This window comes from Rattus norvegicus, chromosome 4 (assembly GCF_021556685.1).
Source record: "Rattus norvegicus strain SHRSP/BbbUtx chromosome 4, alternate assembly SHRSP_T2T, whole genome shotgun sequence".
Taxonomy (NCBI): domain Eukaryota; kingdom Metazoa; phylum Chordata; class Mammalia; order Rodentia; family Muridae; genus Rattus; species Rattus norvegicus.
The window spans coordinates 18,386,388-18,674,745 of NC_141537.1; the positions used below are offsets into that span (position 1 = coordinate 18,386,388).

Consider the following 288,358-nt stretch of genomic DNA (forward strand, 5'->3'; position numbering starts at 1 on the left):
GGCAAGGATGTGGAGAAAGAGAAACTTTCCGCCTTTGTTGGTGGGATTGCAGACTGGTATAACCATTCTGGAAATCAGTCTGGAGGTTCGTCAAAAAATTGGATATTGCACTCCCTCAGGACACAGCTATACCTCTCTTGGGCGTATACCCGAAAGATGCATCAACATAAAACAAAGACACATGCTCCACTATGTTCATAGCAGCCTTATTTATAATAGCCAGAAGCTGAAAAGAACCCAGATGTCCTTCAACAGAGGAATGGATACAGAAAATGTGGTGCATCTACACAATGGAGTACCACTCACTTATCAAAAACAATGACTTCATGAAATTCATAGGCAAATGGATGGAACTAGAAAATATTATCCTGAATGAGGTAACCCAATCACAGAAAAACACACATGGTATGCACTCATTGATAAATGTAAATTAGTCCAAATGACCCATCTAGCGGGTGCAGTTATTCAGCGTCCCGAAGAGGCTTTCTGCCTGTGGGTCAAAGGGGGTGAAGAGAAGGAGACCAAGCAATAGTTCCATTGTCAAGGTCTTGCTTATTGAGAGAAATGTACAGCATTTAAAGCTCTGAGGCAAGAATAGAAGCGGGAACTGAAGCTTAGGGTGGGGGAGTATTGGGAAGTGCCCAAGGATATAGGGTAAATCACTAAACTGCAAGATATCCTCCTTAAACAAAGAGGCAACAGTCTTCTGAGGACATGTTCTTTGAAAAGGTCGAACCCTTCTCAGGAATCTGCTCAGGGACATCCGGTGTTTTGTTCAGGCTGAAACATCCTGTGATTGCTCCCGGGGTCTTCCTGGGAGAGGCTTTTGTCCTCTCAACAATCTCATATTCTAACAGCAGCCACCTAGGGGTGAGCATCTGTGGCCATACAGCCCAAAGTCATCTAGCCACCTTGAGCTATGAAGTCACAAAGCGGCCAGGCCCAAATCCAATACAGCTCCCTACACCCAAATGCTCAAATTACCCAAGATTCATAGACCACATGAAACTCAAGAAGGATGACCAAAATGTGGATGCTTCACTCCTTCTTTAAAAGAGGGACAAAAATTCCCATAGGAAGGGATAGAGAGCCAAAATTTAGAACAGAGATTGAAGGAATGGCCATTCAGAACCTTCCCCACATGTGGCCCATACATATACAGCCACAAAACTAGTTAAGATGGATGAAGCTAAGAAGTGTAGGCTGACAGGAACTGGATGTAGATCTCTCTTGTGAGACATGGCCAGAATATGTCAAATACAGAGGCGAACACCAACAGCAAACTACTGAACTGAGAAGAGGACCCCCATTGAAAGAATCAGAGAAAGAGCTGAAAGAGCTGAAGGTCTTGAGATCCCTTAAGAACAACAATGCCAACCAACCAGAGCTTTCAGGGACTAAGCCACTACCCAAAGACTATACATGGACTGACCCTGGGCTCTAAATTCATAGGTAGCAATGAATAGCCTAGTATGGACACCAGTGGAAGGAAAAGCTCTTTGTCCTGCCAAGGCTAGATCCCCAGTATAATGGGATTGTTGGGGGTGTCGATAATGGGGGTTGGATGGAAAGGGGAACACCCATATAGAAGGGGAGGGGAAGGAGATAGGAGGATGATGGCCTGGAAACCAGAAAAGAGAATAACATTTGAAATGTAAGAAATACCCAATTTAATAAAAATGGAAGAACTAAAAAACATTGTCTTAAGGTTTCTGTATTATACCAATCATGTAAATCCCACATAGCTAACAGCTCTAGGAAAAGCAGTACAATATCTGAAAAATTCACTACAACGTCAACTGTCTAAGTCATAGCAAAAAATTTCCATTACATACAAAATTGTGAAGCATAAAATGGCTGATAAATTCAGAACACTTTTGATATACTCACAGACCTATATGTTGACATATGCAATTTTATATTGACAGCTGTGTTTATATAAGAACACAAAATGACCTTGTTTCACTGATAAGTTCCCTACATGAACATGTACATGCCCAATCATTTTGTAAACCTAAAGGATTAAACAAAATCCAGGATCCATTATTTATCTTGAATTTGTATAGCACCAAATCCCAGTATCATTGTATTCTGTTTTTTTTAAATCATCATATTAACTGATATGAAAATTTTTTTAAAATGCAATCATAACTAAATTACACTGGTAGCATGAGGCCATTTCTTGGGTGTTATAAGAACACTTTTCTAAGTGTGTACACTGTGGTAAAAAGAATGGGCCTGATACTTCAATTTTAAAACTGTTATTGCCATACACCCATTGTGCACAGTGATGAAATTTCAAGATTCTTGAAAAGTACAAATATGTATTATTCCATGAAAATAACTTTGATAATGTAAAAAGTTTCAGTTTGCTAGAGTTTGAAACTGCAATGTCTTCCTCTGGTTCCTGCTTAAAATACTTGGTCCCTATCTACGAGTTCTGTATGGAGAGGTTCTGAGAAGCTTTGAGAAGAAGTGCTAGTTAGAGGGCTTAGGTCTTGGTGATGTATATTTATGGGTGTATTTCCCTAGTACCTTCATGTTTTTCTCACCGTATGTTTTCTACATCCTTGCCAATAATGAGCTTCTCTGTCACATCTTCCACATCCTAATTGATGGAACTCAGAAAACATGAATCAAAACAGCTCTTTCCTCTTCTGTATGTCCCATGCCTTTTGGTTCTGCCAAGAGCTACAGAATTAACCAGTACACCACTCTTACAGCAGGGAGAATAGCCAAGATTATTTAGTGGACTTGTGAGTGTGGAGACAAAAGAGACACAGCAGCAGAGAACAGAGTAAGATGGTTAGCTAGAATTCCTTAATGACAGACACACACATTCACACACACACACACACACACACACACACACACACACACACACACATCAGAATTCAGGGGAGATCAAAACCTCAAAAATTCCACAGAATATAGAAATCAAAATGTCTAAACAACATACAAAATGAAAGAAAATATCTTGTCCCTTTTATCTCACCCCACATCTAGGCTCAAATAAGAGCCAGAAAAGATTTTCTTCCTTTGGGGAGATTTGGACAAAAAGACCCCACCACTTCTTTTCTTAAGAAACTTACAATTTCTACTGTCAGAGACTCCTAAAGCCTCTATAGGCTTGGAACCCAGCTAACAGTGCTTCGAAGCATATGGATGGTGGGCTGTCCTAAAGAGAGAGTAGACACTGTGTACTCCCTCCCAACCATGGCCTATGTTGCTGTGCCCCTAAATTAGACTAAGTGCTGGAGGAAGTTCTAGTTCATAGACAACCAGCCTTTTCATTCCTTTTCCCCTGAGGCTAAATCCAATGCTTTATTCTCAGTTGGTAATACATCATACTTGAATGGGAAGATAAGAATGCCTTTCCCAAACCTAAGCTATACTATGAAGCAGCATTCCAGTTACTGATGCCCTCTCCTTATAGTGTCAAGATGAAAAATAATATTGTCCTCAGTGGTCCATGTCTCAAATTAATGGAAAGTACTAATCTGCATAGTAAAGGCAGAAATCTACATCCAGGACATGTCACAAAGCTGAGCAATTGCACATTCCAGCACCACAATGACTCAGGAACAACTCTGTGATACAAACTCTTGTGTTCTGTGGGCAGAGCATACACTATATGTTCCAGAGAATCAGAGACTTCATTGTGTTGCTCTTCCCTGTACATAGCAGCCTCAGCACTCCAAGTGAAGTCCTTGAAGCTGAACTGACTCTCCAAAACCCTAGCAGACAATTGTCTTTTCTTCAAAAAGTAGAGTTAGTATTGTTCTACTAAGTCCAGCCACAACTGCATCTTGACCATTGTAAGTCCTGCTGTGAATATATCCAGTGGATATAAACATATCCAGTGTCATAAAATAAGGGTGGCAATAGCAAGTGACTGCAAAACCCTACTAGGTCACCCAGAACCTTGATCCACTACACGCACATACACATACTACATACAAGCATACATACATACATACATACATACATACATATACACACACTCATGCATACACACTACATATATACATACATACATACATACATATATACATACATACATACACACACATATATACTAAATAGAAAAGAAACTTCAGAGTCATATGGCACTAGAGATCAAATGGACTTAAGAAATCACACAATATTCCATTCAGTTGCCTCAGACTATACATTCTTCTAAGCACACAAAATGTTTGACAAGATCTAAAAAATGTAACATAAATGTAAGAGACAGCAAGACAAGCTAACACCAGAGACAACCTGATGGCAAGAGGCAGGGACAGAAACCTAAACAACAGAAACCAAGACTACTTGGCATCATCAGACCCCAGTTCTCCCACCAAAGCAAATATGGAATATCCAAACACACCTGAAAAGCAAGATTTGGATTTAAAATCATATTTTATGATGATGATGGAGGACTTTAAGAAGGATATAAACAACTCCCCTAAAGAAAAGCAGGACAGCACAAGTAAACAAGTAAAAGCCTTTAAATAGGAAACACAAAATTCCTTAAAGAATTATAGGAAAACACAACCAAACAGGTGAAGGAATTGAACAAAACCATCTAGGGTATAAAAATGAAAATAGAAATAATAAAGAAAGCATAAAGGGAGACAACCCTGGAGATAGAAAACCTAGGGAAGAGATCAGCCTTCACAGATGCAAGAAAGCATCACCAACAGATTACAAAAGATAGAAAAGAGAATCTCAAGGGCAGAAGATACCAGAGAAAACATCAAGACAACTGTCAAAGATAATGTAAAATGCAAAAAGGTCCTAGGACAAAACATCCAGATAATTCAGGTCAAAATGAGAAGATCAAACCTAAGGATAATAGGTATAGAAGAGAATGAAGGCTTCCAATTTAAAGGGCCAGTAAATATCTTCAACAAAGTTATAGAAGAAAACTTTCCTAAACTAAAAAAAAGAGATGCCCATAAACATACAAGAAGCATACAGAATTTCAAATAGATTGGACCAGAAAAGTAATTCCTCCAGTCACATAATAGTCAAAACCAAATGCACAAAACAAAGAAAGAATTTTAAAAGCAGTAAGGGGAAAAGGTTGAGTAAGATATAAAGGCAGGCCTATAAGAATTATACCAGATTTCTCACCAGAGACTATGAAAGCCAGAAAATCCTGGGCAGATGAACACAAGAAGCCAGCCCAGGCAACCATATGCAGCAAAGCCCTCAATTAACATATATGGATAAACCTAGATATTCCACAATAACACCAAAATTACACAATATCTTTTCACAAATCCAGCCCTACAAAGAATAATACATGGAAAACTCCAACACAAGGAGGGAAACTATAACCTAGAAAAGGAAGAAAGTAATCTTCTTGAAACAAAAAATAAATAAATAAATGAAGAAGGGAGCCACAAAACATAATTCAGCCTGTAACAACAAAAATAACAAGAAACAATAATCACTATTCCTTAATATCTCTTAATATCAATGGACTCAATTCCCCAATAAAAAGACATAGAGTCATGGACTGGCTACGTAATGCTGCAAACAGGACCCACACCTCAGGGACAAAGACAGATACTACCTAGAGTAAAAGGCAGGAAAACAAATTTCCAAGCAAATGGTTCAAAGAAACAAGCAGGAGTAGCAATTCTATTATTGAAAAAGTCAACTTTCAACCAAAAGTTATCAAGAAAGGTAAGGAAGGAAACTTCATATTCATCAAAGGAAAAATCCACCAAATGAACTCTCAATCCTAAACATCTATGCTCCAAATGAAAGGGCACCTACATTCATAAAAGAAACCTTACTAAAGCTCAAATCACACATTTTACCTTACACAAAATAGTAGGAGATTTTAACACACCACTCCAATTTGTGGACAGATCATGGAAACAGAAATTAAACAGAGACATAGAAAAAATAGCAGAAGTTATGAACCAACTGGATTTAACAGATATTTATAGAACATTTCATGCCAAAACAAAAGAATATACCTTCTTCTCAGCACCTTATGGTACCTTCTCAAAAATTGACCATATAATCAGCCACAACATAAACCTCAGCAGATAGAAGAAGATAGACATAATCCCATAAATCCTATTAGATCATCACGGACTAAGGTTGTTCTTCAGTAAAACGACAGAAAACCGACATATACATCCATGGAAGTTGAACAATGCTCCACTCAATGATAACCTGGTCAAGGAAGAAGTAAAGAAAGAAATTAAAGACTTATTACAATGTAGTGAAAATGGAGGCACAACATACCCAAACTTATGGGAAACAATGAAAGCGGTGCTAACAGGAAAGCTCATAGCTCTGAGTGTCTGCAAAAAGAAACAGGAGAGAGCATACATCAGCAGCTAGACAGCACACTTAAAAACTTTAGAACAAAAAGAAGTTAACACACCCAAGAAGAGTAGAAGTCAGGAAATAATCAAAATCAGGACTTAAATCAACCAAGTAGAAACAAAAAGGAGTATACAAAGAATCAACAAAACCAGGAGATGGTTCTTTGAGAAAATCAGCAAGATAAATAAACCCTTAACCAGACTAACCAGAGGTCACAGAAAGTGTATGCAAATTAACAAAATCAGAAATGAAAAGGGAGACATAACAACAGAATCTGAGGAAATTCAAAAAATTATCAGATGTCAGAGCCTCCTGGGTCCCCTGCAATGCTTCACCCACCTTGTCAGACCCTTCTGGGTCTCTTGCAGGGTTTGACCCCTGCTGAGCCCTGCTAATGTTTGTGGTAGCCTTTTGTTCCTAACAAAGGAGCAGTCTGGCCCAGTACCTACACACCTGGGGGTGGGGGGGGGGGGAAATGGTCAATTCATTCCCGTCTTTTGTCTTTTCAGTCTTTTATCTTTGAGATTTAAGCTGGTCTTTCCAGATTTCTCCCTAGTTAACTCAGGGCACTTAGTTGGTCTTTTGTTACCGAAATCTCCAGCAGGGGTTTTCCACTGTGCTTTCTAGAATGTTTCTACCTGGTTAACTTGGGATATTTATATTTGGTGAATAAAGCTACAGGAGCCCCTTCCTCTTCTTGCTTGACACGAATAACCTGTGTGTGTGTGTGTGTGTATGTGTGTGTGTGTGTTTGTGTGTGTGTGTGTGTGTGTGTGTTTCTTTAATCCCGCAGGCTTTTGCCCAATTCTCGGTGCCATGTTGGTGCGGGCATCGACAATCAGATCCTACCACAAAAGCCTATATTCAACAAAACTGGAAAATCTGGAAGAAATGGAAAATTTTCTAGACAAATGCCAGGTACCAGGATCAGATAAACTACCTAAACAACCCCATAACTCCTAAAAAAATTAAAACAGTTATTAAAAGTCTCCCAACCAAAAAGAGCCCAAGACTAGATGGGTTTAGTGCAAAATTCAATCATACTTTCATAGAAGACTTCTTGCCAACACTGTCCAAACTATTCCACAAAATAGAAACAGACAGAGCACTACCTAATTCCTTCTATGAAGCCATAATTATGCTTATACCTAAACCACACAAAGACCAAACAAAGAAAGAGAACTTCAGACCAATTTCCCTTATGAATATTGATGGAAAATAATCAATAAAATTCTCACAAACAAAATCCAAGAACACATCAAAACAATCATCCATCCTGCTCAAGTAGGCTTCATCCAGAGGATGCAGGGATGGTTCAATATATGGAAATTCATCAACGTTATTCATTACATAAACAAACTCAAAGACAAAACAACATGATCATTTCATTAGATTCTGAGAAAGCATTTGACAAAATTCAGCACCCCTTCATGATAAAAGTCCTGGAAAGATGAAGAGTTCAAGGCCCATACCTAAACATAGTAAAAGCAATATACAGCAAACTAGTAGCTAATATTAAACGAAATGGAGAGAAACTTGAAGCAATCCCACTAAAATCAGGGACTAGACAAAGCTGCCCACTCTCTCCCTACTTATTGGATATAGTACTCAAAGTCTTAGACAAAGCTTTCAAACAATGAAAGGAGGTCAAAGGGATATAAATTGGAAAAGAAGAAGTCAAAATATCACTATTTGCAGATGATATGATAGTATACATAAGTGACCCCAAAAGTTCCATCATTGAACTTACTAAGCCTGATAAACAACTTCAGCAAAGAGGTTGGGTATAAAATCAACTCAAACAAATCAGTAACCTTCCTCTATTCAAAGGATAAACAAGCTGAGAAAAGAAATTAGGGAAATGACACACTTCACAGTAGTCACAAATATTACAGTATACCTCGATGTTACTCTAACCAAGCAAGTGAAAGATCTGTATAAGAACTTCAAGTCTCTGAAGAAAGAAATTTAGAAAATCTCAGAAGATGGAAAGACCATCCAGGCTCATGGATTGGCAGGATTAATATAGTAAAAATGGCCATTTTGCCAAAAGCAATCTACAGAATCAATGCAATCCCCATCAAAATTCCAACTCAGTTCTCCATAGAGTTAGAAAGAACAATTTCCAAATTCATTTGGAATAACCAAAAATCCTAGGATAGTGAAAACTATCCTCAACAATAAATGAACTTCTGGGGGAATCACCGTCCCTGACCTCAAACTGTATTACAGAGCAATACTGATAAAAACTGTATGGTATTGGTACAGAGACAGGCAGGTAGATCAGTGGAATAGAAGGTAAAAGAAGGTAAAACCACCCAATGGAAAAAAGATAATATTTTCAGCAAATGGTGTTGGTTCAACTGGAGATCAGCATGTAGAAGAATGTAAACTGACCTATTCTTATCTCCTTGTGCAAATCTCAAGTTCAAGTGGATCAATGTAGGATGATGTCATTATGCAGGAGAAGACAAGTACCAAATAGAATGAGGCCTGTCATTGGACAAGAAGGAAGGATGGGCAGGAGAAAAGTTTTAGAGAGGAAGAGGAGAGTGGACAGATGGGGAGAAGCAATGGAGAGAACATGGAGGCAGATATTAAGATTCCTCTTTGTACATTTACAGGTTGTCATGAATATTCTTAAGAAATGGATTAAATAGGGCTTTGTGTGTCTAAGTGGGCAGTTATATATTATCAATTGGATCAGAGGTTATTGTGTTGTATGCTCTTTCACGTGATGATTTAATTGAATTCAAGAGACTGTGTGGTAGCTGTAGACACTGGGCTGCCACCAAATTGGGATGTGTATGTCTGGCATGGTGGCAACCTGCCTTGGAAACTAGAGGGGTAGAGAGATTATTGCCAGGCTCAGAGAGTAGCCAATGGCACTGTGATATGGGATAGAGCGAAGCAGGTGAGATGTTCTGCTGACTGAGATGAAGATATCTAACAGATGTCTTGGAACACCAAGGTGCCGGACCTAATGAGGGGTAACGGAAAGTAGTTATAATTTTACAGCAACAGATAAAGGACCTCCACATCAAACCAGATACACTCAAATGAATAGAAGAAAAAGTGGGGATGAGTCTCAATCACGTGGGCACTGGGGAAAATTTCCTGAACAAAACACCAATGGCTTATGCTCTAAGATCAAGAATTGACAAATGGGACCTCATAAAACTGCAAAGCTTTTGTAAGGCAAAGGACACTGTCATTAGGACAAAATAGCAACCAACAGATTGGGAAAAGATCTTTACCAATCCTACAACAGATAGAGGCCTTATATCCAAAATATACAAAGAACTGAAGAAGTTAGACTGCAGGAAGACAAATAACCCTATTAAAAATGGGGTACAGATCTAAACAAAGAATTCTCAGCTGGGGAACATCTAATGGCTAAGAAACACCTAAAGAAATGTTCAACATCCTTAGTCATCAGGGAAATGCAAATCAAAACAACCCTGAGATTTCACCTCACACCAGGGAGAATGGCTAAGATCAAAAACTCATGTGACATCAGATGCTGGCGAGAATGTGGAGAAAGAGGAACACTCCTCCTTTGTTGGTGGGATTGCAAGCTGGTACAATCACCCTGGAAATCAGTCTGGAGCCTCCTCAGAAAATTGGACATTGAACTACCTGAGGACCCAGCTATACCTCTCTTGGGCATATACCCAAAAGATGCTTCAACACAAAACAAAGACACATGTTTCACTATGTTCATAGCAGCCTTATTTATAACAGCCAGAAGTTGAAAAGAACCCAGATCCCCTTCAACAGAGAAATACATACAGGAAATGTGGTACATTTACACAATGGAGTACTACTCAGCTATCAAAAACAATGACTTCATGAAATCCATAGGCAAATGGATGGAACTAGAAAATATCATCCTGAGTGAGGTAACCCAATCACAGAAAAACACATATGGTATGTACTCATTGATAAGTGGATATTAACCCAAATGCTCGAATTATGCAAGATGCACAAACCACATGAAACTTAAGAATGATTACCAAAATGTGGATGCTTCACACCTTCTTTAAAAGGGGAACAAAATTACCCATAGGAAGGGATAGAGAGGCAAAGTTTAGAACAGAGACTGAAGGAACGGCCATTCAGAGCCTGCCCCTCATGTGGCCCATACATTTACAGTCACCAAACTAGATAAGATGGATGAAGGTAAGAAGTGCAGGCTGACAGGAACTGAATGTAGTTCTTTCTTGAGAGACACAGCCAGAATATGTCAAATACAGAGGCAAACGCCAGCAGTAAGCCACTGAACCGAGAACGGGGCCTCTGTTGAATGGCCATTCAGAGCCTGACCCACATGGGTATATAGCCCATATACACACAGCCACCAAAACTAGATAAGATTGGTAAAACTAAGAAGTGCATGTTGACAGGAGCTCGATTTAGATGTCTCCTGAGATGCACAGCCAGAGTATGTCAAATACAGAGGTGAATGCTAGCAGCAAACCATTGAACTGAGAACAGGGTCCCAGTTGGAGGAATTAGAGAAAGGATTGAAAGAGTTGAAGAGGCTGCAACCCCATAAGAACAACAATGCCAACCAACCAGAGCACCCAGATACTAAACCACTGCCCAAAGTCTATACTTGGACTGACCCAGGGCTCCAGATACATATGTAGCAGAGGATGGCCTTGTTGGGCACCAATGGAAGGAGAAGCCCTTGGTCCTGCCAAGGCTGGACCCCAGTGTAGGGCAATGTCGGGGTGGGGGAGATTGGAAGCGGTGGTTCATTGTGAGGGAAACACCCTTATAGAAGAAGGGGAGGGGGATGGGATAGGGGGTTTATGTCTTGGAAACCGAGAATAACATTTGAAGTGTAAATTAAAAAATATCCTTTAAAAGAAAAAATTAAAAAGACAGCCAAAACAAGTGGAGATTAAGTAATGATTAATTGATCAGGGAAATCAACAAGGAAATGAACATAAACAAAAACAAAAAGTATCTCAACAACACTCAGACAAATGAAAGCAAACATGTAGCTCATTTGTTACTGAATTGTAACAAAAGCTGGTCAAAGGAGCTGTGAATGCCTACATTAAATACCAGAAAATTAAAATAAATAACTAAACGAAGAAACTCAAGGTTTAAGAAAAGCAGAACAAGACAAAGATAGAAAGAATGATAAAAGTTTAAAAGACAGTAAAAAATAATCAGTAAAACAAAGATTTAATGCTTTAAAAAGTTTGGGTAAGATAGACAAGAAGCCAAATTAAGGAAAGAAAAGGGGTTGGGGCAGGGGGCAGAGATAAAAACACTACTATTAGAGATTCCAGTAATACCCAGAAGGTAGTTATATATTGTTTTGAAATGTATTGTTAAAAAAAAACACCAAGACAATCTAAAAGAAATCAGTAAATTTATAGACATATAATGTAACAAGTTTGAACAAAAAAAAAAAACTTACTTTAGGTACAGACAAATGGGTTTCAACTCCTACTACGAGGATGGATTTTGAAAAATTTTACATGTGATTTGTCACTATTCCACTAGATGGCAGACAAAATCTAATATTAACTCCATGAGAAAGGAAAATGAGAAAGAACAAAGAGCAAGTCATTTTATGTTAAGAATTTTAAAAGGTTTATTCAATTCATTGGCATAAAATCTAGCACTAATTGAACCTGCGTGCGTGTGTTTGTGTGTGTGTGTGTGTGTGTGTGTGTGTTCATTCTTCATATAAAACATTTAATAAACACCTTTTAGTTGACGTCATGGCCCACCCACATATGCAAATAGGAAGTTATTTGTTATTTTGGATAAGGAATGGATTGAAACTTGGGTCTCGGTTAGTTCCTTCACCTACCTTCTTCCTTTTGTTTTCTTCTCTTTTCTGCCTCTAGCTAGCAAATACTGTAAGTATAGGTAGGAAGCGCCTCCTCCACCTTACGTTTCAATTGTCATTAAAGTTCCCTAAAATCTCTATCAGACTACAGTCTCTTGTTATCTTTTAATCATCTGGGAAGACATGCAGGATTTGGGGATTGTGTAAACAAATGAAGATAAATGGGTAGCCAAGGAAGAAACAAACAGAGAGAGTATTTTCAGAATCCAATGTTTTGCCTCAAAACAGGCTACTAGGTATATAAACTTGACTTTGGTGGGTTGAGGAACTCATCTTACATCTTTAAGCAGATGTCCTCCAGAGCAGGAACATCTGGAGTTCAAATGAAGATCACCTCGGTATAGCATTCTATACACATTAGGACTCTTCATATAATAAGAAAGTGAACCAATGAATGAAGGTAAACCTTGATTGGATTGGGAAGCTTATACACAGCATTAAGAAGCACACACAAGAGCCCCGCAGAGTAAGGACAAAATGAGAACTGAAAGAGACTCTTCCTGGTACCAAAGCAAGAAGTAAATCAAAGCAGAAGAAAGAGTAGGTAACATGAGGAATTCAGCAGTCATCTGCTTTCTACAATTCAACAATTCTTCAACCACTCTCTCCCTTTGTTTTTTTTTTTTTATTAGCTAATCTTCCTTTAACCTCTTCTCCCAGTTAGCGCAGTGCAAACAGATGCAGATAGTCTCCCACAGGGTACCTGTAGTAGCTTTAGAACACATACCTGCTTTCTGCTACTTCCATCCAGGAAGGGATCCTGGCTCTCCCTCTGTATGGGTTAACTTCAGTAGCTAATTTCTAACCAAGATCATGTGCTACAGATGACACTGCAAAACACAGGTCAAGTTCTATAATATGACTTTGTCTTTCCGTTGGAACATGACAATTTGGACCTTGAAGTCATCATAAGATCAGCCTGGCTATGTTGTGTGAAAGACAACACACAGAGAGGAAAATGATTACAGTTTCATAATCCCACCATTCCCAACTAATAGACGAGTCCCCCATCTTCCTCACCGTGAAAGTAAAGGGGGACTTTTTGCATGTTTCCAATCGCAATCCTCTCCCTGCTGTCACAGAGATGTGAAATAGTCAGTACCACTGGGTAACACTATTAAATGTCCTAGAAAGCCATCCTTGGAAAACTACATTTTCAACTCCAAGGCTAGAGGTCTGAGATAAAGGTGTCAGAATAGTCACGTTTGTCTGTACGCTGTCTTCCTGAATTATAGTAATCGTCTCATAGTGACATTACTTGATAGGTAGTAAACAAAGAATGCTTGGTATTCTTTCTACAAATGAAGCTAAAACCCTCAACCTGGCTTCTTACCTTTGTGCTTTTACCTTATCCTAACCCACTCCCCACAACCCTGTTTCTGCTTACCATTATATTGGAATGTAAGGATTCAACATTAGAATTGGGATCATGGTGGGGCTAGATGACCTGCCTGTGAACAGCTACTTGGGGTTACTTGACCCAAGAGAAGAGGAGTGGCCATAGTTTCCTGGTTTTATGAATTAAACCGCAAATCACTTGGGAGCTGATAGGAAACCAAAGCAACAGATTCTTTTTCATTTTTCAAATTTCTGTTGTTTCTGCCCTTCCTCGTTTCTTCCAGCCAAATATAGGGCAGACACTTCTTCTATATCATTATTCCCAAGTTTTCGTTCTATTTAATGAAACATTTATCACATAAAAGTCCTATTTTATGTTTTCTCTAGAGCATGCCCTCTGAAACATAACAGCCGAGATGTTCTTTCTTAAAAATCATTGGAAGTTTAAACCTTTAAAACCCCGTAGTTGTTTCTGAAGAGCAAAGTTGTAGGTGAAAGACATAGGAATATTTTTTGTAGGACTATATATTGCCCTAAAATACAAGAGCATTTGTGTACTGCTTATATTTGTCACCCCCATATTAGTATATAAGTCAGCAAGAGAGTGGGAGGAAAGACTAGAGCACAAAGAAACATAAAACTATGTATCTACAAATCTGATCTATGAGTCTCCATTAATCTGAAGAAGGCTTCACAGAGATATAGAGGAGGATCTGAAATCACATGCTTGGTTTGTATGTAACTATGGAAGAATTCAGCAGAGCCACAGATGGGGATTAATACTGTAAACATTAAACAGAAGAGAGTCCATATGCACCCAATTAATCAAAGCATATTTATTGAGTATCTGCTGTGTCTGGATTCATCTTATTCGCTATGGAGGAAATAAGAGGCATAGAATACTACTTTCTAGGAACTGTTTTGCTTGTCAGGGAGATAGAACAAAATTAGCAAAGACATTCTGGAGAGGCCATAGGTAGTTTGCCAATTACCATAAAAAGGCTATAAAATGGGAAACAATCCATGTAAATGGCTCAAAAACATTCTTCACTAGTTACTGTCTTGGGTGAAAATGGGAGGAAATGAGAAGACCGAATGCAATGTATCAGAACATAGGATGGATAGATCTAGATTTAACATGCAGTCTGAGAGCTACAGTAAATGTATCAAGAATTGTAACTGAGAGTTTAGCTCTTGTTGCCATCAACAAAGTGGCAGACATGTGGTTTAGTTAAGGTATGGCTTGTTTCTCTCTAGTGACCATCTTCTTCTCTGTATGCATTATGTGACATGTATTGCATACCTTAAATAATGATTCATTAATAAATGCCTTAAAAACTGGACATGGGTATTTACAAGTTAGTATCAAGAATGCCAACCCCCAAACTCAGAGACTTTATTTTCATATCTTAATGTAAGAATTATATACACATAAGTATTCACTGACTGAAACAAAAATACCAGATTGTTAAACTTAGATTAATAGCCAACATTTATCTATATTTTTATGTACATAATTATATACTATTTTTCCTTAGTGTTTTAACGTGCTGACTTATTTTCCCCCAGTCGTCTATAGAGAGAAAACACTGTATGAAATGTGTTTTGAGCCATCGAGTAAATTATAGTAAGAATTACTTTTTTGTTTTCATTTTGACCCTAAGGCTCAACTTAGTAATTTTGCTTGGTAAAAATGTAGGGCTTTTATTTATAATAAGCAGAAGTTAATATAATGGCAGAAGTAGAAAAATCCCTAGGAGGTGAGACAGAAAATGATTAGTCTAACACATTTCTCCATCCTGTGCTTTTGCTTCTTTGCTGATAAGAATGAATAAGTCCTCCACATAGCCTGTTGTGAGGAAGTAGAGGTTCTCTCATTTTGTGGACATGCAAATGAGAGAAGAAGACACGGCAGTGTATTGTTATCTCCTGTGATATAGGCAGGATTGAAACCTATGGGACCTTGGAAGAATAACAGCGCATGAAAAACATAGTTATGATGAAATGGAATAAGGTCCAACTCTGGACAGAGTTAGGATCAAATGAAGGCTCACAGGACAGAGAGAGATAAAAAGCCAAGCCCAGCTCATTTGCTATAACATTTAGGGGAATTAGAGACTGACTGGATGGGCCTGGTAAGAGGAAGAGTGTGAACAGGAAAAGCCCTCAAGAAGCTAGCTAATGGCGATTGGACTCACTGAGGGCAATACATAATTTTTTAAAAGGAATTTGACACTATCAATAATATTGCAGATATATTCTACTGTAGGGGATTAAATGAATAATGTTTAACAAGTTTGATGTAAGATATTGGCAATCTGGAGTTTGAAACTGACGTAAATTCTGTCCATGAAATACCAAGAGAGTTGAATTAAGATTTATAGAGAACTTTTCAAAGTAGACACTTGTATAAATGGGTGGGTAGACTGATATGCTAAACATTTACATAGCCATGGTAGAACTAAAAATAACTGGAGATGAATCATGTAGATTCATTATTCTTGTCTTTTGAAATGCCACTATTTTTGAGGTGTATCTAGATCTTGTGATGAGGAGGGAAATCGAGAAAAGGGAAGTTGGAGGAAATGGGCATTATCATGTGACTAATTGGATAGAGATAATTAAAGCCAAGGACTTGCATCAGACTACTCAAGACAAGAGAAACAGTAAAAATATAAAGTAGACTAAACAGAAATCTGAGGAGCACTGAATTTAATGATGGGCTGGAAGAGGAAGCTCTTCTGACAGTGACTGGAAGGAATGCTAGAGTAGAACAGTCAAAGAAGCCAAGAGAAAATGGAGTTTTAGAAAGCAGGCTTGGCCATTAGCAGACTCCGTTCTCTGGGAGACCTTGAAAGGGACTGTGACAGGGGCAAGCAGAGGGGATGGCCAACGAATGATTAAAGTGCTAAATGTAGAAGAAAAAATATATCACTATTTCCAAAGCCTGGATAAATCTGATCATACAGACTAGTCAAAATTTTCAGGTCTGCAGGATGAATGGCTCAATGGATGACCAACTGAGCTTTAATATCCAGGACCTGCATGATGGAATAAAACAACTGAATCCTGCAAGTTGTCCTCTGATCTCCACATGTCACATGCACACATACACATACACACAAAGAAAGAAAGAGAGAGAGAGAGAGAGGGAGAGAGAGAGAGAGAGAGAGAGAGGAAGGAAGAAAGAAAGAAAGAAAGAAAGAAAGGAAGGAAGGAAGGAAGGAAGAAAGGAAGGAAGAAAACTTCCTTTAGTAAGTGTTTGTAATAAAAAAATTAGAAAGCAGGCATCTGGGTTTTTATGACAGTTTCTGTACTGCTATGCTTTCAATGCTGCCTAAGTGCCACATTATGACAGCATCACTTAGCAAATTTTCAAAAGACCAAACATTCCAAGTCAATATTAATGATTCAGTGAGTCTCCACATAAGATCTCTGGTCTCTTAAATTCTTGTCCTGTTGTTCTAATTTCTTTGTTTTTGGCCTCATTCGAAATCAAAGACTGGAATTTTCTACTGTTACAGGAATGGACGTGCCTGAAGACAGGCCCTGGCAAGAGCCTAACTTTTGGTACCAGATAGGAGGAATATGGGTTTGAAAAATGTCTTCTAGAGTCTTTAGGAGCCATTATCAAAATATGACCTTAACTTGCCCTGACTACTGTTGTATTTCACTACTCTGAAAGCGTCTATCAGGAGAGGATTTTTTGTTTCTTTTAACAAGTGTCAATATTTGTATTCCAAGTAGTTTTATTGAGCTGACATCAATAGGCACAACTATCTCCATGAGAATGGCCTTGGCAGTGTATTCTACCCTTGTGTTTTCCTCTGCTAGACTTTGTGAAGGCACAGCTATGTTACTGTAATAACAACATAAGATATCACCAAAGTAAACCAGTGAAGCCAATCTGCTTTTGATGGGAGTATCTTGACTCTAACACCTGCCTGCCAAGGTGCTTTCAACCAAATAATGAAAAAAGGCTGCAAACAATAACCGTTGTTCAAAGTGATTACTCTGTTAGTAGATAAGAGAATTCTGATACTCCAAGAAAAGAGAAAAGAAGTTGAGTTGGAGACTGTTACAGAATCTTAGTTTCTTCAACAGTTGAGTTTCAATCCTTCTTGGTAGACAGCCCATGTAATTTAATATATAACTAGGCTAGTATGAATGTTTCTTACACCACATAAACATTTCTGGCTTGTCTAAGTTACTAGAATTCCCATAGACTTAATATCTTTTTTTTTTGCAAACATCAGGACAATCTTGATCCAAAATGTCTGCATGTAAATCCTTTATCCATCTCTTACTATGTTTGAGACACTGAGAGAAACAGATTAATTTTTCTGCCTTCAGCTTGCTTATGTCTAACATAGTGAGATTCATGGAATCTGATCCACTGGGTTAAGATTTTGTGAGTTAACATTTCAAAATACTTAGACTGGTACATAGTATATAAAACCACATACTCTACCTCACACATAGTACATAGTAAAATAGAATGGAAGGAAGATTTCCAAACTCTTTTTGTGAAGCTAGAGTTATACTGATACCAAAGCCAGAGAGAGACACCACAAGAAAATGATAGACCAATACCTATGTTGACCATGAGACCAAATGTTCCCAATAAAATGCTATGAGCCAACCCAACAACGCGTCCAAAAGATCATATAACATGAAATAAATGGCTTGTCCTTGGATACTAAAGCAAGTCAGTCAACGTGATACCTTACACTAGTAGACTGATTGATAAACTATATAATGTATTTGACAAAATTTGCCATACTTTTTAAGTAAAGACTCAGAGAAAAATTTATTCAAAATCATAAAAGCCAGTTTTGAAAATCCCATGGCTAACATCTTAGTTAAATGATGAAAAGTCTTGAAATCTTCTTCTAAGACCGAGCAAAGGCAAAATTGCCTACCCTAGCTACTTTATCAGCACAGTTCTAGTAAAAATAGAGATCAGGAAAGACATAAAAGAACTCCCCCAAAAAAACCCAAAGTTATTCCAGTTAATGTATTATGAAACACATATCAGATGGCCTATAGGCCTCAGTAAAACTTTGCAACTAATCAAGGTATTAAATAAAGCTGAATGGTATAGAAATCAAAATAAAAAGCATTTATCTTTCTCTTTTTTTAAACCAAACACCTATATGCTATTAAATTTACTTTATACATAGATTATTTAAAAGTAGTTAAAATATTTGTATACATTTATGGGTTACAGTGAGATATATATATATTTATATGTATTTGTCAAACTAATTATTAAATAAATCTAATTAAAATATGTCTGTGCTTCAGACAAATTTCTCTTATGAACATAGATGCAAAAATACTCAATAGTAAACCATATCCAGAAAACACATCAAAAACATCATCCATCCTCATCAGGAAAGCTTCATCCCAAGGATGCAAGGATTTTTCAATATATGAAAAAAATCTATCAATCTATAAATATTTGAAAGAAAAAAATCACATGATCATCTCATTAGATACTGAAAAGCCTTTGACAAAATCCAATGTCCCTTTATGTTGAAAGTATTAGAGAGATCAGAATTACAAGGCACATGCCTAAAAATAATCAAAGCAATATACAGCAAGCTGGTAGCCAACATCAAGCTAAATGGAGGGACACTAAAATGAGGGACAAAACAGGCTGCCCACTCTCATTATTTATTCAATACAGTACTTGAAGTTCTAGCCAGAACAATACTTAAAGTAACTCTGCTAAAATCAGGGACAAGACAGACTGCCCTCTCTCAACCTATTTATTCAATATAATACTTGAAGTTCTAGCTAGAGGAATGAGACAACTAAAGGAGATCAAGGGATACAAATTGGGAAGGAAAAATTCATGTATCACTATGTGCAGATGATATGATAGTATACATAAGCAAAGCCCAAAATTCTACCAGAAAACTCCTACAGCTAGAAAATAGCTTCAGCAAAGTGGATGGATATAAAATTAACTCAAAACAATTATCCTTCCTTTATACAATGATAAATGGGCTGAGAAAGAAATTAGGGAAACAACACCTTTTACAATAGCCAAAGATAATATAAAATATCTTGGTGTAACTCTAACCAAGCAAGCAAAAGATCTGTATGACAAAAATCTTCAAGTCCCTGAAGAAAGAAACTGAAAAAGATAACAGAAGACGTAAAGATCTCCCATGGTTATGGATAAGTAAGATAGATATAGAGAAAATGACTGTCTTACTAAAAGTCATCTACAGATTCAATGCAATCCCATCAAAATTTCAAAAAAAAAAAAACCCAGACATGATGAATTTAGCAGGTATGTATAGACTTAGTAAGAGCAATTCTCAAGTTCATATATAAAAATAATAAACACAGGATAGCCAAAACAATCCTGAACAATAAAAAAAACTTTGGGAGCAATTCCCCTCACTGACTTCAAACTGTAGTACAGAGCAACAGTTATTTTTAAAAAAGTATAGTATTACAATAGATTCAGACACATTGATCAATGGTATTGAATTGGAAACCCAGAAATAACCCTATATGCCCATGGACTTGATTTTTGATAAGGAAGCCAAAACCATACAATGGAAAAAAGAATCTTCAACAAATGGTACCAGTCTAACTAGTTTTCCACATGTATAAGAATGAAAATAGATCCATGTTTATCACCTTGCCCTAAACTCAAGTCCATGTGGATCAAGGACCTCAACATAAAATTGGATACCTTAAGTTGCAGCTTGACTCCCCAGGTATTCTGACACATACAGGATTACAGCTGAGGCCAGAAACCCTACCCCAATATCCCATGTAATTAGGATCCCTGTTACCCTGGGACTCAGACACCACGTCCAGCCAGCGACCTACACTCCTTCTGGATTCCACCTGTGCCTGGAGCAGAGCCTCTGCTCTGTATCTATACCCACTCAGACCACGCCCCAATTGTAGTTCACCTCCCAGGTGTTCTGACACATCCAGGATCACAGGATAGCAGGGTCACGGGATCACAGGAAGGACAGGACTCAGTTAGAGACAGGGAGATAAAATAACACCAGAGATAAACAGATGGCTAGAGGCAAGCATAAGAACATAAGCAACAGAAACCAACTTGACTTTTGGTAACATCAGATCCAAGGTCTCTCATCACAGCAAGCCCAGGATAGCCCACAAACGTAAAGGCAAGATTCAGATTTAAATTCCCTTTTCATGAAGATGATAAAGGACTTTAAGAAGGACATAAATAACTCCCTTAAAGAAACACAGGAAAACACAAGTAAACTAGTAGAAGCCCCTAAAGAGGAAACACATAAATCCCTTAAAGAATTACAGGAAAACACAACCAAACAGCTGAAGGAGTTGAAGAAAATCACCCAGGATCTAAAAATGAAAATAGAAACATTAAAGAAAACAAAGGGAGACATCCCTAGAGATGGAAAACCTAGGAAAGAGAACAGGAGTCACAAATGCAAGCATCACCAATAGAATACTAGAGATAGATGAGAGATGATTCCATAGAAGATATTGAACAACAGTCAGGGAAAACACAAAAAGCAAAAAGTGAGAAGTACCCTTAAAAACACTAATACAGGGACAATTTCCTGAACAGACCACCAATTTCTCATGCTCTAAGATCAGCAATCGACAAATGGAAACCCATGAAACTGAGTAGCTTCTGTAAGGTAATGGACACTGTCAATAGGATCAATTGGCTACCTAGAGATTGGGAAAAAATTCTTCATTAACCTACATCTGACAGAGGGCTAATATACAAAATTTATAAAGAACTAAAGAAGTTAAACACCAACAACCCAAATAATCCAATTTAAAAATGGGGCACAGTGTTAAACAGAGAATTCTCAACTGAGGAAGTTAAATGGCTGACAAGCACTTAAAGAAATATTTGAAGTCCTTAGTCATCAGGGAAATGCAAATCAAAACAACTCAGAATGGCTAACATTAAAAAAAAACTCCAGTGGTAGCACATTCTGGCAAGGATGTGGAGCAAGGGGAACATTCCCATTGCTGATGAGAATGCAAACTTGAACAACCAATGTGGAAATCAATTTTGCAGTTTCTCAGAAAACTGGGAATTATTCTACTTCAAGACTCAGCTACAACACTCCTCAGTATATAGCCAAAAGATGTTATACTTGTAGACAGGAGTCTAGCATGGCTGTTCTCTGAGAGGTCCGACCCACCAACACTCCACAGAGGCATACACCCACAGCCAAACAGAGGATGGAGCTCAGGGACTCTTATGGAAGAATAGGAGGAAGAGTTGCAGTTCCTAATGGGAAGTCCACAGGAAGACCAACAGAATCAACTTACCTAGACCTTTGGTGTTCTCAGAAAGTGAAGCACCAACCAAAGAGCATACTTGGACTGGGCCCTAGGTCCGTATGCTACATATGTAGCAGATGTACAGCTTGGTCTTCATGAGGGTCCTGAACAAATGGGACAAGCATGATCCCAAATGCTATTGTCTGTTTGTGGGATGTATTCTTTTAGTTAGGCTGCCTGTCTGCCCTCAGTGGGAGAGAAAGTGCCTTGACTTGGAAGAGACTTGAAATACTAGGGTGGGGATACCCAGGGAGCCCTTACCCACTCAGAGGAGAAAAGGAGAGGAGATGGGGGAATGATTGTGGGAGGAGTAAAGTGAGCAGAATATAGAGTGAATAAGTGAACATATATATATGACATCTTCCTCTGTCATCTCTATCTTGATTCCTCTTGCTCCTCCTCCGCCTCTCTTCATCCCAGTCTTTTCCCCGTCTACCCTTCCTTCTCATCCAATGATAGGCTGGACCCACCTTGCTGCATAATGACATCATCCTACACTATTCACTAGCATGTGGATCAAATAATGACACAGTAGTAGTTTCACAGTTATGAGAACTGGTTCTAAATGGAGTCAGCGCAATAACAATAATGTTTGAAGAGTCACATATGCTTAACCTGATCTAAGTTTGCGTGATGAATAGATGGATCAAAATATCACATGATAACCTGTTAAATGTGTGTAAGTCTGTCATTGCCAAGATGATTCAAGTGGGAGAACAGTAAAGGTAAGTACATGGAATTTTATATTTTATACGTTAGTTAAAATAATTGAACTTGAATTAAACATAAAAAGTAGTCTTTTTTATGGCAATGTCACTCACAAGAACAATGATAAAGAAGTAACTTGAATAGCTGTGGGTGTGGGAATAGTACAGTGTAACAGTGCTGGGCCTTACCAAAAGGACATATTGCCATTTGCAATATCACCAGCAAACCTGGAAGTCACTGTGTTAAGTGAATAAGTCAAACACTGTGATTTAACTTGGAGGCGCAATTTTAAATACTGAGCACAGAGAGCAAAGAGAAGACTGTTTTTACTATAGGCAAAGAACGGGGGTAAACAGGAAAACTTTGGTTAAAATGCACAACTTCAAAGCAACATGAGTTGACTCTTGTCAGCCTCGTGAGAGTATAGTATGATAGTCAATGCTGACTCTGCCCTGTGTCAGAAACACCTAGGGTACTTCAAGGCACCTTCCTGAGGATAGATTGCTTAGTGCAGAACAATATAGCATGCTACCAACTTTAAACACATTTCTTATTATTTTGAATTAAAATAATTTTTAGATACTCTAAATCACTTTAGCACCCCAGTTGGGTTCAGTCACATCTATGTTGCATGTTGTAGAGGCTAAGTTCTTGAGACAGAATTCCTTATGCATTTTCATCTGTGCTTTTTGCACACAGTAAGTCAGTTTAAAGTGGCATTTTATTGTTTTTAATTTTTCTCCCGAGGAGTAAAATCCTACCCAACGTTGAAGAATTCGAGCCAGGGGATATTCTAGCTGCATGCCAAAAAGAAGACAGAGCTCTGGGAAGTACTGTAAGAACATGAGTGCACCATATGCAAACAGCGGGATTTCTGGTCAGAGCTGTAATAATCATGCTAACAGCAAGCATTTCCAAACGCTGAAAGTGTGATAGATGTGGCTGTCGTGCCTGGTATGAATTTCTATTTATTATTACCAAACATATCTGGCTCACAATTCAATTCTCCCTGACCTAACTGTCCTCCTCTTTGTGTATACGTGACTCAGCTTGATGCCTCGGGTCTCAGGAGCATCCCGTGGCTCTGCTCCCACAAGTTCTCTGTGGCACATGCAGCACAGTACACACCTCATGGTCAGGCACACCCACCTGAACCCTCTTTCCCCTGGCTTGAATGTGATCAGGATCCTGCCAACTTCTTCGTCATCTTCTTGAGTCATTATTCCCCAGTGACTTTGCATCAGGCCGAGGGACTTGGAGAATTATAAGTCCAGCCCAGAATTCCTGGATATCTCTCACTGCCAACAGAGATTAACGTCTGCATTGGATAAGAAAACCTTTCTGCATTTCTGAATTAAGGAGTGCAGTGGGCTAAGGGTGTGGAATGACAGCCGATCACTTCCTAAATCCCCAAGCTTTCTGTACACAGCCAAGACTTAGAATTCTTCCTTTCTATCTCATTCTGTTGCACAAGGTCACACCCATATGTTTCTTTAGTCATTGCTCAGTGAGGATCACACAAAATGGAACTCCAAGAATGTTAACTTTTCATGGGATTCAAAAGCATTTTAAGGCAAGAAAGATGCCTTCTAATTCGAGAAGTCTTATTCCATGTTGGACAGGAGTGAATTTTAAATTGTTAAGGGTATATTCGCCTGATGGTCTGAGTACTATTTCCAATGATAATTAACAATACTTAGCAAAGAAGGAAGGAAAGGACGGTGGGTACTGAGCTTTGAAAATGTTGGGATATACTGGATGGAGGGCACAGAAAATGTTGCTTTCCTGCTAGATGATTCTGCTACTAGTAAATATCAGTGTAGTACGTAGAAAAGATTCCCCTAAGGACATTGCTCCTGAGAGGCTAACACGGCCGTGTTCATGTCTGCAATATGGAATTACTGATTGCTTGCTGTGTATTAGTATCGATATTGAAGAAGATCATCACCCACATTTTGTACTGATTCCCTGATGGACTTAGCTCAGCAGAATCTGTGCTTGGTTAACCTAAACAGGTCACAGGTTAATCATCTGAACACACTAACATCGAGTTCACTTTAGTTTCTTTATCCAACCGGAAAGTGGGTAACCTGTTTTCTTCACCAGTTAAATACTAAAGCTGCCTGACATGATCACTAAAAATCCCCCTATAAATGGAGAAGTTGCAAGATAAGAGACACCTAAGAAGGTATGATTTCCTTTAAAAAAAAAAAACAAACAAGGGCTGGTCTGATTACCTAGTGACCAGATTTTTCTTGTATTTCTATATGTAAAGAAAACATCAAGGAAAGTACAAAAGGAAAGTCTGGTGAATTCTGTTCTTGAAATGACACAGCTGAGAAGGAGCCATTTTGGTTTTTTTGGTTTTTTTTGTTGTTGTTGTTTTTTTGTTGTTGTTGTTTTGTTAGTTGTTTTTGTTTTGTTTTTTTGTTTTGGAAGACACAAAAAGGAGGTTTCTACTGCCCTCTTGTGGTCAGAATGGGTCGAGGAGCTGGCAAGGAGAAGCCTGAAAATGAAAAGGCCAGACTGACTCCATGACAAGCTTCAAATTAGCAGTTAAGGAGACAAGGCCTAAGTCTCTGTTTCCAAGAATTGGGCAATTCCAGGCAAGTTCAGGCCTCTAAGGCTGAACTGCCTGGCTCTCTAGCCTGAGGCAATGGGTCAGCAGCAGTTTCCAGACCTCTCCAGCAAGTTTCCAGCTCCAACACCCAAGTAATGGAATGTCTGTAGAGATGGACCCAACAGATTAATGAAGAGGCTGCCTACCCCAGAATTCTCTAGGTGCTTTAAATCAGGCCTGCAAGCTTACTTGGGTGTCTCTCTATTCTGGTCATGAGAGTCCCCAGCACACTGGACTTCTGCAGAATACTCGCTGTGTTTACATACTATTTGAGTACAGCGTGTCATTCTTTCGAGAATCATGGTGTGCCCAGATGTCTTCAGTGATGTGCCCGAGAGATTACTGAGTATTCTTATCTGTGCATGAAAGGGCTTTGGGTTCTTAGGAATGTCTTGTTAAAGACACCCAGTGGTTTGCACGGAGTTCTTATACATGCTTGCTTGGTAGAGTTCTCTCTGGAGATATAAGTTTGTTATTTCTATGTTGCCAGGCTGAGTAAGTGTCGTCATGCAACACTGCCATAGAACAGTGGTTAGTGCTAGAAACTGAAAGGACAATAACAATTCATTGAGGCAAGAAAAGTTATTCAAACTTTATCTCCTTTGTATAGAAGGTATTGTGTCAACAAAATGAAAACTGAATCTGTCTGTAACCAGGAATCTTTGAGAGGCTTCATTATTTGGAAAAAAACTGGCTTAGATAGGAATATGAGTACTGGGAATACAGTGCAATACAGTGTTTAAACCATGTTGGCAAAGAACTTATATGACAACATGTATTAAAATGCTATGCTTAGGTGTTAAAATAATATATACTGTATTTGAATACAACTTTGTAGTAAAGTATTTAGAAACTAAATGATAGTTAATGAAGATAACATGAGCCTGTAATGATTCCCAGTGACTGTAAAAGGCTACTTGATCATGGAAGAGGGATTCATTTTATATACATATATGTGTGTTTACATACATCTGTGTGTGTGTGTGTGTGTGTGTGTGTGTGTGTGTGTGTGTAATTTAATAGTGGAAAAAGCTCAAATATCCACCAATTCAGAAGTAGGGAAACAACTAATGTTGGCATATACACTCAATTTATTATTATTTAAGAAATGAGAGAGCAATGAAGTAACAGATGCCACTCCTACAGACTACAGGGGGACGTGAGTTAAATGAATACAGGAAGTCAGACTGATAGTTGTAGAACTCTAGCTGTACTAAGAATGCACATTTAAATGGGTAGATTGGGTAGTGTATATATTTATCCAAACAGTCATGCATGCAATAAAGTGTTCTTACGTCACAGGGTTATTTTGCACAATTGTGTTATGACATAATGATTCAAAGGTCTTTGTGTGTAGCAACAGAGGAAAGAATGCTGAGATATTTTAAATTAGCTGCAAGAATGATCTTTTACCTCTTTAGTGTTCAAATAATTTCAAAAATTTTTTGAAAACCTTGGGAAGCTCTCTCTCTCTATCTCCTTCTCCCTGTCCCTCTCCTTCTCTCTCTCCCTCTCCCTTTTCCTCTCCCTGTCCTCTCTCTCTCTCTCTCTCTCTCTCTCTCTCTCTCTCTCTCTCTCTTCCCCTCTCCCTGCCCCTCTCCCCCTCTCTCTCCCTCTCCCTCCCTCTGCCTCCCACACCGTATGTGTGTATGTAAGCTTGTGTATATTTGTGTGTGTGTGCATGTGTGAGCAAATGAATGTGTGTGCTTGTGCATATTATTCATGTTTATGTATGTGTGTGCATGTGTAAGCATGTGTGTGTACATGTGTTTGTGTATGAATAGATTCTATGACTATTTTGTTGACATGAGCTGAACTCTTTTCACCATAAACAAGTTATATCTCCCTTAGTCACACAAACTTTTAGCAACTATTTCATCTGAACATCAGGGATTGTCTTGGCAATGCTGTCCTGGCAGCCTCAACTCCCATAAGGACTTTGTAAGAGTAAGGGTCAAGATTTTTATGGATAATGCTTTTAAAGGATGGAAGACTCAAAATAAGTCAAACAAGGTCTTTGTCTGAAAAGTCTGCCACTTTCCAGGTGCCTGTCAAGTCTCCAGGAGCCAAGATCTCCTGGAGTTTGGGGACAAATGATTTTTCCTTCCTTCCCACTCTCTAGAAACCTCATTCTCTTTCCTCCCACCACCAATCCTTCTTTACTGTCTCTCTGCATGATTCTAACAAAGAGTTGAGGCTTTCTTTCAGAAAACTGAACGCAGTACCTATTCTTCAAGGCAATCTACTTTTTAATCAAGCTTTGGGATTCTCCCCAGATGTCGGGGCACCATAGTTTAGGAGGAGGGAACATGTGGTGTATGCAAATTAAACTGTGCTGAATTCATTGTCTCCTTTGACCCTGCTTTCTAACTCTATACTCTCACACCTCTGAAGTTACATGAAGCCAACTGTGTCATGCCGTTTGCCATAGCTGACCATTCACATCCTGTGACCCATGTTAGTGAGTGGTGATTCTTGCTGATGCTGCTCGGTCAGCTCCTTTGCTCTGTCTTCCAGACATCGTATCAGCATGAGTCACTCCCCTTGTGCCAACGCCTGCTCATCACACTCCACCTCATGCTTTCCTTTTAGTCATCCTGGCTGCCAGGCTTTCGCTAGACAAGCTTGCAGCTCATAAAGCACATTTCTACCATTTGACATTAACTCTTCTGTTTGTTTATTTGCTTGTTTCTGTTTTCTCAAGAATCCTTTTGCTCTCCTAGTTTCTTTTTTCTTTTTCTTTTAACTTGAGGATTCTGTGATAATAATAAATGAAGACTATAGTACATATTTGTAAATTTGTCACAGCTTCTTCAACATTCATTTTCTGGTAACAATCATACTACTTCTTAGATGTAACACTGAAGATTAGATTAATAAATTATAGTTATTTAAATGAGATTATTTCTTTAGTACACTTTCATACCAGCTGGTGTGTGCATATGAGTGTGTGTGTGAGTGTGTGTGTGTGTGTGTGTGTGTGTTTCTTCCTTGTGTATATCGTGGATGTAATGAATGAATAAAAGAATTATGTAAACCGAAAGAGAAGGAAAATTAAATCCGCACAGATGCCATCATTTTAACATCTTTCAAAGCTTCAGTGATATCAGCTCATTTTGCTATGAAATTGAACATTTAAATTCTTACCTCATTCAGAAAACAGGTAAGTCTGTATTTCAGAAGTAATCTTTTTTTCTCTCCATTTCTGCTTAAACTAGTAATGACCAACTGACATGTTTTCATAGATATATAAATATATATCTATGAAATCTATGAATATATATGATATATCTATTAAAAACAATGGTTTTTTGATGAATATAGGAAAGCAGCCTCTTTAAGTAGCTTATCTTACGTCACATTACTTATATTAAGGATTCAAAATCACCTGACATGATGCTTCTACATAAGTACAAATAAAACATATGGCAATGAATTCTAGTGTGTGGAGGTAGCAATTTTTTTTTACAGATACATACTTTGAGTTTTGCATGGGATTAGTATTCAGTAGAAATTTTTTGTTTGTTTGTTATCCCCCCCACACACACACCCAGGAAGCTATCTATATTGATAAACTTCAGGGCTAATGCTGAAAGATGGTGCTATAAATGAAATTGGAGAAAGAAGGGAAGAGAAAATTCAGAGACAAAAAAAGAGAAAGAGGTGGAGTTCAAAAGGAGGAGAGGCGGATACAAAAGCAATAGAGGAAGACAGGCCCCAGTGCCCAGTGGCTAGGCTGCACCTGTGATGCCCAGTCAGAGGATGTGGATGTCTGAGGGAAGTCAAATCCTCATGAGCATGGCACTCAGTTCACCTCTCTCATTTTTCTTTTGGTAAAGGGTAAACCACATGCTGGTAATCACCAGGATTCCTTTTGACTGGGGACTCCATAAAAGGTCACATCCTAAGCCAGGTGGAAGCTTGGCAACTCAAGTGAATGTTTACATTCCAAACATACTGCAATGGCACCCCATGCTGCTTGAACAGTCCTCTGACTGTGTTCTTTAAAAAGAAATAAAAATGAAAGGAAGAAAGAAAGAAAGAAAGAAAGAAAGAAAGGAAGGAAGGAAGGAAGAAAGAAAGAAAGAAAGAAAGAAAGAAAGAAAGAAAGAAAGAAAGAAAGAAAGAAAGAAAGAAAGGAATTTTAACTATGAACTGCTCTTTGGAATTTACTAAAGTGTTCTCTCATTCTTTTCTAAAGGAATTCTGTCTGAAAGAGCCATCTGGGAAGTAGGCAGCTCAGGTTTTCCTGTGGGGTGCAAACACTACTGCGTGCTGACTGTACAAACCAACGGAGAGGTCACTTTCTGACACTGAAAGTCTAAATCATGTCCAGCATGTAGGAGACATATGCGTTGGGATGGATCCCATTTAATTAGTCTGTTGGAGCTGAAGTCCAGAGTGAATCTGGCTGAAGCCAACTCTTAACAAATACACCAGATTTTAGCATCTGGAAGGAAGGCCATCCAAAACAGATTATATGATCAACATAGAATGTAGCTGTGGTGTGGTCATCTGATTCCTGAGCAGTGACCATACCCTACTCATGTAGGATGAACTTTTAACCCAAGAGATGACAAATTTGCAAACGACAGCTGCACAGCTCTTGTGCCAATGGAACTATAAAGATTCAAATAAAATGACTTTTGTGTACAGTGGTATTAGCACTTCAGAAATGGCTATTTCTTTCAGAGCGAGAAAAATAAGACAGTTTGGAGCTCATCTTTAGAAGATAAAGCATGACTTAGAAAACCAAGTATAATTATTGTTTTTCCTGCTCTGAATCAACTGAATCATTGTCTATTTTCTCTTACATCTGAAAATTCCATTATTGTGCTATAAATCAATCTGTACCTACCCTGATAGTATGGGCCTCCCTATGCCTTCCACTCTCAGCTCTTTTAGGTAGCTATTGGTTCAATTCACAGTTCCGTTGTGGCTTGTGACACTCTGTCATCAGTCCCGTGATTACCTAATGTAACTGCTGCTGATCATGAGAATGAGTTCAGTAAAGTGGGCGGCGTAAACAGAGAACAAATTAGATGAGCTGAGGCAATTTTCATAAAAGCCCCTTCACCTAAAGGGGAGAAATTTCCATTAGAGAAAATTTCAGAGAATGGGATGCATCATCTTTAAAGCCATCTGAGTAATGGTATATGTTATCGATAAAGTGATCATATTTAGAAAGAAACTAAATAATACCCGCCCCACAGATATACAGATTAAGGATACAGATGCAGACACAGACACAGACACAGACACACACACACACACACACACACACACACACACACACACACCTGTGAGCTAGGGTTCTTTGGGAAAGGTCATGCTGTGTTTGGTAGTACATTTACATGTCTAGGCAAGAACAGGAAAGCATCATCTGTCTTGTCACTGAACAAAGTTCCACAAGTTCTTACCGAGGACTCGTCCGTGTCTGTGAAGCTTCTCTAACAGTTACTGCAGACACTGAGTAGTCCACAGCAGGGAATCAATTCGTCTGCAAGGTCTGCCAACTTTCCACAAGTTTTAAGAGTAAAACAGATTCTCTATTCTCTGGTAGGCTGAAGGTAATTTGGTGATTATTAGTATTTTATTTTCTCCTCACTTCCTTTTTCTCCTCTTTCTTGCCCCTTTCAACCTATTTGATACACAAACATTAAAAGGAGTGGGGGGTGTGGAGAAAGTTCTGGACTTAGGCAGTCAAAAAGAAGGAGAAGTTTCTCTTAGAGATTTCATGGTAGCTTAAAACCCATCCATTATCTGAAAGTTATGTATAATTTCACATTGATTAATCATTCCATTTATATATTCCTATAATGGCATACATACATTTTCATTAGGAATTTTGCCAATTATAAATGTACCTTCTTTTTGTAGAACTACTAAGACTCAAAGTCCTGAATTGAAATGCTCTGCTATATGCCACTCAAGATCATATATTGAATTCATGTATATATATATATATATATATATATATATATATGTGTGTGTGTGTATGTCTGTGTATATATATGTCAATATATCGATTTTACATAACTTTGAAAACTACAAAATAGATCAAGGTTTTAATCATTAAAGAGGTTAATGTTTCTCGGACTGTTATAATAATTTTCAAAGTCTACTTAAACCACCACTATATATATATATACATATATATATCTATGTGTGTATATATATATATGTGTGTGTGTGTGTGTGTGTGTGTGTGTATTCTACTGTAGAAATATTTTATACTGATTTTGTGATATGGGAAGGATTGTATCAAGGAGAAGGCTAAGGTATTTTCTCATATATATTCAATTTTTTTAATCAGCATGGAGTAAAAATGTCTTAGAAACTCCTCTTTATTTGCTCAGGAAATTACTGCATGGTAAGTACACAGGCAACTGTGCTGTGGGTATTGGTTTTTGAAAAGTACCATTGTTTCTTCCATTCAGGTAGCTCTACTCTTTTTCTTCTATGCATTTATCAAACTCACAAACTCTCAGATCACAAGAGTACAACATGTCTTCACAGTTAAGGAACTCTGAACAATTCTCTTACGACTCGTGTGAACCACAGCCCCTGTGCCAGTTCAATTGTACCGTTGAGGAGTTTCGTCTTCAATAGCAGTGACAGACAAGTTCCTCTTTGCTGACCCATTACCCTCTGTGATCCGGGATTCTACCTACAATAGGTTGTAGGAGCTACAACAAATAGGCTTCACCCTGGCCAAGGTCACTGCCCAGCCAATGGGAGCTGACCAGGTCACTGAAAATATCCAAATTACTTCCAAATGGAGGTGCTGACAGACGCTGTTAATGAGCACTGTTTTGTCAGACTTACTGATGACCTTTGACAACGTCTTTCTTTCAGACTGCCAGGACTAGTCTAATTTCTCTCTCTCCCTGACATTTAGGTATCTGATACTTAAACGCACATTTGAATGTAATCCAAACACAGTGTCTGAAGACGAAGTTGCAGAAGTGATAAGACTGATGGCATCATTACCTGTCCATTAACTAAGAAAGTGTTTTATTTGCCTATATTAGTGCGCATCTGAGCCTGTATCCGCGATAACTCTTTACTGTGGAGACGGCCGTGAGGGGAAGAGCATGAGCCTGTAGGTTTGTCAAGGCATCCTATGACAAGGACAGAAGAAACAATTTTCTTTCACGTTCCCAAGCTTTGCCGTTGTGCTTTGCCTCTGCCGGTAAGGGAAGGCTAGCACACGGGAGACCATGTTTTCATTCTTAAATAACGACATATGCCCGTGCTGATCTTGGGCTACTGACAAAACAGCCAGGCTCATTACTCACAAGACGCTGCTCATATTACTTTAGATCCCAGTCTCAATCTCTTATATGCCTAGAGATCTTCTACATTAAATTGGCCAGTTTCTAGCATCTTAGAGTCCTGATTTGCACCAACAGCCGGAACAAAATAAACAGTGTTTGTGGTTTCCTAACACTTGACTTTTAATTATACTACAGAGACATAAACACACACACACGCACGCACGCGCACATAAGGGACATGGATTTATGAAATGCAGTAGAAGAGAGAACATATAAAGACACTCTCTTTAGCAAATCATGCTTTGGAAACTGGATAGTCAAATACAGAAGACTGATATTAGACTTATTTCTCTCACTGTACAAAACCCACTCATCCAAAGAACTAAATGAATCAATATCAGACCTCAAACTTTGAAATTAATAATAGCAAGAAGGAAGACAGAGTATTTTAATAATTAAAAAATCTTCTGAGCTACAAAAGACCCAATTATCAGTGTGAAGCTTCAGTATACAAGATGGAAAAAACAATCCTTAACATAGTCACAGAAATTGGGATGAATAATAATATGTAGAATATATAACATATTGAAAACATTAGCTACACTAAAACTAAATCATTGTATTAATAAGTGGACAATTGAAAGAGTAGGTTAATTTCGGAAAGACAGGGTGAAAATGGTCAACAAATCCATTAAAAAATGCTCACCTTCCTTAGCCAAGAGGGAAAACCAAATCAAAACTAAACTCAGAGTCCATCCCTCCCCAGACTTCATGACTATCATCTAAAAAGCAGACAAAAAAATGCCAGCAAGGTATCATGGAAAAGTTGCCTATAAATACATTTGATGAGAATGTTAATTACTTCAACCACCGATGGAATCAGTACAGAAATATCTATACTAATCTAAAATTAGAAGTGCCACTTTTCATCTAGCTGGATCGCTTTGGGATTATATTTAAAAGAATCACAGTTTCAAAAATCACAGTGATCTGGGGACATCCATATTTACTGCTATAGTAAGAAGCACAATAACCAAATAACTCAGTCACCTTTCGTAGCTCCTGAGAGAATGTGTAACGATACTGTGCACATGCACACAATGAAGTTTCGTTCTTTCATAAAGAATGAAACCTGGAGGCCAATGAGTACATCGTCCTGTTAACAGGTTCATAAAAACTAATACTGTGCTTTCCCTCTACCTAGTGGGATCCATTTAGACTATTTAGGAAGAGGCAGCGGACCCACCTAGTGGGGATGTGGAAAACTAGAGAAGGCAACAAGAGGGGTGAATATCCACATCAGATCCTATGGGACTACAGTTATAGATGGTTGTGAGTCACCATGTGGATTTTGGGAATTGAACTTAGGACCTCTGGAAGAGCACCCCAGTGCTCTTAACCAATAGGCCTTCTCTACAATAGCCCTCTTTAATATTGTTTCAATTTTTTAAATTCATTCATTCATTCATTCATTCATCCATTATTTAAATGTCTGAGCACTCTGTCTGCATGTACATCTAAACACCAGAAGAGGGCATCAGATCCCCTTACAAATGGCCGTGAGCCATCATGTTGTAAATGGAACTGAGGACCTCTGGAAGAGAAGCCAGTGTTCTTAACCACTGACCCTTCTCACTAGTACCACCCCCTCTTTTATTTTTATTTTTATATTTTTTTAATGGAGAGTAACAGTCTGTTCTCTAAGCTAGAAGGCAAACTATGGCACTCTTTTCCTATGTCCATATTAAGTTATTCTACAGTAGGTGGTTTGGCCTTGTTCTTGACAGTGATATTTAAATTATAAAGACAAGCAGATGCTGCCTTTGGTAACTTCGTCCCCTCACTCATCTAGTAGAGCAAGTAAGCTGCTATCACTTCATAAATGTTCACAATCTTATGCAACTCAATTCAGATAATACCTTGGTGAAAGCAATTTGATTTGAAAGTGAGCATACCAAAGTAATATTAATTTACCAAGTGACTGCTCAGAAAAGTAAGCAAAATTGGCTATTTTGGCAAAATCTTCATCATATGTTAATGACAAAGATACCACGACTCAATGGAAAAGATAATTCTATATTCTCAGTTGTTGTTATGCTATGTCAAACACACACACACACACACACACACACACACACGCACACACACACACGTACACACACACACACACGCACACACACACACGCACACACACACATGCACACACACACGCACACACATGCACACACACACGCACACACACATGCACACACACACGCACACACACACGCACACACACACACACGCACGCACGCACACACACACACGCACACACACACACGCACGCACGCACACACACACGCACACATACACACACGCACACACACACACGCACACACACACAATATTCCTTTGAGAAGTACAGGGAAGTAAAGAAAAAAAGATGAACTCCATTCTTCTGTAATTTCCCTTCATTCTCTCTATCATCGGTTATAAAATAAGAGTCTTGTCCCTCAATGTTTGTCCTGTAGATTGTTAGCCTGAGAATCTCCAAGGGTAATGTTACAAGTGAAGAATCTTCTTCGTAGTTTCAGACCTTTTGCATAAAAGCCTACCTTTCAACAAGGCTCAGTCGAGATTGGGAGTCACAGTCAACTTTCAGTAGCAATCCAGTTGAGCTAGAGGGAAGGAGAGGTAGGCAGGAGAAGAGATGGGGAAGAGTAAGGAGGCATGAGGCAATGTCAGACATATTACATCTCCAATCACATGCTGCTGTGCTGCCTTCCCTGCAAAGACAAGACACAAACTGGGACGACCTTAGCTCTCTAAATGGCGACTTTCAGAAGACTTTCCTGAAAACAGCTGTGACCCTTCATCTCTCTTTGAACACCTAACTAAAATGAACGGGATGCTGACAAGAGGATACCTAATTACTGTTGAGGAATCTAGAGAAAGTTGCCAATTTGACCCCAAGACTGAGACTCTCTACATCCCAAGCAGATGTGAATCCATGAAACACAATAATCTTCTGTAATTTCGGCCAGTTTCGCACCAAAGCCACGTGTAGCTGAGCAAAACCAAAGGAGACTGACCAAAAAAATCTGGCCTAGTTACACAGGGTTACTGAGCAGCTGCCAGACCATGAGCTGGAATTTCAGGAATTCAAGCCCTTTTTTAATATGACGCTGGCAGCCTGGAAGAATAACTGTTTGGTCGTGTGTGTATTTTTCTGCTACATAACCATGTCTCCGGGTCACCCGTGTCTGTGGAAAAAAGCACTACATAGAGACACTGAGAACCTGGCTTTGTTGCAAAATGTGTGACCTCTTTCTATGCCTCTGCTTTATCATCTACAAAGTACTTGCCTTTGACAGCTCTAGGGACCACCTTGGTTTTCCCACCTGCCATCACGATTTTTAGTGCAGAGTATTCCGTTCTGTGGGAAGCACTTAACTCGAAACAAATTGTTCCCTGGCCTCAGCTGCTTTATCACATTCTGATAAAGTATTTGCTTTGCCTTTATGTTGGTTTTAAAGCCTTAAGCCTTACATTAAGTTAGCCTCAAAGACTTTCTCAAGTAAAAATGTGTGCAGATTTCACAAATAAATCCATAGGTGTAAACTTTCTCTTATTTATTAATTTTCTTGTGACAAAGTTATATTCTGAAACTTTTAAATTAGTTTTCCATACTCTCATTGGCTATTCTAACCTCAAATGATGAAATCATTATATACAAAGGTGAACATGTACAGATAACAGAAGCCAGAAGTCCTCATTTATAGATATCACATCGATGTTTCCTGTCTTAGCGCCAACATTAAAGCTTGCCGAAGTCTGAAAGAGCACATATAATAGTTCTGCATAATGAAATCATCACAACGTTCACAATACTATGCTCATTTTATTGTTAATTGTTTCTTAACATCTGTATGCTCCTTCCTTTGTAAGAGGGAGATCTTACCAGTTGCAGTAGTAATCCTAGGTTTAAGCATGAGATAAATAAGGTCATGGGATAGACCACAACCCCCAACAACTAATTAGCTTTCTTAACATGCTTTTACTTTTAAAACTCATTCTTAAAAATTTCACAAACTGTATTGATGACAACATTAAACTTCATATAAGAAAGTCACTTGACTGAAAGCTAACATTTGTGCTTTGGCAATATATACACTAGAGGAAGTCTCAATGTGCCTGTTAGATTGTTGAAAAAGTTAAATCATTGTTCTTAATATGATTTCTCCTGAGGTGGTTTCTGTATAATTTGGTCACGAGGCCTTAAGATTTTCATAAACCCAGAGATCCCCTTTGGGAGAGACTGGGTTAGAATAAAGTAGAATTTTATTCAGCCTGGAGTGACTGATGATGTCAAAGCCAATGAGATAGCACAGCTCAGCATACTGGACCATAGGAAAGCATTTACAAGCTTCTCACAGGTAGGGTATGAATGGAAGGCCATGTGTCATAGGGCTGTGGTGTGCATTTCAGTCAACTGGAACATGGTGGAGCACCTGGCCATTCTGTTTCTGTCTACCGGATGCACGTGCAAAAGAGAGACGTTGTTTATATGACTCGGGTGTTCACCATTGGGTGTTACTGTTGCCTGAAATGTGGAGTATGGTGATGTTCAGTTAGCGTGATGAAGAACAAATAGACCATAGGGCACCGACCACGAAGAAGTTTCTGCCAGGTCAAAGATGATAGGGCATAAAAGGTTTCAAACTAGTTGTCGAACCTAAAAGTGAAGGCCGTGGCAACTTTATTAAACAAACGGATGATGCTTCATTGACCTCTTCACCTCCTTGACTCTCGTTTCTCCAAACACATATCCCAGCCTGGACAACTCATGGTAAACGTTTGCATCTCCTATACTTCCTACATATGAGTCTCAGACTTCCAACATTGATCAACCTTTCTCAAAAATAAAGAGCAGATAATTTTTACATTCTCTCTCTCTCTCTCTCTCTCTCTCTCTCTCTCTCTCTCTCTCTCCCTCTGTCTCTCTCTTTCCCTCCCTCTCTCTCATAAATATGTCACGCACATAAACCTTGAATGTATCTTGATATCAATGTGTATTGTGTTTTTTGTGCATATGATTATTCATGTTGCTCTCCCCCAAAATCCACAGAAAAGACCTTTTTTCCACATCAGCTTTACTGAACTCTAAACTAGTCTGTTTGTCCATTCCTAGGTATTCCCTGTGGTTAGAAACCTTTCTGATTACTGTGGCAAACTTCCATTCTTTGGGTACTTGGTTACTTGGGCAAACACAAGAAAGCCAATGTGGCTGTTCAGTTTTTAGTTCAGCAGCTCGATTCTTGTTAAATTTGCAGCTTTTTCTACCTGCAAAATTCATGTAATTGTCTACCAAAGAAGCGTCATTATGATTAATAGATTAAAAGATACGCCATGAAAACAGCCCATTAAGAGAAAAACTTGATTTCAAACCACATTTTCTTGCCCTCTGTGCTACGTACTAAATATTTCTCCTATAGTTTCATTTTTATCCTATATAATCTGTGCTTTATTTTAGTCAACATTTACTCTAGGAGAAGAGACATGATGCAGTTTCACATGGGGGCTCATACTAGTATTTTAATTGCCTAATTAGTGTGCTTCATAAGTGTTTGACTTATCATTAGGTTATTTATATAGATTTTCAAACCAATAATTGTTCATGTTTGAAATTAGTATCTATAAAGCATCAGCAATACTCAATTGATTAACTACTTGTGTCTACAAGGATTCACTGAGTGAAAACCTCAAGTACATACTGAACATATGCTTTGAGCAATTTACAAACTGTTCCATAGCTGGCCCTGACTCAGAAACAAAGTATAAGACACAATTCAGACACCATGTTTATTCACCAATGGGCAGGAGGAAAAATAATAGGTTGTACGGAAGCAGGGTGAGGGATATAACATACCATTATGCAAGCCATGTGGGACAAGCTGAAAGGGTCAGAGGGCATAGAATGCCTTACAGATATGCTTGCTGCTCATTCAATGTTTGAAATGAAAGTATTAAAACGTGTCTATGAAAGATTTGTCTGGCTTTCAGGCCTACATTATAAAAAAGGTGCTAACAATCTCAGAGACAGTGTCCTTTGCCTTACAGAAGCTTTGCAGTTTTATGAGATCCCATTTGTCGATTCTTGATCTTAGAGCATAAGCCATTGGTGTTTTGTTCAGGAAATTTTTTCCAGTGCCCATGTGTTCCAGATGCTTCCCTAGTTTTTCTTCTATTAGTTTGAGTGCGTCTGGTTTGATGTGGAGGTCCTTGATCCACTTGGACTTAAGGTTTGTACAGGGTGATAAGCATGGATCGATCTGCATTCTTCTACATGTTGACCTCCAGTTGAACCAGCACCATTTGCTGAAAATGCTATCTTTTTTCCATTGGATGGTTTTTGCTCCTTTGTCAAAAATCAAGTGACCATAGGTGTGTGGGTTCATTTCTGGGTCTTCAATTCTATTCCATTGGTCTATCTGTCTGTCTCTGTACCAATACCATGCAGTTTTTATCACTATTGCTCTGTAATATTGCTTGACTTCAGGGATAGTGATTCCCCCTGAGGTCCTTTTATTGTTGAGGATAGTTTTAGCTATCCTGGGATTTTTGTTATTCCAGATGAATTTGCAAATTGTTCTGTCTAACTTTTTGAAGAGTTGGATTGGTATTTTGATGGGGATTGCATTGAATCTGTAGATCGCTTTTGGTAAAATGGCCATTTTTACTATATTAATCCTGCCAATCCATGAGCATGGGAGATCTTTCCGTCTTCTGAGGTCTTCTTCAATTTCTTTCTTCAGAGTTTGAAGTTCTTATTGTACAAATCTTTTACTTACTTGGTTAAAGTCACACCGAGGTACTTTATATTATTTGGGTCTATTATGAAGGGCGTCGTTTCCCTAATTTCTTTCTTGGCTTGTTTCTCTTTTGTGTAGAGGAAGGCTACTGATTTATTTGAGTTAATTTTATACCCAGCCACTTTGCTGAAGTTGTTTATCAGCTTTAGTAGTTCTCTGGTGGAACTTTTGGGATCACTTAAATATACTATCATATCATCTGCAAATAGTAATATTTTGACTTCTTCTTTTCTGATCTGTATCCCCTTGACCTCCTTTTGTTGTCTGATTGCTGTGGCTAGAACTTCAAGAACTATATTGAATAAGTAGGGAGAGAGTGGGCAGCCTTGTCTAGTCCCTGACTTTAGTGGGATTGCTTCAAATTTCTCTCCATTTAGTTTAATGTTAGCAACTGGTTTGCTGTATATGGCTTTTACTATGTTTAGGTATGGGCCTTGAATTCCTATTATTTCCAGGACTTTTATCATGAAGGGGTGTAGAATTTTGTCAAATGTTTTCTCAGCATCTAATGAAATGATCATGTGGTTCTGTTCTTTCAGTTTGTTTATATAATGGATCACGTTGATGGTTTTCCGTATATTAAACCATCCCTGCATGCCTGGGATGAAGCCTACTTGATCATGGTGGATGATTGTTTTGATGTGCTCTTGGATTCAGTTTGCCAGAATTTTATTGAGTATTTTTGCGTCGATATTCATAAAGGAAATTGGTCTGAAGTTCTCTTTCTTTGTTGGGTCTTTGTGTGGTTTAGGTATAAGAGTAAGTGTGGCTTCATAGAAGGAATTCGGTAGTGCTCCATCTATTTCAATTTTGTGGAATAGTTTGGATAATATTGGTATGAGGTCTTCTATGAAGGTCTGATAGAATTCTGCACTAAACCCGTCTGGACCTGGGCTCTTTTTGGTTGGGAGACCTTTAATGACTGCTTCTATTTCCTTAGGAGTTATGGGGTTGTTTAACTGGTTTATCTGTTCCTGATTTAACTTCGGTACCTGGTATCTGTCTAGGAAATTGTCCATTTCCTGCAGATTTTCAAGTTTTGTTGAATATAGGCTTTTATAGTAAGATCTGATGATTTTTTGAATTTCCTCTGAATCTGTAGTTATGTCTCCCTTTTCATTTCTGATTTTTTTAATTTGGACACACTCTCTGTGTCCTCTCATTAGTCTGGCTAAGGGTTTATCTATATTGTTGATTTTCTGAAAGAACCAACTGCTGGTTCTGTTGATTCTTTCTGTGGTCCTTTTTGTTTCTCCCTGGCTGATTTCAGCTCTGAGTTTGATTATTTCCTGCCTTCTACTCCTCCTGGGTGTATTTGCTTCTTTTTGTTCTAGAGCTTTTAGGTGTGCTGTCAAGCTGCTGACATATGCTCTTTCCTGTTTCTTTCTGCAGGCACTCAGCGCTATGAGTTTTCCTCTTAGCACAGCTTTCATTGTGTCCCATAAGTTTGGGTATGTTTACCTTCATTTTTGTTAAATTCTAAAAAGTCTTTAATTTCTTTCTTTATTTCTTTCTTGACCAGGTTACCGTTGAGTAGAGCATTGTTTAACTTCCACGTATATGTGGGCATTCTTCCCTTATTGTTGTTGAAGACCAGCTTTAGGCTGTGGTGGTCTGATAGCACGCATGTGATTATTTCTATCTTTCTGTACCTGTTGAGGCCCGTTTTTGAACAATTATATGGTCAATTTTGGAGAAAGTACCATGAGGAGCTGAGAAGAAGGTATATCCTTTTGCTTTAGGATAGAATGTTCTATAAATATCTGGTTAAGTCCATTTGGATCATGACTTCTCTTAGTCTGTCTACATCTCTGTTTAATTTCTGTTTCCATGATCCATCCATTGATGAGAGTGGGGTGTTGAAGTCTCCTACTATTATTGTGTGAGGTGCACGGTGTGTTTTGAGCTTTAGTAAGGTTTATTTACGTATGTAGGTTCCCTTGTATTTGGGGCATAGATATTTAGGATTGAGAGTTCATCTTGGTGGATTTTTCCTTTGATGAATATGAAGTGTCCTTCCTTATCCTTTTTGATGACTTTTAGTTGAAAATTGATTTTATTTGTTATTAGAATGGCTACTCCAGCTTGCTTCTTCTGACCATTTGCTTGGAAAGTTGTTTTCCAGCCTTCCACTCTGAGGTAGTATCTGTCTTTGTCTCTGAGGTGTGTTTCCTGTAGGCAGCAGAATGCAGGGTCCTCGTTGCATATCCAGTTTGTTAATCTATGTCTTTTTATTGGGGAGTTGAGTCCATTGATGTTGAGAGATATTAAGGAATAGTGATTATTGCTTCCTGTTCTATTCATATTTGGATATGAGGTTATGTTTGTGTGCTTTTCTTCTCTTTGTTTTGTTGCCAAGACGATTAGTTTCTTGCTTCTTCTAGGGTGTAGCTTGCCTCCTTATGTTGTTTGGGCTTTACCATTTATTATCCTTTGTAGTGCTGGATTTGTAGAAAGATATTGTGTAAATTTGGTTTTATCATGGAATATCTTGGTTTCTCCATCTATGTTAATTGAGAGTTTTGCAGGATACAGTAACCTGGGCTGGCATTTGTGTTCTCTTAGGGTCTGTATGACATCTGTCCAGGATCTTCTGGCTTTCATAGTCTCTGGCAAAAAGTCTGGTGTGATTCTGATAGGTCTGCCTTTATATGTTACTTGACCTTTTTCCCTTACTGCTTTTAATATTCTTTCTTTATTTTGTGCATTTGGTGTTTTGACTATTATGTGATGAGAGATGTTTCTTTTCTGGTCCAATCTATTTGGAGTTCTGTAGGCTTCTTGTATGCTTATGGGTATCAATTTCTTTAAGTTAGGGAAGTTTTCTTCTATGATTTTGTTGAAGTTATTTACTGGTCCTTTTAGCTGGGAGTCTTCACTCTCTATTATACCTATTATCCTTAGGTTTGATCTTCTCATTGAGTCCTGGATTTCCTGTATGTTTTGGACCAGTAGCTTTTTCCACTTTACATTATCTTTGACAGTTGAGTCAATGATTTCTAGGGAATCTTCTGCTCCTGAGATTCTCTCTCCATCTCTTGTATTCTGTTGGTGAAGCTCGTATCTACAGCTCCTTGTCTCTTCTTTTGTTTTTCTATATCCAGGGTTGTTTCCATGTATTCTTTCTTGATTGCTTCTATTTCCATTTTTAATTCCTTCAACTGTTTGATTGTGTTTTCCTGGGATTCTTTCAGGGATTTTTGTGACTCCTCTCTATGTGCTTCTACTTGTTTATTTATGTTTTCCTGGAATTCTTTCAGGTATTTTTGTGATTCCTCTCTGTAGGCTTCTACTTGTTTATTTATGTTTTCCTGTGTTTCTCTAAGGGAGTTCTTCACGTCTTTCTTGAAGTCCTCCAGCATCATGATAAAATATGATTTTGAAACTAGATCTTGCCTTTCTGGTGCGTTTGGATATTCCGTGTTTGCTTTGGTGGGGAATTGGGCTCCGATGATGCCATGTAGTCTTGGTTTCTGTTGCTTGGGTTCCTGTGCTTGCCTCTCGCCATCAGATAATCTCTACTGTTACTTTGTTCTGCTATTTCTGACAGTGGCTAGACTGTCCTATAAGCCTGTGTGTCAGGAGTGCTGTAGACCTGTTTTCCTCTTTTCTTTCAGCCAGTTATGGGGACAGAGTGTTTTGCTTTCAGGCGTGTAGTTTTTCCTATCTACAGGTCTTCAGCTGTTCCTGTGGGCCTGTGTCTTGAGTTCACCAGGCAGGTCACTTGCAGCAGAAAAGTTGGTCTTACCTGTGGTCCCAAGGCTCAAGTTTGCTCGTGGGGTGTTGCTTATGAGCTCTCCATGGCGGCAGCAACCAGGAAGATCTGTGCCGCCCTTTCCAGGAGCTTCCGTGCACCAGGGTTCCAGATGGCGTTTGGTGTTTTCCTCTGGCGTCAGAGATGTCTGCAGAGTGCAGTCTCTTCTGGTTTCCCAGGTGTGTCTGCCTCTCTGAAGGTTTAGCTCTCCCTTCCACTGGATTTGGGTACAGAGAACTGTTTATCCGGTAGGTCCCTTCAGGTTCTTGTGGTGTCTCAGACACAGTGGACCTGCTGCTCCTGGGCCCTCCTCTATGGGAACCCAGAGGCCGTATACAGTTTCCTGTTGGGCCAGGGATGTCGGCAGGGGTGGGCAGTGTTGGTGGTCTCTTCCGCTCTGCAGCCTCAGGAGTGCCCACCTGCCCAGGCGGTGGGGTCTCTCTCTCACGGGGTTTGGGAGCAGAGAGCTGCTGCGGGCAGGGATCCGCTGGCTAGAGCATTCTTGACCTCTTTCTGATGTTGGTGTTTCCCTTAGAGCAGCTCTTCCTAACCCCCAGGGAAGGGAAATCAGTTCATTTCAGTTCATTTCATCCCTTCACTCTGTTTCACCGGTGAATCTGAAAAGTGACTGTTACAATTGGTTATATCTTTGCATGGATTGAAGGCAACAGAATTACCAATATATTTTCTTTTCTTTTTTTTATCAGATATTTTATTTATTTGCATTTCAAATGTGATCCCCTTACCTGGTTTCCTCTCAGGAAACTCTCTATCCCATCCTCCCTCCTCCTGCTCCTATGAGGGAGCTCCCCCACCCACCCACCCACCTACCCACCCACTCCTGCCTTCCCATCCTGGCATTCCCCACCACTGAGGCATCTTTACAATTTTTTAATCTAATGGATGTTCCATAAATATTTGGCAAAATAATCAACAAGTAATATTTCCAAAGCAGAATCAGGAAGAATAATGGACAAAATTCATAGGATATTCTTTTTCCATCAGGCAATTCCTATGCATTCTGTGTGAATAATCTCAATTAACCTTGACCATAGGGCCACAAGACATATTATAATTGAAGATTTGCATCGTTAAGAGTAATGACTTAGTAACCTGGGCTCCTAGGTACTCACAGATTCAACTGCTAACTAGAAAGCATGCATGGGTTTGATATAAGCCCTCTGCATATTAGTTATGTAGCTTGGTCCTCATATGGGACTCCTAATAGCAGGGGCTGACAATGAGTCTGTTGCCTGCCTTTAGGACTCTTTCTTTCTACTGGGATGCCTCATCATATAGGAAAATTTTAATCCAGCAACATGGGTGCTCTGGCAGGAAATCACATCCAAAGATATTCTAGGTCTGTGTGATCTGACTGGAATATAGAGTACATCCTTTTAACCCCAAACAATGAAAGTAAGATTATATATAAAATGAAGCTGTCATGTTTTTCCCCATAATAGCCAGAAACTGCAAACAACCCATATGTTTCTTAACGGACCAACGGATAAGTTCTTTGATTTATTTACACAGTGGAATACTATTCAGCTATTAAAAACAAAGACATCATGAATATTGAAGCAAAGTGAATAGAACAGAAAAAATATGCTGAGGAAATAACACAAACCCAAAACGGCATTCATTTTATGAACTCATTTATGAGTGGATATTAGCCGTAAAGTACAGGACACTCTACCCATACTACACTCCATAGACCCAAAGACGCTTAACGAGAAGGAGGTAAAAGGAAAGATGCTTCAATATCACTTAGAAGGGGGTGATAAAGTTGTAGGTGGCCAATGAATGGAGGCAAATGGGTGGAAGATGGGACAGGGAGAGGACAGTAGTAGGGTTCAGGATAAGTTTTAGGAAGAAACAGGAGAGAGGGCCAGAGGGCCAGGAGAATAAATGGAAATTGGCACCTGGTAGGGGTGGGCAGTGAGGGTCATGTCTAGGATGAGCCAGAGACCTGGCATGGGGGAGGGTCATAGGAGTCTACGAAAGTGACTTTAGCTGAGACCACTAGCAGTGGGGATATGGAGCCTCAAGGGATCACTTTCTGTAACCACGCAGGACCCCCAGTGGAAAGATAAAGACACAAACCCACCCACAAAATTTTTGACCCCAAATTTGTCCTGTATAGTAGAAGGACAGGGACAACGATGGAACAGGGACTGACTGAATGGTCCACTGATCACTCTCCCCACTGGAAATCTATCCCTTGGAACAGGGACTGACTGAATGGTCCACTGATCACTCTCCCCACTGGAAATCTATCCCTTGGAACAGAGACTGACTGAATGGTCCACTGATCACTCTCCCCACTGGAAATCTATCCCTTGGAACAGGGACTGACTAAACGGTCAACTGATCACTCTCCCACTTGAAACCTTGTGGGGAGAGGCTCGGTGGAACAAAGATGGCACGGACATCCAGTCCCGTCTGTGTAAACGACTTATCGCGCATGCGCAGGCTTGTTCCCTTGCCAGGGCGGCCATAGCATAATGAGGTGATCCGGCACCCACCTGTGGTGAACAATGGTACTGCGCATGTGCGGGTTTTGCACCTGGTGTCAGTTGGTGGGAATGTTAATATGCTAATGAGGGATTCATGCTCCGCCAATCCCTGAAGGACAATTAGCATAGCCTCAGCCTGCTGTGTATATAAGGCGAGCGCTTTTGCCCCTCGAGGTCCCCGTATCAGCACAGAGGTGGTCCTGCAATAAAGGCTGTTGAGAAGAATCCCACCGTGTTGCGTCTTCCTTGCCGGCCGAGGTGGGCGCGACAAAACCTATCCCTTGGTCAAGCACCAAATTCTCACACAATCTTACTCTACTGTGCTTGTAGCCTAGTATAACTGTCCTCTGAGAGGCTCCACACAGCAGCTGACTTAGACAGCTGTAGAGACCCATAGACACACATTGGACAGAGGTTGGGGACTCTTGTGGAAGAGTTGGGAGAAGGATTGAGTGCCTCTGAGAGATTAGGATATCCACAGGGAGATAATCAGAGTTAACTAACATGGACCCTTGGGGGGCTCAGAGACTGAACCACCAACCAAAGAGTATACATGGGCTGGACCTAGGGCACTCCGCATATATGTCGCAGATGTGCAGCTTGGTCTTCATGTCTCCACAACAACTAGAGCACAGGCTGTCCCTGATATTGTTGCCTGCCTGTGGATCCCTTTCATGTACTCTATGTGACCTCAGTGACAGAGGATGCACCTAGTCGTGTACAGACTTGATGTGTCAGGATCAGGGCAACACTGAAAGTGAATCTTCATCCTCTCAGAGGAAAAGGGGAGGGACTATGTGAGGGGTAGGCTGGGTTTTGGGGGAAGCTATTCGGATGTAAACTGAATTAATTAATTAATGGGCAAAAGAGAACATACTACATTGGTATGGTATTTCCAAATGAGAAGAAAACAGACATTTATGCACAATATGAACTCCACAAGGAAACTGTCACAGAATATGTTCCACAATGAACGTTAGCAAGAGAATGGAAACCATTATGCTGCTGTAATAATCCGTGCATTGTGGTGTTTGGAATTTTATCCTGAGTGAAGTCAGTGATCAAGGGGGGAGGACCCAGCCCACTGTGGGTGGTGCCGTCCCTGGGCTGGTGATCTTGGGTTCTATAAGAGAGCAAGCTGAGCAAGCCAGGGGAAGCAAGCCAGTAACATCCCTCCATGACTTCTGCATCAGCCCCTGCTTCCTGCCCTGTGTGAGCTCCAGTTCTGACTTCCTCTGGTGATGGGCAGTGTGGAAGTGTAAGCTGAAAAAACCCTTTCCTCCTCAACATGCTTCTTGGTCATTATGTGTGTGCAGGAATAGATACCTTGACTAAGACACCTAGTTTCACAGGGTCCATTACCTCTACAATGCTCCTTCTGCATACATGGTACACCATCATACATGTAAGAGATTTACCCGTTCACATACAATAAAAACAAAAGTAGATTTAAAAAGAAAATGCAATAGTCTATTCAGAGGGATTTAGAAACATTCCTAAATGTATATGATGGAATAACAGTTTGGAGCAGAAGTTAAAATTTATTCTTCAATACCTAGTAAATTAATTGTGGCATGTCTGTAAATATAGATACATAGATTCACCTATACATATGAGCCTAGAAACATTACTAGGATTTCCAAGGTTCCTGGGTTTCTCTGACAGCTTGTTTCCTACGGCCATTTTTTTCCTCTCCAGGAAACGAACCATTGGCATCACATCACGCCTGTAAACTGCGAGTTCCTATTGCCTCAAAACAAATGACCTCATCAGTCTACATTCTGTGCTCCAGTATCTGAGATGTGATTGGTTGGTAAGGAAGATAATGATTTGTCTTCAAAGTGAATAAAAGAAAAGTAAAAGAAGTAGCTCGTTTTTCCTATTTCAAATTGGAGGAATCGAATTATGGCAAAATCTCAGAAAAGAGAGAAAGCATTTCATTTCCTGAGACACAGGGTCACGTGCACAGGGACGACATCCCGAGTAGCAAGGGTGGTGACATAATTTCATGACAATGTCATCAAATATCCATTGTGCCTTGCATAAATTATTCAGTTTTGATCCCATAGGCTATTTGGATAGTAGTTTTACATGAATATCTCCAAAGGAAGAAAAGCATTTGAATAAAAGCACACCCTCTTTTTGTTCTTGGGGTTGAGAAGTAACCCTACCTAGAATAAACAGTTTTAATGTGTTTGTTATAATGTCACTCTCTAATAGCACTTTATGTAAGTAACACTCAAGCATGGCAACATAATAGCCCTGGGAAATACACAATTCTAACTATTTGGAAAGTAGGATTTTACGAGGTGAATCGATAAATATGTTAGAGTTACTAGAATGAAGACGACATCTGTTACGTTATGAAGCTTGCTCTCTGACTCCTGATGCCTATATACTAGAGATATCATTGTAGAACTATGAAAATAGGAATGTACATAAGTCGTCACCTGTGTGAACCACTAACTTATTGATGGTAAAATTCACCACTTGAAATGCATATACACACCATATATATATATATATATATATATATATATATATATATATATATATATATATATAGTCTGTGTGTGTATATGATTTGTTTTCTTCTCTGTTTTTCTTTTCTTTTCTTTCTTTTTTTTTTAGAAGGGTTTCGATTCTTTTGCAGCATTTGGTTATTTGAATGAATGGTGGATAAACTTTTCCAAGAAAATAATAAAATGTTTTCCACAATGATTTTCTACAACTGGATTGTCATGCATAGACATCCACTAAAACCTCTAAATATCCAGTTTAATAAGCGTTCTGGTTTGCTTGGTCTTTTTCCAGACTTCTTATTTTAGCAGCCTTAAATGCACAGCAGTGCTGGCTGCCTCTCCTGGCTTTAGCTAGCTAGCCCCAAACATGTCAGAAACTTTTTCAGTTTGATTTTTCGTCAACATATTTCACTTAGATAAGAAGCATAAAAGATAAGCCATACACTAAAGCTTCTTTTTTTTTTTAATAGACCAGCCTACTTCTTCGATAATTACTGTTCATTGACCTGCTAAGAGGGAGTCGTCTGTACCAGTCATTAATTGCTGGGAACAGGGATGTTTCTCACTGCACTAGAAAGTAAACTTTGGAAACGTATGTCTTTTTTTTTTTTATTAACTTGAGTATTTCTTATATACATTTCGAGTGTTATTCCCTTTCCTGGTTTCCGGGCAAACATCCCCTCCCCCCTCTCCTTCTTTATGGGTGTTCCCTTCCCCATCCTCCCCCCCTTGTCGCCCTCTTCCAAACAATCTAGTTCACTGGGGGTTCAGTCTTAGCAGGACCCAGGGCTTCCCCTTCCACTGGTTAAAGCTTCTTTTTAAGCAGGCTAAATTAGCCTTTTAAAGAGTAGCTTTTAATTTATATGGGAGAAAGAGACTGAAGGACAATAAGGCCATGGAAGTAAACAGAGTAATCGTGTTGGATGAGCAGCAAGGCTTTGTTTCCCACTGTGCATGCTGATGTAGATAGATTCCCCTGAAACACGCAGAACAAAGTTGCAAGGGTCCTGTCACTCCGATGTGCCATGTGTGGCAATTTGTGGCTGCCTCCTCCCCTGTTTATAAAGGTCTTTCTAACTTGGGAAGGGACTAGCTGATCCTTTGACCACAGATTTTCTTCCTGAATGACTGATGGTGAATTTGACATAAAATACAAATAAATGGACTCCTACCTGTTCTAGCTAACATGAGCAATGTTGTAACATTTTTAAAAACATGTGCATATATGATGTGTTCTGTCCGAACGCTTTCAGGTGGGGACTTACACAGAGTACTGAGGTACAGAAAAAAACACAAAAATGTTTCTCAAAATAAAATCATGAACCTCGAATTAAAGTGTATAGGCAGAGTGGATCCAATCGTATGCATTCCCAAACTATAACTGTTTCAAATTATAGACACGATATATCATGAACAATTTACATAGGCATGGGTAAATGTAAAATATTGAGTCTAAAAATGTATTGATTTGCATATGCTAATATATGTTTTATAAATATACATAGGAGGTGGATGGCACTGGGTGGATCCATTTGGACTTGAGTGAAGGCTGCTTGTTGAAAAGTTCACAATACATATACCATAATTCTTAAATTCTGAAGTGTTTAATGGTTTGTTTTCATAACACTGGATGACTAAGGCTTTCAAAGATAATAACAGTTCAGTAGTTTCTGTCACATTAACACACACTACCTTAAAAAGAAAAGTGAAAGACATCCTTGGGGGAATTCAATGTTTTATTTTTTCCAGACAAATGATTTTTTTTCAACATCTAATTAAATTCTCATGTGGTAACTATATCTAGTTTGCTTTCTCTACATGGGGGAACATTCACTGTAAAGACAGCTTCATCATGCTAAATCTATTCACGAACCTACATTGTGGGGTAAAAGTGCATTTCTAGGTAATTTTATGTACAATACAAAAAAAAAACATGTTAAACCATTAAATTTCCCAAGTAAACAACATAAAGCCAAGGAATCACCCATAACCAATATGTATTAATTATGTCTTTGAGAAATACATATGTTTTACTTTTGGCCAGGTTTTGCTGAACAGTAATTTCTATATCTTTTGAGGAAAGGAAATGAGGATTTAAAATATAATTATGGTAAAAAAAACAGGAGGTATTAAATAGAACAAATAATATCATAGAACTAAACATCACTGACTAGCAGTTTGAAGCTAAGAGGAGCAAGGGGAATGGTGCCTTGGATGTCATTTTATTTTAACTCTCTTCATACAATAGATTTGTTATAAACATAGAGGGCGGTGTTAGCATTGCTTGTGAACACACTGCTATTTGTATATGCATAAGGAAAACCAAAGTGTGAACATTTTAAACAAGCTAATCATTTGCATATGATGACTGTATAGGTTATTGTGGTACTGTACACATTTGGGTACATTTATGCCCTCTGTTTTAACTGTTGTCTTCTCTAACACTGAGGTGCACTCTTAGAACCCCCAAACTGACCATCATGTAACTAACATTTTTTTAATCTTCTGATAATGAATGTATTCTCTCTGTCTTTCTTTGCCTTCTTTTCCTCCTTCCTGCTCTCCTTCTTTCCTCTCTATTCTTTTTTTTATGCCTGCCTCTCTTCCTCCTCATATTTCTTCCTTTCTGTCTGTTTGAACCCAGTGCATGCTAAACACATGGTCCTACTACCAACTCATAATTTTACTTCCTGGAGTTCTTTCCCACAGCACTGTAAAAGGATGTAGATCCGTTTTAATTACCTTCTAAATGAATTGTTAATACAAAGTGTGTTTCAATAGTGTTTTGTAAAATTTCTCTTTTTATCTGAAGATATAAACATATTCAAATGAAATGAAATTAAATGAAAGATGTATAATTAAAAGACATATAAGAAAATCTCCTATATTTTATCCATTTAAATTGCAGAAACTGATTTTAGGATTATACATTTCTCATTTAACAATCCAAATGTGTAATTAGAAGATAGTACTAAAATTTTTCAATGGTTACACAGGTCCCTGAACAAGTGTATCAATATTCCTAAAGAAGTATTATCAAGTGGAAAAAAATGTCTGAGTGAAAATAGATATTCTATTTTGTTTATAGTGTGTTGAGATTTTCTTTCTTGATTTAATAATAACCTTAGAATGGTAGATATGTTTATAAAATCATGATACTTTGTCTGAAAACTCACTATGGTTTGTGAAACTGGTTCTTGGATGTACAAATTACTTCTACAGTTTGATTCCTAATGCTAATGTGGAAAACAAACTACATGTTACACATTCCTTTACATGGCAAATCGTATGCTTTGATCTTCCTTTTTAATTTTGGTTAGCTCTACTCTGCATGGAAAAATTACATGCTTTAATATTTCATCCCTGTTTCCTTTAATTTTCCAGGTAGACTAGGGCATTAAAACCAAAACAGTAAATCAATTAAATAATGCAAGAGTTTATCTAAGTCTATAATAACTTAAATAACTTCCAAAAGACAAAGTGCTTTTGTTTGGAAGATGATAACATAACAGTAGAAATGTCAATGTCTCACTGATAGATCTCCCATCAAAGATGGGATGGTACAGGCTATTCATTTTGTCTTTCCAAAACAAGAGAACAACCATTGATGGCAGACATCAGCAACTGACACATCTTACAATCTTAAGCAAAGGGACAAGCAAGAATATAAATCACGGGAAGCATATGAACTCATCACTTTCTCTTTATGAGTCACTCTTGACTTTATGTAACATCTGGATGCTCTCTTCCCTGTCATTTGTGTAACCTCCAAGACATTGGATGTCACACACATTTATAGGACATTTACTATGTGAAAATTGTGAACTGGAATTCGTTTTCATGTATAAAAACCAGTGACAATTAGAAAGGTAAACCCCTAGAGCACAGAAGGAACAGCGCAGGGTAATTTACCGGGTGTAACAGTTCTGCTTCTGATGCTGCATTGGTGTTGAAGAAAAGACGCATAAAGATATAAATAAAATATGGGATAAGTTAAATATTTCTATGCACCATGAGGACCATGACATGTCTAGCGCTAGTCTGTATCATACAAGAAGATGCATGCTCATTTCAGTCCACAAAGAACACACTTTTTATAGTGAGTCTCCAGCTTTTGTCAGGGATTTCTCATGGGTAAAGCACAAGATTTTGCTTAGTAGTTGACTAGTGAAGACAGAGCATTTGTTCCTGGTGGCCAAACTCCAAGGATGAATGTTTTATGACTCTGGAAGCTGATTCCTCCTGTTTCTGCTTTTCCTGCTGTTGATGAGCGCCTTTAGTTTGCCATAGTCCCCTCTCATCTTCTGTGGCTCCTCCCCCAGCTGCTGTTGCTGCCGGGTGTCTTTGCAGTACTGGTTGATGAGCTGCATTTCCGAGTGGCTGAATGCCCCCAGGATGTCCTTTGGATGGAAGGGTAGAGCCCTCACAGATCCAGCCCATGTCCATGGGGACCACTTGTCTGTCACAACGGCCACCATTTCTGAATCTAAAACTTTGAAGTTAATCTTGGCTATGGTCTGTTTGAAGCTGTTCTCTGTGGCAATGCAGTGGTAGAGTCCTTGGTCAGAATCTTGAACAGAGCGGATCAGTAGTCCTTGGGAAGTGGCTATAATGCGTTCATTCAGTTTAACCTGTGAGAGAAACACAGGAGACAATGTCCCAAATGGAATTCTACATTTTAAACATAATGCAGTAAACGTATACAAGACGTGGTTGACTTTTACAGCTAGGCAACAGCACTGAGGATCTTCCTTCTCAAAATACACAGGGTGTGGTTAGAATCACTGCACATGTAACCTTTTCTCTGCAATGTGTAATCTTGTCCCCTGAACTAAGACAGCGTGAAGTAAGGTGCAATGGAAAATCCGAAGTGCATTCCCGTGCTGGCTAGTTTTGTATCAACTTGACACAAGCTAGAGTTATCCGAAAGGAAGGAACTTCAACTGTGAAGATGCTTCCATTAGCTCCTGCTGTAGGTCATTTCTTTAATTAATGATTGACAGGGGTGAGCCCTACCCATTGTGGGTGACATCATCCTTCGGCTGGTGGTCCTAAGTTCTATAAGAAAGTAGTCTGAAGCAATCACATATCCTGCAGGGGTCCTCTGCATATATGTTATCGTTGTTCAGCTTGGGAGTTTAATGCGACTCCAAGCAGAGAGAATGTAGTGTCTCTGACTCTCTGCCTGCTCTTGGGACTCCTTTCCTTCTACTGATTTGCCTTATCTAGCCTTGATAGAAGGATGTGTGCCTAGTCATGCTGCTTTTGTTACACCATGTTCTAGTTATCTCCCTGACAGGCATACTATTTCTGAAGGGAAGTGGAGAAGTACTGAATCTCAGGGAGAGAGAAGACAGGGGTGTGGGGGGGGGGAGGTGGGATAAGTGGCGGGAGGGGAGGCTATGGTTAGAATAGATTGAATGAGACAAGAATAATAAATAGAAGAAATATGCATCAAACTAATGTGTTCTCTTTTGATTATATTCTTCATGTGGGATTTAAAAATTAAATAGTATATAATCCGTGCTAAGGAAAGAAAGGAAAGCAAATGAAAGCAACAGAAGGAAAGGAAAGGAAGGTGAGCGAGCCAAGGGAAGCAAGCCAGCAAGCAGTACCCCTTCATGGCCTCTGCATCAGTTCCAGTCCAGGTCTCTGCCCTGTTTGAGTTCTTGTCCTCACTTCATTCAGTGATGAACAGTGATATGCAAGTGTAAGTTAAATAAAACCCTTTCCTCCCCAAGGTGCTTTGACCATGCTGTTTCAGCCCAGCAACAGTAGCCCTGACTAAGACAGTTCTCTTCAGCCAAATGCAGTTTTGTTCTACAGAAACACAAAATTGGTAGGGTGTTTGTTTGTTTGTTGGTTTGTTTTGGTACCTGACTCATAGGAAACAGATATATTAATGGAACTTTTACATAGTACCTAGTCCTAAAATTATTTTTGTAAAATTGCTCACTTGTAAAAGCACAAATAAGATATGGTTCATTTCTTTACTTTCAATAAGTATTCTCAGCATACACATACACACACACACACACACACACACACACAGAAGCAGAATTTTGAATATTTTCAATGGCCTCATCCAATTATCACAGATAATGAAATGTCTAAAAATAAATTGTAAGCACATTACCTTACAAGACCTCAATAAAATTTATTTCTACAAGGTAATAAAAACACGTGGTAATGTTTAGTCACTGTAAGGCTTATAATGAAAGGAGATCAATGGCTCAATATTGACTACACACATGAGATCCATTTGGTTTACAACTCTAGGTATTGTATTGTGAGTGAGAGAATGAGAATCCATGTTGTGGAGGGAAATTTGATGACATCTATATTCTGGATCCTCTCTCTGAACAAAAACAGAAATATCACCAAAATCAAGAAAGGTAACGCAATACAGGTGAATATTTTTATATTATAAAAGTTCTGTACAAAAATACATTTCATTGTTAATAAAATCCCAGTCAAAGATTGTAATTAGATTTTAAATCTTGAGTGAGTCACTATGCTGTCCTGTGTCACTACAGGGGTCAGCTTGCAGTGCTCAGAGGGATTTAGATTCCCAGAAACTGGAATTTGTGAGCTTCTTGATGTGGGTGCAGGGAACCAAAACTGAGTTCTCCATAAGATCCCCTGAACAAAAAAATTTAAACTATTAATGAATTCACAGAAAATAGGGAGGTCCAAAGCCCATCCATCCATGCTTTCTTCCACAGAACTGAATCTCTGTTTCTGTAAATGGTCATCAGCCTATGATTTAATGTTTCAGCCTCATGGAATTCAGAGTTGTGGAAGACCACATAACATGTTTGAATAGGAAAGTGTGAGAGTGGGACGTGTATTTCCCTATGGAGCCAAGGTTCCAGTCACTTTTCGAGTGTCCACCTTCCACAGCTCAGTGGTGTGCACTTACATAGCCTTAATTAACAATACACAGGAATAAAACACCTACATTAGAACCCACACCAATGCAGGGGCTTGTCCAATTTTCACTGGCTCCATCGAAATTAATAGTGTATTAGCCACATGCAATTTTAGAATTAGGGGCTGTATGTATGTGCATGTAATTTTTCTTTTCTCTTGTCAAGACAGTATGATATCAATATTATGGAATTCAGTATTTACAATGTGTCACAGTATACGAACTTGCAATATCATTCTCTTTAAACATTTCTTTATAATAAATGGAAATTTAGAGTAGGAATGTATTTATTTGCAAATCTAGGGGACTTTTTCCATACTAATGGCCTCATATAGAATGATTGCATAAATTATCTGAATGACACATAAGGGTCATGGATGTTAATGCAATGGAAACATGACTACACAGCAGAAAAATGCTCCATGCAGCAAAGGGTTAAAGTTCAAGGTAATTTCTTACTGAGGAAAACATTTTTAAACATTTTTAAAGCTCCTTTCATCTTGTGAGTCACACAAAGGTGCTGTTGTATGCAGTCTTAGCTTCTGCACTTGAACACATCTTGTATATTTCACAAATGCTTCTCTTTTGAGTCTGTCTTAACACTTGAGCTCTTGTTACAAACACTAGGCTACAGAATTGCCTGGCAGAGAGTATTTCTAATTAATCCTTCAACTCTGCGGACGAAGGATTTTAAAGGAGATGGCACTTGACAATCCATTGACATAAAAGGATGTTTTTAAGTCTCCTCCTTCCCAGGTTCATCTGTGCTTCCCAGAGGAATGGTGATTTAGTGCTCCTTCTACAGCCCTGATGGATGGCGGGGGGGGGGGGGGGGGGGGGCGGGGGAAGGTGGGGGAGTAGGTGGGGGGGAGGTGGGGGGGGCCACTCACCTCCTTCCTCCTGTCTTTGTCTTTCTGCAGCAACCACTTGATAGATGCCTGCGGAGACTTGGGAGCACATTCAAGGAAAGTGCTGTTATTTCTTACTCCGTACTGAACAATTTCAGCCGCATTTCTGTATGCTGAAAAGCAAAAATTACAGCAGTGAGAGAGAGAGAGAGAGAGAGAGAGAGAGAGAGAGAGAGAGAGAGAGCGCTGATTTCAGAAATGACTCTTCTATGGGAATGCTTCTCTCTCTCAGATTGTGCTCAGGATGGCCGTCATGAAAAGGGAGTGGGCACGATTTAATGAGAAAAGGTTTCCATAGGCTCTAGCAGTTTCGCTTAAATGTAAAGTAAAACAGACCCTACAAAATTACCTAAGATTGTGATGGTACCCATTTATTGCTCTGCACTGAGGACTGAAATGTAGTTTTAATTATCTAATTATTATATGATAATCTAATTATTATAATCACCTTTAGTTGATTTTCTCGGTTGTGCATAGTGTGTCTATGAGTCATGAAGAAGTAAAATATAATATAATATATACAATAACTGTATATATATATGTATGTGTGTGTTTTTGTGTGTGCGTGTTTGTGTGTGTGTGTGTGTGTGTGTGTGTTGTACTATATAAAGAAATACACTGTGAATGTAGTGTGAAATGCCATGCAAAATGGAAGCTCGATTTATGGCACCCATGAAACCATACTCAGTGTGGCATAGAAGAAGCTCAAACAGAAAACAGTCTGTCTACAGTGCGATGCGATGGTTGAGTAGCCAGGCTTTGGAGTAAAAGGAACTTGGGATAAATTCCTGCGCATCCACACTACTGGCTGTGTAACATGAATCTCTGTGCTCATTTTATTCATTTCTACATCATAGATTGTAACATTTTAAAGCATTTCAATAAAAGCTTTATGGAAAATAAAGCACTTAGTGAAATGAGGCAGATGGGAAATCAGCAACGGAATGCTTTATTTATAATACAGGGGTAGAAATCGATGTTGGTATAGGTTGTAAACAACTAATGAGATTATCACAAGAAAGCACTTGAGCCAAAGTGCAAAGTCAGTCCAGAGAGTTGACAGTGTGTCAAGTGCCACTATTCTCACCACTGTCAAAGGGACATTACAAACAGGAACTGGAGTAATGCTTTATACAAATGCACCATGCATAGCAAATGCAAAACAGATTCATTCTGCTGAATTAGGTATATAAAACAGAGGCATATAAAAAATTAGGTATATAAAAATCTACCTCAGAGTGATAGCTTGCAGTTACCATAGTAAGGAACAAGAATGGCATTCTTTACTACATGGAGGCCCAGGCTCGAATGTGTGGTAACTGTGAGTCTTCCTCTCTAGCTCAGACTGCTCCCTTCTAGACCTGACCACTAGGGCTACAAACCTGACTGAAACTCTTCCCCTAGGCTGTTGTTGTTTTAATTTTATTATGTTTATTATATGAACGTTTTAATATTGTTTTATCTTTAAACCCAGATGCCTGCAGCACCTGGCAGCCAGGAGGAAGAGCTGTTTGAGAAAAGGGGAAGTGATCAAGGAATAGTTAAACAAAATGACCTCTCTTTGTCAGGACAAAGGGGGCGGTTGGGGAAGGGTTGGGTTAACTGTCAAATGGGACACAGGTATGTCACTGAGTTCCAGCCTAAAGCTCTGAAGGTTTTTTTTCTCGGAACCTATGGAATTGGAAACTGTATATGTCTCTAGAAAGGGATAAGTAAATAAACAAAATGTACAATGGACATATAATAAGTTCAATAAATAAGAAAAAATCAAATGCACATTCAAGAGGTTGAAAACATTAAAAGAGTGACACAAAACACTGCAATGCTGTGCCAGTCCACCATACAAAGGATCTAGAATACTCAGACTCTTAGCAAGGCAGGAGGCTCCTGTGTGATTCCACGGTACAAAGTACCTAGAACATGCAGACTCTTAGGAAGGTAGGAAGGCTCCTGGCAGGAACTAGAGGACAGGGAATAATTAGCGAATTGTCAGTAAATTTTGTGTTTAAGTTTGGGAAGACAGTGCATTGCCTGGCAGATTGTCTCGCAGTGTGAATATCCTAAACAGTACAGAGGTCTACGGTTCAAAATAACTCAAGTCGTCAATGTTTTCTTACATCTATTTTCTTCAATAAAATAGTCTTTATTGTGTTGTTAGTCAATGTCAAAAGTAAAACTTTTGCTTCGGAAATAAATCAGTCGCTAAGAAAATCTGTGTTGGCCATCTGTATGAGAGACCTATCCACTTACACTCTCATACGCGGGTGGCTGCTTGCTCCAGAACCCTTGTGTTTTGTGGTTCAGTATTTGCACAAAAAACACTTAAGTCTAATTACCATTAAGAAGTAATTTACCAATTAGGTAAGCACACATTAGGTTTACACACGTAGACGGCACATTCTTAAGTGAATGACCTGGGTGAGGATCCCTTACTAAATGAGGTACAGAATGTTGCTACTGTGCACCCTGACTGACGCTGGCTCCCTCTCATACCTCTCATACCTTTCAGATTGAACCCTCGGCACTGTGTCAATGGATTCCCGTGTCTCACGTCTTGTCTTCGGCTCCTTCTGTAGGTGCAGAAAAATATTTAAAAGATTTGGCATTAATGACAACTATGCCACATTAAAAATATCCCGGTTGAAATTTGGCAGTCCTTTGATTGCCTAAACTTTAATTTAGAAAGCAAACAGGAGAATCTCATCCCACCCAGGTATCTGGCCATGCAGGGTGCCTGTGTGATAGGTGGGTGGGACCCACATTTCCTTCACATCTAGTCAGTCCCTCTCCTTGAATCATTTGTGAGCAGACAGCCACAAAATCCCAAGTTGATGTTAGATTGTCTAAACAATTGTATCGAATTTTATTTCACAGATATTAATCCAAAATGCACTAAAATGAAAACATCTAAACAATAAACTTAACATTTTTTCTTCTTATAAAAAGCCTTCCTCAAATAAACATGCTTTTTATTTAAACATGTATTTATTTAAAAGTCAGTTGTCTATGGATGTTTCAAACTCTTTGGAAACATAAATAGGACTGTCAAATACAAAGAAAAATACCTTTCTACATAAAGATTTTCAGGTTTCCTAAAATGAGTATATGTGTACAGTGACTTCTAGACTGTTTATGTACATATTTTTATATTTGCTGTATTTTCTCACACAAGTATATATGCATTATAGAGTATAATCGCATATTTAAAGATATATGAACATATATAACAACTTTTTGACAATCAGATATAGATATGATGCCTTACCCTATTAACAACAATAGTCTTTTGCTAAAGATAGTAACAGTTATTATTAAATGTATAGGTTATAATGGTTTCTCTGTCAGTGAGAAACCGTTCCTGGCAAGTGTATGCTGGAACCCTTGTCAGTGAAAGATTCGTTATATAAATCGTGTTATTGTGTATTTCACTGTGTGCATCTGAAGTTCAGGAGGTCGTTTGATCTCAACTTCATAACGGAGAAAAGAGCATCTGGTTACATACAGCCAACACTGCAAGTCATGTGGACCCCCACTTAAAGTATCAGGAATGCATAGCTAAATGGTTTATGAGTGAGAAGAGTGTTTAATTTGATTAAGTGTTAAGCCCTAATGATGGCCTGATGATAGCATACTGAGAAAGATTAGCACAAACAAAAATGCACACACTGATCATTAAACACACAAAGCAGTATTTGTCACCAACTCACCCACAATTTAAAAATCTCCATGTAAAATTATCAACAAGAGTAGGCGCTTTACGGTCACAAGTATGTTCACAGAAATATCGATTTATACATAATATCTGTGTATAGTATCTCTCTCACACACAGAATAGCGGACATAGCCTTCGCTCTTATGTAATGAAATTCAATGAGTGCCCTACTCTCGACTGGCTCCCCGGCCAGTGTTCCTGCCATGCGTTTGCATTGTTTACTGTTGTACTTCCTGGGAACATACACTAAAACAACACTTTGTGAGTGTTCTTACAGCTGACCCGGTCACTTTCAGTTCCTAGACATTCAATGTCATTCATAGCGTGTAAATTTATGGCCCTGTAGTTAGCAATAAATGGGGTGTTACCCGTTCACAGTGCACAACCTCTGGAGCTAGGCAAAGTGAACTTGCCACACCAACTTGCAGACATTCAAATGGAAAACCCTGTTCTAACTCTTTTCAAATGATGAGATCAGTGCGGGCCTTGGGGATGTGTCAGTTCCCTTGAAAACATTCCTGGCGCATAACAGAGCCATGCTGGTAGGGAGCGTGCTATTAGATTACATGTCGGATTTGGGATTTGGCTCGGCTTGCTGATGTTTCCTCATCACTCTCAATTCTTTTGGATAAACAATGAAATCATTTTCTACTTTCACAGAAAAGATGTTTATAAAGATTGAACTGATTACCCTATCTTACATTTACTATCTGCCTGGATTCCGGATAATACACACAAATATTGAGAAAAAATGTATTGTTTACTATATACCTAGTTATTCCAACTTGAAGAAATCATTTAGACAATATTTAATGCTGTGTAAATGTATGGATTTTATTCTTTGGCTGTCACTGTATTTCTCTGCTTGTATGTAAAAGGCAAATTTTTCTTCAGTTACAATAAATTCATCTATGTAGTGTCTGCTATAATTCCAGATAATTCCAGGAGAATAAGGACAGATAACATCAATAAGAAAAGAAAGTGAATACTGAAAATATTTTAAAAAAATGGTCTTTTCCACAACTACCATTTAATATGTATAAGCAAAAATAGAGACTCCATCAATTCATTTTGCAAACACATTTTACATTCCCCAAGCATTTCTGAGTTGAAAATATTTTGCAATATTTAAAGAATATAGATGTTTTTAGGGAAACTTCTATTATACTAGTCAAAAAGAAATATGGGTAAGCTCATCCTCATTCTCTCTCTCTCTCTCTCTCTCTCTCTCTCTCTCTCTCTCTCTCTCTCTCCCTGTGTGTGTGTATGTGTGTCTGTGTGCGCATGTCTGTGTGTGTTTTGTATTTTATAGCTTTTTGTGATAGAATTTGAGATACTCAAAACAGTTATTTAAATAGTTGATACTTCATTTTTCCAGCCCAGAATGTATGATTTAATACTCGGCACAATGGGAAGAACAATCAATGTAAGATAGTTTGAATATTTGTATTATTAGGAGCCATGACTAAATTTACGGTTTGTGCCAGTTGAATGTCAAAATGAAACCATGCTACAGTATCAGTCTTAGAAAATGTAACTGAATGTGCATGTGAGCATACATTGAGACATCTAAAAGGTTTAAAATGTCTAAAATGAGTGACAAATATGTATGGAATAAAGTTTTTCTGAGATGCATTGTTTGTGTGAAAAGTAAAGATTCCTGTTGGCCTAGGACAAAGTCTTTGCAAGGAAGGAGTTCTGCCCTTGCACTGTCTCACATTACAAACAGGGGGCTGACTTACATATAAGCTGGTGTTTAGATGCAATTTATAATTCCCACATCACTTTGTTCTTTACAAAGTGTCATATGCCAGTTTTGTCTGGCATTAAATCTGGTTACAAGGTCAGGGACTCTAACCCTGGTGCTATCCAGAGCTCTTACAAGTTAAAATGTGTCATCTAGCAAAAGGCTGTGGGAACACTTTCAAAATATTTTAACTGCAAGACAAATATTGTTGAAAAATCTACTGGTAGCTACAAAAATCAAATTCATTTGAGAATCTGCTCGAAATTTGAGTACCTCATATGCCTTGTCCAGGTTCTGATCTCTTTGGCTATGCAAATAAAGACAACTGCTTGGGAAGGAAAATTGACAGAAGCGAAGGACCTCTTGCCCAACCCCTGTGATAAACATGGAAGAACATTGAGTATTTGAGGATAGAAGCAAGACTTCTGGGTTAAAGGAGGAGTCCTCCTCAGCCTCATTCTTTTAAAGAATGGGGATCCAGTTTACGCCACTCCTCTCTACTCCAGATTCACATTTTTTTCTCTAGCCCACAGCCTAGCTGGAGTGTCTCATGGACATCTGTGCTTTAATCTCCCCTCATCCTCGCTCCTTTCATGAGGTTAACTCTCAGACCATAGGTGTTTCCTACTGTTCTACTTCTCAGAAACTGGGAATTGTTTTTACCGCTCCAGTTCTCTAAGCTCCCACACTGAATACGTCAACAGAATGATTATGAGTGTACACACTCAGAGCACTCTTTTGCAACCTCTACCTCTGCCATCCCAATGTATGTGGCCTTGTAACGCCTTCCTGGATCCTTTGGTTTCCTGCTCTGTTTCAACTGCTTGCAAGGCCAATGTGCCAATGAATGCAACAGCCAACTAGAGTCAGATGGTGTTAGTGTGTGTCCCCAAGTCCATCAGTTGTCTTTGCTTCCGTTCTAAACAAGACTGAGATCTGATAAATTGCTGATACAGACATTATTACCTGACATTGCAAACGTATCCCTTGTAACTACAAGTGCTGTCATGCTCTTTGGTGTTTTCTCTCGAATGTTCTCTAGCATACTTCTAGAGTGCTATTTATCCAGAGGATGTCTTGGCACTGCCCTTGACACATTCTTTGCCCTGCTTTCACTTTCCTGTGACAAACATGACCCTGTCTGAGCATCCTCTTGGCCTTTCAGAAGCTGCTACCCATGTAATGTAACCCTCTTTTCACTTTCCCATCCAGAGACCTTGTGACTATTTGATGTACTGGCCGCCTTCTCTATCTGGGGGTCTATCTTCTCTCTTGAGACCATTTTATACCCAAACACAGATTTTTGATTTTCGCTGTTGTTTTTCATACTTCTACAACAGTGCCTGAAAAGGATTTGTTTCAAGATAAATATTTGATGAATTAACAGACAAAAAGGGACAAGATGCCCTTGACATGTGAAAATACAATAGCCTGGGTCTTGTACAGCTTAAAAGTCATTTGTATCGGTCTCCAAAATTGTTTGTGTGTGTGTGTGTGTGTGTGTGTGTGTGTGTGTGTGTGTGAGTGTGTGTGAGTATTTGTGTGTGTGTGAGTGTGTGTGTGTGTGTGTGTGTGTGTGTGTGTGTGTGTTTCATATACTTACACTGTTTTCTTTTTGGGTTTGGTTTTATTTTGTGTTCTTGGTTTTGGAGAATTTTATTGTTGTATTGAGTTTTTGGTTTTGGAGAGAAAACTTAAAGTTGGGTGGGTGGGATGGAAAACCTGATAGGACTGTGAGAGGAGACGATATGAACAAAGTGTTTTTAAAGCTAAAAATGGTTTTAAATAATAAAAATATAACAAAGAATTAAAAACCTGCAATGCTTCCCTGGACAGCTCAATGGTTCTTAAGACTGTAGTCATCTGCTTCCTTCCACTGCCCCTAATTTAACAGTGTTGATGCTCTCACTTATAATAACCTGCATCATAAAAAATATTATAAATATTTGGAATCACAACTATCTCTGAGTTTTGCATGTATGTCACTATCTGATGAGTGTTTCCACTGAAAACACCTTCCAACTTGCTTATAACTTTTCTGGGACTGGGGCCACCTCACCTAGAATGCTTATGCTATCCAGCATTCATGCACTGACCACTCAATTAGGAAGAAGCATGTTCAGCTAGGTTTTGAAAACATGACAAATGGGTCACTTTGTTAACACCATGTTCTTGTGGCTAGAATGGCATAGGCAGTTCTATTTAAAACACCAACTTTGGTTTACCGGAAGTCCCACACCCGCGGATCCTGGCCCGCAGCAGCTCTCTGTCCCCAGACCCTGTGAGAGAGAGACCCAACCGCCTGGTCAGGTCGGCACTCCTGAGGCTGCAGAGCGGAAGAGACCACCAACACTGCTCACCCCTGCCCACATCCCTGGCCCAAGAGGAAACTGTATAAGGCCTCTGGGCTCCCGTGGGGGAGGGCCCAGGAGGGGCAGGACCCCTGTGCCTGAGACACCACCAGAACCAGAAGGAAACAGACCGGATAAACAGTTCTCTGCACCCAAATCCCCTGGGAGGGAGAGCTGAACCTTCAGAGAGGCAGACAAGCCTGGGAAACCAGAAGAGACTGCTCTCTGCACACACATCTCGGACGCCAGAGGAAAAAGCCAAAGACCATCTGGAACCCTGGTGCACTGAAGCTCCCGGAAACGGCGGCACAGGTCTTCCTGGTTGCTGCCGCTGCAGAGAGCCCGTGGGTAGCACCCCACGAGCGAACTTGAGCCTCGGGACCACAGGTAAGACCAACTTTTCTGCTGCAAGAAAGCTGCCTAGTGAACTCAAGACACAGGCCCACAGGTACAGCTGAAGACCTGTAGAGAGGAAAAACCACACGCCGGAAAGCAGAACACTCTGTCCCCATAACTGACTGAAAGAGAGGAAAACAGGTCTACAGCACTCCTGACACACAGGCTTATAGGACAGTCTAGCCACTGTCAGAAATAGCAGAACAAAGTAACACTAGAGATAATCTGATGGCGAGAGGCAAGCGCAGGAACCCAAGCAACAGAAACCAAGACTACATGGCACCATCGGAGCCCAATTCTCCCATCAAAACAAACATGGAATATCCAAACACACCAGAAAAGCAAGATCTAGTTCCAAAATCATTTTTGATCATGATGCTGGAGGACTTCAAGAAAGACGTGCAGAACTCCCTTAGAGAACAAGTAGAAGCCTACAGAGAGGAATCGCAAAAATGCCTGAAAGAATCGCAAAAATCCCTGAAAGAATTCCAGGAAAACATAAATAAACAAGTAGAAGCCCATAGAGAGGAGACACAAAAATCCCTGAAAGAATTCCAGGAAAACATAAATAAACAAGTAGAAGCCCATAGAGAGGAGACACAAAAATCCCTGAAAGAATTCCAGGAAAACACAATCAAACAGTTGAAGGAATTAAAAATGGAAATAGAAGCAATCAAGAAAGAACACATGGAAACAACCCTGGATATAGAAAACAAAAAGAAGAGACAAGGAGCTGTAGATACAAGCTTCACCAACAGAATACAAGAGATGGAAGAGAGAATCTCAGGAGCAGAAGATTCCATAGAAATCATTGACTCAACTGTCAAAGATAATGTAAAGCGGAAAAAGCTACTGGTCCAAAACCTACAGGAAATCCAGGACTCAATGAGAAGATCAAACCTAAGGATAATAGGTATAGAAGAGAGTGAAGACTCCCAGCTCAAAGGACCAGTAAATATCTTCAACAAAATCATAGAAGAAAACTTCCCTAACCTAAAAAAAGAGATACTCATAGACATACAAGAAGCCTACAGAACTCCAAATAGATTGGACCAGAAAAGAAACACCTCCCGTCATATAATTGTCAAAACACCAAACGCACAAAATAAAGAAAGAATATTAAAAGCAGTAAGGGAAAAAGGTCAAGTAACATATAAAGGGAGACCTATCAGAATCACACCAGACTTCTCGCCAGAAACTATGAAGGCCAGAAGATCCTGGACTGATGTTATACAGACCCTAAGAGAACACAAATGCCAGCCCAGGTTACTGTATCCAGCAAAACTCTCAATTAACATTGATGGAGAAACCAAGATATTCCATGACAAAACCAAATTTACACAATATCTTTCCACAAATCCAGCACTACAAAGGATAATAAATGGTAAAGCCCAACATATGGAGGCAAGCTATACCCTAGAAGAAGCAAGAAACTAATCGTCTTGGCAACAAAACAAAGAGAATGAAAGCACACAAACATAACCTCACATCCAAATATGAATATAACGGGAAGCAATAATTCCTTAATATCTCTCAATATCAATGGCCTCAACTCCCCAATAAAAAGACATAGATTAACAAACTGGATACACAACGAGGACCCTGCATTCTGCTGCCTACAGGAAACACACCTCAGAGACAAAGACAGACACTACCTCAGAGTGAAAGGCTGGAAAACAACTTTCCAAGCAAATGGTCAGAAGAAGCAAGCTGGAGTAGCCATTCTAATATCAAATAAAATCAATTGCCAACTAAAAGTCATCAAAAAAGATAAGGAAGGACACTTCATATTCATCAAAGGAAAAATCCACCAAGATGAACTCTCAATCCTAAATATCTATGCCCCAAATACAAGGGCACCTACATACGTAAAAGAAACCTTACTAAAGCTCAAAGCAAACATTGCACCTCACACAATAATAGTGGGAGTTTTCAACACACCACTCTCATCAATGGACAGATCATGGAAACAGAAATTAAACAGTGATGTCGACAGACTAAGAGAAGTCATGAGCCAAATGGACTTAACGGATATTTATAGAACATTCTATCCTAAAGCAAAAGGATATACCTTCTTCTCAGCTCCTCATGGTACTTTCTCCAAAATTGACCATATAATTGGTCAAAAAACGGGCATCAACAGGTACAGAAAGATAGAAATAATCCCATGCGTGCTATCGGACCACCACGGCCTAAAACTGGTCTTCAATAACAATAAGGGAAGAATGCCCACATATACATGGAAATTGAACAATGCTCTACTCAATGATAACCTGGTCAAGGAAGAAATAAAGAGAGAAATTAAAAACTTTTTAGAATTTAATGAAAATGAAGATACAACATACCCAAACTTATGGGACACAATGAAAGCTGTGCTAAGAGGAAAACTCATAGCGCTGAGTGCCTGCAGAAAGAAACAGGAAAGAGCGTATGTCAGCAGCTTGACAGCACACCTAAAAGCTCTAGAACAAAAAGAAGCAAATACACCCAGGAGGAGTAGAAGGCAGGAAATAATCAAACTCAGAGCTGAAATCAACCAAGTAGAAACAAAAAGGACCATAGAAAGAATCAACATAACCAAAAGTTGGTTCTTTGAGAAAATCAACAAGATAGATAAACCCTTAGCCAGACTAACGAGAGGACACAGAGAGTGCGTCCAAATTAACAAAATCAGAAATGAAAAGGGAGACATAACAACAGATTCAGAGGAAATTCAAAAAATCATCAGATCTTACTATAAAAACTTATATTCAACAAAACTTGAAAATCTTCAGGAAATGGACAATTTCCTAGACAGATACCAGGTATCGAAGTTAAATCAGGAACAGATAAACCAGTTAAACAACCCCATCACTCCTAAGGAAATAGAAGCAGTCATTAAAGGTCTCCCAACCAAAAAGAGCCCTGGTCCAGACGGGTTTAGTGCAGAATTCTATCAAACCTTCATAGAAGACCTCATAACAATATTATCCAAACTATTCCACAAAATTGAAACAGATGGAGCACTACCGAATTCCTTCTACGAAGCCACAATTACTCTTATACCTAAACCACACAAAGACACAACAAAGAAAGAGAACTTCAGACCAATTTCCCTTATGAATATCGACGTAAAAATACTCAATAAAATTCTGGCAAACCGAATTCAAGAGCACATCAAAACAATCATCCACCATGATCAAGTAGGCTTCATCCCAGGCATGCATACGGAAAACCATCAACGTGATCCATTATATAAACAAACTGAAAGAACAGAACCACATGATCATTTCATTAGATGCTCAGAAAGCATTTGACAAAATTCAACACCCCTTCATGATAAAAGTCCTGGAAAGAATAGGAATTCAAGGCCCATACCTAAACATAGTAAAAGCCATATACAGCAAACCAGTTGCTAACATTAAACTAAATGGAGAGAAACTTGAAGCAATCCCACTAAAATCAGGGACTAGACAAGGCTGCCCACTCTCTCCCTACTTATTCAATATAGTTCTTGAAGTTCTAGCCAGAGCAATCAGACAAAAAAAGGAGATCAAGGGGATACAGATAGGAAAAGAAGAGGTTAAAATATCACTATTTGCAGATGACATGATAGTATATTTAAGTGATCCAAAAGTTCCACCAGAGAACTACTAAAGCTGATAAACAACTTCAGCAAAGTGGCTGGGTATAAAATTAACTCAAATAAATCAGTTGCCTTCCTCTATACAAAAGAGAAACAAGCCGTGAAAGAAATTAGGGAAACGGCACCCTTCATAATAGACCCAAATAATATAAAGTACCTCGGTGTGACTTTAACCAAGCAAGTAAAAGATCTGTAGAATAAGAACTTCAAGACACTGAGGAAAGAAATTGAAGAAGACCTCAGAAATGGAAAGATCTCCCATGCTCATGGATTGGCAGGATTAATATAGTAAAAATGGCCATTTTTCCAAAAGCGATCTACAGATTCAATGCAATCCCCATCAAAATACCAATCCAATTCTTCAAAGAGTTAGACAGAACAATTTGCAAATTCATCTGGAATAACAAAAAACCCGGGATAGCTAAAGCTATCCTCAACAATAAAAGGACTTCAGGGGGAATCACTATCCCTGAACTCAAGCAGTATTACAGAGCAATAGTGATAAAAACTGCATGGTATTGGTACAGAGACAGACAGATAGACCAATGGAATAGAATTGAAGACCCAGAAATGAACCCACACACCTATGGTCACTTGATTTTTGACAAAGGAGCCAAAACCATCCAATAGAAAAAAAGATAGCATTTTCAGCAAATGGTGCTGGTTCAACTGGAGGTCAACATGTAGAAGAATGCAAATCGATCCATGCTTATCACCCTGTACAAAGCTTAAGTCCAAGTGGATCAAGGACCTCCACATCAAACCAGACACACTCAAACTAATAGAAGAAAAACTAGGGAAGCATCTGGAACACATGGGCACTGGAAAAATTTCCTGAACAAAACACCAATGGCTTATGCTCTAAGATCAAGAATCGACAAATGGGATCTCATAAAACTGGAAAGCTTCTGTAAGGCAAAGGACACTGTGCTTAGGACAAAACGGCAACCAACAGATTGGGAAAAGATCTTTACCAATCCTACAACAGATAGAGGCCTTATATCCAAAATATACAAAGAACTCAAGAAGTTAGACCGCACGGAAACAAATAACCCTATTACAAAATGGGGTTCAGAGCTAAACAAAGAATTCACAGCTGAGGAATGCCGAATGGCTGTAAAACACCTAAAGAAATGTTCAACATCTTTAGTCATAAGGGAAATGCAAATCAAAACAACCCTGAGATTTCACCTCACACCAGTGAGAATGGCTAAGATCAAAAACTCAGGTGACAGCAGATGCTGGCGAGGATGTGGAGAAAGAGGAACACTCCTCCATTGTTGGTGGGATTGCAGACTGGTAAAACCATTCTGGAAATCAGTCTGGAGGTTCCTCAGAAAATTGGACATTGAACTGCCTGAGGATCCAGCTATACCTCTCTTGGGCATATACCCAAAAGATGCCTCAACATATAAAAGAGACACGTGCTCCACTATGTTCATCGCAGCCTTATTTATAATAGCCAGAAAATGGAAAGAACCCAGATGCCCTTCAACAGAGGAATGGATACAGAAAATGTGGTACATCTACACAATGGAATATTACTCAGCTATCAAAAACAACGAGTTTATGAAATTCGTAGGCAAATGGTTGGAACTGGAAAATATCATCCTGAGTGAGCTAACCCAATCACAGAAAGACATACATGGTATGCACTCATTGATAAGTGGCTATTAGCCCAAATGCTTGAATTACCCTAGATCCCTAGAACAAACGAAACTCAAGACGGATGATCAAAATGTGAATGCTTCACTCCTTCTTTAAATGAGGAAAAAGAATACCCTTGGCTGGGAAGGGAGAGGCAAAGATTAAAACAGAGACTGAAGGAACACCCATTCAGAGCCTGCCCCACTGGTGGCCCATACATATACAGCCACCCAATTGGACAAGATGGATGAAGCAAAGAAGTGCAGACCGACAGGAGCCGGATGTAGATCGCTCCTGAGAGACACAGCCAGAATACAGCAAATACAGAGGCGAATGCCAGCAGCAAACCACTGAACTGAGAATAGGTCCCCCGTTGAAGGAATCAGAGAAAGAACTGGAAGAGCTTGAAGGGGCTCGAGACCCCAAAAGTACAACAATGTCAAGCAACCAGAGCTTCCAGGGACTAAGCCACTACCTAAAGACTATACATGGACTGACCCTGGACTCTGACCCCATAGGTAGCAATGAATATCCTAGTAAGAGCACCAGTGGAAGGGGAAGCCCTGGGTCCTGCTAAGACTGAACCCCCAGTGAACTAGACTATGGGGGGAGGGCGGCAATGGGGGGAGGGTTGGGAGGGGGACACCCATAAGGAAGGGGAGGTGGGAGGGGGATGTTTGCCCGGAAACCGGGAAAGGGAATAACACTTGAAATGTATATAAGAAATACTCAAGTGAATAAAAAAAAATAATAAAAAAATTTAAAAAAAAAAGAAAAAAAAAAGAAAACACCAACTTTAGAAATAAATCTAATTACACGAAGTTCAAATGCTCATTTGAAAGATAATTAAGCAATATATACGCAGTCCTAGCAGGGTGAGGTTTAAGGCTACAGTGACATACAGAGGACACAATAGAGCCACACATCAGTGTGAAGGCAGAGCTTAAAATGCCACCTCCTGTGTTTGATGGGTCCTAGAGCCTAACTTTTCCATGAAGAAGAGAAACTCAGGTCATAACGCATGTCATCTCTTTCCCTAAAAGGCTGTATGCAATGGTAACTATGGCTTCATTCTGCCCTGGGTTTTAAAATGAAACAGGCCATAGAACCTGTCCATGTCTGCCCTGCTATGCAGAGTACATGCATGTTTGGCACTCACCGTTTCCCAGTGGGGTAGAACCTAGAGCAGGAGTGGCCATCCCAGGCGCAGTATGGGTCCCTTGCCAGGCAGCAGTCTGCACAGGCTGTGCCGTAGATATGGCAACGATGCAGAGAGACTTGGGAAACCCCCTCATTGGAGCTCACGTACAACTGTTGCTATAAGAAAAACCACGATGATTTATTTCAGATGTAGAAGTTAAAGGACCTTCAGCAGGAACATATTATAATATATAGCCACAAACCCATGAATTCCTTTAGAAACAGACTCAAAACAAGAAGCAAAGAGAAAGTATAGCCAAAATAAATAGAATTTTCCTACATTAATATGCCTATAACATTACCACTTTCTGTAAAAAAAATACTTCTTAGTATACCATGTAGAATGGTAATCTGTTTTAAACATTGGGGTCCACTGTTCTCTAAGATTTGGCCTATTTATTGCAGATTTAAATTAAGATGTTTTCTTTTTCCACTGTCTCTTAGCAAATGACAAGGAAGCTTTCACAATATTCAAGTACAGCAGAACAAGTCAATTTCAAAATAGAAAGCATTTTTGTTCAGAAGAAAAAAAAGTTCTAGATAATCAGTCATATTTAAAATGAAAGCATTTGGATAAGTGACTGTAGGATGGTGGGCTGTGAAAGGTACTCTGATTCCTGGTTGAGATAGGTCCAATCCCTGGAGACTCTAAAGGGATGGCAGGCAGAGGGCGTATTCCCAGTCTCCCAGGAGATCAGGGCTTTCTCAGCCCCCACAGACCCCCCCGCCCCCGCAGAAAGGTTTGAGACAGATCTGTCATGCAGGGCAATGCCCCAAGCCCCTCCTCCACAAGTGAGGACTTGACCACAGGTCACATAGGCTCAAGGCAGAACAGTCATAGAAGCAGGACCAAGCCGCCAAATATGTAGATGAGCTCTTCCCAAGGTCTCAGGCCAAACCAATAGGAAGTACCTGGTGTCAGACACTGACCCATCCAAAAACTGTAATTAAGGGCTGTGTTCAGAAGAATTAAAAGTGTGTAAGAATTATTTCCTCGTCTGAGAGCTTCTGTCATAAGAGCTGTATGACCGCCGCTTGGGGAAAAGATCTGCTCTCCTGAAATCCTTGTCAGAAACTCCCCAGCACCCCTCGCTGGTTACTCAGTCTTCTGACTCGGCCCTGTCAGAGCAACCGAAGAGGTGGAAGGAAGGACCAGCAGTGGAGGCAGCAGAAGCTCTTCCCCCTCCCTGCCTGAGTTCTCTCCCCCTCACCCCAAACTAAGCACCTAGCTGGGCCAGAGATCGGTGTGGAAAGCCCCATGCCCCAGACCCCCACACGTTTTTGGAAGTAATACATTGCTTATTAAAACTATTTTTACATTATTTGAAAATGTACCTATTTGTTATGTGTTTGTGTTTGTACATGCATGTATGTCACACACACACACACACACACACACACACACACACACACACACACACATACATCAGTGTGTGCACCTGTGTTCCCATGCAGAGGCCAGAGGAGGACACTGGGTATTGTTCTCTATCACACTGTGCCATAATCCTTTGTGTAAGTTACTACACCTGGAGATATGGTGGTAATTCATGAATTCCAGCCATCCTCCTCTCCCTACTTGCTCATGGTCGCCCCTTGCTATTTACAAAGGCCATCTGACCAACCCTAATATAAAAGTTTACAGTTAAATATGACTCAAAATTTCTTCTTTGTCTACCAATCTTTATTACCCTAATAGAGTAAAAAATATAATTCGCCCAGGAACACTGGACATAAATGATTACCACTGGTCCCTGTGGCAGAGATCTATAGTTCTAATTCCTTGGGCAGTTAAATCAGAAGTGTGACAAGTTCAAGGCTTGCTTGGCTGCAGAGAGTGACTTCATAAAGCCACATCAGGCACTCCTGAGACTTGGCCACAAAATGAAAAGTTAAAAAAGAAGGCTTGGGATGTAGCTCAGTGTTTGAAAGTGTTACTATGCAGGAGGCCTCTAAGTTCTATTCCAGCAGTGTTTATTGCTTAACTAAATATGTATCTGAAGAAGAGAGGCAATTGCCAGTATCATCATTAAAATATTTAACAATCCCAATTTATTTGAAAAAAGGGGAAAATGTGGTTTTATCCTATGTACACTAGTTTTTTTTTAGTAATGTCAGTATTTTTGCAACCAGATACAAAGAGTAAAGGAAAGGTAACAAACTCACAACTAAACAAGTAAAACATTCTCTTCACCAATTTTAGTCTTCCCACCTCAGAATGTAATGAAGTATTTAGCAAAGCCAAACATGTTCAGAAAATCAAGTCATTACTCTAGCTGTGACATTCACTGCCTCACTGAAACATTTTAAACCATCTGCAGTATGAGATGTTGAAAACCAACATAACAAATGACCTATAAAGATGTTGAGCCATACATTTTATATACGACTATGGTGCCGTGCAAACGACTGTGAAGACTTTGAATCTTGCTTCTACATTGTCTCTTCCCATTAAGCCATCATAAACAAAGGGCTTCCCTGCTGGCTTCAAAGACAATTCTGACTTGAGATCAGCTCCATAGGACATTAGCAAAATGACAAATGACTTCTTGTTACTTGGGAAAATGTTTGTTATGCACCATGCAAACATTTTTACAGATGAGATCTTTAACTCCATTATGTCATATTTATTTGTTCTCATAAAACTCAGTCAAGTGAAAAGATCAGAACTTTGACCATGAGTACCACATCATGTCTAGCATGTTAGATATGGCAAAGAGCACTGCAATTATAAAGTCAGTTGTTCAAACATCTAACATCTTTAGTCTCTGTTCCAAGAAAAATAGAACCAAAGGTTCTTCGAGACAGCACTAGCTAGCGCCATCTTCTTCTAGGCTCACATACATCATTTGTGAGAAAGTCATTGCTTTCTAGATGTAGAAACTTAGGGCAGGAAAGTTAAGCTTTCCTGTAACTTATATTCAAGTTGAGATTAAATAAATGCAAAGATGACTCATTCTGACTGTATAGGGGGGTAGCTCCTGAGGCTTTGGGAATTGAAACAGGGTGCATCACAGACATGAAAAATTGGAATTGCCATTGTGATCATTGAATATTTACATGGTTAAGAAATTTACATTAACTTAATTCTTGATAATTACCATCTTTTAATCCTTTTCCAAGTCCACATCCCTTAGATAGTGTACAGTAAGGGTTTTGTAGACATCCATAAACCATAGGAAATAATACTGTCTGTTATATTAAAGATATACTGGCAGGAAAGTAGAAATGAGTGGATTATTCACTCTAGCTCCTGAGGATGTCTTGAAATTACAGTAGCCCAAATATTATGCTCACTCCTTTTAGAATATTGATCTTTATTATAGTGAGCACACCATCATAGTTCAGGAAATAGAATATATGAAAAGCTGGAATGCCTTTTGCATATATGGTCTGCTCTCATTATCTTTGATGGAAAACATTCAGTTTTCACCAACAGACAGTGAGGTCAATGTCAAATTAGAGAGGATTCTGTATGATTGTCAATAGTAAAACTCTCAGATCTTTCAGAAGTTAAAAAACATACTTTCCTGATTATATTTTATCATGCATAGAACATGACATAAAATGTTTCTTACCTTTTTGGATGAGATTTTCATTGTTGTTATAGGAACATGATTCTAAAAAATTAAAAAAGGTACATTACTTGATCATTTGACCTTTAGAAGGAGTTTTGCATGTAAAATTCTATTTGTATAAACATTCAAAAGCCATATTTTCTTCCAGTGCCTATACTCTCTGTAACATGTATTTCTTCTTTGGGACTACAGATAGACTGGTATAACGTGTTTAAACTTGGAAGCAGTACAATTATCGCACACGAATTACAATGAGCGTTCAAAGGAAAATGGAAAAATCAGATCATTGAAAGAAGCATTTCGAACATTGATTTGAACATTGGATCTGTGTGCAGGAGGAGACTGTGATAGGGAAAACCCTACATGAGATGTTACTATTCACCTCTCAAGAGCTGTTTAGGAAAGACTGGTATGCTTAACCAGGCTATAGAGTTCTCATTGGTAAGAACAAAGACATATATAGTTATAAGGGTCTTTTTGTGAAAGGATTCACTGAAATGCTAATCCTTCTGAAGGCCACTTGATAGCTTCACTTCCTAAATATTATCAACTAATTTTAAACTTAAAACGGAATTTATGATATACTGATGCCGATCCAGGATTAATTCAGGAAGGGTGAAGTTCCCAAATCCAGTTATTCCCACCATCCTACTTCCTTTAGATCTGCATATATTTGTAAACATTTAGAATGGAAAATGGCGATATCAAGAACCATCAGTGGTCATGACTTGCATTAACCTCACTCACATAGTCACATACACATGTGCAATGGATGTGACAATTTACAGTCACTGCATCACCTGCTAAAGTTTTATCTCACTTCAATTCCAGCTTAAAGGAACCAGACACATGAATATAGGATGACAAAGGAGGTTGAAGTTCTATGTTGTGGAATAACTGTTCCTACTCTTTTTAAATGCTACACTGATAGCTCTGAAGTATGTCCACATAACACTTAACTAAGGGTATTTTCTACTTAAATCTATTTTATCCTTACATGACCATCATAATATTTCATACACACCCAGTGATTTTACCTCACCTCAAAATTTGACAAAAACACATGCCAAAGACAACGACTGCATTTGCCAATAGTGCCTTTCACTCTGCTCTATCAACAATCCCAGAGACATCAGGAAGGAAGCCCAAACACCTTTTCAAATGATGTCCCCACAGGAACTGTGACTGACTGTGGATTTCCATTCGGAATTTTGTTTTCTTGATGATAACAACAGAACAAATCGTGTAACTGTCCATACATCCTTCTCACTAGATGGCTTTTCCATAATATATATGTTTAGACGGGTTTCAAACTCACTTCATTAAACATTTCCAGATAACCAAAACAGATATTCAGTATTAAAAATGAAGTGTTGGCACTACATAACTTTTTGTTATCTTCAGGAAACACCAACTAGTTGGTTGCGTGGAAAAAAGTATACGATGTAATACAATGATAGTTAATGCAGTGAAACACTCTATTTCTCTACAAGCCGAGCAGGCAAAAACCTGCTGGGATAGATACAGTCAATATATGTTTTACTGTGATGATCACAAAGAACCTAGTGAAAATTAGAATCGAGTATTAAAATTATAAGAGTAACAACACACTGGATAGTAGTTGGAGAATCTCCAACTCATATTAGACTCCATTCGTTGTTACAGTGTTCAATTGTAAAATTTAATTGAAAAATCTATCAGTGTTGTTTCTTATGCAATTAGATGCTTATGAAACCAATAGCTTCAGGAAGCACAGTAATGATCTTAATGAGACAATCTGTTTTGAGTCAAGTCAGCTAAGCAAAACATCTAAGTGTGCAAGGGATAGTCTACTTCTGGGCGTTCCGAGGTACTACTGAGTAAACTCCTCAGTCAGAGGCTGGTTCTGGTCTCCAGAATCCCATGTCTCTTAATTGTCGCAGCTGTAAATAATGACCTATGAAAGCCTGGATTCCTCACTAAGTTTTCTTTACAACTCTTTTGCTGTGCTTTCCCCCCAAGTTTCCAGATAAAGACCCTTATATAGGAACAATGATCATGCCAGGAAGGAAGCAGCTAGGTAGGACCAGCACAGACTGGTTCTGTCGGTTCCCAGATACCTGAAGAACAGGTAACTCAGTATGGTGGCCTCAGGCTGTTATTGTAGCACTTGGAAAATTGAAGTAGGCTGGTCAGAAACTGGAGGCCAGCCTATCATCGGAGGGATTGTCTAAGGTATGAAGGAGGAAAGGGTATCTGGGCCAGTGTCCTGAATGGCAGAGAGATCTTAATGAAGTGAAATTCACCATTGTACACTGGTGCTCTTTTTTTTTTTCTATTTCCTTGTAAAGCACCCAAGATTCAAGGAGAACAATACAATGAAATCCAAAGCATGGACCGAACATAAGGGTTCAAGTGCTAAGAAGGAGCATTAGTTTTATTTAACTGACATGGTATTTGAGTGGAAAGCAATCAAACAGCAGCAGCTTTTCTTGGAATGACTGGCTGCAAAGCTATGAGGAAGCTTATCTGTAATCACTAATGTGAAGGCATTTGGGTTACAGTGGCATGTGAAGGAAATGATAAAGCCTCCTTCATTACAGACTCCCCTAGACCTTGGCCAGAGGGACTCATTTTTTAAAAATAATGATGAGCAAATTTCTTTGGGTTGTGATGATAGCTGGTAAAAAATGTCAGCCTTTTATGTTGAGATAACTTAAAGTATAAGAAAATACTTCGCAAAAAATATTTGTTCTCTAGTTCTCCTTTTATCTGAGACTTTTCTACTCTTAAAATTTATTACATTTGCTTATTTAATCTTTTATTGGCTATTTTTACTGGCTAGAGTAAAGGAATGATGTCATCATGCATGCGATGAGATGGACAGAAGAAGTGACCAAACCTTAAAGACTTCCAGCTCCTCCAGAATGAGCTCCCCACTAGCAGAGCTGTTGGTAGGAAGGACTACGACCTTCTGCACGGTGCCCCGATCTAGATGGGAGAGAGAGTGGGAGATGCTGTAGAACAGTGCCTTCAAACCCAGAATATGGTTAACACAAGAGCCCAGTCTCAAACAGATTGAACATTTTTAACACACTGACATTTTTGTCTAACCCAATATATTTAAATTAAGACTATATAAAACTAAAAAGAAAATATGGAATCTTATATTTTACTTGGTGTTAAGTCATAGCCATCCAAGAGGAAACATGTCTTTATAAACATCATTCACATGTCTTAAATCAAAAGTTGTCAATCAGGAATCTGTACTCACATACATGTATGTACATGTGTTTATACATTGGCATGCACACACAAACACACAATTATACAATTTGTACATTAGGTATATGGTTTTGAAATATAATAGAAAGTTTTAAGTCATTAGAAGTGGTCCTACTTCTCCAAGCTAGCATTACAAAGTGATACTCCTACCATTTTGTTAACATTTAATCTGTTTTGGTTTCCTTATTTGAGGAAGTCCTAGTAGAAATGGTTAGCTATTACAATAGTACAAAGTCACTAGTCCTGGACAACAAATAATGATTATCAGTTTATACAAGGTAAAATGTCTCACTGCCATTACAATGTACAGTAGAAATGAGAAAAACAATTGTGTTTTAGGTTAAAAAACTTATGAAGTAATCATACTGATAAGATTTTATTTATAATTTGGCAATATTTCTTAGGTGCTCTTAAGATATAAGAGAAATTTTGGAATTACATGCTCCAAAGTAATATAAAATAAAAATGTTCTTGTATCCTATAGACATGTTGGATAATAATGGTGCTTACATAAATCATTTCTAGACTAAGATATATAACTCAGATTGTTTTATAAATCATGCAGACACTTTTATGCATATGATTATTTTACTTGACCAGTTGTATGGATTTAGATCTAAGAAAACTAGTTGAGATTTAACAACAAGAATATAAAAAAAACCTTATAACTAATTTGGTAAAGAAAAGGTAAGTACTAATTAAAATAAGTTACCCTTAAAATAATTCAAAAGATGGAATCATAAATATCAAATTGTAAATATTTTCAATTGTAACTGCCAACTTATAATTTACAAGTATCCACCATCCTCAACAGATAAGATTGTTTTTTGCAAGTTTAATTGAGAAACTTCACAAGACGAGCTACTAGAAGCAAACTATTGAAGAATTTTCTAACTATGAACCATTTAGTTATTAATACTACAAATCTATAAATGTTAAACCTTAATACCTAAAATTGGTTGTCAGTCTATAAACAAGAGTTACTTTGATGTAAAAAATTATACCTATGCTTACAATTCATATTTTATGAACCTTATCAAAAGATTCACAAATGTTCTCATTTTAAAAAATTGTGGCTTACAAAATGGTATAAACCAGTAGAATGGTTTGTAAAAGAAGAACATCACAAAACGATACACAGAACAGAAACACCCAGTGTTTGCTAGAGAAATCACTAGAGGTGCAGCACATGAGAATGTGACTTTAGAAGGGTTCAAAGGTCATTCTGTCATTCTGTGAGTGCAGTGCACTGTGTAAAGCCAATCAAAAGTTAATGGTGGTTTCAAAGTACTGAAGATGCCTTGTGCAATTTACAAACCTCCATTATTTTGTTTCTCTGAGCAGCTCCCTTTGAATCATCCCACATGATGACTTGGGATATTTTTGTTCTAGAGGATGATAGAAGTGAAAATTTGCAGTAAGGAACCTTTCAGAGATGCTATACAAATGTGTTGTAAGGGAAAATGGATGAACATGGCTACAGATGTTCCTTATTTTCAAAGGACTGCCCATCAAAATGATCAGTGGAGACAACCAAAGAAATGGCGCATATATATATATGTATATATATGTGTATATATATATATAAAATGACTGTGTGTTTACAAAATATGTAAAATATCCACTTTTAATATAAAAGACAAATAATTGCATGTTTTCAGATGAGTCAGAAGTCTCTTGCCTTTTTCTAATATGTTAATGTACTATAAAAGCAAATGTTTTATGAATGATCAGTCTCTTCTAAAAAGCTTTTGGTAGTAATACTCTATTTATCCATAGTATGAAAAGCTATAACAGTGGCTTATAAAATATGGTGAAGAATATGTGTGTGACTCATTCAAAACAAAACATAGATTATCAAATGTCTGTTGGTTTTCCTATTTTAGATTTTGAAAAATCTATCTGGTACTGGTAAGTGCACAGAAAATATATTCGCAGTATCTCAGACTGTATAACTCATGTTAAAATAAAGTAAATTCTGCTTATCTGCCATCCATTTAAACTCATTGACTCAGTAAAAAAGTATCGAAGGTCGCCAGTGAGTAGGACTGTAAAGATAAAAAGATAAATAGACTCAAGTGTCCATGGTCTGAAATTTATGGGTTTTAAGTCGAGTGTTCACATTAAAATGTTAGGCATTGTGAGATATACATTCCAGAATGGCCATAAAGTTCCCCAGTACTGACATCCACATAAAGCCATCTCTGTATCGTTCCCTTTGAAGAAAATATGGTTATCAGATATCTTCTTTTTAGGGGTTCTGAGAATGGCTTTCCTTTTTTTCACTATTACAAAACCATGGTTTTTTCCTTTGAAAAAGGCGTCACGCCCACAATAGAGTTACAGTGGTGCAGTCTCTCACTTTTTTCTCCAGCTTCACTTGGCTTGTGTGTACCCAGTCAGTCCTTTCACAGTGAGTGTCTGCTACTATAACTTATATTGAACCATTTCCCCTCTTCGTATTAATATCAACAAGCAGCTTTTGGAAAGAACATGTCTTCCACTCTCAATCTACATGGTAAAAGAAGCCTTTGCTGTTCACCAGCTCCATGGAGACCTACCCTAACAGCATCCTCGCTTCTGTCCTCACACAGGAGTAGGCCAATAAACAATTCAGGGCCTGGTACTAGGCCACAGCATGAGCCTCCTTCAGCAGGGTATTAAATTCTTCCACACAACCTTGCTAGAGTCATTCCAGCTACAGTACATGAAACCCACTTGGAGAGCTAGCCACACAGAAGGCAGAGCTGCAAGATGCTGCAATGAAGTTCGGCAGTCTAAATTCTGAAATGGGAAGTCTTTTGTTGTGCTAATAAGCCTGGGTAAGGAGTGTGGCCATTTTGGTTGAGTTCTTACAGAGAAACAATATTACAGAAATCACTCAAAACCAGGTCTGGTTTGGTACACACCTCAGCAGGTGAAACCACTTTACCTCTATTTATCTGACCTACCAAACCATGGATATATTGAATTATCTGTTTTTAATTGAATCTAGCCTCTTCATATAGACTATAGAGATACTAGATCCCTGAATAGATTAGAGCACAAATAATATGTGTGATTAACCAAGGCAAACTTCAGAAGTTAATTCTGTAATGTAAGTTTACATACAAGATAACAGAAAATCATTAATATGCACTGGCTATTTAATTTCCTTTTGTTTACTCAAAATGTAAAGAAACTTCCCTAAATAAGCATTCTTTCTCATTCTGTTTTTTATATTATCTAGATTTCTTTGAAATTGTAATACACAGGATCACAGCAATAATCCTTCCAGCGCTCTTCTGTCTCTAACAGCGGAGACCAGTCTGCATGCATTACTCAGTAGGTGTTGGCTGTTTCAAGCAAGTGATGAAGCATGGCTCATTACTCAGCAGGTCACCAGAGTCATCATTGGTATTTATCCCCTGGTTGCATTTTAACTGAAGTCCCCAGGTTTCCCTGGAAACAAGCTGTGCCTGCCATTGGATTGGTGAAACTCTGCCTCCTTAATCAGGTCTAGTCCCTCCCCTCTCAGTGGTTGCTAACTCGTGAAAGAATTCCAGTCAAGCTGGCTTCTTCCTTGTGTGATCCTGTCACTTAAACACCTATGCTCCAGGGGGGTCACAAGGTTGATTTAGTGCCCTTTATCACCTCCTTAAAAGTCTTAGTTTATTTTTTAGGAAGGGACATTGAATTTTATTTTATGTCATGCCCTACAAATGATACTCAGAGTTGTGATCCTGAGGGCTTACTAATGAGCAATCATTCAACTCAGGTACGATGCAGTCTTGCTCCCTTTAGAATATTTTGAATTGTCTCCCTTTTGAATATTTTGAATTGAGGTGGTGATAGTTGTGAGTTCTAGTATTTGTTTTAAAAGTCAAGCATTGGAAAGGAATACAGAAGTGTGTTAGATGCCCACACTCCCTTACTATCATTTTCAGACTCAAATCATTTATGGAGGGAACAAAATGGTAGAGCTGAGGCAAAGCTGTAGAATCTCGGGCAAATGGAAGCTTTATGGACATCAAGGAAGTGTGACTAGGCTCCCTGCTTCAGCAGTTTGCAAAACTGGATCTAATCAAGTGGCTGCCTCTTTGAAAGTCAGGTTAAACATCCATTAAAGGGGGAAGTCATTTTTCTGCTTCATCGCCGACCCACTCAGTGCTGCTGTATTCTTTTGTTACTACTTTTATAATGTGAAAATAAAATGGGGGAGACAAGTGTCCTTGTCACAGTCCTGATAGGTGATAGAAGAACTGTTGACATTCTCATCCTCCCCGTCACACGTGCTGACCCTACTCCATCCCTGGCCATCAGCAACATCTTAAGTGTCTCCTTTTAAGGGGACACACTTGAGCCAGCAGCATCCATCAAAGCTAACTTGTCATTCTTTTCCAGAGTTTGTTGATGGGAGACTCCAGGGTCATATAACCGTGCACGTATTGTGTACACCTAAATCAAAGAAGATTTCCTCTGGGAAGAACCTTTCAAAAAGTTAAAATTCCTCTCTGCATTATGAATAAATAGACAACATAGAATTAATTGATTCTCAGGTTCACTTGCTGACAGCATTTAATTTGATTTGGCTCCTTAGCACCTCTAGTCATGTTCAATTATATAAAGTTTCAAACATGTGGCCTTCAGATCACCTACAGCCAAAGTCACCTACAGAGTTTACTAAAAATACAGATGATGTTTCCCATGTTAAATCATAGAAGGCATGTTAGAGGTACTACATATGTATAAACTTTACAGAGAAACATGCCTGCTCAAGTGGTGGAGACTCCCAAGTGACAAACAGTATACTTGCCATAAATGTACTTGACTTCTTTGTAGTTGCCTGTATTCTTCATAAGGAGAACTAACAAATCATTTCTGATCTATATTTGTGGAGTTTTATTTCCATTTTGTATACATTAAGCTAAAATTACACATTTGCCACTAGTGTATGAAATACTTTATGTATAATGTAATAAAATTATGTAAAACTTCTATGAAAAGCTATAATCAGCAAATTTCAGAAACTTAAAAAAGTCAAGCATATGATTATGAAATTTCACAAGAATATCTAATCTGTAAAATTACGGTTATTGGTTAAAACTGGAGTAGATATGGCAATAAGAAGAGAGGGATCTCAAATATTTTCAAAAGAAATATAGGAAAATTTTTCTTATTTTTATTAGATACATTTCTTTACTTACATTTCAAATGTTATCCCCCTTCCTGGTTTCTTGTCCATAACCCCCCATCCCCTCTCCCTCCCTCATATGGTATTCCCCCCATGAATCCCCCTTATTGCCCCGACCCCATATTTTCCTGCACTGGGGGTTCAACCTTGGCCGGACCAAGGACTTCCCCTTCCACTGGTGCCCCAACAAGACTATTCTTTGCTACGTGTGCAGCTGGAGCCCTGGGTCAGTCCATGTATAGTCTTTTGATAGTGGTTTAGTCCCTGGAAGCTCTGGTTGGTTGGCATTGTTGTTCTTATGGGGTTGCAATCTCCTTCAACTCTTTCAATCCTTCCTCTAATTCCCCCCAAGGGGGTTCTGTTCTCAGTTCAGTGGTTTGCTGCTAGCATTGACCTCTTGTATTGAACATGCTCTGGATGTGTCTCTCAGGAGAGATCTATATCTGATCCCTTTCAGCATGCATTTTATAGCTTCATCAATCTTATCTAGTTTTGGTGGCCATATATATATATATGGGCCACATGTGGGGCAGGCTCTGAATGGCCATTCCTTCAGTTGCTGCTATAAACTTTGCTTCCTCCTATGGATATTATTTCCTCCTTTTAAGAAGGAGTGGGAGCATCCTTATTAAGGGCATTTACGATCAATGGCCACAAGGAGTCAAGGAAGACAGAAGTTTCCTACAGGGAACATTGTAAGGATGGGTAAACCATATGACAAACTCTTTCTAGAGCAGATATTGGAATTCAGAGCACAAGAAGACAGTGCCTCTGGGCAGAACTTGTGTGGGAAGATGAGATGGGTAACTTCATTGTGAACAGAGTAGAGATGCTATATGGGAGGTTCTGTAGTCGTGGGGAGGGAAGAAGGGAAGCAATGCTTTTGGAAGCCAAAATGTTAGCCTCACCCCCCAGACCTTATTAACATGTTGATACATTTCTAGTTTCCCCAAAAGACTGAGATTTAAGTAGATCATATTTAAAAGCAAGACCTTATTTAGATCTAACTTCAAAACAAAAGAAAACAAGAAACAAACAAACAAACAAAACCCCAGTAACCTGGATCAATAAAGCAGAGTAAGCCTGTCTTTGCCAGCTCACTCTGTCTGCTGTGTCTGATACTTCCCCTGGGATTTTCGCAGACTTTTATTTCTTTAACTGCCAGCAAAAAAAGTTAGGTTGATATGGTTAGATGGTAACATTTGGTTTGAAATAAGGGATGGTACCCTGTAAATTCTTTTTCTTCTTTTGTAAAGATGTTTTTATAGTAAGCTTTAAAACTTGATACAAACAAACAAACAAACAAACAAAAGAGATTGGGTCAAGTAAAACTAGAGTGAAATCAGACCACGTTCTAAAGGACATAGTTTGTACAATCCCAGAAAAGGAGTGAGTGGCTTAAGGTTGCCTGCTAATTAAGGACACCACAGCTGTGTTTCCCCAACAGCAGTTGTTGGAAGGCAAGCTTCCCAGAACTTTGTTCTGTGATGAGCACATCTCTGCTCTCTTGCTCTCTAATGGTTGTTTGTAGTAAGCAGCCAGTGATGAAAGAGCTGCTTGCCTAGTATCCCAGTTAACAGCACATCTTGAACTGTGATCAGTAACTCATGTTCATATCCATAGAATCCAAAATCGTGGCCTAAAAATTACTTTGTCTATAAAAGAAAGATATTACATTTTCCCAACACACCTAACAGGCTGCCTGAGATCAAAGAAGACAAGTTGTAGGAGCCTTCCTTGTAAACTCCAGACAGAGTTATATAAATGAGCTTTCTTTCCTTGGTCTCTCCACCTGTCACAATATCTGATCTTCCTATAAAACAGTACTTTGTTCTTTAATTCCAAAACTACCAGTAACAGCTCCCGCTATGATCTGTCACTGAAGTTATTTTCTATTTTTTCTTTTATCACCTTCCTCTTTCTTTTCTTTGTTCTCTTTCTTGCTATTCCTTTTGTTTTCATGTGCCTACCGTTGCTTTCCCCTCCTTCTTTGCCAGGCTGTAAGGATCTATAACTCTAGCTTGGCTAGTGAGGGGAGACAAGTGAATCTTTGAAACTCCCTGGCCCATTGCGCTAGCTGGATGGTGAGTTTTGAGTTCGGTGAAATACTCTGCCTCAAATAAAATCATGGAAGTGTGATAGAGGACAACACATGACATGTATGTGATGTGCACACAAAAGCACATACACATTTAAAAATAGCTTCAAATTTCAAACAAACATACTTCCTACAAGTAATTCAAGTGTGTTACGTAAGGTTCTTCTGGTCCTACTCAAGATGTAACAACAAATTTCTAAACACAGAACTGAGCTCAGCCTTTCTACTAAGTCCTATATATTACTTAGGGAAAGAACTTCGCTTGTGAAATTAATGAATTTATTGGTCACTAATAAACCTCTTTCCAGCACTATTTTAATTGTACAGTGCACTTATATGCCTTAGGTTTGAAGTCCAAATTATTTGCACAATGGCTTGAAACAACCTTGTTTTTGGTTTATAGATAAGGAAGCCCTGGTTCCCCTGTGGTCATATCCAGACCCACCATTAACTTTCCCTTCCTGGCCTTTCCCTACTGTCTGCTTCCTTCTATATACAAAAGGAATGGTTATTCCCTCCTCAGTGCCACTGCTGTATAATGTGGAAACTAGCACGCAACAAGGACATTCAACGATCTTGTCCCTCCATCGTGCCTTCCTGCCTGCCCCTGCCTTTTCTCAAGGTCACCATGAGATCATTTCTTTGGCGTCTACACTTACTTCATGATCAGTCTTCACTCTTATTAGGAAATTCTCTTCATTTTCTTACTCATCCATGCAACTCTCACAGTTACTTCTTTACAATTATGACTCCTAGCTTGGTCCCCGCACTGTCAGGGATTCATCTAACACATACTTGGCTAATGAGGCTCCCATCTCTATCTGTAGCCCAGCACTCGCTGCTGAAGTGTCTCTGTAGTAACACCCTCTTTGACGTATCCGTCTAGATAGTCCAAACTTCAATCTGAAGTGGGGTAGACTTCAACTTTATTTACTATTTCCAAAAAGACACCACAGTCCTAAAAAGCCATTTATTTCACCAAATTATCAGTTCATAGACTTATAAAAGGGAAGAATTTCATTTAGTTGGCTCAGTGTTATTCCAGTGAAACTTTGAAATTAGAGTGTTTCCTAAATATAATAGAAAGTACATATTACAAGGTAAATTTAGTGATATATTCGATGGAAAACTTAGTTTTTGATAGATAATAGATAAAAAAGGCTAAATGTACCATTCAAAAGCACATTCATATTTCCTAATGCTGGTTCTTATTGCTTTGATTGATCTAAGGTGTTCCTTTCCATCTATTTGCAAAGCCACAAGTGTGTCTGTGTATGTGTACATGTGCATGTGTGTGTGATGACTATAAATCTGTCATCATCTCATCTCTTCCTCTGCATAATTCTTAATTTAGATAATCCCTTTTGATCTCCAAATTAAACTCCTATTTCATATAGGCACCTTTTCATGTCTTTGCTATACAGAAAGCTATCTTTTCTCTTGGCCATTTTAATGTACTTCCTGCACTAGAATTATGGGGTAGATTGAATGGCTGAGTGGAGAGTGGTAACTGCTCAACTGAGTCAGGATCCATGGGTGGAGGGAACAAGCAACTACCAAATATCTTTCTGAGACTTCCACATGTATGCCATGTCATGAAAGCACACATATGCATGTTTGCAAAATATGTATTAAAATATAATATAAAATGCTTTAAATTGAATATAAATTTGGTTGGAATATTTAAAGTAAACTTCCGATAAGTCACCTCCTCGTTCAAATCATGGAGAAACATGTGACTTTGCCTGTAGACAATAGGAAAATGAGAGCAGATAGAACCTCAGTTTCATGACTGTGTGCATTGTATGATAATCAGTTTTATCAGATTGAGAAAGTGACCCGTCTACTTTAAAGCAGCCAACGAAGCATTGTGATTACAAGGCATTGCGGTTTGTTATTGCGCTGCATCTCAGAAATTTAGATAGAAGTTAAGTTGAAATATGATATTATCTTTATGCACTAGTCAGTGTTGGCTTTCCTTTCAGAGTTTAAAAAACAGAAAAATTCGATTAATCACCATTTTAAAGTTGTTTACATTTAACGAGTTAAGCTAGAATTCAAAAGCTGATTGAATTAGTTTTAAATTGCTACATAAACAGTTATTAGCAACTTCGTGTTTATTAATTGCACACATTGCTCCTCTTAGGATTATGGTGACTAGAAATTCAACATGGATCTCAGTGTGCCAAAATCAATATCTTCAGCATCACATTCTGTAAGTTCTGGGGAGAACTGGTTTCCTGTGTTTTATAGTTGTTTAGAGACTTCTATATTTCTCCATACATGACCAGGTCTTCCATCCCTAGGGACATCAGGGTTACGTTTCTGACATTGCTTCCAATGTCTTCTATCATTTCTACTGCCAAGGACCATTCCTCTTTCTCTCTCTCTCTTTCTTTCTTCCTTCCTTTCTTTCTTTCTTTCTTTCTTTCTTTCTTTCTTTCTTTCTTTCTTTCTTCCTTTCTTTCTTTCTTCCTGACACAAGTTTGTGTTGAGCACAGTCACACTTTGAAAAAAATGCCCCACTTCTCAAGGTCAGAAACATTAAACAACACATGGGGAACCCTTTTGCTAATTATGTGCCCTTTTCTCCAGTTCAGGAACCTAGGAGGAAAAGATATTTGGATGTTCAATATTCTGCAGCAATGTGAGTGGGAAAGAAAGCTAAGTGTGCACATTTGAAAAGTAAAACATACGATTTTAATCCCATGTACTTAGCTCAGAAGTCCTGCCTCGAAACATTTCTATTTTAATGTCCACTGCACTCTAAAAACATTTCCTCTAATATTCTAAAATTTAAACTTTACCAAGAACAATCTTTTTTTTTTGTTTCCAGAGCTGATTCCCATGCAAACACCCACCACGACAGACAAGTACAGGCCTATGTGGAATCATAGGAGGTCTAGGTTGCTGGGTGTTCTTCTAGGACAAGGACTTCGAGGGCTGTCCCCGGGAAGCTGGCAGTACTGTGAGAGCAAAAATCTAGCATGGTAATTTATGTCTAACACACAGACAACAGACTTCATAAATCAACATCTGAAAGGTCAAAACGCCCTGATGCTCCTCTGTGAAAAGGACTAATCAGAGACAACACAGTCATTAAGTTTGACTATAGTTGACCTCAAACCAACTAGAAAAATATCAGTGATTAAGTACAAACCAGGGCAAATCATTCCATCTCTTGCTGAGAACTCTATGCTCTTGCATGCTCAGAACCCCTTGAAATATATCAATCCATACACAGAATCCATCCAAATGACGCAAAAAGAATCTTGGCAGGTTTTCCTGTGTGCTTGGTTAAATGTGTGAGCCATTTTGAATACAGGTATAATCTCTAACAAATGTATTGGTCCTCTAAAAAGTCAGATAAAGTTCTGCCTTCCCTCGTCACAAAAAGTTTGTACTTTCATGTCAAAAAAGAATATAGCAGACAAGAAATTTACAGGTTAGAGTTTAGCACCGTTAATCAATCCCCCAAAATCCAGTCCACTTCATAGACTTTGTCTTCGTCTTCTCTGTCACCTTGCTAGGTACATCTGGTTCACATGTAGAACCTGGTGACAACATTTAGATGAGGTTAAGTGTGTGATATGGTTTGCACAAAGGAATGCCAATGCCAGTGTTCTATCCATTCATCAGCAACACCCACCAGCAAAGAGCGGATAAAACGTGTTGTTCGAAGTCAAATGAGAAAATGAAAATGAAATTAACATTAGTAAAAGAGAAATGTAAATAATCTATGCTAAATAAAATAGGAACTTGAAGATAAATGTCTACAATGTGAAATTAGTTGCTGGGTATTTGTATTCTGAATCTGTTGCAGCCAATGCAAAAATAATTTTACATGACCCTAGAATGATGTCTGACCCAATGCTGGATAATACACAAAACTCATTTTCTCACTCACCCACATAATTTCTATAAGGTAGCTACTCTGCCTGATGCATTAGTCCAGGAACTGGGTTTTCAATAATAAATATACCAAATCAAGTCTCCTGAACCCACAAAGTATCTTCTTCAGGTTTTTGATTATGGGACTAGCCTTTAAGGGCCAAGTGATCTCTCCATCTCAATGAAGCCTATATTCTTATACTTCGTCAGAGAAAATTTATGATGGTTAAGTAAATTATTCATGTACCTGAGAAAAGCCAGCACCATTGTAATAATAATAAGATATTTCAGAAATGTTAGAATTAATTTATTTACTTAGACATAATGGTAAGCAATGTATATTTCAGGCAGTCAAATAAGCTGAGACATTTTCTGCCTTTCAAGGAATGCATTTCCAAAGAATGGCTTGTACGAAGATATTCTGATGTGTGAAATAACTATTTTCAGTGACTATAAATATATTTCGGTTTTAGTAAATTATCATTTTATAGCACAATCTATTGTCTTAAATAGATTTCTTGTGTGTGTACGTATGACATGTGTTTGTATGCATGCATGTGGGCCTTTATGTACATGTGTGAATGCTTCCAAGTATGACCTGATTACTATCTGGAGGTCCATCAATAAGCAAAACCATCTTCTTTAGACATTCTGTTGTTCACTGCTGGATATGCTGGGCTTTCAGACTTCCACTGGGTGTCCTGTCTCTACCTCGTATCTTGCCACCATATGCTGGGATTAAAAATGATATGCTATTGCCTCTGACTTTTCAGCAGGTTCTGTGGATTCACACTCAAGTTGTCAGATTGCATAGTAAGACTGACACCCATTAGCCAGCTCCTCATTCTACAAGACACAGTTCCTGGGAGAGCATCTGTCTTTGTACAAAGGATGGGTGTGTGACTATCTTCATTTTTTACTTCTTTTCAGCCTTCCCTTTTCTGCTACTCCTTTACATGATAAAGCATCATGAATTATCACCCCCCTCAAAGTTAGTCATCCTTCTGAGGGGGCCATCAGTACTGCTGTGAAGATCCCTGTTGAACCAATATTAAACTCTCACAAGTTTTTAAATTTTGTCCTGACAAGCAGTGACCCACATTGTTATAAAACCCCACTGATTTTAAAGAGACTTGTTCTCTGCTCCAAAATGACCAAGAAATGTGTATATCATTCTTGGAGTATTTTCATGTGTAGTCCTCAAATGATGGTAGGCTTTTCCAAACTCAAACACATTTCTACAGCTATCAAATTTTACATGAGTTTTTTTAGAGAGTTCTCGAAAACTCAGCCTTCCTGGCACAACAGCTCATTCAGTATGCCATTTCAAGAGGAGGGCCTGCCAATACCTCTAGTTTGAAAGAAAGCAGTTATTCTGTGGTGTTGCCAGGTAGACATTTTCAGGCTCTGCTCACACATGTGGCACATACTTCAAAACTGCATACTGGGAAGACTTCCTGGATCCTGCAGTCCAACTCAGTACTCATCCAGTTAAACGGAAGCTAACAAGAAGCATGAAATGGTATATTCCTTATAGGAGTTGTGGTAGAGAACAACGCACACTGATCTGACCCTAAAAATCCCCAATGCTATTATTAAATCATTCTAAATCTTTGACACCATTCACAAGAACACTAACTCTTTCATTAAAGATTGCATCCTGATTCACATGTAGTGCTAAGAACTGAAACTTGATAGAAGGTGTCTGAACCTGACCCAGACACTTAAATATTTTCATAACTCCAGAAGCAAAAGGAAAACAGGCTAAAATCTCTTAACTGTGTAATAGTCTGTTCTGGGCCAGTGGCTTGGATGCTAGTGATAAGTGGCAAAGTTAAAGGAGAAGTATTAATCCCATGATAGCATTTACCAACCTTTCTAAAGAGTACCATTTTAAAAAAGGAAATTGAGTATTAAGGAACAAAATAAATAGTTGATTTTACTTACACACACACACACACACACACACACACACACACGCACACACTAAAATTTTTAAAAGTTATTAGCAGAATTTTTAAGAGAATAATTAAGTATACTCAACTTAAATTTTACTAAAATAGCATACAATATAATTCAACATAAAAGAACTTTTATTTGGGGGAAACACAAATTCCTATATAGTCTCCAGGTTTTAGAAATACATTTTTAAAGTTTAATTTTATGAAAATTCTATGTTTATCAACCCAAAGAAGGGGAAACCATCTCTTTTCTGTAGAAGGCTGAGGAATTTCTAGAGGCTTCGCATTCTGTAACCTCTCTCCAACCATGCTGATTCTCCTCCTACCATCCCTGGCACTCTTCTCTCCTTTCATTTAATTATTTTTTGCAATGACCTCAGGACACACAAGGAAAAATTTAATTTTATTTTTTGTATACTGGGTCACGAGCCATAGCCTTTAACTGATGAGATACCTTTTCAGCCTGATAATTTACTCTTGCATTCTGAGGATGAAGTGTAATTCTCGGCAGCTGAGACTCAGCTCAATTCTATAATGATAATGAGTTATATATTAATCAGAGTTTGAGCTCATACGACCAGAACTGGAGGTTCTGTGGTCTGCATTGTCATTCATAATACTCATACTGGGTACACTTACATAATTACATAATATCCTACTTGAACACCAATGACCTGTCACATTGGTTTTCTCTATGGAAACTTTCATGACAATGAACACTTTTCATCGAATCCCCCCGAAGGTCTAAAGATAGTGGAGTATAAGGAAAGTCATGATAATAGCTTTCTTTACTGTCATCATAATTGGTGTGCCATCTCTATTCATGACAATGGAAACACTCCCCTGTACTTAAAAGATTGGCAAAATCTGAAAAACTTGACTACACCCCCCCACTTACATAGAGAACTAGTTATGTTTAGGACAAAATTATTAAATAATTTTCTCAAAAGCTATTTCAGAAAAGGTTAACTGGTTCTTTGATGATGCTATACACAAAGAAATCTTTTTCAAAGAAATGTCATTCCATATCATTGTACTGTATATTCCAGCTTTATGAATGTTGAAACATTTGTTCAAAGATTACAGTGTACTCTGGCCAGACAACATAAGTAATGGTCACTAGTTAAACCAGTGACCACCTTTCCAGAACGTTGCTGTGGGCAGAGGCCTTGCCGCAACATGCACTCTCCAACTTGGACAGAGTTCCCAAGAGGCTTTGTAAGCAATCATTAGGGAAGCCTCTCCTACAATTAAAGGCATATGCCCAAACACAGTTTTTGAAATGACACCCGTGTTTAAATACACACATAAAAAGTCTTTGACTTATGTAGAAGGAAAGCCAAAGCATCCCTGCAGAATGCTGCTCACTGTCTTCTATTTTTTTTTCTTTTTTTCTTTTTTTTCGGAGCTGGGGACCAAACCCAGGGCCTTGCGCTTACTAGGCAAGTGCTCTTCCACTGAGCCAAATCCCCAACCCACTGTCTTCTGTTTAAACAAACATTGCTGAGCAGTTTTAAAAGACTTGGAAATTCCACCCATGAAATCTACATTTAGTCTGTCGATTTTCACAAGAAAGTGATCCCTTTCTTGATTGGTTGACTCAACATTCACCTTCTAAATAGTTTTCAAAAGAAGCAATCATCCAATTAACAGACACAGAGAGAAGTGGGACTCCAAAATGCCACTGTCTTACAAGAAATATAAATTTTTTTTGTATTTTTCATGAAAACCCCATCTTGAAAATTTTGTTGTTCTAAAGAGAACTCTTTGTATTAATTTAGGAATCATATATGAGAACATATGTATATGCAAGTGAAGATTTTGTATGAATTCATTTTATTGCCTGGGTGACAGTGGACATACTCACACTTTAAATTCAGCCTGACAAATACTTACTGGGTTAGCAAAAGCCTGTGATATGCAAATAGAGAAATAATAGGTTACAAAGAGATCAAACCATGAGAACAATGTGCGCTTGAGAATGCAATATCAAAAGTGTATCAGGTATTACTTAGAAAGTCTTGGAAGTCTATAAATTGAGTTCGCACCACAGTATTTTAAATGTCCATTCACCCATTGGTTTGCCAAGGATTAAAGACACACATTTAAAATTCGTTTGCTCACAATACATAATTAAAGGTGGTTAAAGAATATATAGGAATAAGAAGACATGGAAAGAACCTCCAGATGTAGCAATGTACAAGAAGAATAAGGACAAGAATTGTATGCCCTTTGGATGAAGCAACAGACAAGGAAAGACTATGAAATGCAAGATATTTTAGTGGTTATAGCATGAGAACATTCAAGAAGTCTGCAGTGAAATAGCATTGACAATAGGGTGAAAACTCACTAGGACTTTGTGTTTGGGAAGAAGCTTCCTAAGCCAAAATTGGTGTAGGATACAATGAAAGGATCTAGGGATTGAGATTATGATTGACAGTAAAGGTCCTAGAGATGGCAGGATAGATGAGAGATAAGGAATGATTAGATTAGGAAGGAAGGATTTGATGCGTCAGAAGCCACAGAAGCAAAGCAGGACCAGCAGTCATCCAGATTCTTCTAAACGTGCCAAAGAACACATTTTAGAAGATTCTCGGTCTCAGATTTCAAACACAAATTATGTGTGAATGGAAGATTCAGATCCAGGGTTTCAGTTATAAGAAGGGATAAAATAAGAACTTCATAAGAAAATCAGGCTGAAATTTTTTGATTTAGCCAAGAAAAAGTTACCACATTTTTGAAGCTGGTTGAAATCTGAGCACGACTCCTTCGATTCAGACTACATCTTCCACCACCACCACATTTTACGATGTCTTTCACAGGCCTGCTTTGCTGTTTCCTTAATTAGAAGACACACTGCGTACTTCATGGAGTTGTTTTTACATTCTACAAAGACAACTGATGGGATCTGTATTGCTGCCTCCAGGGCATTAAGTGTGTGAGATCCTGCTGCTTGGACAATATGGAGGAACCTCGGAGACTTTGTGTAAATGAAATCAGGCAGGCATGGAATTTGTAATATTCTTTGCCCATCAGGCGAAGGCTCCTTTCTCCTTTCTAGTGCTTTACAAACATAGTGTGCATTAGAAACACCAGAAGGGCTTGCAAAAGCACAGATGGCTGGGTTTCCTATCTGCCATTCTTGGCGGACGGCCCACAGATGTACTTCTAACAAGGTCTGGGTGATATTGATCTTGCTAGTCTGAGGACCACACTGTGAGAACTCATGCTATAAAACACTTACAACTCATCATCCCCAGGAAGGAAAATTTTTGTAAATCAGACTATTTTTGTTGAATTTCTCATAAAAGAAATCGAAAATTTAGGATGCTGGCTCTATTAACACAGTAACCATAATATTTTCCAAATGTCTATAATATTTTCCAAATATTATACACTTGTCTATACTTCAGACTGCTTACCAAGGTTACCAAGAATGTCTTGTCTATCATTATCATGCTGGAAAAATGACTCCAAGTCTTGATTGAGAAGTCATGGATTCTGCTCCCTTCAGAAGAACTCTTCATATTTAAAACTTCCTTCTGTTCCCTACTTTAACTCTTTTATCTATTTTCACTTTACTGGGGCTGAGGAACTATTCTGAAGGCTTTGAATATATGAACTTCAGTTGTTCTTCACAGCCTCATAAGTAACTCATTTTATTACGTCCATTTAAAGTTGTAGAAAATGTGGCAGGGGAAGACTAAATTCCTCGCTATAGGCCAAACAAAAGGAAACATTGATCTCCTTTTAGTTTCAATATTTTGGCCTTATCTTTTCATCTAAAATACTGCACAGTCCTTTACAGTACAGCATGAGCTTAAGCACCTACCTGTCCCGAGGAACAGAACGTGGTATCGCCCATCAGCAGCATTCACACGGTCCACAGCAATCTTTGTGTACTTGTAGTCAGTGCCTATGCGGACGATCAGAGGCCTTCTGTGGATGGGGTAGATGGAATTGTACATGAGAGGGTGGTTCCGAATGAAAGTGACAACATCATCTGGGAAGTCCTTGGTGGTTCTCATATTGGGTGTAAAAGCCCCTCCTGGGCACTGAAAAAATAATGATAAGGAAAAAGAAATAAATTAATAAAAAGCATTCCTTTTTCTTAATAATAATCATTTCCAAAACACTTAAAAAGTCAACTTCACTTGTTCAAAATACATTGAAGATCAGCGGACAAGAACACGAAGAGTCTCAACCTAGAGATAGAGAAATCACTATCTGTAGAAAGTTACTATATAACATGCATTTCCTTAGGTAACTGAATGATTTTTGTGGCCTTGTCCCAGAGCGTTTGTACAGAAGAGGTGATGTGCCTTTGATTATGCTCTAGCTTTTCGCTCCTGTCAGCAGTCATTGCTCTATTTCCTATTTTGTCCCAGGAAGCTTGTTGGTGGCAAGGACACCTGTACAAATAACCTAGTGTTATGATCACATAAAAATAAATTATATTGCCATTGTCACATTTAATTGGAATTCTGATGTAGAAGAGTCTCCTTCCTGATGGTCTCCCTTCCCTAGAGGGATCTTGAGGTTGGAGCTCAGCTCAGTGTTGGGGATGAGATCTGATAACTTATTCTGGAAGAGAGTTCCACCATGTCCATTGGCTTTAGAGCAAAACCCCAACAGCTTAGAATGGCCTGCCAGCTCCTCTCTACAGTGAATCCAGGTTGCTGTTGTAGCTAGTGCTATCCCAGAATGTCATGCACAATTCTCTTCAGATCTTGGCACTTGCAGTTGTCTACCTTGTTAGGTAGACAACTTCCACTCCAGCCTAGACCCAAGCTTCCTCCAGGATGGCCACTTATATGAAACTAGCTCCTTTCCATCTCTTTTGTCTCCTTATCTGGATTTTCCCCTCATAACCCTTTATGAAATTGTTCTCATATTGATTGATTTAATCATTGTTGCATGCGTGTTGCCTGGATTGTAAGCCGTGTTAGTTGGAAATAGATCTGTCCATTTTACTTAGTAATTGACATATAACAAAACTGGCAATAGTTGATATTTGATAAATGTAGTTGAGTTCATTAGATGATGGGGCCTCCAATCTTGTTATAAGCACCTGATGAAATGGGAGATTCCCTTCTGTCAAGAAAAGGAAGGATTAAAGCCTCTAGTTTTCTGGAGCAGGTAGGAAGCAGTGATGACATTAAAAACATGGACAACTATAAAGCTTCCACAGTTCTGGAGGAACTTCAGAGGAAAAAGGTTCCATTTTTCGCCCAGACCAAAACGGTCAGGTAAAATGGAACTGCTGAAACTTGTTCAAACTCAGTAACCAATAGTATGCAAGTGTTAAGTCCTGTGAGCCAAATTGTCAAATATAATACCTTAACGTGTATAAAGGACATGTGCCTAAATGTATTAAATACTTCATAAAATAGTTGCAAAATTGGGTTTTATATTTCTATTAAAATAAAATATCTGTGCTGTAGTTTTTACTTAATAGTTAAGGAGGTTCTACAAAATTGCTGTTCTTAGCATCTTGGCAACTGTGGTATGCTATAAGGACTATGACCCCCTAGAAAGTTATGTCTCATTGAAAGCTGACAGTGACCCTTAAAACCAACTGTTTACTCCTATCAGGAACATAAGGGGAACATGCTAGATTTTAACAGAAATGGGGAGTTTTATGTGAAATCTGTCAAATCTTTACTGCTGATTTAGTTAAGAAAGAGGAACAGCACTGGAAATCAAGCAAGATGTGCCACGTTGAACCTTAGCTATAACTAGCCAATGATGCTTTGCATCAGAATGGACAGGCAAACATGCGCTCAAATCTGTCATGAGAACTTAAATACAAACCTATTATCATCAAGAAGTTTAGACCAAGATCAACTTAACCAAAAAGTTTTTATAGGACACACACATACACATAAGTACACACACCCATACCCACACCCCCCCATATCCTCCCACAGATACATAAACACACATATACACAGACATACAACACATACAGACATACACATACACAAATATACTCAGACACAGACGCAGATACAGCACACACCTATATACGCACATACACAAATATACATGCACAAGCACACACACACACACACAATTTCTCTTTTTAGAAAAAAGCAATAGGAACAAAGAAAAAGTTGATGAAATAAATAATAAAAATCAACCTGTCCCTGAATATTCCCATGATCTGGGAATATGTTTTCAGTATAAGAAAAAATTCTATTTAAATACTTCTATTTCTAAATTTCCTAAAATGAAGGCCAAATGCAGACAAAGAATTTAAGCTGAGGTTGTTCCTAGCTGACAGCTGTGTTCCATACTTCTTCAAACTATGGGTTCTGCTGTTTTCAGCCCTCATTCTTCACACAAAGTGGAAAAAAGGCAATATGATGCCCACTGAATGAAAATATGGAAAGAACAATGCAAAGGCAATTTCTGCAGCTCCAGACATGCAGAAGACACCACTAATTATAGCTTTCCATGTTGAACCACCTTCTTAAGCATTTGTAGGGACTCTTGGTACACTGCAAAAACTACACACTTAACACACATCACTGGGCAGTTTGTTTAATTTCCAGTTGCCAGTTCGATTTGTGATTTCCTTTAATGCGTCTTTCTTTTGTTCTTTGAGATTTTACTATAACTACATATATTTTGCCTCTTTCTTTCCCCTATATTTTCCTCCAGACTTTATCCTATATCCTTTTTTGCTTTCTTTCAAATTCTTGGCTTCATTTTCTCATTGTTGTACATGTGTATGTAATGACCTTATTAAAGTATCATATCCTACTTAGAACTTTTACTTAAAAATGAAGAAGATCTTAATGAAGATATTAACCTTTGTAAGGTTGGTCAAAACCCTGCTATTTAAACAGCTAACACAAGCCAATAGTCTTCAAAACCTTTATTTTTATTGTAACATGCATTCATTTTGTTGATATTGGTGGTGGTGGTGGTGGTGGTGGTGGTGGTGTGTGTGTGTGTGTGTGTGTGTGTGTGTGTGTGTGTGTGTGTGTGTTTTGTAGGGACAATTTTGCAGAGTCAGTTCTCTGTTTCTACTTTTATATAGGTGCCAGGAGTCAAATTCAGATGATAAAGTTTGCATGACAATTTCCTCTTCCCACTTAGCCATCTTGTCAACCCCCACATCAGGGATCTTTACATTTTGACACTCACTGACTCATCTTCTCATGCTTTTGCTATGGATGCATGATGTACTCCTCTCTTAGAAATAAGACTCCCCTATGACATCATTTTCAAATATAGAAAAGAAGCAATTATGACAATGAATCATTCCTCTGATTCATGCCATAAGATTAGTAGTCAAGGGGCTGGGGATTTAGCTCAGTGGTAGAGCGCTTGCCTAAGATTAGTAGTCAAGGCAAACTGAGATGGAGAAATGGTGACAAAGATAAAAAGTTGACTTCCTCCCCTCAAACTCTGTCTGCTTTGGTGCATTTCCTCCATGTAATGATGACAAGTACTTAATGTATAATAATGTTCTTTTTTATCATCTTTCTTGTATAGCTCAGTACACACATTGGGACATTGAGCCTTGAGATAATACGTTATGTTTTTTTTTTTCTTCAAAAAATTTCAGCAGTGCAATTGCACACTGGAGTCTTTTTCAGAGTTGATTTTTGTTCAGGATAATTGATAGGAACCCAATGTTAACTATCCTATTGGAACTAAGGGTCCATAAATTAAAATGAAATCATTACTGTACTATACACCTACCCAACTGTCTGTGGCTAGAGGGATCATAGACTCTAGAGGAGAACCTCCTACTTTTCTTATTCTCTTAGAGCAATAGAATTTCTAGTGGTATTATAAATCTGTATCTTTAGATCGACAGATAAGTAGAGTTATCATCCCTCACCAATGAAGGTTTTTTTTTTCTTTGAACAGATGAAGACTATTACAGGGACTCATAATTTGTCAAATTATAAAGCATAGGTGACTACATGGTGCCCAATCCCAGCTAGTACATCTAAAATACACCCCTATATCTAAGGATAGAATAGCCCCAAGATGGAAGTGGTAATAGACTTATAAGAGTAAGAGGATGAGGACACCTGTTTTAGCGAGTATTCCCTAAACAGGACAGGAAAGCTGATCCTATTTGATCTCAACAATATTTTTGCATAAACAAGTCCTGCATATTGGACACTAGGTGACATGTCAAAGTGAATGTGGGGAACTTCACAAGGACTTACCACTACATAAAGAGCTCCTGAGAGAGGGGATTCAGATCTGGTCTCTAGTAGGTTAGTCAATCCCATGTAGTCACCCGTGAAGTAGATTTCATATATAAGTTTTTGTGTGTGCAATAATAATAGAAGCAATAATAATTAAAGTATAGGTTATGAGTTTGAAAGGGTTGGGCTATGGGAGAATTTGCAGGGGGGACGGAGGGTATAAATGATGTAGACACAAAATGAAAATGATAATAGAATCTACAAGTGCTATCAAAAACACCCTCATTTTGTAGGTTAGTTTTATCAAACAGATTATCATTAACTAATTTGGTTAAACACTTTTAGTATCTGTTTTCCCAGTTATTCTATCCTGTTTTGAAGCAGAGGTAAATACTAGTTTCTGAGACATTTTGACAATGATGAAATGCCAAAGGAAAGTCTGAAAGCAAAAGGACTGCCATGCAAAAGAGAGCATTAACAATCGCATTCCTAACTCCTAGGTTACACTCAGGTGGTCATAGCACTACTGCCTCTAATCCTCCCCTGTTCTGCTCCTCAGGTTTCTGATAGAAGTCTATCAGTTCCCATACAGTATTAAAGTAATGCATATGTGCACATTCTTTGAATATTTATGCTTTTCCAAATGCCATCTCATGAGTCCTGTAGTGAATATTAGAACAAGAAATTGTGGCTTTCTAGACCTAAGCACACTAATAAAGAAGAAAAATATCTTTTTGACAATAAAGCAATGACTGGAGACATACATGGGATATGAATGAAAGAATGTGATTCAGGACCAATTGTCATAAACATGAATGAGTCAGTATTTTTAAAATCAATTTATAGGGGCACTGAGGGCTCAGCAGGTTTACTGCCAGACTTGATGACCTGAGTTCCATCCCCAAGACCTACATGAAAGAAGATGAAAATTGAGACCTACCTACCTACCTACACACACACACACATACACACACACACACACACACACACACACACACACACACACTTATAAATACATGTATGAAAACAACAAAGAGGGCATGGATTTGAAAGAGTAAGAAGCTGTGGTATATGGGAGGCCGTGAAGGGAGTAAAGGGAAGGAAGAAATGTAATTACACTATACTCTCAACAATAAAGAAAAGAAAACAAATGTAGGATTGTGGGTAAACATGATTACCAGGGTCAGTGAAGAAACTTGTAGAACAGCAAACAGGCTGTGCTCTTTAGGGAACTGTCCCCAGGATTTAGGAGGATATGGTTCTGGAACTTTTCTAAGTGGGAGTTTAAAATGAGCACATTGTTAGGTTCTGCTTCAGCTGGATGTACAGGTTATACAAAGAGTTACAGAAACTGCACCCTCACAGCAACAGGATAATGTAGTGTATTAGCTCAGCCATGGAGAGTCTGAAGTCTTTGGATGTCCTTTGCAACATACCAAAGGTGTCTTGTTTCTCCCACAAACTTGAGATACTTATGGAAAAACATTATGACACAATTGGCAGCCTTCCCAGCACTTAACTTGTGCATGCTGGTTGGGCTGTTTGCTAGCACAGCTACACACCCTGCTTTGAAGGAAGCACCTACAGGGAACATGAGAATGGGGGTATAAGATTTCTGCCAGTGTTTTTACTTATAAACAAAGTTAGATATTTATGAGGTTGACCCAGCAACCTGACTACTGTGTGCAGAACTGAAGAATGGCAGTCACAGTTGATCCCTCACTGGGAGGACTTCAGAGACAGGGACAGCATTCTTGACCCTAGAGGAAAAGGACTGTTCAAGTTCAGTTGGCTAAAGATCTTCCTGGCTACAGAAGCAGGAAGCACTGAGCTGAGGCTGCCACTGGCAACTGAGAAGCTGACTTCATACTGTTTTGCTGGGCTAAGGGTGTAGTGACCAGATCTTCAGGGAAGCATACTTCTCTAGGAGGAGTTTTGGGGTCATTCCTCCACCCTGCCCCCTTGATTCCCTAAGGACCACTCATCTGACAATTTCTGGATTTAAAGGAGCTATTGTGGTCTCAATACCAGATGTAAGAAACCACATTATAGAAACATGTCTTAAGTACTGACTACTCCCTTTTTGCACAGAGTCTGTTCCAGATGTGTGTCACTAATCCCTGGCTTATTCCACACTGTTTTAGAATGGAGGAAAATGCTTATTCTTAAGAGCTTTAAAAAATGAGACTGTTAGCAGAATTTTCTAATTTAGCCTTGGTTTATTTGTGGAGAAGGGTTGATCTCTTCCCACAGTGTATACACAATGGTTGCTTTTCGACAGTGGTTTTCTGGGTGATGCTCAAAGCCCTGTACACATGTCAAAGTGGCTTTTTAAGGTGCCACATGGGTAAAGAGCCATAGTGGGAACTGAGGCTGATTTCAACTGCATGAATAACTCTCACCAAGGCTAATTTTAAGTTACCACTGGGATGTCTTTGGTTGAGAAAGGGAACAAATAATATATAAAATCAGTTCTAGGGAGAGAGGAAGGAACAAGTCAGCTTCTGAACATTCTTTATGAGATTCTGAGGCCTCGGTTTAATAAATGTGTCTCTTTTTCAATTTTTTAATTCTTTATGGGACTTTCACTTAAGTAACACGAGGGGGGTGGATGCAAGGAGTTTTATTGAGTTTGCAAGTTCGTTGTTCCTGTACTTTCTGTTCAGATACTGGAGAAACTACACCAGATCACTGTCACCTCTTACTTTCCTGTATTAAAGTATGAACTTAATTAGGTCACATTCTAGTCATTTTACGATTATAATTCACCCTGGAATAAGTTCTTAGTGAGGCTTCTGGAAATCTATGAAGTAATTTGAATGAAACGAAGAGAGGCTTTTACTCCCAGGACATTTTCTCAACTTTTCCTCCCTTTCTCTCCTCCTAGATCAGCTTTGCATTTATCTACTATCAAACTTGAAACGCCTCTGAGATGGCTATATCTACTGATAGATTTACTTCATTTTAGAAGCAGTTAGTCAGTGTTCTGCCCAGGTTATTCTGAGCTGTAAACATCAAGGAGATACTATTTTCAAAGAGATTTGCAAATTCTATAATCAAGCTAGTTGTTAGACATGATAATATTTTACATGCAGTATTTTTAAGATCAATAGCAATTCTAATAATTTTCAAAAGTAATCACAAAGTTTCTTCTACACACCACACACACACACACACACACACACAAAGCAATGTTCAGATTAAGTCATTTATTTTTTTAATTTTTTTTTAATTTTCAAGAGATAGACCCCTTTAAACTTAGTGGATGATTTAAAACCTTCACAGAATAACTTAAAATGTTTGGAAAACAAAGGACTGGACAGTGTGAAAATGCTCTCTTGTGGTGTAAAAATAAAGCAAACCAACATTAGAAAGCTTAGAGAGGTGCATATCTTAAATATGATTTTTCAGACTTTTATTAAGAACATTTGTATCCACAAGGCAGAGTGGGAGAAGGGATTGTAGGAGCCAGACAAGTCAAGGTCACCAGGAGAACAAGGCCCACACACTCAACTAAGCAGGGCTCGTAGGAACTCACAGAGACTGAAGCAGCAATCATGGAGCCTGAGAAAGTCTGGTTAGACCCTCTGTATACATGCTGTGGATGTTTGACTTGTTTTATTTTTGTGGGACTCCTAATGGAAATGGGGGTTTCTCTGATTGCTCTTAGGAACCTTTTCCTCCTTCTGTGCTGGCTCATCCAGCCTATGAGAGTTTGTGTCTAGTCTTTTTTTTTTAATTAATCATTCCATTCATTTACATCTAAAATGATATGCCACTTCCCAGTTACCCCTCCACAACCCCCGTTCCCACATCCACCCTCTCCCCACTCCCCTTTGCCTCTATGAGAGTACTCCCCCACCCACCACCCTCTCCTGCCCCACCACTCCAGCATCCCCCTACTCTGGGGCATCAAATCTCCACAGGGCCTCCCCTCCCATTGTAACTTGTTATGCTTTGTTAAGTTGACATTCTTAGAGGCCTGATCTTTCCCGAAGGAAAGACTTGAGTTGAGTGGAGACTGGGAAGAGAGGACAGAAGGGAACTGTGGTTCAGATGTATTGTATGAGAGAAAAATAAATAAAGGATGAAAAAGAGAATCTGTATCTGTTTCATCAGATAGAGCAGCTCACAGGTTTTACTTAATTTTGTTATGGTTTCATGTGGCTATACCTTCCACAGAATACTACTTCGATGGAATAATTTTGATAGTGTTCTTTCCTTTTGAAAAAATTTATTAATAGCTTGATCAGTAATCTTGTCAGCTCTTCCATAAAAGTTTTGTAGAATGGAGCAGTGAGCACATCTGGTCCTCCTCTTAGGGAGAGTTTTTATTGCTCCTTCAACCTGCTTCTGTGTTGTTACTTGTTAAAGTTGTTTGTGTTTTCTTGATTTAACTCTGCCAGGTCATATGTGTTTAACAATTTATCAAGTTCCTCTAGATTATCAAGATTTCTGGGCTATAACAGTATCCTCTAGCAGTTATGTCTATTTCCTTGGAGTACTCTCCAATTTTATCATTTTGAGTCTTCCTTTTCTTCTTGTTAGCTCAGATAGGAATCAATCGGTCTCATGTATCTATTGACTATAATGGACTTGGTTGATTGCATGGACATGTTCTTTACATGTACATCTCATTCATATCTGCCACGAAGCTAGATAGCAGAGGCTCACATTTTAATCCTGTGACTATGGAGCTCAGTCTGGTACACAGCGGTCCAAGATAGTCAGGGCTACAAAAGAGAAACCCTGTCTCAAACAAACAAACCAACAAACCAACCTGCCATGATCTTTCTTACTCCTACTGCCTAATCCTTTTGATCTTGTCTTGGTCTTACTTTTCTAAGACTTTTAAGCACAGGGTGGGTTATTTGATACATTTGGTATTTTATTAGATTTATTCATTTTATGAGCTCGGTCAGTCTTTTACCTCACAAGTGTGCTTGGTCCCTAAGAAGGCCAGAATAGGGCACTGAGCCCCTGGAACTGGAGGTACAGATGGTTGTAAGCCACCACATAGGTGCTGAGAAACAAACCTGGTGCCTTTGCAAAAGCAACAAATGCTCATAACTGCTGAGCCTTACTTACTTCTAGCCCATTTTTATAATTGTTTTTATTAATTTTATTTTATGTGTGACTGTTTTACCTATATCAATGTACTGCATCACATGTATGCTTGGTACACACAAAGGTCAAAAGAAGGCATTAGATTCACTGCAACTGGGGTGGGAGATGAACCACCACATAGGTGCTGAGAATCGAGCCTGGGTCCTCCGTAAGAGCAAGAAGTGATCTTAACAACTGAGCTATCTTTCCAAGTTCATTATAACCTTTTAATGCAAACACTGACAGTCATAAATTTCCCTTTAGAACTCACGTAACCTTATCCCCAAAGGCTCTGGAAAGTTGTGCCTTTTCATTTGACAAGGATTTAAAAGCAATTCTCAATCATTTTTTTCCATTAATTTAATTTAAGCAGACACATGTTTAAAAAAGCACATTTAAATTGAGTTTTCTCTAAGTTAATATTTCATGTGATCATCATTATATGAGATGAAAATTTTAACACACACATACAACTATCAGGCTTAGCATGTTGGGACATGCCTTTAGTTCCAGATCTTGGGAAGCAGGGGCAGGTGGATCTCTGTGAGTTCCAGAGCAGCCTGGTCTACTTAGTGATTATTTATGCTGACCAAGGCTGTTCAGTGAAACACTGTATAAAAAAAAAGTGTTTTTGTGTGTGCGCGCAAGTGTTTAAAATTTATTCTTCAACTGAAAATTTCAATGTTCGAGCTTTAAAATGAAAAAAAAAAACCTCTATCATATTTAAGTAAGCCATTTTGGGATTTCACTGAGATTTTGTTGGTAATCACAGTGCTTGTAAAAATAGCGCATTTTATAACATATATGGCATATTAGCCAAATCTTAAACCATGAAAGATAAACTTGGAGCCATAAAGGTGAAAAGTTATAATAATCATACCCAAAGGACCACAGTTATATTTAATAAATGTAAATGTAATATTTGCCTAAGTATGATGAGAATGCATTTCATGGTACTTACAGTTCCAGGACGAGGATATGGAATTCTACCTTGATAGGATATCAGTTGGTGATTGGGCCCTTCCTTGTGGGCAAAAGGCCCATTGAATACAGTCTGTATATCAGATAAATGATACACACACACAGCTGATCCTTTAAAAACAGAGCTGAAAATGAAAACAAAGAGTCTGTTTTATTTTTCATAAAATATATTACGGCTACCTCAGTAAGATGGCCCTGTGGGTAAACACACCAATCACTAAGTCACACATCCTGGATTGGATGGGGAATGTGAAAGCAGGAAGCCACCTTCTACATGTTGGCCTCTGACCCTTCATGTGTGCTGTGCCATCCATATATATATATATATATATATACATATATATATATATATGGATGTATGTATATGGATGTATATATATAAATATATATGTATATATATACTTAAAAAGCTAAAAATATCCAGTTGTTTTGAAATAAGACATAGATTACAAACCATTGCCATATTTAATTAGTTCACTCAGGAATAAAAAATAAGTTGGAGAAAGTTCTTAACATTTCCAAAAATTAGAATGATGAAATTTCTAATTAGTTTATTTTAGCAGCAACAAATACTTAGTGATGGTTGTATTTAAAAAATGTGAATTAGAGCACTGTCTTCCTCAGTCAGCAACAGACAAGTTTCCTCTAGCAGCAAATGGGAACAGATAAAGAGACCCACAACCAGATATTATACAGAGTAAAAGACCTTGTAGCTCTCTGTCCTGATAGGGATGTGTCCATGAAATCCCTCCCTGACAGGGCTCAGTGAACACTGGAGAAGGTGAAAGAGGAGGCAGGTTATAAGAGCCACCAGGGAAGGAGGACTCAAGAAGCAAAGCCCTCTAAATCAATATTACCAAAGCAGATATGAGCTCAACAGAAACCAGCATACGGGTCTGCACTAGATGAGGACCAACAGCTAAGAGAAATAGAACAAACCCAGGGGCAATCTCCAGTTGATAATCACTTACAAATGCAGATTTCGTTTTCTCTCAGGGAGTCTGACTGGGGAAACAAACTATTCTCAAGGGTAGGGTGCATGCCCAGCCATAGAGGGTTAACAGGAAACAGACTCAAGGCCACCTTTGCAGGCTCCTGTCTCATGATTGTTATGTCAGGACTTTTGCATTTTCAAAACAAAAAAATATTTTATTATTTTTTATTTTAATTTACTTATATATTTTGCTTCTCTTTATTCACCTTTCAGGTCCTTTGTGTATATATTATGGCTTCCAATTTAATGTTTTTATAGGCCTCCTAAGTGTACAAATGAGTGAATCTGTTTCTTATGTATCCTCATGGGCTATTTCCTTCTGTCTGTTTGTACTGTTCAATTCTACTGTGTTAGTTTTTGGTTTATCTTATTTATTAAATTTTATTATTATCCCTTAGAAGCCCGTTTGCTTTCTAGTGAGAGACAGAAAGGGTGTGGATCCAGATGTGAGATATGTGGGGAAAATTGGGAGGAATAGAGGGAAAGAAACTGTAATCAGAATATATTATGTGAAGAAAAAATCTATCTTCAATAAAAATATCAAAATAGGAATTTTAATTCTAAACACCACAAACAGAATATTGATTTCGTCCTGTAATAATTTCCATTAATATGTGAACATCATGTCTTCTTACAGCAGTGTTATCATAACTTGGTTGGTCTTCCATGATATCCTGCTTAGCAGCTGGAGAAGTCCATGTTGTCTTTCTATGTATATTTTTTCCATTTTAATCACACCATGAAAGAGATCCGGGGAGGAGGAGGAGCGCTCAATTGATAAAGCACTGACTTTGCAAGCATGAGTGTCTGAGATCAATCCCCAGTACCCACAGAAGAAAGAACAAAACTGTGATTAGAGAAGTGTGGTAATAACCCCACTGAAGGGGACACAGACGCACTGGGTTTCTCTTTCGACCTGCTTAGCCTGAGCAGCCTGGGAGAGCTGCAGGCTTCTGAAAGTCTCTGTCTGAAAAAGCAAGTTGGCTGGTGATTCCTGAGGAAGAATACCTGAGATTTTCTTCTGGCTTCCATACACATACACACACACACACACACACACACACGCACGCACACACATGCACATGTACACAAACATGCCCACGCACACACAAACATGGTTTCGTAAGTACCCCCACATATATAAGATGCATGAAAAGTCAGGCATGTGGGCACATGAATGCTCTCTCCCAAAGGATCAAAGATCATTTTATTAAGGTACAGTTAGTCATACATTTGTTTAAATCCTTAATAAGAATGATTTCCATTATCATTAGGTCAGAATTAATTGAAAATGAAGGTTCTGAAAAATATAAAAGTAGAACATACAATCCATATCTTATAGAAAATTTAGTAGTTTTGCTGCTCAAGTCTTTATGAGCAGATGTGAGACTACTCATTTGTTAGAAGAGTAGCTGAGCACACTGGCAAGGATGTCTGACCAGATTTCTGGTCAAACTTATGGCAAACATAACTGATTGTTCATTAGTATTCCTGCCAAGTCTTTTTATTTTAAAAAGCTCATAGTGGTTTTCACTTGCACCACCACATTTCATGCTCCTTTTTGATCTATTTTGTGTGTGGTGTATGAGCAAGTACACATGTTCACGTGTGTATATTATATATATTATGTTCAGGTATGTGCAATTGTCAAGGGGGACAACAAGTATCTTCCTCTGTCACTGTCATCCCTATTCCCTTAATACAGGGCCTCACGATGAACACGAGTCTTACCATTTTGGTGACACTAGTTAACCAGCATGTTCCCCAGGACCCACTCTCTACATCCCAGACAACCCCAGGGCTAAACGTGTGATGTCATGCTTAGCCTTTCCACAGGGGTTTGAGGACAGCATGATCTCTTTCTCACTTGGCCATCTCCCCAGGCTCTTGCCACATTTAAAATTCACTTATAAAAATGCTTTCAATAACCACTTTGAAGTTTTCTATTAAATAAAAAGGAACCAATGCATAGACCTGTGGCCCAATAGACATGTCTGGGGTGTGAAGCTGAATTCATACTCATACCCTAGTATAAAACTAAACTACAGAAATGTACATAAGAAAATTTAGGGTATATGAGAAAGGTACTGCAAAATATGAAGTTGCCATCAGACTTCTATTAAGCCTATTTGAAATACAAAAATATTAAAATATTACAGAATAAAGAAAACAGTTCAGTTTTTGTTAGATTCTTGTAATAATTGCTATAGATTAGTGAAGAAATAAAAGTTATTTCAATGCAAATTCAAATTTATTTTAGTTTTTCTAATACATCTTTATTATAAAAATTTAAAAAATTAAATGTACACACTTTTGATTTGTATGTATATACTTGTATTACCACTGCCAAAATTCAGGACAGAAACATATCTATCATCACCACAACCTAAAATACTATAGATTTTATTAGAATTATTTGTCTTTAGTTTTGTTGTTTAAATAAAATGCTTCAAGAACTTTACTTCCACAATTTAATTCATAGTTTCATTTCATCATTTTCATGTAATTGTTCTTAAAAGCTCTTTGCAAACTTTTTTAGAAGAATTTATTAAGATCAAATATTTTGGTAATCCGGCAAAAGTAAAAACCAGGAATTGTTAAAGTGAACAGGTGTAGCTGTTCAACAATTACCTTGATGTTGTGAAGATGCCATACACAAGTGTTGTCCTTGGGTTGTCCGTTTCCAGCAGGAAAACATCCTCTGAACAAGGAAAAAGGACAGTCTGTTAAAGTTTCTGAACTTTTAACTGTTTATATTTGATTACTCCAAGACACTAATTTCAACTGTGAAAAGTAGGTCTCAGGAAGCTATTCGTTCAAATCAGTACAGTTTGGTATAATGTGGTGATGAATGCTTGGTAACTTAAATAAAATGCTAGCCTGGCATTGGGGCATTTATGTAGATTATATCTCTATGAAAATGATGATGTATAAGTGCTAAGTGGAAACGCTAAAATGTAGATAATATAGACTAGAAATTTGAAAACCTTAGTTCTGTAAAGCAGAAGAGAGGGCAGAGCTTAACCATAGTGTCCATGGTAGGAGTGGCACAGATGTTCTTCTGTTGCTCGTTTCTGTGTTTTCTCAAAATCCTTTTCTGATGAAGCACTAGTTTGAATTTTAAAATAATGAAACTGTCAATTTCCTTTCAACCTGTGGTTTAAAGTTGTTATGCTGAAGATAACCTTGCATAGGGCCCTTCCTTCATAAGAAATAAAACTTTATTTAGGCTTAGAATCAAAACTGTCAGCAATATCTTAATCTATAACAATTCCTCTAACAATAAGACTTTAATGGATAGTGTAAGGCAGAGACATGTGTATTCATAATATAATAAATTAAAACATGAAATTTGATTCCTGAGTAACCAAAAACTATTTGATAGAAAATGCCTTTTAAGGCGAGCAACCGTCTCCTTTGAGTTTCTAACTCTTGGTATTTTGTAATAGATATTTACAGTTCAACTCATCACACTGGTCAGAATCTGAGAAGGTCTATAGTATACATTTCAATGGACAATGCTAAAAAAGAGTTGTTGCTTCATGGAGTTTAGTTACCACAGCACTATGATATATAACACGGCACATTAAATAGAGAAATCTAGTCATAGCTATACTATTGATCCTTATTTGATCTGAATTTCATAAGCTTTCTGCCATATGAGGAATACTTAGTCTGAATCGACAAGAAAAACTAAGCTGCTAGCATAATTCCTGTAATTTGTAATTGGACATTTTCCTTAAACTCTACTAAATATTACACTAAATGCAGTAGTTCTATAAATATATATGTATGTATGTCCTTATATAAATTGATTTAAATCATATCAGAATTTAAGTGAGGATATTGCATAACAATGTGATTTTAGAATATTTAAATTTAGATCAGAGTATTAGAAATATATAAAATATTAATTTATATATAAAGAAGTAAAAATATTGCCTAAATATAAATTATGCAAGTCCTTCCACTCTATTCTCATTCATGTCCTAGGATTGAACAGTACACACAATGGTTAAAGAAATTACTAAAATATTGAAAGACACTGGTGAGCAGTGAGTGATTTCCCATTCAAAGTGGGACACCTTTCACACTGTAAACATCCAGGGATGATTAGTCCTCTCTGAGACTTCATTAAGGACTTGATGTTCCTAAAGTCCTCAGAAACAAGGCTCATTCTTCCATCCACTCACCTAGTTCATCAAAATGTGTCTCTGGGCCATCTTCATCTGTGACTGAGCACACAAGCCTTGCCTTTAAGAATGTGGTCCACTTGTTGACAAGACTACGTTGTCCACCAGTGTCATTCTGAAACCATTTTGTAAACACCATTCAGATGATTGGACAGAAAATTAGGTATTAAATTTCCAACCTAAACTCTAATTCATGACTTATTGTAATCTGAAGATTAGAAAAGGCAATCATCATGCCGAAAAACTAGGATCAATAATCTTATATAGAACAAAGCCAATGAGAAATAATCTACAGGGAAATACAATCAATTTTTACACTATGTCACATAAGCTTTCATACGTGGTGAGTAGATAAGTATTTGCCTCTTGCCGGGGCAAGTATTCAATCTCTTGAGAACCAATGAAGTGTACTGAACATGTTAAGCTTTTGAAGCTTACTCTGTTCAGGAGAATGGGTATAGCCCATATCAGATTGCTCCACAGAGTCCTATTTTATCTGTTTTCTCAGTAGTTTTATTTAATCCTCAGTATTTCTGACTGAGTTGCATATTATCTACATTTTCCCAGCCAACATAAAGAGCATTTGGCTTGCTTTTTCATGCACTTTTGTCTTCCTCTGTGTCCAATGGCCTTTTCATTTCTGTTAGCTTCACTGTTTTGACCCAAATTAAGTGAGAAACGGATGCATTCTAGTCCATAGAATATTGCAATAGTATTAAAGATAAGTAGAAGCTGGATATTTCAATAAATGCATCTGACAATTTATCATAAAGAAGTCACCAAAGGTTTAAAATAAGCCTATGGGAGATTAAATAATGAATTTTAGACAATGTTTTTTATATGTACTGCTAATATGCTGATGTTTTACTCTATAAAATTAGAAGCATATTTTTTAAATTCTCCATTGTTATATTCAGCTCTATCATAATTATCTTTTACTGAGATTCAAGTGCGTTTCATTTACAAGAGTTATTTTGTTTCCTTTGGCAATATACAATTTCCCATTTGTGTGAATGCAACACAGTATGGAGTTGCAAAACTAGCCAAAACTAGTTCTATGCTTATGACAATAATAAAAATATTTCCCTGAATATTTTTACTGAAATGTAGTACAGTTGTCTTACATAAACTGTAAAATACATGGTATGCTAAAATCTTTCTACAGTTTACTCACTGATAGCAGTAAATAATAAAAACACTAATATATTGAGAAATATATTACATTATTTAAACTCTTTCTTTAAATAGACGTTCTAGCGCACTCACAGGGCATATTCTTGCGACCATGGAATGTATCTGTTTTGTGCTCCTGTTGTTGTCAGTCAATCTTTCTTTGAAGAAGAAATAGACCTTAGCATCATTCGGATCAGTGCCATCTGGGATCACATGTGCGTCAACAAACATAGGTTCTGCAGAAGAGATACCAAGATGTTGTTCTCATGATAAAAACCAACATGCCAATCTTTGAAATAGACACGGATGTATTTTGTCCCAACAGTAAATAATCTACTGCACATAGGCAGGATTGCAAAAAGTGGTATCAATATACCTCACAGAGAGTATCAAACATGACAAAGTATAGCTCTAGGTTGACATGTTTGTTTCCTTCAAGGGAGTCTCACTGGAGAAGAAAGCTACTCTTAAAGGCAGGCCCCATGCCTAGCAGTAGATGGCCAACACAAAATGAATTCAATGGGATTTTTGGAGGGGCTTTGTCCCCTAATGTTAAGTCAGGAAATTATTTTGTTTTTGTGTTAGTTTGACCTTATAGGTCTTTGTGTATATATACTTCTTGCTTCATGTTTTTTTATGAGACACCTGTGTGTGTGTGAATGTGTTTGTCTCTGTGTCTACATGAGTTTGTTGTGCTTTGCTTTGGCTCTTCTTCATGATTGCTTGTTTTGTCTTATTCGAATGAATTTGTTTTCCTTTATTTTACAGGACTTTATTTAACTTTATTAATATGACTTTGATGCCTGTTTGCCTCTTTAAAAGTGATAGAAAGGGTGTGGATCTGAATGAGAGATGAGATGTAGAGAAACTGGAGGAGTCAGGGGAGGGGAAACTGTAATCAGAATATTGTATGAAAAAAGTCCATTTTCAATTAAGGGAAACAAAAGATAAAACTTTAATCAGGAGAAGGACGGGGAAGAGAAGTAGGAGGGGCAGGAGGAGGGAAGAGGAGGTCATAGCAGAGATGGGGCATGAGGAAACTAACATCGTTTTTCCTTAGAATATAGAAAATGAAATGAAGATTAAACTTCCCAAGGGAAAAGATATCATCAGTGCAGACATAGAGGCTTTCCTTATTTCAGGAACAAAACAACTTTTTAGAATATTCTATTTCTAGATACACTGGCAGAATAATTTGAAGAAGTAAAATGACAATCAGTGCTTTCATATGTTGCCCTATCAGTGCAGTAAAATGTTTAATTATGGTGATTCACACTAAACTGCATCATTAACTAAACAGGCAATTTTGAGTGAGCTTGCAGATTTCCTGGGGGTAGAATGGCAAGCGCTCAGTGGATTCCTCCCCTTCTACATGAAAGAGACTGATTGGAATCTTACAGAAAAGTCAAATTATCCTTCTTTCAGGGTGTGAATTCTTTATGACTCTGAGAATTTAAAACAACTAAACAAGTATTATCATAAAATCATTATACCATTGATTTCTATTTTATATTAGTCGTTTTTAAAAGTAATATGTAACCCAAAGCAAGCATGGAATCCACAACAGAGTCTGCTAACCTGGACCCTTGGGGGCTCCCAGAGAGTGAAACACCAATCAAAGAGAGCAAGGGTTGGACCTAGTGCTCTCTGAACCCTGCACAAACGTAGCAGATGTGCAGGTTGATCTTCATGTGGGTTCTCTAACAACTGAATTATGGGCTGACTCTGATTCTGTTGCCTACCCTTGGATCCCATTACTCTATCTGGGACTTGTCTGGCCTCTTGGGGAAAGGATGCACATAATCCTTAATTGACTGGATGTACTGGGGTTGTGGGGGTGGGCACAATGATAGGGGATGGAACAGGACACTGGATGACAACAGCAAACAAACCAGGAGTGGTTCCCGCTTCACAGAAGAGAAGAGGAGGGGATAACAGAAGTGAAGATCTGTATGAGAGGTACCGGGAGGAAAGGGGGTTTGATATTAGAATGTAAAATGAATAAATAAATTAAAAATAAAAGGTAATAAGTAATTAACATTATACATTCTTAGAGTAAACAGAGTTTCTTTACATGATCCATTTATGATGTCTTAATTCATAATTTAGAAAAAAATCTTTGATTTAGAAATATGGATGTATAAAAGCAATAAAGAGAACTAAAACCACATTTAACTGGGGCATATTACCAATAACAAGTGAAGTATTCATGATGGCTACCACAGACATTTGTACTTACCTAGCTCTATGACTATTGTATCACTTATAAATACATTAGAAATAGAATGATGGCTATTGATTTATTTCAAATATTTGCTACATTGAGTGTAGAATTATAACTATCCATGTAAAGGCCTCATATTTTTAGTTTTGAACTACATTTCCTATTATTAGCATTGGATTAAATATTAGTTTAAAGCAAGATATCAACAGGGAAAATGCAGAAAATGTTTCTTTACCACTCAGCCATTTTGAATTGTGTTGATCAGTCCGGACTGCATTCCTCTTAGTTAAACTTCGAAAAATAGCAGCATCTGTACCCATGAAATCTATATACATTCCTGAGAAGAGTTCCTCATCTATGAAAAGGAAAAATCTGTCAGAGAAATTCTAATGCATTTTGAACTTACTTTACCATTCAAGAAAATTTAGCACAATACCATAATCCATTTTCCCAGTTATTAGTAGAGATATGTACTTATCAATTAGTTCTTGTTGCCTACCAAATTTACAAAGCACTCAGTTTAATATGCTTTTATTGTGATGATTCTATATGGTTAAAAGAAACCCCCAAATATACTTGTTTTAATTTTTAAGTAAAGAATAAACTTGAATGTAGGGTTATGTCATTCAACACACTGAATCTTAACATTTTTCTTCATAAATTATCAGAAATGAGCTATAATTGAAATGGTATTCATCATGTGTTAAACTAAAGATTTTACCTAAAAGACGGACATAATACTTTTATTATCTGATGACACAAAAAGTACAATAGTATTGTAAAAAGCAATATTAATGAGCAAACTAATCATTTAAATTCTACATTTTGATCTTCAGTGGTCCAAGACTACTTAACTTAAACATAGCTCACTTATTTCAGCAATAACTGTTGTAAAAAACAAAGTGATGGGAAAATCTATGTGTAGAAGTAAACAATTGTCATAAGACCTATTCAATTAGTTTACATATATATGTTTGTGTCATTAGAATAAATATATATATATACACGCAAATATACATATATATCATTAGAAACTTTAAAGTTTAATTTAAATTTTTATCCTAAGTATGGAGCTGTAGCTGGACAACATTTAAAGCAAGTATCTAGGTTTGTGTTTGGCCCATTGACTTGACCAGCATCTGTGCTGTGCTCTGCATTGCTCCCAGGAGCGGGACATTTGAAGCACTCTCAGTAATATCTGTTGGACAGGACAGACTACAGAATGAAACCTTTCTGAAATGATCTCATTAGGTTTTGAATTAGAGCCCCTATCAGTTAAGGACCTATAAGCAAAGGCATCTTGACATCCATTTCATCTTTTCCGGAGGAACAAAAGGCCCATGACAACATTTGGAGAATGACAGCAAAGATAAGAATGAAGCATTTTTGAATAGTTCAGCTGTCTAACCATTTGTTTATCTGTTGTGTCTGTATTCAGGTATTAACTCAACATAACAATCATTTCCCATATTGTTATAGCTCCTTCATCATAAAATCATGGCTTGTAAATCCCTACTGTTCAGTAATATTGATAAGCACACCTCTTGATTATATATATATATGTATATGAGAGAGAAGGGAAAGAAACTTCGAGGTTGGCTTACAGCTTTGAACCCTATCTATCAAACAGCACATGGTCAATTCTACCTAAACACTTACAAAGGCCTGTGTGTCAACCTGGCTCCATGTTGTGCTCCACATTCTCAGTGCTCCTAATGGCAGACAGGAAAATCCCTGCTTCATTTTATATCAGTAAATGCTTAAACAATAACAGCCTGCCAACAATTTTAAGAGTTTTCAGTTTTTATTTAGCTAAAAATTCAAATGAATCTTCAAAGTAAGTTTTTAAATATATATAATAAATATATATTCCAAATATATATATATTCTAATGATAAATGTATCTCCCATATATATATACACATGTGTAGATAGATGCATATATGTGTTTATATCTATCTATCTATATAAATATATAGATATAATTGTATATATAGAGAGATAGTAATACATATATATACATATGTATGTATATACAAATATATGTCCTACATTAACTACCCTAAATAGCATAGGACCTTTAGAACTTAGAGTAGAAGCTTTGTGTATTGTTAAAAACAGTTGCTCTATTGCATAACATTGCTTGCCTATTTAATTGATAGACCTATTTAAAACATCTATATTATATTGTGACGTCAATCAAATGGACATAGCAAACACAACACATTGAGAGAGTCATACAATGAGATGCAATTTTATACAGATAAACCTTTAGAACATCAAATAAATACATACAGATTGATCATATTCTCATATATTAACTAATTTAAATGTTATGTGTTCTTTATTCTTCAATCCCCTTTCCCATCTTCATTTCCTACTTACTGATCATAACAGACACGGTGTTCACATTGGGGTTGAAAGAGCATCGTCCTTTTCCTGATTCACATTTAGAGTCGATCATGAAAACTTGGTCCTTTGTAGGAGAAAAATGTATCAGATGATAATACTATATTGTACAGATGAAACAGTACAATGAGTAGAATGAAATGCAATTATAATTTATTTTAAATAATTGCTATCAAATCAAACAAACCATCTTCAAAAATGCTTTCTACCTCTGTGTTTCCAATGTGCTATATTAAGATTTAGTTGCCTGTATGACGAATCCATTTGTAAATTATTATGCTCGAACATTAGCAGGGCTAATTCTCATCATACTTTTCAGCTCAAAGAACTGATCCAACCATTCCTCAAATCAACATCATTATGCCTATTTTGAAATTGTAAACTTATTATACTGATAATTGGATATGTTTGTAGAGTCCTATTCAAAGGAAGAAAAGGAATAATAAAATAATCTAAGCAATTATTATAATGTTACTAAAATAAGACATTTTAAAACTAAAGCTCCATTCTGGTCTGCTTCTCCACCCAGGCCTGATCAGCAGCCAGATACCATTCAACACTCTACATACAGCCTGCGTGCCTCCCAGGAGATCTCCAGGAACCAGGGACACAGGTGAGAATCTTGTATAAATACCCAAGCCGGTTTGGACACCCATAGAGTCCAGATGACTCACCCTGGACCTACTCACCCTGTGAAGCTCCACCTTCTTTCCGGTTCAAATCCTCACCCAAGCCAGATCAGCTGACCCCAAACTCTCCTACCCTCAATAGCATGTTTGCCTCCGTTAACAAAACCAGAGGAAAAAAAAACTTCCCTAACCTAAAGAAAGAGATGGCTATAAAAGTATAAGAAACTTACAGAACACCAAATAGATTGAGCCACAAGAAAATCCTCTACTGACATAATAATGAAAACAATAAATGCACAGAACAATGAAAGAATATTAAAAGCCAAGTAATATGTAAAGGCAGACTTATCAAAATTACATCAGACTTCTCAACAGAAAATCTAAAAGCCAGAATATACTGAAACAATGTCATCCAGATCCTAAGAGAACACAAATGCTAGCCTAGAATACTATACCCAGAAAAACTCTCAATCACCATAGATGAAGAAACCAAGCTCTGAGATGACAAAACCAAATTAAAACAACATCTTTCTACTAACCCAGCCCTATAGAGGATACTGGAAGCAAATCTTCAACACAAGAATGAAATTACACCCAAGAAAACAAAAGAAAGTCTACAGTTCAAAACAAACTCAAAAGAAGACAATCATACACACATAATACCACCTCCAACAACAAAAATAACAGGAACTAATAAACATCTGTTTTTAGTATCTCTTAACATTAGTGGACTCAATTCCCCAGTAAAAAGACACAGGCTAATAGAGTAGATACAAAAACAGGATCCAGCATTTTGATGCATACAAGAAACACACCTCAGTGACAAGGACAGACACTACCTCAGTGTAACAGGCTAAAAAAAAGTCTTACATATAAGCAATTTAACACCTTAGAGCTCTAGAACAAAAAAGAAGCAAACACACAAAGGAGGAGTGAAAGTAAGGAAATAGTCAAACTCAGGGCTAAAGTCAAACAGTTAGAAAAAAAGAGAATGATATAAAGAATCAAACAACAACAACAACATCAACAACAACAACAACAACAAAAAACAAAACCCTAGAACTCGTTCTATGAGAAAATCAACAAGATAGATAAACTATAAACTCTTAGCCAAACTAACTAAAGGGCACAGAGACAGTATCCAAATTAACAAATCAGAACTGAAAAGGGAGACCTAGGAACAGAAGCTGAGGAAATTTAAATTATCATCAGAACATACTACAAAAGCCTATACTCTGCAAAACTGGAAGATCTAGATGAAACGGATGTTTTTTCTGAACAGATACCATGCATCAAAGTTAAACCAAAATCACATAAACTATCTAAACAATTTCCTATCCCCTACAGAAATAGAACAGGTCATTAAAAACTTGCCAACCAAAAAAAAAACCTAGGTCCAGATGATTTTAGTGTAGAATTCTACCAGACCTTCAAACAAGAACTAATACCAACATTCTTCAAACTATTCCATACAATAGAAACAAAAGGAATACTACCCAATTCATTCTATGAAGCCACAGTTACTTTGATATCTAAGCCACACAAAGACCCATTAAAAAATGAGAACTTCAGACCAATCTCACTTATGAATATCAACGTGAAAATACTCAATAAAGCTCGACAACTGAATCCAGGAACTCATCAAAATGATCATTCACCATGATCAAGTACATTTCACCTCAGGGATGCAGGGATGATTCAACATACAAAAATCTGTCAATGAAATACACCAAGGGAAAAAAAATACATCAAGGGAAAAAAAAACTTACTTGGTCATCTGAAAAATGACCTGATGCTGAAAAATCCTTAGACAAAATACAACATCCCTTCATGTTAAAAGTTTTGGAAAGATCAAGAATTCATGCCATATACCTACACATAATAAAGCAATATACAGTAAACCAATAGCCAACATCAAATTAAGTGGAGAGAAACTAGATGCAACCCCATTAAAATCAGGGGCAATATCTACTCAATATAGTACTCAAAGTTCTAGCTAGAGCAATTAGACAACAAAGGAAGATCAAGGGGATACGAATTGGAAAGGAGGAAGTCAAAGTATCACTATTTGTAGATAATAGGATAATATACATAAGTAACCCCTAAAATTGCATTTGTCAAATGGCAAAGTGGTAGGATATAAAATTAACTAAAATAAATAGTGTTCCTTTACATAAATGATAAACAGGCTGAGAAAGAAATCAGGGAAACAACACCCTTCATAATAGTCACATATATAATAAAATATCTTGGTGTAACTCTTACCAAACAAGTCAAAGAATTGTACAAGAACTTTAAATCCCTGAAAAAAAGAAATAGAAGACTCCAGTAGACACCAATATCTCCCATGCTCATGGATTTTTAGGATTAACTTAGTAAAAATTGGCATCTTATGAAAAGCAACCTAAAGATTCAATGGAATCCCCATTAAAATTTCAAAACAATTCTTCACAGACATGGAAGGAGCAATTCTCAACTTCACACAGAAAAACAAAAAAAACCCAGGATACCTAAAACAATTCTCAACAATAAAAAATCTTCTGGGGGAATCACAGTCTCTGACATCGAACTGTACTACAAAGAAGTAGTGATAAAAATCCCATGGTTTTGGAACAGAGACAAACAGGTCAATCAATGGAATAGAATTGAAGACCCAGAAGTAAACCCACATGCCTATTGATACTTGATCTTTGACAAAGAAGCCAAAAACATACAGTGGGAAAAAGAAAGCATCACCAATAAAGGGTGATGCTCTGACAGTCAGTATGTAGAAAAATGAAAATAGATCCATATTTATTACCTTACACAAAGCTCAAGTCCAAGTGGATCAAGAACCTCAATGTAAAACCTGATACACTGAATCTAAAAAAAAAATGAAAGTGGGAAAGAGCCTTGAACTCATTGGCACATGAGGAAAATTCCTGAATAGAACACCAATGGCTCAGTCTCTAAGATCAAATATTGATAAATTGGACCTCATAAAACTGAAATGCTTCTGTAAGGCAAAAGACACCATCAGTAGGTCATTAAAAGCACAGGCATGATGAATTTTTCAGGCAAATAGATGGAAATTGAAAATATCATCCTGAGTGAAGTAACTCAGACCCAAAAGGACATGAATGGTATATACTCACTGATGAGTGGATATTAGCCAGAAAGTACAGAATACCTAGTGTATTCTTAAGAAGTGTAACAATCAGAAAGGCCCAAGTAAGAATGCTTCAATTCCACTTAGAAGGGAGAAGAAAACAATCATGGGAGGCAGGGGGAGGGAGAGACCTCAGTGGGAGAGAGGATGGGGAGGGTAAAGGGGGAACAGGATCAGGTATATAGGCATAGGAGAGAAGCCTAGATGTACAGGAGAATGAATGGAAATAAGCAGAAGGGGGCTTAGCGATAGGGGGGACCATCTAGAAATGACAAGAGACCTGGGAGGTAAGAAACTCTCAGGTCTCAATGAAGTTGACCTTAGCCAAAATGCCCAAAAAGTGTGAAGAAGTTTCTACCTTCAGTAGATAGACAGGGCCTCAAATGGAGCAACTCGGTTACTAACCCACAGTCAAAATTTCTGACCCAGAATTGTTCTTGTCTAAAAGAATTACAAGGAGAAAAATGGAAAGAGACTGAAAGGTGGTCCAATGACTGACCCAATGCTCCATCTCATGGGGGCGGGGGTGCACCAAGGCCTGACACTACTACTGATGCTATGACGTACCTACAGATAGAAGTCTGGCACAGCTGTCCGTTCAGATGCCCTACCAGCAGTTGATTCATACATATGCAAATACTTACACTCAATCATTGAACTGAAGTTGGGGACCCCTTTGGTTGAATAGGAAATGATTAAAGAAGCTGAAGAAGAAGAAGATCCCATAGTAAGACCAGCAGTCTCATCTAACCTGGAGCCCAGGGTGCTACCAAAGACGGAGCATACATGGGCCAGTCTAAGACCCCTGGCACATATATATCATATGCCTGTATGGTCTGGCTTCAATGCAAGATGTGCTTAATTGTGGAGAAACTTGAGCCTTAGGGAAGTGGGTGGTCTGGTAAGGCAAGGGGGAGAAAGAATAGGATGAGGAAATACAGGAGGATATACTGGGGGTGGGCAAGAACTGGAATGTAAACAAAGAAAATAATTTTAAATAACCTAAAGCTCTATGTTACTGCTTAATTTTGTATAACACATTTTTCAAGGTTTAAAATGATAAGTTATACTAAAATATCATTTATCCAATTATATTCTTATTTCAAAAAAATGGTCCTTTGTTGTGTATTTGATACTAAACACAAGTAAAAACTAGTGAAATTACAGACATTTTGGGCATTGAATAATTTATATTGTAATGAGAAAGACTGAAATTAAGGACAGCTAAACACAAACATGGGTTACAGAAGAACCTGCTCAGTGCTTAAAAAATGTGTGCAGACAGATGAAATAGGAAAGACTTGAGATTATGGAGCAATAAATTCAATCTGTCATATGATACTCAGTAAGCAGCACTAAAGGAGGTATTTTATCAAGAGAGATACTAACAGTTTCATGTATCAACTTAGTAGAGACTATTACTAAGTTGTAAGGGCAAAAAGAACATTTGTGGAATACATCAGATGATGAAGAACCTTAATTATCAAGTTAAAGTTTTTGAAAACTACCCTGATTCAGTCTCATAATATTTTTGAGTGTAGAGATAAAATGACGAGCATTCTGTTCCAGAAGTGATTGATCATACTTCTGGTTTAGGAAGATTTATGAATAAATACATAAAGTAATATATTTGACTTAATAAAATAGGCTGTTTTTATAAAACTATGTGAATACATATATATCTTTCTATCTCTATATTATATCTAATATATATTTATATATCATCACACATGTGTGTGTGTGTGTGTGTGTGTGTGTGTGTGTGTGTGTGTGTGGAGGGAGAGAGAGAGAGAGAGAGAGAGAGAGAGAGAGAGAGAGAGAGAGATTAAATAAATTTAGCCCACTTGGGTGATCATACTCTTGCAAGTCATAGACTATCTAATGAAATACCCAGTAGTTCTTTTGAATTGTTGATCAGAAGAGTTCAAGAGCCTCCCCAAACAACATATTGCCTCTAGTTGCCTCTTAGAAGTTGTAGGTAATTCTTTATAGTTAAAGATACAACATGCTTCGCTGGCCTGCAATTGTCTTCCCTAAGAACTTGCTTTCACAGTATCAGAAATTGATATGCAAACTTCTCAGAGAGCAATCATCAGTCTCACCTAGTTATAATTCTTATGAACTACAATGGCCATTGTGCCAAGGTATTCCTATAAGTTTGATGGTAGCACTTATGTCTTAGAGATAACTAATACCTGTCTATATGGACTCAATATCAGCCATATTAACCCAAGGGAAATCAGGCATAGCCTGATACATAAATGATTACATGTGGCTAGTGGGATCATAGGTTTTAGAGGGGAGCCCCCTATTTAAATAAAAGGCCATAAAATTGAGAGGTTGTAGCAGAGGGAAGATGAAAAAAAGGAAAATGGTGTAATTATAGTTTAATTTTGAAAAGTCTGTGTACCCGACAGTAATCATTTGACCTCTGGTGATCACAATGATCATGGTTGATACAATTAAAATTTAAGAGAATTTGTGTTGTGACAGTCAGAGTTTAGAGACCAGTAAGAAATGGCTTTATCTAGTAAGGTGAAAATACATAGCCAGAAGTTTTGTTTACTTGAAGAAAATATATACGTAGATTGTTTTTGCTAGATGAAGTCTGATGTAGTGGAGTTATCCCAAGGCAATAATAGCTAAGGAAAGATAAAAATCAGAATCCAAATTCAGCCTCCTGATACCTAACACATCTGGTTTCTGAAGAAAATAATTCTAAAAATGAAAGAAAGCAGGAAAATTGAATAATCTTGCTTGTGGTCCTAGCGCCAGCAGCAGATTTCCCTAGACAATGCATTGCTGGCAGAGGAAGAACTGATAAAAGAGGCTGGGTGTTCTCTAGTGACCCACTCTTCCATCACTTGGCATCATCTTCTCTACACGATCATGATTACAGTCTAGTTAACAATCAACACTGGGACAGCATGCAGTGAAATATTAGTAATCTACTTCAAGAAGCAATAAGACTCCACTTATTTCCTAAGAATTCAGCACTATTCATCCCCAGTTAATCAGTAAGCCTCCTTCTTTTGTTAGTCTTTTTGCATTTAACTTTGTAACATTTGAGTCCATACTTTTCATTTTAATAACTTTTGAATTAGCTTTCCTATGGCGTTTCCATGCATACTGGGTTAATCCTCCCTCAAGTCCATTCACCTGTCCCTGTGTCCCCAATGGGCATTCTCTTCCCCTCCTGCTTTAATATTTCAGATATTCCTTTACCCCCCTCACACGTGAGATAAGATATGTAGTCTTTTCTCTCTGTCTTTGATGTCAACCGTTCCGGGCCTAGCTGTTTCAAGCTATACCTGCAGTGATTTCCCTGTGACCTGGAACTATGAGCTGAGTAAACCCTTTACTAAGTTGCATTTGGCAGAGTATAGCATTTTACCACAGCAACGTAAAAGGAACCAAGGCAGCAGCATCCTTTGTATTGATCCAGATGTGGAATAGCTGGGTTATAATAGTGTTACTTATATCTTTTGAGAAAATCCATGTTGATCCTGAGCAGCTATACAAGTTTATACTCCCGTCGGCAGTGGGTACAATGCCATTCTCATTATGTTCTCAACAGTATTTTTTTTCTATACACAAACAGCAAACTTGCTGAGAGGAAGTTAGGAAGAATCTCCCATTCACAAAACACCAAGAGAATAAGCTTAACCGTAGAGGCAAACACCTCTACAATACGGACAAGGATATTGAAGAGAGAATTTTAGAAAGACACTAGAAATGAAAAGATCTCCTATGCTTGCCAATCCACAAAATTAGCATTGTTTAAAGGGCTTTATATCTGAAAGTGGCCTGCAAATTCAACCAAATCGAAATTTCAATGATGTGTATTTCAGAACAAGGAAAAACAGACAAAATTCACATAGAAACCAAAGTTCCTGAGTAGCCAAAGCAAATGAGCCAAGTGAACCACTCTAACAGGTGCACTATTGCTGACATTTAATTGTACAAGGAGTCACAGCAACAAAAAGAGCATTTGAGTATCAACATGGCCAACTGTCGGGTTTTGTTATTGTGTGGAAGAAAAGGTCTGTTTGAAATGTTTGACCATGTCTTAGATAACTGGAAGAAAAGTTGATAGGAGAAGCTATGTGTCTGAGACGTTGTTCTCCAGTTAAAAAGGGAGAAACCTGAGAAGTTATAGAACTGAGGTAACTTTAAAGAAAGGAAGTTATTGTGTCTGAAAATGAAAATCAGATTAAAGGAAGAGAAAAAGGGAGGGCATATGGCTTTTATTCATATAACTCTATATGTGTATATATGGATTGTATAAAACAGAATAGAAAGGAATCTTTGTCCATCTACATTAGCAGCAACAAACATTGCTACTTGCTAAAGAAAAATAACTTCAAAGAGTACATGAAGAGGAACATCTGGAGTTTCATACCCACCATTCTGATCTTTAAAAGTCAGTTAAGATATAACTTATGAACTGGACTTCCTAAATTTAAGTTATATAACAAACTAAATTTCATTGTAAGTAATTCTGTTTCTAAAATAACCATGCTTTGTGAAATAGAGAGTCAAAACTGGAAGGCTGCATGGGTTTTCTGCATGGTTTCCACAGTCAGCAGCTGTACTGGGCCATCAAGCCCAGCCTTTGATAGCACAGTTCAAACGTAGTCAACCTTCTGTTTGACGGTACATTAACTGACTGTTCGACATGTATTCAGCAAACACCACACCATAATAAATCATATCTCTTTAAGCAATAATAGTGTAAGGTAAGAACGAACAAGGAAATGTTACTTTTAAATGAAAGCATGGCTTATCAATTTATAAAGTTAATTTTGAGAAAACATGCAATATCCCATTTCAAACATATCTTAAAGTATATATCCAGAAGAATATAACAAAATAAAATATAAGTGAAATATATATAACATAAATATAAATAAATATAAAATATATAATAAATAAAATATATAAATATTTTTATATAAAAATATATGCAAGTGTAAACATGGTATTTCTTTACTTTGGAACTTTAATACTTTATATTTAAGACAATACAAAATTACAGTTTTCCTTTATGCTATAGCTTGTAGGTTTAGAAACAAGTTAACACATCTAACTTGAAGGCTCAGTGAGCATAATTTAGCTTGCCTTGACAGACATCAAAATAAAATATATTCATGTGTTTAAAAATATGAAGATATTTACTATCACTGATGTTCCCCAATCTTTAAGTCTAAAATTCCATCAAGTTTCTGGCAGTAACACGGAAATTGACAAGTAAGAACTGACAAGCTTACCTCTGACCTCCTTCCCCTGTTCAGGTAGGTGCACACTGGGCTGAACGCTCCACTCCCACAGACATACAAGTGAGTACGGTTGAAGGTCTGAATAACGCGGACGAAATTCCCACAGCCGTGCTGGCAAAAGAAAGGTATTTAGCGGGGCCACATCTTCCTCCTAGCTACAGCAGCACTACTAACTGAGATTTGATGCGGAAGGTGACCTCTGCTGTAACCTATACCCTGGAGAAACTGTGTGCACCTTGCAATGGCAACCTGGAAACACCCATTTACTTTACAGAATAAGAAAGCAGATGTTGAAATCTGGCATCCTGAATAATTCAGCTACTTGTAGATGGCCACAGCACTTTTACTGAAGAAATACCTCAACTGAGGTTTACCAAACTTAAGCTGGTGATCTCAGAATTCTGGGCATTTTCAGTGTCTAGAACACACAAAGCCCTCTACTCTTACAGAGCTCAGTTGGACCAAGTGGAAGTCCACACAACCTTTGCTGTTTCTAGTTGATCTTTCCTGATTTGAAGACTATGTGGAAAGGGCTCTCAAGTTTATTCTTCACAACACATTTATGAATCTAACTTTAGACATGTTCCTCTGCACATTGCATACCTTTTCAATGCTATTGTTAGGAGACATCATTTAAAAAAAACACATAAGAGAACAACCTGGTTTATTGCATTCATCTGTCTTGTGAATAAGCAGTATAACTAAAAATAACTAATTTTTTACTGTCATGCTTCACATGTTGTATGAGGTTACATCACATGTTTGCGTGGGCAGGTGGTTGTGATTATGCACAATCGCACATGTGTGCTTGTGTGTGGAGGCTTGGTATTGATGTGGGGAGTCTTTTTCAATCACTCTTCACGGTATTCACACAGGCAGAGTCTCTGAGTTGAATCCAGAACTCACTGATATGGATAAACTGAGCACTGGAATGACAGCTGGCTGTGTAGCAAGTCCACCCAGCCTAGCATTAACGTGGGTTCTCTGGGCTGAAGCCTGGTCCTCAGACTTGCTGTGTGCATGTTAATGCTTGAACAGCTCAACTGTCACCTGAGATGAGCTTACGTACGGTTTTATGCTCCATAGTTTTACAACCTCACGTTTTTATATGATCAAGATCAGAAATGAAGGCATACAGTATCCAGCCGGCAAGGTGGATCATCGGGAAATTTATTGTCACCAAGTCTGAAGACCTGAGTTTCATTCCCCCAAAAGTACAGTGTTCAACTAGAAAAATAACCTTTGAAAATTCATTCTCAGACTTCCATTAGTGTTTTCACTTACTCACAGAAATCATGCACAAGTGAATAGACAGATAGACAGACAGACAGACAGATAGATGAAGGATAGATAAATGCAAAACAGCAATGCAGAAATATAACTAGCTCATACACAAATACACTACATAAACATATCTGAAGTGAAGTTATACTCATTCATATTCCATATTGTCATGACTTCACCATGATAATCGTGGCTACCTTTTCTAATTAATACATGAAAACCACCTCAGACTGGACAGTGGAATCATTCTTTCTACCCATTGTCCCCACCGAATATGATTTTTAATTTTTGGTTTCTCAGCTGGTTCTAGTTTAAATAAATGGGCAAAGGTGTCATTACTGTGCTTTTAAATTATCTGTGACCTTTCAGGAGTCTGTAAGTTCTTCGTGGCCAAATTAATCACTCCAAACTCTGAAGTTGATAAGCTCATTACTTTTGCTGATTATAAATTAACCAAGCCTGAGACAGAATGATGTCCCCTTTACAAAGTCATTTTTCTCACCAAGAACTTTATTGAAAACAATTTTATCATCTGAGGTGAGACTTTCTTGTTTAATAAAGGCTATAAATATATCAAATTTAATGGTATTATCTTCCTATATAGACTATAATACGTGTTTCTTTTTTATTGATTCTGGGTCCATCAAATGTCTAGTATTTATATTACTACACAGTAAAACAAAGTGCTACAATAAAAGCTAAACTTGATTAAAAATTTATATTACCTTATACATTCCATCAATTTTATATTCATTTCTACTTGTCAGGAAGTATGTATTTCTTTTTGCGTGTGGAATTCTAAGCAGATGTTTCTACTATGAATTATTAATAAATCTTTAATTCTAATGTCAAAGAAATTAATCCTTAAAATCCAGACTATACACAATAACGTTAAGACAGGAAAAGTCTGTGTTAAATATACAGTGTTAATTCTTGACGTCTCTCTTTAGAGGTAGTCGGAAGTTAATTATATAACCAGAGATGATAACATAACACCTGGAATAAACCACAAGGCTGAAGTGTGCTGTGTATGTAACATGTCTGTGGTAAGAGTTGTGAGCAAAGAGATGTGTGCTTATCTTTCTCACATGCATGCTCAGTCACTCTAGAATTCTCTATAGATTAACTTCCAATACGATATAATTCAGTGAAAACTTAGAAAGGGAAGTTTCCATCTGCTCTATCTTGGGCTCTGCAGACAACTGACTTAGATAAATTGTTGCTATAGTAAAAGGAAAAAGTCAACAATATATTTTCACACTCAGAACTATATTCATTTCACTCCATGCATATGTCTATTATCAATAATAGTCTCTTTCTTGTGTGCTAAAAAACTTGGAAGTAATTATTTTCTACATCTTACTTTTATTATTTCCCAGGACACTTAGTGTTTCACTTTATAACAGAGATGTATTGAATATTCAGTATAATTTTCTTAATGAGTTTACATGAATCATTTTTTTAATTTTGCATCTCAGTTTCCTTTAGAAAAATAAGCCAAAGAGACTTTGGTAGCCTTCAATCAGATGGGTATCCACAGTTTCAAACACAGGTATAACAATTAATCCACATCTTTTTCCATTTTACCATATATCATAGATCAAGAGCCCACGTTTTTATTTCACAGTTCACAGTTTTAATTCTTGGTTATTAATATTTATGCAACCTTAGCATTTTTAATCTTATTAACATTTCAGTCTCCTCCATCCATATACTCTGATTGCATTTATTCTAACAGTAATGCTTCAATTAAGTTGCTGAATTTTAATTTACTAATAAGGAAGTTTATCTCCAAGAGAGTAAATAGGGTCTTCACCTCAGCCTGGGATTGTGGCCACTACTATTGTCCTTATTTTCTCTAACAGTTTCACTATTAGCAGAGAGATTTCTACCCTGTGATATTCTGTGCCCCTCCCACCTCCTCCTCTATAGAATATTCAAACGATGCTGAACAGGTGAGGTGACCATTGACAGTCACTATCTCTGAGCTCTGCTCTCTCATTGCACAGCATCATTTTCTGACCTTATCAATTCTTACCTGAACAGCTGTGTAAATTCCTTTCAGCAAATATCTATTAAGACTAGGGTTAGGGACACTTGATATTTTATATATATATATATATATATATATATATATATATATATATATATATATCCTGTAGTAAGGTCCATGAAGTCATCATAGGGTTCTGCACTAATACATACATGCATAAATCCATTCATATATGATGTCTGTATGAAGTTTTAGAATAAATATAATTTCAACTTGGTTTTGCATAATAATCTTGATAGTCAAGATGCATAATAAGAGAATTTTCCAAATGAAAACAATACAATCAACCAAAAAAGTCACGGGACTAGGGTGATAGCCCGGTGACTTGTCCGGAAGATTTGTGTTTGGTCTCCAGCACTGATATTAACTGACTGACAACCAGGTATAGTTCTGGCTCCATTAGATTGGAAATCATCTTTTGGTCTCAGCAGGGAGGCACTCACATGCACATAAACACACACTGACATATACACATGCCTGTAATTAAAAGTAAATAAAAGGATACAAAGAAAAGCAAGTACATGCGTTGGTGGGTTTTTTTTTAATTTTGGAGTGCACTAGGATTACATTGAATTATAGAATCCCATGCCATGCAATATGGGACCTGGTATGTCACTGAGTCTTTTTCTCCACATACACAGGAGAGATACTGATAGGATTAAATAATAACAAATAAGAAGCTCAAAAAACAATACCTGGATTTGAACCATGGCCTCAACTTTTTCCAAGTCAGTTATAAAGATTTATAGTTCAAATTTTGTAGCAGTAAAACGACAGTAATAACATTTTTTGAGCAATATATTAATAAAAGAGTAGGAACATTTTGATTTGGGCAGGCCATGTGTCCTTCACAGATTAGTACTAGTCCTGTTCATAATGCTAACATGGGAAAGATTTGGTATTGAAGATTTTAGTAGAAATAAATACCAAAGATGTCTTGCTAATGTTTCCCTCTTTTTTTGAGATTAATGTATTCACATCATTTCCTCCCTTCTTTTCCTTTCTCCAATACTTCCTATTTACATTTGCCTGTATTCTCTTTGAAAATCATAGACTTTTTTCTTTATTTGTTGTTAGTGCTCTCTCTCTCTCTCTCTCTCTCTTTCTCTCCGTGTGTGTGTGTGTGTGTGTGTGTGTGAATTTTTTTTTACACACACATACTTTTTTTTTAAGATTTATTTTATTTATTACATATAAGTACACTGTAGCTGTCTCCAGACACACCAGAAGGGGGCATCAGATCTCTTTACAGATGGTTGTGAGCCACCATGTGGTTGCTGGGAATTGAACTCATGACCTCTGGAAGAGCAGTCGGGTGCTCTTAACCGCTGAGCCATCTCTCCAGCCCGTGTGTGAATTTTATAAGGGTGAATTGAGAAAGAGTTAAAGAAGAATGAATACAACCAAACCAAAACATGTTTGAAACTCTTAACAAACTAATAAAAATAGTAAATTTCTATGGTTTAAAAGTGAAATATAGAATTAGATGGCAAGTACTTTAATGGTGTGAATATATTTGCAAACACTTGGTATCATTGAGAAATAATACACAATATGTTGTCTATACAATGTTCATTTTATCTATTGCTGGTTGTTTTGTTCTTTCTGGCCTTTTCTTATTAAGTCAAATTAACAAGAGGTCTTGGCAAGGGCTGCACCCATAGGGAATGTATTTGTTGGATTTTCTCTTTTCCTACACAGGTAGAGTAGGTAGTTGAAAGAATTTCAAGGATTACTGTTTCCCAGGACTCAATAATTTTTAGCAAAACCTGTTCAGTTTAGTCATCAGCGTTCATAGAACAGATCTCTCCATAGATGGCTTCCCATGTGTATACCTATTGAGTCATACAGAAGAATTAACAATACCCATGCTTGTGATTGACAGCACAATAAAATTATGGGGAAATGTAGGCGTATAGTGAAGATTTTATCAAATAACTTTTAATCATTACAAAACATATAACAATAAGTTTCTATTTCACCAAAGGGAGAAAGTGGCCAAGTGACTTGGTGAAGACACTTTAGAAAAGCCTCGAAATGACTATTTGGAAACTGAATATGCAGCAGTATTACAGTCTACATACTCTCCCTGTAGCAATTACTGTGAATTAGAAATGCAAACCCTCCTGAACAAAGCACCAGGAAAGTCAATAACATCGCCATCGGATATTATTGTGGTGAAGGGCAAGACATGATCAGACGTGCACCAGGGAGAAAGTCGTTTCCTCAGGGAGTAAACGAAAATTGTGCAGCTCATGTGTAATTATTGAAAGAACACCCCCAGGAGACCACCTTTCTCCACAGGACTGCCCTCCATTCTGTTGCTTCTCTGGATGGCCAAGAAAATGCACAGATCTTCACCCCTGGACTTTCACCCATAGGGTTCCATTACACTGCACCTGCATGATCATGTTTCTGCTACCCCTTTTCTGTTCTGTTAACTGGATGAAATGCAAAATTGAAGATGCAAGACTTAGGTCTGGCTCACTCCTGGAAATGATTTTCAGGAACTCTTGTGGAATATGACTGAGAGACTTTCCACTCTAGAGCTGCGGTTCTCAACCTTCCTATTGCTGCCACCCTTTTAAAAAGTTCCTCATGTTCCAGTGACCCCCACACATGCACTTTAAAATTATCTTTGTTGCTACTTCATAACTGCAATTTTGCTCCCATTATAAATCATATCATAAATATCTGCATCTTCCAATGGCCTTACACGATTCCTGTGAAGTCTGACTCCCCACCTAAGTAGTCAGAACCCACCGACTGAGATGCATTGCTCTAGAAGATCCAATGCTTTACAGAAGTCTGTGTCTGTGACTGGCTAAAGAGTTGGTCACATTGAGAAAGTTCCATTTCACTACGGATTAGACTCCCTGGTGAATGGCCTGTCCCAACACCTCTGTGGAGCAGTTACTTTCAAGGCTTCATACACACATCAATCCTTTTAGCACCTCTTGTCTCAAATGCAATGTGCTCGGTCAGACTTTTCTAGACAAAAAAAAATTGATGCTGATACTTAATATGATCTCAAACATGGATATGTAAGTGTAAGTATACTAGTTTTCCTACACAATAATTTTATGTCATTGCATGCCTTAATTTGCATCTTCTTGCTCATTTAAAATACATCAACCCTTTTCAAATAGACAAAGTAAAGAAAAACAAAACTAAGTCTCTGTTCACACAAATTATGCTTTTCATTACTAGAATTTTGCTAGATATACAATTGATGTTTAATGTTCTTTATCAAATAAATAATTGAGAGTAAGGATAAATGGAAAGAGGAAACTTTTACCAAATTATTTGTGGGAAGATAGGCATATTTTTGATACCATTGTCATCATGGTATTTTTTTCATGATTTGAAGCATATATATATATATATGTATATGTAATAGATATATATGTAATATATATTTCCATGATTGTGTTCATCAAAGATTAGCTCCATGAATTTCTTATGTTCTATTCAAGAATAATTTAGTGTCCATAGAGTAAGTCATTCACAGAAATCAATGGAATCCTTACTTGAGTCCTTGCACTGAAGTCCACTTAAGGGAATCCAGTTTGCACAAGTGTTACAGTGCACATCTGTCAATATGTATCTCCGCTTTGGTTGTGGTTTGTAATTGTTTTAATTGACAAATGTACTATTCATCATTGTTGACTATTTATCTGGAATGTGCAGGCTCATGACTATATTTTTTCACCAAGAACCTTAAGAATGGTTCCCATGGTATCCAGGAGTTACTTCAGATACTCCCAGCATCAGTATTTCTGTGGCCAGCTGAGAATTCTGTAGCTTAGAGCCACTTGGTATAAGATTTATTGGTGAAATCAATCACTAAAAATGTCTGCGTTAAATAATGAAGAAAGGCAGGAAAGTTTAACCAGTCAGGAATTCTAAAGTTACAGATTGCATGAGGATTCCAGTCCCGCCACATTTACACTTTCAACATTAGTCCTGCCAACACCACTAATCTCAGATTCAGCTGTTCTCAAACTGTACATCTGAAGACTAAATAGTTAGTCTCTCTCTCTCTCTCTCTCTCTCCCTCTCTCTCTCTCTCTCTCTCTCTCTCTCTGTGTGTGTGTGTGTGCGTGCGTGTGTATGTGTGAGTGTGTCAATGTCTATGTGTGCATGTATATGGGTGGTGTGTAGCATGAATTTGCATGGTGGGGATAGTTGTATGTATATGATGTATACAAAGAGGGGTTCTGTGTGTACATGTATTGTGTGTGTGTGCATGTGTGTATGTGTGTCTGCATGTACATGTGTGTATGTGAGTGTGTGTGCGTGTGTGTATGCATGTGTGAGTGCATGTGTGTATATGTATGCTTGCATGTGTGTGTGTGTATGTGTGTGTGTGCGTGTGTGTGTCTGTGTGTGCTTCAACTACTTACTGTAGGATCTTTGCCAGCCATTTTGCACTCTTCAACTTTGATTGTTGATGCTGGCCAGAAAACCTGCTCAGAAAGAAAAAGAAAATTGGTATAATCCCATTCAGGTACATACTAACACCATATTCTTAGTTTGCTTTTAGCTATCAAATTTCTTTAAGGTGTTACTAGTTTTGTTTTTCAATTCTTCCTATACCTTCTGAATTCAGGTCATTGGGCTATTGTGTTACTATACTGTCTATGTTTTGCTTATGCAATTCGTTTTTCTTTAACAAAAACTTTTCAATAACACATGGAAATTTATAATTGTATTTTTAAGTATTGTAAAGATAAATGTGCAAAGTACAATCCACATTTGACCTTTGGACTTACAGTTTTACGAATTGCTTATATCATTCTGGATTATGCTTATGTGGCTATCTTAGCTTAATGCTACTTTTGGTGAAGCACACTGCCAGACTGACAGATTTCCTTAGAGTAGGCCTCCATGTACCTCAACAATGTAACACACGAAATGAAACCACAGAGTCTAACTGAAGCACTATGCTAACATTCGAAATCACTGCTGCCTTGGCTCATGTGTGGCAGAAAAAAAATACTTCTTGAGCAGTCAGTCTTTAATATAATGAATGTGAAGTGTACTGTCTGTAATAAACTTAGATAGTTTTACTCTTTTAATAGAGTGAACACAGTTTTGCTCTTACTCCATTGATGCTTAATTTTGCTTTCCTACTGTAAAAGTAAAATGGTAAATGTAGGTCAAATAGTCATTCAACTATCAATGCAGCTAATAGCATTATTCCTCACAATATGTGGATACACACAGATGATATAGTACCTCTTCCTTTACCCCAACCAGGCTTTTCATGAGAAATTGTCCTCAACTCACTCTTTTTTCTTCTAAATACATGAATATACAAGACATATTTTTTCATTCATTTGCAGTTTAAATGGATTTCTAAAACTTTTTAAACCAAATGGGAGGAACTGAACTAAATATGTTTCAGTTGTAAAGTAAAAAGTTACATGTATGTGTGTGTGTGTGTGTGTGTGTGTGTGTGTGTGTGTGTGTGTGTTTCTCCATGTGATTGGGAGTTTCTGGTTTTATAATCCATTAGATATTATATTTAATATAGTGAATTATTTTAAATAACTATGTCAAGATTTCCTTCAAGAAAATGATAAACTTACACTCAAAGGTTCTTGACTGATATTGTTGATATTCAAGGACAGGATGTGGTCTTTGCTCCCCACGTATATCCGGTCTTGATCTTCATCCATCAGTAATATTCTGTAGTCTAACTGCTGGTGGGACAGACTAAAGTATTCAGAGGTTTTGGTTTCTCGAAGCTCTGAAATAGGGAACAAGAAATGTTAAACAGGGTGCATTGTCTCTATAATGTTACGATCTAATGGAAAATTCTTAGATAAGTTTTTACCAAAAAAGCAAAATTAAACATAAACTTATCTTCTATGATACGAACATTTCCATTTATAACTTTAGGATAACCAATAGCTTTCAAACTAGACTTAAGGGGGAATCCACACCCAGTACTGGAAACTTTGCAACCTACTTGTGGCTGGAGAAGCCATGGATTAAATAGGAGAGCCTAGTCATTTCCCTAAGCTAATATAATTTCTAACCGCATTGTCAATAGTTAGTGTAGCTTTTATTCTATTTTAAATAAGCTTTGTGCAACAGATAGAGACTACTCCAGAGATCCACAACTGGTCAAAATGCTGAGAATAAGTGTCCATGTGGTGTCTAACAGCATTTATACATCAGAACTGCAACTTCTCCACCTAAGGCATAAATCACATTATAAAAGGGGAGGAAGAAACATCATAATACCATAGGACCAGGATGCCTGTTGCTAGAAAGTACCCTCTAGACAAGGAAAACGTAGCCAAAGACTCCCAACAATGTAAGTGCCTGACCTGAGTGAGCACCTGTGACACAGATTGACATTTCAACATGAACTAAGGGAGCTCCACAAACTCCTCCCACTAGATGAACAGCTACTGGTGGTCCGTGGCTATCAAGAAAGGAAGACTCAATCTGTTCTACTAATAAGCACCCACATAGGTTTTTCAATATAAAGTAGTCATCCTTGGACATATACAGACAAGCAACATTAAATGTGTGTGTGCACATCTGTGACCTCTCTCTCTCTCTCTTTCTCTCTCTCTCTCTCTCTCCTCTCTCTCTCCTCTCTCTCTCTCCCTCTCCTCCCTCTCTCTCTCTCTCTCTCTCTCTCTCTCTCTCTCTCTCTCTCTGTGTCTGTGTGTATACAATTAAAGAGGATAAGAACATGAGTTCAGAAGTGGAGGATATGGGGGAAGTTGGAGAGTGAGGAGGGAGGAAGTCAAGTGATGAAATATTCATAAGCCAAGTTCTTAAAAATTAAATTTAAAAATCAACTTAAAAGTAATATTTGTTAGCATAGATTTTTAATTTTTGATTTTCTGCTGAAAGAAATCAGCAAGGAAAACTTTACGCTGATCTGTGAGATTCAGAAATCATTCTCATTTGCGAGAATCTCAAATTTATTGGCAAAAGTCATCAGCCAGTTAAAGTACATTTAAATATCTGCAGTTAGTAGGAAGAGACATCGATGGCATGAAGAATGTGCTACTTCTTATTTATGCTTTATCCTCAAATTCAGTGCATTCGCTGTTTTAGTACCATCTCCAAATAACTGAAGAACTGACACTTTTCCTCAAAGCAATTTCCATTGCCTTAATATACTTTACTTGGAAATGATTCTTTTCCTGTTTCTTCTTCAAGAGGCAATGCCATTTGAATGACAATATATCTATGAATATGTCGAACGGAAAGCCTAGATCCAGATATTTGCATCCTCAGATTTATAACCTCCCAATGATCAGTGACTCGAGTCCATTAATCTGCTCCTTTTGCATTGACTATCTGTCTGTGAGCGGAACACTGAAAGCCAGAAGGCACCGAGACAATACGGAAATCAACATTCATGTCGCAGGCAGCTTTCTCTGCAGACAAGAGGCTCAGATACAAAACCTAAGACTTCTTTTCAGACTTTCCTATATTCCTTTGTCCTGTGCGGATGATCTTACACAGTGGCGAGCTTTGAAAGTAGGCGCTTTCTAAGGTTTCTGATTTCATGAAATATTAATTTTACATTTGTAGGCATAGACCACAAGTCATTTTTCGAGAATGATTGTTGATGGCCACAGTTTGCCTTTCAGCAAAATGAAACACAGTAAAGATTGTTGTAGGAAGTAAAGGATCCCATCTATGAGCATCAGAACACCTCATGGGAAGGCCAAGCAGACTCAGATTTAGCCAGGATTGTTAAGTTCGCCACTTCAGAATGGTGCTGTGATATAGTTCACATATGGTCAGTCAATAGTGTGGAATGATAACAAAATCAGATATATGGCTGTGCTTAAAAATAAACAAAGTAAACTTCCTGTGCCTCCATTTCAGTAAATGAGTAAGAGTTTAGATTTTATGGTGTGTGTGCATGTGTGTGTGCATGTGTGTGTGTGTGTGTGTGTACGTGCGTGTGTGTGTGTGTGTGTGTGTGTGTGTGTGTGTGTGTGTGTGTATAAGATTATTTATTTCTCTTACATTTCCATCTGCTAGCATTAAGAAAAGCCAAAGCAGGAAAAGGAAGCCAAGAACTGAGGCATAGACTGTGGAGAAGCACTGCTCACTAATGGGTGCTCCATGGCTTCTGTATGGGTTGCTCAGCTAACTTTCCTTTTAATGTTTAAATTCTGTTTGTGTTTTAATTAGATATAATTACATCACTTTGTCCTTTGTCCTGTCTCCTCCTATGTCTCCCTCTAGCCTTTCCCATTCGCACTTACATAATGGACTCTATTTTGGATTATTATTGCTAAATACGTACATATGTGTATATATCAATGTCTGTGTATACACATGTTCCTATTGCAACAGTAACATCTAATGAATGTTCCCCATGGAAACCAAATGAATTAACATATGGAGAGATTTTAAATGAGTAAACATGTTAAAGTTCCTGTTATTATGAAATTAGTAATATTAACTTTGGGTTAATAGTTACAGAGAAAACACGGACTAGCACATTTGGTGGACTAATTCACAGCCAAAACATCTGTATATTTTTAGAAACCTTGAGTAGGCTGTTTTGCTAACAGTTCTATCTTGTATTTACAGCCCATGTCACCCTCTCACCTGGCTACTACAGTTTATATATAACATATTGTAGTTAGTTTCTCCAAGGCCTCCCTTTTCTCCTTCCTTCCTCTGCCTTCCCTACCTCCTTAGGTTCTTTCTCCACTTTGTGGCCCAGTCTGCATTAAAATAAAATCCAGCATATGATCCTAGCTAGGAAATAAATACTGAGTGCAATTTGCAGGTCTTCTCTACCTGCTTCACCAGTGAACTAAGTTGGTGCCAGAGGGGGCGGTAACCACATCAACTTAAAGGCCTTTCTGGTCTGGGAGTTTTATCTGGCTCTTCTGACCATAAAGCACTTTCAGATTTAATTATCTGCAGCCCTTTGGCAGTTGACAGCTGTTATCCAGGAAGATTTACTTCCCAGCTGTCACTTCTGTGATGGAAACCCAGGGTATTTTGTTAAAATGCTACTTTAAGTTACTGTGAGTAGAGATAACTGAGCTTGGGAACTATGGGCAAGGAAAAGGAGAGAGTTCAAAGCCATGAGAATTCCATTCATAAAAAGAATACCCCAAGAATCTATCTTCTCTTTCTATGTAGATCCATATGAGGAGCCATAGCTCAGTGGCTTTGTTTCACAGGAAATGGCTGACCTAATTATTGTATTACAGTGAAGGAAAGACATTGCTCTTTTCAGTAAGGACTGTCTCTAAACAAGGCCACAAATGAGGCTGACCTGAACTTCCTTTAAATACCAATAATGATAACATCCTTTGGCACAGCATCGTGTCTGTGGCATTGTTTTTCAGCACATGCTGACATGATTGAGAACGAGCTTGGCTGAGGACACAGTTTGTAGTGCTAGAAAACTTAGAAAACTCCGTGGCTCCACAAAGGGCAGCAGGGGTCTCCAAGTTCCTGAGAAAAATCTCCTGGGAAAGAGCATTAAGAAATACATATTTCTGCCCCGATCGCCACATTATAGTAGATGTACTTGATGGAAAATTACTGTAATGTAGTTTACGCCAAAGCTCAGATGGAGATTTCTGCATAAAAGAAATCATTGTGAGCCTTGAGAATGTAAATAAAACTGAGAGGACAACAGAGTCCCTAGCAAGATAAGCTCCCCAGCCTGCAGTATTGAAAATATCATTCCAGCAATGAGAATATGGGTCAGTGTGCAACATATTATGTCTGTCAGTAATGCAATATTCCTAACCACATGAGAAGTCATTTAGACCAGCAATAGTAATAATTTAGTGTTGAGAGGTGGTGTAACTATATTGTGAAGAGTGTTCATCATTGAAAATGTATTCATGTGTTCAGATATGTTATCTTGGTAGAATGCATGGGGATCGTTTTATGAATGATAAACATTACTCACACTCCCTACTAAGGGAAATCATTTTCTAAGAATACTACACTGCCTTTTGTCTTTTATAAAAGTCCTGATTAGGTAAAGAATTATTGCGGTGGAAATCAATTCCCAGGTCTTTCCCAGTTAGAGGCAGATATAATGGTTACTCATTAATTATATTTAAAGCTCAGGCTATGCCAGCAGTTTATTTATTCAGCACATACTTATGGCCCGCTTAGCACTGTAGGCTAGATGATTTGCACAAGTACAAGATGCAGGTAAGAAGATAAGCTCTTGCGACAACTTAACCCCACCGCCCTTTGTTCTATTGCTTTTATGGAGCCTGCAGAAAGTCTAGGAGAAACTTCTACTGAGCCTCGGACAGAAAGCAAGGACAAATTTCAAAGCTTTTGGTGCTTTTCACTTCAGAGATAGTGACTCTGACAGGATAATTTCCTCTTCTGGTGTCTTGTTTTAGATTTTTATGTAGTAGAGAAGGCTCCTTGAGGCTCAGTGTTTTGAAACTGGGTTAGAAACTGAATTTTACCTGTCCCTTTGGTTAAAAAAAAGAGTAGATAAGGAGTTGAAAGGGCAGCTCGGTAAAATTATAGTTCTTAATTCCTAATGTAAACAGAGAGCCGCAGGCAGGTTGTTAAAATCACATTTGCTCAAAATTAACAGCCCCAAATAGCAGCCATATGTGGGCTCATCAGTAGAGTAAGGCATGCAACTTTAAACACTCACCTCACTCAATTTCTATTGAAAACTCCTGTATCCAGCCCTCAAAGCCTTGAAATTCAATGAATTTCACTGATCATCCTAAACCAAGTCACGAGACTGGAATATTTGCAAAGTGAAGATAGTTCTTAACTGTGAGTAGAACTAGAGAGCCCCACCCCCTTTTACTAGACGTAAAGACACAGCACCCTTGGAGTTCTGGTATGTTCTTGCCCTGCACAGGAGTCTGTGCAGAATTAAAGAGGCATTGTAAATGCTTCAGTGTATTGAATTTTCTTTGCCCCTTTCAAAAACTCAAAGACACATTGCAAGCAACTGGTGCTCAAGTCTGACACAGCCTAGTGGTGCCGTTCTTAACCAGGGCTTGGAGGCTTGGTGCAGAAAGTATGATCATGCATGGTTCATGCAGAAGATAAAAGGTTCTTTCTTCTGGTTTTTGGTGGATGAATGAGATTACAGCAAAGGAACTAAAGTAGCACATGGATGAAAGCAGGACCAAGGGAAGCAGCCCTATTCAGTAAGTCTGGCCAGGGAAAGGCGACTGTGACGCAAAATGGATTTCCCAGGCATTGCATAAGGGAGAAGCTTAACAAACATACAGGGGCCTTTATGAAGAACCAGTCTCACTGCAGCTCAGCACAGACAGACCCAGTCTGTGCCTGTTTTTCCAGCGTAATTGCCAATAATGCCCCTTTGATTCTTGAAACACTCATGGTCTAGATGGCAAGTTATACACTCACTATTCTTGAAAGCTCCCACTTAATAACTTTCTCAACTAGCATTCCATTACATTTGGAAACAAGTCCAATATTTTAACCTGGCCCTCAATACCTGCTATGAGTTAGGTAGATCACTTCAGTAAATAAAACCAGTCATGGCTACTTGTGTAATTATTACACCCCCCCCTTTCATCTTCAAACTTGCCTTCCTTTTTTGTGCCTCAAGGCCATGAGATACCTTATTCTTCTGGATCAGACGATTCTTCCTGCTATTTTCTGACTGTATGCATGACTCAAATAAGAACTTGAACATAACTTAAATGAGTCTGAGTTGTTGACAATGACTTGCATTTTCAGATCCTGACAGATCTTCTGTTGCTGAAATTGCCTTATTTCTCTTTGGGCTTTTCCCTCTTGTAGTAGTTTTGCAAAGGTTCAGAATACCATGTGTGACAGTCAGAAGATGACACAGCTCTGAGTGTTAAAATACACCTTTTTTTTTTAAATTCAAGATTCCTAATAGGGGACAAAAGATTTTTCCATTCATGTTGTATTTTTCTGCTAATCAGTTTAAGGTATTTAATGTCTGTAATCTAAAACTCTGGTCATGAATCTGTAAAAATGAGAAAGTTCCATCCACTTAGAAAATGAAGGGTTTGATTAAAGAAGTTATTATGAAGAGTCTGTGGAACGGAATATGAGAAGTCAACGTTTCAGTCAGTTGCTGAATTTTTAATTCATATTACGTCCATGTAGGGTTTTCAAAACTCTCTCTCTCTGTCTCTCTCTCTCTGTCTCTGTCTCTCTCTCTCTCTCTCTCACACACACACACACACATACACACACACATACAAACACACACACACACAGACACACACATGCACATACACACACACACACACACACACACACACACACACACACACACACACACACTACTTCTGTGCCTTCGAAGCAGCGTCTAGAAAATTCAAGAGAGAATGTTGTCATTTAATGGTATCATGGTATCGTTGATGTTTTCTACAGGCTACAATCTAGAGTACTGTAGAAGACAAGCCACTTAGATGACTGTGAAGATTTATACAGACTGAGTTATCCTCTGGATATGTCTTAGAGGGATTAACTAGATTAGGTTTATTGAAATGGGGCGACTTGCAGTACTTCCTGTATTGTATTAGTAAATATCGCTACCCAAATCACCTCTCCAGTGATGGTGTGTGTTCCTTACCACCTGCCAAAATGCTCTGGATTCTCAAATGAAACACACACACACACACACACACACACACTCACAAAGACGTGTCCTAATGTCTCCTAAGCAGCTCAATGGCTGGGTCGCTCACTCCCAACTTTTCATGTTGCTAACACCTCCCCACTGATACTCCTGAATTATTACTTAACTAAAAATCTATAATCCATCTTTGCTACTCCAGACACAATCGGGGGCAGGAAGTCCCTTTGGGGCTACTCTTCCTCAACTCTTACATGACTGTTACTCTGTCTTCTGTAGCTCTCCTGTCTGGTGCTCCTTCTTCCCTGTCATGGAGGAACTCAATCCTTCTTCTTCTTCCCTGGTTCTCTTACCTGGGAAATCTAAAGTTTCACCTTTGACTTTTTGCCCAGCCATTAGCCACCACCAACTTTATTTACCAAGTAGAGCCACCTGGGGACAGGCACCCATGATATCTTACCTGTAGACAAGCGAATCCCCATGTAATTTGGGAACACAATTAATGTACTATAAGCAATAAACTATATCCACAACAATGTGGCAATAGGTCACTAGGGCTGGGCATCCCCTCTGAATGAGAAGGAGAAAGCAAGCTCAACAGAAGCATCCATCTTTCTGCTTTCCAGCTATGGGTGAATTGCTCCTATTCCTGCTACCATGCCCTTCCAGTGACAATGGCATATTTCCACTCCAGGTACAAATTGAACTATTTCTCTACCCATTGACTTTGTCATAACAGGGATACAACAAACTAAAAAAATTAAAAACGACAATGAACTCTTACATTCCCAATAGCAGCAAAATACCTATGAAAACAATTCTGCAATTCTATCACCCATTACAAATATTTATATTATTTTGGAATATCTCCAAGTCTGATATACTTTTTATGTTCTTTTATGAATCTTAAAGGAGTAAGAATATTCCTAAAACCTTTTCTTAGAAGTACAGTTACATCCTTAAAATTGTATATTTTCTTCAAGATAAATAAGATTACATAAAAGAACAAGACTTTCTTCTCAAGATTTACAGAAAAGAACAATACTTTTCTTTTCCTATTGAATCTATATTGTATTTCTGATAAGCGCTTCACTTCAATGAGGAATCTTAACTTCTGACTTTTCTTCTAAGCTCACTTAGGTCTGACAGGGTCTGGGCACAAACCCTTGTTGGGGAGTAGTTGATAGTCAAGTTCACTTGACATAAAGAAGATTCAGTTCTTGGATGCCTTCTGAGACCCTGACAGGGCAGGACGTAACTTCTGGAAGAGAGACTCAAATCTGAACCTATTCCTAAATTTAGGAGAATAGCATAGATGTACTTAACAGCCACACTCATCCTGCTCCTCATTCAGAAGATACCTATTTCAGTATTCCCATTTGAGATGATGTGAATACAGAAACAAACTTATGAAACAGTAAGCACTTTCCCCCTGACAGCTGCGTTCTAGTGTTTCAGACTAAACATCTCTGGTAAAGATGCCCTGGAGTGAGGTGTTCAGTAAAAGTGATCCCAAAGTGCCCCAAAGATTTATAGAATATTTTTCATGTTTTTCATGTTCTTAAAGGAATTAGTTAACAATTACAAATAAGATGAGGACGGGAATAATGTAAAACATGAATATTCAAAGTCCTTGAGTGGTTGGACAAACTTAATGACAAAGAGAAATACTTCAAGCAGTGTGTGTGTGAGTTGGGCAGGGATGAGGGCTGGACCTCGGTCTTCTGGTGAACAAATTCCTAGGAAGGAAACATGAATCTATTCTTTTCCACCTCCCACAATAACAGCATCAGCAATGATTCTTACAGCAATATTTAGCATTTGTCTATTCCACATTTCCACAATTTGTTTGTTTTCCATTATTTAAGCAGGACCTCATAGGACACATGGTAACCTTTGGGTGGAACTTCTAGGTAACAGACTTTATAGCAATAAAAGTAAGAGGTATCACATGCTGGATGAGGTCTGCCCAGTTGACTTTTAAGAACACCTTCAGTACTTCTAGCTATGGTTCTCTCTACACAAAAAGCCTACATTTATACATTATGAATAAATTGTTATGCTACTTAATAAATTATTATTTGATGCATATTCATTTCACCTTTCAACAGATGATATTTCACCCAATCAATATGTACAAAACTAAGAGACAAACAAAAACCCCAAACAAAACAACAAAAAAAAAAGGAAAATCTTGGTATCTTCAAAGGTCATCTTGGGGGGAGATACACACACACACACACACACACACACACACACACAGAGAGAGAGAGAGAGAGAGAGAGAGAGAGAGAGAGAGAGAGAGAGAGAGAACAAGATAACTCCATAATACTGGAGAACAAAGACTAAGACTTCATAGTTAGACAAAAGGAAATACTTGACTTTTCTTCATTCAACAAATAGTACTATTCTCAATTCTAAGGCTCACTGTATTAAATAAAATGGAGAAAAGGATAAAATGGTTTTGCCAAGGATAACTGCCTTTTATCAGAGTCCAGGAAGTGTCTATCAAACACTGAGCTAAAGACAAATAAAGTCACTGAAGCGAAAGGCATTTCCCAGGGAACACACATAGCTTACGTAGAAAACTAGACTGGCTGAGGAAGAGTCAAAGGATGAATTGGTATGTTTGGGAATAACAAAGACAATTTGGGAAGAAGCATGTATCCATCAATGTGCAAAGAAAAACTACAATGTCCTTGACGCTTACAAACAGCCTTTAAAGATGCAAATTCTTAAATGCCAACTGCACATTGCTGGATTGTTTCCATGTCACTAAAGATAACAACAACAACAACAACAACAACAGCAACAACAATTCTGAGAAGGTGTAAGATAATCATGGATGAAGTTTTGGAATGGCAGTCTTACCTAGTGACCTCATTGGATGAGATTGTTTTCCATGAAATATTAAGACATATAGATGAGACTATATGTATTCCAAGATTATCGCATGTCTCCAGAGATAAAATACACATAGAAAAGATCTGGGAAATATTGATCTATGAATAAATTTTCTTAATGATTTGTTCACCTAGAAATGGAGGGGTACTGAGAGGTCTCTAAGTGTTCTGTAAGTTCATATAGTTGGAATTACTCTCTGGTTAATGCTTAGGGTGTGTGAGTTTTCTGAACAAACCACTGTGGTACATATACAAGCTCAAGTAGGCTTCTCTTGTATGGTACCTACCAAAGGATTGAAATACATGAAGAAGGAAATGCAAATTGCTAACTGGAAAGAAACTACATACTGCCAAAAGTTCTTTATCTGTAATTCCTTCAAAATAAGACCACCCAGTTTTTGAGTAAGTTACATTACTCAGGACTAAGCAACCTAGCTTCCACAACCATTGTGAGTTCTTGAACTACTGTTTCATTTGATGCCTTTCAAAGTCCATTTTTAACTTGAGTATAGGAAAAATATAATAAACTGTGTATTGCACCATCTCAAATTTAAAGTGTCAGACATTAGGAACAAAGAGATATGGAGATATTTGCCCTAAAGTGACAGCCATTTTATCTAAATATTATTTTGCTCCATGTGACTCATGGTTTAGCCAAGTTATTGCACTTGGCTTTAAAACAAGACACAAATTTGGAGAGCTGAAGAGAACAAGTTCATTTTGTTTTAAACACGTAGGTTAGTCTTCAGTGCAAAGCACCGCTCTGTTTTCTGTGCCGTCTTTGTCTCTCCTGAGACAGTCTAAAACATAAAATCGGTCACTATAGCAGGGTCCACTACTCAGCCATTGTTAGTGTGCTTCACTGCCTTTTGATTATGTTCAAGAGAATAGCAAAGGAGTCACCTATGTTCCCCATGGATTTAAATCATAAGTATTCCCTTACCTTCATGCTATACTGGGAAACCATTTGATTTTTCCCTTTCATGGGATGCTAGCTGAGAATGTATCACTCAGTGCTTCACAAGAAGACTTCAGTATTACTATTACGCTTCTTTTGTTTTTCCTCTGAAAACATAATATTTATCATTTTTCTTCATGTGCTTCAAGGAGAGAGTCAGAAAGCAGGACTCAAGGTTTATTTTACAAAATGCTGCTGCCTCCCTGGTGTAAACATTAGCCATGACTGTCCCTTTAATTTTTGACATACAAAAGGGAATAGAGCTCATCTAAAAGTGGTAGAAATAAGTGCATGTAAAAGAGGATATGGCAAGTGTCAGAGTTATTAAATTCAATCTGAATATTAATGAATCAGGGTCATACTTTCGATGTATGGAAATGTTTTATTCCATTTACTTATAGCCATTTCAATCCATGAGTCTTAAAAGGAAAAATCCATTTTATCGATCAAAATAGCAGATTTTAGTAGCAGAGATGAGGAGGGACTGATTCTTCAACCATCTAGGTGATTTAATGTGATTAAGTCTAGTAAGCCACCTTGCTGTACAGGGAGAAGAACAGGCAGAGGCTCCAGTCAGGTATTTGCCTCTGGTTTGTATTCATGGCAGATGACACATTGTACTTCCCCAAATTAAAGTACACTGCAAGCGTTGTTACTGTCGGCAAAAAAAAAAAAAAAAAGTGGATGTGAAAAATAACAAAGGGTGTATTTTAAAAAATCAGAGAAAATTAAATTTTAGACAATCCAAGTTTAAAATCAACTTACTCGAAAATCGTACAGATAAATGGATTTTGTTGCTAATCTAATCCATTTTCCTGGAACGAAATCTGGCTTTGGAAGACAGATCTATCCTCAGATCTTGGCTCTGCATTCGGTTAGCAATGCTGCCTAAGTTATTTAAACTGTGGCCGCTTAAGCATCCTTAGGTGAAAGGTGGTTAGAATGATACCTATCTGCTGGGACTGTGGAGCAGATTGAGTAAGGTAGTAAGTGTGAAGGGTCACAGTCAAGTAGCCCTAAATCATAGCTGGGGGTCCGTACATAGAGATGGGAGTTTCAGTTTTAAATAAAGGATTGGGCTTTAAAATATTAGTCCTGAATTGTTTCAGTACTAATTGCACTTACTAAAAACTGGTATAATAATGCCTTATCTTTATCGTAGTGTAGTCTGTCGTACAAACGAATTTAAGCCCTCAACATTTTAACATATATCATTCTTATTATCAATATAAAAGTAAATGATAAAATAGAAACGATTCCCTTGATTTCCACCAATTGGCCTCTTTGATCTGCCACGCACACAACAAACTTTGTTCCAGCAATCTATCTACACAAATATACCTGTATATTCTATTAACATCTGACAAGCAGTGTCGTGTCTAATCACAGCACAATCCTACTAACTTGGTCTTACGAAGTGCAGGTATCTGGGAGAACTGAGTTCTCTGGTTTTTGTGGAAGGTGAGACCATCCTCAGCCAAGGGGCTTGGCTTCCTTCCCTGTCCCTTGAGGTAGCTTTTATTTTAAATATTTCAATGCAAATGAGATATGCAAATTTCACATAGTATTTCTTAGGGATAAAAATGACTTTTTTCACAAGGAGTTAGTTACAGAATCATTTCAGAGCTATTTGTTGACCTTATCAATCTAGCTTGAGGATCAAGGCCACTCCCAAAGTTGGGCTAGGTTCTCCCAAGGTTGATGTCTTTCCTAGATTCATAAATCAGGACTATCTTCTTGAGGAGGACCACCCAACATCTCATGTAAAGAAACCATGTTGATAATAATCTCTAACACAGTCATATCTGACAATCTTTAATTATTTCTAGACTTGGTCTAAAATTCTTTTTACATATATGATTTGAGGCAGAACTGGTGTCAGTACCTAACTTGCAAAATGTGCATTGGAAATCTACATTTGTAAATGGTGCTAACAGTGCAGCATATTTGAAACCAAGACCCATTAAAACTCGTGAAGATCAGTGATGATTTACAGCTGTTGATTTTCCTCCTTCCCTAAGGAGGCTAGCAAGAGTCTGAACAATGTGTGAGGTAGAAACATGGCACTTCCCGAAGCCCTGTAGAGTGAAAACTGCTGCACTGACGAGATTTTTCTCCGGGGTTGGTCATTAGCTCCACATAGATCAGCCATTGAAACATTCATGATGTGATCAATTACTCGAGCTTCAAAACTGTTTCCCTACACAGTATTACGTGTTTATATTAGCCTAAGACCCCCTCACCACCAGCTCTGTTTCCAAAGGCCCATCTGGCAAATTTCCCCCTAAAAGTTACCAATAACACTCATGGACAAAATGTTTCCCCCATATTGCTGTGAAAAGTGCTACCTGAAATAACATTTACCTTTATTATCATCTTATAAGGCATGGGAGAGTCTATAATGTGGGCCCTGTGGTAAAGGTGAACACACTTGTGTAACTAGTAATAACTCTGGTCCCTGCAGCCTAATTTTCTCATGGATAAAGTAAGGATATTGATACTATCCATCTCTTATGTTTGACCTCTTAGGCTAAAGTCAACAAATGACAGCGGAACAGGTGTAGTTGCACTGCATCGTTCTGAGCAGTGTAACTGCTGATGTCACCATTATATTCTGACCAGTGTGTTAATCATCCTCAAACTGGTCAAACATTTCAGTCATCCAATAGCAAAACACTGCTGAGGGAGAAAAAGGAAAGGGTGTCTTTGTAGCACTAGAACATTTGACTCGAATGTTCTAGAAGGGCTGTGCAAACCCATTCTGAGCTCTTAGCATTGCAGCGCACTCCTGTAGAACTCCTATAGCCTGAGTGTCTCACATCAGGTCTGTATTAGGCAAAATAAATTCACTTATCCATACCGTTGGGTACAGCTTAAAATGTAACTGCTTGTATTTTAAAAAGTCTCAAATACTTTAAGAGACTGCCTGATTCTATGTGTTTAATGAAAATTACTTAAATGGACCTCGGTAAAGTCTTGAATTCTCTGTTCTATGTTGACATAGGAAAGCAAAAGAGAACAAAAAGAGCTATTGATCACAAGTCTCAGTGCTGTGTAGTATTTTCCTTTTACCAGGCAGGAAATTTAAGGTCGAAGCAGTATAGCCTGCTCTCAGATGGTCTCTGGTGAAGGGTCTTTGTTTCAATTCTACAGCATACAGTAAGAGTAAATTTTAAGGCAATGAAAACTTAAAATTCAGCCATCCAAATACAAACTAGAATTTCTTTAGTTTGGAGTTAGTAATCTTGCCAAACTGCTTTGAATTTTGTGAAGATATACTCTTCTTACCTCTACTTGCTGACTATAGACTGCTGACAGGTGTGTACTCTGTCACTTATAGAAAGTCATTACTCTTGGCATAAAAGGTTTTGGATTTGTCCTTCTCTTTCCATAAATTTACCAACAACTTCACTTAGAATTCTTTCACATTTCAAGAATTTAGGACATAGCACAATTCAGTGCTATGATCTATCAAAAAAAGTCTTCTCATAATGAGATATCTATAGTAAGCCTTATAGCGTCAACAGGAGAGACACTGAATCTGTGTCAACTAAAGGGCGACCCACCCATGACATGTTCTGTTTTGCTAAATACAAGGCACACTCTATACAAGGCACATGCATCACAGGTACAACACCCTTCTAAATGAGATAGTCTGCGTTTTAACCTTTGGTCATGTCACCTAAGCCTCAATCTTACTTGTATAAAATGAAATGATTTAGTCTTAGGAAATGGTTCAGTTATATGAAAATGAAAGTGTCTGATATAAATAGCAAAATGCAAAATGATTTAAGTACCAAAGTTTTACTGTTGCGTTTTACTTGGATTTTAAGAATTCCCAAGACTGTATTTAAAACCTACTCCAATGTAAACTTTGAGTTCTTCTTTATAAACTTATTTATATTCTACTCCTTTGTCTCTTATATTATTCTCTCTTATAGATGGAATGTATATTATTCTTTCTTTATACACGTTAGTGTCTAAACCATAGTCACATGATTTTTACGTGATGGTTAGTTATGTAAATGAAGTTAGATCTAAACATATGTATTTCTAGCTTATTTGATATTCAGTGTAAGAATTAACCCAAATAACTATACTGTAGAATGATAAATTTATAACATTTCAAGCCACCTACCTTCTACAATTTGTCCCTGACTATGGTCTCTCTAGTGCTTGCATAATTGACATAATAGCTCTAGGTAGGAGCTACTATTGATGAAATTATATAGCCTTTACTAAAATATTCTACATACAAAGAATGTGAAATTTCCTGTTACACCCCTATTTACTCTATAGGAGTACAGAGCCTACTTATTTAAAAGTTGGGTTTACATGATAATTCTATTGCCTTCGGGACTATCTAGACAATGAGTAAAAGCAAGCTTGATCATGTCAGTGGACAGGCACCCAGTTCTCCTCTGCCAAATAATTCATGCCTTTAGCATGTCTGTGGAAACATTTAGTCCCTCCTTGAAATGAAACTAAAATAAATTCTCAATTCCCTCTGTTCTTATAGTTAAGGATGCTTTTATTCTTCAAAGTATTATTATTCTTCAAAGATTATTATTTCTCCTGAAATGTCTTTAGAAAGAGACATAATGCAGTGAAGTCCAAATTTTTCCCAGTGAGGTTTCTTTGCTCCATCCCTTCCTCAGATTCATTTTTTATTTAGTGTTGCTTTCCCTTTTCATAATTTATGGCATCATATATGCCATAGACAATTGTCATTGTCCATGCCATATTTGCATTCATATTTTAATGTAGGGTAGGTCTGCTGATGACAGCTTTCATTGTAGAATGTAGATCAAGGAGGTTTGCCTTTTCCTAAGTCAGGAAGTTCTCCCTTGAATCTAAAAGCAGTCTTTTACACAGGAGTTGAAAAGTTCACTCAGAAACCCACTTCAACACCCTCCCCTCATCATATTTCACAGCAACACATTTCTTAATGCAGCAGATACTACTGCTTTTTAATCCAGCTTTTGAATGTCATCTGCAACATCATTTTGCAGCTAAGCTTCTAAATTTAGCCTTCAGTGTGTCTACCTAATTCTACCATGAGTGGATAATTGCTCAATCCTCTACATCGTTTAAGAATCTACGCTAATTTTCTTTACTGTTCTTTAGGAAAAAATACCCAAGATTATTTACTTGACCTTCATTGTACACCACTTATAATGAGATTTTTTTTCTACTTAGAATTTCACACCACAGAAGTCATAAACCCAGCCTTTCATAACTGAAAATAATTGCATTCGATGCTTTTGACTGGAAGATATAAAAAAGTTACTATGGCTGAAAAATATTTTCTTTGATTTTAAAGTCTTAGTATTTCCTTTTAAAACAGTAAACTGCATAATGTTTTATCACAACCTCTCCCTTATGTATAATAAAATGTATCTTCAAAATGATGGGCGCTACGAACTCTCATAGAAATCATTCCACCTTCCCAGAAGAGATGCTCCAGAGAAGGAAGATAAACAGATGTGAGGATACAGGTGAAACGAGATGAGATGGTGAAAATATAGGTTAGAATTTTGCTTCTGGGAGACATGTATGAAAAAGACTGAAATATGGAAATTCATCCAAGAAAGTTATCTAAACCATGATACAGAAGACCTTTTACGTGGTCTTGAGATAGGAGAAAACATGGCACATAGAGAAAACATACAGCCGAAGGGGACCTCTGCCTACTTTTGTTTGGAATGGCTTGCTTTTCTACACCTTGAAACCCAGAATGCCTTTGTTTACCACCCACCTCCACCCCCCTTTAGAGCTTCCAGACCAGCTGATACAAGCACAATGGACAGTGTCACCAGAATGCAGCATTTCTTTACCCAGTCACTAGCAGACCCAGGCACATTGTTTTGGCGGTAGATGAGCTCCCTTGTCAGAGCCCCTGCCTGGATGTCTGCCAGATGTTCCCAGGGAGAGACAGAGCCCTCTCCAGAAGCAGCTCTCCACAGCGCAGCTATGCAGGAGAGTTTATTCCTGACCTTATTCCTGCTACTTGTTGGAAATGATTTGTCTTATCCTCGTGTACAATATCTTGTGCTATTTGATATTCCCAAATATATTCTGGGCAGTAAAAGAGATTAAAACAAACAAACAAACCAGAGAGTAAACTTGTTTCTGGTATCCTGTCAGCGAGAAAATAATGATTTATTGTCTGTAATAAAACCTCAGGTGTACTTTGAAGAAATTATTTTCCTCTCATTCATATGGTCTGATAATAACTTAGGAATTATGAAGAAAAATGCTGAAAGAAGATGTTTGTGGTTTTAGAAATGCGTCTGTGAGATTAAAAAGAATAAACTCTCAGCTCTCACATTATTATGCAACATTGTATCAGCCCAAACAAAATGCTCTGAACTAAAACAACAAAGAGCCTCCAAGACCTTCCATCTCTCTGTCTTTGGCTGAGGTGACTATTGGAGCAGACCTGACATGAACTTAAAAAAAAAAATAAGTAGATTATTAGTGTGCATAAAAAGGCAGCGTTTATAGCCCTTCCAATCACAATCCTTTAAAGAGTCGCCATTTCCCTTTGCCATTTTCTCAAGATAAGGGTCAAAAGTGGGGTAGGCTTTCCCCTGAGAAAACCTGTAGTTCAGGCTTGTAACTGACCTGTATTGAGCTAGAAGTGAACCTCTTAAGTGTCAGCTCTGGGTTAGCCCAAAGTTCTTGGCTATGGCTGGAAGCACCAGTGTGGTAAAGGGCAAGCTAGTGTGTTTCAACAGAAGATAGTTCCTCATATCTGGTAGTTCACACATTTCATCAGCATCTCAGTGGTATCAAAGCTGCAGACACTCAGTAGAAAGAGTGCTTTGTGTTTGGAAATCTGGCTGTGCTTAGCACTGTAACTCCTGGTCTGTCATGTGCTCAGTTTTAAGTGGCCAAGTGGCCAACGGTGCACATAGCTTTAAAGTAGGATTTCAGCCGTTTGAGTTTCCAAATTACAGTGTGAGTGTTCTGAGTATGTTTAAGTGAAATTAGACTATGAGCGATCATGTCCACCAGGTTGAATGTTTTCAACACACTGGGACAGAATGCTCTCACCTTCCAGTGAAGTTTCCTATGCATCCAGTTCTCAGGTACGGTAGCATCACTATTGTAAAGTACAATGAGTTATACTCATACTTATCAGCTGGAGAGAAGGTAGGCGCCCAATGCATTGATAACTGGTCAGTTATTCTGTTTCTCTCTGATAAAGTAATTATCAACACTCATCTAGACAAAAAATATTGTGTCCAACAATTAAAACCAGGTAAGTAATGCCTGATACATAACATACTGTCTGCCTAAAATATCTACTTAAAAGATCAGGACAAGCAGAGTGCATATTTTCTACCAATAATATTGTTTCTTATTTTCACATTTCATTACTGTAGTGCTTTGCAATCTTTGGAATGCGGGCTCGCTGATAGAGCACAGAGTTTTTAAATGTAAATAAATATGAGACATTATCAGATGTTCTGTAGATACTTCGAATGCCTCACAGACACTAATACTTTCCCATTGTCTGTTATGTCTGCTGCAGTGGCTTGTGACTCTAGAACTTCCTGTGCAACTTATATTTCTTGCACTGGAATTATATGCCATGTAATCAACACACATTTATTAATAATGTTTCTATATCTCCCTGTTTACAAATCATGTCATTTAACCATTACATTAATGTGCAAGTAAAGAATGTATAAATGATCCTCAATAGAACATAGCACATGGGTTATTTTCTTCCTTCCTTCCTTCTTTCTTTCTTTCTTTCTTTCTTTCTTTCTTCCTTTCTTCCTTCCTTCTTTTCTTTCTTTCTAATCATTCCATTCATTTAAATCTCAAATGATATCCCATTTCCCAGTAATCCCTCCCCCAGCCCTCCAGCCCCCCATCCCACATCTGCCCTCCCCCGCTAGCTACCCTTTTTGCCTGTAAGAGGGTATCCTCACCACTTCCCATACACATACTCTCCCATCCCACTGCTCCAGCATCCACCTATGCCCAGGCATTGAGTCTCCCTGGGCCTCACCTTCCATTGCTGTCAGTCAAGGCCATCCTCTGCTACACATGTAAATGGAGCCGTGGATCCCTCCAGGTACACACTTCTTGGCTGGTGGTCTAGACTCTGGGAGAACTGGGTGGTCAGGCCAGCCTATGTTGTTCTTCCAATAGGGTTGCAATCCCCACCCGCTCCTCCAGTCCCTCAACCAGCTCCCCCACCACGTTCCCTGAGCTCAGTCTGATAGTTTGCTCCAAGCATCCACATCTGCATTGGTCAGTTGCTGGCCGGACCTCCCAAGGAACCGCCACACTAAGTTCCTGTCAGAAAGTGCCTTTTGACCACTGTAACAATGTTAGGTTTCATGTCTGCAGACATGATGGATCCCCAGGTAGGGTGGTCCCCAGTCGGCCCTTCCTTTAGTCTTTGTTCCATTTTTTTGTCCCTGTTCTTCCTTTGGACAGGAGCATTGCTGGGTTATAAACTTTGAGATGGGTGGTTGGCCCAATCCCTTGACCTGGGGCCATGCCTATCTGCTGGAGGTGGTTGCAACAGATTCTATCTTCCTCTTCTCTGTGCATTTCTGCTAAAGTTATCCCCATTGGGTGCCTGGAGTCTCACATTTCCCTGGTATCTGGGACCCTCCAATGGCTATCCCCAGTTTCTCATCCCCCCTACATATTTTTGTTCAATTTCCTGATTCTTTGTACCTCTCTCACATCTCCCCCAGTTCTTGATACTCCCAGTCATATTTCCTCCCCCTCCTTCCTCCCTCTCCAGTGCCCCTTTCCCTCCACCTTCCACAATTGTGTTCCCCCTTCAATGGCAGACTGAAGCCTCCACTCCCTGGTCTTCCTTCCTCCTGTGCTCCATATGGTCTGTGGGTTGTATTATGGACATTTTCACGTGTATGGGGAGACAGAGTTGACAATAAGGACTTTTCAACAATTAGTACAATTAGGCATGGCTGTTCTTGGTAAACAATGATGTCTGGTTAATCTCAAGTGAGAGGTACATTTCTCCTGATACAGATTAAAAAGGCTGGAGCACCGGAGTTTCAATAGTGAGTCTATATTAAAAGAAAGAAAAGCCTGACTCCTAAGAAACCTTACTTGCCAATCCCTTGTTCTTCACTGTAAGACAGAAAGACCGAATAAGACTCACCACAATGGAAACAGAAGGCAGTGGTTTGACAGTTTACCTTCTGTGAGACTCTAAGTTAAGGACTACTTTGAGCCAGGACGACAGCAGTTTTTGCTTGTGTTAAATTTTACTTCAACATAAAAGTCTTGAGAAAACAAAACAAAACAACAACAACAAAAAAAAAAAAACCCAAACGAACAAACCTTCAATCAATCATGTTAAAATTTAATTAAGTTTGGTATATACTTTGCAGTGTCATTGTCATCCGTATATGTTCAAGATAAATTTATGAATCTATTCCTTACTTCTTAAGAGGGAGCACTTGTAGAGGACTATCTGGACTACACACAATCTGATAATACAGACTTTATGGACATCCATTAGTTAGCAAAAGAAATTTCCACAGAAGGTTGTTCATTAAATTTAAGTTGTTTTTTTAAATGATTTTTTATCATTACTTAACGAGCTCAAGTTTATTATTTCTTAATAAGATCACCATAAATATTCAGGGAGAACTAAACTGTTGTAATTTTATAAAAGTGTCCAGATTATAATGACTTAGAGCACTGATTCTTGAACTGGACATTTAAAAGCTGTATTTTGAAATACTTGATAATTTTTATCCATTTTCTTCTATGAAGAGCAGGTGAAACATATTTACCTTTGAGACAAGAAAATACATCCCCAGGAGAACAAAAAGGTCAAGGAAGATTAATTAATAATCAACTTGCAAAATGATAACCCTGGGGCAGGGAGGATTAGTGAAGGCAGAGAGGGTGGTACTGCCTGGATGCATAGAATCAAAGCTAGGGTGATGATGGCCATGGGGGTGCAAAAGGCAAGCACCTCAGTGGTGGGGAGAGCCATGTCAGAAGAGGAATTTATGCTGAAAATACTCTTTGTCCTTCAGGCTTAGTGTTTAAGGGATTAATAAACAAAGGGACATTGTGAATGTAATTTTTTCTATAAAAATGTTACAGCCTTCTCTCATTATCTTCCTGCAACTTCTTTCCCAGCAGAGGCTCAAGGAGCTGAGGAGAATTTGTATCAAACCCTTTATCTGACTGAGGCCCAAGCGAGGTGGGAACTAGAGGCAATTCAGCCCTTGCATCACCAGCCATGCCTGAAGTTCAAGGTGTTATCAATCTAAATGGCCATTCCATTTTCTCCTTCACAGCATGGAAAAATCACAAAACTTGGGATTGAGCTTCAAGTAAAAGTTAACATCCTCTCCACCCTGTGTCCTTCCCTTCTCCCTCCCCTTTATTTCATCCTAACCACCACATTCCACCAGGAAGTGGGAGGCTCTGTCACCTAGGTAACCCTCACCACGCATACTTCTCCATCATTCTGAGTTGAGGAGAAAAATCTCTGCATCTCCAGGTCTACCTTTCCACATATTGCTCTTGTAATAGAAGATTCTGTGATCTCATTTTCCTTCTTTCTATAAGTATATTTCTCTGTCAGGGTCATATTTTGGCCATAAGCTGCACTTCTTAGGAAAGTTAGTAAATGCTTCGAGCGATATGGGTGCTACATTAATGTCATAGGGGATTCAAATTTCAGGACAGGTCATGAGTCATATGTTATTAATCCTGAAGAAATTTTTAGACAAAGGGAAGGAAAAAAAGACAAGGTTTTGTTGTTGCTGTTGTATGCACACGTGTGTGTGTGTGTGTGTGTGTGTGTGTGTGTGTGCGTTCGTGTGTGTGTGTGTGATTTTTCCCTTAAGGAGAACCCCCAGAATAATCTAGAAACCCAAGGCTTAAATTGCATAGTTCCTGGCTAATTTATCCAGGCTATCTTAGAAGTGTCTATATTTTTTTAAAAAAATATTTGTATTAGGCATTGAAGGCCAGGGTTACTTTGTACTTTGGAGCTGGGGACTAGACCTGGGTGGTTGCGCATGATAGATTAGCACTGTGCCAAAGAGCTGCACACTGCCCCAGAGTTGGTAGCTTTAGTTGGTAGTCATTTTTTTGGTATAAATAGATTTCTACTCAAGAAATTTTCTTAAAATCTGATAACATATATTTATAAGCATCCAGCTCTATCAGAAGATAGTTTAGAGAGTATAGGTGTAACTTCTTCATATTTACCAATACTTGAAGGAAATGGTTCGATTATAAATAGGAGTCAACTAGCAGAAAATATTAAAGAACTCACAATTCATTATTAAATGCACTGAGGTTTTTCACAAAGACAAAAGTGAATTATAGTGCTTATCTACATAAGTATGCACATATTAAATGTCATATTTGAAACTATAAGTGGGCATAATTTATGTTTTAGTAAATAGGCTTTTTCATTCTAAATGCTCATAGTTCTTTAAAACTGAAGCACAGCACAGTTTTGCTGTGTTCCCCAATAACACTTATACCTTAAAATATGGAAAGGATTAAATCACATTTACAGCATGAAATGTTATGCTGTTATGCATTTGGTACTGAAGATGAAATGTACTTCTTAAAACAAATTCAGATGAGAAAAGCTTCCAAAATAATATTATGTGAGGATAGGTATTTAGACCCTCTACAAACAAGAGTCACAATTTCTCAGTGTGGAGCTCAGAGAGCACATCTTCCAGATTATACTGAGACTCAAGCCATGGAGGGACACCGAACTGTACATTAGCGGAAGAGGATGACCATTTGCCAAGCTTCCAACAGGTCTGAAAGATGACAACACTTATCAGTGAGAGCATAACATGCGTGTTCTTTTGTGTTTTTCACTCAGAAAGATATTTTCTAGTTCATTCCATTTGCCTAAGAATTTCATGAAGTCATTGTTTTTAATAGCTGAGTAGTACTCCATTGTGTAGATGTACCACATTTTCTGTATCCATTCTTCTGTTGAAGGACATTTTGGTTCTTTCAAACTTCTAACTATTATAAATAAGACTGCTATGAGCATGTGTCTTTGTTATGTGTTGGAAAACATTTTTGATATATGCCCAGGAGTGGTATAGCTGGGTCCTCAGGTAGTACTATGTCTAATATTCTAAGAAACCCCAGACTGAATTCCAGAATGGTTGGACCAGCTTGCAATCCCACCAATGGAGGAGTGTTCCTCTTTCTCCACATCCTCACCAGCATCTGCTGTCACCTGAGTTTTGATCTTAGCCATTCTGACTGGTGTGAAGTGGAATCTTAGGGTTGTTTTGATTTGCATTTCCCTGATGACTAGGGATGGTGAACATTTCTTTAGGTGCTTCTCGGCCATTTGATGTTCCTCAGTTGAGAATCCTTTGTTTAGTTCTGTACCTCATTTTTTTTGGTTCTTTTTTCCGGAGCTGGGGACCGAACCCAGGGCCTTGCGCTTCCTAGGTAAGCGCTCTATCTTTGAGCTAAATCCCCAGCCCCTGTACCCCATTTTTAATAGGGTCATTTGAGTTCTTTTTACATACTGGGTATTAGCCCTCTATTGGATATACAATTCACAGACTACCAGAAGCTCAAGAAGAGGAAGACCAAAGTATGGATGCTTCAGGTTTTCTTAGAATGGGGAGCAAAATATTCATAGGAGGAAATATGGAGGCAAAGTGTGGAGCAGAGACTGAAGAAAAGGCCATCCAGAGACTGCTCCACTATGGAGATCCAGCCCATATAAAGTCATCAAACCCAGACACGATTGAAAATGCCAAGAAGTGCATGCTCACAGGAAACTGATATAGCTGTCTCCTGAGAGGGTCTGCCAAATCCTGACAAATACAGAGGGAGACACTCACAGTCAACTATTGGCTTGAAAACAGGGTCCCCAATGGAAGAGGCAGAAAAAAGCCTCAAGGAGCTGAAGCAGTTTGTAACCCCATAGGAAGAATAACAATATCAACCAAGAAGACCCACCAGAGCTCCCAGGGACTGAACCACCAACCAACGAGTACACATGGAGGAACCCATGGCTTCAGCTGCATGTGTAGCAGAGGACAGCCTTGTTGGGCATCAGTGGGAGGAAAGGTCTTTGGTCCTGTGATGGCTGGATGCTACAGTGTAGGGGAATGCCAAGGTGTTGAGGTGGAAGTGGGTAGGTGGATGGGGGAGCACCCTCACAGAAGCAGGGGGTGGAGGGATGGAATAGGGGGTTTCCAGAGGGAATACTGGGAAAGGGGTTAACATTTGAAATGTAAATTAAAACTTATCTAATAAAAGAAAAGAAGAAAGAAAGATGACAATACACAAGACTCCATGGGAAAAAATCAGTTATCAGGTATGTGGGCATGTATGTAATCATATTCCAAATTGAGGCATCTCTTTAAATAATGTACAGGAAAGCAGTGTATTTCTCTTGAAATACCTTAATATTAGCCTTTTAAATTTCAAATTTATAAACCAACATAATTTTGAATGGAGAAAATTCTCATTTTTATACATGAGGAAAGCATCAAATAATGATGTGACATAATCTATCTGAGCTTACAATTGCCCATGTTCAAAGCAAAGCGTGCAAACCCAGTGCAAATAAAGGCATGTGAAGACAAATGGATGTAAGCAGGCAGAGCTGCAGAAGGCTGAACAGTTGGAGCTGGGAAACTTTCTGTAATGCACTGGAAAAGGTTATTGAAGTGGTCACCTCTTGAAGCCCAGGGCTATTGATTAGAGAAGCATTTTAGCTCTGCCTGTGTGCAGCACTTCACAAAACAACATGGGCTATGACAGCTATCTATTCACTATTCTCCCTGCTTCTCTACTCTCTCTCTCTCTCTCTCTCTCTCTCTCTCTCTCTCTCTCTCTCTTCCACATTTTTACTTATTTTTAGGGTCTTATTCTGAAGTAGGAACAAATCTTTCCACGCCACAGTTTTATGGATGCTCCCAGACAGAATATTGTGGTCCTTAAAAAGGATGAAATGGGGGCTCCTCAGAGTTGATTCTTCTCTTCCACATCAAACCTGAGAAAGTTCTTAATTCTCGGGTTTTTAAATGTACCTTTTGGCATTTTTCATCATTTTAAAATTACATCTTGAGATGTTTCTTGATACAAGCATTCATCACACTTTATTTTTACTTAGTTTATTTTTCAATTAAAATTATTTTATACAATGTATTTTGATCATATTTCCTTCCCTAAACTGCTTCTAGATCTGTGCTATTCAACCAACTTTAAAGTTGTTAAAACACACACACACACACACACACACACACACACACACACACAGAGAGAGAGAGAGAGAGAGAGAGAGAGAGAGAGAGAGAGAGAGAGAAAGAGGGGGGGGAGGGAGGGAGAGAGAGAGAGAGAGAATTAAAACAAAAACAAAGAAGCAAAAGACAAATGAGACAAAAATGCCCAAACAAAATAAGAAGTTTGCACCAAAAGATAAAAATAACTACTGGCATATGGCTGTACCATAGATCAACACCTCAGCCAATCCTCATCAGGGAACCTTATTCTTGAACTAAAAGAGAATGAACACAGAGACCTACAACAGGACATTATGCAGAGAGCCCGAGACTTCAGGAACACTCAGTCCTAATGTCACCATCAATCCAACCTCCCAAGACTTACATGCAGAAGTAGAGATAGAACCTGGAAGAACCAGAGGCAATGAAGGACTTTTTTCATTGGGCTTTAATTTGTAGATGCATAATAAAAACGGAAATGGATAAAAGGAAGGGGGAAATTTTGTATATGAAAAGAAGCATATTGATTTTAACTGTGTAATTAAATGTGATGGCGGGTAGGCATGTCTTCATCATACATATTCAGGCATGTTTCAATCTTAATGTTTTGAGTCAGAGAAATCCTTTCCTGACGTGACTGAGTTGGGTAATGCCTGTTTCAGAATTTAGGATTCTTTTAGAAAAATATCCCACATCATATCTGCCCTACTGTTTCTAAACGTTCCCTGCAGATTTGTTTCAAAGGACTATGGCTATGGATCAAATATTCTAGGGATGCTCAAGAGAGCCTGTCTGAGACAGGGAGCAGCTCAGCATCTCGGGCAGGACTTTGAATCATCTAGAGACATCCTTGAGAACAAAGTTCTGTACATAGCGAATGAGGAAACCAAAGGGAGCTACATCAACCATGACGCTCATGCAGCTGCTTGTGGGAGCATTCATATTTTCAAGCACAGCCTCTGCTCCTGGCACCTTAGCTTTCATTGGGGTCTCCTGACAAGGCAAGAGCTCAGCTCCTTATTTGGTGATGAGAGCTCAGTCTCAACCCATGGCTGGCAGCTTGTGTTCCTACATGAGATCTCGACGGGAGATCTGCAACACCTCTCACATCTGTTTTGGTTTAAGAGTCCTTTGTATGTCTGCCAGACACAAATTATTATTTTGCTTTAATAATTGCATTTTAAGAATGCTTTATCCATTGGGCTACAAATCCATATTTAAACTTGGTAAACAACACTCATAAGTATAAAAAACAAGGGTGTATTTATGGGGCGCACACCAAATTTTCATTTGAAAATCTTAATTCTACTCACGTAACCCTTGCAATACCATGTGAATATAAATTGTAATGTTTCAAAGCAATAGTGAGTGGTTACTCACTAATCTTTCCATTTCCTAGGACATCAGAAATTATGGCCATTGTCTGACCATATAAATGTTTATCTCTAAAACAGTCTTTTCAAAAAATGGATTATTTCTGGTTTTTTATATAGTTCATTAGTACAGCACTTGTCTGTCATTCCCCACCAACACACAAACATACAGGATTATGAATTATTTCCTAATGAGTATTTCTGAGTACTTCCTTATAATTTTGACAATGTATAATACATCTTAATTTCCTCCCCCAAAATATCACCTTCTGATTATAGCTCCCTTTCAGGGAATCACAACACTAGATAGTTGATAACAAACCTAAATTCCTATGCCGACAATAGAAGCAGCCATGGCCAGGAAAAAGCTGATATGATTAGGAAAGATGCCCAAGTGATCTGAGGAAGCCTATAGCACTAGGATTAGCTGCTGCAGCCACTGAGGCATTGCTCTGTGCACATTTAGTGGCTTTGAAATAATCTCAGTCAGAAAGAAAGAGGAGGGGGTTGGAGGGCTCCAAGTTTAACTTGCAGAAATTCAGACTAGATGTTTCAGATCTCAAATCTTAGAGGTCAAGGGTCCATGTCCATTATTCTTCTGCAATGACAACAACAAAAAAAAGGCCAGCGAGCTCAATGAAAGTAGAGGATGAGCAAAGACCAGGCCACCCATGCAAACACCGCTTTGCTTGTTTGCTTCTTTTCAGAGGATACAATGAAGTCAGGTGCTTTGTGGTTTGAAAAATTCTGTTGGGGAGAGAGATAGCTATGGTGACTGCTGGGGTGTACCTCAGAAGCATGGTTTTCTTATTTCTTCTTTAAGAAATATTTGTCACTTTGGCATACCATTACATGTAACTTTAAATCAAAGACACACTTAATGTGACACAGATTTTCACTTCATTCACAATGTCTTTGTCCAGTTGACTAAATGACTTCATGAGCCCATGAAACCATACAGATAAGAATGTTATTTTAATGTTCGCCTTCGGGAAATCAACACTACACAACTGATGTTTCGTATAGTTTGCAAAACGTTCTTTCGTGTATAGCAAATCTCTATTTTTAAAATCTATTAACAGCCCATTAGCTCTAAATTATTAGAACGCCTGTCCTTGAAAGCGATCAATCTGTCTGTCAAACTCTTTCAACAGTTAATGCCTCAAAATTAGTGAGTTTTGAAACATTGTGAGCTGTACAGAATATAGTAAGTTTGTTAAACTTGTCACTCAATATCATGATTTTTCTATACCTACTTTCAGTAATTATTTTCCAGATCATGATTTGAACACAGATTACATCATCCAAATCTTAAAAGTTTCTGAACTTTATGACTCTATAATGTTTTACAAGAACTATTTATGGAAAAATATCAAGTTAAACATATAACAAGCCAACGTCAGAACAAAACCTGGCTCTTTCCTACCTATTAAATAGCTATAGATTTACATAACAAAATACATTGTAAAAAGATCTACAAAGTTAAAAAACTGAAGTATTATTGACACTGTTTCAAAGACTGCTCTTGGATGTATATTAAGTGTCAACCACCATTCTAGGCTCTGAGATTACTGTATCAGATTTGGAATAAACAATGTCCTTTTCTCAGTGAATTTCTATTCAGAGCTTAGTTAAATGATGTAGGGGTATAATGGTACTGCTAACATAATGTTCAATTATCCAGGGTTTAGAAAAATATATTGAGGAAGATGAGACACAATACAGGAGGGAATAGAAATCAACATGTCCTAACAACACCTCTGACAGCACCCATGGAACACTCAAAGCTGCTTTCATTCCCATTGATTTACGTAGATCGCGAGCTCTAGAGTCTCAGTCTCCCCTGAGCTACTGAGCTCCCATTCTCCAAATGACACTAAGGATTTTTCTCTTGACTCTTTTACACATAACTTCTTTTTTTTAAGATTTGAGATATTTATTTGAATTTAAAGTTTTGAATGTACATGAATAAATGGTATATAAATCGATACAAAATAAGAGCATGATTAGAACACCTAGATGTGTTTTTTATACTTTTTTTTGATATTTTTATTTACATTTCAAATGTTATTCCCTTTCCTGGTTTTGCGACCTACACACCTAACTTCTAATTGGATTATAGTGGCCAGACCACATTATCTTACCTTTAATCTATCATATCTCTATTATTATACATTTGGCTGTGAGCCTAGCCTTTAACAGCTGAGCCATCTCTCCAGACCCACATCTATATTCTTAAGTGAGCCTTAATCTGATCATCAGTCATAGCACTAATGGGAGGGAATCATTTTACAGGGAATACCCCTGCTTATATATTAGAGTAACTACTTCTGGGACAGAAATTAATAAAGATCCGAACTTTTCACAGAAGCAAATCCTGGCTCTATCTAGCTGATCCCTATACTTAGAGTATGTGCAGGAAGCTATATGAGGATGAAATGCTAAAAAGAAATTCAGATGGGTTTCAGATCACAGAAAAAACAAGAGAGAAATTTTGGAAGAGGGCAAGCTGGAAGCTCATTGGGGCATTTTATATTTGGAATTTTCAGTCTTTGTTATATAAAACATACAACTTAAAGACAACTTTATTGTGGTATTATGGAATTCATGGTAAAACCTTATGATTAATGTTCTATAAAATATTTTCAATAAAGTATGCCTTTCATAACAGTCAGAAGTCACATTTTATTGAAGTACATATAAGGGCCTCCCTATTAAAAAGTATTTAAACATTATAGTGTGAAAATCACTGAGATTAGCATTGTGAGGTTTACCATGTCCTCCATATTGAATCCATGACCCTTCTACAATAGTCTGTCTTGTTGTCTCAAGAGTAATTCAGACAGTAATCATACTGGTAAATACTGGGAGGGAATTGAGCTGGAGAGTAGTGATATAATAACAAAAGCAATCTTATCACAAAAACACACATATATACATTATATACACATATATGCGCGTGTGTGTATATATGTACATATATATGTTTACATACACACACACAAATAACGCCATGTGCATGCAAATGAACATATGTGTTTCCTGTTTCTTCATAAAAAAATCATTAAAACATTTTTACCTTCTTTTCTCCAATGTTGACAATATTTGTTTTCATTTGAAAATTCTCCTACAATATATTTTGATTATACTCTTTACCCTCCCTCCCAGATCCTCCCACTACCCTACTCATCTAACAACCCATGCTATTTCTCCAAATAAAATCAAAACCCACTGAAATCCAAACAACACAACAACAAAAAGCTCAATAATATAAGAAATACCAAACAAATCGAAGACAAAAAGCACACCCAAACCATGGAGTATTGTTTTGTTGCAGCCTAGCCTAGTATGGCTGATGTCAATTTGGAGGGAACTGGTCTCTTTTCCAGGAGATAACATTTGCAAAAGCTTTTAAGTCAGGAAAGCACCATTGAGTCTAAGTAAGTACGTTAATATTTTTTTGCACTGTTTCTTTAAATGCTGTGTAATTTGTGATTTCTCTAAAAGGATACAAAATACTCTTAGTTGACACTGTTCTACCCTGTCCTGATTTAACCTTGGACAAACAGGCTGGTTGGTCCTCACAGTCTCCCATCTGTAGAAGAGTCTGTCCACGCCAGAAAATAATGAGGAGAATTAAGTTCCTCTGATCCTTATATGGAACACATAGGAAGGTACAACAGTAAGTGACATTGGACAAGGCTTTGTCTATTGATCTTTTTCATTGCGTGTGGTGCTATAGACATCTGGACTGTTACTCAAAGAGGGTGGAGAGTCATTTATCTGTTCATCACTGTCCTTATTATTTCTATATAGCTTCAGATACAGAACCACTCTATCTAAGGCCAGAAAGAACCCAGCTCCCAGCCATATATACAAGAAGTGGGTCTCTAGCTCACAGATCCTGTCACCCCAGTCCTGGGTCTGGCCCCAGCTTCCTTGACTGTGAATGAGGTGAATCATGGCCTTCTCCTCCCATGCCTGTGCAACTACGATGTGCTCTCTCAAATGTGAGTCAGAATAAACCCTTGCTCCTTTTGTTTTTCTTGTCAGATATTTTGTTACAGTGACAGGAAAGATAAAACAGCCCCTCTTCTGTCTTCAGAATCAAGAATAGCTGATTACGGCTCTCTCCCACCACACTGTTCTGAAACTTTCGTCATCTTTCTCTTAAGAACCTTGTGATTACTTGGGGACACTCAGATAGTACAGGATGGCACCGTTTTCTTAATGTGGTTAGCAATTTTAATTTCACTGAACACCACTAACCCATACACAGACCTTGCTATATCACTTAGCATATTCAGATTCTGGAGAATATGTGATAGGTTTTAGAAAATTTCATTCTGCCTATCATATTCCTAAGAACTTCTTCTAGCCTGAGTAAAAAAAAAAAACCTGGTTTTCAGCTTTAGTTTTCTCTATTTTTTTCTTTAACCACTTTTTGGAAAACTTCTTTTCCTTGGATTTGAAAATGCCACCGTTTCTATTTCTGATTCCTCTACTTGGTTTCTTGCCAGTCTTTTGTTTTCCTTTTCTCGTCTTCTCCTGCCTGACCTCCAGTGTAATTAGCAACAGGCTCACTGCTTGGCTACTCCTTCAGGCAATATACTTTTTTTTGGAGGGGAACAACATATTTCTGTTTTCCTAAATCCACATCTCTGACCAGACTTGCCCTCACTTTAGAATACACTTACTAGCTCATGTGCTTGACTGCTTGCTGTTGCTCCCATTTCGGCCTGGGCCAGATAGACATCAACTGTAGCTGCTACGGGACTCACCAGTTCATGACTAGCTGAGTAGTTTCATTGACACAAGTTAAGCAAGCCAAGGGAGGGTACAATTGATGTTAAATAGGGGGCATCTTACTGTCTAGAAAATGGCAGAGGATGCAAATGAGAAGACGGTGGAGCTTAGAAAGCATACTTTATCAAAGAAGACTAATCACTTCTTTGTTGCTAGATTTTTTTCAGGAAAAATAAACGATGTATTTTTCACTATGAAATCTTTATCACCTAAAGCTACTGAAAACCAAGGCATTGGCTTTATCCCATATAGAACATGGAGACATCTACGAATCAATCTGGAACTTTGTGTTTCCATGCTAGAGGCTGCTACACGGTCTTTCTCAGTCACAACAAAAGAAATGAAGACTCAGGAGTACAGCAGAGCAGAAGATATTCCTTCCTGTCCTGGCTTGCTGTATTGCAAAATATAGTTCTGATATATTAATATATCCACTAATCATATGTTTATAACCCGATGATGGCCATGTGCATCCTCTGAAAGAAAAGACTGTTCATAAAATTTAAACAAACCCCATTGTTAGGGTCATGAGGAAGGGAGGCACTGAGAGTCTCAGGGAATCCTCTAAGGAGTAGCCACAGGAATCTACAGCCAAGAGATGAGTGGTTTCAGTCACTGCTGCTGTGAAAACACCATGTATCATAAAGTACTGAAGCAAACAGCCAACAACATTCCTGAAACCACACATCTATAAATCAGGAATCAGTCTTATTGAATTCACAGCAAGTTCTTTCATCAAAGCAAAATCTTTTATGTAATATTTTAATATTACACTAATATATTTAATATATCAATAATACTAAATATAAATATTAAAATGCACCTCTAAAACTAGACATATTGAAAAGATGGCTGACTGCTCCTAAAAGTCAAGTTCAATTCCTATTTAAAGTTGCCACATACCCTGTACATTTTAATGAAATAAATTACAAATATCTACAATTTAATTACAATGAGGTAATGACAATTTTTCAAAAGTGTGCTTTTTTATGCAGAGCTCTAGTGTTCCAAATTATCACAGTGCTAGCAGTCATGAGTGAACTTGTATAGCTCCTTCCTCTTTTTCCACACATACCAATTTGGCAGCCCTACAAGCAATCACATATGAATTTAATGTTCACAATTAACTGCAATTAGCTAGCAAATGTTAATATGATACAATCAGCATCTCATTACAAGGGAAGCTTGATATGCATACCTAGGAGTTCACAGCTCAGTTCTTACATGTGAGCAGCTATGTCTCTGTACAGATTTACAGCCACAGAAAGTTATATAGAAGAAAGAATAATGTGGAGTTGAAGGTATTTTTCTACATAGCTTCTTTTCCTTCTCTACATCCTGGACCTGGGCAGATTCTACACCAAAGCAATCAGTATTAAAGGGAGAATAATTCTTGGTTGGAGGCCTTCGCCACACGAAGCACTCCAAGTGAACCCAGACGAGCCATAAGCAACCAAGTGTATCTTGACCAAGGGTTTCCTTCAGATGGTGTGGTGGTTTGAATACGCTTGGCCCATAAGGAGTGGTACTGTTAGGAGGTGTGACTTGGTGGAGGCGATGTGTCACTGTGGGGGTGGTTTGTGTTTGGAGGTCCCCTCCATCCTCAGGTTCTACCCATTGTGGAAGGGAACCTCCTCCTAGTGCCTGAGGATGTGAGTCTTCTCCTGACTTCCTTCACGTCAGTATATAGAATTTTTGGCTCCTTCCTCACCACCATGTCTGCCTGGACGCTACCATGCTTCCTGCCATGATGAATCTCTGAATCTGCCACCAAACCCCTGAATCTGTCAGCAAGCTCCAATAAATGTTGTCCCTTAGAGAACTTCCTTGGCCATGGTGTCTCTTCTCAGCAATGGAAACCCTGGCTGAGGCGATGAGATGGTATTTAAGATAGAATACAATTAAAGAACCGTGTCAATATGAGTGTTGTTTCCTTTCCCAGACAGCCTTTCCTTTTCCTAAAGCATGTCCCAGTTTCTGAAGTTCAGATCTCACTCTCATATTTACATCCTTCTTTTTTTCCATTTTTGTTTCATACCCTAAATGACAGGTCTCGAACCTGCCACTCGGTCTCTAATGGCCACTGCAGGCACCTGCGCCACCTACTTCCTGGGTGTTACATTCTCTTCTTCCGAGATCTGCCTATATTTTACTATATGACAAAAGATCAAAAACTAGCACACTGAAAAGTTAAGTGTCTTCCACTTTCTTGCAGAATAAAAGCCAAACTTATATGTGTAGTGTCAGAAGTCCTGACACATTCTCTCCCCGTCTCCTCTGCATTTGTAAGCTCCTAGTGTTTATGCAAAAGACTCAGTCATTCTTTGCTGTCCTGTTTGAAATGACCTCAGCTGCCATGACCAGTGGCAGTGCTCTTCTTGTGTGTCCAAAATACAGCGTTAATACAGTTTCTCTTCCACGTTTTGTCTGTTTCCATCAATGTAAACCATTGTTTTCTCTACTGCGGCATCTTATCAGTACTTCTTCAAGGACTCTGAAGACTGAGTACACTCTCATGGACTACACTAATTCTGTCTCTGTAGGATTTGGAACTGCCTAAAACCAGGAACCTTATTACAACATGCAACAAGTCCCCTTGATAAAGAGGTTTTTCACTTTTTAAGCACAAAACCTATACGTTTATTTTCTGCTCTATTTTTTTATACAAAGATACCAAGGCTCAGACACAACCAGTGAATTATTCAGGATCCCTGGGCACTATGACACTCAACAACCCCTGATTCTTCATCCTGTCTCATGGAGAACCACTAATACTGAAGTGGACATATTTCCTATGTGTCCTGGTTGATATTTAGATTTCTGTATGTTATTTATTCTAACAAATCCATAGGAAAGCTCAACTGTGTTACAAATGCAAAAAATGAAGCACAAAGACCTGTAGACATTACTCAAGATCATGGAGCCAGTAAATATAGTCTCTTGGTACCAGATTCCAAATTCTTCATACTCTCTATTATGGGATATTTATTTCAAAAGCAAAAGAGAGAGAAGCACTTTGGAGAATGGCTCACTAACAACATTCTAGTTACTTTAGTCACTCCTGCCCCTGGGTGGTAAGAGGAAAGACCTCCACAGAACAATTCACCCCAGAGCTCAGGCACCTCACCTCCTGGCTTTACAGTTAAGGCTTTCCTTGAAAGGATATGCGGAATTTTGCCTCAGTGAGCTCAGACTTTAATATTGGATGTCTAAATAAGACTTGGCCACCTTGAATTTATGTTCTCCTGTAAAAGTCAATCCACTTCTCTGCCTATAAATTTGTGGTGCTCAACTAATGAGCTAAATTGTGTTTTCTGTCAGTGTTCCACTTAATTAATGTGACCTCAGTCCTTAGCACATAATGTATTTATAGTTGGAGGGAAAAAAAACACTAAGATTTTAGAAACATCCATCTTCTCAGAACGTCCATGGGGAAATGCGGTGACGATTGTGACTGAGAGTAGAAAAAGGGTGAAAATGGGAACCTTATGTCATCTGCCTTTTGCTGTAGAATAATACTCCTTATATAACATTTTAATCCTACAACTTGCCTTTTTGGAGACCTTTAACTTTTCTGCATTGATTTCACAGTTTAATTTTTTTTGTTGTGAATTCAAAGCTCTCCACAAATCCAGATGAAAGTTATGTTGTTGATTAAAGCTCCCAGCAAGATGTCTTGATTTACTTCTCCTATATCTTCCCTGTGGCTTACCTCAGGTGTTCTGGGTGCTCATGGTTGCTAAGAATGCAGCAAGCATCCAGCAAACCCTTCCCTCATGATGCTTACATTGTAGAGAATTAAATGAATAAAGATGTAAAATGGCTTGAGAATCTAATTTCTTTCCATAAAGTAATTTTCAAATGCTCTATTCTCAAGCCTGTCTATAGTCTGAGATTGGTAAAGAAAAATTTCTGAACAACTACACTTGAAAATTTTAAGCATAATAAAAATTAAACTTGAGAGCTGAGGTGACCTAAAATAATCACTTTTTACTGAAAAATAAAAATCTTATGAACACTGATTTTTGAATACGGTTATTGAGAAAGCACACAATGTTTCATGTCTTCATCGATCTCTTTAATATCTGTCTTAATAGGAATCCGAAATCCTCATCCTGTCTCCATTCAGCCTGTCTCAAGGTCAAGTGTGTATCTTTTCTGCATAGTTCTGCATTCACAATGAAAGGAATGGAAACAGAAGAAAGCCGTATGCCCCTCGCTCGTGAAACACGTGTGGGTGTCATCCATCTCTTCAGGATTCGGAGTGCCCCAAAGCACGATTTGCAAACCACAAACAGGTGATAAAAGGATTGAAAGCAAGGGGTATTGGTCATTTTGCAAGTCCATGAGGCACCACTTGGAAAAACTGAATGGTGAGCTGAGGTCTGAGAAACCCAAAGGCCTCAAATCTAACCATAGAAAAGAAGCAGCGGTTGGGCCATAAAGTGGACAGGGGCATGAGACATTCGAGACGCCAAAAGGGGACACTGTGGTGAGAATGTGGAGGGCAGAGGACAGGCTGGCTGGATCTATAGACACAGGGCAAGCAGAGACAGGCTGCACAGGACAGAGGCTTCAGCCAGCAGTCCGAGTTCTCATCTGACATCTGCCGCATATGTTGGGTGCTGAGTCTACACAGACCCATTGCTACTATTTTTATAATGATGACGTGAGTCAACTTCTAAACTTATTTTGCACAAAAATCTGGATCCTCTGAAACAAATTAGAACATCAGGCAATAGTAGTCCCACTGTTATATGCAGCAAGAGAATTGCTGAGTGCCTACTGCATGGAAGAAAGCTGTGGTCTCCACCACCCCTATTGCCTAGTCAAAGTTCAAGCTTTCTCTACATAGCTATTCTCCCTAGAGACCTTCCTGAGTGGCAGACAGGCTGTGAGCATTGGGGAGGGGTGCACTATTTGACTTTTCATTTCAATTAAAACAATCTTTGAACTATGTTGTTCCACCAAGTGATAAACTTTCCGTTGGGTTTTTAGGACTACCAGTTGTATGACACACGAACAGAAGAGATTCATGGTATCTAATGGTGATTTGACATCATGAGCAGTATCACCCATAGCACAAACACTGTCCTGCTCTACGTGTTGTTAAACCCCTCACATCCATCTGTCTTTCTTTTCACCAGGCATGGCTGTGTCACAGTAAATGCCACTCATTATGAGATGCTATACGGAGTAAGTGAGACACCGAGAGAAACTACAAAGTTCTTGTTGACTGGGCAATTGCTACACGTGGTGTCAGCAGTAGCCACCTGGATATTTCTCCTGCATAAAATAGTAATGATAAGTCATCTACATTATTCAAAACCACTAAAAGCATACTGTGAGATTTTCACAAATATCCTCTCCACTAAAGGCCACATGGAGCTCGATCTTCATTTATATTTATTTTCATGAATTAAATGTTTCTAACACACACAGCAAGGCTATACACACACAAATGTATGCAGGAGGAAATATAGCTATTAGCTCATATATTAAAAATGCATTCTATATATCATTTTTCTGGTGATCCATCGCTTAGTAGCTTTATAAATTTGAATTCCGTCTATTGGGTTTCATGGCACATGATCTGTCCTTGTGCTATCATGATGAGCAGGTAGGCTGAGTCTTGAAAGATTCTACAGGACAGCATGGGGGAAGAGACAGGGCTGAGAATGGAGTTTCTGGGGACAAATGTTTGATTTGAGCCCTCAAACACCTCCCATTTGTTTTGTGTAACAACCTCTGCCCAACCTCCTTGGGGTTTGCCTCATAGCCTCATTTACCTATATTCATCTGCATATAGGAAATAGTAAGAATGTCTAACTTAGTGGGCTTTTTTTAAATTAAGGAATTCTAGAGATGCATTTTAATTTCTGATATGAACGATAAAATGTGCATTTTACCTACACTCATCTGCATATAGGAAGTACTAAAAATGTCTAACTTGTTTTTTTTTAAAGTAAGGAATTCTAGAGATGCATTCTAATTTCTGCTGTGAACGATAAAATGTATCACTTATGTAGTAAATTATTAAAACACAATTGATGCTTTCTAACCACTGAAATACATGCTCAAACTAATTTTATCATAAAACGGGTTCCTTTACAGTATAAATTAAAACAGTTTGATAATAATTAGGCTACACAAAGTCACACACATTCTTCAGTTCTCGTGACCATTTGGTCTGCCATTTGGAAGACCTGCATTCCGGAAGTGTGAAAACTCTTCTCAACACACTGCGCATGCTCCTGTCTTCTAACTCCACATCCCTGAACTGTGAAAACTTTTCTCAGCACAGTGAGCACGCTCCTCCCTTCTAAATCATTCTTTCACAGCTCTCTGCGTCCTTGCCTGTCTGCCAGCAGTTCCTGAGACGGTGCTTTGGGGTCATGTAAAACTGTACCCGATAGACGACAATCATGGTATCCTACTGTTGCCCGTGCTCAGCTTCATCCCGGCAGCCACTGAGAAGGGGAAGGTTGCCATCTGTCAGGTCAGATGGCACCACTTAGCTGTAAATAGTGTCAATGCACAGACTACTTCCAGGCATTCTACAGTTGGCTTCTGAGTGAGCCTGAGCAGAAGGTCTTAGGAAAAGAATATGCCAGAACACTTAATTACATACAAACCTTCTCTACAATGGGCGCCGTGTATTTTTAACATGACTCCTAATTTATTATATATGTCAGCATTGGAAATGTATGAACTATGCCTAATAGAAGGTTCTCATATTTGACTCCAGGTTCTAAACTCTTTAGAATGTAAGGTTCTCAAGTGTTGACAGAAAGGCTTCATAGGATAAGATGGGGTTTTTTTTTTTCACACTTAGAATGTAGCGAGTATAAGGTGAAAATATAGTTATCAGCAATCATCATCTGATTTGGTGTCATCTCATCAGCACGCTTTCTCACGCATGTATGATATAGCAAACATATTTACGTATGTAAATTAATGTTGATGTACGTGTTATGTAACATGAAAACCTGAGAAGAGGAAAGGCCAAGTATAAGGAGACAAGAAAGGACTGAGTGCAGGAAGCACAAAGAACTTACGAAAAAGGAGATAAAAGTTCATTGCTTTTCTAGTTCTAATTCTCCCTTGTACCTTTTAGGTGGTGGTGGATAAATGCATCAAAAATATAACGTGCAGTTCAACAACTTCTATTCTGAATGGCTATCCTAACTGTGTAAAAGATCATTGATGTGTGTAGCCTTTGCGACTGGTTAATTTGGGTGAGTGGCTATTTAAACTATCTTCAAGAATTTTTATAGCACGGTTTAGAAAAGATAATTAACCTGTATACTGGTTTTCATGACATTTGTCTACAATGAGCATTGGTGTTTCAAACAGTATTTACACTCTTACTAAATGCAAATATTGATTATCAGATGCAACAAAAATATCTATTTATAATTTTTCTCTGTTCATAAATAGTACATTTACACATATTTAATAATTATATAATTATTTCCTTATCTGTGTTTTTCTACATTGCTATTTTTTATGCCTTATTGGCAACAGTACAAGAAAGGACCTTCAATAACATCGTGGGGCCACAGATGCAGGGGATGATGTGGCCCAGAAAATACAGGGTGATCCCTAGGGGCCCTAAGGTCAAATAGAAGGAACGAAAGGATGAGTTTGGAAAGACTGCCAAGTCCATTTAAAAGCCAGGTATGGTGATACATGCCTGTAATCCGATTCCTTAAGAGGACAGCAATTGTAAGATCTATAAGGTGACTTTAACACCCCAACCCCTAAAAATATTCACAAAAGTAAGGGATGAGATGAACCAGCACCATCATCATAGCTCTAAAGAAGACTTCTCATAGTATTAAATGGGATGAAAAATCAGATGAATGTGAAAAGAATTGTAAGGAGAGTAGCGACCCTTCCATTGAGGTGTGCAGAGAAAGATCTTAAGTACCAAGGACTGAAAAAAATCAAAGAGTAGGAGAGAGGCCTACAGACATCACCTACCAGAATGTGTACAAAGAATTCGTGTAACTCAAAATGCAGAGCAGCAGAAACACTGGGCGTAGGAGGGCTCCCTTTTGAGGAATAGATGACTCACAGGAATGAAAACAGTCCTATGAGCAGGACTTCTTGGAAAAGACAGTAAGCGATAGAGAATGTCTCCCTTAAGCAGAAAAAATGCACATTTCCAAGGAACGAGTAATAAAGCATCTTAAGCATGGAGGGCACATGATACCTCTCTCATGAGGAAAGCAAGAAGCAAGGGGAAATGGAAGCAGGGGAACTGCAGACAACCGATTGTCTTATCCAAAATGCTGCAGAGACAGAAGAATGATGGACTAGATTTCAGTCATATAAAGCACTCTGAGAAGTCTTTTTCTGAGAGATCCTTAGCACAAACCCAGGCAATAAGGAACTGAACTTCATGAGTAACTCAATTCATGGCCTGCTTTTAATACTGGAGATTTCCTTCCTCCATCCCTGTTAAATGCCATCTCTCTCTCTCTCTCTCTCTCTCTCTCTCTCTCTCTCTCTCTCTCTCTCTCTCCCTCCCTCCCTCCCTCCCTCCCTCCCTGCCACCCCCGTCTCTCTCTCTCTCTCTCTCTCTCCCTCCCTCCCTCCCTCCCTGCCCCCCAGTCTCTCTCTCTCTGTGTGTGTGTGTGTGTGTGTGTGTGTGTGTGTGTGTGTGTGAGATTCACTGAGATAGGGAATAATTTGCTAATTTGTATGCTATTGTTGCATATCACTCTGATTTCAGGACACAAGGTCCTCTCTATGTATCAGTGCTCTTCACTCAGTGTAAACACTGCTGGGACACGGTGCTAAACAGTAAATGACACAGCGACACTGTGGTGAGATGCTATGCTTACCCTTAGAGCAGTTGCTTGGGTTAGAAATTCCTTCTACATTATCTGCAACTCTTCAACGTGTCTAAGCTTTTCAGTGGTTTTCCCCTTCGACCAAGTCCGCAGCCTCACATTTATATGTATGTATACACTGTTCTATGACAGAAAGAAGTTCCCCGTCATTTTTTTGGGGGGGATGTTATTTATCCTCAACTTGCTCTACAGTAATCACTCTTGCAGATATATTACTGGTGGCATTCAACTGAATATTACTTGGTGCCTTGGAAGTACCACATCATTTACGATAAATAATGAACTCCGGGTGTGGGGAGATGGTTCAACGGGTAATGGGCTTGCCATGCAAGCATGGGGATCTAGGTTTGGATGTCTCTGTATTTCTTGTGAAAAGTGAGGTGTGATGTGATGGGAAGGGTCTATAATCCCAGGGATGGGAAGGCAGAAGCAAGTAGAGTCCCATAGCTCACTGGCCAACCAGCAAAGCTGATTTGGTGAGTTACAGCTTCAGTGAGAGACCATACCTCAAAAATATAAGGTGGCGAACAACTGAAGAAGACAGAAACATCGACCCCTTGTCTACATTCTCCCTCTCTCTCTCTCTCTCTCTCTCTCTCTCTCTCTCTCTCTCTCTCTCTTTCTCTCTCCCCCCTCCTCTCCTCTCCTCTCCTCTCCTCTCCCTTCTTCTTCTTTTTCTTCTTCTTTTTCTTCTTCTTCTTCTTCTTCTTCTTCTTCTTCTTCTTCTTCTTCTTCTTCTTCTTCTTCTTCTTCTTCTTCTTCTTCCTCCTCCTCCTCCTCCTCCTCCTCCTCCTTCTCCTCCCCCTCCTCCTCCTCCTTCTTCCTCTCTCTCTCTCTCTCTCTCTCTCTCTCTCTCTCTCTCTCTCTCTCTCTCTCTCTCTCTCTCTCTCCCCCCTCTCTCTCTCCTTCCCCCAAGTTTTTTTAGCTGTTTCAGGCAAGAATTGATAAGAATGACATAAATACTCTGTACAAATGAACTTCAAATATAGCTTTGCCTGCAGTTTCCTAGCTCCTCTTCTATCATTATACATGAAAATAGTTGTAAGAAAGGGGGAGGTTTGAATGCACATTAAGTTGAAGTCCTTTTTACTACTAGCATTGCACCACTAGCTTCCAAGAAAATCTAATTGATACATCCTCCGAGTGCACTTTGTGATTTATACAATCCCTACAAAAAATAATGGACACTTTTTGGCAGTGCTAAAGGCCTTTACATGTGTAATTGATTAAGAGAGTGGATGCCAGGATTGCTACACTCACCCTAGCTTATCATTTGAAGTGTGGAAAAAAACCCAAAAACTAAGCCTTTTTTTCTCCTACATGCGATGTTTATCTTAGCAATCATGGGAACAATTAACTGCATTTGCAGTTGGCTACATAGTGGCAGAAATGAGTTGAAATAAGGTTACAGAATTGTATTCAGATTGTCTCTTGTGAAGACAGCCAATTAGTAGGGCTAAAAACCTCTAATCATGAAAATGAAGACAGCATGAGGGACAAAATATCAAGACATGAACAATTTTCATGGAAAGGATGGTTTCCAAGGGTCTCAGAGTGTCTATTTATTTGTGGATCTGATTCCACATGTGTGTACAAATATGACTTAAAGAAAAATAATAGAGTCTGGGGAGATGGCTCACTGGCTATTCTTCCTAAAATCTTGGGTTCAATTCCCAGCACTCACAGGTTAGCTTACAACTGTCTGGGATTTCAGTTCCAGAGGCTCTGACACCCTCACACAGACTTATATGCAGGTATAGCAGCATGTACATAAAATAAAAATCATTTTAAAAGAAAATAAATAAATAGTAATGAATAAAAATATTCGTATAATTTTGCTATTTAATAGCACAAATTCTGAATACATTATATGTTACCCAAATGGAGATATTCTAATAAATGAAAATTGTTGTAGCATGTACATTATTAAGTACAAAAAAAGGAACTATGTTCTGTTCAATTCTGTATATGTAATGCAGAATTTCCCCTGCATGAAAGAAAAGACAATAAATGCTGACTTTGATTAGTTCAAGTGATAATACAACCCAGTATATTCATATCCCAAAGTGGTATTGATGCTTGTGTATGCATTCGATGACTGAAATGTCTCTCTCCAATCCTTAAATAGTCTCCGTTAGAGAAATGCTCTGTATTAGCCATTTCTACCAAGACAATATTCATATCCTAGGGACAACTTATTAGCCTGAAATATAACTCAAATCCATGCAATTGTTTTGATTATTTTATTGGAGACTACATTAAAGAAAACATTTCGAATTGGTATATAATAGTCCTCTTTGACTGTACCTTTGAATTTCAAAGTTTTAGTAATGGCAGTCAACAAGAGTTGGAACTTATAAAATTTAGAGTTCCAGGAGTAAATAATCCTTATTTTAAATTGTATGCTGTTCTAAGCAGCATGATGAAATCTTTCATTGTACCTATTTTTTCTTTTCTAAAATATGAATGATCCTTTTGTCCAAAGTATCTATGTTGCATGTATATGCTACCTTAATTTTAGTTATTAAGTAGCCAATTGAGTTATCATATTGGCTACCTTAGTGTCAATTTGACACAAGCTAGAGCCATGGAAGTGGATAGAGCCTCAATTGAATAAATGCTTCAAAAAGACCAAGCTACTTCCAAACTTGTAGGGCGTTTTCACAATTATTGGTTCATGTTGGAGGGATCAGACCATTGTGGGTAGAGACACTCCTTGGCAGATGGTTCTGGGTTCTATAAGAAAGTTGGCTGAGCAAGTCAGTAAGCAGCTCCCCTGCATGGCCTCTTCATCAGCTTCTGCCTACAGGCTTCTGCCCAGTTTGAGTTCCTATCCTGATTTCCTTCAATGTGGAAAAGTACCCAAATAAACCCTTTCCTTCCCAAATCACTTTTAGCCATGGCATTTCATCACAGCAATTGTAACTCTAAAACAGTTATCTTTTATTCTCTCCCAATATTTGTGTTCGGGTAATACTAATTCTACTTGAGAACGATCTCAGAGTGCGAGTGTGGTGACTCCAATGTCTCAGCACAAGACAAAGCTGTGGAGAGATAATCTGGTGTGGGGTGACAAGAGTTAGGAAATAAACTATGTATATATTATGTAGTGTTCAATGGAAGAGTGGTATCCAGCATGCAACTGTGGTCTTAGAAACAGATATGTTGGAGCTCCATTCTAGAACTTTTAAGGAGTATCATTTTGGTATTTCACATGGGTTAATCTATACCTCATATAGTTTGCATGTTTGTCATAATACAATCATATAAAGAGTCACCCAATAGAGCCCTGAGTACATAGAAGTGGTCTCTATGTGATAACCCAGCTAAGCACAATGGGTTATCAGCTAAGCACAATGTCAGTGAATATTTTCATCTCAGGAGCGATGCTAGTGCAGATTAGAATTGGCATTCTCCTAAAGAAGTCACGATTACCTCAGGTCTCACTTCAAACGATTTATTTCTCTTGCATGTGTGGCTAGGTTCAAGAGTTCTTTTCTTGTTTTAATTGGATATATTCTTTATTCTTTTTTTGCCTAAACCATAGAATAGAGTCGAGACATCCAATAGAAAACCGAGTGTTATCTGGGAAAGTTTCATACAACCATGTTTAATTTGGATGCATTCCACATAAAAATGGATATGCGCACATAAAATTTCTTTAAAAAGAAAAGGCTATAAAGGAAAGGCCTCGACCAGGAAGTGATGTTCACCTAACCCTTTTACGGAATAAAGAAAGATGGAAGATAAATACATCTACAGGAATGGAGTGAGGACACACGGCACAAACAGGGAGGTCCAAGGAAATGGGATTCCCCCTTAAGGTGTGGACTGCTTGTAGCAAATTCTTCTATTACACTAAGTTCAATATTTTTTCTCAGCCAACTAAGATGCCTCTTATTACTTTATAAGTTCATTGTTTTATTTAATAATGAATCCAGAATGCACAAACGGACAGACATTATTTCTAATGCATCATCCTCTTTCGAAAAGGAAAGGAAAGGGGCCGTAGTTTCTTTATTCAGAGATGATATAGATGGCTCAGTATTTAAGAGTGTTTGTTCCTCCTCTCTCACACAGCGTACAGCCATATACAGTGCTGATTCCAGGGGGCAGAATAACTGTTTCTGGATTCCTTGACACCTGCTTTCAAAGGAACATATCCCTACACAGGCAGACACGTGCACACAATTATAAACAAAGTAAATCTAAAATAAAATAGTTGATTCTTAGGACCCAGCACCTGAACACAGGGTTGAGACCCCTCTGGCAGATCGCAGAACACATAAGCACACACATGGAAAATCCCAGCTCCAGGAAGATCTGTGCTTGCTCTTTGCCAGACTAGAATTATTAAAAACTGAATCTGAGGCAAGTCATCTGAATACTCAAAGGACATCAATTTTATAACTATTCAGAATAGGTTTCTCATGGGAAATTTTGTTGCATTCCTTATTGGACACACCTTTGAGTCAGTTCTTACTACAAGTACCTTTGAGGCTGGTCTCTTACTCACTCAAGGCAGCTTTTAATATCCAGTCAAAAGACCTACATGTCATTTTGAGTGACAATTGTGTCCCTCTCTCATAGCTCACATAACCTTGTTTTCCACACAGTGGACCCCGAAGCAAGACCTATGAAGGTACTGCTGTTCTGGAGACCTTCTCATCACCAAAACACATCTTTAAGTCACGAGGAAATGGTACAAGGTATAAACTCATCCTTTATGCCATCAATTATCCCTAATTCGATAGAACCACCACTCTCTTCTCTTAGGCATCATTATTTCCTTGAAGAAAGGTGTCTAAAGTCCACAGTATCAGAGCCACTGTTATAACTAAAGCCTCCTTCCCAACCTCTGAGGTTTCTATCACTGTCACCAATTTTGAAGGCCACTCTGGGAACAGAAATTTTATTTCACGAAGTGTTCTCAGGCTTAGTATGTTTAGCTTGAATTTTATTAAATTGAATAACATTTTAGAATAAAATTAATAAAATCTAAAAGTATTTTCATATTCAGTATATCACAAGAACATATGCCATTGAAATTTATCCATGATTTTATGTATAAGCAAATACAAGTAAAGTTTTACCTTAAAACATGAAATATTTCATGAACTATACATTCGAAGTGCTGTAATTTATAGATAACATTAAGATTTATCTAGAACCCTAAGATAATGTTGCTTTCATTTCTTATTCTACCAGTTTCTTTGTACCTGAAAAATTAGTCCTTAATTGCTACACAATTTAAACCTCATCAGCTCAGTTTTCAAACACAAGACATTCTAGAGTATCTGATATATCCGTCTAGTGTTGCTCATAATATCCAGGCTGAAGCTTTGGATAACCAAGTATCCATGTTACAATAATAATTAAAGCAAAAAAAGAAATCGGTACAGATAATGAGGCAGAAGGAGAAGGCAGAAGGAGGTACAGGGAAGGGCATAGTGGAAGAGGAAGGGGCATTTGACCACAGGGGATTGAAGATGATCAAATTATAATGAAACTCATTAGCTTGTGCAATTATACACTAATAAAATAAAAGAAGAAATCTAATAAACAACGAGGGACAAAAAAAAAGACTACTGCGTGGCAACATGGAAAATAAATAAATGAATCGCATGTGTCACAGACTTCTGTCTGACAAGTCTATGATGAAGATAAGCAGACGGTATTTTCTATCCATGTAAACAGGAGGGCCAGGCACAGTGAAACTGCTTGAGGGGGAAGTGTCAATGCGAGAATATAAGCAGCGAACTCCTCGCGAATGGCAGCACTGTTTTCCAAATAAACCAGAGGGAGGTATGCAGATGTAAACCCTGGCCACATGTTCCATAGCAACGTGGCAGTGAGAGCTTTTCTGTGCGGAGGAATGTCTGTATGTGTTTATGACTGCTTTGATGTCCACCATAAATATCTGCTTAAAGGTCACCAGATTGCAATGACACAATCAGAAGCCAGGTTGTATATGTTGATAATACAGGAAAACTGTCTGGGGGACTGGAGAATAATAAACAGCAAGACCAGCCTATGTAGGAACAATATAGCAACAGAGAAGCAAACCTTTGAAAGAAATTTAAGACAGTCTGTGTTCCCAGGAAGTGCCAACCGCATGTTTTGTGTTGAGCTGAAGTTAGCCTTTGTATGAAGTCCTTCCCATGCAGGGCTTCCGTAAACGGCACCTCCATAAAAACACTACCTGTGCACTAGACCATGGGCAACTCTCAAGATTGGGTCTGTTTCTTAACTGGCTTATAGCCTTACAATTCAGAATTCTTTCTTATTTCTGTAAGGGAATGGTCCCTGGTATCTGGAAAAGAAACATAGTGTCTTTTCTTTTCTTCATGGGAAGCATTGGTATATACCTCCTTTCCCATGTTCTTTATTTCCATACCTACTATCTAATCAAGAAAGAAGGCTATATCAGCTCCTTTAAAGTCTCTAGATATTGGCGTGTTCCAATAACAATTACTGCTGAGAGTGAAAAATACTATTGATATGTGAAGTAAGCATATGTTGATTCAAAGTAATTGTTCCACCCAAGCGAACTTGTTATATTAAAATCCATTATGAATACTATCTCGAGCAGAGGCAGTTATGTACTCTGTCCTCTACTTCCGTCCCAGCCTCGTTCACTCAGAAGAGGGTACATTTGTTCCTTCGCCCCAAATCGGAGTCTCTCTACTTACTTCTCTGATCTGTCTTGTCTTTGCCCAGTGTGCTGCTAGTTTACCCAGACCTGCTGAGCTAAGCATCCACCAAACATGCTGAGAATGGATTGCTTTTCGTGACCCAGCTGTCTTCCTTGAGACCGAGCAGCTGTGTGTTTATAAGATAACATACTCAGATTCTCAGACTCCTTCAGATCGAGGTGTCCGACATCTTTAGGGAGCTTATGTTAGTGAGATATAAACAGTAATGACAAACCAAAATGATTAACTAGTATGAATATGGAGTATATTTTGTTTACTTTTATGGGTTTATTCCTAGGATATAATAATATGTTTATGATACAATTATGGTCAACAATACACGTACAATGTATGTTTTACAAATCCACAATTATGGGGAGAAAAAGTTTGGCTGGCTGTTTTACATCTTGAATTAAGTTTTGTTTTTTTAAAAAGTGTGTTACTTTGTGTGTATGTGTGTGCGTGTGTGTGTGCGTGTGTGTGTGTGTGTGTGTGTGTGCGTGTGTGTGTGTAAGTGAGGGAATAACTCCCAACATTCAGATTCTGAGAATGAAGGTAAGATCATCAGATTGGGTGTCAAGTGCCTTTACCCAGTGATTCATCTGAACAGCCCCTTGAAACTGGATTCCTTAAAGAGCTCTGCTATCCACTAGTCTTATTATGCTAAATGACTTAGAAGCTTGGTAATTTAGGATTCATATAGATAACATTCAACTAGTCACACATAATATTATAAGGTTTATGAAATTTTTCCTATGCTAAAATCCATCAACGTGTTATCAGTCTCTAAAAATAAAATTGGTAATAGAGTTTGAATGTGGAACTAAATAAATTCCATTTATAATTAGACTTAATAATTCCACTAAGTCCACAATTTAATGGAATTAGTAATTCCACTAAATTAATATTTTTTCAATAGCTAATGAAGTCTGTAAAACAGGAAATCCTGTGTTGTTGATTAATAAGTTCTGGTTAGTAGTTCTCTCATTCTAATATGGACACATGGATCTCCAGAAGTACACATACAGGTATAGACATCATCGTCAGGTTATACTAAATAAAAAAGCCATGTATTTCTTTATGTCTTACACATATAGCTATAAAAAACATTAAATGAAAGTACTCTATTATAAATATTCTACTTTAATGCATTGTAATTTTATAGAGCATATCCAAAACTTGGTATGATATACCAAATTGATGTAAAACAGCTTAAATTAAACATGCACTTAGAAACCCTAGTCTTGTTGTAAAATTTCTACAAAAATGAAATCACCAGATAAAATTTTATTTAAAGCCATTTCAATATGATGACAGAAAGAGAGACTACAAGGATGAGAGTAACTAATCCAAAAGTGAGTTTCATCGTGACTGCCTTCAGAAACTGAATTTAAAAGAAGACAGAAAGATTAAACTGGTGATTAAGTGGATAAATCAAATCCCTCAATCAAGACACTATATGGTGTCTAACAAATTATATATAGTATTAACTAATGCAGTAACCTGAGGCAAAGTGTAAACACTAATACCTTTAATCTGTCGATCTCCTTATTAAGATGTTAGTTACGAGTTTTGCTTGTCTTAGAAATAATGAGAACAAGAATATATTCACTTAATTGAAAGATCTGCTTACCTTAAATACAAAGTCCATGTCAAAGTGGATATGTCCTATCCATTATGCTTTATAGAAAAAAATCTAAAAGCCTCTAAATATATTCACACTTTAAGGCAACAATCTAGAGTTAGGCATGGTCTAATAGGGTTTTAAACAATATGTGTGATATATGTGTCTGGTATAGGTCTACATATGTATGCCAGTGCACATTAGACAATTAAAGAAGGGGTCAAATGCTCTTCTCTGTCATTCTAGATCTTATTCCCTTGAGGCAGGGTCTTACTTTTAACCTGCATCTCATGTTTTGATGGCTATGCAGGCAGCCATCAGAAAACAGTGACATGTATGTTTCTGCTCCACACAATGCTGAGGCTACAGGCATGCAGTGCCCTGTCCAGCTTGTTACCTGGGTGCTGGAATCTGAACACAAGACTTCAGCATTAACCATTGTGCCATCTCTCCAGTTACAATATATAGATTTTTGAAGAATTATCACTATAGACAACCATGCTTATATTTTTAGGCACATGTGTCTGTGTCTGTGTGTGTGTGTGTGTGTGTGTGTGTCTGTGTGTCTGTGTCTGTGTGTGTGTGTCTGTGTGTGTCTGTGTATGAGTTCATGTGCAACATATGTGTACAAGACCTTGTGGAAGACAGAAGAGGGTGCTGTGTCTCCTGAAACTGGAGTTATGGTTTGTGACCAACCATGTAAGTGCTAGGAACAAAACTTGGGTCTTCTACAATCCATGTATCTGTTTTTCAATCTTGTATAGTTTTATCATATAGCATTGACTTTAAATGTTCTAAGCAAAAGCCTACACAGAACTGGTATTTGCCCTTGATTATATCCAAACCTTATTTTTTGCTTTAGATTCTGTGACAGAATTTTGTAACCCTGCATAGTAGAGGTTCTAAATTGTATTTTAATTTTTAAAATATATTTTGTAAAGAAGTATGGCTGTTATATTGTAAGAATTTATATTATTTTGTCTGTGATAAACTCAAACCAGTGTGACTACACATTTTGCCAAAAATGATGTATTTTGAAAACAGATATGGAGCTCACTTAAACAACATCATAATGGTAAGCGTAAAAATAAATCAAATATTGTGAAAATGGACAAAAATTCATTTGTGGAAATACCCACTAACAGCATATTTTCACCCAGATCATTTTTAATAATAGATTTACAAATAACTAACCAAGCCAAGTATATGGTGTTGAGCTGGGAAGCCATGTAAATTGTACCTTAAAAACTTGTAGGCACATTTTTGATTAAATAATTCAGTTTTGAAATGATCATTTTCTGAGGTGCAAGATATTATTCTTATAACTTAAAAAGTTGGGGCTGGGGATTTAGCTCAGTGGTAGAGCGCTTACCTAGGAAGCGCAAGGCCCTGGGTTCGGTCCCCAGCTCCGAAAAAAAGAACCAAAAAAAAAAAAAAAAAGCTATTAAAACTATAATGAGCTGAATCAAATTATATTTACTTTAATAGAAAACATTGGTTTTCAGAAATCTCATACACAGGAGGAATTTAGCTCAGTGCTAGAAACTATCATCTGTTAAGGTATACGCTCCTCCCATTTAAGGTATTATTACATTTTTAATATGAAATATTTAACATTGGTTGTCTTGACTTTTCGATGAAACATTTTCATAAATAAATTGAAAGCAGAAAAAAAGAATCTTTAAAAACTCTCTTGACTTTATGAGCTCATAGTTGCTGAAGATGAGGCTCTACAAGGCTGCCTGGCTTTACACCCAGATTCTTTTCTCACACATCCCTGGGTTCTTAAAAGAAAGAGTAATGTTAGGGCTAAAAGTATGGAAAAGAAAAGGAAAACAAATTCAGAGAGCTGTTTTCAAGAGGAATCTGGTAAAAGAGCCTCAAGAATACAGTTCTAAAAAGCCCACTGTCTGGGATGAAAAATGTTTCTTACTTAGATAAGAATAAACTATTCTATTAAATGTCCTTTCTACTTTAAAATCTGCTGGTCCAAAGCTGAATGCCTGCAGATAGTTTTGAAACTGAACTTGCCCAATTATATTGACACATGAGAAAATACAAAGTTCACAGAGTTCCAGAAACACTAAAGAGGAAACAAGAACTAAGAACAAATCAGAGAAATCACACTGACTAACAAGATTCTTAAACATTTTGTTCTAGGTCATGTGATTGCTGTAGCACAGGATGGGTTTTCTCTAAACACTAAGACCATTAGGCCAATGTCCTACACTTCAGATGCAGGAACCGCCCACAGCAACACCGTCACTTCACAACATTGCAGCATTACACATTGCCCTTTGAAGAACACACCCACTTGCAATCTCAATACTGCTGCAGACTTCATCGAATTAAGATTAACATCTAGAAACAGCACACATCAGTCCTTCTTGAGTAGATTGTTGTATGCCTTGATTCAGCGCTATCTGTTTGATAGAACATAAATTAGGACTCCATGTTGGTTTTCATGGAAATTTCTGATGTACTCAGAATTTTGTGACACTTGGCTACTTTCTGAATAGTTCATGAATAAAATATGAGAAATTTGTACAGACACCCAAGCCCTCCTGCAACTCGTTTCTTGAGCTAAAGATCCAAATCTGGGTACATCCTCACCATGAAAAGTCTGTTAGAGAGTAAGTCCCACTCTACTGCCCTGACCCATTCCTTTCCATGGCCCACAAGATTTCCTCTGCCTCCTTACTAAAAACAAGACAAAGAAACAGCGTATCTTCTCCCACCCCTGTCAAAGTCTACAAAATAAAGCACACTTGTCCAAAAAATCTTCAATAATTTGAAAAACTTGGAGAGATATGGGAGAATAGAAAAAAAGGAAGGAAAGTAAGAGAGAGAGAGAGAGAGAGAGAGAGAGAGAGAGAGAGAGAGAGAGGAGGGGGGAGGGAGGGAGGGAGGGAAGGGAGGGAGGGAGGAAAGAAGGAGGGAAGGAAGGAAGGAATGAATGAATGAAAGAAGGAAAGAAGGAAAGCATGAATGTCCTTCGTTGACATTATTATTTTCTCAATTCATGTAATAAAATACACGGGAGACATTGAATGTGGTGGACCACACTTGCAATTCCCGCACGCAGGAGTCTGACATAAAAGAAACATCGCAGATCTGAACTAGCCCAGAATGTATGGCAAACTCAAGGGAAGCCTATGCTATACAGTGAGTTCTTATTGGAAAAAGAATTAAAACAAACAAAAACCAGGAAGACAGGAAGATGCTGCTTGATTTAAAAGCTATTTTAAAAGTAACCGTGAACTTTAAAGTGGAAAGCAAAATAGAAACTTCTTAAGTTAATAGAGAACATTCTGCCCTTCTCGCAGACTCAGATAGTTAGAAGCAAACTTGGGGGGGATGAATTGTACTCCACAGAGAATTTGAAATTAGGTTGATTCATCTGAAACATCAGTCATGGGGTAATTTTTATCCGTGTTAGAATTTGAGAATGTCATATGAAATGAGAAATCACACATAAAATAGTATATGATATACTATTGCTTTCAAGTTCAATACATCCTTTTAACATTTGTATTTACGACCGTGTGTGTGTGTGTGTGTGTGTGTGTGTGTGTGTGTGTGTGTGTGTGTGGTACACATGCCTATACTCTTAGTACACAGTTACACAGGTGGATTTTGTGTTTCATGACAGCTTCTTGGGGCTGGAGAAATGGGTCACTGGTTCTGAGCAGGAGTTGCCTTCCAAAGAATACAGATTTGATGCCTAATACCTACACAGTGGCTCACGTCATAACTCTTTCCAGTTCCAAAGAATCTAATGCCTTTTTCTGGCCTCTAAGGTCACTACACACATATGGTACACAGGCACAAACACAAGCAAAATACCCTCATGTATATACTGTTTAAAAAACTTATCAAACTAAGGAATACAGCTTGGTGACAGAGCTTATGCTCAGAAACATCCAGGAACCAGACCCAGGACAGCAGGAAGATCCAAACATGGCTGCCTTGCTTTCCTTCCCCATACTTAAGTTTCTAACTAAACTCTCGCTGTGGGTAGAAAACTCTTGCTAATGGTTATTTTGTGATGGTTTTTCCTCAAATATTCATTGTTCCAATAAAGATTATGTTTCTTTTAGTATTCTTCAGAATATTTTCCAAGTTTTTTTCTTGGAGAAAAGATAGCAGCTAGGAAGAAGCAGTACCTAAAGACGGGTCCCTTAACGCTGTGCTTTAATCATGGGAAATGTCATGCTCTGGAGTTCTTGGATGAGCGGATTGGCCTGGGTGGGAAGCCGGAAGGTGAGACATGAAGAGGATCTACTTCTACCAGAGATGACTAGGGTCATCTTCTGGTTTAGACATATTGGGTTCCTAGTGTAGCTTTCTGTGTCTGTTGATCATACCTATAACTTCGACTTGATCTGAAATCAGCTAAAACTATAGCCTCAGGGTACTCTTGTGAGGGATTTAAATGATGAAATTATTTGAGGTAGGGCAAGCTAATGTTGAATGACAGTACTGTCCAATGGTAACCCATTAAGGGAGAGGAAAGAGGAAGCCTTGTTTTTACTCCAATTTCCTTCCTTAACTTTGCCAGCACATCCATCTACCCTGGTGGCACTGTATTCCTTCCTCGGTACCAGAATTGAATATTGTTTGGCGTCCAAAGTGTACTGAAGACCTAGGACGCTCCTAGAATGCTCTGGGCCTTCAATTCCAGATTGGGTCTGCCAGGCATCCAGCCAAAGGACTGAGTGGTTATGTGATTCTTAGAATCTTTCATGTGAGACATCCATGCATGGAATACGCCGACCAGACTGTGTGAGCCAGGCTAATAAACCATTTAATATGTATTCATTCTATCAGTTAGGTTCCTCTAGAGAGAAGCATGACTGCTACTCTCTGCTTGTCTTCTATGTAGACCTTAGACATCAACCAGGTCCTTCTCTATGGCAGCCTGTACACCATTTTAAAAAATGGGGCTTTTCAATCCTATGTTATCTTGATTTCTAAAACCAACACCATTAATTCCATTATATGGAACCTTGACAGAGTAGATTAAGGTATAGTCTATACTTTCTTTTTTAACCAAAGATCTTCCATTTCTTTTTACTTTGATATGTTTTCCTAAACTCTGTCTTTCTGCGGTATAGTTCAAATATTATAGTCTCCCTCATATTTTCCTAATATTTCTCTCTAGCCTTAAACATTAAATGTTAAGAGTGTCAATCATTGTACATGCATCTCTTAATAGGATAATATATGTGGTGCAAGCAAGAAATGGACAATGAACAAACGTTCTGTCTAATCCAAAACATCAAACATAGTGTTTGATGCTCAGCCCAACTGACAATTATTTTAAGGAAAATTGTGTTATATTAGGTCATAATAAGGTTACTAAGATTCTGATGTTACAAAAATAATTCAGATGATACATTGGAATATTCCAAATGCTATAAAAAGTTACTTGAAAACAGAAAAAGACCTATTTATCATTCAAAAAATGTTTAAAAACACAATGAACTTTTAAAAGTTTTATATGTATATAAAATATTATATCATATATATTATATGTATAAGGTAACAGAAAATAGTTATATATTTTAAGTACTATTGGTATAAATCATTGGAATTTTAAACTTTCCCACAAATGAATAATGAAAAAACTAGACAGCTCTCTAAAGAAAATTTATTTTTGCCATTATTTTGAAAGAATAGCACTTATAGTATCTATTTCCTTAAAAGCAACACAAATTACAAAAGATAAATTTCTGAACCCTGGGGAATAATTTTAATTACCAGGGGAAGCAGGGGATGTATTTAGAATATACTGTTCTGTTTCTTATTTAAATATTGTGGCATTTCACATAGAACATTGTGAAACACTAAATTTAATTTGGGTGTTGATAATTTGTACTTCCCTAGTAAGGCAGAATATAATTGTTTTTCCTGGTTGCTTAATTATTTAACATTTCATTTTGTTGTTTATTAAAAGTAAACTTTACATTTTTAGATATTCATCTTTTTTCACCCAATGATGCAAGAAATTTTTAAATGAAAATGAAAATTTAAAATGTAGATGTCATAGATGTGTGCTTCTATGGCTCAATTAAAAGCACATTATTTCCTAAGTAGAATGTCTTAAAAGTGGAGGAATTAGGACCCACTCTGATATAAAAAGCATTTGGTGGTTTTGAGCAAAGATGACTTAGCCTGACTTTCTTTCTTCGGCTTTAGATACTAACTTAAAATAGTTGGGGCTGTAAGTAATGAGCTTGTGTTCCAAGTCCTCCAGCACCATGTCTGTATTCTCACACAGTGGCTCTCAACCTTCTCAAAGCTGGGACCGTTTAACACAGTTCCTCATGTTGTGGTGACTTCCAACCATAAAACTGATTTGCTACCAGTACATAACCATGATTCTGCTACTGTTATGAATCACAATGTAAACATCCGAGATGCAGGATATCTGACGTGCAACCTCCCAAAGGGGTCGAAACCCATAGGTTAAAGCCATTGCCTTCCAGCCTCACCATGCTGCTCTTGGGTCCTCTTGTCCTCCACACTGTACCTTCCCAATTCCTCTTTTTCTCCTTCACTAGTTAAGTAAAACAGTACTTAGTGATGTAAGGCTCTTCAAATGGAAAGCTAACAAGTAAAGGCTACTTTTACTTTTCCTGCCCAGGAGCCAAGATTCTTCATCTCTTTGGCTGTCATTTAGCTATAACATAAAGGTTCAGATTAGATGGAAACCAGTATTCAGCAACAAAATTCTGGTTCCAAATATAGGAAAAGTGATACATGTTCTTTTGGGGTACTAGGATACTGCTTAGCACTCCACCTCATGTAAACTGTTAGAAATAAGGCTGCAACATAAAACATGTTCAACCATTGGTGATATCCACCAAATGGCAACTAAATAATTTGTCTGAATAGTATACAAACAGACTTGGATCCCATAAACCCACATTCTCTTTGAAAGTGTCATTTATTGCCAAGCAACCAGAGCTTCCAGGGACTAAGCCACTACCCAAAGACTATGCATGGACTGACCCTGGACTCTGACCTCATAGGTAGCAATGACTATCCTAGTAAAGGCACCAGTGGAAGGGGAAGCCCTTGGTCCTGCCAAGACTGAACCCCCAGTGAACGTGATTGTTGGGGGCGGTAATGGGGGGAGTATGGGGAGGGGAACACCCATATAGAAGGGGAAGGGGAGGGTTGGGGGATGTTGGCCCGGAAACCGGGAAGGGGAATAACAATCGAAATGTAAATAAGAAATACTCAAGTTAATAAAGATAAAAAAAAGTGTCATTTATTTCCTACCCCATTCTTTACAAATAAAGTTTCACCTCCATGTGGTTTAAAGCAGCACACTAAGGAGTGTCTGTAGTACACTCTTGGTCATGAATAAAAGGAAATCGAAATTGGAGCCGCAGAAAGCAATGGAAAATAGAAGCCAACTTTTTTTTAACTCTTACACTGGCAAAGATATTAATGTTTTTGCTTACTGCCTCATTAGCTCCCTCAATTTGAGTGGACAATACAAGGCCCCGTGAATTGTGTCCCATGGGCAAGCGCAGTGACATCTCAAATTTTATAACACATTTCTTGGCACCAGGATTTCGATAAGTGGGAAATTTTCATAAACCTGCTAAAAATCTCCGAAAATTCAAACCTCTGATACATAAAATATTTTTATGTACTCACACATGCACGTCAAACTACATGATTAGCACAGAAGGCCATCAAGATTATGAGCTATAAGGAAATAAATGGCCTTAAAAATGTAGTCCATTACTAGGTGACAAGAGGACTGGACTTTCCAGGAAAACACATAGCAGACAATGCCAAAACAAATGTTCTTCTGGACTAAAGCTCAATAAAGCCAGAGATAATATGTTGCATAGATCATATGCTCGTGACTCTCATTTTGAAACCTTCTACAGTCTACCATAGTATCCCATTTATCTCTTGGCATGCTAACACAATTCTAAGATGTCATGTTATTTTCTAAAACAATATGACCTAAAGGGAGATTGCAGAGCACAAAAATAGAAATGGCAGATTCTGGTTTACTTTTTTGTGTTGACTGCTCAAAGTAGCTTCCCCATACCACAGCTGGAACGACCTCAATGCTAAAACCCACACCATAGTGGTTTCTATGTGCTTTAACTTTCAAGTTCCCCAGGAGACTAGATCCTTTCTTTGAAATATCTCTCCAATTCTTAGTATGAAATATACTTATTATTCTTTAATAAGATGATCCAGTCATAGAAAACTTGCAAGGTTTTGAACCTCAAAGATAAGGTCATAAACTAATGACTGAGTGCCTCTTTATATAAGCATTTGTGACAAATCAAGGTAATCGTAAAGTCTTTGAAGTCTACACACATCCATTACTAAAGCCATAAAATCTCAGTTATTTCACTCTTCAGGTCCAGTATCATCTTGCTATGCTGCTGCCTCAATCAAACCTACTGTTGGAGACAGGAGCATCTCAGATGGTCTTCTGTCAAAGATATATGTGCATGTGTGTGTGCTTTGTATGTGTGTTGTGTATGTGTGTGTGTTGTGTGTGTACGTGTGCATGTGTCTGTGTGTTTGTATGTACGTGTATATATATATATATGTATGTGTATGCATGCATTTATAAAGTAAAAAGGAAATCACAAAACCATTTTCTCAGCTTCTTCCCTCCCTCCCTTTCTCTCTTCTCTTCTCTTCTCTTCTCCTCTCCTCTCTCCTCCCCTCCCCTCCCTTCCCCCCCCACCCCCGCATGTGTGTGTCTGTGTCTGTGTGTATCTGTGTGTGTGTGTGTGTGTGTGTGTGTGTGTGTGTGTGTGTGTGTGTGTGTAATACAAGGATATCCACGCACACTTCATATCTCTTTCTGAGGAGGGAAATGGCAGGAACGATGTAGCAGTAAAAGAGCTGCTGATGTAAGCTTTAACCAGTGGCCTTGCATCTGACAAACTCGGCCCCTTTTAGCCTCCTTCATGGAACCCAGAAAGTCAAATGATAATTAAAATGAAGGTTGCAAAGATAATCAAGGACATAAAAAGAGATTTGTTCATGTGAAAGAAGATAAGGATATAAAAATAAGATTCAAAGAGACAGAACTGGGTGAGGGAAAATGATGATAAAAACTGGTGTGGCATTGTGGAGTGTGGGTTCTTCTCTATCTCCATACAACCAGGAAAACGGCATTCTTACCAGAACTACCACTTGGTTTAGATATTAACTTTCTGTTATTGTGTGGCACTACAAAGAACAGAAATTGTATGTTGCAGGATTTTAGAGAGGTCAGAGAAAGAAAGAAATCTTGGATAAAACCTATTCTTAGATCTCACCAGCACCACAATCTACTGGCTCTTCAAGAAAGTGAGAAAACAAGATTGTCCATTAACATCTCAGCCCTGTCAGTGTCAGTGGTTAACTTGATTTCAAAGAGTATGAGCCGAGTAACCTCTCTCTAGATCAGCAACCATTAAGTCTTCCATAAGTTAGTACCACTTTTAATTTCCTTAGTTTATATCAAATAATTATGTTCAGATTTGTTGTTGTCATGTTTTATAAACACTACATCATTTGATATTCACAATGACAATATCAGATCAGAATAAATTAATATAATTTTCATTTTGTAGCCTAGCCAGTGAAACTTATACGCGTTTCATGGCTTCAAGTGCTGGAGAAATCTGAGCCTTATGTAGTGGCTCTATGCTCACCTTAGCTGAAAAGGGTTGTGCAAAGCACAATCAATTGTTTGTATTTTGGGTCCATTAGAACGAGTTAATGCTATGAGCACCATTTCCTTCTGCTTTATAAATACAAAAAGAAAAGTTTCTCTGTGTACTAAATGAAAATATGAATGAAATCATTTCATGGCTACCTCTCTGTATTGCACTATTAACACTCCATTGATTTTCTTGTGGGTTTTTGTTCGGTTTTGGTTTGGTTTAGTTTGGTTTGCTTTGGTTTGGTTTTGGTTTTGGTTAGTTTCTTAGGTTTCTGTTCCTTATTGCTGAAATGACATATAGGGAAAAGAATGAATTATTCCTCTATATGTAATTTATGTTTCAGGGTCTGTTGCCTAGGACAGAAGATGTTGTATAAACAGTTGGCTGAGTGACTTAAAGATAAACTGAGAAAGAGTGCAGCAACACTCATTCACACACTGTACTTATCAGGTCGGCTATAATTGGGTGGGGGAAAGTGAGTCACAGATTTGCTTACTTAGGAGGCAGTACAGGGAATTACTCCATCTAATGAACATGGATAAACTCCAGAAATAAACGTAGAAAATGGAGATTCTAAGAAAGCCACGCAGATTTCCAAACTGCCAAATTACAATTAAAGCTGATGTGGGTTGGTCAACGATGTTCCAATCTGTAGTCAACTAGTGTGTGAAGTAGTATAACTCTCTTTATCTACATGATCATACTGTAGTGATATTTCTATTTAAGCAGAGTACCTTTCGCTGGGAAAGTTAATTTCTTCACCCTCCATTAAAAGGAAGTATAGTTATTTGATGCACATTTTGAATTTTATAGTTTTTAATAGAGTTTTTCAAGCTGTATATTAACATTGCAAACCTAGCTATGTCTTAAGCATTTCTTATTTGTCTGTTGCTTCTCTTGTCTATGTCTGTGTAAGGTCTATTGCAAAGCATATGTCTTTTGAAAGCAAGGTATACATCTTTTTATTAAATATTAAAGCAATGAATTCATGGATGGAATCTTGGAGGCAAGATTGTTTTATGTGGTACAATAAAAAATATACTGTCCTAGGATATCACCTGCTGTAAATTTAATAAAATTTCTGTCTTCTTTTATTCTCCCACCTACACTGTTACAGTGAGCAAAATAAGGTTCTGATAACTCTCTCTGTTAGTGATATTGAAAATTATAAAGTATGAAGTAAAAAAGTATAAAGTTTATCATCCACTAAAATTATATCACATATGATTCATTTTTTGATATGATACTCAGAATGGTATAATCTTTTAAGAAGACATATGCAAATCTTAATTAATGTTGTTTAAAATTTCAAGATGACAAGTCTGTTGTAGTGAATACTGACATCTTCATAGGCTCAAACACTCAGCTTCCAAGTTTGTCCATTAGGCAACTTTAAATAAACCTGAACACGCCTGTTATACCGCTTAAGTAATTTCTACTTCATAACTCCTTTTTCAGTAGTAAGCATACAGCTTAGTTTCATATGTTAATGAAAATACCTAAAATTTTCCATATTGTATTGAATTAATTTCTCATCAAATTTTATGCAATATATTTTTAAAAGTCTATATAACCAATTGATCATATAAAAAACTACAAATCTCTTTATTCTAAACCATTTTCACACCACACCATGCTCATTTCCAACCCTGTTGATTCTTTGCAAAAACATGAAGTAAAGAAAAAATTTATATATAATTATAATAGCAAGGATTATCTTCCTCTCCATTCCAATAAAACTGTTGGTATTTTTGGTTCTTTTTTTTTTTTTCAGAGCTGGGGACCGAACCCAGGGCCTTGCGCTTCCTAGGTAAGCGCTCTACCACTGAGCTAAATCCCCAGCCCGGTATTTTCAATGGAATCCTGAACTCCCACAGATCTTGAACACTTATCCTTTACTCTACGGTACAGAATGTAGTAAGGCAGAAATCTGGTCCATTACCACAGGAATCTCTTACTGTCTCCATGGCAATAGTAGCACCCAAGAAGTGACCTAAGGCAGTAGAAGCATCAGTAAAATGTTTAAGATTTAAGACCTAAATCAAGATAATTTTCTAAGAAGGATGAGAACTCTTTAGGGCAGACTTTGAAATCTCTGGTGTTTTATGACCTGTAAGAAAAGCCGGGATAGGATGTTTTGCACTAATTTCTTCCTTCGTAACTTGCTGAGTAATTTCATCCTGTCATAGCACAATAGCCATGACAATAGTCATTTTAAGATAGAAATGTACTGCCTCATTCCCTGGGAGGAGAAGGGAAGGAAATGAGTTCTGGATAGGAGAAGGGAAGGAAATGAGTTCTGGATAGGGATGGAAAATGCAGGAGGAGACAGAGAGAAAAAAGATAGAGCTCAGAACTGCAAGACGTTTTACTATAGGAACAAATTACCAATTTGTTCTGAGGTACATCTTGGGAACAGGATTTTTAACACCCTCTAGGTGACAGCACTTGGTAGCCATGTTCTACAGTGACAGTTCAAATGTACCTGTCATTTTAAAAATTTAGAATTACAGGATTACAGTCTGATTTTCTCCCAAGTCAAAGTCTTATATTCTTACAGTGATCAGCAAAGAACCAATGAGAATTAAGAGCACAGAAAAGAAAGCGCTAAACTCGTGGCCAAAGAATTTGTTATCAAACATGAAGGCGATATTTCAATCCATCTTGATAAATTCATTTTGGGTGCCTGATATTCAAAATAAGATCCCTCAGGTAATCCCTACAGTCTGAAGCAGGCTGAGGCATGGAGTTGTGAGTTTGTGCAACATTTTATATTAAAATAAGCACCCAGGGGCTCGTCTTTTAGCCAAGTGATAGAGAGCTTGCCTAGCAAGGACGAGGTCCTGAATCAGATCCTCAGCTCTGACGAAGGAAAAAAAAAAAAAGGAAAAACAACAGTCCAATGAACAGATGTTCTTTTTGATTCAATCCTTAAATATGCCTGTTATAAGAGGAGGTGGAAGGAAGACTAAGGTTTTAAAAAAGATAAACGAAAAGATAGCCACTCAAAATTGTGGCTATCACCACTGGAGGTGGTTGGTAAGATCTTAAATGATGGGCATTTAGAGTCAAATTTGCAGCCAAGAATCCACCTTGTCAAGGATAAATCATGCAGCCATAATGACTACAGAGTAGTTACAAGCACTGTTAGAAACTTGGAGGTAAATCAAAACAAAGCCCAATAAGGGCCCTTTGGCTCCAATTTTTGGAGACCTTGAGCTAAGCAATAGCTTTATTTTTGGTGTTCTACCTTATGCACTGCTATTTCTGTCTACAACGGAGATACAACTACAGAAATGATAAATGCTTGCAGGGGTTTGAAGCTAAAATTCTAAATTCATTTAAGATGTGTATTTTTCGTTAATCACCTGCCCTACATGGTCTCCGTGCCTCTTTTATGGTACACACTAGGCTTTGGCTGGTGTAATAGGTGGTTATGTCATTGACTCATTTTGTTTACTCCAAGAAGAGGCCTCCCAAAGGACAGGACATGTGCTGTGTTGCTTCTTTAAAGACAGATGCAAATATAACATTGGGCAGGGTAGGTTCTAAAATACCTGCAAAACTAAATGCAGTTCATCTGGTCTTCCTTTTAAGCAATTACTAGACTGTGTCCACACATAAAGCAGCTAGGAGGATGAGTGGTACAGAAAAGAATAAAATAGGACATGCAGTCCCTCATGAAAGAGGTCAACTTTTGTTCTCAGACTGATTTTTAAGTTTCTGACAATCCACTTTAATTGTATTTTCCAGCTTCCAATTCGAGGTGAGTGAGATCAGCATGGCTGTGCCTATACACTAATGCATACATTGGAAATGTCTGCGCAATGAACTTCAGCCAGTTACCTTCAGATGTTAAAACTCTAATATCCCTCTTTTTTCCTTATATCCTTTTCCCCACCTCAAAAGCAGTATTAGAAAGTGTTTTAAATTCTGTCTTGGTTGCATATATTGACTGTGAAATTTGGAAACCAGTCATGTTAGAGGAAATTTTACTGAAATGCCACTTGGCACTGATTTTGATTTCCAAATGTGACTAAATAGCACATCTTCACACAAAGAGAGCTTCCTCTAACTCCATTCCTGCTAAAAGAATGAAGTCTGGGATTTTTGTGGTCCCAAAAATAATATTATGGTCAGCATGACCACCTTTTTCTCCTGTCATGTAACACTCAGAAACACATAAACAAAAGGCTGTGGCAAAGCCAGCAACTCATCATTACTCAAGTAAGTATACATTACAGTTAAATTTTTACAACGTTTGTAGGCATGTGTGTGCATGTATGTGTATGCATGTGCCCATGTATATGAGTACACATGTATATCCAATTGTACCTGTCCATATATGTATGTGTTTGTGTAGGCCAGAGGTTGATGTGAACTGTTGTCCTACATCACATTCCTCCTTATGAAATGACGTGGGTCTCCAGCAGAATAGGTTGTCTAGTCTGTCTAGCTAGCTAGGGGTGGGCATCCCCTGTCTTTGTCTCCTGAATGCTGATATTGCAAACTTCTACCTACCCATCCTTCCCGTAGATGTTAGAGGTCTAAGTTTATTCCTGATGGCTCACACAGGAAGCTCTCGCCCTACGATGCCATCTTCTCAAGCCGACATTGTAGATGGATAGTACGATGACTGACATACTTGTAGATAATGAATTCATACATAAAACATTAAACACATGTTAGAATACTGGAGGGTGGATATAAGAAAAAGGAAACAAACGTGGATTATGACAAAGTTTCTAGGAAGCAAACTTGAAAATAAACAGATGTAAAGAAGAAACAGACTTATGAATGTAATTAGATTAATCATTTACTTTAGCGTCTATTCCAGATGTTTCAATACCCTGCAGCTAATCCACGTGTACCACTTTTATGTATCCAAATAGAGCCACCAAGTGCAATTTTATTCTATAATAGACAAGTCCTGACACTGTTGCTGTCAAAATGATTAAATGAATAACAAGGGATGTAAAAATGGCATAAACAATTAGTCTTTATCCTGTTTAATATATCAAAAATTTAAAATGTATCTATACTGTGGGCATTCGTAGACTGCCTTGAAAACGGTTCTGTATAATTAGATTTTCACACAGAGGCCTTGCAACTCTAGCTGCAGCGGGTTTGCTGGACTAATGGAAATTGGAATTGAGGCAATTATGTAGAACAGTGGCAGGAAGCATGGCTTTCAGGAGAATCAGCTTAAAGAAGAAAAGCCCAGTGGCATGTGCATTAACGCTGTCAAAAGTCTAAGCAAGATTGGCTCTCTGTGCTAGCTAAGCCCCTGCCTGACTCTGGAAAGTAATTTTCTGAAGCCATGCCAAGCTCTTTGCTTGAAAATAACATCTTAATTGGTTTCTCCCAATAAAATTCAAAATGCTCTTTTGGTGATGATAATACACTCATTGTTTTATTCCAGTTCAACGTTCTGGTCTCCTGAAATGTTTCCAGTATTATCGTTCAGAGAAAGGGAAAGGAGCTCATATGCTTACGTTTATAGAACGGCAATCTGGCTAGAAGGATCAACAAAATTGGAAGCTCTTGAGGCCAGAGAGACCAGTTCTATAAAGAATGCTTATTTTCAAACTCACATTCGTGTAAAATGGCAATGAGACTCCAATTTCTTACCATTCTCTTTCTACAACTTTTAGACACAGATACATAATGATGATGTTCAGAGAATGGTGACATATCTGGTTGCCCAATGACACAAATTAAATCTTTCAATAATTCTTTTCAAATTAAAGAATAATTTACATCATTTTCCTCCCTTGGACTTACTGTAATTAGTGTTTTGGTTGTCAGCATTTAGTCTACTACTTAGTTCCAACAGAGTATTATTTCTCTATAAAGATTTTATACAGCATATATTTGCATGTGATAGATGGGGGAGAGAGAGAAAGACAGAGAGACAGAGACAGAGACAGAGAGAGCACTCAGAGGCACACGTGTCACTGGGAGAGCACTGAGTGTGGAGGTCAAATGATACCTTGTGGGAGTCACCTCTCTCCTTCCATCATGTAGGTTCAAAGGAATGAGTGTCACACTTGACAGCAAAGGTCTTTACCTGGTAAACCAGCTCGGACATCAGCAGTCTGTTCCTGGGTGTTAAACTAAAACGTGGTTTTCCCCAGACTATTCATCTAAACCATGTCATTTATGTAAAGAACGGATCCATTCTCCAAGATCCATTCATTTTTTAGACAGTAAAGATTTGATCTTAAAAATAAGATGTTTTATGAAATAATCTGGCAGAAGCCTTGTTAGCAGGGTTAATCTGATGTAGGGCAACAGGCTGTTAAAAGTACCCTGATTCCTGGTTGAGACAGGTCGAATCACTGGGAGCCTAAAAGGGATGGCAGGCACATTCCCAGGCTCCCGGAGATCAGGGTCTTCTCACCCCCCACAGATCCCTGTAGAAAGGTTTGAGACAAATCAGTCACAAGGGCAACGCCCCAAGCCCCTCCTCCACAGGGTCACATAGGCTCAAGACAGATCAGTCACAGTAACAGGACCACATCCCTGAATATGTAGATGAGGTCTTCCCAAGGTCTCAGGCCAAACCAATAGGAAGTACCTGCTGTCAGACCCTGACCCCTCCAAAAACTGTATTTAAGAATCGTGTTCAGGATTAAAAGTGTGCAGGAATTATTTCATCGTCTGAGAACTTCTGTCATAAGAGCTGTAACACAGCCACTTGGGGGAGAGATCTGCTCTCCTGAAATCACTGCCAGAAGCTCCCAAACACCCCTCGCTGTCTACTCAGTCTCCTGTGTGCTCAGCCCAGCCTGAGCAACTTAAGTGGCAGTGGGGGGAAAAGAGCAGAACCAGCAGCTGAGGTGATGGAAGCCATTCCCTCCCTGCCTGAGTTCTCTTCCCCTCACACGAACCTGAGCACCTAGCTGGGTCAGAGATCTCTGTGAAAAGCCTCTGCTCCAGAGCCCCACAACCTGACACTGAGTCAAACTTTATTTAAATAGATCAACATTCTCCAGTTCCTCCTAGATAATAGATATTGTCTTCTGTAAAATCATATGCCTTTAATACCTTTGATCTCTTTCTACCAGGAAGACCTCAGGACAAATACTGAAATGACTAATGAGGAAGTCATTTTTGTACTTTTATTATCAAGCACTGCAATTGCTAGACCATAATTTTTAGCATTTTACAGGCATCACTTCAAATCAGTACAGAAGATGTATTTAATACATAGGAAGAGTCATCTACAAACTAGTAATGGGAAACCTGAATTCTAATGCATGGAGCACATGAAACTAGCTTGATTACAAGAGCACTGACATGTAAAAGACGAGAGAAGCATTCTAATTCATTTCCATGAATTACGGGAATATAAATATAAATAATGAGCATGTATAAGGTTGCAGCCTACATGACATTACACAGAATGGATTGTACTTGCACTTAAGAATTTAAAGTTATACATGTGTATGACTGATTGGGGCTGTCACAATAATTAACAAAAAAGAGGCAATGAATGTGAAAAAGAGCGAGGAGAGGGATATAGGAGAGACCTGGAGGGAAGGAAATGGAAAAATGATGCAATTTATATTACTATCTCAAAAACCAAATAATTTTTAAAAAGACCTTTGATTTAAAGGAATGATTATTCTTTTTTTAAAGTGACGAATATGATAGTTGAATTGTCTCAGTTTTTGAGCCTTCTTTAGGAGAAATATATTTGCTACATAAAACCCTTTGCAATCCGTTACTGGCTGGCTCTATGGGTATATAGGTCAGTTGTGGAACACTTGTCCACCCAGCTGAGACCCTGGATTTGATTTTGGTACTCTAAATAAATTGATTAGATAAATAAGATAAAAATCTGTTGTGTAGTTGCCTTAAAATATTATAAAAATCAAGATCTAATTCGAAGTTTAAGGTGATTAAAGCTAATTAAAACCTTAAGGTACGTTGCAGCTTAGTCTTGTGCACGTTTTAGAGAAAATACCGTGAGTTGAGTTTGTTAATGCCGATATTCATGGCCTGATATTCCTATGGGTTTAGTGCTTTGATTTGTAGCGTCTCTGACTTGACACATGTTCTGCTGATGACTAATCTTCTTCTTATGCTTGCCTACCCTCTAGTGCTCTCAGAGCTACCATGAAGCTGCGGGAGGTGAGCAGTGACTCAGTCTCTTAGGGCCTCTGTGCTGAGAAATTCTGTAACAGAAGAGATAACACGGAATCTTCAAAAGGGAGGATGCACTCTGCAGACTTAATGTGTTAACCTTGAGTTCTCCAAGGCTGTAAATTCCTACTGGATAAGAAGGGAGGCTTTAAATGATGGCTGAGGAGAACCACCCCTTGGAGGAGAAGGGAGGACTTGCCATTTTTATAGCTCAGCACATTGCTCCCTGACCTAAAATAGCATAGCTAAGCCCTGGGCTCTGCCTGTGCTGGACCTTTCTTGCCAGCTGGTCCTCTGTGCTAGCAACAGTCTCACCTTTCTCTTCTTCACTTTGTAATGCTTTCTCTTTGACAATTGAAGCAACCCTAATCCCAATACAAAGACACAGAAAGCAAAGGAGTGTTGGGATCCTCTCGATGAGGTGAAGCATCCTCTCCCAATGCTTTTGTGTATCAGTTTTGTTCCTAGATACGGAATGAAAAACAGAAGAATAGTGTCCTTAGAGTTCCTCAAACAAAGCATGTTGAGGAAGTGGAAAGACTGAGTGAGTTCTGCTGCTATGCCCAGGCAACGCTGCAGGGCTGTGAAGAAGGACATGTGGATCGCCATTTCTTTAAGAGAAAGCATAGGGCACGTGACCTTATGGAATGTACCTAGGTCACTGGGCAAGACAAATGAGGAGAGTAAAAGACATGTTTTCCCATAGAGTACTTTCACCTGAGCTCTGCCTCCTCTCCCAATCATTAACAGTTCCAGCAGCAGCAGCCAACAAGCAGCTATGTTCTGGGGAAGAATTCTCAGCTTCCTCACGGTGGTTTGCCATTCCAAGGAACAGCAAAACACTTTTGCTCTCTTTTTCTCTGCCTTCCATTTTACTTTTAAATCCTGCCCCCCTTTTTGACCTATAGGAATAATTGTACATATTTACAGGTTACACCCATATAATAGGTGATAATTCAGTGCTCAAGTATGCTTAGTATGTGCGATGATGAGAAATGTCTCCATGTCTTCAAGTACCAGTTAGTTCTAGATATATTGGTCATTTTTGAGTGTAGGGTCATTTGACTTGGTGCTACAAATTAAACTCGGAGCCTTGGGCGCCTGCTTTTCACTGAACTATACCATTGGCCCATCAGGCCTTTGTATTGGAATACTTCAAATCTAGTTCTTTATGAATTACATAAGCTATTGTCATCTACAGCTACCCTCAGTACTGTATAGAGCACTGGGGCAGTTTGATTTCACTGCAGATTGTGGCTCTTCCTATCCAGATGTCCTCAGTCCCACTCCCACCCCTTGGACTCCACAGTTGACTGTGCTATTCTCTGATGTAATGTGAGAGAGCGAGTTTTATGAAATGCCATCTGCATTAACTTCGATTTTAATAGGTCCTGGAATGAATTCTACAAGTGTTTGTAGAAATGGTTCCAGCTCTCCATAGCTCTCCAGTTTGACATGATGGCTTCTATTTTAACCTGTTACCTTTGTATCCGTAGGATATCAACCCACACACTTAATTTTCTGATCTGTATTTCAAGGTTAGAAATACTGCTTAACGTGCAGTGTTGTTAGAGTTACATGAAGTACCACAAACTATTTGGAATATTTTCTGCAGTAGAGACTATGTTAATGATAGTACTATAAAATGAATATAAATTACTAAACATTTTTATAAACATAGAAGACAAAAAAATTACAACTAGGGAGAAGAGAAAAAGACAAAATTCTACCTCTCTGGTCTGAGACATTCCCTCTGCATCCCTTCGAGACATTGTATACTTTTATACTGGCATAATATCAGAACCTCATATTTTGCTATCAGAACAAAATTTAATAGAACCTGAGGAACATTGCCAAGAATAAAAATAACATTTTAAAGAGTAATATACACATTTTCAAATTCATTCTAAGTATCTCAAAGAATACATAAGTGGCACATCATAGAAATTACTTCTCTTCTAATATTTTCCAAGTCATTCTTTGCAATACCTGAACCAAAATTTCTCCTCTTCAGTTCAAGCTGATGAATGAGATTTGGCGCTCCTATAGGTGTACAGGAAAAGCTGGGTTTCCTGTCTTCCTCCCTCATGTTTTAATTTCAACTTTAATTTCAATTTTCAACTTGCTGTTTTACATTAAGTACAGGTGTTACCCTGCTCAGGGTTCTGTTTTGGTAACATCTGACCCACATTTGCATTTATGAATTACATTGTCACAAAAGAAAGACCTAAGTGCTTTTTACGTATCCTGGGCCTCTTGTTGAGTTTGGGTTCATTAAAAAAAATGCAGGTGAGCAAGATCTTTAAATGGCACCGAACTAAGACCACTGGAAGGAAACTACAAAGGCACCAAAGTACAATGCTTTCCTGAGAACTAAAAATTTATCTTTATCACATCCACAATGAGCATTCTCCAAATGAATGGAGACATCAGAAACAACCACCCTTTTTTTTTTTTTTTTAATCTCTTGGGGCAACCACAAGACAGTCTGTTTTCAGCAACTGTGCCTGCTAATGTCAATGTTAGCAGAGTTCATGAAAAACTAATTCATTATTTTCAGTTTATTATCCAATAACAGTTCCTGAGCTTTGCATGTGGCTCACTAATTCTCCGGGGTCCTTTCATGTGTTGCTTAATTAACTTAGGTGCTTGTCAAACGAGGCAGAGGCAGATAGTATAAGATAAAAGAGGTTTTGTCTTTTTTAATCCAAAATGAACTTCTCTCATTTGCATACTATCTATGGCCTGAGGATTTTCACAGCTTATTACTGAATATTCAGCAGAGAAAAAAGGAAAAAAAAAAGACAAAGTGAAGGGTAAATCAAGGGGCCAAGGCAAGGTTTGTCCCTACCCTTGATGCTCCTGTTTCCAAACATTGAACTTGCCTTCAATCACCTCTGTACACTGAAGCCAGTTGCACTCATATCTAGTGGTGAAACTTATGCTTAAACTAGAAGATTGGTCAGTGTTAGCAAGGAAAAATATCTCAAACAGGAAATCCTCAGGGAGTTTCAATCCCGAGGTCCACTGAACATAATCGGTAGCTAATGGTTAAAAAGCAATCTTCCAGTAGGGTATCTCTGCTATTCTAGCGACCCAAGGCCAACGATGAGTTGGAGATTCATATAATCAACTTCTCTACCAATCTCTTTTTTTTTCATGAGTACCTTGATAGTTATGAATTTTAAGCCAAAGGAAAATGTGAAGAAAGAGCTAAATTTTACCTACTGAATGAGATGATTGTCACACTGAGTGATTTCCATGGCTTACTTAGACCACCCTGGTCTTACACTATTTTGTTTAAGATACTAGCAAACCACTGAACTGAGAATAGGTCCCCTATTGAAGGAATCAGAGAAAACTGGAAGAGCTTGAAGGGGCTCGAGACCCCAAAAGTACAACAATGCCAAGCAACCAGAGCTTCCAGGGACTAAGCCACTACCTAAAGACTATGCATGGACTGACCCTGGACTCTGACCTCATAGGTAGCAATGAATATCCTAGTAAGAGCACCAGTGGAAGGGGAAGCCCTGGGTCCTGCTAAGACTGAACCCCCAGTGAACTAGACTGGTGGGGGGAGGGCGGCAATGGGGGGAGGGTTGGGAAGGGAACACCCATAAGGAAGGGGAGGGGGGAGGGGGATGTTTGCCCGGAAACCGGGAAAGGGAATAACACTCGAAATGTATATAAGAAATACTCAAGTTAATAAAAAAAAAATTAAAAAAAAAATACAGTCAACAAAAGTGACGCCTAGGCACTTAGTATATTTTAGCACTTGATAATTTACAGGAGACAAGGCCTCCATATAAGTAAATTATTTAGTTTTCTTTCATAAATTTTTCAATACAGCATCACCATGTAGTCCTGGTTGGCCTAGAACTCATTCTATAAATCAGGCTGGCCGGGATTTCCAAGGGCTACAAGCTTCTCTCTCGAGAGCGCTAAGAATAAAGGAATGGGTCATCACACAGAGCACAGCGGTATCTTTAGTAGCAGATTGTCCCTAATGAGCCACCATAATAATCTCAGCTGTCATTCATTGGTAAAACATAGCTACTTAAGTGTGTTACTTTGATAACAGTAGAACATTTCCCAGGCTGGAGAGATGCTTAGTGGTTAAGAACACCGGCTGCTCTTCCAGAGGTCCTGAGTTCAAATGCCAGCAACCACATGGCAGTTCACAACCATCTGTAATGAGATCTGATGCCCTCTTCTGGTGTGTCTGAAGACAGCTACAGTGTACTTATATATAATAAATAAATAAGTCTTAAAAATATTTCCCATAAACTCACATAAAATTCCTTATTCTAAATACTATTCCACAGTGAAAAGCTGCTGCTGGACATTTATATATATATATGTGTGTGTGTGTGTGTGTGTGTGTGTGTGTGTGTGTGTGTGTGTGTGTATGTGTGTGTGTGTGTGTATGTGTGTGTGTGTGTAAATTTAATCATTTTTCATGGACAATTTTCATATATATAATTTATATCACCATGATGTCAGGGAGAAGAAGCAATCCCACATTCTCGTTTTTCTGACGCTTCCTGTCACTTTGAACCATTGCAGAGCATCCCAATTAATACACTAGGTCATGACACTCAGAACAGTAAACCAAGGATATTGCTTTCTCACACAGTTCAAGATCATCACAATAAAGAAGAATTTTTTAATAAAAAACTTAAAAAGAGTAAATACTTTGGAGGCAATGAGTATATAAAAGTCTATAAATATTTCTCGAGATGCTTGCATGTATGGAATCCAATCAAGCTCTTAGATAGATGCAAGAATATTTTATACTTTTCCATTAGTGAAAAATCACAGGGTCAAAGGTCTATTTTGGAAATAAATGGAACAATTAGGAAGAATTTTGGGGATTAACTAAAAAAGGCTCTTATGAAAGCTCGATATTTGGAACTTAAAGACTTCTTAGGGTACCAGATAGAAGATCAGGCTTGGTAGTCTTTTAAAATATTGATCAATAAATATGCATCACAGGATGAACGTAGAGGCATCTGTGGAAAGTAGTTGAATTGTCTGTGCCACTTATATGCTACTAGAGTGACGGATCAGTCGGGATCTTTTGCATCCTGCCTGGGATCTATTGCTGGTTTAAGGTAGCCAAATTCCTTTCAAGATGGCTGTAATTTAAGGAGGTTATTATAGCTAAGATAGTATAGAATAGAAAGATATCAAAACTTATTTTAGTTCAAGACTTATTAAGGTACTGTGAATTCCAGTTTCTGCAGTGGTAGTTAGGGATCACCACAGCATGTGGAACTGTATTAAAGGGTGGCAGAATTAGGAACATTGAGAACCACTGTTACAGAGCAAATAGAAAAGAGGCTATCAGAGCACAAATGAAGACCACATTTTAAAATTAGGGTTACTTACAAATGCTAATTTTCACACAAGCACTCCAGTATTAAAGTAAATATACATCGTAGACCATACTTAAAAGCATAATTCATTTAATTATTAGAATACTCATAAAGTATACACTACCTTATAGATGATAACAACTGGGTTAGGAGATTAAACATCTTCCCCAATATGCCACACCTAGAAAGTATCAGGCAGCCAAAACATATGCATTGTGAAGAACGTTTACGACTATTGTCCAGGCTCTTTATGTGAAATATTCTTAAAAATGCTGTCAGATATTATTAAGACTTCCTCAAAAAAAAAACCTGAACCTTATAATCCACAACTAAGCTTAAATTTTATTTCAAGGTATTAAGAATAATAAAGAGACCATTTGGTGAACTGATGTTCTGAAAAAGAATCAGAGCTACGGGTCAAGAGTTTAAGCTTTGATATTCCTTATTTCAGGTAAGTCTAGTTCTCACTATACCTTTAGGCATATATCCATAGATGTATATTCCTGTACATATATATGATATGTTATATAAATATACATATATATGCCTATTAATATATGTCCTAATATTTTCACATTATTAAAAGATTGAATGTGTAATGAATATACCTCAATTAATAATAAATCCATTATTATATTTTTATTCTATACAAAGGCAAATGTCTCATACATCAAAAATGTGTGTGATATGTTTTCTAGAACTAATCAGAAGCGTTTCATAATGCAAATGTATTCAATAGTTGAAAGTACAGTATGTCAGTATAAATATGTCAATACAAAAACAGAAACAAAAGGGGGAACAAAAATACTCATAGGAGGAGATATGGAGACAAAGTTTGGAGCAGAGACTGAAGGAATGGACATTCAAAGCCTGACCCACCTGGGGATCCAGCTCATATACATACAGCCACCAAACCCAGACAATATTGCTGATGCCAAGAAGTCCATGCTGAGAGGAGCCTGATATAGCTGTCTCCTGAGAGGCCTTGCCAGAGCATGTCAAATACAGAGGCGAATGCTTGCAGCAAACCACTGAACTGAGAACAGGGTCCCAATTGGAGGAATTAGAGAAAGGATTGAAGGAGCTGAAGGGGTTTGCAAGCCCATGAGAACAACAATACCAATCAACCAGAGCTTCCAGGGACTAAACCACTACCCAAAGAGTACACATGGACAGACCCATGGCTCCAGCTGCATATGTAGCAGAGGATGGTCTTGTTGGGCACCAATGGTAGAAGCCCTTTGTACTACCAAGGCTGGACCCAAGAGCATAGGGGAATGTCAGAGCGGGGAGGTAGGAAGTGGTGGGTGGTTGGAGAGGAGGAAACAACCCTACAGAAGAAGGGGTAGGGGAATGGGGAGGGAATTTATGAATGGGAAACCAGGAAAAGGAATAGTATTTGAAATGTAAAAAAAATAAATAAATAAAAAATAAAAATCCAATAAAAAATGGAAACAAAAGACATGAAACAAAACCCAACAGAATATGAAGGAGAAACACACAAATACATAGTTCACAAGACTACCTGCTTCTGCTAGCAATTGAAAAAGAAAATGGAAACAAAATAAATATTTAAAAAAATTATTAACTATATAGATCTACTTGTGTTTCCTCATATACTTTGGGCAATAAAAGCACAATATTCTTTATTTTCAATATAGACCAAATTCTGTTATAAAATGTTTAAATAAATTTTACATAATTGTGACCATATGATATGTATTTTTTCAGGAAGCTAAACTAGAAATCTATAAAAAATATTTTTAAATCCAAATATTGATGAATCACCAATATAGAGGTAAAATGAAGACATAGCTAAGCAAATAAAATTGACTGAATAAATGCACTTTAACAAAATTTGTGATAGACATTTGAGAAAAATGTATAGCATGAATAAATAAACTAGGTGAGTTTCCATGGAAGGAATTTCCCAGCAGAAAAACACATTGAACAACAGAAAAAAATAGTTCATAGTAAATTTTAGTGGATAAATTAATGATTATTTAACAGAAAAAAACTGGGAAAAATGAAAAAGTTCTGCATATCTAAAGAGATTGCTAAATTCTGTTTAATAATCAACTAAGACACAATGAGTGAACATGGTACTGCTATCGGGAATGGAATAGAGAGTATTACTACAGACCCTACAGGCTGAGGAAAGATAAAAATGAAATATGAGAACTTTTATTTTTATGAATTATATTTCATTTTAAGGAGAAGTAATATTGAAACTACCAAAATAATTGGACTTCATATAAATTCAATATGGATAACATTATCTGAAGTACAGAAACATTTTCTTAAATATTTACAAATAGCTGATTCATTTTATGAAGTCACAGAGCACTAATTCCCTGAAATAATTTATTCTAGAATACCTGTGGGGAGAAGATGGAACTTTTCACAAGGCTTTGCCTAGTATACTAGTCTCCCTCCTTACGATCCTTACAGATTCTAATGTTTTCGATGTGGACAAAATAGAATTAACACAAATAAGACAATGAAATCTGAATCTGTGGATCTGTGGTTTTAAGAAAATAATAATCAGTCCAAATAGCCCTGGCAGAACATTTCTATTTGTTTTAAAGATATTCAGAATAAAATAAGAATTGTGAAACTTACAAAGCATCTCCATTTTACAATATGAAAGATTCAGCTAGCAGGAATGTAATTAATATTATCTGACATACATTCCAGGTAGTACTGATAGCCATCTCCTTGACCTGCACTAGATCAACACGGAAAGCCAACCTGTAAATCACAGTTCCCCATGTTATCACTCCATCAGTCCACTGCAGAAGGGATGGAATGTGGATGCTGAAGGTAGCTCTTTTTCACACACCTTTACACTGACAGCAGTGTTTACTTGGACTTCAAGCAAGACAAGTCTGAACAGTTTTTAATAATGTCTTACACAAGAAGAGACAGACAGGAGACCCAGGTTCAAGGAGGGAGAAGATTACAAGACAAAAGAGCGAGCAGTCAAGATACTAAAGAGGACTTCTGGATATAAGAGAGATGAAACAACCAACCTCTGTCTGATGCAAAAAGAGTTGCCCCAAATGCCTTCAAAGTCCAGGTTTTAGGTTCAAAAATAGTGCCACAGATTTGAAGTATAAAATAAGATCCAGATCTGTGTTTAAATAAATATGCAGTCATATTCCCCACAACCCTGTATATAAAATGTATACCTTGATGTTAAGAACGAACTTTTAAAGTTGCTGTTTGTATATCAAGGCTAAAATTAAAATGTTCATAATGCTGCATCAGAAGAAGTCAGAAGTTTAAGACTAGACTGTTCTCCGTGATGGGTTACAAGCCCACATAAGCTACGGTGTTAAACAATGTCTCCAAAAATACCTGAATATAAAGCATTTTGGAGGAAAATTCATAACCTGTTTTGCATTATTTTAAAATGCTAAAGTTACTATAAAGTAATGGAACTCTTAGATAATAGGAAATTTACCCATGATAATTAGGTAAATGATAAACCGTCTTAAGACTATATTCTTGAACTAAACATTGAAACTTCTACATTTTTCAAGAAATTTTTTCATAACATATTAATATTTACTACTTTAGTGTAGAAATGTTTGAAGTTATTACCTTAAAAATTAAAATTTAATTTAGATTATTCTTGTGGGCATATTGTTTAATTCGGTGTTGGAGTTAGAGAGATGACACGTGACATTCTCTTTGTGGAATCCTAGTAATCTTGAGGTGAGCAAATGTGAGGAACTATTTATTGATAGGTTGATTAGTTTACCAGGCCATAGTCTACCATATTAGGGCAACCTATTCTTCGTGGATCTGTTTCCATTTCAATCTATTTAAGCACTAGCCATACAATAATAGGAAGTCTATAATAACCTCCGCTCTCTATGGCCCAGCAACCACTCTCCTATAGGATACTGACAGTCTGTTCTAAAAGACAGAACTTCTGGAAAACATAAATTGTACCTATTTCTTTGAAAACAGATTTGATGAAGTGTCCTAAATGACTAATCACTTGTTGCATACATTTACACAGAATGTTTGGATTAGTGTTGATGCCGTAGAAGGGACAAGCCTTAGTTATCTGGTCTACCTGACAGTGTCATCTCCTTCCACAGTAAGGAAAAATATAGGTAATTATATTTTTCCTTGAGGTTCTCTCTCTCTCTCTCTCTCTCTCTCTCTCTCTCTCTCTTTCTCTCTCTTTCTCCTTTCCTTCCTCTCTTCCTTTCCCCTTTCCTTCCTTTCTTTTTTATTCTGCATTGATAATCTCAACTTTAGAGACAAAGTACAAGCTGTAAAAAGCTTTTGTAATTCAAGAAAAGTAGAAGGATTTCAAAGCAGTCATTATTGTCCCTGTCCTTTACATCTAAACGGCATGACTATGGTTTTGAGGGGAAAATGTCAGGCACAAAGGTTAAGGGTGCAATTAGAAGTTCACACTCAGTAAGCTCTAAATATGGTTTCTCCAGTGCTCATGATGACCTTGGGGGAGCACTTAAGAACTTAAAAGGAAAGGGAAAAAAGGGCTGGTGTTAATCAGTGTGCTTTCTGCACACTCATCAAATGCAACTAAGCACGTGCAATGACAGAGTTCATGTAAAAAATGGAAACATAAACACAATGGTCCTGAAGACAAGATGATGTTTCTCATCTAGTTCATATTTCAACTGTCCAGTTAGTAAGAGTTATATGTCTAACCCAACCACCCATTCAGAATGGATATGTGAATGGCATACATTAACCACATATACACATTTGGTAACCACCATACAGCTTTTTATATAAATCGGTACTTGAAATTACTACTTTTCTAAGCTTAAGAAAACAACATTTTATACAACAATAATCAATGTAGTGTCCAAAATATTTTATGTAATTTTCACCTCACTAGAAAAATAATACCAACCATGAGAAATACTTTTGGAATAGGAAGAAAAACAACAGACTTTAGAACGACTCCAGTTTTGAAGCAAATACTTGGAACTTACTGGAGTTATTACAGTGACTAAACCCAGGGAGCCCTTTCTAATCATGAAGTTTAGTGAGGAGGGGCTGCATTCTGTCACAGCCAGATGATATAAAAGATGCTGCCCTTTGAGCTCTTTCTTATCTCCCTGGAATATACATTTAATCCAGATGAAATTTAAGGTGGAACAAGGTAGCAAATCCTTCAGGTATTTTCACAAACACTCCTTCCATTGCAAACATTTACCAAGGATAAATGTCCACGGCACTTAAAGAGTAGCCTGGTAATATTTTGAGAACTAAATAATGAGATTGTAGTCTCTTCAATATGTTAAACTTTCATCTGAATCAGAAAGAAAAAAGCGAGACCTTCAATAACATTTTTCATAAGTTTTATCAGATTTCTTACCATCGAATGTTAAATACACTCTTGCTTGGGGCTGGGATGATCCTTGGACGCAAATGGAACAAATAAATACTCCAACCAACACACAAATCTCCCGTAATGCCATTTCTTCTGATTTGGACATTAATATCCAAGGGAAAATACCTTTAAAGGAAAGATAAGAGATTTGTAGAATATCCTTTAACATTTTGGCAAACCAGAGATAACAGTTTTGAGAAGTGCAGCTTAAGGTCTGCAGTCATCAAGCAGTAGGAGGTGCTCTGACTTTACTTCTCAAGTGGAAATATTTGGATTTATTTGTGTCTGGAAGTCTTTGCAACAGACAATTGTTTTATCTTTCCACAAAAATGATGCTGACATCAAAGCAGAACAAAGCATCAGTGAAAAAACTTAATTGATTTCCTCCAAAGAATCCCAATACCTCATCTCTCTGAAACGCATTCCATTAAACTGATAGGCTATTGAAGAATGAAAATGCTCTCCTTAATAAATACAGTAGACTCCACAATCCTGTTCACAGGTACCCATTCATGCCATGCTCATTAATTCTTCTGGATTAATTGCCTCTGAAATAGTGTTTCCATACATAAATCTACCTGTGCTTCGTCCCTGATTACTAAATCACTTCAGTCAGTTATCTGCCAATGTATGCAGATGACTGGGCAGCGGTTAAATGATGCAGATGAGGTAACCATGGACTCCTGCCAAATTTAAACCAGTGACCTCGTGGTGAGTAATCCACTGGAGCCTCGTATCCACCAAGGCATATTTTACATAAATCAACCAGAGAGTGCGCCATCAAAATTTCAAACAATGAATCAAAAGGACAACCTTCTTGTTTGAAAATTGTAGCTATAAAATTAATATTGGCTACTAAGTAATGTCTAAGTATAAAGGGATGTCAGGTACTATTAGAACAAACCTAGATGAACCCCACTGGCCACATCATGCCAAATGAACTCAGGACCATGAAAGAAATCCCATCACTTCTCATGGAGTGTAATTATACAGTAAAATGACAAGCAGGTCTACTCTGGAAATACATCATTACAGATCTTATGTCATATGGCTTTTTAAATTGAAAATACATTATTGATTCTATTCAATAAGGAAATGTGGTTAGACATTGAAAGGACCATTTTTCTGACACAGACGGGAAAGGACGATTAAACAGAGCATGCAATCTCAAGGAAAAATCTAAACTGGTCTCATTGGTTGCACATATGCTGCAAGAGTTTGACATGAAATTCTATTTCTCTACCACACAGATGGAGGAAACCCTGGCGATGTTTGTGTTGGTAATTTTCAAAAGAAACAGTTTCTTCCTGCTTCCACAACCTCTTCACCCTGTCATCCCTAAATTAACTTAGAAGAAAATTGATTTTTATGGGTGACTTTCCCTTAGAATTTTACCCCTGGGATCTGTGAGCTTAGTAATTAAAATGGGGGGGGGGAGTAGGGGGGAGGTGATGAGATACTATTAATATGCCCAACTTTAGTCTATTATTAACCAAGTTAGAAACATTTGTACATTTTCACATTACTATTACCAGTACATAATCTGATATGCCTCCCCTAAAGAAGATACGCCCCATAAATTGCGAAGAATACTGCCTCGATGACATGGTAGATCAGATAGCACTGATCTATCCTAACAGAACACGCTGGTTTCAGTCCTACCTAGTGATGGGCTGTGACTGCCATCTCCCCACCCAAGTGCTTTACAACTTTGTCCCTTTAACTCCTACACTTAAAAGTGACTGCTGGTGTTTGGTCTTCTATTATCAGCAAATACAAGAACATAATTATTTTATGTCACTTCCACCAGTTTTTTCCCCCTTAGAAGGCACTGGAGCAACTTAAACTCTTGGCAGGTGCCACAACCTCCAGCCAGGCTCAGCTCCTCCGGGAGCGCTTTCCTCAGGAGCCGCGTGGGTCCTAAGAAAATGCCGAGACTTGAGTACACCAAAGCGGGGAAAAAAGTCAGTACACAGACCCAGAAAAGTTCTATTTTGCTAACTGAAGAAGACTGAAAATCTGAGTCCGGCTTACCGAGGTGGGAAAAGGTCCAGGAGAAGACAGCCACTTGTTCTGGGCTCGGATTCCCAGTCCCCAGATCCTTTCCCCAGAAGACCTTTAAAGACTTGGAGTCCGGAGGGTGAGATCCCGGCGGGCCGGTGCTGAGTTTCTTTGTAGCAGTATCCCCGGGCCGCAGAGCCGCGGCACCCGGAGCCCTTCTCCACGTCGCTCAACCCGGCACCTCGGAGTGAATGGCAAGTGGCCGGGCGCCGGGGGCGAGCGCTCGGTGTCCGATTACAGCGACGCGGCGCGCGGCTGAGGCTGCCCGGGCGCACCGCCCAGCCGGCTGCAGCAGCGGCCCCGCGTGGCCCGCTGCATCTGCACGGGCCGCCGCCCCACCCAGGGAGCGCCGGGCCGCCGGTGGCAGCGAGCCGGAGGGCGGAGCACAGGCTGGCCTCGGAGCCGGAAGGCTCTGCAGCAGGCTAGACTCTTCTCGGTAACACTGCCTTTCGCTGTGAACACTAGCAGGGCGCGCTCAGACGGTTTTGCTATGTGCGCCTCTCGAAAAGCATTCAGACTTGGCTAGGCTGTAAAGCAGTTGTTTTGCCAAAAGAAGGATCCCTGCATCCTTTTAAGGCAAAGAGTTACGGTTTTTAAAAGGGCAGGGATCTTGTCTTTACCCTGCAGCAAAATTTCTAAAGCTAGAGGAGAGAAACCTGCCCTCTTTTCCTAGAAGTGTAATCTGTTGAGTATTGTTTCCTGCTGCGTTTCCCTAATGCCCTGAAATCAGTAATTGTGCTGACCTTTCCACACTGAATCACATCCAGCACCTTCCTCTCCGGGACACTCCCAAAGCATAAGTTGTAAGAATTTTCACTTTGTTGTTTTGTTTTCAAGAATGCTGTTTCCAATCGCCCCAACACTTTGGGGCTCATAAATCTACGAGTTATTTGCAACCCCGCTTCTAGGAAAACTCGTTAAGCTGTGCAACTGACTTTGATGTGTGTGTGTGTGTGTGTGTGTGTGTGTGTGTGTGTGTGTGTGTGTGTGTGCTGCTGAACGCGCGCGCGCTGAACGTGAGTACTTCTTCTGACCACAGTGAATTAAATGATTGAACATCAAAAGAAAAGACTTTCACTCCCGGTAAAGTGAGCAGAGCTTGCTTTTAAAAAGAAAATCACTGGGCGCTTCAGCCCAGTAGGTGTCACTGTGTGAGGGACCCTTGAGTGCAATTTATTTCCTGTGTACTACTACAGTGGCCTTACAAAATGAAGCGGAATCTTTAAATTCCTATCAAACCAATGGAGCGAGACACCTCTAAGATTACAGAAGATCCCTGCTCAGTAGGACCTAAGTTGCCAGAGATTGTGATTACAGGGGAGCGCCCTCTTTGTGTCTATGTGGATACCACCTCTAACGTCCAGTAGATAGGATTGTCTGATTTTTGCCGTATATTTGAGATATGTGGAAATCAAGTAAAATCCAGTTCATAATCGTTGCAGGATTCACCTGACTGTGATGGTCTGCATATTGAGGTGGACTATCTCTGTGGTATACACCTAATCTAAGTACCTGTTGGACAAGGAATCTGAGTAGTTTTCCTCAAAAGAATGATAGGAAAGAGATGCTACAAAATACTCCATATCGTTCATCACTTAAGCCATCATATGAAACCCCCAGGGAGATATTACTTCAAAGCTGTTGAAAGGTTAATTCCAAAAAGAAAGAAGGAAAAACTTGCCACACTGTGGGATACACACATTGTGGGAGATGATATGAATTAGTGCAACTGCTGTGGAAAATAATAGGAAGTATCTTTATAAACTAAAGATAAAATTAGCATATAACCTCCAAATCCCCCCTCTGAATAATTACCCGAAACCTGTGAGGTCAGGAGATCAACACCTCTATCTTTTCATATTCTTTGCTCCAATATTTATAATAGTCAATCAGCCTAGGTGTCAATCATAAACCAAACAAGAAAATTTGCCTGGATTTGGGACACTATACCATAAATCACACTGTACATCCTTTCCATACTTCGGGTGAGAAAAACGTTTGGTCTGTCTTTTTCACAAACCTGGAGAGTACCATGGTCGGGTAGAATAAGCCTAAAGCAAAAAAGACAAATGTTCTGTGTCTCTTCTTATCGATAAAAATAAAAGCAATTTTCTCAGAAAAACAGAGATTAGAAATGTGGCTGCCAGTGTCTGTCATGCTATGGAAACTGAGTCAAACCAGATGAATGGTTGGACTTTTGTCTTAAATTCAATGGCACAATGTGGTGCCTTGATAATAATTGAGCTGCATGCATTTAATATTGGTAAGAGAATAAGTTTCTAGCATCATCACCTAAAATAGTAAATGGTATTTAGCAATTGTTCTTTATGAAATTCAGATGTCACGCCACTACACTTTACAGTAAATACAACTATCATTTAATGAAGCATTATAAAATTAAGCCTACCTTTTTATGCATTGAGAAGTTGAATTCAACAAGTCGAAAATAATATTTTAAGTATTATCTTCAAATTTATGAGATCATTTTGAGAAAAAGCTCCTATTTAATAGATATATTCTTTCCAAACTCAATATAGAAAGGATTAATCTAGATTTTAGACACAAATGTAGCTAAAATGTGAGCAGCGTCTTGATACAAGTTGATAAAACATGGGGGAAAGCCAGAAACATCTGACTACACTGACAAACAATCAAGAATAAGCATTATGGGTACTTAGTGTTCTTAAGAAACTAAAATCACAGTTACATCTTCCCCAGTGGTTTTTGTATGGATATACGCAAAAACTGAATCAGTGTCTCCAAGTGTACGTAATTGCAAATTAAATTGATAGGAAGATGATTAAACTATTTAATTGAAAAGTTTGAAGCTATTTGACAGTAATTAATATAGAAACTCAGGTAAAGTAGAATTTTCTTACACACTGTATCTTTAAGTATCAAGGAGATCAAGACAAACCACAAGGTGAATGAATGATTGTCAAATGTTGACATAGCAGGGGTTTTAATTCAAAACTAGGTTTACAAAATCCCAGAGCATTAGTTCTGTGTTTCATGACTACTCACGAGGCTTTGCAGAATGTGACAAACAGCTTAGATTTAATCACAGCCTGTGAAACTTGCACCAAGACCCTCTCTACTCAGCCTGAGTACACAGTTTCCAATGTGCTCCTGGGGTTTAATGGTATTTACTTAGCCATGAAACATTTGCAGTTTGGACACACCTCTAAATGAGTCACAGAAATACTGATAGGCCTTAGCCAGGAAAAGTTCAAGCCCAAGGACATAATCGGGGCTCAGGTTTACCTGAAAATGAAACAGTAATGTAAAGTGTTTAGAGTCACATTAGATATATCAGAGTTTTGCTCCAGACTGCTCAGGAACCTGAAGTGTTTTTGCAAAACAGGATCCAGGTAAAATTAACGTTTTCTGGGCTCTTGTCTGTGACTCTCTCCTTACAGATGGGAAATTACATTAATTTTAGAAGGTGTTTGGAGGAAGTACTCAAAAGTGGACATGCGGGAGCTACCCCCAAGTGATTTTGGAGGATGCTAATTCCTTATGATTTTCTCATTAAAACGCTTAGGGAAAACCAGCCCCAGTTTTAAGCACCACCGAGGAAGACCATATCTTTTGAAAGTCTGAACTTCCAATGGATATTGTTCTTGCCTACATCACCCAGCCGTCTCATTGGCTCAGCCCGGCAGCTCCAAGACCAGGCTAGTCAAACAAATCTGTCCCAGAAATGTAAAAGTGCAATTGCTCTCTGATGGGCTTCGAATTTACTTCATCAAAATCACTCCCGATTTGTTCTGTTTCAAACAGGAGGAGTGTGTCTCCACCTCCTCTCTCAGTTCACTCTTATCCTCTGTCCCTGACTGTTGATATTTTCATTTTCTCTTTTCGTTTCTTTTTTCTTTTTCCTTTTTCTTTTTCTGTCTTTGGGTTTTTCAAGACAACTTTTTCGTTTAGTCCTGACTGTTGATCTTTTTCTTATGTCGATCTTTCTCTATGACTCTAGGGCTTCTAATTTCACAATCTGAGGCAAAAAGAATAAGAACACGAGGAAAAAAGGAGGAGGAGAGGGAAAAGAAAAGGTGAATTAGCAGCCATAGCAGCAGGTTACTAGGAAACAACTCACCAGGAAGTGTTGTATGTACTTTTTAAAAACCATGCTAGGGGCTGGGGATTTAGCTCAGTGGTAGAGCGCTTACCTAGGAAGCACAAGGCCCTGGGTTCGGTCCCCAGCTCCGAAAAAAAAACAAAAACAAACAAACAAAAAAAAAAAACCATGCTAGTTCCGTCTGGAGAGCTCCACCTGAGCTCTTACAACCTCTAGCAGCTAGTTCCACCAAGCCGCCAACGCACAGTTTCACTCAGCTCCCACACTACTTCTCCAGGTCTCTGCTTGCCCCTTGCCTGGTGCCACAATGGCGGTCTCACCCAGCTCCTTTTATCCCCGTGGAAGCAAAACACTAGACACTTATATTTTAAAACTGATAAGTCAAAGGCTGGGCAAAGAATATCCTGCCCCCTTCCTCCTTGGCCTCCACAGTCCCCTGTGGAGACTACAAACTATGTGTGCCCCAGAGACCTATATGTCTGCAGCTTCCTATCCACTTCATCACCTGTCCTGAGTCCAATCCTCTCTGTCCCCCTCTCTTCCTCTCTGGAACCCACTAAACTCGCCTCCATGTCTTCACCCAATGATTAGCTTCTGCCCTCTTTATTTAGCCAATCAAACAATTAGGGAAACTCCCCCTACAAGGAAGAAAACTTTTTGTTGACACTGCAGTTTGAAACAAGACATATGTATATATGGAATTTATAGTTTAGGGGCAAGGAAGAAAACTCAGCAGTCAGTGCTTGCCTAATATGTCTGAGGCCCTCGAAAACCCACTAGCACAACAAGTAAATAAATATTAACTAAAATTACCAAGCCTAAGTTTTCAGTCTTTTTTAAACTCTATTAAACATCTTAGTATGTGCAGTTAAACCTCAGTGAGAGGTATTGCCTAAAGTGTTTATGTTTTAGAGTATTTAGCTTTTACAGTAGAATGAAAAAAATAACAATAATAAGACTGTGTGTGTGTGTGTGTGTGTGTGTGTGTGTGTGTGTGTGTGTGTGTTGTTTTCAAAAATGTCCTATGTGTCTGACAGCAATGGTAAAAGAATGTTGCAATCATTCACACTTTCATCACAGGGTGAAATGTGAACTGTGTCTTTATAGTACCTACCAGGGGAAAAAAAGCAAGGACACTAATGTCTGTGTCTCTGGGAGTCAGTAGACACAACTGCAGTTACAGGTGTTTCATAGTTACATAGTTACTTAACGAATAATGTTTCTAATGTATACATGCTCCAGGTCTTAGTCTTTTGAGAAAAGCAACTGCTTTTATGGAACTGTTGTGGCTAAAGCTTTCTCCTCACTCTTTCCCATATCCATTTCCCCAGAGTAGCTATGAGAGGCCTGTGGAAGGGCATCTGGTTGTCAGGTATGAGGAATGAGGCTGAGAGACACTAACAGCTGGAGAAGTAAATGCTGAATTTTAGTTATGGCTAATTGGAGTCCATCTACAACCCTTCAATGTGTTCCAAAGCCCTTTCCATGAAATCTTCAGAATTTACCATTTTCCTACTCTTCTTGAACTTTTAATGCTTGACTAGAAAAGAGTTTTAAATTGCATAAACAACTTTTACCCTGGCAGACACATTCTTATAATGAATGGCATATGACAAACCCGATTGTGTTGTCTAGCAAGGATTTCCACTAGACAGACTGGTGAGAGCAGGAAGGTTGAAAGGCCTGAAGCATTGTCTCTGTTTAATTGACCTACTTTTCATCACAATACTTAACCACCTGAAATTCATGTGACACTCACCAGTTCTATAGACACATGCACAGATCAGCTCTTTTAATTTCAAGAATAAACAAAAAGATGTAAGTATATCCCGTGAACAATAAGAGACCTGGTTCAGAGATTGAAGCTACCTTCCTCTACCTGGGCCCCAAGTAACAAATTCAGTTGTGCTGTTCAAAGACCAGTATGCTTCCTGCCTTCAACATTCATGGTTCCTGTATTTAAGAAAGAAGTACAATAAAGAGATCTGAAGCCTTTACTTTCTTGTTAGCTTACTAAGATTTTGGAGCATTTCTGTTTATTTTGAATACTTGTCCGGTTGTCTCTCCAACTAGACCAACAAATACAAACACTGCATCTTTACTGTGGAAGAACAGGAAGGTTGAAAGAAAAATCAGTGTCTCATTCTCTTTTGGATTCCTTAGGAATACCTCAGATGGACATGGGAAACAGGAAGCTAGAAGTGCAAAAAATAGATTGAGAAGGGAAAATAAAATTGATGTTCCCAGGCAAAATACCACACAAATGTACAAGAATACAAATGGTGTCATCATCCATTCAAGTCCATTCATAGTTCCATAAATACAGTGTATTCCTTTCAAACACCTAATTTATTGCTTTGGAAGACAGGTTTAATTGCAATCCAGAAACAAGTTTGCATGGTCCTTGCAAGCCTAAGTTCATCACTATCATGGCAAGGCTGATTGAAAACCACGAGTCGGAACGTGCCCAGTCAGTCTGCAAATGGTCAGCTGGGTTGCCCGTTCACATACTGAAAGGTGATGACCCATCTAGCTTCCACAGTTCACACAGCCCTTCACACTGCTCTCATGCAGTTCCTCCCACCTCTACCTCACTCTTTGGCTGACACTTCTAAACTCCAGATAAATGTCCTCGACCAAGTGTGTGTTGCTTTAAGTTTTTGACTAACCCATGTCTCCTCGCAGCTCTGTGACTGCACACGTTCTTTTTCTCCACCCTCAAACCACCCTCCTGCAAACCAACTCACCCCAAGTATGGATCTCTCTGCAGTCCTTTCCTTCGGCCCTCAACAAAATGCATCACTCGGTGTTATTTATGATATAAAAACTATATCAGTTCAGATATCAAGTATGTTTGATATTTATTTCCAACTCCTAACCTGCTAATTACGTATTTGGGGACTTGTTTGATATTAAGTTTTATTTGAAAATATGGATTAAAACTATTGTTAGGTTTATAGGTTCATTAAATACAATAATGTGCTAACAGTTTTTGTTTCCTTCCTTATTACCATAACATTTGGTTTTCCATGTTCTTTAATGTTAGCGCAGTGTGAGACTTCATTCTTGAGTTCTGAATGCTCCAGAGAGGTTATAAGTCTTGGCATTTTACAGCCAGCAGTAGAGTGAGGTTTGGGCACACATCGCCTCTTGGTACTTGGCTGCTAAATTTAACTAAACATTTGTTTAAAGGATATTTTGTGGACTTTTCAAACCTAAATCAAATATTTTGCATCTTTTATAGTAGGGCAATTCAACACACGCAGATTAGGAGAGACGACTTAGGTAATGTGTTTCTGAGGGTCACAACTTTCTTACCAAAGGTATTTAGTTTATATTTCCACCTTTAGAATGCACTTGAATTTTATATTGGTTTTGCACAAATTTCAAGAACTTCTTTAATAACTGGAAATTGATTACTAAAACACAAGTGGTGTGAGTTAATTTTACATCCTTTCCTGAAGTAGTTTTAAAGCTAAAATTCTAAAAAAATATTGATTTCTTGGTTTACAATTTAAAAAACACTTTATGAAAATTATATAACATAAAAGGGAAATGATCTGTTTGAGAAATTGAATATACACTTATTTATTCTCATACTTAAGTTCGGTTGGTTTCATTTTGAATTCTTTTTCCAAAATCTTAACAAGACGCAATATTTTAAGTCTCAAAATTTTATTAATTTTATGTTTACATTAAGTTGACAAATTATAGAGTCATTCACATTTTGTGTAATTTTTACATAGATACATTACTCAAAATAACTCATATAAAAAGTGTAATTATCTAATACATTAATAATCGATAATTTTAAATCATCCTTTAAAAAGAAATCCCCAATGTGTCTAAAGAGGTATAGAAAGATTAATTCAAAATATTTTCATTCTTAATATTTTTTAAGATGAGATGTATTTTATGTACTTGTGTTTAGATGATGTATACAAAGTAGGAAAGAAATCATTAATGCTCTGTAACCATGTATAGCATATCACTTGTCATTTTCACAAGAGCAAACCCTGATGTGAGTGACTGTTCCATGTCTATGGAGGCAAATACTGTTGTTGGGGTTTTCCTTCCTGGTCCCTTAAGATAAATGTGTGCCTGTAACCCCAGAATTCTCACCTTTTAATTAGTACATGGGGGTAATAGCTTATCTAGAGAACTACTCCTCTCAAAATTATTTCTTTCTGGATTTGAAACTCTCAGTCTTCACACACTTATCTGCATGTTTATTTTGGAAAATAAATGTTATTTTCAAGGTTTTAAACAAGACTTCCTCTTTGGAATCAAAATGGTTACAAACATTAATCAACTGTGATTTTGTGACAGCAGAAGGATGTCTAGTCCTGATGGTCTCTGCACAGTATTTAATAGTTCTGTGTACCCTCTTATAGCTTATCAGTGTTAGCCTCTATCTGTGTGTCCATAGGAAAACCACTGGAAAGGATCCTGACACGCTGTACACTTCAGCACCGAAAACAATCTCATTCGTTCGTGTTCTTTTTTCCTTAAGTCTCTTGTTTCTTGTAAGGTTCATGATACACGTATTCTCCTAGGAACGTAAGTCTTTTATGAGCTCTGTCCTTACACACACTCTTGGACTCCTGGAATATGGGAGGTGTAGATCTGAGATATTTACATAAGTCATTCAAATTGGTTTATTAACCCTTTTGTTTTCACTAACAAGACTTGAAATGCATAGCCATGCCTTGCTTTCATCCCCTCCCTTCCTAGACTTTTCTTAAATCTAGTCTGATAAGCTGAGTGCACCCAAAGTGTGAGGAAGATGTTTTCAAACTGAAATAGAAGAATTCATTAATCTCAAAGAAGGTAGGCATTATTGACACTTTAAACAATGGCAAGGTGAGAAGTGAGCTACAATCTCAAGGGCTGGATCTTCTGCTTCATAAACTGCTGAAGACGTTATGTATCTTGAGGAACAAACAAATGTCGTCTGCATTGAAAATCACACACGTTTCTTCCTACGTTTAGCCTAGGAAAAGAAATCTGTTATTTCCTTGCTGGGTTTCACCACAGTAAATTCAGATCCCAAATCTTAGATTTATATATAAATATACTTTCTACAGTCATAAAAATTCTCTTCACGACCCAGTGTTTTCTCAGTCTTGTTGAAGCTGCGAATTTAGAGGTTTAGAGGGCAGCTTAGCATACACACACACACACACACACACACACACACACACACACAAACACACACACACACACTCTAACAGTTCCCATGCTTTTTTGATATATTGTCCACAGATACAGTCAGCTTCCCTAGCAGTTACTATCTCTTTCTTCTTTTAGTGTTCTACCTCCGCCCTCTGAGCTAAATCCTTCATCCTGCTGTTGAAGTGTGGATGCCTTCAAGGATCAAAGGTTTGTCTTCTGTGATGCCAATTGTGGTAAAAGGAGAATACTGTGCAGTCTACTTGTGTTTCTTCCAAGCAGGAATATATTCAGACAGCTTTTGTCCATTGATTTAAAGAAACAGTTCTCAGTATTTACAACTTGGGTTTCCTACCGGACCCCCTTCAACCTGGAGTTGAAGAAATTAGAGAGTTGCAGGGAAAGATGTAAACAAGGAGGAAGTGTGGGAAAGACAAAGTGCTGTGCTCAGGCACTCCAGTCCTTTTCTCCCATTCAGTCACATGTTAGGAATCTTTCAGTGGGCACAGGTCACAGGCCATCACTATGTAGCCCTGCTACAGACTTGGTATCTACAAGTGAGCCAATGGACCATCATCTTAACATAGAATTCAGTGGCCCCTGGGATGATGCCTGCATCAAAGGAACTTCTTGGATGAAATGTGTTCCCCTTGGAAAAAAGGAAGGAAGGAAGGAAGGAAGGAAGGAAGGAAGGAAGGAAGGAAGGGAGGGAGGGAGGGAAGGAGGAAGGAAGGAAGGAAGGAAGGAAGGAAGGAAGGAAGGAAGGAAGGAAGGCAGCCAGGCAAACTGAACTCCTAGCACCTTTATTGAACTGATAAGTACCTATTAGGGAAATGGGTTCCTTGTAGATGAAATCAAGTTTTAATTTGACAATAGGTGGGCTGCTTAATGCAACAGGATTGGCATATTCATAAGAAGATTGTCTAAAGAAAGAAACAGTAAATGACTATCAGAACCCAAGGACCCACTGGGGTTTCTCTAGCTAGTTTAATCAAGCAAGCAGCTATCTGAGGGAACACAGCCTGCTATCACCTGGGATAGACTTTTAACCTAAGACACACAAGAGAATATGTATCTTCTGTTAAAAATACTCAGTTGCTGGTTTTGTTGAGGCAGCCATATTGTTAAGATTTCATGTGTGCTGGAAACAACCCTGGATATAGAAAACCAAAAGAAGAGAAAAGGAGCTGTAGATACAAGCTTCACCAACAGAATACAAGAGATGGAAGAGAGAATCTCAGGAGCAGAAGATTCCATAGAAATCATTGACTCAACTGTCAAAGATAATGTAAAGCGGAAAAAGCTACTGGTCCAAAACATACAGGAAATCCAGGACTCAATGAGAAGATCAAACCTAAGGATAATAGGTATAGAAGAGAGTGAAGACTCCCAGCTCAAAGGACCAGTAAATATCTTCAACAAAATCATAGAAGAAAACTTCCCTAACCTAAAAAAAGAGATACCCATAGACATACAAGAAGCCTACAGAACTCCAAATAGATTGGACCAGAAAAGAAACACCTCCCGTCACATAATTGTCAAAACACCAAACGCACAAAATAAAGAAAGAATATTAAAAGCAGTAAGGGAAAAAGGTCAGGTAACATATAAAGGCAGACCTATCAGAATCACACCAGACATCTCGCCAGAAACTATGAAGGCCAGAAGATCCTGGACTGATGTCATACAGACCCTAAGAGAACACAAATGCCAGCCCAGGTTACTGTATCCAGCAAAACTCTCAATTAACATTGATGGAGAAACCAAGATATTCCATGACAAAACCAAATTTACACAATATCTTTCTACAAATCCAGCACTACAAAGGATAAAAAATGGTAAAGCCCAACATAAGGAGGCAAGCTATACCCTAGAAGAAGCAAGAAACTAATCGTCTTGGCAACAAAACAAAGAGAATGAAAGCACACAAACATAACCTCACATCCAAATATGAATATAAAGGGAAGCAATAATCACTATTCCTTAATATCTCTCAATATCAATGGCCTCAACTCCCCAATAAAAAGACATAGATTAACAAACTGGATACGCAACGAGGACCCTGCATTCTGCTGCCTACAGGAAACACACCTCAGAGACAAAGACAGACACTACCTCAGAGTGAAAGGCTGGAAAACAACTTTCCAAGCAAATGGTCAGAAGAAGCAAGCTGGAGTAGCCATTCTAATATCAAATAAAATCAATTTCCAACTAAAAGTCATCAAAAAAGATAAGGAAGGACACTTCATATTCATCAAAGGAAAAATCCACCAAGATGAACTCTCAATCCTAAATATCTATGCCCCAAATACAAGGGCACCTACATACGTAAAAGAAACCTTACTAAAGCTCAAAACACACATTGCACCTCACACAATAATAGTGGGAGATTTCAACACCCCACTCTCATCAATGGACAGATCATGGAAACAGAAATTAAGCAGTGATGTCGACAGACTAAGAGAAGTCATGAGCCAAATGGACTTAATGGATATTTATAGAACATTCTATCCTAAAGCAAAAGGATATACCTTCTTCTCAGCCCCTCATGGTACTTTCTCCAAAATTGACCATATAATTGGTCAAAAAACGGGCCTCAACAGGTACAGAAAGATAGAAATAATCCCATACGTGCTATCGGACCACCACGGCCTAAAACTGGTCTTCAATAACAATAAGGGAAGAATGCCCACATATACGTGGAAATTGAACAATGCTCTACTCAATGATAACCTGGTCAAGGAAGAAATAAAGAAAGATATTAAAAACTTTTTAGAATTTAATGAAAATGAAGGTACAACATACCCAAACTTATGGGACACAATGAAAGCTGTGCTAAGAGGAAAACTCATAGCGCTGAGTGCCTGCAGAAAGAAACAGGAAAGAGCATATGTCAGCAGCTTGACAGCACACCTAAAAGCTCTAGAACAAAAAGAAGCAAATACACCCAGGAGGAGTAGAAGGCAGGAAATAATCAAACTCAGAGCTGAAATCAACCAAGTAGAAACAAAAAGGACCATAGAAAGAATCAACAGAACCAAAAGTTGGTTCTTTGAGAAAATCAACAAGATAGATAAACCCTAAGCCAGACTGACGAGAGGACACAGAGAGTGCATCCAAATTAACAAACTCAGAAATGAAAAGGGAGACATAACTACAGATTCAGAGGAAATTCAAAAAATCATCAGATCTTACTATAAAAACCTATATTCAACAAAACTTGAAAATCTTCAGGAAATGGACAATTTCCTAGGCAGATACCAGGTATCGAAGTTAAATCAGGAACAGATAAACCAGTTAAACAACCCCATAACTCCTAAGGAAATAGAAGCAGTCATTAAAGGTCTCCCAACCAAAAAGAGCCCAGGTACAGACAGGTTTAGTGCAGAATTCTATCAAACCTTCATAGAAGACCTCATACCAATATTATCCAAACTATTCCACAAAATTGAAACAGATGGAGCACTACCGAATTCCTTCTACGAAGCCACAATTACTCTTATACCTAAACCACACAAAGACACAACAAAGAAAGAGAACTTCAGACCAATTTCCCTTATGAATATCGACGCAAAAATACTCAATAAAATTCTGGCAAACCGAATTCAAGAGCACATCAAAACAATCATCTACCATGATCAAGTAGGCTTCATCCCAGGCATGCAGGGATGGTTTAATATACGGAAAACCATCAACGTGATCCATTATATAAACAAACTGAAAGAACAGAACCACATGATCATTTCATTAGATGCTGAGAAAGCATTTGACAAAATTCAACACCCCTTCATGATAAAAGTCCTGGAAAGAATAGGAATTCAAGGCCCATACCTAAACATAGTAAAAGCCATATACAGCAAACCAGTTGCTAACATTAAACTAAATGGAGAGAAACTTGAAGCAATCCCACTAAAATCAGGGACTAGACAAGGCTGCCCACTCTCTCCCTACTTATTCAATATAGTTCTTGAAGTTCTAGCCAGAGCAATCAGACAACAAAAGGAGATCAAGGGGATACAGATCGGAAAAGAAGAGGTCAAAATATCACTATTTGCAGATGACATGATAGTATATTTAAGTGATCCCAAAAGTTCCACCAGAGAACTACTAAAGCTGATAAACAACTTCAGCAAAGTGGCTGGGTATAAAATTAACTCAAATAAATCAGTTGCCTTCCTCTATACAAAAGAGAAACAAGCTGAGAAAGAAATTAGGGAAACGACACCCTTCATAATAGACCCAAATAATATAAAGTACCTCGGTGTGACTTTAACCAAGCAAGTAAAAGATCTGTACAATAAGAACTTCAAGACACTGGGGAAAGAAATTGAAGAAGACCTCAGAAGATGTAAAGATCTCCCATGCTCATGGATTGGCAGGATTAATATAGTAAAAATGGCCATTTTACCAGAAGCAATCTACAGATTCAATGCAATCCCCATCAAAATACCAATCCAATTCTTCAAAGAGTTAGACAGAACAATTTGCAAATTCATCTGGAATAACAAAAAACCCAGGATAGCTAAAACTATCCTCAACAATAAAAGGACTTCTGGGGGAACTGAACTCAAGCAGTATTACAGAGCAATAATGATAAAAACTGCATGATATTGGTACAAAGACAGAGAGATCGACAAGTGGAATAGAATTGAAGACCCAGAAATGAACCCACACACCTATGGTCAGGTGATTTTTGACAAAGGAGCCAAAACCATCCAATGGAAAAAAGATAGCATTTTCAGCAAATGGTGCTGGTTCAACTGGAGGGCAACATGTAGAAGAATGCAGATCGATCCATGCTTATCACCCTGTACAAAGCTTAAGTCCAATGGATCAAGGACCTCCACATCAAACCAGACACACTCAAACTAATAGAAGACAAACTAGGGAAGCATCTGGAACACATGGGCACTGGAAAAATTTCCTAAACAAAACACCAATGGCTTACACTCTAAGATCAAGAATCGACAAATGGGATCTCATAAAACTGCAAAGCTTCTGTAAGGCAAAGGACACTGTGGTTAGGACAAAACGGCAACCAACAGATTGGGAAAAGATCTTTACCAATCCTACAACAGATAGAGGCCTTATATCCAAAATATACAAAGAACTCAAGAAGTTAGACCGCAGGGAAAAAAATAACCCTATTAAAAAATGGGGTTCAGAGCTAAACAAAGAATTCACAGCTGAGGAATGCCGAATGGCTGAGAAACACCTAAAGAAATGTTCAACATCTTTAGTCATAAGGGAAATGCAAATCAAAACAACCCTGAGATTTCACCTCACACCAGTGAGAATGGCTAAGATCAAAAACTCAGGTGACAGCAGATGCTGGCGAGGATGTGGAGAAAGAGGAACACTCCTCCATTGTTGGTGGGATTGCAGACTGGTAAAACCATTCTGGAAATCAGTCTGGAGGTTCCTCAGAAAATTGGACATTGAACTGCCTGAGGATCCAGCTATACCTCTCTTGGGCATATACCCAAAAGATTCCTCAACATATAAAAGAGACACATGCTCCACTATGTTCATCGCAGCCTTATTTATAATAGCAAGAAACTGGAAAGAACCCAGATGCCCTTCAACAGAGGAATGGATACAGAAAATGTGGTACATCTACACAATGGAATATTACTCAGCTATCAAAAACAACGAGTTTATGAAATTCGTAGGCAAATGGTTGGAACTGGAAAATATCATTCTGAGTGAGCTAACCCAATCACAGAAAGACATACATGGTATGCACTCATTGATAAGTGGCTATTAGCCCAAATGCTTGAATTACCCTAGATGCCTAGAACAAACGAAACTCAAGACCGATGATCAAAATGTGAATGCTTCACTCCTTCTTTAAATGAGGAAAAAGAATACCCTTGGCAGGGAAGGGAGAGGCAAAGATTAAAACAGAGACTGAAGGAACACCCATTCAGAGCCTGCCCCACATGTGGCCCATACATATACAGCCACCCAATTAGACAAGATGGATGAAGCAAAGAAGTGCAGACCGACAGGAGCCGGATGTAGATCGCTCCTGAGAGACACAGCCAGAATACAGCAAATACAGAGGCAAATGCCAGCAGCAAACCACTGAACTGAGAATAGGTCCCCCGTTGAAGGAATCAGAGAAAGAACTGGAAGAGCTTGAAGGGGCTCGAGACCCCAAAAGTACAACAATGTCAAGCAACCAGAGCTTCCAGGGACTAAGCCACTACCTAAAGACTATACATGGACTGACCCTGGACTCTGACCCCATAGGTAGCAATGAATATCCTAGTAAGAGCACCAGTGGAAGGGGAACCCTGAGTCCTGCTAAGACCGAACCCCCAGTGAACTAGACTATGGGGGGAGGGCGGCAATGGGGGGAGGGTTGGGAGGGGAACACCCATAAGGAAGGGGAGGGGGGAGGGGGATGTTTGCCCGGAAACCGGGAAAGGGAATAACACTCGAAATGTATATAAGAAATACTCAAGTTAATAAAAAAAAAAAAAGATTTCATGTGTGCAACAGTCTGTCATATATCGAAGACCCAGTCTCAAAGCATTCATCCTGGTGCTCTAGCTCTTAAATGTTGCCTTCTGTTTCCTGTTATGTTTCCTGGGTCTCCTGTGTAGACACTGGATTGTGGATATATCCACTGAGAATATATGGGTACCCCATGGAAAGTTGTTCTTTATATTTTAACACTTAAGTATTCAATAATGGTTTCTGTGTGGTGCAAAATAAGCTCCTTTAATGAGAAATAAGAACTATACTTATCCTAGCTAGAATACAGGAATAGTTGAGAATGTGATTGCTTTATTAAAGTTCTCCATTTACTTCATCAGCCATAGGTAGGTTAAAATAAGGCATACATTTTCTCCTATTGAGCAATCCTCATTTCTAATTCAATGACTGTGGGTTACATCCAACACATAACCATTACGATTACATCCTTGAGTATCCCTTGCAGTGCTGATCATATCCAAAGCATATGGTATTTTCAGCAATTGGGGTTATTAATTTCAGCTTCTAGAGACAGTCAAGGATCTTGCATAGTCTATTTGATGGAATCTATGATCCATCTTCTTTTTTGATTGTCCTGAAATAATTCACCCTTCTAACCTGTTTTCTACTCTTGAGCAGTCAGTTTTCACAGTTAAAAATGACTGCAACGTGAAATCTAATTTGCTTTGTCTTCCTCCTTGTCCATTCTTCTCCTCCTCTTCTTCATCGTATTCTTTTCTTCTTTCCTCCTACTCTTCCACTTTCTCTACCTCTTCTGCTTCCTCCTTACCTTCCACATTTTATTTCTTTCAGATTATTTCATCATTATTTTTAGTAGTGCCTATAATTCCAATACTTGGAAAGAAAAGTGATAGCAGGAAAGTCATTAGCTCAAGATCACGGCTCTAGCTGAGTTCACGGCTAGGCTAAATTACATGAAACTATGTCTCATAAAATTCCTATGGTTTTTCTTGTGGGCCTTTTCCCCTCTTTCATAAAGTACATATCTTCTAGGTAATTTGCTTACTTATGTTGGATTTTTATTGCTTCTAACTTTTTGAAGTTGTCCGGCCAAATTAAGTGATCCAGTTATGTTGGTCCATGACTGTGGGTTGAGTAGTGTTCAACCACCACAGTATGCTTCAGGATGAAATAAATCAACTGGAAGGCTGAACAACTGGTTTTACAGAACTTGCCAATGTTCTATAATCAGTCGTGGGAAAGAGTAAATCAATAAACAAGTTTCTCATATTTTACAGTGAAGGATGTCTGCAGTCCTGAACCTCTCTGTAGATCTCAGTACCTAATGACCCACCATCCAGGTGACGGCTTCTTCTTTCCCTCTCATTATATATATATATATCCCAAGGATTTCTGTCTTCTGAATAGGTTGAAAGCCTATGAATAGCTCCATTCTGTTGACCTCACTGATGTATATTTAAACTGTTCAACAGTAATAGAGGATAACTCAGTGAAAAAAAAAAAAAGAGCAACAACAGACTTTATTCAAATGTTCTGACAATAGTTTCAAACTAGCTTTCCTTCCTCGTACTGCCACCGGCTGCTTTTTCCAGGAAAGGACTGTTACCTTGTCTTATCCCATTGGTATTTGTTTTTGTTTCTTTTCTCACAATAAAGGTCTGCCCATTAAGAAACAGGTGCTCATCCATGTGTTCACAGCAGAACATGCTTAAATATTGGCTGTTCTAAGAGGTTACTACACATGAGAAACTTAAAACTAACAGCATTGTTTGTGGTACAGAAAAGCCTATCATCCCCCACCCCCACTTTTAACTCTGGGTTCTCCTTCCTGTTCTACAGAATGAAAAATTCGAAATGTAATCTTCCCTCTCATTTTTTTAAATTATTTTGTTTGTTTATGAGGAATGGTCTTTTGATATAACTCAGGATGGCCTTGAACACATGATTCCTCTGTCCCACTCCCTTGGTACTGACATTATACATTCCTAGATTCCACTTGACCATCCTCTTTACATGGATGTTTCAGATTTTACACACCAACTTCTGCTATTATTTTGTACTCATCTGATTACCTGACTATCAAAATTGTAAGAAGGGAACATTTAAAAACATTTTAAAGACGTACTACAAAAATACTTCCACAAATGAGTGTGTTAAGTCAACCGAAACAATGTCTCAGAATTTGTTGATACAATTGTTTCTATTTAAAGTCACTCTTGGTCTCTATGTGCATTGTGCTCTTTCATTGAATAAACTAACAAGAGTGTGGGTATTCAGTATCAAACCTTTCAATCATTCACTAGTCTTGAACTTTAAGTCAAGCAGCTTCTTGAGGAATATTTTTCTTTATCACCAGGCAGTATAATTACCTTTCAAGTGCAGTGGATCAGTAGCTTCGATGACATTTTAATGGGTTTTAAGTGGAGCCTGACCCTGACCTTATCTTATTTGTATGTGAATTTCCGTAAACCATTAGACTTACATTTTTCCTTCAGTTCAATTCTGTGGAAGGAAGTTGGTTTATAATTCACCTGCCTTTTGTTGCTTTTGTCATATGATAAAATAGTATTTGCAAGTTTCTTTAAGCAAAGCTATAATTTAGTGTGAATATTGAGCATTTATTTTAATTGTGGCATAAAATGTGATGAGTCCATTTTAGAACATTCCATTTCAAGTTTCAGGAGGGGACTCTGTCTAATGTATGATCATTTCATTGGGGGTGGAGGCCACCTTATCTTTCTCTACTTAAAGTATTTATAGTTTCTTTATATAGTAGCTGGTCTCTGTAAATAGCATATTATAAAACCCTGCCCGTCTTCATTTCTGTATGTATAGTAAAAGCTAAATTCAAAGCAAATGCACTAAAGCAGAGGGTTTGTACTCATTGGGTTATGATAACTAATAACTTGGTAAAAATTATAAATGGTTGTTTTCCTTAGTTTAGAAGATATTCTTAGTTTTCTTTGGGATGGAAGACAGTATTATCTCCTGAACATGTTTCTGTTTGATTACATTAAAATTTGGTTGAATACTTCTTTACCTTAAAATTATGTGAACATTTATAATCCTAGAATCAGAAGGGGCTTTGGAAACCCCCAGCCAGCCTGGTAAGTTGTAAGTACAATAAGGTTCAGCAGAGTCTCAGAGAGAGCACATATCTGTTAGTCACCTGACCAGTGTTCTCTCTGTCTTCACTTTATGTCTCTCTTCACCCCACAGTTCAGTGAACTGAATGAATATTCGATCCTCATTGCTTCAGTGAACTAACAACACATATTAAAAATAAATATTTGTCATTTGACATTACATAGATATCCAGGGAGTCTTGGAATTTATGGGGTATGGCAGAAGTTAATAGCCATTCAATTCATCCTCTAACTCCTGTATCCCAAGACTGTGTGTGGCTGTGTGAGTCATATGTATTATTATATCTGATTCATATATTTAAATATGAATATACCTATCATGTTTTCTCTTTTTCTTTTGTTCCAATGGAATGTCAATTCTATGCAAAGAATATATATATATTTGTCTGTTTGTTTTCTGTGATCTGTAGTCAAATAACTGTATGCAATGTCTCACAAATGTAGAACTGAATGAATAAATACATTTTCATAATTTTAAATACCGTAAGGATATCCTCCATAACATTAAGTTCATCATACATACCAATAAATATCTTTAAACGATGTATTGTCAGTGATAGCATATTAATTTGTTAGTAGATAAATTATAATTTATAGTGTAGTTTTCTATTACTAAAAAGTTCTTTGCTTATTAGGTTTGGTTTATTATATTTAAGCTTCTTGGATGAATGCTATTGACATTTTTTTTGTGGATATTTCTTTGTTGAATGTCATGCTGTTGTTACACGTCATGTAAATTCCATGACAGTATTAAGTAACTTTTCATCGCTGAGCTGCTCAAACTTTCCTCACCAATACCTGAACTGGAGAGCTATATCTCTAAGTCATTCCATCATAAATATTTTACTCACATACATGACGGAATGTCTAACTATAAACAATCTTAGCTCATTTTATAGATAGAACAGTGATGTTTATGGAGTAAACACTTTAATCTGGACTACAGAGATTATGTGCTCACAAAATTCAAATGTTGAAGTTTGTTCCTCAATGGGTCTAAGTTCAAGGTTTGTGCTTAAGCAGGTTCAGGTCCCCCATACCCATGATGTGGTCCCAGATTGCACTGCTGCAGTGCTTGACCCCTGCTTCCACCTACTGCAATCCTTTCTTCCCAGATCACCTCATGGTCTTCTAATCAGTTTCCCAATGCTATACTTTTCCTATCCAAACTACTAGCTGTGCTTTCCCCACCACCTCCCTCAGTTTTCATTCTCTTCTCCCTTGTTGCGGTCAGATTGAGCAGACCAATGGCATCAGATTCATTAAGCAGGTGCCTCCAGGGGCCACTGCTCCAAAAGTAGGAGGAAGTGTAAGGTAGGGAAGTTATCTGTAGCGTGACTGTATGAGCTCTTAGTGCATGATACACCCTAGAACTTCCCCCAGGCAGAGAGAAAAGAGCTAGATCACAAGAAAGTGTATGGTCTTTGCGGTCTTCCAGCACTGTTAAGTAGTGTTGGACTCTACTCCAAGCCCTTAAAATGCTCCCCTCCATTCCCAGAGAAAAGATTTTTAATGTATGAAGAGAGGAACAGTAAGAAGTTCCTAGAGTATATACTCCAAGTGTGTAGTGTACTGAATCTGGACTCTCACCCACATGAGACTTTCCCTGTGTTTTCTTTTCCTTGTCCTAACAATTTGACTAATGAGTAGACAAGGAACACTTCAACTCGATGTGAATCCTGCTGGACAAGAATGCCAGGACAGCCTCCTGAGAAGTGGAAAACTGAATGAGAGCCAGTCCATGGAGATGGAAACACCAATTGATACTCGGATGACAAAGCTCTCCATCCGAAGGGACTTCTAGAGCACTACCCATTTCATAGCCCAAACTCACATTGATTTAACTAGAACAGGAATGTTTGGCCTGAAGAAAACGGTAATTGCTTGCTTCAGTTGGAGATTGCTGGCAACCTTGTGGAGGTTCAAATTTAGGTTTTCAGTTAGCCACTGACCATCTTCAGCTTCATAAACATGAACATACTGTAGTAAGGACTAACTAACAGCAGAAGTAGAGACCCAGGAAACACAATTACAGTACTGTTTCAGAGCCATATTGAAATTGTCCTATGAATCTTGACTCACAAATTTCCACAACAGAGCACTATACAGCTATTGCCCAATAGAGCAAATACAGAGATTGCATTTTGACTTAATTACCCAGTTTCCTTTGTAAAAGAGAGATGATGACTAACACAGACATTCATAATCAACAACATTTAAAGTCAACGTACATCAGAGACTGTGGTGCACAGTCACAAATAAATGTCAAATGTTCATACCTCCAATCTACTGAATATTTAGCCTCCCTTGCTAGGATTCACACTATCAATTAGACAAGACTGTCTGGCCTGTTGACTTGGCTGACTCTCTTTGCCTGTTTTCTCACTCCTACCCATTTGTCCATATCAGATTTAGTCTCTATTTCTTTTTGTTTTAAATTAGTATCTATTCCTAAAGAAACAAGTTAACAGATCTCTTGATTATCTCTGTCAATAGAGCCCTCTTCACTTTTCCAGCGGAAAAGTCTCATTATTTTACTAAGCACTCAATGCAAAGAGGGGTGCTAATGCCCACAAATTAAGAGTTGGTTTCTAGGCATTTTAAATCCATCGACCATGTTGGGGAAAGCTGTAAGCAAAGAGCAGACTTGTTCTCATGTTAATACTATTACATTGACAAAAATCCAAGTGTTTATAATCTCATTGTTCCCTACGAGCCCCAGTTCTAAATAACAGGTTCATTTTTCTCTTCCACAGTCAGCATGGCCAATGCATCGAGTCAGTGTTCCTCACAGCCTGCCTGCTTTTTCCTAGTTGCCCCAGACAACCTATTGCAGAAACCGGCTGAGTCACATCCCTCCGCAGCTACTTAGTAATGAGCCATCTCTAGGCACGTTGTGAAGACATGCCAGAGATGTGCTTTTGATCTCCACCTAGTTTTTAGTCATGCCTCAGGCTGTGCCCACATTACTGAAATTTCCCGTGCATTGCCGTGCTCAGTAGGACAAAGGGAAATTCTACAGAACTGCTACTTAATGTTACTCAATAAATCAGTAACAGAAGCAATGAGTGGAATGGAATGAGAAATTCTTGGCTCATAGCCTTAGAACCACTTCCTTCCTGCAATCATAGAGTGGTTAGTAGGCTGGCTTGCAGGGACTGTGGCCAAAGGACAGTTCTAAGTAATTAATATTACAATGAAAACTTGAGCTATCCATAGAGTTTTCAAGACAAGAAACTGCTACTCTCCCACTCCTTGGAAATTCTATTATCTATCTACCCGGTTTACCCGGTGACTAGATATCTGCCCATATTTAATGTTTAATCAAAGTAGTTCATGAGATGAGTTAGTGAACATAGAATTAATTGGGCACCATAACTAACATAATAATTTACACATGAAACACATTTGTTAAAAAAGTCCACAATACTATATTCATTTTTTTAAATCTACTTTTTTGTCTTAGGAAAGGTTTGAAGAGAAAATTGCTGCTGCCAAGTTAGAAACATTAAGAAATGCCTTCAGGGAACATTAATTAAATTGTTAGTAACATGGTGCTGGAGATGGTTATGGAAAATGAAGAATCAATTCATTTTATTTAGTTTTTCCCACATAGTATTTTTTTATCTATGATTTGAGAATTGCTCATAATACACCTGGCTCATATTCAGCTCCCAGTTCTTCCAGGATCACCCCATAACCCTTTAACCTCCCACCAGAAAAAGAAAAGAAATGACCAAATCCCATATAGTCACTGGGACATGCTCAAACTCCTATGGCCAGTCCTTTCAAGAAACCTGAATCCTTCCCCACCTCCACTTCTGCCAGAGCCCGTCAGATGTGAAGAGCTCCACTTCAGTATCCCTATCACAATTTTCAAGAGTTCTCTCCAATGGCTTCCTGTCTAGACTGTTTCTTTTTTGAGGTGTGGGGGTGGGGCGGAGAAGTCGTCACAGAAGCCTTCTAAGTCTTGACTCTGCACACATCAACAGTTCTGCACAAAAGGCTTTCTTGCCCGTTCGCAGTCAGTGACAGCACAGTCATGGACTTCCACATGGCCTCGGGTAGTAGCATGGTCCACACACCTCAGCATGGTCTCAGGTGACAGGACAGACCACAGAGATGACACAGCCCTGGGCCACCGCACAGACCACAGACTATCATAGATCTCAGAGAATGCACGGGCCACTCTCAACATGACCCCGTGTAGCAGCAAAGCCCATGACTCTGACATCATGGACATCAACACTGGCAGCAGTACAGACCCCGGACCACCACCTGACCTCTGGCAGTAACTCAGGCCCTGGACTTCATCAGGACCTCAAACTGCAGTGCAGACCTCAGACATCCACATTGTCTGCAGGAAAACACAAGGCTGGGGTTAATAAAATGGACCACAAACACCAACAGATTCTCCAACTGTAGCATGCACCATGGATACCATCATGTCCACGGGGACAGCAAGGACCCTAGAGGTCTTTCCAGAAGACCCAGTTCAGAAAATGAATGTTCCTCCATCTCAGACATCCTGTTGCTGCTCAGAGCGAGGGTAATCTTGCCAGAGCCTGCTGGCCCTAATGCTCCTCTGACCACCAGAATTCTACACTTGTCACTGCCATCGAGTCTCTAGTTTTACCCCTCTTCGCTGTTCATGAAATGCTCAGTTCGTACATTTTTGACAGTTCTCCATAGCATGTTTGTATGTCTAAGTGACATAGCAAACGGCAGTCACTTAGTAATAAAACGGGTTATAGTTTGGCTGCTCAAACAGTTTTACTTGCAAATATTCATTGTCCCCAGTCATTGGTCCGGCTCATGGTTTCTGGTTTCTGAAGCGCCATCAATCATGAACCATCACTGAGACCATGCTCTGATATTCTGCTGTGGCCCAGAGTCAGAGTGATCTTGTGGCTAAGCGGGACATCCCGGGTAGGATCTGACTAAGCTCCAGGCCGTCACACAGTTTCCAACTCTCAGCACTAGCAGACCTCAGGCTCACTGGCACAACCAACTGAACATTGTGCTCACTGCCCCAAGATCCCTGTCTCACAGCAGGGTGAACAGCAAGGGCTGCTGCAGCTGTGACTCCTGCTTCCCTGCACGCTGAGGACTAACCTCACGCTCCCATGTGGTTCCTACACCTACTTCGCCACTTAGTCTCCATTTTTGCCATTTTCCACAGATGTGGCTTTGCTCTGCCATCTTTCCTTCCAGTTTTGTGAAAGCACTTTTTAAAAAGCATCTTTAAAGACCTGCCGTTTGTTTCAGTTACTCCAGAGATCCTGCAGATTCTGCAGCACTGCAGATTGCGCTTGGGTTCCATAGCTGCAACCAAGGCTCCTCGGGAGCAGCTGCAGGGCTAACAGTGAGGAAAAAGAATCATTTCTTTTGTCCTTTCTTTTCCAACTACAGAAACGGACAATTTTCTTTCCGATAGTAAATAGGACACACATTGTTGTACCCTAGTTCTTCCTGAATGATTCTATGCAGCGTCTGACTTCTGGGAGATTGTATCCATTATCTTAAGTAATATATTTGGTCACCCAAATATACCAATGTTTCTCATCTAATAACCTGCTCACTCTCTGCCACTATCATCCACAGTCTTACCCATGACCAAACTCCTACATGTAGGTAGATATCGCCAATGAATTACCAGCACTTTCTACATAGATCTAAAAAATTATTATTATTATTATTAGTCGTAGTAGTAGTAGTAGTAGTAGTAGTAGTAGCAGTAGCAGTAGCAGTAGCAGTAGCAGTAGCAGTAGCAGTAGTAGTAGTAATACTTTAGCAAATATAATCAAGGAGCCATGGTTCATGGGTAATGATAAAGCCATAGTCTCTTCTTTTATGTAGTCATTCAATTTACTTCGTCAGGTTTCTTTGCATAAAGTAAATTTGTATTCCAGCTCCCTGATTAAAGTTGAGTGTTTACTTATTTCCTGGAGGATAAGAGAGAAGTTTCTAAGCACAGTAATGTGCTTTCCAATGCAACCCCCATTATCAATTTTTACTGGGTTCAGGGTCTCAACACAAGGTAACTTCTCTTGCTTCACTTCCTTCCCTTTGAATTTTCCATTCATAAAATGTCACTCCTTCCTATTCTAACACTTTCTTCTAACATTTAATTTAACTTAATTGGATTTGTAAATGAGGTTAATTGCACTTTTTTTATTTCTTTTTGTGTAGTCCTTCCTGAACTCGGAAACTTTTTAAAGTGAAAACTCGTGATTTATTGATAATTTTGAATGTATAACTTAGGAAAAAGTAGCCCAGTTCTATAAGCAAATTATCATCAAAAAGATCTATGAAGCATCAACCTTCTCGTGGTACCAGAAGGTGTCCAGGAAAGCTTCCAAAGGAGGGAAGTAAACAATAGTTGAGCCACCAGGAAGGCACAACAACCCTAAAGAAACAATAATAGCACTTATATCTTGGTGGTAATCAGTGGCTCTCTAAGGAGTTAAAGCCCACTTAACAAGAGGAGAATCATACCTACTCCTGTAAACCTAGTCAACTGCTCAGAGATAATAGAATCGTAGGTGTTAAGGGAGAAACTGCTACTCCACAGCCTAGTCTCTAGCTACCTTCTAGATATTTATCTTTATTCCTACAGGTAAGTGTAAGTCTTATAACTCATGAAGAAAACTTTTCTTTGCAATAGATGGAGATCATCTCAGAAAGATAGAACCAAACAGAATACTTATGGAACCCAATCATAGTGAAGAGAGCAGGAGCACAACTTCTTTAGCTAAGGTTTGAGGATCAAGGAAGAAAGGGCAAAACAACAGAAGACTCAAAGGAGTAGGAAGTATATGTGACATACCACCTCCTAGAACTGTCAGAATTCTCACCAACATGACTGCTTAAACACAACCTCAACAACACGATTAGATATAGAAGGAGAAGCAGTCACTCAAATGACTTGAGTCCTGGACTGAGTATGACAGGCAATTAAGTAGTAGTAGGAACATAAAAGTCTTCCTTAGGGATGAGAACATCAAGTGATTAGCTAATTCCAAATGGGTAGCCCTGAAAACATGCAGGAACTGAGCAGATTTAATTTGTGTATGTATTATATGTATATGTACATATATTATGTGTACACTTACATACATATATACATATATATACATACATATAGGGATGGGTATATTATACACACACAAACACACACACACACACACACACACACACACACACACCAATTTAAGAAAAAGAGGCCATTACTTTGAAAGAGGATAGGGTTGAGGGTCCACGAGAAGGTTTGGAGTGAGGAAAGAAGAAATGGTGCAATTATATTATGATCTCATTATTTTTTAAGTTACACGGGGCAAAGCCAGAGTACATCAACACCTCTACTTAAGTATGGGTCAGTGAGTTGAACAAAAGGATGTTTTGTCGTGCCAGCTGTCCAAGTGGCATCATTTCACCTCTCTTTACATTTGTTGCAATGTGTTGACAGCTGCAATTCTGCCTGGGAATGCCTTGACTACTAATTATACTTAGAGCAGCATTAGAATAGAACCCAAGAATCAGATAATTAAAGAAGATTGATCATGGTCATCACTCTCAGAAAAGAGACACACGATTAGCATTTCTCTGTAATAAGGACGACTCTTTTACAAGGGATCACACACCAGGCAAGACCTCACTGTTCATCTACTTATCCTCACTTGAAAAACATTTGCTGATGACATTCTTAGTGTAAAATATTATGCAAGGAAGAAATGACAAAATAGATGTCTGTATCTATCCATCCTGGGGACAAAAATAAATAACACACACACACACACACACACACACACACACACACACACACACACACGTGCGCGCGCACACACACACAGAGAGAGAGAGAGAGAGAGAGAGAGAGAGAGAGAGAACACTGTGGTTCCAGCTTTTTTTTTTGAAGATTTGATTATTTATTCTATGTAAGTACACTGCATCAGATCTCATTACAGATGTTTGTGAACCACCGTGTGGTTGCTGGGATTTGAACTCAGGGCCTCTGGAAGAGTAGTCAGTGTTCTTAACCACTGAGCCATCTCTCCGGCCCGGTTCCACAAAATTTTACAAGAGTTAGTTTGTTGTTCAGTTATAATCTGAGCTTTGTGACAACGAAAGCATGGAAAATTATACTCTAATCTTTGTCTCCAGGAAAGGTTAATTTTTAAATGAGGATCTCGTATTTACTGTAAATACAAAGGAGGAAGTGGTTATGTAAGTGAGAATGGAAGGCCTGAGTTTAGGTTTTGTAAGGAACTTCACTGAAAGCCGTTTGTGTGGTGCAATGTACAGACTTCAATAGGAAGAAGGCAGGAAGGTTTAGTTTGATGGTTAAGCTATTCAATTTGTCTGGACTTGGCATCAAAGACGATAAGCTGCCAGACACAGTTGAGAAAGATTTTCTTGATCACGTAATTTAAATTGAGAAGACCCATAGTAATATACATGATCAGATAAAAGGGTTGTTGTTGCTCAGATAAAAGGATGTCCAAAGGAGAAGCTTTGTTTTGTGCTTCACTGTCTTTATATGTAACTGGAAGTTCATCTGCCCTTTTTTTGTTACCACAGCTACCTTCTTTTCTGCTATTAGAATCCAGCTTCTTTGTGCTTTTAATGGAGGACTGAAAACAAGTGTCTGTCTGGGAATCCTCCAGGACTTCAACAATAGCATACATCTTCATGGATTTTTCAAGTATTGATTCTTTCCCTTCCCAATATGAAGACAACCATCGTTGGATTACCCTAACTGTATTACATAAGCTGATCTAATAAGAAACTATTTACAATATGCTCTTTCTGTTCATTTTGTTCTTCTAGAGAAACATAGTTCATAAGAATATGTTCAAAAAGTAAATTAAAATGACAGGAGAGATTTAGGGACTGGTAAATTTTTAAAATACGGATATTCTATATTTAATTATGCAATAATAAGCAGAACTTTCCAGTAGTTAATGACTGAAGTAACAAGGACCTTGGCTGACAGAGGATGGATATTCTCTATATGTGTTATCCACACAGAGAGGGCAAATGAAGCCCCGGATGCAGTCTGTTGGATAGAAAGGAAATGACCAAGGTAGGCTGGGCTAACAAACTACAGACTGACATATAAGAGAGGAAGAGGAATCAGCTAAGCCAGCAAGAACTAAGTGTGAAGCTATTGGCCATCTGGAGAAGTTAGCAAGCCAGCAAACTAAGAGCAGTGTTTGAGTTGGTTGGATTGAGAATACCTAGGTGACGAGGAACGTACATGTCAGTACGAGTCTGGCAGGGGGTTCCAGGGAGGTTTAGTTAGGGAGGTAAGACTGACCGAGTGCAGTCACCATCCAATAGGTGAGAATGTCACATGTGAATAGATGGGGAAGGACGGCAGTCTGCTGGTGTGGGCTTCTCTTTGCTCCAAGGCCTCCTCCCTGTCTGCTAGATCTTCCCCTGCCCCTGTGATGAACTAAAATCTTAGAAAGGAAGAGGCAAAACAACCTGTTTTCTGTAAAATAAATAAATAAATAAACAAACAAATAAATAATAAGTAGGAGAAGTACTTTTACACATATATAAAAGTATTTGTTAAAGATAGATGGCTCTGGTGAGGAAATTTTCCCAAGGGCTAGGAAAAAGAGTCCAATCACTTTCAGGTCTTTTAAATGAAGCTGACAAAATGAAGCTAGAAGACACATAATTGCTATAAAAGTAATAGTAGTTTAAATAGTATAATATCTAAAATGGATAAATAGTAGCTAATGTTACTATTTATTGTTATAGAGTCAAAAGCAATTTCTTACTGAGTCATAGGAATAACCACATTGGATTGTGAGGAATATAAGCATATCAATTTAAGATTATTAGAAGTATTAAAGGTTTAAAATAGTAAGGGTGCTTTCTGCCTGACCTAGTCTGACTTCCATATGTAAGCTATGAGGCACACACACACACACACACACACACACACACACACACACTATATTTTAAAAAATAATTTTAAAAAGTTACCGTGTGTTTCTTTCTAATTTCTTTAGGTAATTTAATTCTTCCAGTTAATATCTATGCTTTAAATTATTTTGTCTACTAAAAATAAGAGTTAGTTATAAGCTCATTGCTGATGAGGTCGTAGGCCATGGTTGTGGGACCTCTCGCTATTATTTACCTAAATGGACATGTTGCCATATTTTCTGTTAAATAACTATGTTTAATCCCTATAGACGTAGACTACTCTCACCTTTTGTCAGAATAAAAGGGGCTTTCTCTTCAATGTAAAGGAGAAGAAACAGTATAAGAGCTGAAGTTGGAGTGCAGTGCTGTGAAATGCTCTCTTCTTGCCGTGACATGGATATTATACACACAGACTCACAGTAGCTGTCATTACTTATGAATGTTGAAGCCAGTGCAAATTCCAGTCAGAATGATGGAGAGAGAATCATTCTTCTTTGAGAAAGTGGCTATTAGTGCCTTTCCCATGCTCCAGTAACTTTCTCATATCTATTCACACATGGGCTCCACTTAGTGTAATTAGTGATAAAAGAGGAGGAGGAGAAGGAGGAGGGGGAGGAGGAGTAGGAGGCGGAGGAGTAGGAGGAGGACATTGACAAGTACAAGATGAATAAGAAGAGCAAGAAGAAGACAAAGAACATGAAGAAGAAGAGGTGGAGGAGGAGGAAAAGGAACAACAACAACGACGACAATGACAGCACATGAGTTGGAAAGGGTAGGTGTTGGAGGAGTAGGTACAGAAGGAGCTTTAGGGGGAAAGGTGGATTATATGATAATGCTTCAATGAATAAATGTGTTGTACATAATTTTAAAATATCCACACTATCACCTTCCCAGGCCGTGTTCTTGGCTCAGTTTTGAGAACACACTGCCACTAGTCTTACTCAACATAGCTCTGCTAATGACCAGTTGGTTGCCTGACCAGAAACTGGGATCACTCCCTCAGTCCTTTGCAGCTAGCTCCGCCGAGCCACCAACAACCATCCTGTCACCCCCTTTTCCTCTTGCCCACCTTAGCAACACAAATAGAAAACACTAGACACTTTGATATTTTTAAATTATCCAGATAACTCAATCGCTTAACAAAGAATTTCCTGTCCTAATTTTATCAACTAGCTCCTTCCATTTTCCTTGGCCTTTGCCAGTCACAGAGACTACAAATTATAGGTGATGGAGACCTAGGGTGAGCCCTACCATTCCACAGTCTGGTCCGAATCCCTTCTCTTGTTCTCTTTTCTTCTTCCTGGGACCCAGAAGTGCCACCTTTTTTTTCCTTTTCCCAGCTACTGGCTTCTACCTCCTTTATTGACACAATCAAGAACAAACTAGGGAATCAATACCCCCAATACATATATGCATAAACTTTTCAAAGGATTAAAATGTATAATTAAAAGTTAACTTTCTAAGTCTCCTTAAAACCATGATATTGACCCGGTGAGAGAGAGACCCAACCGCCTGGTCAGGTGGGCACTCCTGAGGCTGCAGAGCGGAAGAGACCACCAACACTGCTCACCCCTGCCCACATCCCTGGCCCAAGAGGAAACTGTATAAGGCCTCTGGGCTCCCGTGGGGGAGGGCCCAGGTGCGGCAGGACTTCTGCGCCTGAGACACCGCCGGAACCTGAAAGAAACAGACCGGATAAACAGTTCTCTGCACCCAAATCCCGTGGGAGGGAGAGCTAAACCTTCAGAGAGGCAGACAAGCCTGGGAAACCAGAAGAGACTGCTCCCTGCACACACATCTCGGACGCCAGAGGAAAAAGCCAAAGACCATCTGGAACCCTGGTGCACTGAAGCTCCCGGAAGGGGCGGCACAGGTCTCCCTGGTTGCTGCCGCTGCAGAGAGCCCCTGGGCAGCACCCCACGAGCGAACCTGAGCCTCGGGACCACAGGTAAGACCAAATTTTCTGCTGCAAGAAAGCTGCCTGGTGAGCTTGGGACACGGAAGCAGAATTTCTCTAGGACCGGGCACGTTCTGTGTTTACCGGAAGTCCCACACCCGCGGATCCCGGCCCACAGCAGCTCTCTGCTCCCAGACCCGGTGAGAGAGAGACCCAACCGCCTGGTCAGGTGGGCACTCCTGAGGCTGCAGAGCGGAAGAGACCACCAACTCTGCTCACCCCTGCCCACATCCCTGGCCCAAGAGGAAACTGTATAAGGCCTCTGGGCTCCCGTGGGGGAGGGCCCAGGAGCGGCAGGACTTCTGCGCCTGAGACACCGCCGGAACCTGAAAGAAACAGACCGGATAAACAGTTCTCTGCACCCAAATCCCGTGGGAGGGAGAGCTAAACCTTCAGAGAGGCAGACAAGCCTGGGAAACCAGAAGAGACTGCTCCCTGCACACACATCTCGGACGCCAGAGGAAAAAGCCAAAGATCATCTGGAACCCTGGTGCACTGAAGCTCCCGGAAGGGGAGGCACAGGTCTCCCTGGTTGCTGCCGCTGCAGAGAGCCCCTGGGCAGCACCCCACGAGCGAACCTGAGCCTCGGGACCACAGGTAAGACCAAATTTTCTGCTGCAAGAAAGCTGCCTGGTGAACTCAAGACACAGGCCCACAAGAACAGCTGAAGACCTGTAGAGAGGAAAAACTACACGCCGGAAAGCAGAACACACTGTCCCCATAAATGACTGAAAGAGAGGAAAACAGGTCTACAGCACTCCTGACACACAGGCTTATAGGTCAGTCTAGCCACTGTCAGAAATAGCAGAACAAAGTAACACTAGAGATAATCTGATGGCGAGAGGCAAGCGCAGGAACCCAAGCAACAGAAACCAAGACTGCATGCCATCATCGGAGCCCAATTCTCCCGCCAAAACAAACATGGAATATCCAAACACACCAGAAAAGCAAGATCTAGTTTCAAAATCATATTTGATCATGATGCTGGAGGACTTCAAGAAAGACATGAACACACTTAGGGAAACACAGGAAATCATTAATAAACAAGTAGAGGCCTACAGAGAGGAATGGCAAAAATCCCTGAAAGAATTCCAGGAAAACACAAACAAACAGATGAAGGAATTAAAAATGGAAATAGAAGCAATCAAGAAAGAACACATGGAAACAACCCTGGATATAGAAAACCAAAAGAAGAGACAAGGAGCTGTAGATACAAGCTTCACCAACAGAATACAAGAGATGGAAGAGAGAATCTCAGGAGCAGAAGATTCCATAGAAATCATTGACTCAACTGTCAAAGATAATGTAAAGCGGAAAAAGCTACTGGTCCAAAACATACAGGAAATCCAGGACTCAATGAGAAGATCAAACCTAAGGATAATAGGTATAGAAGAGAGTGAAGACTCCCAGCTCAAAGGACCAGTAAATTTCTTCAACAAAATCATAGAAGAAAACTTCCCTAACCTAAAAAAAGAGATACCCATAGGCATACAAGAAGCCTACAGAACTCCAAATAGATTGGACCAGAAAAGAAACACCTCCCGTCACATAATTGTCAAAACACCAAACGCACAAAATAAAGAAAGAATATTAAAAGCAGTAAGGGAAAAAGGTCAAGTAACATATAAAGGGAGACCTATCAGAATCACACCAGACTTCTCGCCAGAAACTATGAAGGCCAGAAGATCCTGGACTGATGTCATACAGACCCTAAGAGAACACAAATGCCAGCCCAGGTTACTGTATCCAGCAAAACTCTCAATTAACATTGATGGAGAAACCAAGATATTCCATGACAAAACCAAATTTACACAATATCTTGCTACAAATCCAGCACTACAAAGGATAATAAATGGTAAAGCCCAACATAAGGAGGCAAGCTATACCCTAGAAGAAGCAAGAAACTAATCGTCTTGGCAACAAAACAAAGAGAATGAAAGCACACAAACATAACCTCACATCCAAATATGAATATAAAGGGAAACAATAATCACTATTCCCTAATATCTCTCAATATCAATGGCCTCAACTCCCCAATAAAATGACATAGATTAACAAACTGGATACGCAACGAGGACCCTGCATTCTGCTGCCTACAGGAAACACACCTCAGAGACAAAGACAGACACTACCTCAGAGTGAAAGGCTGGAAAACAACTTTCCAAGCAAATGGTCAGAAGAAGCAAGCTGGAGTAGCCATTCTAATATCAAATAAAATCAATTTCCAACTAAAAGTCATCAAAAAAGATAAGGAAGGACACTTCATATTCATCAAAGGAAAAATCCACCAAGATGAACTCTCAATCCTAAATATCTATGCCCCAAATACAAGGGCACCTACATACGTAAAAGAAACCTTACTAAAGCTCAAAACACACATTGCACCTCACACAATAATAGTGGGAGATTTCAACACCCCACTCTCATCAATGGACAGGTCATGGAAACAGAAATTAAACAGTGATGTCGACAGACTAAGAGAAGTCATGAGCCAAATGGACTTAACGGATATTTATAGAACATTCTATCCTAAAGCAAAAGGATATACCTTCTTCTCAGCTCCTCATGGTACTTTCTCCAAAATTGACCATATAATTGGTCAAAAAACGGGCCTCAACAGGTACAGAAAGATAGAAATAATCCCATGCGTGCTATCGGACCACCACGGCCTAAAACTGGTCTTCAATAACAATAAGGAAAGAATGCCCACATATACGTGGAAATTGAACAATGCTCTACTCAATGATAACCTGGTCAAGGAAGAAATAAAGAAAGAAATTAAAAACTTTTTAGAATTTAATGAAAATGAAGATACAACATACTCAAACTTATGGGACACAATGAAAGCTGTGCTAAGAGGAAAACTCATAGCGCTGAGTGCCTGCAGAAAGAAACAGGAAAGAGCATATGTCAGCAGCTTGACAGCACACCTAAAAGCTCTAGAACAAAAAGAAGCAAATACACCCAGGAGGAGTAGAAGGCAGGAAATAATCAAACTCAGAGCTGAAATCAACCAAGTAGAAACAAAAAGGACCATAGAAAGAATCAACAGGACCAAAAGTTGGTTCTTTGAGAAAATCAACAAGATAGATAAACCCTTAGCCAGACTAACGAGAGGACACAGAGAGTGCGTCCAAATTAACAAAATCAGAAATGAAAAGGGAGACATAACTACAGATTCAGAGGAAATTCAAAAAATCATCAGATCTTACTATAAAAACCTATATTCAACAAAATTTGAAAATCTTCAGGAAATGGACTATTTCCTAGACAGATACCAGGTATCAAAGTTAAATCAGGAACAGATAAACCAGTTAAACAACCCCATAACTCCTAAGGAAATAGAAGCAGTCATTAAAGGTCTCCCAACCAAAAAGAGCCCAGGTCCAGATGGGTTTAGTGCAGAATTCTATCAAACCTTCATAGAAGACCTCATACCAATATTATCCAAACTATTCCACAAAATTGAAACAGATGGAGCCCTACCGAATTCCTTCTACGAATCTACAATTACTCTTATACCTAAACCACACAAAGACACAACAAAGAAAGAGAACTTCAGACCAATTTCCCTTATGAATATCGACGCAAAAATACTCAATAAAATTCTGGCAAACCGAATTCAAGAGCACATCAAAACAATCATCCACCATGATCAAGTAGGCTTCATCCCAGGCATGCAGGGATGGTTTAATATACGGAAAACCATCAACGTGATCCATTATATAAACAAACTGAAAGAACAGAACCACATGATCATTTCATTAGATGCTGAGAAAGCATTTGACAAAATTCAACACCCCTTCATGATAAAAGTCCTGGAAAGAATAGGAATTCAAGGCCCATACCTAAACATAGTAAAAGCCATATACAGCAAACCAGTTGCTAACATTAAACTAAATGGAGAGAAACTTGAAGCAATCCCACTAAAATCAGGGACTAGACAAGGCTGCCCACTCTCTCCCTACTTATTCAATATAGTTCTTGAAGTTCTAGCCAGAGCAATCAGACAACAAAAGGAGATCAAAGGGATACAGATCGGAAAAGAAGAGGTAAAATATCACTATTTGCAGATGATATGATAGTATATTTAAGTGATCCCAAAAGTTCTACCAGAGAACTACTAAAGCTGATAAACAACTTCAGCAAAGTGGCTGGGTATAAAATTAACTCAAATAAATCAGTTGCCTTCCTCTATACAAAAGAGAAACAAGCCGAGAAAGAAATTAGGGAAACGACACCCTTCATAATAGACCCAAATAATATAAAGTACCTCGGTGTGACTTTAACCAAGCAAGTAAAAGATCTGTACAATAAGAACTTCAAGACACTGAAGAAAGAAATTGAAGAAGACCTCAGAAGATGGAAAGATCTCCCATGCTCATGGGTTGGCAGGATTAATATAGTAAAAATGGCCATTTTACCAAAAGCAATCTACAGATTCAATGCAATCCCCATCAAAATACCAATCCAATTCTTCAAAGAGTTAGACAGAACAATTTGCAAATTCATCTGGAATAACAAAAAACCCAGGATAGCTAAAGCTATCCTCAACAATAAAAGGACTTCAGGGGGAATCACTATCCCTGAACTCAAGCAGTATTACAGAGCAATAGTGATAAAAACTGCATGGTATTGGTACAGAGACAGACAGATAGACCAATGGAATAGAATTGAAGACCCAGAAATGAACCCACACACCTATGGTCACTTGATTTTTGACAAAGGAGCCAAAACCATCCAATGGAAAAAAGATAGCATTTTCAGCAAATGGTGCTGGTTCAACTGGAGGGCAACATGTAGAAGAATGCAGATCGATCCATGCTTATCACCCTGTACAAAGCTTAAGTCGAAGTGGATCAAGGACCTCCACATCAAACCAGACACACTCAAACTAATAGAAGAAAAACTAGGGAAGCATCTGGAACACATGGGCACTGGAAAAAATTTCCTGAACAAAACACCAATGGCTTATGCTCTAAGATCAAGAATTGACAAATGGGATCTCATAAAACTGCAAAGCTTCTGTAAGGCAAAGGACACTGTGGTTAGGACAAAACGGCAACCAACAGATTGGGAAAAGATCTTTACCAACCCTACAACAGATAGAGGCCTTATATCCAAAATATACAAAGAACTCAAGAAGTTAGACCGCAGGGAAACAAATAACCCTATTAAAAAATGGGGTTCAGAGCTAAACAAAGAATTCACAGCTGAGGAATGCCGAATGGCTGAGAAACACCTAAAGAAATGTTCAACATCTTTAGTCATAAGGGAAATGCAAATCAAAACAACCCTGAGATTTCACCTCACACCAGTGCGATTGGCTAAGATCAAAAACTCAGGTGACAGCAGATGCTGGCGAGGTTGTGGAGAAAGAGGAACACTCCTCCATTGTTGGTGGGATTGCAGACTGGTAAAACCATTCTGGAAATCAGTCTGGAGGTTCCTCAGAAAATTGGACATTGAACTGCCTGAGGATCCAGCTATACCTCTCTTGGGCATATACCCAAAAGATGCCTCAACATATAAAAGAGACACGTGCTCCACTATGTTCATCGCAGCCTTATTTATAATAGCCAGAAAATGGAAAGAACCCAGATGCCCTTCAACAGAGGAATGGATACAGAAAATGTGGTACATCTACACAATGGAATACTACTCAGCTATCAAAAACAACGAGTTTATGAAATTCGTAGGCAAATGGTTGGAACTGGAAAATATCATCCTGAGTGAACTAACCCAATCACAGAAAGACATACATGGTATGCACTCATTGATAAGTGGCTATTAGCCCAAATGCTTGAATTACCCTAGGTCCCTAGAACAAAGGAAACTCAAGACGGATGATCAAAATGTGAATGCTTCACTCCTTCTTTAAATGAGGAAAAAGAATACCCTTGGCAGGGAAGGGAGAGGCAAAGATTAAAACAGAGACTGAAGGAACACCCATTCAGAGCCTGTCCCACATTTGGCCCATACATATACAGCCACCCAATTGGACTAGATGGATGAAGCAAAGAAGTGCAGACCGACAGGAGCCAGATATAGATCGCTCCTGAGAGACACAGCCAGAATACAGCAAATACAGAGGCGAATGCCAGCAGCAAACCACTGAACTGAGAATATGTCCCCTATTGAAGGAATCAGAGAAAGAACTGGAAGAGCTTGAAGGGGCTCGAGACCCCAAAAGTACAACAATGCCAAGCAACCAGAGCTTCCAGGGACTAAGCCACTACCTAAAGACTATACATGGACTGACCCTGGACTCTGACCCCATAGGTAGCAATGAATATCCTAGTAAGAGCACCAGTGGAAGGGGAAGCTCTGGGTCCTGCTAAGACTGAACCCCCAGTGAACTAGTCTATGGGGGGAGGGCGGCAATGGGGGGAGGGTTGGGAGGGGAACACCCATAAGGAAGGGGAGGGGGGAGGGGGATGTTTGCCCGGAAACCGGGAAAGGGAATAACACTTGAAATGTATATAAGAAATACTCAAGTTAATAAAAAAAAAAAAAAAAAAAAAACCATGATATTATGCTTTCTTCAGATTTGTATATGCTATGTTGATCATGGGACCCCCTAAAATAGGAACAGATACTGAAAAAAACAAGCTTAAGATGAATTCCATGTTTGTCAAGAATAACATAAAGAGATGTATGTCAGCGTATTCTTTTCTTAGGTATTTATTAAGGATTAAACTTCCATTGCAGGAAACAAAACCAAACCAAACAGGAGAGCTACTCTGGAGGTTGCTTTCATGATAACTTCACTAGTCCCCTCTCCTTGACAAGATTACATAAACAGGAAGCAATTAAGCAGAAAGGCACCTTTCTTAGTAGTGTAGCTGGATACCACAAAATTAAATATGGGAATGTAGTGGTACAGCTTTTTAAGAGTTGCTTATGCTGCTGCTGGAAATATTTACTATTGTACTGCCTGTAAATTGTCCAGAGTACTCCTCAGTGCTCTGGCTACATGTGAGTCATGCATGTTCCTGCAAGAAACCCCAATAAACACACAGAGTTTCAAACTCGACTTGGGATGAATAGTTTCTTTGGTTTGGTGGTTTTGTTTTTTGTTTTTTTTTTTTCCTATTGGGTTTAAAGACAGATTTCTTTACATTTGCTCAGAAAAATTTACACGATAATTATTGTCCCCAACGAAAGGTTGATGAAAGGTTGATAATGAATCTGAAAGAGAGGAAAATTCGGGGAACTTTGCCTAGTAGTAGATGGTGAACGGAAATTCAAGTTGATGACATCCATGGAGTTTCCTTGTCTCATAACTTCGTGTTAAGGTTCCTGTCTGTCTGTCCATCTGTCTGTCTGTCTGTCTGTCTGTCTGTCTATCTATCTATCTATCTATCTATCTATCTATCTATCTATCTATCTTTTAATCTATATATAGGGCCTTTGCATATATATGTTGGCTTCCAGTTTTGTATTTTAATGAAATTCCTGAGGGTATAATCAGGTGTCAGTCTCAGTGTCATTTTCTTGTGTTTTTTTCTTGGGCTTTTTTCTTTCTTTTTCTTTGTTTCATTGTTGTTTTGTACTCTTCCAATGAGTTATTTTTCTTTTTCTCTAATTTTATTACTACTCCTTAGATACCTTTAGTTTCTTTCTTTCTTTATTTACATCCCAAACACTGTTCCCCTTTCAGTCTGCTTCTCACAGAGTCCTGCCTACCTTCCTGCCCTTTCTCTGAGGAGGTATCTCCCAATCCTGGCCTGGTCTCTGCAGGGTGTCTGCAAGATTAGGCTCATCCTCTTCCACTGTGACCAGAGAGGCAGCCTTGTTGGGGAACTGATTCCACAGTTAGGCTGCAGCTTTAGAAGCCGCCCCTTCTCCAGTTCTTCAGGAACCCACGTGGAGACCGAGGTGCATTTCTGCTATATAAATACATGCTGGGGCCTTGGTCCAGCCCATGTATGCTCTTAGTTGGTGGCTCAGTCTCTGAGATCTCCTAGGAACCAGGTTACTTGATTCTGTTGGTCTTCTTGTGGAGTTCCTATCCCTTGAAGGGCCTTCAATCCTTCTCCCAACTCTTCCATAGAGTCCAGACCTCTATCCAATGTTTGCATGTAGGCATACGCATCTGTTTCAGTCAGCTGCTGGGTGCAGCCTTTTAGAGGACTGTTGTGCTAGGCTCCTGTCTGCAAGTACAACACAGTATCATTAATAGTGTCAGAGACTGGTGATTCCCAACAGGATGGTTCTCAAGTTGGGCCCATTATTCAGTCTTTGTTCCATCTTTGTTCCTGGATATCTTTTAAGAAGGACCAAGTGAGGATGCTTGAATCTCATATAGAAAGGGGAATAAAATAATCATGGTAAGCAGATGGAGGGAAATGGGTGGGAGATGGGATGGGGAGAGAAATAAAGGGTCAGGGTCAAGTGTGAGGAAGACAAGAGAGAGGGCCAGAAGGCAAAGAGAATGAATGGAAATCTGCAGCTGTCAGGGGTGGCTGGGTGGGAAGAATCTCTAGGAAATCCTAGAAATCGGGTATAGGTAAGGCTTCCAGAAGTCAATGTGGTTGAACTTAGTTGACTGGGTTGCCTAACAATGGGGACACAGAACTTGAAGAGGCCACCACCAACAACAACAATAACAACCCCCAACCCACACACAATTTGTTCTCTCTAAAAGAATTGCAGGACCTTTTGTTTTCTACTGAGAGAAGGAAATGTGGTGGATCCAGATGGGTGGATAGGAATGCTGCAAATGAGAGACAAAGGGATGGAAACAATTTCCCTTATGAACATAGATAAAATACTCAATAAAATCGTGCAAAGAGAATATGCGAATGCATCATACAGATCATCTACCATGACCAAGAAGGCTTCATCCTAGAGATAAAGGGATGGTTTAGAGTACAAAAATGTCAACTTAATCCATCATATAAACAAACATAATCCATCCCATAAACAACTAAAAGAAGAAAAAAACACATGATCATCTCATTAGATGCCAAAAAACATCTATGAAAAACTTCAACTGCCCTTCATGGTAAGTCTTGGTGAGGTTAGGCATAAAAAGGACAAACCTAAACACAATAAAGAACATTCACATCAAGCCTAGAGCAAAAATCAAAATAAATGGAGAGAAGCTCAAAGCAATTCCACTAAAATCAGAAGAAGACAAGGCTCTCTACTCTATATGTACTATATTTAGTTCATATAGTACTTGAAATTCTAGCTAGAGCAGTAAGACAACTGCGAAGATCAATGAGACACAAAGTGGAGAAGTCAGACTATCATTATTTGCAGTTGATAGGACAGTATACATAAGCAACAACATTGTACCAGGGAACTCCTACAGGTGATAAACACTTCCAGTGAAATGGCTAGATAAAGGATTAACTAAAAAAAAAATCATTAGCTATCCTATTCACAAATGACAAAAAGATGGAGAAAGAAATCAGGGAAACACTTCACAAGTAGATGCAAATATTACAAAAATATCTTGGGGTAGCTTGAACCAAAGAAGTGAAAGACTTACAGGACAAAAACTTCAAGCCTTTGGAAAAAAAATGAAGATATCAGAAGATGGAAAGATCTCCCATGCTCATGGATCTGTAGGATTAACATAATAAAAATGATCATCTTAACAAAAGCAGTATATAGATTCCAGACAATTCTCCTCAAAAATGAAGAACAATATTGCACAGATATTAAAAGGACAGTTCTCAACTTTATATTAAAAGAAACAATCCTGAACCATAAAAAGTACTCTCAGAGGTATTATGATCCCTGATTTCAAGCTTTACTAGAGCACAATAGGAAAGGAACCTGATTTTTTGATTAAGCCAGAAACTCACAATGGAAAGAAAAGCATCTTCAACAAATGGTGATGCTCTACCTGAATGTCGGCATGTAGAGAAATGAAAATAGATCCATATCTATTACACTGCACAAAACTCAAGTTCAAGTGGATCAAGGAACCGAACATAAAACCAAACATGCAGCACCTGAGAGGAGACAAAGTAGGGAACAGCTTTGAATAGGTTGGCACAGGAGACAATTGAGCACCGATAATACAAGCAATAAAATCAATAACCAATAAATCGGAAACGATGAAACTGGCAAAATGTCAGCCTACACAACGAGAAATGATTTTCATGGACACCACACCAAATAGAAGGCTAATATAGAAAGAACTCAAGAAAGCAGACATCAACACACCAAGCGTTGCAATTTAAATGTGAGACGAAGATCTAAATAGGGAATTTTCATTAGATGAATCTCAAATAGCTGAGAGACACTTTAAAAACATGTTCAATATCCTTAGCCATCATGGAAATGCAAATTGAAACTACTTTGAGATTTCATTTCAGATTGGTCAAAATGGCTAAGAGTAATAACACAAGTAACAGCTCATGGTGGTGAGGATGTGGGTGGAGCAAGGGAAGACTCCTCCATTGCTGGTAGGAGTGTAAACTTGTGCAGCCACTACTGAAACCCATATGATGGTTACTCAGAAAACTGTGTATTGATCTACCTCAAACGCCAGCTATATCACTTTTGGCCATGTACCCAAATCGCCCTCCACTGTACCACAAGGACACTTGCTCCACTATGTTCATAGCAGCTTTCTTCCTAATAGCCAGAAACATGAAAGAACTGAAGAAAGATTAAACAAAGTGTGATACATTTACACAATGGAGTATTGCTCAGGTGTTAAAACATGACATCACGAAATTTGCAGGCAAATGGATGGAACTATAAAAGAAGTCATCCTGAGTGAGGTACGTACTCACAAGTGGATATTAGCTGTTAAGGAAAGAGTCATGTTACAATCCGCAGACCCAGACCAGCTAAGTAATAAGAAGGCCTCTCAGGAGGATGCATGGATCTCCATGGGAAGTGGAAATATAATATAAATCTTTGTGGACTGGGGGCAGGTGGGGATAGGAGCAGGAGTGATCAGGTGGGATGGGGTGGAGAAAGAGAGCACAAGGAGAGACAATTGGAATTGGGGAGCATTTCAGGGACTATATGGAAATCTAGTGCAATAGAAACTCCCTGGAATCTATGAAGAGTGACCCTAGCCAGGTCCCCTAATAATGGAAGCTATGGAGCCTGAACTAACAAGGCAAGGCTTTGGCAGGACTGGGATACCACTTAGCCACAAACCTTTGACGTATACTATGCCTTTGCAAGATGTGCTGGGGCAATGGTTGGGTAGAACCTGTGGGAGTTGACCAACCAATAACTGGTCTAAATGGCCTACACCATAAGAGTCCATGCCATGCCTGACGCTAGGTAACCCTGAGTCCTAGGACAGAAAAACAAACAAACAAACAAACAAAAAAAAGAAAGAAAAATAAATGAAATGTTCTAATAAAATCGTTATACTCATATATTTCTGTCTGCCCTAATTATTTAGAGGTTTCATTCAGCAACTCATGGGATCAGATATAAAGACCCATAGTCAGTCATTGGCCAGAGCTCAGGGAACCCACTGGAAGAGGGGATGAAGGATGTAGGGGCCAGAGGAGTTGAGAACATGAGAAGTTGCCCCACAGAATGAACTAAGCAGAGCTCACTGATGCTCACACTGAAGATGCAATCGTTGAGCCTCTGCATATATGTTATGGTTGTTTAGCATGGGATTTTTATAGGACTCCTAACAGTGGGAGCGAGGGTACATCTGACACGTTTTCCTCCTCCTGAGATCCTTTTCACCCTACTGGGTTGCTTCATCCAGACTTGATCCAAGAGTGTGTGCCTCGTCTTATTGTGTCTCACTGTGTTGTACTTGGTTGATATCCCTGGGAGGCTTGCTGTCTTGAATGTAAACAGAGGAGTGGATTTAGGGAAGAAGAGATGTGGAGGGAGTGGGAATGGGAGGAACAGAGGGATGAAAACCTCTGGTTGGGTAAATTAAAAAGAAAGCAAAACAAACAAAAACAAAAACAGAATGTAAAACTTCAGGATTGGCTGCTTCTCCTGTGCACTAGGGAACATGGCTTCACAAATGCCTCTGCCATGTGGAACTTTCCTCATGAGGCTCTGTCTTCTAGGTCTCAGCAAATGTAAGAGGCCCTGCAGTCAGGAATTAAGAGAACATATTTATGATACCTTTCTTCTTAATCTAGGTGACCTCATTTAAGCTTCTAAACAAAGGATGGGGTTATTGTCCAGAAGCTGTTCATTTTCTAATTGGAGATTTTTAAAAAATATATTTCTTATTTATTTACTTTTATTTTATTTCTTCACTTATCCCTTTACATCCCACTTACTGTCCCCTCAGGGTCAGCCCCTCACACAATCCTTCCCCTATTTCCTATCCACTTCTCCTCTGAGCAGGTGGGGCTATCTGCCTCTAGGTATCATTTTTACATTTTCCTTATTTCTTGTATTTCCTGGCCTGTATTCTCATTGTTTTGTTACCTAGTAGCAAAGGGCTAATGCATAACTTTTCCTTAATCTTGAAATATTAGTTTTTAATGTTTAAATACTATTGGTTTGAGATGGAGAGTACAATCGATATGACTCACACTACACATTTTCCATGAATCCTATTCTCAATTTAACAGTATATCTACAAGAGTTGACATCTTACAATAGAGAAAACGTGCTAATTAATGTCTAGAGATGATAAGCATTAAATTAGTGCCTATGAAGCCCTGAGACTATTGCTTATTATAAGTGTCACTCAAACGTCAATCTTTATTACAAATGTCATCACTACCTTAGGAATTTATGGTAGAATTCTTTGGAAGTGAATCTGACACTAGACACACTTAACTTCGAATCTCTCCACGTGATTGATTTCCATGAATAAATGACATAATTTCTCTAAGTTTTTTGTTGCTCTCATTAAAATAGAGATTTAAGGCCTCCAGAAAATAATGAGATTAAATGATGAAATATGTTTTATAAGCATATCACAAAACTGAACTTGGATCAGAGCAAGATCTTCATAGAGGAACCGTCCCTTGCTCTCTACCAGCTGTGCTAATAATAAAAGCATCTGGCATTCTGAATCCTGATTTGTATTCTTAGGACTACTGTTTGCCAGAAGGTGTTTTCAGGAAAGTTATACAAGAGAGGGCAGAGTGTATGTGATGTGTCTGTCCCTGTCTGGCCTCCATACCCACACTTGGATTTAAACGTGATGACATCTCTGTCTCTGGAGTGACAGATGGCCACAGCTCTGGTGCTGTCTTTTATAGAAAGGAATATGAAAATGTCACAGGACATCCTGACGGTGACCTTGAGTACATGTTTTGGCAGACCGTGACAGTGACTCTTTGTCATCTTTCTGTAGAATGTCTCACTTGGACTTAGGCTTTGTTTTCTGAAACAGAATTTGCAGGGATGTAGAAGACAGAGGAATTCTAAGAATGTGATAATAAAGTTGTATTAGCCTTCTAGAAATGATTGTTACATTTTCAGGAATTTTGCTACCAGTTCTTAAGCAGTTATTATTAAAAAATAAGTTAAAAAAATTTACAAGTAAGATATTGTATTAAAATAAGTTGTTATAAACATACCAATCAAATAATTTTTGATTGTTTATTATGTGGTATCACTTGTGCTTTCGAGACTTGCTCTACTGTCTGTGTATTGCGAAATGCTACCTGATCGTGTGCTCTGGAACCTCGATACTTTTTTTTTTTTTTTTGGTTCTTTTTTTCGGAGCTGGGGACCGAACCCAGGGCCTTGCGCTTCCTAGGTAAGCGCTCTACCACTGAGCTAAATCCCCAGCCCCTGGAACCTCGATACTTAACTCTAATGATTGATAGCATATTGACAGCTTTAAATTAGCCATGGTGGGTGTGCGAAATACAAAACAAGACTCCTCCCCTGTGATTCATAAACATGTATCAGCATACTCTGGAAATCATTAGGGACGGATGCATTAGACCACAGAAAACATGTTGCTAAGGAAACATTATGGACAAAGGCGCTTTGCTCTATTTCCATTATATATTTGATAGGTAAGCGATGGCAGTCTTTGAAATTTGTGTTCATGTGTTAAGTATATGTGGGTGTCTGTCTTTGGGGGTAAAATGTTGGTGAGTTCACAGTGAGATCTGGGATCAACACTATGAGAGCGTTAAAAAATTCATGAATGATGCCGACTGGGTAGCTGACTACCAGCTACTACATGAGTAGGTAAAACTCTGACTGGGAGACTATGTCCATAGAAATTAGAATAGGCCTTTCAGTTTCAAGAGGTCATTTGTTAATACTCTGCTCCAAATCATTATCATTGCCCCAAAATGCAAACATAGTACTACTTTGTTCATCCTTACATTTTTCATTTGGGCCTTTCTCAATATTACCAGTGACACAAAGAGAAAATCTCCACCAAATACTGAGAGCATTCAATGAAAATGGACCCATGACAGTAATAAAGCTATACAGGGACACAGCACATGCGTTCACCATAAATGACTCTGTATTTTATATGTTTGTAAAATGTTTTTCTCTGGATTATTCTGTCATCCCATTCATTGGAAAGTCATTCTGTGTATGCACTAAAACTTTACCAGGATCCCTTTTATTTGGGGGATTTTTTTTTAATCAAAGGTCCATAATTTCAAAAATAAGGAGTTCATAATACTTACCTTTGCTCAGTTTTCTGGACGCTGTTTGTAAAGCTGTATTTAATAGAATTTTGAAACAGAAGTTTTTACATCCTAATGTATGTAATGATACAAACCTTAAAGAATGTTAGATAAAAATAAGTGCTCAAATTGACAGGTAGAAATTTTTCCTTAAGAAATTAGATAATGATTACATTCATCTTTTGGAGTTCTGAACTTTACTTATTCATTGTTAACATAGATATGAAAGTTCCTTTAATTATTATGTTCATAAAATTCTAAAACAACTTAAAAATTATGGTGAAACCTGACTACTTTTACACATGTGATAGGAAACCTGCTAATTAAATTAACATTTAATAACAATTACTGCTTCAGGGTTAGCTTTAGCAGACATCGTAGAGAATTGAAACCTCTTTCAAGTAAGAATGGAAACTTGATAATACCTAAGCTCATCTGAAATATAGCATTTAAAACACAGCATAGCTGGTTCTTCCTTCTCTACTTTGACTGCTGTGTACCAGTGCCAAGATTTGCTAGAGCTTGTCTAAGTCTTTTGAAACTTTATCTTTAAATTCCAGAGAGTCTACGACAAAACCCCTTTTGACTTTGTATATCTGTTAATCCAATGCCTGCCCAGCTGATGCTCCCAGGATAGAAGCCGGAGGCTCATAGTTTGAATCTTTGTTCATATAACCTTGCAGAAAGAATCATAGAAGAGAGAGCAAAGGTGTACGTCACTACACATAAGAATTTAAGGACCTTGTTCTGGAGACAAATGGATCTACATTTTACAGGGCAGTTACTTAACATGATCTTAGACTGTTTTTTCTTTATTATAATAAATTCTATTTAACAGTTAAAAGTTGTTACCAAGCTTGCTAGAAGAGCTACTTTGGAGTATTAAAACTATGCAATGTTGTGAAAAGACCTGAATTTATAATTACCTTTATATTTAGTTAATATCCACTTTTCTATGTACCTGAAATGTCCTAGATATTGAGTAGGCTCTGGGAAACAGAGAACACACACACACACACACACACACACACACACACACACACACACACACACATACACATATATATGTGTGTGTGTGTGTGTGTGTGTGCTATGTTCCCACAGAACTACAGAATACTGTGGTAATGTCAGACATTAGAATACAAGTGTATATTTGGTTATCAATAAACTTATGTTATGAGAAATACAAATCAAGTAAAAATCACTTGTACGGGGCTTAACATATTAATTAATTTATGTTGCAATGGCAAAATTCTGAGGGGTGCTGTATGGAATAAAGAAGTTACTTTATTATAAAGAGTGTAGGTGTTCCAAGAGGAAGCCATTCCTTCCTTTGGTCTCTGTTCTATTTCAGTGGACATAGTGGCTAGAACACATAAGCGATCACATGATAACAGAGGAAGGCTGCTTTGATGAGGTAGGCTTTCTATTTTTATGACAACCCATTTTGATGAGAACTCCCAGGGTCCCTGAGAGTATTCAAGGCTCAAGTGGTACTAAAAATGGCTAACGTAAGGGCCACTAGCCCAGTCTCATAAGATTCTTCCATCCTTCTGCACTACAATGCTCATTAAGCTTCTATTACCAGAGCTTCCGGGGCACACATCAAATCTCATGCAGACATGTCACATAGTTTAATAAAGGGGGCAGAGAAGTATCTTCACTCAAGTTACAGTGAATCAAATAAAGGTACTTAACCCAAAAAGGACAATTTTCCAAACCCAGGGGCATCACGTATTTCAGGAACATTCCACAGTTTCCCTTTATCTATTTCTCAGATATTATAGAGAATATGGTTGTACAAGTAGCTTAATAATGGGAATAAAATACAACGTACACTGAACAACATTATCTGAGCCCTCACTCATTAGCATAAGCTTCAGTTCTACTATTTCAATTCATAAGTGGGATTGAATTTAGTTCAAGAATCCGAGAGACAACTGGAAGGAAAATTTCCTTTGAAAGAGAAGATGAGAGCAATCACATGTGCTTCACTAATCCACCACTGAGTCCTTTGTTCCTTCTTTTTTCATTGTTTACATGCTATAATTATAGGTAGAATTTTTTTCTGTTCATGTATATGTTTCCGTGCATCTCTCAATGGAAAGCTGTATGCAGTCATTTAATTACAAGACTAATTGATATCTAAATTAGAATCATCAAAGAAAAGGTTCAAGTCACTAATAACATTTAAATGTTTCCCCATATCTTCTTATATTGTTATGGTTTCACTTAGAATTTAACTATACAGCTACATGTAACTAAAGTTGCTATATAAGGTAACAAGTCGAATTTTTCTTTACAAGCTGTTACAAAGCAAATGTGGTCATTATCAATTTGTGAGATACCTTTTATTTTGTGTTAGGTCTAATATATAGTAAGTTATAAGAACCTTAATCCATATGTGATTATTATTCTAATTATTATAATTTTAATCATCTTTTATAGCTAAGCAAATTGTCATCTTTCATTTGTATCTGTCTCATGTATGTCATTTAAAATTATTTTCCCACCTTGTTAAAAATCATCGACTGAGGAATGATTTCAGGAATGTTCCATTTTCAATTCAAGAAAAATTAATAATTTTTACAAAATTAAACTTTCATTCAGTGATTTAATTCATCTCAATTCTCTATCTATCTATCTATCTATCTATCTATCTATCTATTTATGTATCTGTGCTATGCAGAAATGTTAGATATATATATTTAGGTGCCATTATAAATAGAATCCTTTCCTAATTTTCATCCTAATCTTTAATACTAGGTATGTATTTAATTTAGCTATTCTAATATAATCTGCTCATTTAATTATTTTATATAGTTTAGTTGAATTACAATTGGTGTATATTCTACATTATATACAAATAGTGACATTATAAAATCTTTTCTGAAACTTCTGACCACTTTGGTTAAAAAGTAAAAAGCTTTGTTTCTATTCTGCAACATTTTCAATTTCTTGTGTATTATCAAGATGACAGTTGACATCTTTGCTATGTCTTGAACTTAAAGGAAAGTAATCTGATGTGTTTGGATGTTGAACCGCCCTCTAATTGAGATTCAAGGAAAATCATATTCCAGATAAAGGAAAGTGGTCCCTTAGGATTTTCTTACCATCTGAGTGTTTCGTTTAAAATCAAAGTATTCATTTCAGCATAAAATCAGGTTCTATGCTCTTAAATATGTTTTGATCTATCCCACACACCATATGAGTATAACACTGATGTATTTGTTCTTATTTAATTGTTGCTTTTTATGTCTTTTCAAAAAATGATGCTTCTTACTTAAAATAATTCAGCTCATGTGTATCTTTTATAGATTAACTAAGTTGTAAGGAGTAGGGTTGGGATAGTGAATGTGTGTGTGTGTGTGTGTGTGTGTGTGTGTGTGTGTGTGTGTGTGTGTGTGTGTGTGTGCACTACCATGTACAGTATTGGTAGAAGCTTATAAATAGAAATCAAATTTCACTTTGTCCATGCAGCATCTTTTGAATTCCAGGACAGAAGTAATGTTTCCCTTTTACATTTCTGAAATATTTGTTTCAAGTTCTTCTTCTGACATGCCATTAAATTTATCACATTCTTAAAGATAGCTCCATTTTGACTATTTATATACATATATTATAATATGTATAATAAATATATTATATTGATCTCACAGAGTTTAAGACTAGCTCTAGAAATAGCTCCCTCATATGTAAAAGGTCATTAATAATACTTATTACTCATTCAAACACTTAGCTTTTGAATATTTTGAAAATTAATGACCTAAAATAAATCACTTAGAATGCTTTTTGGATGTCTAAATTGCAATGAACAAGCAATAATTCTTGAAAGATCGCGTTATTGCCCCAAATTTTTGTCCATATCTGTATACATTATCTCTCATTTGCTCAACTTAGTACTCTTTGGGAATTGCTTTGGATTAGTAATTACTGAAAGTACACATCGCTGTGATCCAGGGGTTTGATCCTGTCTATCTCTTTCATGGTTGGTAACAGGTACCATGAAGACAATGAGTCTCATCTGCACAAATTCTTACATCTGTAAAATGTAGAGGAAGATGCATATGGAAAGTAAGTTAAACATTGCAATTGCAGAGACATACCAGCAATAATGAAGTTTTATGCACATCAAAATCACTTGCTACTGAAGGTTTTGTTTGTTTCCTCTTCATCATCCGTGCCTTCCAATTCATTCTACTCTCCCTTCTTTCCCTTTTTATGTCCCTACCATACACTCATTCCTTCTTAATGAGTGAAGACTGAGGGTGCAGTATGAGTGTCAGTACATTTTATTTCCAGATGCTTTTAATAAGAATTCAAGACTGAATACCAGTTGCTTAACACCATGCTAATCTGGGCCAATTAGAATTCCTGGTAGCGGATTCTTGTCTTCTGGGTGGGTCAGGGATGCTTCAGAGAACAAATCACTCTTGACGACAACATGTGTCTGAGAGAAAGAACCTCATGTTGCTCCTCACAGGATGAAGAGGAGTAAATATGGATAAATAGGATGAGAGAAAAACACAGGAAATGAGAAATTATAAAGAACGTCTATTTATCTGCCAGAATTCTGCACTCCTGGGCTTCTTGCCCCACTTCCTAAATGCTCTTGCTTGTGTAATGCTGGTTTGCCTTCTCATTGATCTTCCTGTGTTTCTCTCTATTCCAGAGTTTCTGTTGTGTCTTCTCAAACACTTATCAAATGCCTTGACAAGCAACCTAGATGGCATTTACATAGCGCGTCAATATGTAAAGCCTATTTCTTACTTTGTGCTTATTTTTTAATTGTATATAGATCTATTTTAAAAGTTTATCATAATATAACCAGCATTTTTGCCTAACTCAAAAGATATTGAGATACAAGTCTATAACAAAGAGTTCTTGCTTGTCTATTTCATCTGTGCACCTCAAGTTCCCTTGATAATTTATTAAAACTCAGAATTTTATTTTTTTTAAAAGAAGATTACAGATGGGATGACAAGTTGGTTATGGCAGGGTTTTTTGTGAAAACAGTTATTGTTTTTTTTTTTTTGCCTAAAAGCGTGTGCAAATTACTTCCAGAAAACAATTGGTCAGAATGTGATTTGAATTATGACTTGAGATTCCAATGAAAATAATATAAACAGATTAAAATGCTATGCAATCCCCAGGGGAAAGTTGTTTACTAAAAGTCAAAAATAAATCTGCAAGTCCAGAGGATTAAGATAATTCTTCTTCAATAAAGAATGTCAACAAAATGCGGGATAGTGCTGGGAATCACACTGTTGTCTCTGTTGGGAAATTACTCCATGGTTTCCTAGATGCAACCAAGCTCAAATGTTATCCTATCTTTTAAGTGTAATATGTTAACATGTGTTCATGAGTCTGAACTGTAATGAAAGCTGTTAATGTTAATTGCTTTGTTAGAAAACTACTGCATAAATGAAATTGATAGATTGATAGTTTCTTAGAAATTACATTGCTAAGAATTGCTGTGGTTTCTTTATAAGCTTGGGACACCCCTTTTCATATACACAGTACAAGTCATTGTGGACATGACATTTCAGGGAGTGAGACAACATCACAGGTCATCAGGAAATGTGTGTGAAGTCCTGAGATTAAGCTTTGGAGGAAACTATTGGGAACTTTGTAAAGTGCTGGAAAATCTGTATTTCTGAGGAAATTGTACTCACTTTGATTTCCACAGTCTACAAAAGACAAATCAAAAAGTAATCCAGTTTTTGTTCGTTTGTTTGGTTTGTTGGTTGGTTTGGTTTTCTGTTACCTGGCTTGTTCTACTGGCTTAAGACTTAAAAAAAAAAGAAAAAAAGAAATCAGGGAAAAATATAATAAACAATGCTCACCAGTGGAAAACCAGGGAGGATTTTCAACTTATAAAACCTAGTTCACTTTCATAAACAGTACTTTCTAATCCTACAAGTTTCTAGTCACATTAAATGCATCATGGGTACTTTAAGCAGTACTACTGTTTCCCAGTAATGCCAGGTTTTGGTGTCTGTAATGTGCTAATGTGTTTTTCCTCACATTTATACAACTTTAGCAAACAGATTTTAAAAAAAGATATATTTTGCTTTTATGAATAGTCACAGAGGTAGACTAAGTCTGTGACTTTTCTTTCTATTGGTTTTACACAGCAGCAAAATGCTGGTCTCATGAGGAACTTTCTGTGGGTCTCTAATGATATGTTAGTGCATCTGTCAGTTTATCAATTTGCTTGTTTGTCCTATCCAGAGCAGGTAGCAAAACTCATGAGCATATGTGAATGAGGTCTTTGAGGGAGTTATAAAACTACTTCCTTCTCTGTGGATGAAATAATATTTCTTTAGTCATCGAACTGTGATTTTGAGAAAGTAGTATTCCATCATGGCTGTAATGTACCTACAAAGGCATCTCAGTAGTTCACTACTTGAGAGTTATATTTATTTGCTTCTTAATCTTTGAAAAATATTTGCATTGATAACAATATATTTTGATCAAATATGCTTCTCAATCTCCCCATACTTCTCCCATGTTCAAATATATCTCCCCAAGTTTCATTCATTTTCTCTTTCTTTTCCAGGGATCATGACCCATAGGTAACCAGATGAGGAGTCATCCACCTGCAAGTAACTACTCCCAGAGAAAAGAGATTCTCCTTCTTCCAGATTTTTTTTAAGCTGTTAATGGTTCCTTTCCCTGAAACCATCAACTGCAACAGTTCCCCAGTTGAGGACGCACTCCTGAGCACCTCCTTCCTTTGAGACAGAATGCTAAATGGCTTGATCTCACACAGACAGGAGCAGCTGCTATGGGCTAATGTGTACAGTAGCCATGCCATGACAGAAGACATCATTTTACACTACTCTTTGTCTTCTAGCTGTTACTCTTTCTACAATTTCTGAGTCTTGAGGGCATTTGTGTAAAATGTCCCTTCTTTAACTGTGCAGTGACAGTTAATGCTTTGAACAATTTTGACTCTGCATTAAGTAGCACTGACTTAAGGAGCTTTTCTGACCAACACTGAGAGCACTATACATCGATCTACGAATCTGAACATAAATATCGAGAGAGCAGTGTGACAACAAGATCACTTACCATCATTAAATGTTCCTTTGGGGGTTGAGGCTTCAGAAGCCATGACCTTTGGTCATATTTTCAGTACCAATAAAGAATTTGCTCCTGTTAAGCAGGCTTTAGTTCCAAGCAAGTGAGCATTTGGTTACTCACATAAACAATCCTATTGCTGTTGGGCCAATGGTCATATCTTATTCAGTAAATCAATACTGAAGCAACAGATTTAAGCCCTGGCCGGGTAGTATACTAATTTTCATTTTGCCTGTACTATCCTCTGATTTGAAAGTCTTGAATTTTGGTTCAGATTCTAGAAGGTTTTATTATTCTCTTTCTAAAATTATGTATTATTATTATTATTATTATTATTATTATTATTTTACTTTTTAAAAGTTCAGTCGTTACCCTCCTTCCAGTCTGCTTTGCTACAGTTCCTCATCTCTCCTCCTCTACTCCCCCATCTCCAAGAGAATGTCCCCATTCTCCCACCTGCCAGGACTCCCCATTCCCTGGGTCCTCGAATCTTCTTGAGGGTAAGGTACCTCTTCTTCCACTGAGGTTAGACTAGAGAGCCCTCTGCTGTGTATGTGTCAAAGGCCTCAGATCAGCTCATGCATGCTGCCTGCTTGGTAGCTCAGTGTCTGAGAGATAACAGGTGTCTGGGTTAGTTGAGACTGCTGGTCTTCCTGTGGGGTCTCCCTCCTCTCAGCTTCTTCCAGTCTTTCCCTTTGAATTGCAGGGGACTCCAACTTCAGTCCATGAATTGTTGAATGCAATTATCTGCATCTATCTCAGTCAGCTGTTTCTTGGGCCTCTGAGAGGACAACCATGCTAGGGCTCTAGTCTCTAAGCATACCATACCATCAATAATACTGTCTGGTCTTGGATCCTCCCCTTGGGATGGATCCCAAGTTGGGCCTGTCACTGGACCTCTTTTCCCTCAGTCTCTTCTCCATTATTGACCGTCCAGTTTTTTTCAGACAGGAACAATTCTGGGTCAGAGTTTTTCACTATGAGATGGCAACCCCATCCCTCCACTTGATGCTCTGTCTTTTCACTGGAGGTGGGCTTGGCAAGTCCCTTCTCTCCACTGTTGAGCATTCCATCTAAGGTCCCTCCCTTTGAATCCTGAGGGTCTTTTACCTCCCAGGTCTCTGGTATGTTCTAGAGGGTGCCATCACCTCCCACCCCCAAGAGGTTGCATATGTCCATTCATTCTGATGGCCCTCAGGACTTCTCTCCTGTCCCCCTCTCAATAGCTGATCATATTTCCCCTTTCCCCTCTCCCTTCCCTCTCACACTCAGATCCTTCCCTCCCCCTGCCTCCTGTGATTGCTTTCTTCTCCCTCCCAAGTGGGACCAAAGCATCGTCACTTAGGGCTTTCTGCTTGTTAACCATCTTGAGTTCTGTGGAATGAATCCTAGGTATTCTATACTTGCTTGGTTAATATCCACTTATTAGTGAGAACATACCACACACATCCTTTTGGGTTTGAGTTACCTCACTCAGGGTGATATATTCTAGTTCCACCCATTTGCCTGCAAAACTCATGATATTCTCCTTCTTAATAGCTGAGTAGTAGTCCATTGTATAAATGAACCACATTTTCTGTACCATTCTTCTATCGTGATACATCTGGGCTGTTTCCAGCTTCTGGCTATCACAAATAAGGCCACTATGAACATAGTGGATCATGTGCCCCTGCTGTATAGTGGGGCATCCTTTGGGTATATGCCCAAGAGTGGTCTAGCTGGGTTTTCAGGTAGAGGTATTTCTAATTTTCTGAGGAACCTCCAGACTGATTTCCAGAGTGGTTGTACCAGTTTGCAATCCCACCAGCAACGGAGGGGTGTTCCTCTTTCTCCTCATCCTCGACCCTATGGGCTGTCCCTGGTGTCTTATCCTCTTGGGTTTTTTTCTGGTTTTACTTCCTATTCTGAATGTGTGGTAATTTTACCTGGTAAGCAATTTTTGTTGATTTGATTTTCCTTGTGTGTTCTGCAAACTTACTATACTTTTATTTCATAGTGTAATTTTGAATAACTAATTGTGACGAGATGTTAGAGGATGGCATGGGAAACACTGAGATTGTCCTTACTTGCTTAAAATGCTTCCTAATGCAAAACTCACTTATCCAAAGTGGGCGGTTCTCGTACTGATATCATGTAACTGACTTTCCTCTAATTAACTTGTTCATTTTTCACCAACAAATATCTGGCACACTATGCTTGGTGAACAATGAACTAAACAATCTCCTGCCTCCCTCCTGCCAAATCTTAGATTTCAGTTGGGCAGAAAGACTGTCATCCATAACGAATGTGGCAGAGCATAAAGAGGCACAGTAAGAGATGCAAGAGACCTCTGACCTAGACCGACTCCCTGAGGGCAGTGTCCTGCACTCCAACACAGTGCAACTCCAGACCTCCTGAGCAGCGGCAGGAAGACAGAGAAAGGGCAGTGCTCACGCACAGCAAACAACGTAGACCGGGATCTTGTAGTAAAAGGAGGCAAGGCAGCCAAAGAGCCTAAACGAGCCAAGGGGTTGGACAAAGAGAGTAAGGAATAAATGTACCTGGGCTAATCCTGGTGAAAGATGCGCCATAGCAGTGCTGGTCCTGACGATGCCGAGTTAGGAGGCTCTTTGCCAGGTTCAGGGCAAAGGTTGAGGAAGCAGAAAGGGGGCTTTAAACAGAGTAAGTGGTATATGTAGAGAAACAAGATGCCAATTCCCAGCTAAGAAAGTAGGATTCCTCGCATTTACGTGTTGAGGTTTGACAGTAATGTTAAACATTTGCAGTAAAGATTTGCAAAGTACCGTGCGGTTTCATTTTATATAAAGCATTGAAAAAATTGTAATTTAAAAGTACCTTGTTTGTTCTTCTATTGGGACTTTGTATGATATGCCCGATAAAAATGACAGCTGAAATTCCACCAGGAAAAAAAAAAATAAAGACGAGGACAAAAGCTATTTGGGTGTGGTATTTTGCTGCCTCCGTGGATTCCTAAGCAACTGTATCCTCGTGCCCATAATTTGCTTGTTGCCCAGGTTAGATAGAACTTTAAATTATTATCTGCTGCCAGCTGCTGGCTCATCTGAAGTTCATGGAGTTTCATACCAGCTCTCAGAGCAGGTGACCACATGGTGACATAGCATCCTGACTGCATCATTGACTTCAGCAACGTCTCCTAGAAAGTCAACGATCACGTGGTTTAGTCACATTAGTAAGAAATAGAGAGAGCTGCTTGTGTCACTCCTCCTTTGTTCCCTAAGGACCACAGCAGTCCCACTTCCTGTCCTTGTTCCTTCAGTGCTTTGCCCAGTCTGGCTTAGAATAAATGCATCCTCTGCTCCCATCATGCAATCTCTAAATAAAGACCCAGCACTTGATTTCTCTCCAGTTATTCTCCTCTTTGGTTCCTTCATAAACATGTCAAAATCCCCGTCCTAACTGAATTCCCGGGACAGAGACAGTAATCTGCGTTGTTCAGAGAACGCAGAAAGAAAGAAGGAGATAGGAAACTGACTGCCTAATTACCTCAGTGGGTGGTCTGATATAAAGATAAATTTAAAACTTTACAACAGGGTGGGATTGTAGTGATTATGTGCTATACACAGTACTATAACATAGACATAATATGTATTTGATATTATGATCAAGTATCAGCTGAGAAAATGCAAGACATATTGAATAGGAAAATGGACGCATGTCCTGAAATGTTCTATTTGCTGTATATTTTATAGTCAAGTTGATTGTGTATAACTAAGACATATCTTATCTTAAAATGCGATAACTGGAAAGCAAGGTTAAAAGTGGTTATTACAAACTTTGGTGTTCAGAAAAAGCACCTCTGTTAATGAACACAGGTTCTTTAATTTTTTTTCTTTTAAAAAAATGCAATTTCCAAAGATGTTCACGGCCTTACAATAGGATCTTGTAAGATTTCAGTGCCATAGTGAGAAGCACATGGACACCAGGAGTGCAGAGGTCGACTTTTTCAAATAATCCTTACTTCACCTTTACCATCCATTAAGTTCTTCCTTTGAAAGTAAGATTTTCATTACATTCAGAGGACAAAACAGAATGCTCTGAGCAAGGACAAAGAAGTCTTAGAGTGACGAGGACCGTGGCAAGGAGGGAGAGACCTGCAATGTGTTTTAATAGTTTAGTATTTCACACATGGAAAAGCTGCTTGCGGCCAGCTCCCACCTGTTCCTCCAGAGCCTCATATATCTGCCTTATATAGTGGCTTTATTCTTCTTTTGACGTGAACGATTTTACTGGTGAAAACTAGGACTGCCTATTAACAGGTTGTCTAATAACAGAAGTTTAAAAAAAAGTCGAAAGTTTTAATCCCTGATATCCCCCTTTAAACTCATTTGTAGGGCTTTATCAATAATTCAAATAAATTCTAAGAACAAGTCTCCCAGAGGAATGGGGATAAATGTTGAAGAACTAAATTGCTTTTTATCTGCCCACAGAATTGGGCTGGTTTTACATCAAAGTGCTTGATTAATTTTTAATTAATTAATTGATTGATTGAAAAATTCGAATCATAGAAGCAGAGAGAAGCTCAGTGTCTAGGGCTCATGAGACCAGGACTATGAAATGTTGATCAGGGGTTGTAAGCCCACAGCTGAAGGGATAGTAAGTTTGAGAAACCTGCAGTGTAGTTATTAGAGCCAGCAATGTGTTCTGTACTTGAAATCTTATGGAGACTCCACTGTACATCTTCTCACGATGGGACACAACAATTACTTAAATGACCGATCCATTGAAGTCTAATGACTACAGGATCTCCGTTATCACTTTAGAACACATACCAGAACATCCTGTTGTACCTCCTGAGTATGTCCAATTTTCAGTTGTTAATTATAGTTTTATAAGGTCAAAAGGAAATAAGGATTTAAAGATGTCCTCTTCCTTCAGGAACTGCTCATAGTCCCTGATTTAAGTTGTCAGAATAGGAAAGTTCAAACAAAGTTTAACAATAGCATACCATGGGAATTCTATACTATTCCTATTAGAATTTTGTTTAATAGCTTTAATAAATTTGTCCTTCATAGGGGATTTACAGTATAAAAAGGTCTCATTACCTTTTATGTAGAAGGAGCAATCAGGAAGCCACACTTTCAATTAAGCAATACAGGATAACATCAAAGTCTAAAGGCGGCTAAAAAGGACAAGAAAGGAACACAAAGACTGGGGCTTGCTTTGTGGGGGCGTGGTTAGTGGAGTGCTTTGCTTCTTCATCAGTCTTGTGTTCCTGGGAACATCACAGCTTTCAGTCAACATTCTGCTCTTGAGACTTGCTTTCTAGACCAGACTGCTCTTAAACTCAGACATCTTACCTTTGAAGCCCAAGTGCTAGAATTAAAGGTGTGTACCACCATGTCTGGCTAAATATTTGTTTTGTTTGATTTTTAATTTTTGTGGTTGTAGGGAATATTTTCAAATAGATTTTGTAGTTTTAGGTGGCATATCTAGCTGAGTACTATCACATTAAGGTGCAACCCCAGATCTTTTATTTTGCTTTGTTTTGTTTTGCTTTTTAAAAAACAAAAACAAAAACAAAACAAAACAAAAAACGGGTTTCACTGTGTAGTTCTGACTGGCCTGGACCTGAAAAGATCTGCCTCCTTCTGCCTCCTGAGTCCTGGGTAACAATGTGTGCCAACATGCATAGAAGTGTAAAACAGCATTTAACAATGCCACATTGCAATTCTCCACTCATTAAGGGACTATAGAGACTTACCTTATTACTTTGCGACAATTAGTTGAATAATTACTCTAAACCAAAACAGTATGCTAAATATTAGATTAAAACACCCACATTTAAAAAGCATTTGCTAAATATTTAACACTAGTATCAGCACTTATAAACTATCTATTTCACACTGAATCTGGAAGAGGGAGTCATTTGTAATGTCTTAATTGTGTCTCTTAACACAGTCAAAACCTGAGTTTAATTAGTAGATTAAACAATACTATAATTTGAACAGGAAAAGTTCAATATGGAAATGTGTTGTCTTTAGTAGGGGATTAGGGTGATAGAAGAGCTGCAAGTAACATGAAAGAAAATCCAAATGTGTCTAGGGATATAAGTGGAAGAGTCAACATTGTGGAGCTGATAAAAGTATCCATGGGCTAGTGCTTCCTTCCCAGGCCTGAGGCCAGGATGTGGGAGAAGAAGTTACTTTGACTCAAGGAAAGATAGAAAGCTAATGTGAAACTAAATTGATACTTTAGAACTTTCCAGAAAGTAACCTCTTGGTAGGTATGGATAGCTCATCATGGAGTCCACTAGGATACTACTGACAGGAAGTCCTTGAGGAAGACCCAGTGTACTGTCATAAGTGTTCTGAAAATGCAGTTGCAGAAAAAGCTGGTTATATGAGCCACATGCCTTCAAGAACAGTGTGAACAAAAGACCAGGTGACAATATGGATTGAAACGATGGCTTATCATATAACAGATCTCCAAAGGAGGAGTGTACTGTGTCACAGAGAATGACAGAGGAAGAGAATAAGATGAAATGATAGACAAAAAGAAGCTTTATCATTCTCAAAGGAGTTAGGCAAGGGGCTGGGTTAGCACATTTGTGATTAGCTAATGTATATGAGATAGATTTTTATTTTGAAGAGATCAAATTTTATAAGGATATGGATGGACTCTATGGTTTCATGTAAACCCTTATAGCCAAGTCCTTTCAGAATTCTTAACTGTGGTATGACAGTCAACCATTGAAATCTCATCAGTATTTTCCACATAACTTTTGGCTTTCTTAAGTATTTTTGTGTTTTGCCTGTTTTTCATTTTTTTTTGTAAAGTTTCTGCTTATATATGTTTAAGGGTCTTGCCAAGGATGGAAAGGTCTTTATGTGCAGATTTAAGTGGCCATATTTGCAGCCCTCTTATTCTCAAGTTATCTTAACAATTTCCAGCCATTTCCAACCATAAACACTGACTTCTGATGCTACACCCTCACCCAATAACATGATCACAATTTCACTTCTACAGTTTTCTCTATGCTCTATCAACTAGGATAAATGCAAGAAAGAGATATATAAACATAGATTTTTATAGGAGAGGTTTTTTTCTCATCAAATTTCTGCTTGATATGTGTTCATCTCTGTTGCCTTGAAAGCTTAAACTCATTTTGGTTGTAATAGTATATTTTGCTATATCAGGCTCCTGTCAGCATGCACTTGTTAGCTTCATCAATCTTATCTAGTTTTGGTGTGTGTGTGTGTGTGTGTGTGTGTGTGTGTGTGTGTGTGTGTGTGATATATATATATATATATATATATATATATATATATATATATATGCTGTAAACCCATGTGGGGCAGGTCCTTCCTTCAGTCTCTGATCAAAACTTTCCCTCCCTATCCCCTCCTATGAATATTTTTGTTACCCCTTATAAGAAGGAGTGAAGCATCTGTACTTTGGTCCTTCTTGAGCTTCCTGTGATCTGTAGATTGTATCTTGGGTAATTCAAGCATTTGGGCTAATATCAACTTATCAATGAGTACATACCATGTGTGTTTTTCTGTGATTGGGTTACCTCACTCAGGATATTTTCTAGTTCAATCCATTTGCCTATGAATTTCATGAAGTCATTGTTTTTGATAGCTGAGTAGTACTCCATTGTGTAGATGTAGTTGTCTCCTGAGAGGCACAGCCAGAGCATCTCAAATGTAGAGGCAAATTCTAGCAGCACACCATTGAATTGAGAATGGGATCCCCATTGGAGGAATTAAAGAAAAGATTGAAAGAGCTGAAGGGGCTTACAACCCCATTAGAACAACAGTGTCAACCAACCAGAGCTCCCAGGGACTAAACCACTACCCAAAGACTATACATGGACAGATCCATGGCTCCAGTTGCATATGTAGCCCAGGATGGCCTTGTTGGGCACCAATGAAAGGAGAAGCCCTTGATCCTGCCAAAGCTGGAACTCCAGTGTAGGGGAATGTCAGTGACTGGGAACGGGGCTTGGTTGGGGAGGGGAACACCCTTATAGAAGAAGGAGAGAGGGATGACATAGGGGGTTTATGTCCGGGAAAATAGGAAATAGAATAACATTTAAAATGTAGATTAAAAAATCTAATTAAAAAATAATACACTTTGTTTAGAACTTTGATTTGCAAGAAAGTTAGTTTGGTTCTAGCTATTATAACATTACAGGGACTTTCAGATGATCTTTTTTAAAAGCAGGATTCCTTGAGGATATGTTGGACCACAGGTACAGTCTACAGACGGTCACAAAGGATATGGAGGAGTGACAGTGTGGGGGTGACTCTTTAGGCTCAATACTGCAGCTTCACAATGACATGATCTATTCCTTATGATTTAATTCATCCTTGTTTACTGTGAAATCTCATTTAGAAAAGAAGTCTAGCTGGAAGAAATCAGAAAATGAATCTCTACACTAGACCTGACTTTCCACAGACTTTCCGGATTATAACATATGCTTCACTAGAATTTAGAATTTAATTTCAGCTAATGAGCGATGCTAGGAGTCAAGGTAAAAGTTTTAGTAGCTTACAACTTTTATAGTGCTGTGAAGAGACACCATGACCAAGGAAAGTCCTATAAAGGCAAACATTTACACTTCCCGTTGGCCATGCATATTCAATCCACCATAATATGTATTTTTCCATGATATTTAAATTAATTTGGAACAAGTATTTACTGTATATGTATGTGTATGTGTATGTGTATATGTATGTATATATGTTTATATGTGATATATATGTGTGATATGTTGTATAACAATAAAAATTATCTATACATTGTGTTTTGGTAATTAACTACTGCTTCTTTCCTAAATCCCTATCTAGTATAACGTTCAGCTTAGAAATATAGAACTTAAATGCATTTTATCAGGGCAACAGTTCTGTGAATTAATTTTATCTTCAATTAAATAGGATCCAAATTCTCTGGTTATTACAAAACTGCTGAAAGAGATAATGCATAGCCATTTATTAATTTGTGAATCAATTTATCAATCCTTTTGGAAAGTATAAATATGAGTAAATTAGAACAATAAAATTGGACACGTGACATAAAATAGAAATTTTATAAAATTGAAATTTTTGGTAGACATTATAAAGAGAGTACTGCATGGCTGAAATGAAGAAATAAATGGCACACAGCAGAATCTTGAATGGTTGAGAAACAAAGAAATGTTCAACATCCTTAGTCATTATGGAAATGCAAATCAAAACAACCCTGAAATTCTACCTATCAGAATGGCTACGATTAAAAACTCAAGCAACAGCCTATACTGGATGTGAAGACAGAAGAATACTCTTCCATTGTTGGTGGGATTACCACCACATTGGAAATCAATCTGGCAGGACCTGAGAAAATTGGAAATAGTTCTACCTGAAGGCCCAGCTATGCCACTCCTGGGCATACACCCAAAAGATGCTCAACTTATAACAAAGGACACGTGCTCCACTATGTTGATTGCAGCCTTATTTATAATAGCCAAAAGCTGGAAAGAACCCAGATGTCCCTCAATGGAAGAATGGATACAGAAAATGTGATACATTTACACAGTGGAATACTTCTCAGCTGTTAAAAATGATGACTTCATGAACTTTGCAGGTAAATGGTTGGATCTAAAAAATATCATGATGAGTGAGATAACTCAGACCCAAAAGTCCAGAGGGCCAGAGAGAGATTAGAAATATGAGCAGTAGGGAAAGGAGAAGGGGGACCACTAGAAAGTCCCAGACACCAATGATGTGAGAGGCTCCCAGGACCCAATGAGGAGGACATTAACTGAAATGCCCAAAACTGGGGAGATGAAAACTAAAGAGACCACCTCCAAAAGATACACATAGCCCCAGTTGAGGGACGGGGCCACCCACCCATCTCAAAAATTTTAACCCAAAATTGGTCCTGTCGAAAGAAAACTCAGGGACAAAAATGAAGCAGAGACTGAAGGAAAGGTCATCCAGGGACCGTCCCACTGTCTGATCCATCCCATAAGCAGACACCAAGCCCTGACACTATTGCTCATGCTAAGATGTGCTTGTAGATTGGATCCTGGTATGGTTGTCTTCTGAGACCATGCTGCTGCAGTGCCAGAAACCCAGACCTGGCCCCCCATGGCAGCACAGGCTCAGAACTCACCATGGTCTCAGGTGACATTACTGGCTACTTAGATCAGTCTGTTCCTCACTAAGTTGAGTCTCCACTTCTGCTTCTCCTCATTGTTCTCACATCCTTCTCTTTCTCTAACACTTACTTGCTCCTCTTAATGGCATCCAGGGTCTCTGAGAGTCTTGTGTTGTCTCAGGACTATTATGCCCACTAGTGCATTATGACATTGGGTAGCAGTCACTGCAGGCATGGCTGCCACCCCCAAGTCCTGGACACTTTCTGAGATAAGTTTTCCCTTGTGGACTGTTCAACAGAAGAACGTAAAAAGAAGTGAACGTGTCAAATCCTGAATGTGGGAAAAAAACAAAACAAAACATTGGTATCACTGTGATCATGTCACTGGGAGAAACACCAGGCATCGGGTTCCATTACAGATGGTTGTGAGCACTATGTGTTTGCTGGGTATTTAACGAAGGACCTCTGGAATAGCAGTCAGTGCTCTTATCCACTGAGCTATCTCTCCAGTCTGAAATATATATTAAATGAAATGCTTCGCTGTCAGAATAACCTTGGACTGAAAGAATAATTTTACCCTTGAATTAATAATTTGTAGTCACTTAAAGCATTTATGTTCTATCATTTATCGAAATAACAGCATGTTTTAAAACTGTCTTTACACTATATTTTAGTCTGAACTCTATATATTCATCTGTGTATGCAAATTATAGTCAAAACATACACCAGAGTTTAGGCAATTTTTTAGAGCAAAGGGTAATATTTTGCTAAAAGAACAGATGGTAAATGATAATACCAGGTAACAATTAATGACTTTTTCTCTGTATATTTGTGTGTTTTATACATGCCTACCTTTGTATGTATGCATGTTCATATGTTCATATACATGTTTGTGTGTGTGTGTGTGTGTGTATGTGTGTGTGTTGCACTTGAAGGTTATAGGTGACATATTATCACACCCTTTTTGGTTGGGACTAGGTCTTTAATTGATCCTGTAGCCTACAGACTCAGGACATTAACTGCAGTGTGCTCCATATACACCGCTACTTCCGGCCAGAGTCTGAGATTCCACGCACAAACTACTGTGTGCAGCTTCATAGAGAGTTTAGAAAACCAAACCCAGGCTCCCACAGTGCAAAGCACATCTCAGACTGACTGGCCATCACACCAGCCCTGAGATTTGTATATTTTCTAGGCACTGACTTGTCTTTGGGAAGATACTTCTTTACATCATTGTTATAATATTAAATCTTGAACATTAAAAAATATTTTTAAAAAGTCGTCAGTAATAATGCATATTTGTAGAAAATCTTTACAAATATCTATAGAGGAAAATAATCATCACTCATTTTCTAAACCTACTAGGAAGCTGCAAAGTTGGTTTGTTTTTGAGAGAGGAAATTAGCACAGGGTGTTTATTTTACTACTTATTTGCTAGTGTTAATATGACTATAATTTACAGCTCAAAGAATGTTTCTTTACACATCATTGCTTATTTGGCAATTTTTAGACTTCCCTTTCACTAGATAATAGTTTCTGGATTTTTCCATTTACATTGGCTTCTAAAGCTCTGGAGAATCTGGAAAGCACAGCAAGGCCATGACCTCCACCTCACCCAGTGAAGGAATTTTTAATATGAGGGCTTTAAAATGCCTAATGCCTGACTTTGTCATCGCTTTGTATTGCTGACATGTAATACTTGAGATGTTTTTCTCCTGAAGAGCTTTAAGGATCCATAAAGGATAATGAATAAACATGGGTGTCAGGCATCCAGGAGAAAATGTGCCTGCCTTATCAGTTACTCTTTTCTCCTTCATCTTCAAAAACTCACTGTGACCAAACTTTGCAATTCATGAGATCCAGTGTGGTGACTTGGAATGAGCTCTCACTGGTGTTAAGTGAAATCCACTGGAAAGAGACTAGAGCTCAAGTAACTACGTGTGTAGTGTAGTAAAAATCTCTAAAAGCTTCACTTCCTAATGCAAAGACAGAGAAATTAGATGCCGAGTAGAGCAAAACAAGAGAGATAATTCAAGAAGTATGCAAAGATTTCATCTTTAACTGCGCCAGCTGTAAAACAAATGGCCTCACTGTTTGTTACTAATTTGGTGTAAAAGTGAAACGTCAAATAGAGAATAGTGACTTCCAAGGACAGTTGGCTAGAAGGGATTTTTCTGTGTTTAGTTCTTTGCTTGCTTTAGGGTTTTTGTTTTGGTGGTGATGGTGGTTGTTTGTTTGTTTCTATTGGCTGAATGCTTGAAGTCTAAATGCTAATGAACGATCACTTGAAAACGAGATGGAGTTGTCTATGGAGGGAGTAGATTTGCTGAGAAGGTCTAGGTTTCTTTTTTTTTCTTTTTTCGTTTTTCTTTTTCTTTTTCTTTTTTTTTTTCCGGAGCTGGGGACCGAACTCAGGGCCTTGCGCTTGCTAGGCAAGTGCTCTACCACTGAGCTAAATCCCCAATCCTGGTTTCTTACATTTATTCATCCTCATGACAGTTTGTTTGGTTTGGTTTGGTTAGTTAGTAGGTTTTTTAGTTTAAATATAATTCCATTACTAAGAAGGTTCATCAGAAGTTAGGAAATTTTTAAGATTTGTGTCCCTATCTTTGACTAACACATAATACCCACTCAAGAAAAACCCTCATTTATGAGAAGAAAAAATCACTTCTGGTTGGATTCATTGACTTGAATTCACGAGGGCACAAATGAAATCCATATTGACGTTCTCTTGTTTGACACCATGACTATCAAGTGTATCAACTGAAGAAAAAAACCAAAACAAAACAGAGGCTTTAGGACAATTAAAGGCCAACAGATACATGTTTTTATTAAAGTCCTTTCAAAATTACAAAACACATGATAGCTAAATGACAGTGTGCATGTAACCCTCTTCTGTTTCTTTGTTGTATATGTGTGTCCATTTAAGCCAATATTCTATATATTTCATGTATGTTTGTGTATGCTTAATTATATCAATTGCCTGCTGGACATCATTTAAAATCTTTAAGGATTTTGGTACCCTTACATAGTCAAAACAAAATACTTATTAATAGCTTCTAAATGATCGATGATCAATGTGAGGCTTAGTGAGAGAATGAGATCTCCAGAGATACCCTGAGGCTGAAAGAAAAGGGTTGTTTAAGGAGAGTTGTGGGAGAGCATTAAAACAATTGTTGCAAGGAATAGGGAAGGCTATAAGCAAAATTTTGTGGGAGGCGAGGCTGTTAGGATGGCAGGAGACCATCATCAAACTTCTGCTGAAGTAATCCTATTTCACCTAGACAAACAAAGACATCTAAGAAGTGCAGAACTTCAGTTTCTCTTTCCCAGAAGAGACTGGATTCAACATGGGTCATCCCTCTGACTCCATTTTAGCCAAAGTTCTGGGCCAGCAAAACAATGAGTTTGTTAACATTAAGTTAGAGGACCTCTATTATTTTTAGTAGAACCCATCAATTTGTCCTAACCTAGTCTTCATCTCACTTTAGAATGCTATTCTGCAAATATATCAACTTTGACCCAATTCATCAATTTACATAAAATGATTACATGATACCCAATACTTACTTTATAATTGTCCACTAAGGAATCAAACCTGTTTTGGGCAAGACCTCCCATCCACCCACCACTCTGGTAAGGTAGTAACACCCTTTTCTCACCTTCACTTCCTAGCCCTCTATTTTGTACACAGTTCATTTAAAATATGTTTCTGTTGTCTCCTTACTTTAATAACAATAACAATAAAAGTGTAATGTAACACAATGGCTCTGTTATCATCTGCCATCATGAGAATCCTTAGCTGCACTAGTGACAGATCACAAAGCACAGCACACAAAGTCCCTGGTGCCTAAAGAAAGCAGAAAGAAATTTAAAAAAGGAGAGAAATGTCCTCATATGATAAACTTAGATCAGTAACAGGCAGAATTCCAGGACTGACACATTCTCTTCTGTCAGCCATGTGGGTATAAATAAGACTTACTTCAAGAGCAACAGTTGGTGGTCAGCTCAGTTAAACCCCACTTGGTTTGGGTTTTGCTCCTTCTACAAGTGCATCTCTTTTTGTCCCTCCCATTTTCTACCCCGGTTATAGCACACAGGCCCCATGTAACTGAGTAGAATCTACCCCACCCTCTTCCATATTCGAACCAACCGAGAGACATCATCTTTTAAATTATAACCAACTGTAGTCTAACCATACTCTTCCATATGCTAACAAATGACAGTCTATCTACTCTCTTCCATAATCTAATTATATATAGTCTACCCTTCCTCTTTCATATTATAACTAGTTGTCATCTACTCTTTCTCTTCCACATTCTAACCGTGATCTATATGTCTGATTCCGTATCCTAATTAATTGTAATATCCTTCTACATATTCTTACCAACTGTGATCTACATGTCTTATTCCAATGCTAACCAACTCTGACCTATACATCCTCTTCCACAATCCTACTACCTACCATCTACCAATCTTCTTCTACCTTCTGTGTCTATCTCTCCTCTTCCATATTCCAACAGTCTCCCAACTCCATTTTATTTTGCCTACATTTGTATATTTCTTACCTAGAACTTTTCCCAATTATCCGATATCTCCAATGCTATACCTGGATCTGGTGTCTCAAATAGGAATTTTTGTCTACTCTACCCAAAAAATGATCCTATTTTCACAATGCCCTTTACCTTCCATTTCATTTTTGCACTTATCATTAACATTATTATTCATTTAAAATTATTTTTACTGTTGTTTAGTAACTTTCTCTGAAATAAAAGATTCTATCTGGGAAAGTAGCTCCTTAATACTCAGTATGAAAGACCGGTGAAATATTCCAATCTACAGAGAATCTCATTAACACTTATGAACCAAACAACTCACTAGCTTCTGGAAGTTCCAGAAACCAAGTAAATTCACTAGGCTTTTTCACCTGGAAGTTTATATGAAGAGTAAGGGACCTTGGGAGAAAAGCTCAGACAACTCTAGCTGCCTTGAAGAGTCTCAGGCAAAATTGGCTACAACAAAGTGATAATTTCTAACCTGCAGAGCTGCCTCCAAGTTGTGCAGTATGCTCAAGATTTTCAACTTTCATGTGCTTTCACCCATGCTGGGTCAGCTTTTGGTGATGCAACTGTTTTTGAGTCATTTTTGCTTCTGTAAGTAGCTCCTCACTCATAATTCTGCATATAACCCCAGCAAACATCATTGTTTAACCAAGTTGGATTCTGGTAGTATGGTGGTTTGAATAAAAAAGATCCCTTAGGCCCATAAGGTGTGGCACTATTAGAAGGTATGGCCTTGACCTGGGTGTGGCTTTGTAGGAAGAAGTACATGATTAGGGGGTGGGCTTTGGGTCTTATATGCTCAAATCAGTGTACTTCCTGCTGCCTGTAGAGCGGAATGTAAAATTCTCTGCTCCTTTTCAAGTACCATGTCTGCCTGCACATTGCTGTGCTTCCTGTGATGATAATGGACTAAACCTCTAAAACTATAAGCCAGCCACAATTATGTTTTCCTTATAAGAGTTGTGATGGCTATAGTGTCTCTTCATAGCAACTAAGAGTCTCTTCCTTATCTCTTCACATCTAACTCAGTATCCTTTCTTTGGTCCAACACAGGTTTCTCTGCTGAGGAAATTTGATCTTTGTTCATGCCTCCCCAGTGGTAACGTCACACGATTGCCTTTACGTAAAAATATTAGTTTCACAAAATTGAGAGCTTATGATTTTTAATTCTTGCTCTTTGCCTCATAATAACATTCTATAACATTGGGAGCAAAAGAAATTTATTTTACCAATAAATATCATTATTATACTTAACTTTAGGCATGTATTAAAAAAACAACTAGAACTAAATACACACTTTATGCTAAATTAATTGCATACATGCCTTGTTCATCTATAATGCTTAGAATTTATTTTTAAAATATTAAAGTTATTAAATAGTTGGCAAGATTTAGCAGGAATGTTCTGTATACACACACACACACACACACACACACACACACACACACAAGCAACTTATTTGCCAGATGTAATTGTCATCTCAAGTGCTCACTGCTGAATAAGCTCACTTTTTCTAGATCTTTCTAAGTCCTGACTGGTTAATGCAACTCAACTGCTCTCGCTCAAACTCCTCTTCAAGATAACGGATTCTATCAGACTTCCCCCAGCTTCTCTCTGAATTTTTCTGCTTGGCCTCAAATTAACTCTTGCAATTTGTTCTAATCTATGGGCTCCTTATTCTCTGGCTTCAACTGCCTTTTCTGACCTGTACTGAACAGCATGAACTGACAAATGAACTCAACTCTAGTGCACTCACAGCACTGATTCCCAACTGACTAAAGTGAACTCCATGCTTGAAAGAAGTCAACTGACTCCCTCCCTCCGCACTGCTCTTAAACATCTGCTCTCCTGAGACATGGGAGTATCCTACCTCTGAATCATTCTGTCAAATCTTTCTCTGATTCATCATTTTGTCTCCCCTAATTATATACTAAAGGATTATAGTCAGAGGGATTGACAGTATGTACTATGGGCAAGTCTGCATTTCAGCCAGATCATACAGACCTAGAAGGTCTTTGGATATTATCAGAACAGCCATGTTGCAGGATTAAAATACCTCTACACACACACACACACACACACACACACACACACACACACACACACACACACACACACCCTGAAACCAAGTTCTTTATTCAGGTATTTTCAGTGATACATTATGAATTTCCAAGTTTAGCTGTGGTTAGCAATGCATTAAGTAAAAGGGATATGTAAAATGTATTTAGAACCACAAAGAACTTCTTCAGAAGAAATTCAGAGGCTTTTGACTAAATAGATTTGATTTGACGGTATGTTTTCAAAGTGGTAATAAATGTTAGTCTGATGTGTATATCTCTAATGTTTCATAAAACAAACATACAAAAATAGTCAGTGTATGTGACATCATCAGTTCATACTAATAAAATAATAATGTCTACTTTAAAGGATAAACTAATGACATGCCTCTTGGGTCCTGGGATCCTCTTGCTTTCCTGGTATCTGGGACTTTCTACCCCCAGTTCCCCATCCCCCACTGCTACACACCTCCATTCAATTCCCTGACTCTCTGTAATCTCCATTATCTCCTCCCACACCTTATCCTGTCCCCTCTTTTCCCTCCACTTCACTCTCCCTCCCAGGTCCCTCCTCTCTACCTCCTGTGATTATTTTATTCTGAGTTCTAAGTAGAACTGAAACATTTACACTTTGGCCTTCCTTATTCTTGAAGGATTAACTAAGGGTCTTTGAAATCTCTACCCCATTTTTAAATAGGGTTATTTGACCATATCCAGAGGTTATGCATTGTTGCCAGTTGAGAGAAAGGGCCACTTACCCATCTCAAAAATATTAACATAGAATTGTTCCTGTCTAAAGGAAATGAAGGGACAAACAGTGGAGCAGAGACTGAATGAAAGGCCATCCAGAGATTGCCCGCCTACGGATCCAGTCCATCTGCTGATACTTAACCCAGACACTATTGCTAATGCCAAGAAGCACTTGCTGACAGGAGCCTGGTATGGCTGTCCCCTAAGAGGCTGTGCAACCTGACCAATGCAGATGCCAATGCTCACAGCAAATCAGACCGAGCATGAGGACGCCGATGGAGGAGTTAGGGGAAGGACTGAAGGAGCTGAAGGGGTTTACAACTCCATAGGAAGAACAACAATATCAACCAACCAGACTCCCCCCCCCCCGAGCTTCCAGGGACTAAACTACAAACCAAAGAGCATACATGGAAGGACCCATGACTCCTGCTGCCTATGTAGCAGAGGATTACCTTATCTGGCATCAATGGGAGGGGAGGCCCTTGATCCTGTGGACACTCGATGCCACAACATAGGGGAATGCTAGGGTGCAAGGGTGATGCTGGAGTGGTTGGGTGGGTGGGGGAGCTCCCTCATAGAAGCAGGAGGAGGAGGGATGGGATAGAGAGGTTGTGGAGGAAAAACCAGAAAGGGGGATAACATATTAAATGTAAATAAAAAACAAATAAAAATAATTCAAAAAAGGATAAACTATTATTTTTAAAAGATGTTATCTATTTAAGTAAATTATCGATGATGACTTTTTTTGTCCATGTTATACAAAATGAGCTATTGGGATTTTCACCAAAATAGATACCACAATACAATGTAATACAATATTGTGGCCTCACTTACTATTTCTTATAATTATAATTTATGTTTAATTTATGCTTTCTTCTTCTTCTTCTTCTTCTTCTTCTTCTTCTTCTTCTTCTTCTTCTTCTTCTTCTTCTTCTTCTTCTTCTTCTTCTTCTTCTTCTTCTTGTGAGGTCATATCACTCTCAGAAAAGAGAGTTGAATACAGATTGGCAAATTTTACTAGCTAAATAACTTCAAAGAAATTCCCTAGTTTGATCTTTGCAACCAATCTCAATGTAATTTATGAGTTGTCTCGAAATATGAACAGTTCACTCTTTGAAGTCCTTTGTAAATTTCTAGATTCATTTAATGTGTAGTGTGGAATCTTTGGACGTTTGTGGTTTTAAAAATGAAGTTGCAAATCAAATGTTATATAGAGACATTTTTTAAAAGGTTGCTAGGTTGCTACTGTAAGATACTTTGGAATTAACTTGGGTGGTAAGAATAAGTAAAGAGTAGTATTATCGACGTGGTGTCATAAAACACAGCACAGAACACTCTAGGAAAGGTAGAACCTTTATGCTATTTCTGTATAATTACATAGTTGCTATCTACTCCTTGTGGAACTTGGACTGCAAAATGCCTTTCTGTGTGTTTCTGGCAAAAACTAAATAATAAATATGGTGTTTTTAAACCTGTTCTTAAAAAAAAAAAAGTATTCCTGGAGTTGGGTGTGGTGCACATGGTAGAGTACTGAAGGACCTGGCACTGGGCTCTGGGTCTGATGGGGCACTGGAGAAGTACAAGCAGAGCCATCAGAAGTTCAATGTTATTTGCAGCTCTCTTCAAAAATATGAATAAAGCAAATAAAATAATAATATATGCATGGCCACCTTCAAATAGCTGGTCGAAGCTAACTAAATACATTATTACATTTACACAATTAAGTGACATGAACTAACACAGGCCTATACATGCTAAATGTTGAAATCAATGTTGAAATCCCAGGGAAATGAATAAAATTGTCTCTCATATAAGCATCCCACATGTATAACATACAAGCAGAATATTATTATTGTATTTGGAACAAGGATATAGGTGAAATCTTAAATTCTGAAGTACTAAGAAAATGTGTAGGAAAAAGTTTTATCAAGGTGAAAAATTGCTCTGACACTAAGTTAATTGTCATATTTCCTGTGGTGAGAAGTATGTAATCGTCATTGAAGTTTAGCTTTTAGTCTCTGGGATATCTAAGGATACAACATCAAGTCTACCATTGTATTTGGAGTTTAGAATGACTGTTCTCACAGGAATTATGACATTTAAATAAGAATGAACAAATTTAATTGTTTCACTGCTTCAAGGTCTTTTCACCTTTTAAAGATATTCTCCCCATCACTTAAGAAAGGAGTCAAAATCTCCAACCAATGATGTGGCCCCATTCCCACCTTGTGTCTTAGAAATAATCTTAGAAGTCTTTTCTATTGTTTTTTTTTATGCTCTGTGGACCCAATCATGAAATAATACTTCAAAAATATATTTCTGAAATTATATTTACACAAAAATATTTGACTGTGTGGCGAGAACACAATGTGAGATCAACCCTGATAGCCAATATTAATGAAATTAAGAATTGTTGTTGTTTTGTCATAATACAATAACTCCTTATGTGTATAGAAGTTTTTATGAAAGGAAAGGAAACAACAGGATCAGAGACAGCATCCATTCCTTGAATTTCTTGTATGATCTCCGAGAACAACACTGCACTTATATCTTTATTTACTTTCTAGATTGTATTTACACAGCTTCAGCTAAGAACATGTCTGTAGTGGTGCTGTGCCCATTCCTTATGTGGCTTCCCCATTGCCCCTTTAGCTTCATTTTCCCCAATCAATGACATTCCTTTTATGAACCACATTAAAGAAAGACTCAACTAATTAATCCTAGACTAAAGAAGAGAGGCATTTATCATTCTTCTGTCTTCATATATTTAATCTTGTAGGCTGCCTAAAATCTGCCCTTTCCTAATTAAGCAAGACTCATAGACATTGTATTCCGGGAATGATAGTTTCTTCCCTGAAGTCTTATATCAACACTATGTTTTTCCTCTGCTTCTCATATAAACATCACATTTCACCACTGATGTTTATAAAATAAAATAAAAATGCTTCAAATAAACGATAAAGCAAGAAGTCCCTTGTAGAATGAGTGCTATGTTATAAAAGAAATAGACTATTTGCTTACAAAACTTGGAGCCACTGTTTTCCCTGGTTACACCACCACCAAAGTTAACCTGTTGGAAAAAGTTCATGTTTGAGACTTCTGCAAAGACCCAGTTATTCTCTCCTCCGCCTCTGCCTGCCTTTCTCTAAATAGCAGTTAGACAGAGAGAAGCTTTAGTATATTTGTTCTGAGAGTGTGCTTTTGTTATTTTTGTTTGGTGGTTTTGGTTTTTTGTGTTTTATTTTTTTGTGTTTGTTTTTCCTATTTATTGCACCTCTATACCTAACAAGTTCCAGATCTGGTCTCCAAAAGAAATATCTAAGTAATACTCAGGAGTTGTTTCTAGAATGTATTCCTTTACTTACTCTATGGACTATATTGTTTATCTTTAAAGCTAAGGTGCATTCTTTGAGTAATGCACCTTAAATCCCCTTAAATCCCCAGATGGCAAACAGTAGCATAATTAAAAGACTGAACAGATCTGTGAGTGGCTAAGCATTATATAAATATTAAAGTATAAACTGAATATCACAAGATGGATAAAATTGTTTTTAAAAACATGTAGCAATCAGGTGGCTTAGACTTGTAATCCTAAGACTTGGGAGGCTTAGATTAGAGGATCTGAATTTCAAGGTTAAATGGGTTACATGGTGAGACCAGAGCCAGCATGAATAACTTAAGGAAACCATGTCTTAAAGTAAAAGCAAAATTACAAAAGGCTGGAGCTACCTCATAGCTCAGTGATAGCACACTTAGATTACTTGTGTGAGGACCTAGATTTTAACCATTAGTCACGGTGGAAAATGCTAATTATTACTAACAAGGGGGGGCAGTAATGACTTAATGACTTGCATTCTACACCAAGTCAAAGGACTTTAGTTTGTTGCCTAGAGTTCACAAAGTGGAAGGAGAGAAATAAATCCTGAATGTTGTCCTCTGATCTCTACATATGCACACAGTACAAGCTTCCCCAACACTACGTTCACTAAATGTTAGAGGGAGGAGAAGGAAGAGGAGGAAGAGGAGGAGGAAAAAGAAGAAAGGAAAGAAAGAAGCAGAAGCAGAAAGGCAGAATGCCAGAGGCAGAGGCAGAGGAAGAAGAAGAAAAGGGAAAAAAGAAAAAAAGGAAGGGAGAGTAGAAGGAAAGAAAGAAACAAAGAGAGAAAATATGAAGGGGGACAGAAAAGGAAAGTACCAAGGTTTTTTGAAAGGAAATTAGAACTATCCATTTGTATCTTCAATATTTTCAGCAATGTGTTGTTAATTCATTTGGCTTAATTAGTATTTCATATAATTACACTTACTATCTTATTAGCTATAATAAAGTCCAAGGAAATCCAGTTGGTTCACTTATTTTCTCATATAGTAAAATTAACTGAAATGGTTATAGCAGTAGTCTGATTTCACTTTCTGAGTTACCCTCTTGATTACCATTGAGTGTACATATTCTGAGTGACAGAAATTTGGTCTTAAGTTGTCTACAAGTTAGACAAGTTAAATTTTCTTGTAAGCATACGGTTATATCTAAGGTAAGAACAAGTTTGCCTTCTTTGTCCAGTATGCTGCCTATAATTCCAATGGGTTTTCTTTAATTAATTAATTAATTTCTTGCAACTTTTGATTAAATTATTTTATTTATTTATAATAAATGTTGACCCCCTTCCTGTCCTCCCTCCCAAAGTTCTTCATCTCATCCCTTTTCCTCTTTGCCCCTGAGAGGATGCTCCCCCATATCCCCATCCATTCATTCCCCCCACCCACCCCAACTCACCCACTCACTCCCAATTTACTACCCTCCCCCACATCCCCATTCCCTGGGTCATTAAGTATCTATAGGATTAGGCATATCCTCTACAATTTAGGCCAGACAAAGCAGTGCTCTGTTACCTGTGTACTGCAAGCCACATCAAGGACCACCCCATGTGTGCTCTTTGGTTGGCCACTTACTCTGGGAGCTCCAAGGGGTCCAGGTTAGTTAATACTGTTGGTCTTCCTATGGGGTTGCCATCCTCTTTAGCTCCTTCAATCCTTCTCTTAACTGTTTCACAGGAGTCCCCGAACTCAGTCCAATGGTTTGCTGCATTTGCATCTGTCTTAGTCAGCTGCTGGTAGAAGCTCTCAGAAAACAGCCATGCCAGGCTCCCTGGCATCAGTAACAGTGTCAGACTGTGGTCCCTAATCATGGGATGAATCCCAAGTTGGGTCAGTAACTGACTGGCCTTTTCTTCAGTCTCTGCTCCACTTTTGACTCTGCATTTCCTTTAGAAAAAAAAAATTCTAGGTCAAAAATATTGAAGATGAGTGGGTGGTCCCATCCCTCCACTGGGTCCACATCTATCTACTGGAGGTGGTCTCTTCAGGTCTATCTCCCCATTATTGGGCATTTGAGGTAAGGTCATCCTCATTGAGTCCCGTGAGCTTCTCATATCCCATATTCTGGGGGCATTCTA

The 288,358-nt window shown here is 38.3% G+C and overlaps 1 protein-coding gene and 1 long non-coding RNA gene across 5 annotated transcripts; one reads left to right on the plus strand and one right to left on the minus strand.

Annotated features, from left to right (window-relative positions):
- Positions 1-49,845: 49,845 nt before the first annotated feature.
- On the minus strand, positions 49,846-213,330 carry Sema3c (semaphorin 3C). 4 transcript variants are annotated; one of them, NM_001106578.2, is given in 18 exon segments: positions 49,846-52,759; positions 55,950-56,080; positions 58,470-58,537; positions 70,605-70,762; positions 74,221-74,262; positions 77,102-77,190; positions 94,440-94,662; positions 104,852-104,996; positions 108,497-108,566; positions 110,059-110,173; positions 111,325-111,467; positions 113,691-113,810; positions 115,841-115,931; positions 124,912-125,031; positions 132,664-132,726; positions 133,852-134,012; positions 210,935-211,075; positions 212,984-213,330. In NM_001106578.2, coding segments are annotated over 17 exon segments (2,256 nt in total). In that variant the 5' UTR covers positions 211,038-211,075; positions 212,984-213,330; the 3' UTR covers positions 49,846-52,345.
- On the plus strand, positions 155,181-172,628 carry LOC120102215 (uncharacterized). Its single transcript, XR_015686330.1, has 3 exons — positions 155,181-155,235; positions 169,245-169,445; positions 172,265-172,628. It is a non-coding gene; the product is annotated as an uncharacterized LOC120102215 (long non-coding RNA).
- Positions 213,331-288,358: the final 75,028 nt, after the last annotated feature.

Coding starts and splice junctions, on each gene's coding strand:
- Sema3c (XM_087656437.1), bottom strand. CDS start 211,055: ATGTCCAAATCAGAAGAAATGGCATTACGGGAGATTTGTGTGTTGGTT. Junction 94,663..104,851: donor CATATCCTCGTCCTGGAACT/GTAAGTACCATG, acceptor TTATTTTTTCAG/TGCCCAGGAGGGGCTTTTAC. Junction 74,263..77,101: donor AGGAGCTGGAAGTCTTTAAG/GTTTGGTCACTT, acceptor TTAATTTTTTAG/AATCATGTTCCTATAACAAC.